A 255,148-nucleotide genomic window follows, 5' to 3' on the forward strand; every position below is an offset into this window, starting at 1 on the left:
GGGCAGCAGGCCTCCAGCGGGGACCAGGGTGGGGGGAGAGAGCCGGCTTCTTCCCCAGCCCTAGACCCAGGGCCTGGTGGGCTACCAGGGACACTTGTCATATTTCTATACTGCCTGATACGTACATCTCTAGGCAGCGTGCAAAATTCAAAATATCTAAAAGTCACAGATTAAAATACATGACAATCAAAACCATAGACTGGGATAGTTATTCAAACAAGTTGTTACCATGATTAAAAATTGATTTTAATTAAAAGCCTGCGAAAACGGGAGAGTGTTGAGGGTCTTCCCGAAAACAATCAGAGAAGGAGATGCTCTTATTTCCGTAGGGAGCCTATTCCAAAGCCCTGTGGCAGCCACAGAGGATACCTGACCGTGCGCACACATGTCGTCCCCCATCCAAATGCAAACCAAGGTGGACCCTGCTTAGCAAAGGGGACCCTTCCTACCCGCTTGCCCCAAGACCAGCTCTCCCCAGATGTCTGAAAGGTGTCAGCCTTCGCCTTCCAGATACTGGAAGACAGCTCTCGTTTTCCCTTTCCCAGTTAAATAGCCACCCTCCTCCCGGTCCCAGGGCCTTTGCCCCTGATAGGATTTCCATTCCAGGCCCCCAAACATCGGTGGAGTTTGGATTGCACTCCCCAGAGGGTTAGGGTGCTGACATGGGATCCCAGGGGGGCCGAGAGCCGTGCCTAAAGTGTGATTGATCCCCGTCTGTACATTGCCACGTCCATCCGGCAATCACACAACAAACCAGACAGCCCGCAATGCCAGTTGCTGAAACAAAGAGGACGAAAGGACGCCCCTCAGTCTTGCCAAGACAGTCCAGGCACTGGGGGTTGGCGTGGGGAGGAAGGGACCCACTTTCCACATTGGTATGGGACCCTGAGAGATGGTGCCCGCAGCCAGAGGCCGTCTGGACCGGAGCCACGCCTGCTGACGCAAGCAGAGCGGAGGAGAATGTCTTTCTCGGATTCCGATTGCCGAAGGCTTAAGATGCACCCAAGGAGGTTAGGGGAGACGTCAAAGGCCCCGGATACGTTGGCCGTCTTGGGTGACGGGCCGGGCTCAGCAATACCTTCCCGTCTCTGCTGCCAGTTTCTATCCCTGGAAGGGAGAGACATGCAAATACTCCAGTGACTCATCCAGAAGCGAAGAACGGTGCGGTTTATAGGGGCAGGAGTTTATAGGGTGGATTGTAGGGGCAGAGGTTTTAGGTTGGGGTGGCCAAGCTATGGCTCTCCTCCAGCTGTTCTTGGACTACAACTCCCATCACCCCCAGCTGCAGTGGCCAAACCTTGCCCCCGGGTGTTCTTCGACTACAACTCCCATCATCCCTCGCCACTGTGGCCATTTTGACTAGGGTGGCAGGAGTTGTGGCCCAGCCTCTGGGGACTCAGGATTGGGAATCCCTGCTTAGATAGTGGCACACAGGGGTGCCTGAGAAGACGCTCAGCACCCTGAGCATGCAGAGCCAGTGTGGTGTAGTGTGGTTAGAGCGTTGGACTAGGACCAGGGAGACCTGAGTTCAAATCCCCGCTCAATCCTGACGCTCGCTGGGCGGCTCTGGACCAGTCGCTTCTCTCTCGGCCTAACCTACCTCGCAGGGTTGTTGTGAGGCTGAACATAAACTAGGCACACCATTCTGGGCTCCTTGCAGGAAGAGTGAGGAATAAACGTAACAATAAAACAAAATAAAGCTGCTGCAGCTGAATCTAGCTTATTTTATTTCACCTTCAGTCACTAAGAGGTTCATAACATGAAGGACTATTTGGCGCTGATCATGATGTCATAGGCGCATTCAGTTACATAAGCCCTCACCCACCATCAGGAATGCAGCAGAGTCATACCAGACACCAGTTTATTTCCTTCATGAGAACTAGGCCCTTGTCTCGGGGTGGTCCCCTTTGAGTCACACAGGTTCTGTCAAGACGCTCCTTCCCATAGCAAAGGTGAGCTCTTCCCCAGATTAACGGGCTGGTTTCATTCTCATTTCCTCCTTCATGTTGGAACTTGTAGGTCTTTTGTCAGTTTGACTAAATGTTGCGTATCGGCTTATCCTCAGAACAAAGTGTTTTGTCTCACTCCAAGGCTTGCCCTGGTGGCAGTCGGTGAGTGTTGCGGAAGCTGTACCTGTTGAATTTCTTGCCTGAATCCACAGGATCCCTGTCGGGACAAACAGAGTTATGGCAACCCCATAAGAGGAGCTGAATGGATGTTTGGAGCTTTTTCGTTTAGATGTTTGGAGGATTTTTAGTTTAGAAAACTTTTGTTTTGTTTAGGAAACAAGGATGTTTCGATTTTAGTTTCGTTTTGTAAACAAGGTTGTTTGGAGTTGTTTAGTGTAGGGGGAAAAGCCAGTAAAGAGCAAGGATGTGGTAAAGGTTAAAATTGGGAAATTCCACAGGTAACGGAATCAGGCATATTGCTGCCTTTTCGATGGCTGTGGCCATAAGCAATTTTCAAGCTATATACCCACTGGCAAGATAATATCTGCTTCTATAAGGCCATATTTTAACAAATCCTTTAAATATTACAGATAGCGTCTGAAATGCGCAAAACTAACATGTTGTAACAGAATCAGAATGCTTGGCCATCCCTTCTGATTCTGTTACAGATGTATTTTGTACATTTTAGACACTATTTAAAAATTTTAAGGGGGTTGTAAAAAATAGCCTTATCATAGGAGATGTTCTCTTGCCCGTGTGTATATATAATATCATCTTGAAAGTTTGTGTCTGGCTGCAGTCATTGAAAAAGTGGCCACGTGCCTGATTCCATTACCCATGGAATTGCCCACTGGTAGGCAGTGGATTCTGGACAGACAAAGCAAAGGACTTCTTCGTGTAACACAAAGTTGGCTTGTGGAACTCAAACACCAAATGGACTTGCGGAACTCACCGCTACAAGGTGTTGCGATGGCTCCTGGGTTGGGTGGCTTTGAAGGAAGGTTAGGCACATTCACGGATGAGGAAGAAGAAGAGGAGAGGTCTGTCAGTAGGTATTAGCTAAGGGACGAATGGGAGAGGTTTTGCTCTCGTGGCCTACTCACACCTGCTTGGCTGCAGTTTGAAGCAGGATCTGGACTCAGATGGCTTTCCGTCTGACCCAACAGAGCTCTTCCTATGTTTATCCCCCACCAAAAAACACAGATAACCCCGAGGCCACCCCAGCAACTTTCCCTGCAGAAAGTCTGCAACTATTTACCAGGTCACAGAAAGTTCCAGAGTGCCCAGAGATAAGATTACCCAGGATAGAGATAAGGCGCTTGATAAGATTCCTTGAGGCAGGAGGCCAGCAGAAAAGGCGGGTTTCTCCGGTGCCTTCTTGAAGCCCTGGTAAGCCCGGCAGGCCCCTGGGTGTCACAGTCGCTGCATCCATAGATTTCATCTTATTATTGCATTTCTTATTATTTCTGCTGGTCATTCAACTCTTCAAGGCTTAGGAGCCCTACTAGGGGAAAAGCTGGCAATCCCAGGCTGGCCTGGCCTTCAGGCGGGAGGAGAGCCGGTCTGGTGGTCGCCAGCAGGACTTGTCCCCTTTGCTAAGCAGGGTCCACCCTGGTTGCATATGAAAGGGAGACTAGAAGTGTGAGCACTGGAAGAGATTCCCCTTCTTAGGGGATGCAGCTGCTCTCGGAAGAGCATCTAGGAGGTCCCAAATTCCCTCCCTGGCAGCATCTCCAAGAGAGGGCTGAGAGAGACTCCTGCCTGCAGCCTTGGAGAAGCTGCTGCCAGTCTGTGTAGGCAATATTGAGCCAGATGGACCAATGGGGTCTGACTCGGCATATGGCAGCATCCTAAGTTCCTAGGGGTTCCCAAACCCGACCTCTTTTTCCTTTTCAGAAAACAGCCACAGAGGGGGCCCTAGTTTGAATTGCAACTCCGCCCGGATTAGCCACCCAGGGGAATACATGCCGGCAAAAATGGTGCCTTCCGCCATTGGGGCTGGGGATGATGGGGGCTGTAGTCCCACAGCAAACCTCTGAGGGTTTAACATCCCTCCTGTTCTAGAGGCCTTTTTAAAAAGTGCATTGGATTCTTTTTCTTCTTCTTCTTCTTCTTCTTTTAAAGCAGAAGGGGAACCATGGCACGGCTCTAGACGTTTCTGCATCTTGGGGGCTCTCTTAATACGGGGACAAATTTGGGATGCGCCGAGATGGGTCTCCGGGGCCCAGCATGTGGAGCAAAGGTCACCAGTTTCGCTGTGCCGCAGCAGCAGCGCCCTCCCTGCAGTTCTGCTACGCCAAGCAGTCTAAACACTTATTCTTTCTTGGAAGCTGGTGGCATCCGCCCAGCCTGCCTCTCGGCTTCCCCAGCTGCTCTCCAAGTCCCCACGCCGTGTTCCAGGCCTGCCATTGGCCAGGGCGCAGACTCAGGCCTCCCCTGATTGGCCGGGCAGCCTGGTTCACATGAACAGCCATTCAAAGGGCGCGTGATTCCCTGGGATTGTTGTTGATGTGTGTGTGTGTGTGTGTGTGTAAGGGATTCTTCTGCTTTCCTCTCCACCTCCTCCTTCTCGGTCTGGGCATCCTTCCAGCATTTCTGCTGCGGCTTTCCTATTTGAGATGGGAACTCAGTTTTGAGAGGACGCCAGCTACACTCCCAGGCTGAAAACAGAATGATCGCCACTCTTCCACCAATTATGCCTGAGTCAGACCCTTGTTCCAGCTAGTTCAGTGGTGTCTACACTGACTGGCAGCAGCTCTCCAAGGTTTCAAGCAGGGCTCTTTCCCAGCCCTTCTTGGAGGTGCTGCCAGGGATTGAACCTGGGACCTTCTGCATGCAAACAGATGCTTTTCCCCTGAGCGATGGCTCCATCCCCAAAGGGGAATATCCCACAGTGCTCACACATCTCCCATCCAAATGCAAACCAAGGCAGACCCTGCTTAGTAAAGGGAACAGTTCATGCTTGCTACCAGAAGACATGGAGGAGAGCTGGTCTTGTGGTAGCAAGCCCAAATGGTCCCCTTTGTTAAGCAGGGTCCACCCTGGTTTGCCTTTGAATGGGAGACAACATGTGTGAGCACTGTAAGAGATTCCCCATAGGGGATGGGGCCACTCTGGGAAGAGCTCCTGCCTGCTTGCACAGAGAAGGGTCCAAGTTCCCTCCCTGGCAACATCTCCAAAGTAGGGCTGAGAGAGACTCCTGCTTGCAATTCTGGAGAAGCTGCTGCCAGTTTGTGTAGACAATACTGAGCTAGACGGACCAAGGGTCAGACTCAGCATAGCCTCCTATGCTCCTAAGACCATATATCTAAAGGGATAAGAAAAGGGTTCCTTGTGGCTGGGGAAGGATGATGGGAGTTGTAGTCCAACCACGTTTGGGGACCTTGCCCAGGGCAGGAAACCTCACAGAACACCAGTAAACGCCTGGCCTACCAGAAAGAAGGGAACTGCTTTGTTCTCTTCTGGAGATAAAAAATGCTGGCACAGTTAAAAGGAAAAGACCCAGCCGGAAACAGCCAGGCTGCTGATAAGGAAAACAAGGGAACTGAAATTTAGCCCAATGGGGCCCTAGAGGGTTTTTGCAAGAATTAGATGGAGGAAAAGCCTTGCTTCTCACGGAGGACATCCATTAATGTCTGGGCTGCACCACTTTAGAGGGTGGGCGGGGGACCCGCGTGATGGAACGTTCCATCCTACACAAGTACAATAAAACGGAATCCCCTGCATAGAGAAATGTAGCATCTCAGGCAAAAGGCTGAGCTTAAGCTCAATTCAGACAGTATGCTGTACGAGTGTGCAGATGTCTGTACGATTCTACACGTGTTTGCGTGAATGAAGCCAAAGTCAAGAAAGATAAAGACCTCAGGAAGGAACTTAATAGGGAATTTCAGAAAGCTGTTAGAAGAGACAAGGAGTAGTACTACAATGACATCTGGGAAGACCTTGAGGATGGAAATAGACATGGAAAAACAAGGCAAGTTTTCCAAAAGATCTCTGAACTCAGAGGGAGGTCAACTTCCAACCTCAAATTGGCATGTTGAAGGATGCCAAAGGACAGAGAGTAACAGATTCAGAGAAGATCAACAGAGATGGAAGGAGTATACGGAAAATCTGTACATCAGGGACGTCAACATCCCAGATACTCTCACTAGATGGCCTCAAAGGTGCCCTCTGCCTCTGAAATTCTATGAGTTTATGCTGGAGCGTTTCCAACAGAAAAGGATGTCAGGGATACTGGAGCAGATTCCTGCACTGAGTAGTGGGTTGGACTACATGCCCTCCCAAGGTCCTGTCCAACATTTTATTGTTCTAATTCTATGGCCTGTGAATGCATGGAAATGCCTCTTGACTTGGACAACATGATGACATCATCAAACTTGAGTGTGACTTTTTCGCCTTGCCTGAGCGGCTGATCCAGCAATTCTGCAGCTGAGCCTGCCAGGGGGTGGACAGAACATTCCTCTGCGGCCTCAAATCCTCCTCATCCTCTGGGCGGCTGCAGTGCCCCATCTGTGCAGGCGTTTTCCCTCCTCCAGCACAAAACGGGCCGGTGTGAGAAATGAGTCACACACAGAGGGCTGCAGAAAGGAACAGCTGAGCTGCAATTTAGAATAACACACTTGCCAGGGTTTCAGCCTCTGTTGACACAAACTTCCAGTGAGATCATTAAGAGCAGCAGGGTCTTTTGTTCCTCGGTTTCAAAGAAAGAACCCAGTTGCAAAAGTTGTTCTCTATATTGCCAACTAATCAGGGGGGGGGAACCTGGTGGGATCTAATCACCTGCCTTTATGTTTATGTATGTGTTTATTACACACACACACACACACACACACACACACACACACACACGGCATAACTGTAATAGGGCAAGGGGAGACAGTTGTCCGGGGGCCCACTGCCTTGCCCCCCCCCGAGGCAAGTCACATGACTGACTCCCCCAGCCATGCACCCCCCCCCCCGGCTTCCTTCACTTGTCTTCATCCTCTGAAATTGATGTGGGTGTTAAGACCTGGAGCTACCAGAACAGCATCTCTTTCTCTGGTACCATTCAATGACTTGCATCTGGGGGGGGGTGCATTTTAAAATCTTGTCTCTGGGCCCACTCCAACCTTGCTACGCCCCTGCACACACCCATCCAGAGATATCTCAGGGCAGGTCACAATTTTTTTTTAAAAGAACATAAAACTCATTTAAGCACCATTAAAACCACTTCAATATTATTAGAAGCCAAGCTGAAGCGATGGGTCTTTGTGGCTCTCTTGATGTCACCAGGGATGACAAACCTCTTAAATCCACAGGGAATGCATTCCACAACACAGGAACACAGGAACTTAGGAAGCTGCCTTCGGCTGAGTCAGACCCTTGGTCCCTCTAGCTCAGGATTGTCTTCACAGACTGGCAGCAGCATCTCCAAGGTCGCAGGTAGGAGTCTCTCTCAGCCCTATCTTGGAGATGCTGCCAGGGAGGGAACTGGGAACCTTCTGCTCTTCCCAGAGCGGCTCCATCCCCCTGAGGGGAATCTCTTCCAGTGCTCACATGTTCAAATGCAAACCAGAGTGGACTCTACTTGGCAGAGGGGACCATCCCTGCTTGCTCCCACCAGACCAGCTCCTTCTCCCCTGAACCGAGGGGCAGCAACTGAGAAGGCCCAACCGCAGGTTGCCACCGAACCTGGAGAGCACCAGGAGGAGGGCGGCCCCTGGCAACCGGCCGTGTCTGCTGGGAGATGAGCCCAGCCTTAAAATGAAAAGGCCGACGGCCCTTGAACTCCATGCCTCATGAAGCAGGGACAGGAGAGCGAGGATGGAGTGTGTACTTGGCGGTTTCCTAGGGACCGGCTCACCGAAGGAATGGCTGCATCACCCGCAGACTTTGCTGGATTTCCGTCGCAACTCTGCTTTCCTCATTTGTGTGGTGCAATCACAGGCTTCTCCCAGCAACTGGCTTTGGGGTGGAAACTGGAGCCGGTCTTGTGGTAGTGAGCATGAATGGTCCCCGTTGCTAAGCAGGGCCCACCTCGGTTTGCATGTGGATGGGAGATGATATGTGAGAGAACTGGACGAGATTCTCCTTGCGGGATGGGGCTGCAGCTCAGCGGAAGAGCATCCGCTCTGCAAGCAGAAGATGCCAAGTACAGTCCCTGGCAGCCGCTCCAGAATGACCCCTGAGCCTGAAACCTTGGAGAAGCTGCTGCCAGTCAGTGTAGACAAGACTGAGCGAGATGGCGCAAAGGTCTGACTCGGTAGAGAGCAGCTTCCGATATATCCCTATGGCTAATGACCGTCGGTGGACTCCTCCTACAGGGACTGATTTATGAGGATGGGGCCATGGGTCAGTGGCAGCACAACATCTGCTTTGCGTTCCGAAGGTCCCAGGTTCAAACCCTGGCAGCATCTCCAGGTAGGGCTGGGTAAGGTTCCTGCCTTGGAGAGCTGCTGCCAGTCAGAGCGGGCAATACTGAGCCAGGTGCACCAATGGCCTGACTCGGTATTCAGCAGCTTCCTATATTTGGGGGGTGCAGCCATAGCTCAGGGGAAGAGCACCTGTTTGCATGCAGAAGACCCCAGGTCCACCCCCTGGCAGAGACTCCTGCCTGGAGTCTTCAATAGCTGCTGCCAGTCTGTGCAGACAGTGCTGAGCAATAGCCAGACTCAGAATAAGGCAGCTTCCTTCCCGTCTTTCTTTGCTCCAAGCTGGCCCGAGCCCCCACAGTTTTTCGTTGCCCCCCTTATGCACAACCAGGTTTGTGGTGACGTCAATCAGACGTTCCTTGCTGGCTGCGGCTGGAGTGATTCTGTCTCGCCCTCCTGGCTTCGGCTTGTTTATCGGCCTGTTCTGTTCCCAGCCCTGCTCGTGAACCGGTTGCTTAATCATGTGTTTGTGGTGTACCTTTCCTCAACCGCAAGCATTTTGCAACCCAGAGAACAGAACATAATATTTGCTTTATTCACTCAGCAAGCCAAACACGAGATCTAGTGTTGGTGTGTCTGTGTCCCTCCCTTTTTAACCCAGGTAGCCAATTCTAAAGCAGGCTAGTGGTGGCCATCACAGATACCAAAACAACTAGCGTCCCCAGGAGAGCTGGTCTCGTGGTAGCAGCAAGCATGAATTGTTGCCTTTGCTAAGCGGGGTCTGCCCTGGCTTGCATTTGGATGGGAAACTACATGTGTGAGCCCTGAAATATGTTCCCCTCAGGGGATGGAGCCGCTCTGGGAAGAACATCTACCTGCTTGCATGCAGAAGGTTCCAAGTTCCCTCCCTGGCAGCATCTCCAAGATAGGGCTGAGAGAGAGAGACTCCTGCCTGCATCCTCAGAGAAGCCTCTGCCAGTCTGTGAAGACAATACTGAGCTAGATAGACCAAGGGTCGGACTCCGTATAAAGCAGTTTCCTATAGTGCTGGATATGGCATCCATCCACTCGGTAACACCTCTTGCTTCGGCTCTTCACCCACCATTAATTGAAATTTATCTGCAGTTTTACTAATATAAAAGCCCTATTCAGAGATTTTGCTTTCTGCTGATCTGTATCAATAAAGATCGGTGGAGATTGATTGGCATTCTCTTGTAAGTGCACACAGATCTCTGCGTGTTTTATTTATTTTATTTATGTTTTATTTATTCAACATATTTGTATACCGCCCCAAACGCAAGTCTCTGGGCGGTTTACAACAAAACAATAAAAGCCACAAATTAAAAAGGTTAAAACACGACAACAATTTAAAATTTAAAGGCTTAAAGCTATTAAAAATCATCAAACTATTAAAACAGTATCTAATTAAATACGGTTTTTGTGGGAATGACGGTATGCGTGCTGGGCACAGGCCACACAAATTCAGGGTGTAGCTAGGGAGTGGAGTACTGCACACATGTTGAACATGATGTGTGAATAAGGGTACAGACGTTCAAATATTCATGGACAGAAAAATCATAAAGTAGTGAGCAAGCTTCTGGGTTTAACAGCACTCTTCCTCACATTGGATGTTTGTTAAGGCGGTATATGGCTGCCTCCCCTCTGAATATATAAACACCAGCAGTTATCTGGTTCTGCCTCTGGTACCAAGTGGGATTCATGTGTTCGGAGCCTGGTTTTCAAATACACATGTGCACACACACAATACACCGCCCAGAACCTTTGGATGGGGTGGTATAGACGTGTAATTAATTAATAAATTGTGAATAGGGCTAAAAACTGCCGCTTTGGATCCCTCTTAGTACCAGAGGCAGATCACTGCTGGTGTTTGTTTATTTATAGGGGAGACAGCCGTTGCTGCTTCGTCCCAGCATATATGGACTTCAGGAACACCCAGTATGAAGAAGAATGCTGTTGAACCTGGAAGCTTGCTCACTACTTTATGACTTTTTTTGGTCAGTCTCAGACATCGTCTTACCATTGCATCTCAAAAAGGATGACATAAATGAGCAGAGGGTTGCAGCACCTTCTAAAGCATTTGGGGATTTATAGCTGGGGGTGAAAGATGAGTCAAAAGGGTGGGATATGGCAGAGGCTTATGAATGGGGGATAAAGAGACCTTTTCCCTCCTCTTCCACAGTACAAGAACTTGCAGTCACTCAATCAAACTGACAGGCAGTTGTTTTAAGACACCCAAGAGTGCTTGTGCAGTTTGTGGTACTGACTGCCACAAGATGTGGTGTGATAATGGCCACCGATTGGAATGGTTTTAGGAAGAGATTAAGACAAATTCATGGTGGATGAGAAGCCTGTCACTGGGCTGTTGGCCATGATGCAACGTGGAGCCTCCATGTTCAGCAGCAGTGTTCTGAATACCAGTTGCTGAGAGGGGCACACACAAAGAGAAGATTTGCATTCCTGTCCTCTCTTCAGGGAGCTGAGTTTGGCTCTGGGGCACCACAAGAGCGACAAGCCTCAGTTCTAGATCTCCCCTTGGGGAAACTTATTCTCCAAAGCAGGGTTTCTCACGCTTACGTCCCCAGAGGCGGTTGAACTACAGCTTCCATCATCCCCTGGTACCGTGGCTGTGGCAGGGGGTGATGGGAGTTGTAGTCCAACGGCATCTGGGGGCCCAAAGTAGAGAACCCCGGCTCCCAAGCCTGCCCCGAATAATTCCCCACTGCTCAGCAACTGGCCACTCAGCTTGAGGGCCAAGAGGACGTATGGCTGGTCTCTGATCTCATGCATGCTCCAAAGATCTCTCGCTCTTTCTCGCACGCTGGAGTGCAAACCTGGAGGGCTGGCGTTCTGCCCAGTGGAAGGCAAACATCTGGGAACCGGCCCAGGGAGATTCTAAGAAACACGGCGGCGGCAGTACAGTTATGTAACCTTATGGAAACAATGCAGCTGTGGAGGAATAAACAGCAACTGGGGAAGGAAAGTTATTTTGGTATTGCTTTATATCTCAGCCCAATTTACCCTGAAGTCCCTGCGAGCTCTCGGGGAGCACTTTGCACACAATTTGGTATTTTTTAAATTGTGCATTAGAATGTAGCCCGGTTTATATCCGGAGTTAAAAAACGACAACCCACTTTTTGCATTGTTTTTCGGGGGGCAACTTGGAACTTGCAGTGAAGCCTCGCAGAAAACACACAGTAGAGCCCGCTGTCTGGGAAAGCTCCAGGTAGGGCTGGGAGAGACGCCTTCTTCCTGAAACCTTGGCACAAGCTGCTGCCAGTCAGTGTAGACAAAAGGAATACACCTGCCTTGTTAGGGTGGTTAAACACCATCTAACTTCCCACAAAAATGCCTGTTTTCTATTGATCGACAGAGTCAGGCACTAGACTGCAATGTTATTGCCTGAAACAAATGTCCCAGTCTGGAGAGGACTGCTGGTCTGGAGGTAGCAAGTGTCCCCTTTGCTAAGCAGGGTCAGCCCTGGTTTGTATTTGAATGGGAGAAGACATGTGTGAGCTCAGGAAGAGATTTCCCTTCGGGGATGGGGCTGCGCTCAGAAGAGCACCTCCCTGCTTGCAGGCAGAAGGTTCCAAGGTCCCTCCCTGGCAGCATCTCCAAGATAGGGCTGAGAGAGAGAGACTCCTGCCTGCAACCTTGGAGAAGCCGCTGCCAGCCTGGGTAGACAATATTGAGCTGGATGGACCAAGGGTCTGACTTGGTAAAAGGCAGCTTCCTATGTTGCTATGAGATCCTGTTGGTTTGGTTTGGGGACCCACAGTTTCCTTGAAAATCTCTCTCTCTCTCTCTCTCTCTCTCATTTTATTCCATGTGCTTCAGGAACCTCACAACAATCCTGCAAGAAGAACGTGGTGACTGTTCTCATGACTGCGTTTCAGACCTCTCTGCCCAATTCCAGAGCCCTGCCTGCTACACCCCACTGGATCTTGTAGTGCCAAAACATTTGGCCTTGCCTAATTCCCAACCCCCCCCCCCGCCACAACCATGAGGACTAGAATCCTTCTTTTGAATAAGGATTCTCAAAGCTGAGCTTCCTCCGCAACCCGTCTTCTCTCGCCTGTTTCTTACTCAGGGGCAAATGAGTGAGGAATGTGAACTTGTGAGCTGATCTAGTGTCCATTTTCTAGAAAGCAAGCTTTCAGCCAAGATCAACGCTGCCTGGATTTCCTCACATTTTCTAAAGAGCTGCTGGCGCCTCGGGCTAGCAATTGCGACCTTCGCGTGTCCACATATGATTAGATTGCCCCCTCGGCAACATGCTGCTAAAAACTTGCTCCGATCCCTCCCGTGTTTTCCGAGAAGCTGCTGTTACACGTGGGTCACGTCCCCTCGATGAGAGTTTTCTGCTTTGAACACCGTGACAAAGGGATTGGGTTTCGGACCGAGAAAGCGACGGAAAGGCGAACGGGCCTCCAGAGACCCCGGGGAAGGAAACGGAATGCTGTGTGAGTTCCTGTGGGCCGCTTTCCCAAAGAACCCGGGTGTCAGAGGCAAGCTAAAAACGTCCCTTGTTTATTTTATTTATTTATTATTATTATTAAAACTTTTATACCGCCCTTCCAAAAGGCTCAGGGCAGTTTACATTAAAACACCTTAAAATCAGTTAATAATTAAAATAAAAATTATAAAACATAACAATGATTAACAATTAAAAACATCATAAAACTACAATTAAACAATCAAACAATTTAAAAACGAATTTTTAAAAAGCTGAGAATGTTTATGGGCTCAAGCAGCAGCTGGCTCTCGCTGGAAGGGTTACATGGCTGGAAGAAGGACGTCCCTTGGAAAGGGACCACAGTCTGTAGCACAAGCTGCAAGCGATCAGTGCTGGACAGGCTTTACAAGGGAGAAGCCGCTGCCAGTCTGGGTAGACAATGCTGAGCTAGATGGACCAAGGGCCTGACTCAGTAGATGGCCGCTTCCTCTGTTCCTACGAAGTGAATCCAGCATGTATACCAAACCAGGCTCACCTTGAGGACAGGGAGTGTTCCAAACATGTCCTTTGTGCATGAATTTTCACATGAATGTTGGGAGAGGTCTGCCATCACTTGGCAATGGCAAACTCCTCCAAATTCTCTGTCTGTCTATTACCCAGCGAGCTTGGTGGCTGAACCGGGATTTGAACTCGGGTCTCCCCGGTCCTGGTCTGACCCTCAAACCACGACACCACGCGGGCTCTTGAACAGCAAGCCACATTACATGTTGCTTTGCTGGTTCTTGGCTGCCGGACACTACAGGACACTGGTGTTAGGGGTTGTTTCTGCAGGAACACCTTTAGACATCAGAATAGCTACCTGCGTCCTGCAGAGTCCAAGGACAGTTTAACCTGCACTGACTGTCTAAACCAGGCTGGGATGTCACAGGATTATCAGATTATGAATGCAGTGGACGGACTTAAGTGTGTGTGTGTCCCTGGAGGAAAATTCACCAGGGAGAATCCTGCAGCTCTCTGCAAGCATCGCATTGGCCACAGAATGTATTAATCTCAGTTTTTTTCTTTTTAAAAAAAGGGTTCTAGTCCTTAAGGGCTGTGTGGATAGTCTTCCTTGCCGGAGTTTCAGAAATGAAAGGGCGAGCTGGGCGGATAAGTATTTCCAAGGGCCAGGGGGATGTCGTGCCCTGTGTCACGTTTTACCTCCCCCACACTGAATAAACTCTGTATGAAAACACCCCTGTAAGGCAGACTTCTTCTGGCTCCTCTAAAGAATTTATGGACTATCTTTCTTCAAGATAAGGGCTGCAGCCTTCAGGCAACTGCCATGAGTTCTTCTCATTCGAATGTTCTACTTGTCCTTTCGAGGAAAGGTCTGATCTCATCATTGTATTCTCCACGACTGTGTTTGATCCGAGAATATGCTTTTATACACATTTTGGACGGTTGGAAGTAATGCCTCGTGCCTTGATTTTAATGTTAGCATGGCAGTTCCACAATGGATAGAGGTGGATTATTGATGCTATACAATAGCGTTGTTTTTGAGTATTGAACCCAGCTTTATACACAATATTATTAAAACTCCATGTATAATCAGAATAGTATCCCATACATGGTTCTTTCGGTTATTGTCAAACTTTGATGTACTACAACTCCTATCATCCATATAGACACATACACGGTCATTTGGATTCCTGCTGTACTTGAATGGACTACAACTCCTATCATCCACATCCAGCCATCCCTTGCCAACCGCAGGGCTTCCAGTCGTGGGTTTAAGTATCCATGACTGGGAAATCGTGGCAGGTCTCACCAACCGTAACCTGAGTATCCTCCGTATGGTGAGATTTTGGAGCAATTTGGGTGTCTTTTTTGCAATTTCCGGGGGTCAGGGTGTGATTTGGGGGGTTCAGGGGTGATTTTCAGAGGTTTGGGAATGATTTTCTCCCCTATTTTTAACTATTTTCCGGTTTCCCCCCGACCACGATTCTCCTAACCCCCAGTTTCCATTCCAATGCATTTCTCTTGCCTTCCCACCGTGAATTTGCCAGCCTCGAGGTTCCCCCGGAACGGAACCCTCCCGGCTGGCGAGGTGTGACTGTGATCACAGATCCACATATGCAGTGGTTTGGATTCCTATTGAACTTGGATGGACTACAGCTCCTATCATCCCCTGACACCATGGCCAGAGGCTGTTGCGGCGGGGATGATGGGAGTTGTAGTCCAATGAAAACAGTGCTAATCCAGCAGAGGCCACTGTGGCAGTGGATGATGGGCGTTGTGGTCCAAGAACATGCAAGTTTCAGAACCTCTGCAGCCTAGGCTCACACTCTGCTGCCCCATCTCTCTCTCTCTTACATGCACACACACGCTCCAGTATCTACGGAGCCTTCTGGGACCCGGGGAGGCCGGGCTTCAGACCAACCACCCTCCCTTTTGCTGCCTCTCCCTCCGTGGACGTCTGCATTCCTCTCCACTCGGGCAGCCTCTCTCTCTCTCTCTCTCTCTCTCTCGGCCACGAGCAGCAACTGTTTTGCACTGATAAGTCGGCCTGGAGAGCCCTCTCTCTCCGCACCAGCAGGGCCTGTTCTCCTCTGGAGTAGGCGGCGCCGCGCACTTCAGTGAGCCTGCAAATGGAAAAGCCTCCTGCGGGGACCCTCTCTGGGGAAAGGCGTCCTCCGCCCGATAGGGATGATCAGGGCGGCGCGCCCCGCGACTGCCTGCGGGCTTTGCCGGAGAGCCCGCTACCTTCCCCTGCTATCATATTCGACAGTTCCTTGACTCTAACCCAGCCCAAATGGTTCCTCTGACAGCAGAGTCCCAGTGTAGGAACACGGGAGCAGAGGAAGCGGCCTTATACTGAGTCCAGCCCTTGGTCCTCCTAGCTCAGTATTGTCAACCCAGACTGGCAGCGGCTTCTCCCAGGTTGCAGGCAGGAGTCTCTCCCAGCCCTATCTTGGAGATGCTGCCAGGGAGGGAACTTGGAACCTTGTTTGTGCAAGCAGGCAGGTCCTCTACCCAGATTGGCCCCATCCCCTTAAGGGGAATATCTTACAGCACTCACACATATAGTCTCCCATGCAAATGCAAACCAGGGTGAACCCTGCTTAGCAAAGGGGGCAATTCCTGCTTGCTACCACAAGACCAGCTCTCCTCAGGTGCACTATTCTTGCAGCAGGAGCCCCTCTAAATGAGGAGAGAGGCTTTTTTTGGTGGGGGTGACCCCCCAGGAGGGAAGAAGCCGCTTACCGGCTCCGTATTCGAAATGACACCCCTCCCCTTCTAGTAGCTTCTCCCTCAGCAGAGCTTTTAAGGCGGGGGACAAACAAAACCAGGGAGTTTAAGGCAGCGCCACTTGTGACGCAGGTGGTGTTCAGTGGCCAAAGCTGAAGAGACCTGTTGTGTCTTGCGGCTGGCTTGTTGAGTTTGGAGGCCACAGAAACAGGTGGGTTCTCGCGCTTTTGGGAGCCACCGTCAGTCATGCCTGATGCTCTCTGTTTGTTTCAGTACATCCACGGCCACACAGATGCGGCTGCGTCCACCCACAAGTTCTGCTCCTCTCTGCCACCACTTCCTTGAAATGCTAAAACTAGCTCTCCGGCTCCATCCGGAACATGGTGTTCCCCTTTACGCTTCCTGCCTGCAGAAGCTCTTCTGCAGAGCTTGGCCTAGCAGTGGTGGGGGGCGGGGGGGGAGAAACACCCCAAAGTCCCCCCAAACGAGACATTATTTAGCAGAGGGTGCCTTGGCCCTGCAGTGAACAGAGCACAATAGAGGGAAAGAGTCGCTTTTGTTCGGCCAGTTTAGCTTGGCGTTAGACAAGAGCCCACTTCTGAGTGTCACAGGAGTCATGGTTGGGCTGAAGAGATCTGTGAAGCTCGGGAGCTTGCATCAACCTGCAAAAAAGAAACGAAAAAGGCAATGTGTTTTGATCTCTTTTGGAAAGAGAATTCAGACGTGCCTTCTCAGGCATACCCAGCAAGCAGGGACTATTGTGGACAGACCTCGGAGCCCCCACCTGCCTGACCTGGCCCCGTCCTCGAGTGCTGAGGCTTCTTGACTTTCCATGCCACTTTCTTTAAGGACGTCCCTCCCCTATCCCAGAGTGGCTCCAGCCTGACGCCTAACTGATGCGCTGAATGCCTTGGGTGCCGCTGATAACCTGCCTTCTTACGGCTGCTGATTACATAAAGTGTCTTTCTTTCCCTCTCTGCGCTGATTTATTGCTTCATTAAGGTGCTTTTTAATTATCTCTGGAAACCAAATTGTGAGGCTTGTGGCCATAAAAGTGGGAGGTGTCCATTTAAATACAATAACATAACATAAAAGGGCAAACTAACAGTTTGTGGGAGTTTTGGAATTAGAATGCCCCTTCCTTTCTTTTTCAGAAGCAGCTGTGGGGGACCCCACTTTGGATTCGGCCTACACTATGGTAGCAGGACGGGGCGGGGAGTACTTAAATCCCTCCTCCCTGAAGTTGCTATTCCTCATGGAGGAGAAAAAACATACATGTCCAATGTTGGCTTCAACAGGCGATTGAAATCAGAGTGGGTGGGAAAAGATCAACCTCACATAGAGAGGAACCTAGGAAGCAGCCATATACTGAGTCAGACCCTTGGTCTATCTAGCTCAGTATCGTCTACCCAGACTGGCAGCGGCTTCTCCAAAGCTGCAGGCAGGAGTCTCTCTCGGCCCTGTCTGCTGCCAGGGAGGGAACCTGGGACCTTCTGGATGCAAGCAGGCAGGGGCTCTTCTCAGAATGGCCCCATCCCCTCAGGAGTAATATCTTACAGTGCTCAGACATGCAGTCTCCCATTCAAATGCAACCGGGACAGGCCCTGCTTAGCAAAAGGGACCATCACAAGACCAGCGCTCTTCCTTTCATTGCCACAGCAGTAGTCTCGATTCTTTTCACAACAGGTCTGGGTGACCAGATTTGTTGGGTTAATGAGCGGAAGGAACTCTGTGCATGCCCAGAGGACGTGCCCTCCCTCTTACAACCCCCCCTGAATGCACCCAATCAGTTTTCTGAGAATTTCCCACAATGCATTAGTGCCTCATCTCACACACCCCAGCGGATGTATCTGAAGCAAAAATACGTAAGGAAGACGCAAACTGGTTTGCTGAGATGCTCAGATAAACCACAACTCTGTTGGGAATCTGAGAGCATACGGAGGAATTTGCCTCCTGGGGAAGCAAACTTCGGATTGCTGAGAGTGTGTGTGTGTGTATGTGTGTGTGTTTGTGCTTCTGGGCCTGGATGGCAGAGGGAACAGGCAGCATGACTCACACCTGAATTAAAGAGATGGAGAACAGGCCTGGAATGTATTTCACAAGGGCGTCAGGAGCCAAAATGCTGATCTTGCCTGTGCAGTCCTAGATAAACAACTTGGGTGAAAGCAATTCCTGGTTTGGACAGGTCACGATTCTGGACAGAGGTTGCCCTGTTGGATCCATGGATGTCCACAGGAGAGGAGGACTGGTCTGGTGGTAGCAAGCATGACTTGTCCTATTAGCTAAGCAGGGTCGGCCCTGGTTTGCATTTGAATGGGAGACTAGAAGTGTGAGCACTGGAGGAGATTCCCCTCGGGGGATGAAAAGATGCTCTGGGAAGAGCAGAAGGTCCCAAGTTCCCTCCCTGGCAGCATCTCCAAGATAGCGGAGCTGAGAGAGAATCCTGCCTGCAGCCTTGGAGAAGCCGCTGCCAGTCTGTGTAGACAAGATTGAGCTAGATGGACCAAGGGTCTGACTCAGTATATGGCAGCTTCCTCTGTTCCTTTTTCCCCATGACATTTTCCAGGGATGCGGTGGCAAAAGCTCCAATCCAATACCTACTCATCTGGGAGTAACCCTGTTGGATTCAATGGGACTGGATCAGTCCAGGGCGACAACTACCCCCTAGCCCCCTTCTCTGGATGCCCATGATCGTATCTACAGCCCTCCCCTGTTGAGTCTTCCCAGCAGCTGGTTCTCAGGGGGTAGACTGCCTCTGTATTTGGAGGGTCTGTTCATTTTATTTTTATTTGTTTAAACTAATTTCACCCTGCTCCTCCGATGCACGGCGGTGGATGTCAGTAAAAGCAACAAGAGGATAGAATGAGAACCGATGCCATGGAAACAAGTGGCAAGAACAATGAAAAGCCAGGAACAAAAAAGCCGAAAGCAATGCAGTCAGCCTGGAAAAGATGAAGGATTTAAAACACTTCTCAGGAGAGGATGGAGGCGGGTGGGGGTCCTCAGGCTCTTTAAAACAGACCCGGGAGGGGGATTTGGCTATCGTGGCAATCAGGCTGTCATGATCGGTTTTGGGAGGAGAAGGTCAGTTTTCAGGGCTCCACTGGGATGCCAGAACATGGTAAGAGAGCTTCGCGAAATCAGACCACAAGTTCCATTCCCAGAGGTTCTCTACCCTGGGTCCGCAGAGCTTGGACTACAACCCCCATCATCCACAGCCACAATGGCGGAAGGCCCTCTTCATCCTCCAGCAGCTGCATTTCAGAGGTAGACTACTCTGTCCATGGAGGCTCCATCTAACAGTCATCAAGCGCCGTATCCTCCAGGAATACAGCAAAATGGGGTCCTGGCGGAGACTCAAACCTCTTGCCGGCTGAGAGGCGAGGCAAGGGTTTGGTTTCTCGGTTCTCTCCAGACATAAATCTGCCTTCCCTTGTTTGGGACGGGAGCCAACCACTTCCTGCCATTTTGACGCGAAATAAAAACAGGAAGCCGGGCCTGGTAATTAGTGGGGTGGCCGGTTCGGCAGGAAGAAACAAAGATGAGAGCCCTGAAATGGGAGCACAAAGAGGGCTCATGTTTTGCTCCAAGGCAGACACGCCCAGCCCTGGGTCCTGAGATGGCTTTGGACTACAACTCCCATCATCCATGAACTTCCACCTCTGTGGCAGGGGATGGTGGGAGCTGTAGCACAACAACAGAAGAACAGCCCTACTGGGTAGGAACATGGGAAGCTGCCATACCCCAAGTCAGGCCCTTGGTCCATCTCGCTCAGTATTGTCTTCACAGACTGGCAGCGGCTTCTCCAAGGTTGCAGGCAGGAATCTCTCAGCCCTCTCTTGGAGATGCTGCCAAGGAGGGAACTTGGGACCTAGATGCTCTTCCCAGACCGGCTCCATCCCCTAAGGGGAATCTCTTCCAGTGCTCATACATGTAATCTCCCATTCAAATGCAAACCAGGGCAGACCCTGCTTAGCGAAGGGGGCAAGTCATGCTTGCTACCACATGACCAGCTCTCCTCTCCAGGAACACACCAGAAAGCCAGACAACAACAACAACAAATATGTATATACCCCCTTTCAACAAAAGTTTCCAAAGTGGTTTACACAGAGCAATAACAAACAAATCAGATGGCTCCCTGTCCCCAAAGGGCTCACAATCTAAAAAGAAACACCAGAGAGACACCAGCAACAGTCACTGGAGGGGTGCTGTGCTGGGGGTGGAGACGGCCAGTGACTCTCCCCCTGCTCAATAAAAGAGAATCACCACCTTTAAAAGGTGCCTCTTTGCCCAGTGAGCAGCAGGGGTTAACATTAAGCCCCAGGAGAGTAAACATGGAGTAAGGGGAGAATTTTTATATTATCGCAAAACGGAGGGTCAGCTCAAAGCAAAGGCAGATCTGGAGCGGAGTTGAGGGATCCTTCACCGCTGCCTGGGGATAGGAACGGAGGAACATTGGGAGCTGCCATTTACTGAGTCAGACCACTGGTCGATCTAGCTCAGTATTGTCTTCACAGACTGGCAGCGGCTTCTTCTCCCAGGTTGCAGGCAGCAGGAGTCTCTCCCAGCCCTGTCTTGGAGATGCTGCCGCCAGGGAGGGGACTGGGAACCTCGAGGCTCTTCCCAGAGCATAAGCAGCAGCACATGGTCTGGGATGGATTCAGGACCTCCGCCTGGTGGGGCTGGCTGATAAGAGCCTCGGGGATCGGCTTCCAAGTTGGCCCCATCCTTCCCCTGCTTCCTCCTATCCGAGGAATGTCACGGGACCTGACCAGGGAACAGCTCATTCGGCACGTAGGCCCTGGCGGGGGAAGAAAACAAGGGTGTGAGGCCGAGGTGGGCAGGATCTGGCCAGCCCTGACAGGTGTGCTCAGGCGGGGCCCGTTTCCACGACTCTCCCTTTGGTCCAAGGACACGCTGTGCCAGGCGCCCTGCCCAGGGAGGAGACAGCCGGGCACAGATGTCCTCGCAGAATGTCGACTTTGCACCCAGAGTCGTTCTCCGCGCAGGTCAAGGGCATCCTCCGGATTCCACCAGCCGTGGAGACGGGCCGCCCTCAAGGGCTGTGGGGAGCAGGGGAAGCCCCCCAAGACACCATTAATTTGGCCCCCTCGCTGGCTCTGGGAAGCTCAGCAGGCTGGCAGAGAACGGTGCTTTAGGAAAAGGCAACTTTTGATCTCCTGGGGTGATCCGACAGCCTTGTGTGCCTTGCACACCCACCTGATGACGGGGTTTGTTGGACATGGCTTGGCATCTTGCATGGGACCGGCACCCAGGTTCCACTGGAATGTGTGAAATGGCCACTCACGGGTCGAAAATCTCTGCACTTTCCTGTTGCTCCGCTCCGAATGTTTTTTGATGCCATCTCGGGCCATTCATTCAGGCAGCGTTGAATAGTTTTGTGCAAGGAACGCAGTCTTCAGGTTAGGGTGGGGTCAGCAGGCTTTCAGGTTCCGCAGCACTCTGCTCTGCCGAAGTGTTCTGTGAAACTGGGAGGTCTGCATCTTCCCAGTGAATATAATTTCAACTATTGTCTTTACTTTTTTTTAAAAAAAGAGTGCATTTGAACACATGCAGAAGACCTCTACTTTGACACACTTTCGCCCCAAAGAAATCTTTTGCCTCTAAGCTTTTGGACTTTACAAGTGGAGGGCCCGGTTCCCAGCCAATCAGGGCTCGTTTTAAAAACCAATCACTGCGGGAATTCGGGCCTTTTACAGGGCCTGGCTACAAACCTCTGAACATTTCTCAGACAAACTCCAAACTCCAGAAGGAAAAGGGATGGTTGAGATATGGAGGGCAGGCACTCTTCATATGCTCAGAGGCAGTGGTCAACATTTTGACTAATGCAGTAGCACAGGACTACCCAACTTCAGCCCGCCTGCAGATGTTGGACTACAGCTTCCATCATCCCTGCTTGTGGTTGTGGATGATGGGAGTTGTAGTCCCAAAACAGCTGGGGTGGGGGCGAAGATGTGCAGCCCTGCGGTGGGCTTATCCTAACGGGGGCAGCAAATGAGGCCCAGCTGCCTCTGCTTCCGAGCCACTCCGTTCACGCCCCTCTCTCCCACTCCACCTTGGCTTTAATGAAAGCTGTGCTGCCTGCAGGCTGGCCATTCAACCGGTAGAGCTGTGCAGTTAACAAGATCTGCGCTGCCTGCAGGCACCAAAAGGAGATTCCAGGGCTGAGCCGATGCCAGATCGAGTCCGGGTGGCATCTGCCCAATCGGTGGAAACATGGCCCGCTCCGTGCGTCATTGGCACAGGGAGAAGAATCCAAGACCTCCAGGTATTCTTAGAAAGAGTCGAGTGTTTCTCCGCAGCGGCCAACGGAAAATTCCCCTCCGCTGCAGACCTCAGGCATGCACCCCCCGGCTCTCCAGCCCCCGACATACCAACCTGCATTGGCAAACCCCCCCCCCCACTCCGCCCCTTTGTTTGTGAGCTCAGATGTCCCCGAATAGAAAACGGGCCTCTTCTGCCCCGGGCACAGGAGAGCTGGAAAGAACAAGGGTTCCAGACCTGGGACGTCCTGTCCCGTTTCCACGAAGCGTGGAGCAGCGATGCTTGGGAGGCGAAGCCAAACTCTGGTTCTCACAAGCAGGAGGGCTCAAAAGGGACCCCTGTGCCCAGAACGCCGGGGTTCTTTCTCGAGTTGGTCATCTGGCTTTTTAAGACGGGGTGGTGGTGGTGGTGGTGCCAGGGAGTGCATAGGTTGGATTCGACAGTTCCTGGGCCTGGAAACCTAAATTAAAGAGTGCTTTGAATTTAGGACTCCCTGCCACTGCCTTTCTAACAGCATCCAGAAGAGACAAATTCCAGGCAGAGGGACTGGTTGGGCCCGTAGCTCAGTGGAAGAGCATCTGCTTTGCATGCAGAAGGTCCCGGGTTCCGTCCTTGGCAGCATCTCCAGGTAGGCGTGGGAAAGAATCCTGCTTGAAACCTTAGAGGGCTAATAAAAATCTAAAAGAGAGCCAGCATGATATAGTGGTTGGACTAGGACCCAGTAGACCCGAGTTCAAATCCCCATTCAGCTATGGAACTCACGGGGTGAGCCTGGGCCAGTCACTTAATCTCTCACTCTAGCCTACCTTGCAAGGTTGTTGTGGGGATAAACACAACCATGTACACTGCTCTGGGCTCTTTGGAGGAAGAAAAATCTAGTAAATAAAAGAAATATTTAGGCTTCAAATCACCAATTGTAAGAACAGCCCATAAGATCCTGAGATCCTGTGGGAGAAGGCTTTTCCCAACCAGACTGACTGCGCCTTTGCCCTTCTCAGAAACTTTGCTAAACAGCATTCTGCTCTGATGGTTTCCTAGTGAGCAGCTCTGTGTCTGTACAGAACCCACATGGGATCACTTGAACCTGAAAGATTGATCCATGCTGAAGACTGGTGCACAGAGAATCCAAGAAATCAAAGGAGGCACATAGAAAAATATGGAAATATTTATTTCAATCAAACATATATACATAAACACACACACTTTTTACAATTCACTTTAAATACAAAGGATCCGTAGAGAGGTGTGAAAGTAATGGGCAGCCAGACGTAACTTGGCCAAAACATGACACTAAAAAAGTCAATAACACATTGACGACAAACTATTTGGAACAAAGAGAATAAAATCCCATCTGGGCAAGGAAAGACCCTGTTTTTGCCCTCATTCAGGGAATCCAAAATATTTTAAAGTGACTTTGAAACAAAACAAAGAAGACCATTGCTAATTAAAATGCACGTGTTAAAATCTGGTTTTGTCGGCACTTTTATGCATTCACATTCGAAGAAGCAGAGAGTGCGTGACGGTTCCGGTTATGGGCCCCACCCCGGAGGACTTTGGGAAATTCTTTCCTAGAAAATGCTGGTTTTGCCTCCTTCCCTGACCCCTGCGTCCCCACTAAAGTCAAAATACAAAGTCAAGCATACAAATTGAGAGAGGTAACTGGAATGTGAAACTACATGATTAAAATACCTCCAATAAAACTAAACATCTTTGGCTTCTCTTTTTCATCCTCAGTATGCACTCCCGCACTTTGCTCGAGCGGAAGACGAATGTGAGAAATTAGTCTGCTTAAAGCCAGAGAAGGAAAGAAACTGTGTTGCTGTGAATTAAAAATGCAAATATGTCCCCAAAACGAGAATTGTGTTTGTGTCCTTCCGGCTTCCGGAACGTCCTGGCTTCCTTCCTACGCTGAAGTCTTTTATTCCTTCAGAAAGAAAACCAGGCTATCAGGACATCTGCATTTCTACTGGCCCCAGTTCACTTTCTCCGACAGAAGAGATCATAGAGACAGTTCTGCTGTGCTGGTTGCTTCCGAGGGTGTTTATGGGTGTCACAAATGGCCAACAGAAGAGTGGGTGGATGGCGCCACCTGGAGGCCAAATGAGTGGCAAGCTGACTAACGCCTTGGGACCGAGGAGCTTAAAGTCAGGCCCCCAGATTTTGTCAGACTACAACTCCCATCATCCCGTGTGGCTGTGGAGGATGGGAATTGTAGTCCAGCACCATCTGGGCACCTAAGTTTAAGAAACCCTGCCTTGGGGAGCTGGTGGAGAAGGAAGCAAACAGGATCCCCTAAAGCGAGCCAGTGAGATCATCTTTGCACACTGACAGGAAAGATCACTGGGGAGCAGCCGCTCAGGGTGCATGAGAGAAGCTCTTGTTTGCAAACCGCGGGGGCCAGAGCCGTTCAGTAGGTGGCTTCGTCCATGTTGTCGTCGCTATCGCCTCCGAAATCCTCACCATTGTCAAAGTAGGACATGATGTAATCCGTCTCCTGTCGAGGGGGGAGAAAGAGATCGAAAGAGATCGTGAGATGTTAAATCAGAACAGAAAAAGGACAGTCCCAAGAAGCGCCTTCCCAATTTCCTGACTCTAAGGGCTGCTGGCCAGTGGAACAGCCTGCCTCATACTTGTGGTGGGTTCTCCTTCACTGGAGGTTTCCAAGCAGAGGCTGGACAGACATCTGTCAGGGATGCTGTAGATTAGATTCCTGCACTGAGCAGGGGGTGAGATTACATGACTTCTAAGGGACCTATCTCAGCTCTACAATTCCATAAGGAAAAGTGAATACAGGGCAAGAAAGAGAGACCAGCTGCTCCTCTGTCACCAAACAAGTAGCAAATGCCATGTCAGGCAAAGATTCGGAATAAGGTCCAGTTTTTGCTTTCTGGGCCATTCTGATTTTCATACCTCTTCAAATTCCTCCTCGTCATACTCTTCCTCCTCCTCCTCCTTCCCTTCCTCGGCCTCTTCTTTCTCTTCTTCCTCTTCGGATGTGACTTCCTCTTCCTTCTTTTCCAGAGTCTAGGAAACAGGAGATAATCTGTTTCAGCATTCCAAAGCAGATCTTATTCTTTCTTGGCTGAGTTAATCACAGCAATCCTGGTTAAAGCATTAACCAGGATTGCTGAGCCCCGTGCAACCGATTGTGAGAACTCAGGATTTCCAGACAATCCTGGTCAAACCGCTATGGTTAACTTGTATTTAACCAGGATAGAGAACCAGGATCAGGTCCTGGTTAAACCCTGGTTTAACCACAGCGGTTTGACGGGAATTGCCCGGGAAATCTGCGTTCTCACAATCAGATCCTGGTTCTCTATCCTTGTTAAACATGGTTTAACCATGGTGGCTTGACCAGGATTCCCATGGAAATTTGACCAATCAGATCCTGGTTTTCCACCCTGGCTAAATGCAGAAACTGCAGCGAAACGCCAGCCCCACAGTAAGCATCCCACACCAGTGGCTGCGCCTACCTCCAGCTTCTTGATGGCTTCCTCTTTGTCAACCAAGACCGGCGTTTTCCGCTTGGGAGCAAGGACAGAGGCTCCTGTGTCGAAAAGAGATTGTGAAGTTATACCACGTGTGGGCATGTCCCTGGACTGTATAATATACTGCCCTAGGTGCCAAGGCGAGCAAGCAGAGGCTGCCCAGTGGCTGTTGGACAGCTCCCATCATCCCCTGCCACTGTTGCAGCGGGGGGTGATGGGAGTTGTAGTCCAACAGCAGCTGGACAGCCTCCATGTGCCCGCCCCTGCCTTTGAGGAAGGGAGGGATAAACTGACGATCCACGCAACAGAGCCAGATAGGAGAGGAGAGCTGGTCTTGGGGTAGCAAGCAGGACTTGTCCCCTTAGCTAAGCAGGGTCCGCCCTGGTTGCATATCAATGGGAGACTAGAAGTGTGAGCACTGGAAGAGATTCCCCTCAGGGGATGGAGCCGCTCAGAAGGTTCCCAGTTCCCTCCCTGGCCGCATCTCCAAGAGAGGGCTGAGAGAGATTCCTGCCTGCAACCTTGGAGAAGCTGCTGCCAGTCTGTGTAGACAATCCTGAGCTAGACCGACCAATGGTCTGACTCAGTATATGGCAGCTTCCTATGTTCCTATGACGCAGGAGCATGTGCAGAGAGAGGAGGAGGAGGAGACGGGCATTTCCTGATCTTCTTTGTCCAATCAGAGCTTATTGAGGAAGAATCTCATAAAACGACAGGAAAAGGACATGCTGCAAACATTTTTTTGTTTTAAGTTCTTACTCTGTTTTCGAATCTTCCGTACCCGGATTTTCAGTTCCTTGGGAAGACGTCTCCAGTCTGCAAAAGCAAGCAGTGTTTAGGCTGCCAGGCACACGGGTAAGATCTGGATGTGGATTTCCCTACAAAATCCCTCTCCTTTAAGTTTAGAGCTGCCAGCAATTCTTAGCTTGCAATTCAATAGTGTCCTTAAAAAGGAAGAAAGATCCCCGTGGGGATGAGGCCATAACTCAGCGGGAGAGCACCGGCTTTTCACGCAGGAGGCCCCAGGTTCAATCCCTGGCAGCATCTCCAAGTAGGGCTGGGAAAGACTCCTGCCTGCAACCTTGAAGAGCTGCTGCCAGTCCGTGTAGACAACGCTGAGCTAGTCAGACCAAGGGTCTGACTCTGTAGGAGGCAGCTTCCTGCGCTCCAGTGAGACAAACATCCAAGGAACACCACACCCCTATAAGGTAGGCCAGACGGAGCATATGAGCCAGAGAGAGTTGTAGCTTGCCTCTTCCAATACCAGCAATCTGGACCAACCAACTAAAGACTAATATTCTGAAGGGTGACGTGTACATTTTAAAAATAGAAGTAAATGCATATATTTGTTAATTTATTTCTGGGTTTTAAAAATCTGAACCTCGCCTTTCTCAATAGAATCAAGGTGGCTCACAGTCATTTGAATCAGAAAAACAGCATCAATCAAAGCACACACACAAACATTTTTAAGGTACTGTATAATGAATGCAAGGCAAACCATTCTCAGAGATACCTGGGTTCCACTCGATGGCGCTGTCAATGGGACCGGACATCTGATATTTGTCGGAATAGCGCTCCACATCTGCAAAAAACAAAGTACAGCCTAGGCCAGGAGTCCTCAAACTGGGGTTCCCAGATGTTCTTGGACTACAACTCCCATCATTCCCTGCCAGTGGCCAAAAATAATTTCAGTTTCTTTTAACTGGGGAAAATAAATGAAAGTGCACACAGAGAGATGAAGTGATTGATAGGCTGTAATTCTTCCTTACTTCTGAGTAACAGGGTAACAGAGTAACAGGGTCAGGCCACACCACAGACTATGCTTGCAATTCTCATTGGCCTCCCAACAATTCCTCGAAGCAGAGCAATGAACTAAGTCAGGGGTTCTCAAACGTGGGTCCCCAGATGCTGTTGGACTACAACTCCCATCATCCCCTGCTGCAAAGGCCACTTGAGCCTGGGATGATGGGAGTTCTAGTCCAACGACATCTGGGGACCCCACATTTGAGAAACCCTGGATTGAATACTAGCCGCCTCTTGCAAATAGGTCTAGGCCACAAACGCTTTGTGATGTCACAGAATGTTTGCGTGCATTTGCAGTGATGCTTTCGACATCGCTGTCCCTCCATCCCTGCCAACAGCCTCCTCTGCTACGACTTCCGAGAGCCAGGAGCAGTTGACATCATCTGCCCTGGTGACGGGGATTGCCCGCCCCCTTCGGACACTAACATATTCCCAGACTTGGGAAACGCAAAATGTTCAGTGTCCAAAGGGGCAGGAACTCCTTCTCAATGGAAAGAAGATATCAACTGCTCTTAGAAGTCTTAGCAGCGGTGTTAAACGTATGCCTACACACGGACATTCTGTGACATCACAAGAGTTCAGCCAATCGAAGGTGTCAGCAGTAGGATTTGCAGGTTAAAAGGCGGCGGCTTTTTTGAACCCTATAATATTTAAGGCATGAGGCCGTTCTTTTTCTGTCCGGCTCCAGATTTTCCGGCTCCAGATTCCCTGCACACAAGCGCCTTTGGAATACTTCTGTGTCCCCCTTGGCCGTTTATACCTTTTTGGGGGGCAGATGGTTTGATAAAGTACGGCAGATTCTTCATGGCACCCCTCAGCTCTTGCTTCAGGGCTAGCATGTATTCAACCTCCTCTCCCGTCTGCAGGGGAACCGGTTTATATTCCAAGGGCTACGGAAACAAAACAGGAGACGACATGGCGTGACCACATGGCGTGAACGTGAGCAAACTCGGGGGAAACCCCAAAACCAACCATATACCCACCGTCTGGGTATACAAGCCAAGAAGGAAGCTGATACTTTACTTGATAACAAACCAAAGGTCAAATATTTGAAATTAGGAGTGGGAAAAGACACCAGTTGGGAGAACGGGTGAATTTAAGGGCATTAAACTCACGGGGAACAGCGGCGAAGGTTGGAGGGTGGGCGGAGATAACGCCTCCCCCTTTGCGATGCCCACCGCTTCCAGGTTGAAGGTCATGTGACTGCCTCGCCCCCTCCATCTCCCGCCTCTTCCGGCCATGATCCGCGCTCCGGCAGAAAGCAGGTGTCAGTCTCGGGAAGGTTGCCGACAGAAGGCAGAAACAGCCGTCCCGAGTTTATTTTGCATCCCTAGCCATCAAAGCATGATTCAAAAGAGCTCTGTCCTGCAAATACATAAACCAGCATAGAAATCATCATAAAAGCACGTTTTTATTTTTCAAGTTTCTGGTCCTCATGGCAGCAAAGAGGGAAAGCGCCAAAAACTGGCTCCCCAAAGGGGAAGTAGACACTCCAGAGAAGCTTGATACAAAATCCCCTCACGTTCTGAGCATGTGGGAATGCATTAAAAAATAGAGAAATAAAGATAAACAGAGGTCAATGCATGAACTAGGCAGCAAAAATAGAGAAGGGTGATTATGCAGAAAGTTTGATAGATACAGACTGGTAAGGAGAGAGTGGAGCAGGAGACATTTTTCTCCCTCTGTCATAGAAAAGGGGAGTTCCACATCGTCCCCCAACGGGGTTGGCAGTACGTTCAGGACAGACAAAAGGAAGTATTTCTTCACACCAGGTATAATTAACCGATGGAATTCCCGGTCACTAGATGTGGTGCTTGGTCACTAGCCTAGATGGCTACAAAAGCGCTTAAGGCAGCATCATGGAGGATAGAGCTTTCGTAGGCTCATAGCCAAAAGACTTATAAAAAGCCTCCAGTTTCAAGTGCAGTATATCTTGGAGCACCAGACACTGGGAAGAAGCAATGGGAGGCTCCATCACCTTCACATCCTGCAGGCAGAAAATCAGCATATCAACGAGAAAGATTCTAGTTCAGCTCTCTCCTTGCTTTCCTGCCTTCTTTCTTCTAGGGAGTCTGTTCTTAACCCAGGGAGGCACTGAGAACATTTGACCCTTGTGCATCCCACCTTGCAAGCAATGCTCCTTATAACAGGGAATCTCACTTGTTGTTGACTACAATTCCCAGCACCCCCATAGGCCACTGATGCCGGGAACTGTAGTCAACATAATCTGGGATCCCGTTATAGGGAACAGTGCTTGCATGTAGAAACCTAACAGATCAAGGTGAGGGGGGTTCTACTCAACCCTTGCTCTGAGCTACTGCCTTTCTACTTGCAGCGAGCTCTTCTTGCAGGGAGCTTTCTACTTGCAGAGGGCGGGGAGCACTGATAATAATTATTTTTAAACTTTCCATCTACATGGATCCCACCCTGCAAGCAAAAGCCTAACACTTGGCTCTCACAGTTGGGTCCCAAGCTGTTGCTGGACTACAACTCCCATCCCCCCCCTACTGCACTGGATGCGGGTGCTGGGAGTTGTTATATACAACAGCTGGGATTCCCGGCTACAGGGAACAGGAACACTGCTGGAAAGATGGAGTGGGGCATGGGTGAAACACTGCAGCAGGGGGTGATGGGAGTTGTAGTCCACCAACCTTCCGGGATCCCCGTTGGGGAACCCCTGGCCTATAGGTCAAAGGTTGCACCTAGTTCTCGAGCGCCGAGGGCTTTTAAAAGGGAAAAATATCCCCCCTCTTTCAGCCTGAAGTGGTAGAGCCCATGCGATTCCCCCCGTCCCGCAACATGCAGCGCTCCAGCCGGCACATGTGACCCCTCCCGCCATTGCAAGGCCACGCAAGGCCCGCAGGGCCCGCTTGGAGCCCTGGCCGAGGGGGGGCGGAGCTCCGCCTCCCTTCCCAGGCCGCTCATTGGACCGCAGCGCCGCCGCCAGCCCAACGGATCGGACCGAACCAATCAATCAGCTCCTCCTCCCCGTACCTTGCCTCGGGCTCCGAAGAGAGTCGCGCGGCTCCTGGGACTCCCACTCCAGATACATAACGTTCGAAAGGGGCGGGGCCTCCCGCGGCGCAGCCAATAAGGAGGCGGGGAGGGGCGGAGGGGTGTGGCTCGAGGCGCCCAGCTGGCTGAGCCGACCTGGCTGACTGATATCTGCAAGTCTGCATATCCCTGCCTTGCGAAGGTGTGTTGTGTGATCATTACGTGTTTATCCTACTCTTCCTCCAAAGGACGCAGGGCAGCCTGGTGGGTGGGCGTCCTCACAACAACCCTGTAAGGTGGGCCAGGCTGAAAAAAGAGGCAGTGAGTTTCCTGGCCACGTGGGGATTGGAGCTGAAGATAGCAGGGGGCTAGCCTGGGACACCTTGCAAAGAGAATAGGGTAAAGCCCTTGGGGACGACTTGGGGGGGGGGAAGGCAACTTTTATTTATAAAAGCCTTTTATTTATAAAATATAGGTTGCACAGCTTTAGATCTAAATCTAGCCCCTAGAGTTATAAAAGTAGCCCTATACAGCTTTGCTGCCTCTCCATTTTTAAATAGTATGTTGTTTATTTGCTGTGATTTGTTGTTGTGAGCCACCAACACTCTGACCACACCACCGCACTGGCTCTCAGCGAGGGATTCGAGAAAGAGGAAAGACACACAGTGTGGCCCTGGCCACAGGGTTCAGATGCAGGGGGCGGGGCTGAGGGGCTGTGGAACCCGGGCCGCCTCCGGCCTCCCTCTTCTCCTGGGCCAAGGCAGCTCAAAAGTGTTTCGGTGCCTCGAATCAGAGGTGCTGAAAACACGCTTCGTGCACATCCCTACTGAACACAGGAAGCTGCCTTAAACTGAGTCAGACTCTTGGTCCATCTAGCTCAGTATTGTCTGCACTGACTGGCAGCAGCCCTCCCTGGTTTCAGAGGGGAAAGAGTCTTTCCCAGGCCTACTTGGAGATGCTGCCAGGGGTTGAACTGGAACCTTCTGCATGCAAAGCCACGCTCTGCTGTGGAGCCACAGCCTGCAAATAACCATAACCAGCCCCACACATCTTATGGGGAGCATGAAGTCAGGCTTCTTATTTTAGCAGTCCCCACAACCCCCGTGATGAAGAACCTTTACTATTTCTGATGCAAACCTCGCCTGGTTCTCTTCCCCTCCTGAATTCTCTCCGTTGTGCTAAGGTGATTCATCCCTCCCTCCCTCTGCTTCAGAGAGGCCTTAAATTTCTGCAGACATAAAAATAAACTATTTTCTCAGAATTATATTAATAGCTGAGCCGCGAGCAGGTGGGTTGATTCGACTGGGAGACAGACTGGAAAGATCTTGAGACTGGATTATCTTGGATATCTCTTCTCCATCACTCTGGGATACCTGGGTGCCTAGCTGGGAAGTTGCCATGGCAACAGATGCAGGAGGAGATGGAAATACATGGTGGGGGGGGGAGAAAGAGGTGGACCTACTCTCTTCAGCATAGCTCAGGAAATCCACTAGTCGGCTTGTCTGTGGCGAGTGAAAAATGATGCCTGACGAGCGAAAAACAATGTTGATGAGTAATGTACCGACATTGCTTGATTATTTTTAATTTTATTTACCAAATTTGTACACCGCCCCAAACTTTCGTCTCTGGGCGGTTTATAATAACATTGTAAAGAGTAAAAAAATGTTGTCTGACTGGTAAATAGAGCCAACGTTTCTTGGCCTCCGCTCATCAGCGCAGACTTCTAGTGCAGAGATTTTAAAAAACAAAACACCATAAGGGATGAAGAAAATTTAAGTATCAAAATTAGAAAAGATGTCGTGAGCAACATCCAGAGTTGTGACCAAGACCCATTGAAATGAATAGGTCCTATGATACTCATGACTAGCTTGTCTCATTGATTTCAAGGGCTTCGTCATGACTGACTAGCCCAGAAGTTAGGTCTCTTGGTCTCCACAGACTGGCTGAAAGAAAGTTGTGGTTTCTTTCCCCACCCTAGTCCCTTCCCACACTTCTAGCCCTTTTTTGAACTGAAAGACTGGGTTGAACATTTGCAGGTGCCTTTTACTGAGTCAGACCTCTGCTGCACTTAACTCAGCATTGCCAGCACTGACCGGCAGCAGCTCTCCAAGGTTTCAACAAAGTGTCCCTCAAGCCCTTCTGAGAGATGCTGCCAGGGCCTGAACCTGCGGCCTTCTGCATGCAAATCGGGGACCATTGAGCTACGGACGCCCCTGGTGAACATATGAAACTGTTTCAAGCAGAGTCTGGCCGTTAGTCCATCTAGCTCAGCATTGTCGGCACTGACTGGTAGCAGCACTCCCGGATATCCGACAGGCGTGTTTCCCAGGCCTGCTCCGAGATGATGTCCGGGATTGAACCTGAGACCCAGCTGCTCTCCAGCGCTGTATATGTGGGGTGAATATGTTTTCATATTCATAATCTTCAGCTTGGCGTTTAGGGGCCGTTCTCAAGTACTCAGTGCCTTTCACCTGCATAAATTCACTAACCCTTACAGGGATGTCTGAAGGCAGGTCGGTATTATTGTCCCATTTTGCAGATGGGGAAACTGAGGCTGAAACAGAATGGCTGGCTTTGAGCAACCAAGCAAGTAGCAGGAAGAGGCAAGATCTGAACAGGGTTGTAAATTATATTGTGGTTGCTGTTCTACAATATAACTGAACAGCAATCACAATGAATGCAGCACCATCAATGGCATTTTACAGGGGGTGGGCGGTGGGGTGGGGGGGATACAAGCAACCTTCCAGATCCAAAGGGTGGAGAGTTGGTTTTGTGGTAGCAAGCATGAATTGTCCCCTTTGCTAAGCAGGATCTGCCTTGGTTTACATTTGGACGGGAGGCTACATGTGTGAGCGCTGCAAGATATTCTCCTTAGGGGAAGGGGGCCGTTGCTTTGCACACGGAAGGTCCCAGTTCAATCCCTGGCAGCATCTCCAGGTAGGGCAGGAAAGACTCCTGCCTGAAAGCTTGGAGAGCTGCTGCCAGCCAGTGTAGACAATACTGACCAAGTTGGACTAGTGGTAAGACTCAGTAGACAGCAGCTTCCTATGTCTCTATGTCCCTGCCTGACGGACTCTAAATGTTGAGTGTCTGAGAAACTAAAGGAGGAGGGAAAGGGGTGAATGTTTGCAAAAATATGCTTCTTTGGACTTAGGTTTTATTGATTTCATCTGATATACACCCTGCTTTGCCCCCCTGCATTCAAAGCTTGGTTACCACGGTTTTTCAAATGCAGCTCTGCCTGTCCCCCAAAGGGCTCACCATGCATGTAATTAAGAAGAAATAATTAAGGCTGCTGCCCATATCAGCTGACTCGGGAGCAAGTTCTGTTGACATCGGGGTGTGGGTGGGCAGGAGGGAGCCTTCCTTTGGAGGAAGCATGCAGGAGATCGGGTCTGGGACAATTTGAACAGGGTTATAAATTATAACGAAGGCTGCGTGAAATTTTACAGGTGTGATTGATATATTTGAGTGTCTCTGTTTGAGTTGTGGGTGTTGGCTTGTTTTGAGGTCTTATTTTATTTCAAATAATCAGAATCCATAATAATAATAATAATAATAATAATAATAATAAAATAATTATTAATAAATTATTCATTATTAGTCCCACAGCCAACATAAAATGTAGCATGACCATGAGGCAAGAAAGAAGCCAGAAGAGCTGTCTGCTGCAGAATTAACCACACAGCCGGGTGAAGGCTGTAGAGAGACAACAATAATGTGCAAAATCCTTGGAAGAAAAGGCCACAGAATCGCTGCAGAAAGCAGGGCGTGGGGAGAACTGGCTTGGGAAGTCTGAACAGGATCCCTAAGCACTGGGAGTCTGGCGGGGGGGGGGAGGAAAAGGGGGCACCTCCTCTCCCCACACCCCCAATGTTGTAGGCTGGTGCAGTAGATTTTGCTGAGAACTCTTCCTCGCGTTTGGTGGGGCTAAAAATAGAAAAGTGGAAGATACCAAGATCGGTGATGATGGTGAACTAGAGAGAGAATGTGGAGGGAGGGAGAGAGAGAGAGAGAGAGAGAGAGCACACACCATCTGAAGAGAAGCCTGTTTTCTTGCTCTGCGTGATTGGTCCGGGCTCTGCCGGCTGGGCTTCTTTTCTGGAAGGTCCCTGAAGTGGCAGAGCATGTGAGGATGCCACCGCACAGAAATCACACTGTGCAAGACACGTGTTGGGTGCGCAGAGGAGACGGCTGGGCAGGCGAGATCGCCAGAGCCGCGCTCAGTCGGTGCCGGAGCCCAGCAGCATGCAGCTGGCACGGCGTCAGCCCCCGCCAAAGGGACCAGCAGAGCGGCGCTGGGAGCCCCAGCCAGGTAGGCGCTGCGCTCCGGCACACGCACGGGCTGCTCTTTGTGGGGTGGGAGGGTGCCAGGGGTCCCTCGGGCCCATGGAGTGGGCAGCAAACTTGGACCGGCTCCGTTTTGAAAGAAGGAACCTAGAAAGGGGAGCTTTGATACACCGTGGGTGTCCCCCCCCCCCCGCTGGAGCAATTGTGTGTCTGTGCGAGGGAAAAGAATGGACACCGAGACACTCGAGGGGACCACAATTGTACAGCCCTGGGGTTGAAAGTGTTACAGAGCCAGAAGGAATCTCTTTGCGGAATCGGAAGAAAGGTTCCCTTGGAATATCATTTCTGGCAGCATCAAGGAAACCAAGCCCCTTTCCCCCACCCTCATGCTTGGTCGCCTCTCAGGTTTTTAACAAATACCAGCATCCTGAAAACAAGAAGAAAAACCCCTTTGGTCCTGTTGGGTTTTCCACCGCACTCCAAATCCGGCAGGGCCACCCTTAAACTAACTCTCCGTGTGCCCCGATCTCTTGATTCAGGGCTGCACACCTGCCTTCACCTCTGTTCTCCTTTCCCTGTCCAGATGGGGGGGGCGTTAATTCTGGTGCTTCAGATCCCGCCATGCATCCCTGCCCTGTTCCTTCTTGAGCCAACCCCACCACACCTGTTTGGGGGAGACAAAAATACAGTCCACATCTCGCTTCTTTAACCGTCTCCCTCCCATCTCCTCGCTTCCGAAAATGGCCCCAAATGCATTTTCTTGGGGCTTTTGGCTTCCTTTCGGAGGGTTATGTAAGCAGAGCAGGAGTAACCCCCCTCTCCTTGAAGCACTGCTGCTAATCTAAACAGTTGTCTCTTCTCTCCACGTCCACAAATACCCAGCAAGGAAAGGCCTCGGTTCCCAGATGGAGACAAACCTTGGAAGAACACAACTTGAAAACCATGTCTTATGACTGCTCGCCCTTTTGGGGAACCTTCATCTCCAGCAGCTCTGCAAATAATTCCTACTGACTTTCCCCAGATAGATCACCACCACCCCCAAACTGAGGGGATGCAAGCTAAGATAATTTGCTGTTGTTGCTTCAGTTCTTTCTGTCTTCACAGCACAGAAAACCAGCCCCTTCCTTTCCCCTGCTTCATGGGGGAAAAAATCTGCTTTTGTGTCCTTTTGAAAAATGGCGAGGAGGAGAGGTTTGCTTTTTCGGTGGCTTTCCCTGCCAAGCCGAGAGGTTTTGTTTTTTTAAGTGCCCAGAATAAAATGGGTTTTTAAAATACTTCCAGGTCCCTGTAGGAAGCAGGCAGGACTGTATGCTGCGGACGGATAAAAGCCAAAGGATCCAAGAACAGATTGCTGTTAATTTAGAGCCACGCTTGTTGAGAATACATTATGCAGCCTGGTGGGTATGCCGAGATGTAACTGCACGGCCTATTACCTACCCCCCACCCCAGCGTGACATATGGATTTTGTTGGCATTTGATTTATGTTTTATTGGAGTGCCCCTCGAGGGATTGAGGTCAGGGGAAAGGATGGTCTGGGGCAGGAAGAACCACAAGGATGGGAAGCTAATTCCTCATTCATGGTACATTCACTCTCGGCGATGGAAATGCACCAGGTAGTCCCTCTGTCCCTGTGAAACAGCTTGATTTCAGCCTTGAGTAACTCTGTCTTCTTAGGTGCAAACTGGGTAGGAAGCTGCCACTTACTGAGTCCAGCCATTGGTCCATCAAGCTCAGTGTTGTCTGCTCTGACTGGAAGCAGCTCTCCAGGGCGGCAGGCCGGAATTTTCCAGTGATGCTGGAGATTGAACCTGGGTCCTTCTGCATGGTAAACAGGTGCCCCACAACTGAGCAGCAGCCCCGTCCTGTTCCTGGTTTCAGTGCTAGGGCTTTTGTATTAGAAATCAGGAGGACGTCTTAAATTCAGAGTCCTGCCCATTTTGAGTCAATGAAGGTATAACCTGTATTTAACCTCTGCTTTTTAAGGAGAGGTCATCTTAAATTCAGAGTTGTCTGCAATTTGGGTCAATGCGTACATGAAGTTAGGACTTCTGTGCATGCACAGAGTTCATTCTCCTTGCCACTGAATAATGGTGTCAGGCTGTAGCTCAGTGGCAGAGCAACTGCGTTACATGCAGAAGGTCCCAGCTTCACTCCCTGGCAACATCTCCAGGTAGGGCCGGGAGAGATTCCTGCCTGAAACCTTGGAGAAGCCGCTGCCAGTCAGTGTAGACAGTTCTGAGCTAGATGGACCAAGGGTGTGACTCAGTACAAAGCAGCTTCCTTTGTTCCTAAGTAGATCTGGGATCAGGCCATGCCCTGTGGAAAGGAAAACAAAGAGGGCTGGGTGTACCTTGAACATAGGAAGCTGCCATATACTGAGTCAGACCCTTGGTCCACCTAGCTCAGGATTGTCTACCCAGACTGGCAGCGGCTTCTCCAAGGTTGCAGGCAGGAATCTCTCTCAGGCCTATCTTGGAGATGCTGCCAGGGAGGGAACTTGAAACCTTCTGCTCTTCCCAGAGCGGCTTCATCCCTTAAGAAGGGGAATCTCTTCCAGTGCTCACACATCAAGTCTCCCATTCATATGCAACAAGGGCAGACCCTGCTTAGCTACGGGGACAAGTCATGCTTGCTGCCACAAGACCAGCTCTGTTCTCTACCTGATCAACGTCCCCTGTTGAGGGAACCAGGACTGTGTGCCAGGGAAAGCAGGATTCTGCCAGCTACAGGAATTCGGGGATGGGGTGTGTGTGTGTGTTTTCCAGCAGGTAACCCCAGACCCAGACGGCGCGGAGGGAGGAGGAAGCAGATGGCTGAGCAGAGCCAGGGGAGACGCTGCAAATGGCAAAACTGTTCTGGAGGTGGTGGGCAGCTGGTCCTCCCCACCGCCTGTGCGGTCCAGGAAGGACCCGGGAGGCAAGATGCTCCCGCTGATTCCCTGGACTAAACCTCCTCGTGAGTAATGGCCTGCTGGCAAGCCGAGTCAAGGCCTACTCAAGAGCAAGGCAATGGGCCAAGTGTGGCTGGAGGAGGGCCCCGCTCCAGTTTGGGGCTGGGCCTCAGGGGGAGCTTCCTGACAGCGGTGTGGCAGTGGAACTCCCGCCCTCATGCAGTGGCAAGCTCTGTTTCGCCACTGCCGGTCTGGGAGTTTTCAGACAGAGGCCAGATGGCTCCATGTCCGGGAGGCTGTAGCCGATTCTTGCTATGGGGACCCTAGGAAGCTGCCTTGTACTGAGTCAGACCCTTGGACCCTCGAGCTGAGTATTGTCTACACAGACTGGCAGCAGCTCTTCCAAGGTTGCAGGCAGGAATCTCTCTCAGCCTGATCTTGGAGATGCTGCCAGGGAGGGAACTGGGAACCTTCTGCTCTTCCCAGAGTGGCTCCATCCCTTCAGGGGAATACCTGTATAGGACCAACAAACGGAAGTACTTTTTCACACAATGTACAATCAACTTGTGGAATTCTCTGCCACAAGATGTGTGGTGACAGCCAACAACCTGGATGGCTTTAAGAAGGGTTTGGATCACTTCATGGAGGGAGAGGTCTATCAACGGCTACTAGTCAGAGGGCTAGAGGCTACCTCCAGCCTCCAAGGCAGGATGTCTCTGAGTAGCGGTTGCAGGAGAGAGGGCCTGCCCTCAACTCCTGCCTGCGGCTTCCAGCGGCATCTGGTGGGCCACTGTGCGAAACAGGATGCTGGACTAGATGGGCCTCCTTGGGGGCCTGATCCAGCAGGTCTGTTCTCATGTAAATGGACCAAGGGTCTGACTCAGTATATGGCAACTTCCTATGTTCCTAACAGCCACCTAATGGCACAGTGGAGAAGTAACTTGCCTAGGGAGCAAGTGGTTGCTGGTTCGAATCCCTGCTGGTATGTTCCCCAGACTCTGCGAAACACCTACATCAGGCAGCAGCGATACAGGAAGGTGCTGAAAGCCATCATCTCAGACTGCGCGGGAGATGGCAATGGCAAACCCTTCCTGTATTCTACCAGAGACAACCACAGGACTCGGTGGTTGCCAGGAGTCCGCACCAACCGGATGGAATGACTTACCTTTAACAGCCACTGGAGGGATGCTGTGCTGGGGATGGATAGGGCCAGTTGCTCTCCCCCTGCTAAATAAAGAAAATCGGCACTTTAGAAAGGAGCCTCTTTGCTCAGTTAGCAGGGGTAGCAAACCTACCCCTTATTAACCTACCTTATTATTATGCAGATGGAGCAAATTTGAATGTCTTTACTTGCTCCTCCTTCTTAATCAGGGGGTCGCGAGCTGTGATAGGCAGTAAGCCAAGCCAATTTTCCAGCATCTCACAGGTGAACATTAGGGCCGCTCAGTTTCATGAGATGACCCTTGGTTCTCCTGTGCTGAGGGAAGGAGGAAATTTTCTTTCTGCCCACTCTCTCTCTCTCTCCATGCATGATTTTATACACCTCAGTCATGTCTCCCGGTAGTTGCTTCTTCCCAAACTCAAAAGCCCAGATGTCTCCCTTCTGTTTCTTTTTAGATTGTGAGTCCCTTTATGATGGAGAACCATCTTCTGCTTCTCTTTCCTCCTGCTGGGAAAACACTTCTTCTTCTTCTTCTTTTTTGGGTTGAGAAATGGGCTCCACATATTTTTCATAATAATATCCCTGCTCCGCATGGGCCTCTGAAACAGGGTGTGATAGTGAATGGAATAGAACCGTTTTCCTCTTTCTTTTTTCTGCTTATTTCCCCCAACAAAGTGGAAGAAACCCTGCAATGCATTTGATAAAAGGCTCCCCCCCAAAGACAAAACTGGAGACAGTCCTTGAGCAGGGAGTGCTGAACAGGGCTTTTAAAATGTGCGTACAGAGACAAAATGGGCCATTCTAAAGGGGAAATGATATAATTCCAAAAGTCAAGCCGTAAAGTTGTCTTATGTTCCCTGTAACAGGGATTCCCAGAAGTTGTTGACTACAACTCCCATCATCCCCAGCTGCAGTGGCCTTTGGTTGGGGATTATGGGAGTCGTAGTCAACAACATCTGGGGATCCCTGTCATAGGGAACACTGCTGAGAACCATAGCCCGATTCAGACCTTATGCGGTATGACATCTGTAAACTTGTACACAATCAACCAACCGACTTTATTACGGTCAAAGACCAGCATAGACTTGTACACATGTTTGTGTGAATGACTGTACCTGAGTTCATTTAAAAAGTAGACCTGGATAGAGGCCCCTCAAATGCAAGGTACAGACAGGAAGTGGACTTCTGGACCTGCATTCAGCATAACGTGTGAAAGGCTGTCCCTGTGGACAGATCTGTAGTGGTGTGCACTGAACACTCATATGAGGGTCGAACATAATGTGTGAATGGGCCTCATGAGAAAAGACAAATGGGTCTTCCAGGCTCCTCTAGAAACGAGCCTCCCCCAAGAAGCATCACACGCTTCTGCCATCGTGCTGTTAGACCTCAGTTCTGAGGATTTTCTCCCACTCTGTGTAGGTTTCTCAGTGATTTGAAATGTGATCTTGGGCAACAACGTCTGTGTGCACAGACCAGCAAAATGCACTGGTGTGTGTTGTGTTGTGTTGTGTGCAAATTACCCTCGCCTACCATTTTGCAGTTCTGAAATTTCCTTGAAAAGGGTCCTGAGGAGGAGAGCTGACCTTGCGGTAGCAAGCATGAGTTGCCCCCTTTGCTAAGCAGGGAACACCTTGGTTTGCATTTGGATGGGAGACCATGTGTGTGAGCACTGTCAGATCTTCCCCTTAGGGGGTGAGTCCGCAGCTCAGTGGAAGAGCCCCTGCCTGCTTGCATGCAGAAGGCCCCAGGTTCGCTCCCTGGCAGCATCTCCAGGTAGGGCTGAGACTACACTCCTGCCTGAAACCTTGAAGAGCTGCTGCCAGTCAGTGTAGACAAGACTGAGCTAGATGGACCGAGGGTCTGACTCAGTAGGAGAGAGCTTCCTATGATCCTGTCAGACCAAAGGGGCCCATCTAGTCCAGCATCCTGTTTCCCACAGTGGCCCACCAGATGCCTCTGGGCAGCCCCCAAGCAGGAGATACAGGCGACCCCCACCCCCCCACCCCACCCCAACATCGCTCCTCTGCATCCTGCCTCTGAACTTGGAGATAGCGCAGAGCCATGAAGGCTAGTAGGCAGTGGGCATCGGCGGGTGGGTCCCCTATGGGATTTCACTCCCCGGTCTCATTACTTGGGCCATGGAGCAGAAACCCTTTCCGAGGCGGCGTTCCCCTGCAGGCTTCCAAGTCCCGGGGCGCGGCCTCGGAGGATTGGCCTGCCAGCCATCGTTCATCCGTCACGCCCACTTAGCCCCGGCCGGTCGTCCGAGACGGGATTGATGAGCCCCAGCGTGGATCGGCCCGGCCATCCAGGAATCGCCTCCTCCCAAGCCGAGGTGGTTTCTCCTTTCTCTGTGTGTGTGTTTCCCCCCCCCACGCAGTGCAGATGCATTCTAAAGCAAACCGAGGCGGACACCACCCACCCACCCACCCACCCACTTGCAAAAGACGGTTCCAGAACAAGGCTTCATCGTTCAGGAGCTGAGCCCGCAAATGCAGGCCATCGGTGACACCTCAGGGGACGAGTGGTCCTAGGGATTTGGGGAGGCCTTTATCCCCCTCTAGAGATGGACCGCGAGGGAAGAGCAGGGTTGCACTTACAGCTTCCTCTGTGCCCCCCCTTCTTTATCCCTACCCGCCCCTGACACACACACACACACACACAAAGGATTAGGGTAAAATTGCAGTCATTCTTGCACAGAGGAAAAGGTTAGGGGGACAATGAGCAAACTGTTGTACTCTCTCCACACGCTAATCTCTGGAGGGCATTTCTGCAATTTTCATCTCCATTCCTCTGACAACATCAGTACAATATTATTGTGCAGGGGTTTCCGAGCGGTGCTCCCCCAGATGTTGCTGAACTACAACTCCCATCACCCCCAGCTCCAATTTACCGTATTTGCCCAAATACGATGCTGAATTTACGATGCCTCCCCCTTTAAAACCAGAGGTTAAATAGAGGTGATACCCTGGTTCGCCCAAAAAGGACTCTGAATTTAAGACGACCCCCTGATTTCTAACGTCAAAGAACCTGGAAGAAACACAGTCTCCTTGGATTCCGCTGGAAACAGCATTGTGGCCGGGGGGGGGGACGGCAGCTATAGGTCAGCAACATCTGGAGTCTCACAGGTTGGGAACTCCTGTTAGAGTAGCCTTGTGTTGGTTGGTTTTTAATTAAACTTTTAAAAACTCTTCCACATTTGGCCACTGCAGGCTTGATGGTCAGGACCATAAAAGCATGATAATAAGATGTCTTGCCATGCGATCATGTCGAGGGGTGCAGCAGACGCATTTTTCACACAGTGAAAAATCACGAGCATCTGCCCCCCCCATAGTATTGACCACCCCAGTTGGCGCATGTATGAAAAAGCGAAAGGTCCTCTTCTGTTGGTCCTCTGCAGGAGCGGAGTTCATCTCTGCCTGGTCTGCAGGACACCGGGAAAGACACCCGCCTGCAACCTTGGAGAGCTGCCGCCAGTCAGTGTAGACAATCCTGATTTAGATGGACCGAGAGTCTGACACTGCAGGCAGCGGCTTCCTACATTCCTATGAGCTGAACAAGATAACTCACAAGGTTCCTTCGCCTCAGTGGCCCTGTGCATCGTTTCTTGGGGATGGGCTCCGTGCTAGAGCATCTGCTTTGCACACAGAAGGCCCTGGGTTCAACTCCTGGCAGCCTCTTCGGGTACGGGTGCCGGGAGAGAATCCTGCCTACAACCTTGGGAGAGTTGCTGCTGCCAGTCAGCGCAAACAATACTAAAGCACGGAAGGCCGTTGCCAGTCAGTGTAGACAATCCTGAATTAGACGGACCAAGGGTCTGACTCAGTAGAAGGCAGCGTGCCATGTTTCTATCGCCCCAAAATAGGTTTATTGGGAGGTGGGGGCCTCAGGAGAAGGGGTCCTAGTCCTTGTTCTTCCTGGTGTGAGTTTCCTGGACAGCTTGTGTGAGGACATCTGCTCAAGGAACAGAGCCGCCCTCCTCCGGCGTGCGGAGGAAACTGACCTTTCGGAGCCTCCCCCCGCTCCAAAATGGGAAGCCAATTTCTCACATCTGAATTAATTACCCTTTTCCGTTCTGGCTCCCGCAGAAGGAGAGATGAGTCAAAGCCGCCGGTTTTGGACGCAGCGCCCCGAGGGCCCTGCCAAGCGCGCCCGCCGCCTCTTGAGCGGCATGTGGCCGGGCGCTCTGCCTGCCAGCCTGGGGGGGGGGGCGGCTGGGCCGTGGTGGGGGCCGCGGGGCTGGCCTCGGCCTCCTGCTCCGCTCAGGACGGGGAGTCGGGCCGGGCCGCTGCGTTCTGTTCCGGGGGCCTCTGGAGAAGGCAAGGAGAGGCAGGACGGCTGGGCAGGCGAGGGGCTGTGGAACGAGGCCAGGCTGAGAATCCTCCCTGCGAGGTGTGAGTGCCGGTTGCCCGGCAGCGCCGAGGCACACGAGAAGCTGCCTTCTGCCGAGTCAGACCCTGGGCCCATCTCGCTCCAGATTGTCTGCACCGACTGGCAGCGGCGGCTTCTCCAGGGTTCCGGACTGGCATCTTTCCCAGCCCTACCCAGAGATGCTGCCAGGGAGGGAACGTGGAACCTTCTGCCCGCGAGCAGGCAGGCAGGCACTCTTCCCAGACCGGCCCCGTCTCTTCAGGGGAATATCTCACGGTGCTCACAGGCAGTCTCCCGTTCAAAAGCAAACCAAGGCAGCCCCTGCTTAGCAAAGGGGACGAGTCGCGGCTGCTACCGCAAGGCCAACTCTCTTCCCCCGAGGTCCCGGGCTATGCCACCAGGATCCCATGGACGGCAGAATTCACCACCCGTGTCCAGACGACCCGATCTCCTGTTTGGGAAATGCAGCCCTGCAGTCTCATTGTGGCTTCATGCAACCCTTTCTTTCTTTCTCTCTCTCTCTCTCCCATTCCAGGCCTCTGAGATGCCCGGCTCCCTCCCCGCCGCCCGTGTGTGACGCTGCTGCCGCCCCCCACCGCCCCCCCCCGGTGCCACCATGGTCCACACGGAAGGCAACGCCCTGCTGAAAGCCGTCTGGCAGGGCAAATTCCGCCTCACCCGCCTGCTGCTGGAGGGCGGGGCCTACATCAACGAGGGCAACACCCTGGGGGAGACGCCCCTCATTGCCGCCTGCGTGGCCCCTTACGAGGACCCCCAGAACAAGCCCCGGATGGTGCGGTACCTCCTGGAGAACGGGGCCGACCCCAACATCCCCGACAAGATGGGGAAGTCTGCCCTGATGCACGCCTGCGCCGACGGGGCCGGGGCCGAGGTGGCCGCCGTCTTGCTCGCCCACGGTGCCGACCCCAGCGCCAAGGACTACTCGGGGGCCTCGGCCTTGGTGTACGCCATCAACAAGGGGGACCGGGCCACCCTGCAGGTCCTGCTGGACGCCTGCAAGGCCAAGGGGAAGGAGGTCATCATCATCACCACGGACCGGTCCCCCTCGGGGACCAAGAAGACCAAGCAGTACCTCAACTCGCCGCCCTCGCCCGGCATCGAGGAGAAGCCGCCGCCCGCCCTGTGCATGTCGCCTTCGGACATCGAGGTGAGGACCTCCCAGTCGCCGGGAGGCAGCAGCGAGAAGGAAGAGGAGCGGGACGTCTTCAACTTCACCCTGGCCACGCGGCTCAGCTGCGCCCCGCTCTCGCACGCCATGGGGAAGGGCGCCGAAGAGAAGAACCCCGCCCTCCCACCCAAAGGCCGGCCCAAGCCGCTGAAGAGGCTGAACTCCGAGCCCTGGGGCCTGGTGGCGCCCTCAAGCATGGCCGCCGCGCATCAGGACAAGGCCCGGACCCCAGAGGAGAGGGTGGCGGCGGAGCTGAATGGGCTGAGCCTCGCCAAGAGGCCCCCGTTGTCACGGAGACACAGCATGGAGGGCCAGGAGCCCTCCTGCCTCAAGATGGCGGCCTCCCACCAGCTGTTGGGGGAAGACCCCTCTGGCCTGGAAGCGGCCTGGGCCGAGAAAGTCTCCTTCAGCCAGCTCCACCAGCCTCTTTCCCGGCACAACACCGCTCCCGAAACCCAGGAGAGCGCCCCGGGCCCCGTCCCGCGGGGCTTGGCCCACCACAAGCTCAACTGCCTCGAACATTATGACTCCGACTCCCTCTGCCCGGACTCCATCCCCGGCTCGCCCGATTCCGGCCGCATTTCTGTGGAGAGGAGGAAGTATAACGCCTCCCCCTTGACCCTGCCGGTCAGTTCGTCCCGGGAGAGTTTGGAAAGCATCCCCAGTGCTGTCTCGCCCATCACGATACGACGCAGAGGGCCCGGCATCCTCGAGAGAAGGGGCTCCGGGACGTTGCTCCTGGACCACATCGCCCACAGCCGCCCCGGCTTCCTGCCCCCTCTCCACTTCAACCCCCACCCTCCCCTCCGCGACATCCGGCCCAACGGCAACCCCTCCCCAGCCCACAAGGGGCTCATCCCCATGGCCCCCCCTTCGCCCAAGGCAAAGAGGCTGCTAAGGAGGCACTCCATGCAGACAGAGCAGATGAAGCAGCTGGTCAGTTTCCAGAGCCAGATTGCCCAAGGGGACTCCATGGCCAGCTAAGAAGGGCCAGGCCACCCAAAGGGGAGCGGCGGCCTTTGCGTCTTTCCCACATCGGGGTCTGGAGCGCCTTCAGCAACACAGTTCCTGCTCCACTTGCTGGCCTCCAGGCCCAATCCTGTCTTCGTAGCTGGGTTTCCGCGTCTTCCTCCCTTCTCTCTTCCTTGGTGTTCCATGTCGTACGCCACCATATTTATAATCCAAGCTGAGCTTGACTCCCGCAAATTGGCACCGGAGCCAACACCACAAGACCGGGGCGGAGGAAATGGATCTTGAAAGTGAAGTTGTGCACGGGACGAGGAGAGGTGTGCCGTGATTCAGAAGATGTCGTCCGTGGCTGCCACTTCTAAAGAATTCAGACGGCATTGACTAAATCATTTGGACAGGAAGGATTGGGCAGGGTCTTGGCATCTTTGGTTGACCCAACCATCTGGGTCATGGGAAACATTTGGTGTCCATTGCTTCCCACCACAACCACCAGCCTAGACAGACAAGTCCTGGGAAGTGAAGAGGGTGGTGAATGCCCAGGAAAAACATGACGATGACGGAGAGTCTTGTGGTTTCAGGGTTCAACTGGAGAAGCCCCAAACACAACGGAACGAACTTTACAATTCAACCCGAAAGGTGAATTCACGTCCGGGAATCTTGTGGGTTGGTGCTTTCTTCAAGGGTCCCGTCCTCAACCACGAGGGACCCAGGTGTGGCAAAGAGACAACCTCCAGCGCCTTCTCTGGCTTCAGTCCCCACCACGTTTCTTCGTATGGATTTTATCAAGGGGGGGGCACTTGCTTTGCGGGGAGCTAGGACTCCTGGGTTGGGTGCCCAGTTCAGGGAAGGGAGTGTCCATCTGTTTGCACATCGGCAGTTTTTAGGGCTAGAGAGCTGGGAAACTGCCTTTCTTTGGTTGTGTGCCTCTCTGGGCTGGGGGCTTAAGGGGTAACTGGGAGGTGTCGCTTTGAAGGGCTAGGCTCTCTGTTGATGGATTGGAGCCCGCTGGGTTGACTTCCAAGGGCAGGCGTGGGTCCCGAATCAGGGCAGAATTCCTTTCGTCTACAGGAGATGTCTCAAACCAAACTGAAGTCTGTGGGCAGGCTCCCCCAATCAAGAAGAGGGCGGCTTAGTGGACCATCTCCGTCAGTGCTCCCATGTCACGAGAACCCAGACCTGTTCGCCAGTCCTGGATGCGTGCTGCCAACACCCGACATTTTACCAGGATCAACCAGCCAAGTCCAGATCTGTGCTTAGCTATCCTGGTTAAATGTCGCTCGGTCCGTTGTGGCATGGATCTGCGGTTGGCGGAGAATCCCGAGTTCTCACGACGCATGGCTATGCTGGCTGGGATTTTCTGGGAAGCTCTTTTTTGATTGTGAGAAGGCACCCAGCCTCAGGGTCCAAGGGGCCCTCGGGACTTGAGTTCTGTGGAGGTGCTGAGGGAGCATTTCCCAAATCTTTGCTTGGGACATTTGTCCCCACCCCCACCCCTGGATTAAAAGGGGGGATAATCTTTTGTGAATAAGGAGATATATGTATTTTCTCGATCCACTCCTGGGACGGTGGGTTGACATCCTCCTTGCTCTGTGTGGGATTGCCTTCTGGGTGCCTTCGGGGTCCCCTGCCCTCCCATTTAACCTGTCTGTCAGGGTGGAGAATCGGCACCCTGATATCTGGGCAATGCTGATATTTCTGAGATGTCCCCCAAACCTCCGCACTGGGTAACCTTGGGGTCCTTCTTCCCTCCCCTGGAATGAGGCTGGTGCCCCTATATGGGGAGATTGGAGTGCGGGGGGGGGGTCCTTCTCCACGGGACTCCCTCCCTCTGAGGCACAGAGTCACATCCAAGGTGGGGGCTTCATTTTCCAAGACAGACAGCCCATCTCTCTGTGCAGCTGCTTTGCACATCTACTGGGCCAGTGGCGAATTCCCAGCCACCTCTGGAAACTCCGTTCCTTCGGGGCGGGAAGAAAAGCCACCCCGCCATCCATGTTGGAAGTGGTTTAAATCGCCAGTTTAAATGAAACTGGTTGAAAGGTCTAGTGCCGATGTGGGGAGCGAGTGGGGGCATTTGCGTTGTCCTGATTTGGGAGCCGTGAACCCCGGGGTCTCCCCTCCCCTGCTTCCGCGTGCCTCAGTTTCTTCCAAGCGGGACGCCTTCTACTGACCTGTGTCTGTACCTGAACTTTGATATCGAGGTATATCCTCCGGAGTGCTGCTGTCTGAATGTATTTCCTGCTGGTACCTGCAATTAGTAGCCCAGGCAAAGCAATAGAACTTGGAACAACACTTGAAACCCAATCCCCCCTTTCTCCACCTGCAGCCTCCCCCGGGCCCTGTCCAGGGGGCTGAAAAGGCTCCTTTGCTGAGCCACGGGGCGCCTGTGAAGGCCATCTCCGAGGCTTCAGGCCAGCATCAGGCATATACACGCAGTCCTCTTTCAGGGTGGCGTGGGCAGCGTTTTTGTGCACAGATGATGCTCCTGGAAGTTAGGCATACGGCCACACAGTCTTCTGGGCTGCTGAGCTGTTTTGATGGTTTCCCGTTACCATCCCGCCCTCTATAGGGGGGGAAAAAATAGTTTGGTCAGATCAATATTATTATTGTTTGACATGATGCAGGAGATTGCTCAGAGCAGCTCGGCTGAAATGCCTAATTGGTCCTTTTAATTTCAATGGGACTACTTTGAGTAGTTTTCTTCATCCCGTCAGCCATTATTATTAAGAGTATTTGTATACCACTTTTCACACACACACACATTATGCATTATTAATAATAATAATAATAATAATTTTACATTTATATCCCGCTCTTCCTCCAAGGAGCCCAGAGTACATGGTACATGGTTTATCCTCACAACAACCCTGTGAGGTAGGTGAGGCTGAGAGATTCATGGCTGGCCCAGAGTCACCCAGTGAGTTTCATGGCTGAATGGGGATTTGAACTCGGAGCTCCCCGGTCCTAGGCCACTACACTCTAACCACTACACACACAGAGAGTTCTCAATGCAGTCCACATACCCCAAAGCCCTCCCTTTCCCCTTCACCCTCTGTTGCCCTGTGGATCCCTGTCCCCAGATTTTCCAGGCCCGTCATTTTCCTCATCTAGCTGCAGCCTCCTTACCAGCCTTCCACAGCTCCTCCCACCTCAAGGCCTGACCTCTCACTTTCCTCACGGAAGCTGCACAGTTTGTCAGCATTCTATGGCTGTCCAGTAGCCTGTTCAGCCACTGCTTGGGCCTGAGAGACACTTTAAGGAGGAGATGAGAAACGGATGAGAAATGGCCGGGGACCTTCATCTGAATTGGCTGGCCAGAAAATCCTATTTCTAGAGTCTTCTCTCCCTTGTTTATTTCCGCCTTCATCTACTGCTGACCATTAGCTCAGAATGTTTGTGAACATGTCATGACATCAGAACATCTTCAGCCAATCGTGGCTGGGCGAGGGGAGCCTAGGATTTGCAGGCAACAATCAGGTTTTAGCCTAGTTAAAATTTCATTTCAGGTATACGAATTACCTTAATAATTATAAGCTGCCAATTTTAGACCAAAAATGTGGGTTCTGGGGAGAGGAGAGCATCAAATAATCAACTACAATGTATTTTCTGCTGTGAATTCCCGCAGCTGACAGCAGGATTATTCCAGCCCTCCTCTTCTGACCCAATAATGCCCTGTCCATACAAGCCTCTGACAGACACCTCTACGGATGTGCTTCCCTTACAGCAAGACACACAACTTTTTAGAATTTAACTGGGTTTCTTTTGCACTTTGTCTTTCTCTTCCAATCGTGGTACAAGCACAATGTCGCCCCCTGTGGCCAAACGCACAATTGGTCGGGCGGTGGTTATGGCCGCCTTAGAGCTTTTCTGTGGTATGTCCTGTATGGACCAATAGATATAGATAGATATAAAATTATATATACAGAATACGACACAAAAGGACTGGTGTATTTCTATAAGAGTGTGTGTGTGTGTGTGTGTGTGTGTGTGTGTGTGTGTGTGTGTGTGTGAAGGTAAAGTGTGCCGTCAAGTCGATTTTGACTCCTGGCGCCCACAGAGCCCTGTGGTTTTCTTTTGGTAGAATACAGGACGGGTTGACCATTGCCTCCTCCCGCACAGTATGAGATGATGCCTTTCAGCATCTTCCTATATGGCTGCTGCCTGACATAGTACCATCGGGGATTCAAACTGGCAACCTTCTGCTTGTTAGTCAAGCATTTCCCTGCTGTGCCATACTCATCCCTTAAATGAAGCTGTGTTTTATTATTGTTTCCCATTCTGTTATGGGGGAGTTTTATTTTTCCTTTTTTTCACCTCCAGGCTGAGTTTTTGTTTATTTCTTAATTTACAGACCAGTCACTGAACAGTCTGTCTCGTGCGAGCGCTGACCTCTCTTTCTCAGGAGATTGTCCAGCTGAGGCTGGGCAGGCATCTTTCAGGGATGGTCTAAATGGCCTCCAGGTTACCTTCCAGTTCTAACATTCAATTATTCTAAATTAGGAGGAGGCAGATTCAGATCCCCCAGAATCCTAACCCTCACCTAATCTCCTGGAGGTTAGGAGGCATTTCCTGGCTGGAAGAGTTGTTGGACAGTGGAACAGTCTGCCTCATGAAATGATGGGCTCTCCTTCCATGGAAGCTTTGAAATGGAGGCTGGGCAGGCATCCAACAGGGCTGCTGGAGCAGATTCTTGCACTGCATGGCCATGGTGGGCTCTCCTTTGCTGAAGGGTTTCAAATGAAGCCTGGGTGGCCACCTGTCAGGGACGATGAAGCAGTTTCCTGCATTGAGCTGGGGATGGACTATAAGGCCTCCAAGGGTCCCATCCAACTCTCGCATTCTAAGATTCTATGATAAGCCACAGAGCAATACTGGTATTAGCTCTGGAGTCCCAGACGTCGGTTGCCTTCCCTGGCGTCTCAATCTGGCAGCAACCACAGCAAAGGACCAAAATACAGATCTCAGGGTTCCTTGAGTCAAAAGCCAGGACCATTAAAATTAAAGAGCTGGTCTTGTGGCAGCAAGCATGAATCGTCCCCTTTGCTAAGCAGGGTCTTCCCTGGTTTGCATTTGAATGGGCACCGTAAGAAATTCCCCTTCATGGCTGGGGCCACTCTGGGAAGAGCACCTACCTGCTTGCATGCAGAAGGTTCCCAGTTCCCTCCCTGGCAGCATCTCCAAGATAGGGCTGAGAGAGACTCCTGCCTGCAGCCTGGGAGAAGCTGCTGCCAGTCTGTGATGGGACTCAGGGTGGATATAGGATTAAGGATTTATTCCGAACTCATGCTCAGCTCAGGAATCTGTTTTCTGTCCCAGAATGGAGCCTACCAGCACCATCCACTACAGTTTTTCCTCCTGGCTTTCTAACTTCAGCAGCCTGTGTTAAGAAAAGAACAGTTTTTTGGTGTTTTGATTTCACTTATTTTTGCTGTGGGAGTCAGAAACCCTAGAGATCTGTTTCAGATCACCCAGAGATCTACCATTTGCCCAACGCTCAAATGTCACAAAGGTAGCACAATCCCTTGACTGGGGGGGGGGGGGGCGGGAAAGCTAGAACGTTGCAAAGTAGTGTGCCAGCTTTCTGGTTCAACAGCACTCTTCTTTGGGCTGGGTATTCCAAAGCAGCAGAGGGCAGAGAAAAAGCTGTTTCTGGGAATGGCAATCCAAAGGCTGCAGTTTCTGCCCGGCTGGAGACCTGGGGGTGTTATGCCGGCATAATTAGAGGGTGCCACAAGCAAAAGAGATCTCGGGTTACTCCGCCAGGGATTGCTGGGATGGAGAAGGTGGCAGTTTTTTCTCTGGAAATGTGAACAGTCCCCGCTGGGGATAATTGGTGCACACACAGCTTGCATGAAAGACAGAGAAGGAAAATAGAAATGTCCCCCCTCCGCATTAGAGCAAAGCTGCAATTTGAGGTGGTTCACTAATTAAAAGAGAGTCCACAGAAGTTATATTTGGTCGCCCTGTTACCCCCATAGGTGAAAGTCCATCCTAAAAAGTCACACACACCCCAGTTCTACAGTACCCTTCCCAGACATTTTGGATTCTCCAGAGCAGACGAACACTACAGGCATACAGGACTATTAAGGGGGAAATTCCAAAAGTTATTATGCTGATAAGAACAGGGACTCCACTTACTACTGTTCAACCAAAACATTATTTATTATTTTTATTTATTTATTTATTTATTTGACATATTTTTATACCGCCCATGACACAAGTTCTCTGGGCGGTTTACAAGACAATAAAAGCAACCAATAAAAGGTTAAAACACTTCAACAATTGAAATTAAAAAGTTAAAACTATTAAAACACAATTAAAACAGTATCTAATTAAAAGCCTGGGTGAACAAATGCGTCTTGACTGCCCTTTTAAAAGCTGTAAGAGATAGGGAGGCTCTTATTTCAGCAGGAAGTGTGTTCCAAAGCTTCGGGGCAACAATGGAAAAGCCTGAGTAGCCACCCGAGGAGCCGGTGGCAACTGCAGACGAACCATATAAAGCCGTCATGGTTTTTAAAATGTGTTTCTACATTTATATCACTCTCTTCCTCTGCAAAGCTGAGAGTGATGTATGTGGTTATGTTTACCATCACAACAACCTTGTGAGGTAGGCTAGGCTGAGAGAGAAGGGACTGTCAAATTATGGTTTTGTAAAATAACTTTACATCTAATCTCTTTTCCTGGTCTTGTTCTTTAAGGGCATGCCCTGAGCTCTTGCCTGTGGGCTTCTCGGAGGCATCTGGTGGGCCACTGTGTGAAACAGGATGCTGGACTAGATGGGCCTCCTTGGGCCTGATCCAGCAGCAGGGCTGTCCTTATGACTATCAGGTTGTGAACCTGTTATTGTTGGGCAAGGGGCGCATGTACTTTGTACATGCTCAGGGACAGACAGGGTTAAGCCCAAATACCCTTTTTCTCACACTGCAAATACAAATACGAATACGATGAATATTTATATACCTCTTTCCAACAAAAAGTTCCCAATGTGATTTACATAGATATAAACCTATAAATATGATGGCTCCCTGCCCCCAAAGGACTCACAGTCTAAAAAAGAAACATAAGAGAGATGCCAGCAACAGCCACTGGAGGGTTGCTGTGCTGGGGATGGAGAGGGCCAGTTGCTCTCCCACGCTCGATAAAGAAAACCACCACTTTAAAAAGCTGCCTCTTTGCTCATTTAGCAGGGGTTAACATTAAGCCCCAGGAGAGTAAATGTGGAGTACTGGTTATTCCTAGCTTGTTGTCCTAGCTAAGGGTCCCCAGCCTGAGGTCTCCAGATGCTGCTGGACTACAACTCTCATCAGCCCCTGTCAACTGTTGGACTACAACTCCCATCATCCCCCCCAGCCGCCGCAACGGCCTTGTTCTTGGTTTGTTCTGCAGGATTTCGCTGGGTGTCCCATCCCAATGGGACGAGTTGGAAAGAGCTTCCAGTTGGAAATCAGCTTGCGAACCCGCCGGCTTGCTGAAGCAGATACGACGGGTGTCAATAAATCCGGGGGAACGGAATGTGATATTTGAACAGCTGCTGTGAACAGGCTGCCGCTTCAGTGCGGAAATGCAAATGGGAGCGTTGAGAAGCAAAGCTGGTAGATAGACAGCCCGGGGAGGGGAAGAAGAGGCGGAAGGAGAGGTTGAGCCCAAGAAAGGAATCTTGTTTTCTGAAAACACCTTGGGATTCTGTGGGGCACCGTATCCCGACAGCATGAGAGAACGCACACCCGCTACACTGGGTTCCGTAAACGTATGAGCAGGGTGCCTCTGAGCATATGCAGAGTGCCCCTTAAAACAAGGTTCATTTGGGGGGAGAAAACTGACCCTAAACAAGGGCTCTGTAACTATAGGAATGCAGGCAGCTCCCATCTGCTGAGTCCGACCTTTGGTCCATCTAGCTCAGAATTGTCTGCACAGACTGGCAGCAACTTCTCCAGGGTTGCAGGCAGGGGTCTCTCCCAGCCCTGCTTGGAGATGCTGCCAGGGAGGGAACCTGGGACCTCCTGCATGTAAGGCAGATGCTCTACTTCTAAGCTGCAGCCCCATCCCTAGCTGTATCCTATGAGCATGTACAAAGTGTCTTTCCTTCATGGAGCTCACCACACACTGCTTGGAGCAGCTTCTTACGATCCTTGCCAATGAGGCTGCTAAGCTGCATTGCGGACGGAGTTGTGGGCTTGAGGCTGAGAGGGTGTCGCCCTTTCCACACACCCTGCTCAACGCAAGTGCAGTCAGTGGACAGCAATACAAATCTGTACCCACGTCCAGTTATCCACCATGTCAGGCTCAATGGACTTTAAAGGAGTCCATTTCCAATCTGTATCCCACATTCAGGGGAGTCTGTTCCCAGGCTCACTTTTTAAAATGAATGCAGGCGCAGTCATCCAGTGGTTCGAGAGCTGCACTAGGACTGGGGAGACCCGAGTTCAAATCCTCATTCAGCCATAAAACTTACAGGGTGACTCTGGGCCTGTCGCTTCTCTCTTTGACCTAGCTCCCCTCACAGGGTCGTTGTGAGGACACGCATAACCTGGTAGACTGCGCCTCGGAGGAAGAGTAGGCTATAAGTGGAAACATAAATAAAATAATATGTGTGCACCGATACCATCATGTCTGAATAGGATTTTCGGCTTGGCAGTTAGCTGGCCTTGTGGGAGCAAGCATGAATTGTCCCCTTGGCTAAGCAGGATCCACCCTGGTTTGCATTTGAATGGGAGACTACAGGTGTGAGCACTGGAAGATATTTCCCTCAGGGGATAATGGGGCTGCTCTGGGAAGAGCATCTAGGTTCCCTCCCTGGCAGCATCTCCAAGATCAGGCTGAGAGAGACTCCTGCCCGCAACCTTGGAGAAGCCGCTGCCAGTCTGGGTAGACAATCCTGAGCGAGGTGGACCAAGGGTCGGACTCGGTATTTGGCAGCTTCCGATGTTCTTATGACGGCCTGGTCTTTGGTTTACCCTCCTCCCCTTTACACCCCCAGCTCTTTCCACGGGAACTCCAGTCAACTGTGGGAAAAGTGTATTTCTCAAGTTCCTGGCTTACCCGGATTTATTCCCCCTCCCCGCCAAGGACCTTGCCACTGTGAAACCAGCATGCTTTTGTCTGGGAAGGATCTGCTGACATCTGGTCCCCAGTGGGGAAAGATGGATGATGCTGAGAAATAGGCCCCTTCTGGCTTTCCCGGCCATCTGTGGGGTGTCTGGATTAGGGGAGGAAAGAAAGAAAGAAAGACAGAAAGGAGGCACCTTTAAATAGAATTGGAAAGGGGGGAGGGCATGAGGAGGAGGAGGGTGGCGGTAACGGCGGCACGGTTTCTGCAGTGACCTCCAAGAGATCTGCAGCACTTCACCGCCGCACGTACCACCCCGTGACGGCACCGAGACACTGCTGGAGCCATCCCGAAAGCGGAGAAAGCGGCTTCAGGACCGCACGTGCCTGGCCCCAGGAGCAGCAGCTACGAAGGCGGCCAGACAGCCTCTCCCTTCTCTCGGGCACTGCACCCCTCCCCAACCCCGTTTGCTGCCTGCACGGTCGCAGCCGTGGGACCGCAGCGCGCACACGGAGCCGAGATGGTAAGTGGGGGAAATGTCCCACCCGCACACCGTCTGGAAGAGCGCGGTCAAGGACGCCTGCGGATGGCGCATCTGAGCGGCGGGTCCCGAGAGGGGATTCGGAGGTTCCTCGGAGAATTCCTCCGATCCGTAAGATGGGATGAATCGGCACGCGGGCAGCTTTCCGGTGCGCCGGATCAAAAATGAGCAGGAGGGACGGGAGGCATGCTAAACGGTCACGTCGCTTGCTCTCAAGGAGAAAGCACCCTGCGCTCTGGGGGACGTCAATAGGGACGTCAATGCCATCTCTGGGCTGGGGGGGTTGGGACAATCCCTTTTTGGAAAGATGTGTGGGGCCCCGTTGCCTTCTCCCTGGGTGCTTAAGTTGGGCGTCGAGGCCTTCATGGCGCACCGGCAGAGCATCAGTGCGCTAACAGTAGGTGAGACACTTGGGGCCCAGCCCCACAGCCAGGACTTATGGTCCCCTGCTTGTTTTGTGGTGTGAGCTTCCCCCCAAATCCTGGGTGAGCTTCTCCCCAAATCCTGCACCAAGGAATCTCGGAATCCCCTCTCAGAAATGCATGTGTGGGGGCGCCATATGTATGCACAACACCTTCCCTAGTGAAAACCAACACAAAGCCTTCCCCTCATGGGCTACACGGTTCGGGGTGAATCCTGTAGCTCAGTTAGTGCCGAAATGGGGGTTTCCAGGGCAGCCTGTGGGATACCAGCGTGGTGTAGTGGTTAGAGTGCTGGACTAGGACCGGGGAGACCCGAGTTCCAATCCCCATTCAGCCATGAGACTCGCTGGGTGACTCTGGGCCAGTCACTTCTCTCTCAGCCTAACCTACTTCACAGGGTTGTTGTGAGGAGAAACTCAAGTATGGAGTCCACCGCTCTGGGCTCCTTGGAGGAAGAGCAGGATATAAATGTAATAATAATAATAATACCCTCCTACCTTCCCTTATGTCATGTGTTGGGAGGACAGAGCCCAACAGGCAATCCCAGCATCCCCGTGGGCTCTCCTTGGGTGTGCATTGAGGAGAGTTTCCATCAAGGAGCCCTCTTGGTCTGCAGGAAAGATCTCGTGGCAGACATCGGAGATTCCAGGGAACTGGTTCTCACTGCAAAGGCTAGGAATTCTGCATATTCCCAGAGGAGCCTTGCATGAGGTCCTGTTTCTGGGGAAAGGAAATGTTTTCCCTCCGGTTAGCACATGTCTGGGAGGAGGTCTGAGGCACTGCAGGGTTTTTTTGAAGCTGGCAACCCTTAGAGAGCACAGGGCCAGGGGGTGACTCCGACCGGTTGATGCTGGATCAGCCACTAATTATGCCAGTGGGGGGAACAGCAGTCCTGATCTCCTCGGTCCCAGATATGTGAGAGGATGGGAGGCTTACTGGAGTTTCCGTCCAAACCACTAATTTGCACAAGACAATTAGGAGGACCAACAAAGCCACCAAACAATCAGCAAGTTTTTGAGTTTCACAGAACTCCTGAAGAGGAGTAAGCTTTTGAGTTTCATAGAGCTCTTCTTCAGGATGGGCATTATTACAAATATAATAATATTTATATTTTTTAAATAAATAAACAATATCTGTCATATTCGTATTTTGTTGGTCAGAGAGACCAGCGGGGATTCGAACCAGCACCCTCTGGCTTGCTAGTCAAGTCATTTCCCCGGTGCGCCATTAGTGGCTCCTGAGATTGTATTGGTGGCCAAAATCTGTGGGTCTGGCTCCTGGACTCCAGATTTGTGGGCCTGTCTGTGCAGGGCAGGGAATGGTACTTTTTGCTCTCCAATCAATCTGTCAACCAATCATTTAAACCTTATTTCAGTCTCTGACCAACAAAATACGAATATGACAAATATTTATATACTGCTTTTCAACAAGAAGGAGAGAGAGAGAGAGAGAGAGAGAGAAGATGGTTGATGGTTCCTTGTCCCCAAAGGGCTCACAATCCAAAAAAAGAAATATAGGGCAGACACCAGCAACAGCCACTGGAAGGATGCTGTGCTGGGGACGGATCGGGCCAGTTGCTCTCTCCCTGCTAAATAGAAGAGAATGAACTTTTTAAGAACATGCCTCTTTGCTCAGTTAGCAGGGTCTAACCAAAGTAGACAGATCAAGATCATTTTAACAGACAGCAGCAAAGATTAATGAACTGCATTCATAATCCATCCTATGCTGCACCTTTAGAATGAGGTGTGAACATCTGTTTGATTCTACTGGCCACCATACAAAACTTGGTTGCATCGTAGGAAAGGTCAGAATCCTGGCCAGAGAGCAGAAAACAAACATAACACTCTTCTGAACGGCCTGGGAAATTTCTTAAGAGGGGAACTATGAAAGAAATGCGAGGATCTCTATTAAAAGGAGAATACGATTTTTTAAAATGGGCTATCAATTCTGTCCAGCCTTGTTTATTTCTTGGGGGCAAGGTTGTCCTTCCACACTGCTTTCAGGTCTGTGCTTTTAATGAGGATTCTCACCTGCAGAACCCTTTTCAGGAGCATCCCTGGTGGGAAGGCGGCAGAAGACAGAGAGGCACAGCAAGGCCTCTCCCTCGTCCCTTCTCACCCTCCCCACCGGCTGCCTCTCCTGCTGGAAAAAGCTCAAGCTCGGTGCCCCGTCCTCGCCAGCCATTTATCTCCAATTCCGCTCCAGCACCTGAACAAATCGGCTGCCGACAAAACTAAACCCCAGGCGAGCTAAAAATAAAAATAATGCAGGCAGGTGGGGAGCTGTGTCTGCGAAAGGACTTCAGGGGTGGCATTTGGATGTGGTGGTGGTGGTTTTAAAAAGGAACAAAGCAGAAATGGGAGCAAAGCCGTTGAGGATGGCAAACGTTTGGCAGGCATTTGTTAATTTCATTTCTACCCCACTTTTCGGCACTAAATGTCCTCAATGAGGCATGCAGACACAAATGTTTATATAATCGAAGGGCTGTGCCAACTGAATCCCTCCTCGCTTTCACCAGCTCAGTGGCAGAGCATCTGCTTTGCATGCAGACGCTCCACGGTTCAATCCCTGGCAGCATCTCTAAGTAGGGCTGTGAGAGACTCCTGCCTGGAACCTTGGAGAAGCTGCTGCCAGTCAGTGTTGACAATACTGAGCCAGATGCACCATGAGGCACCTTCCTATGTTCCTAGGAGCTGAACGAGATGATCCACAAGGGTTCTTCCGACTCCGTGCCCATGTGCGTCTTTTCTTGCTGATGGGGCCGTAGCTCAGTCGACCTGCCGAGGGCATCTGCTGTGTGTGCAGAAGGTCCCAGGTTCCGTCCCTGGCCACGTCTCCAGGTAGGGCTGGGAAAGACTCTTGTCAGAAACGTTGGAGTCAGAGCTGCTGCCAGCCCGTGAAGACAGTACTGAACTGGATGGACCAAAGTCTGGCACGGCATAAGGCAGCTTTCTGCGTTCCTTGTCCACTAGGCTGGCAGCATGCATCTGATCACATCGACGCTAGGGAAGGTACTACGATGGATGGCAGGAAATGCCCACTGGAATGTGCTCGTCCCCTCCAAATGGCTGTAGGAAACTTGGCATTTCCGAAGGGCCACTGGAAACTTGTTCTATGGAGCTGTCCATGGTGCTGAAATCTGCCTCGCCTTGCCTTGCCTTCTGGACCTCACGGTTTCTTGTCTTCGGGATGGGACCAGAACTCATGACAAATTGCCCCCACTAACAGAGGCGATGGTGTGTGTGTGTGTATGTGTGTGTGTAGTGGGAGGAGTCTTATAAGAACAGACAAAGAGCTGTCCTGGATGAAACCGAAGCCCCTATTTAGGCCAAAGTCCTGTGTTCCAAGGTCTGTCTAGACCAGCCAGGTATTCCTGGGGGCCCATAGCAAGCAGAAGTAAGCAAATCTGGATTCTCTTCTGTCCACAGGTCGGTGGTCCTTGGCTGGCTTCTCGGTGGTTTGGGAGATGCTAGGCTGCCCCAGAAAGGGGACAAAGGGACTCACAGAGAGAAGCCGTTGCCCATTCTACGGACAGGGATGTTGGCCGAATAAACTCTATCGCATTTAAGTCCTGCAATACATGAACCTAGCAATGGACTGAATTGAGTGTTCCTAACGCAGGTACAATTAAAAAAAATAAATCTGAAAATTCTCATCTTTCCCAAGTGAGGAGACATTTCTGTTTAGCCAAATATTTAGAAGTGAGAACACTGAGCTACGCCAAGATTTCTGGGCTATCCGTGGCCCGTGGAGAGACTCTTCTCGGACAGCACAAAACCTACCGTGCGTTCTTCACGGCCGCCACAGTCCCCTGACGCAACGGAGCGTGCCCGCCACTCAGTTCGGAGCAGAGCCTGGGCCGCTCCAGGGTCCTGGTGACTCTGCCCAAGCAGGGAGCCATGCCCCAAATGGGCCAACTTTGCCGGAGCTTTGGAAGAGTCAGGCTTCCCAGGGGACCGGCGGAGGCCCAGCCAGCTTGGGAACCGCAGGTCCAGCCAGGATCTTTGTGCCAGTTTGGAGTCAGAGGCCACCTCCCTCTCGGGAAAGCTTGACACTGGGCCTGATGAACGCCACCTTCCAGATGAAGGTCAGCAAGATGGTGGAGACAGGGCTGTCCGTCATGAGCAACCAAAGCGATGAGAAGCCCGACGGGGTAGAAGATCTCTCGGCCCAAGGTGGAGCCAATGGGACTTTCCCAGGAGAGGAGGTCTTCCAGCTGCCCACTTTCTCCACTGCGGCCAAAGTCCGAGTGGCCGTCACCGTCGGCCTCTTCTTCTCCTCGGCCTGCTTCAACATCGCTGTGCTCTGGACTGTCACCCAGAAATACCAGAGGCGGCCCCATGTCCGTATCCTCCTCCTGAACCTGGCGGTGGCCGACCTACTAGTGACATTCGTGGTCATGCCCTTGGATGCGGCGTGGAACGTGACCGTGCAGTGGTACGCGGGAGATCTGGCCTGCCGGCTGCTCATGTTCCTCAAGCTGGCGGCCATGTACGCTTCGGCCTTTGTCACCGTGGTGATCAGCTTGGACCGCCGGGCGGCCATCTTGCACCCCCTGAGTGTCGGCGAGGCCAAAAGGAGGAACAAGGCCATGCTCTGCGTGGCTTGGGCCTTGAGCCTGCTTCTGGCGTTGCCTCAGGTAGGTGGCTGTGGTGATGCCAGGGGGTTGGATTGGCTGGGCCAACTTCAGGCCATGGGGCCAAGCTTGAACCTTTCGGCCAACTCCAGGTTAGTGGTTGCCATTTCTGAGGTGAGCCAAAAGGGCTACGTCCACCTCTTGGGCGGCAGTCATGGTGAGCTCCAGCCACGGTTTCCCCCCTAAACCACGGTTGGCTCAACCCACGGCTTGATTTCTAAACCAAGGTTCACTCTCAGACCATGAAGCTATTCACATGCGCAGGCAAAACAGTTTTGTCTGTGCATGTGCACTGCCGGATTCAGGTCTGAACCTGGTGCCGCTGCCGTGGCAAATCTGCCTCTGGAGTCACCTTCCTAACCACTCTCCTAACCCTGTTTTCCTGATAATCGGCCAGCCCTGGCGGAAGCAGGCAGGGCTAGACTGCAAGGTTGGCTTTGGGGAGGGGGCATCCCGAAAATGCACTGTGCACTCACACAGTGCATTGTGGGAATTCTGGGGGCAGGGCAGCCCGACCCTCCACACTGCTGGCAGTGTTCATTATTTATTTATTCGATTTCTATTCCGCCCTTCCCAAAACGGCTCAGGGCAATTTATACAGAGATATAATAAATAAACAAAGATGGCTCCCTGTCCCCAAAGGGCTCATAATCTAAAAAGAAACATGAGATAGACACCAGCAACTGCCACTGGAGGGGTGCTGTGCTGGGGTCGGAGAGGGCCAGTTGCTCTCCCCCTGCTCAATAAAGAGAATCGCCACGTTCAAAGGTGCCTCTTGGCCCAGTGAGCAGGGGTTAGCAGTAGCCAGCAATCATGTGGGCGGGCGATCCGCCTGCACAAAAAGTAGCCCGCAAATTGTCTGCAGGGAGGTGAGCTTGCTAAGGCTTCTCCCCACTAGCCTTCTTGCCCTTTCTCACTCCTTGGCTTGCTTCTAAACCATGGTTTGCTCGAAACATGGTTTGGTCCAATGCCTAGGTTGAGCCAAACTTTGCTTCCTGTGAGGCAAAGAAAGGGTGAAGTATTCCTCCAATAGTATAGCCATGTGTTGAAATCTGAGCTCTGATTGCTCTCTCTCTCTCTCTTTTCCAGATGTTTGTCTTCCGCACCGTCAGCCGGCTGCAACCTGTCCATTTCATCCAGTGTGCCACCGTGGGAAGCTTCCAGGCTCACTGGCAGGAGACCCTCTACAACATGTTCACTTTCGGCTGCCTCTTCCTCCTGCCGCTTCTGATCATGGTCTTCTGCTACTCGCGCATCTTCATCGAGATCTCAGGAAAGATGAAGAAAGCTTGTGGTGCGGCCTAGCGGGTGATGGGCCAGCCAAGGGGTGGTAGGGGTGGTGGGGAGCATTTTTCACTTGGTGGGGGGCAAGTGGCAAAGGACTGAACCTGGTCCCAGGGAAGGAGCTTCATGGTTTTTGGAGGCCTGGGAGTCCAGGAATAAAAGGCCCACTTAAAGGGCTTCTCGTATTTAATCCAGGGCTTAAAGTGGGAGCGTCCCTGCTTTGCCTGAAGACGGTTCCAGGTTCACTCCCTGGCAGCATCTCCTCCGGGTAGGGCTGGGAGTTACTCCTGCCTCAAACCTTGGGGAGTGGCTGCCAGTCAGAGCAGACACCCCTGAGCTCGATGGGCCCTCTTTTAAAAGGTGTGTCTTCAGTTGTGGTGGTGGTTGTTGAAGCCCTGAAGGGAGGGAGCCTGGCGAAGCTCTTCAGGGAGGACCACTGTATACCTGTGCATTGTCTGCAGCCGGAGCACAGAGTTCAACCTAGAGTGCGGACAGGGTTGGGGTCCTCTTTCTGCCCCTTGCTCCGGACCCTCCGCCCTCTTCTCTCACGGGTGCCTTTCGCTTCCCTCCGCAGCGTCGTCCAAGTCACGCGAGGTCCACCTCCGTCGCTCCCACAACAACATCCCCCGGGTGAGGATGCGCACCCTGAAGATGTCGATGCTCATCGTCCTGACCTTCGTGGTCTGCTGGACGCCCTACTACCTGCTGGGCCTGTGGTACTGGTTCTCCCCGGAGATGCTGACCCGCGAGCTGGTGCCTCCCTCCCTCAGCCACATCCTCTTCCTCTTCGGCCTCTTCAACACGTGCCTTGACCCCCTCGTTTACAGCCTCTTCACCGCCCACTTCCGGGCAGAGAGCAGGCGGGCCTGCTGCTGTGCCCAGCGGAAGGAGGAAGCAGAGGTGGCTTCGGTCTTCACCACCTCCTTCCGGGTCTCCACCACGAGTGCGGGACCCCGGAGGCAGCCGGGGAGGAACTGGAAGCATCCGGTGGAGGTGGCCGTGGCAGAAAGCCCACCGGGCAGAAAGCTGGAGACGGACCAGAGGCGGATGGCCCAGAGCATCATCTGAGAAGACGCAAGGGAAGGGGCTGATCCAGGCCACGGTCCTCACTTTGCTTTGCTCCTGGAAGCGGGCAGTGGAGGGCGAGCGGGCTATAGCATTGGGGGAGTATCCTGACACTCAGAACCACCGACCAATAAATATAGAGTATTTTCTCAAGAACAGGGCCTCTCTCCTGTCCTTTATTTCTGTTCGTTCTTGCAGCTATGGAACATAGGGGCGTAGGAAGCTGCCTCCGACTGAGTCAGAGCCTTGGTCCGTCAAGCTCAGGATTATCTACCCAGACTGGCAGCGGCCTCTCCCAGGTTGCAGGCAGGAGTCTCTCCCTCAGCCCTATCTTGGAGACGCTGCCAGGGAGGGAACTCGGAAGCTCCTGGAGGCAAGCAGGCAGGTGCTCATCCCAGAGCGGCCCCATCCCTGAAGGGGAATATCTTGCAGTGCTCACACATGTAGTCTCCCATTCGAATGCAAACCAGGGCAGACCCTGCTTAGCAAAGGGGACAATCCCTGCTTGCGACCACAAGACCCGCTCTCCGCAAAATCAGCTATGGTCTTGGGCCGTAACATTCACATTCAGAGCAGTTGGACATTGGAACTGTCCGCCTCATGGAGTGGGTGGCTCTCCTTTACTGTGATTTTTCAAGCAAGGTGGCAGTTTTACCATCTCTAGGTGACTCCTAAAAGCAATCTTGGGGTTGTGAATGGCTTCCTGTTATTAAAAATGTTGGGGAAATGTTGCTGGCGGGGGTGGGTGGGATCTCGCTTCATTCTGGGTCCTTCAGCCTGATTTCGAGGGCCTTTGTGCAATCCCTTGTGGAACAGATCGTGGGCCCTGAGCGGTGGTGGGTCTGTACAGGTAGATTAAGCTTTGGAAGCTGAGAGCTCCGGAGAAGATAACAAACTGGGAGTGGTTGGATGCCTGGCAGGTGCATAGATGGGTACTGGTGTTCCCTGTAAGAAGGCTCCCCAAATATTGTTGACTACAACTCCAATCACCTCCAGCCAATGGCCATTGCAGCTGGGGATGATGGGAGTTAGGGTCAACATCTGGGAATCCCTGTGTCAGGGGGGTACTGATGGATAAACACACACACCCCTTTCTGGGGTTATGCTTTTGTCCAGGAAAGGAATGCAGAGTCAGATACACACATACACACTCACACAGACGCCAAAAAATCCTGAGCTAGATTCACAGGCTGTGGATTTGGGGGTTCAAATTTAATTATGCCATTTTTCTGCGGGGGGGGGGGGGGAAGGGAGCAGTTCTCCTGCCCTGCCCAGTCTGATCAGATCGATAGCTCAAGCTCTGGATAGCAATAGAAGGAGAGCCTGCTGGTAGGGAAGCCGACCACTGGGTGGCGCTGTTGTTTTGCAGTCGCAATGGGCTCGGAATTTCTGGATTCGATACTTCTGCAAAATTCCCTTCTCTTTTGGGCATTTCTCTTTTGGGCGGGCAGGAGGGGAGACAGTCTTCAGAGGAATGAGCCATTCTACACACATCCTCCAATTCCACCCCCCCCACACACACACACCCCACCACCCCCCGGAGATGTTGTTAAGTGAGGAAGCAACAAATCCCTGTTGTAAGAGGCATAGTCCTTTGGTTTGCACACTTTTGCCTTCCACCTCTTGGAAGGAAGGAAGAAGGAAGGAAGGAAGGAAGGAGCCTTCTAGGCTGCTCCCACTGCATCCGGGAATGATGGGAGTTGTAATCCAGCAGCATCTGGGGACACAGGTTTGAGAACTCCTGGAAATACAACTTGTCCTTTGTGGAAGATTCATGGAATTCACAGGTGGGTGAGTCACCACTTCCTTTCCCTTTAGTTTCTTGGGTGTGGCCTCTTCCTTCTCACCTGGCATTCCTAAGGACTGGCACCCTTCCCTTGTCATGCCTATGAATGCCTTCAGGCCTATGCATTCCTGCTCTCCACTCAGCTTAATTCCAATCTAATCAGTGCTAATGAAGAAAACCACCCACACCAAAAATGCAAAGTTTTATCTGGAAATTTCCACCTGGGTGATTTGGCTGAAAGAGCGGGACCTTTTGCATATGAAAGGGTCATAAAGCCATTTCCTCACCACCCCACCCCATCCCTGACTGGCCCAAGGACCTGAATGGGAATGTTAAGGGCTTTTCTCTACCTGGTGCTCCTTTCCAGAAGCAGAGCTCCTGGGCGCTGGATGGTCATAGCCGGAGGCTGGTTTGAGGATTGTGGGGAAACCGAGTCAGAGAGAGGACCAGAGTCGTGGAGAGCGAAGAGAGGACCAGAGTCGTGGAGAGCGAAGAGAGGACCAGAGTCGTGGAGAGCGAAGAGAGGACCAGAGTCGTGGAGAGCAAAGGCAAGAAAGCAGTGACAGATGGCATTGGAGGAGAGGTGTCTGCACGAGAGAGACAGGATAATTCTCAGCACTCCCGCCGTAAGTATGCTCTTGACTTCTCTCTAACTTTTTCAGTATCCCTTCACCTTCCCTGTGTGTGATCTCAAGTGTTTGATTCTGTCCGTATCCGAGGAAATGGGCTCTAGGAGGCCATGCAAGCTTTGTCTGCAGCTGCACAACTCTGGCCTGCCTGCAGATGTGGAACTACAACTCCCATCATTCCTGACTATGGGCCACTGCGGCTGGGGATGATGGGGGTTGTAGTCCAAAAACAGCAGGAAGGGCAAAGTTGTTCAGACCTGGCCTATGGTAAATTGGTTCATCTTCAAGGTGCCACGAGATCCTTGGTTGCTTTTGCTTCATTTTTCGAGAAGTGATTCTAAGGGGAGAGTGGAAAGCAACAGTTGCGGAAAGGGGAAAGTCTGGCTCTGCCACTGGTGCTGAAAGGGTTAAGAGAGCATGCTGGGAAAGGGGGCGGTTTTATGCAGATTTCAGGCCAATGGCCGTTGGAGCCGGGGCTAAGGGAGTCGTGAAGCTGGCGAGGTCCCGAGACCCCACGGATTCTGAGATTAAAAGGGCCTGGCAGGGGAGGCTTCCCCTCGATGGGGAGGGATCTGCGTTCTGGGGGTGTCTCTGGAGGGCTGGCGGACCGGGCTTCCCCCTCTATGGGGCTGGACCCCTCGGGGTGCCGCGTTGCTCTCGGAGCCCTCAAAGGGCCCGGGCTGGGAACGAAAGGTCGGTTTTCGGAGAGCTTGAGTATCGCTTCTCGGCCTTTTGGCTAAGATCAAGTGTAGTATCTGTTCTTATCAGTTTAATATCTGATACGTCCTCTATTTGAGGACTATATATTAAATGGATTTTTGGGACTGGGAGATGGAATAGGAGCTTGCTCCATCCACTCCACGCATCGACCTGGTATTGCAGTACCTCCAGGAACGGTGCACCTCCCCTCTGGGGAGAATCTGCTGGGTTCAAAGACAGAAAAGATCCTCCTCTTCCTCCTCCTCCTCCTTCCTCTGGGCTCCCCTTGAGAGGCTTCTTTCACCCCCAGGACTTCCTTCCTTGCTGCTGCTGTTCTGCTTCCGAGAGGTCTGCCTGCTTCCTCTGGGGCGCTCCGAGCTCCTCTTAAGAGCTGCATTTCTCTGGGAACAGCTTCTCTCCCACAGTTTGGATGCTCAAGTTCTGCTCTCTCGCACCTGCCTGGCCTCGGGACTCTCAGAACTGGCTCCGAAGTCTGCGCATGGATCTTCCTGCAGCCAGATGTGGGCAAAGATCTGCAGAAAGGAGAACTGGGTAGAGTCCCCCGAGACCTGCGCAGAGACACTCCGGAACGTGATCTGTCAGAGACACTCCGGAACGTGATCTGTCAGATATTCCCTCCTCCGTCAAGGACCCAGGCCCTGAGGCTGCAATGGGTGGAAGAAGACGGGCACGGCCCCGCCGGCCACACGCAAGGTCTTAACATGAAAGAAGGTTCTCCCGATGGAAGAGGAGTGTGCTCCATCCACCCCACACATCGACTCTTGAGAGCCTTATTTCAGGTCAAGAGCTTCCTTGCTGCGATTCTGATGGCTCCCATTGGTCACTTCCATGGCCTCCTCTCCATCAATGCATCTAAAAGCGGGGCTGTGAGTTCTCTGTCCACGCCCCACTGGTCCTACTTGGGGGGCTGCGACCCTGGCAAAGAGTCAGTCAATGCAATGCCGTTCATTCTGATCAAAGACCAGCACGGAGCCATGACTGAGAGAGCTTGGCTCATGTGCAAATGGAAGGGCTCGCCCTCCTAAAACCCCAAGGAGGGGAGCCACCTACGGCCTGCCCTGCGATGCCCATGGGGGCGGGGGGGGCGAAGCCACCACACGCCCCACCCTGGCCTGGTGGGAAGGAGCTCCACCAGAGCTGCGGACAAGCCCAGTGAGGTTTCTCCCCCTGCCGGAGGAGGCCAGACCGCCGGGATACCCCCAGAGGACCCCGCAGACGACACGTTGCCCCCTGCCCAGAAGATGAGACCGGGTTCCCCCACTCTCCGGGCTTGGACTCCATCCTGGACGCTGTCCAGATTCACATAAACGTGGAACCGAAGGAGGACATGCATCTACTGGCAGCTCGCGACTAATTCAATAACAAAAGCAAATATTTATAGATCGCTTCCAGAGTGGTTTACACAGAGAAATAACAAACAAATAAATCAGGTGGATCCCTGTTCCTGAGCGGCTCACAATCTCAAAAGAGACCTAAGATAGACACCAGCAACAGCCACGGGAAATACGGTGCTGGAGGCGGAGAGGGCCAGTTGCTCTCCCCCGGATGAGTCCCTTCTCAGGTTGCCTTTCGCAACACCGGGCCAGGTCTGTGAGCCACACTCCTGCGTGCACGCAGAGGGACACGGGGAGCTGCCTTCTCCTCCTCCCGAGTCAGACCCTCGGCCCACCCAGCTCAGTCCGGTCTACCTGGACGGGCAGTGGCTCTGCAGGGATTGAATCTGGGCCCTCCTGCGTGCAAAGCAGGCGCCACATTCCTGCCTGCTGCCGGCCCGGGTTTGTCAGATCAGCCTGCCTTCTGCATGCAAAGAGGGTCTCTGTTGCCGCTGAGCTGAGCCGTGACCCAGAGCCCACCCCTTCCCCAAAGATTCCCTGCAGCCTCTTGGAGGACTCAGTGCAGGGATGAAAAGCCAGCCTGCCTAAGGCTGCTTGCTAGAAGGACAAGCCAGATGCCCGGAAGCCACTGATTCTAATGCACATAAGGAGTGTCTGGCACGGCCCATTCACACCTCCTGGCCATCCAGAGGCTCTGTTCAACTCCCCCACCCAGCAATCAACTCCCTGCTGATGGAGGGAAACCCTCTGGCCTGTCCAGGGCGAAGAGAGCTCTCCTGCTTGCTCTCCAGGGAGACATCCAGAGGGAAGTGCCGGAAGCAAAAGCCTCCTCTGGATTTACTTGGCGAAGAAGAGCCTGCAGAAGCCGAGGAGAGCCCTCCTTCAGGTGGGGGCTTCATGACGCTCACCGGAGGAGGACAGGAGGCCCTCTGTCCTTCCTCGTCTGGCAGTGCTCTGGGTGTGGCCTCTTCCTTCCCACCTGGCATTCCTGAGGACTAGCACTTTGCTTTTGTCATGCAGATGGAGGTCTTTGCAGGGCTATTGACAGCTCTTATCCAGCCATTCCACTCTAATCAAATCCAAGGGGCGGGGAGTGATGTTTTGTGTCCTGGATCTCACCTTTTATTCCTTCTCTTTTCAGACTGCCAGCACCTCCCTCAGGACGTTATCTGAGCAATCTGGCCTGGGCCCTTGTGCAGATAAGGAGGCCTTAAGGCTCTTTTTCCCCCGCCACACAAAGACGCATCCTGTCTTCCCAAAGGACTGGAACTGCTGTGTTTTTCTCCACCTGCTGCTGCTCTATTTCAGAAGAGGAGGTCGTGGGTGCCGGACGGAGGGAGGTGAGCCGAGGCCGGTGACCAGGAGGACAATGCAAGTGACAGATGGGCTGTAAGTACACCCCGGATTTGATTCCCTTCAGTTTTATTAGCTTTCCCTAACGCTCTCAGGTGTTTTCCTTCCTCCGCCGGCACCGGAAGCCCGTGGGCTCCAGTCCACGGAAGTTTCTGCTGCAGGAAATGTGTTAGTCTTTCAGGTCCAACAGGACTCTTGGCTGATTTTGCCCCATTTTTCAGGGAGCGATTCTAACGGGAGAGTGAAAAGCAACAGCTTTGGAACAGGAAACAACGGTGCCGGCACTGAAAGGGTTAAGAGAGCATGCTGGGAAAGGGGGCGGATTTATGCAGATTTAAAACCAATGGCCGTTGGAGCCGGGGCTAAGGGAGTCGTGAAGCTGGCGAGGTCCCGAGACCCCACGGATTCTGAGATTAAAAGGGCCTGGCAGGGGAGGCTTCCCCTCGATGGGGAGGGATCTGCGTTCTGGGGGTGTCTCTGGAGGGCTGGCGGACGGGGCTTCCCCCTCTATGGGGCTGGACCCCTCGGGGTGCCGCGTTGCTCTCGGAGCCCTCGAAGGGCCCGGGCTGGGTACGAAAAGTCGGTTCTGGGAGAGCCCTAGTATCGCTTCTCGGCCTTTTGGCTAAGATCAAGTGTAGACCCCCCACCCACAAGTTGAGACCGGGTTCCCCCGCTCTCCTGGCTTGGACTCTATCCTGGACTCTGTCCAGATCCACATACACGCAGAACCGAAGGAGGACTTAACATACATTTGCGATGCTTTGCAGCTCGCGACTATCTCAGATGGACACTTATTTTCTTATGGCTGTCTTGACCTGCATGTATGTATGTACGTATGTATGTAACCTCCCGCTTCGGGAACGTGATCCATAGCATATCTGCATGCTAAACAAACCATGCCAGCACAGCGGCTGACCACGCCAGGAACTCCTGCTGACAACGCCCCTGGAGGACCCCCTGGACCTGGAGAAGACCCTTCGCCATCAAGGACCCACGCCCAGAGGCTGCACTTGGCAGAAGAAGACTGGCACGGCCCTGCCGGCCACACGCAAGGTCAGGCTGGGATTCGTCCCTCCCTTGGGCCTTTTGGACGCTCACTGAACTCCTTTAACCGGACTCTACCCAAACCTGTAGGGACTTGCGTACAGTGATGTATTCTCTCTGCCTTTGCAAGCACACATTCGTTAGTACGCGGCCGTGTTTTATCGGGAAACTCTATTCACTACTGCTCTTGTAAACCATGTGTTAAACATTCTCTAATAAAAGTCAATCTGTTCTTATCAGTTTAATATCTGATACGTCCTCTATTTGAGGACTATATATTAAATGGATTTTTGGGACTGGGAGATGGAATAGGAGCTTGCTCCATCCACTCCACGCATCGACCTGGTATTGCAGTACCTCCAGGAACGGTGCACCTCCCCTCTGGGGAGAATCTGCTGGGTTCAAAGACAGAAAAGATCCTTCTCCCCTTCCTCTGGGCTCCCCTTGAGAGCTGCATTTCTCTTGCAATGGCTTCTTCAAGTTCTGCTCTCTTCCACCTGTCTGTTTTGCCTGCTGGCTCTGAAGTCTGCGGATTAATCTTCCTCCAGCCAGATGCGGAAAATGATCTGCAGAAAGGAGGACTGGGAAGAGTCCCAGGATACCTGCGCAAACCCAGTCGGTCATGAAGCAACACATGCGCCATCATGCCATGCGCAATCATGGGTTACAAAGGGGTCTGAGTGCCGTTCCACCCTGTACGGTCACTTGGCATTTTGGCCGAGGCCTCCTTCAGGGGCAAGATTTGCAGTATTTCCGAGAGGCCTTTTTAGAAGTGAGCCTTGGCCTTCTTGTAAGGAGGTCTCTTGGAAATACTACGCATGTTGCCCCTGAAGAAGGCCTCGGCCGAAAGGCGTTGGGCTAATAGACTCTCTTTCTCTTTCTCTTTTTCCCCTTTCAGTTGGGCTGCTTCCTGTCTCCCACCCCCAGGTCTGCTAATCCACACAGCACCAGCCGCTGCAGGGGATGCTTGTCTCTAGACTGTCTTTCTGCAGCAAAAGGATCTCCCCCAGAGTCATGCCGAGAGGTCTTTTCTTCCTAGACAGCCTGAAATACACATCAGACCTTTTGAAAAACAAGAATGGTGCTTGCATCTAAAACACAGGAGCAGAGTCTGCACGTGAATTGCTTTTTCGGAGAGGCAGGAGATATGGGGCTCTGTGGGGAGGGAGGAGAGCAAAAGGCTCTCCACCAAGTATCCAAGGCCAGCTCAAGTTTCACAACAGGCCTGCCAAACACAAGATGAATACAACAAACATATCTTTATTTACATCCAAAGATTAAGCATTCGAGCAGGGTTACAAAACAACACCTAAGTCAATAACAGCCCGTCAACACATACGAATGCTTTGGACCAAACCCTAAACTAAGGACTCTGACCAGTTGTTTGTTCAATCAATCAGTCAGTTTGTTTATTACAGTCTCTGAGCAGCCAAGAAAGTGACAAACATACCATGAAACATCCCTAACCTATAACACCCATTAAAGATACAGTTAACAACCAGTGTTGTCAACTGCCCAGAGAATTATTTGTTACGGGGTGGCTAACAAAGTTTATGAATGATTATTTATTGATTGATGACCATTCTGCCTAATAACCCCAAACCCTCACGATAACTTCTGCAGGCAGTTAATGAAGGAGTTGACCTGCTGCTTCCTTGTCACACACACTACAGGGCAGAATTCTGCTGCCTTGAAAGTGGTTTCGGGGTTAATGTCGGAAAGGAGGTTGTGGGGAACCGGGATTGGGTTTCCAGCCCTGGACCTCCCCCCGTTGTGTCTGCAAACCCTCCTCCAGTGGAGCTCCCTCGGCCACCAGTCTCCTGTGAGACGAAACCAACGTTAAAACTTCCCCTGTTCCGTCGAGAACCAGGGTGGACTCCCAATCGAGCCAACATGCCTTGAAACCTCTTGAAAGAGCAGCGTGTGGCCACAGAGATGCACCTCGGTAATTCAGGGGCCTGTGGACCTCAAGGCCTTTTGGAGGCCCACCCAGGGCAAGTTAAGCATCAGCCCCCGACACACACATACACGACAAATGCTGTATTTTGAACACTTGAGGGCACAGACAGCAGCTGGACTCATAAGAATGTAGGGATATAAAACGGGAATATTTCAACACGCCACTTAACACGTCCCCCTCCCACATATTTCTTTCCCCACTCCCACCTCTGTCTCTGAAGCGCCCGCTGCAGGTCACAGTCACACTCGATACAGCCACCCTCTTGCCCAGGACAGACCAATGAGGATTTGGGGGGGTGGAGGCCCTGGACTTTGGCTCCGAAGTCCAGGGGTGAGAGGCAGTGCCTCTGTGCCAGAGCAGGAGGCAGGAGGGAGGAGGTTTCCAGCCAGATCAAGTGTGAAGCCATCCCAAGCTAGTTTTTTAAAGCAGGAGAGTTTACAGGCAAGCCAAGCAAAATGGTGAAAATGCCCAAGCGAGGTACCTTTCTTCCTGTCTGGTGGAGGCTCAGCCGCTCTCTGGTCTCACGTTGCAGTTCAGAAAACAGCAGCTGGCGTCATGGTGAAGTCTGCACGCTCCCAGGAACCATGCAGCCTGGCCTCAGCCAACCAAGCTAAACTGAACTGCTGCAACCTCGAGAGAGAGTCCCTCCCTCCCTCCCTCCCAGGACTGACCCCACCTAACTAACTAACAAAAGCTGCTGGCCGCTTCCTTTATAGGGAAAGATTTGCAGCGTCCCCCCAGGGAAAGAAGGAAAGCTAGCGAGAGATGAGGACAACCTTCCTCTGGGAGCTCAAACAATCCCAAGCTGAAGGTTTCTAAGGCTTCCTGAAGAGAGCCATTTCCAAACAATAGGAGCCAGCCTTGGCATGATGTGCTGGTGCTTAAGAATACTTGGAATCCCGGGTGTCGCAACAGGCTAGTGAGAGACAAGAAATCCACAAAGGGAGAGCAAGGCCCGGCCAACCTGGGCTTTGGGGTTGGAGACCAGGGGAGTCCTGAACAAAGGCCCATTCCGCCACAGAGGTGGTGTGTGTATAACAGTCCTCTCTCCTACCTGGTAAATCTAGCCAAAGGGGGAGTCCAAGCAAGGAACACACACCACCTCTTTATCAAATAAACAAGATGCTCCCTCCTTTCCACCAGCAGCAGCCGCAGGGGCACAAAGACAGGGAGGAAGGAATCCCTCCCTCCCTCCCAGCCAAGCAGAGGACTGCACCTTAGAGCGTGCGAAAGAAAACACTCTTCAAAGTTTTGGGGATGAGTTGGGTTTTATGGACATTAATCCTCAGCCAGTTCTGCTTACGATATGAATATTGTATTAATTTGATTTGCAGTTAAAAGAAGGGAGCTAGCTTCATAACCTCTGCTTTGTCCCCACCCCCACCCTGCCTGGCAGCCCACCCAGCTAGAGGGAGGAGATCTGGCTTTGTGGTCACAAAAATGAATTGTCCCCTTTGCTAAGCAGGGTCTGCCCTGGTTTGCATTTGGATGGGAGACTACATGTGAGCCCTGTAAGATATTCATCCCTTGTCTACCCAGACTGGCAGCGGCTTCTCCAGGGTTGCAGGCAGGAATCTCTCTCAGTCCTGTCTGGGAGATACTGCCAGGGAGGGGACTTGGGACCGAGATACTCTTCCCAGAGTGGCTCCATCCCCGTAGGGGACACACACACACAATCTCCCACCCTCCCCCAAACCCCTCCGCTCCTCTGGGCTGAACTTCAGCGGGCCACAGTGCTCTGAGCAGCATCTCGGAAGCTGATCCAAGCCATGGCCGTTCTTTCAATCCGGGTAGCAATTTCATTGCTGGGCTGTCACTACTCTTAGTACATAGGAAGATAGGAAGCTGCCATATACCGAGTCGGACCCTTGGTCCATCTAGCTCAGTATTGTCTTCACAGACTGGCAGCGGCTTCTCCAAGGTTGCAGGCAGGAATCTCTCTCAGCTCTATCTTGGAGAAGCCAGGGAGGGAACTTGGAACCTTCTGCTCTATCTTCCAGTGCTCACACATCAAGTCTCCCATTCAGATGCAACCAGGGTGGACCCTGCTTAGCTATGGGGACAAGTCATGCTTGCTACCACAAGGCCAGCTCTCCTCTCCATAACTACGAGTGTGTATATACAGCCCTTCAAGGAAGGATCTCAAAGTGACTTACATAGAAATACATTAAAGATGGTTCCCAGTCTTGAAAACATCCCCAAGCAACAGCTTCTGGAAGGATGCCGTGTGCGTTGGAGAGGGTCCCTGGTTCAAGCCCTGGCACCTGCAAGTAGGATGGGGCAAGGAAGGCCCTGCCCGAGGCCCTGGAGAAGCTGCTGCCAGTCAGAGCAGTCAGTACTGAGCTAGATGGACCAAGGGTCTGACTCCGTAAGTGGCAGCTCCCCATGTAAGCCTCTGGCTTGGAGTTGTGAACATTTGGCCTGGGGTGGGCCCCTGTGCATTTGTGAGTTGTGGCCACTAGATGTCACTAGAGCCTTCTCCAAGGTTGCCTCCTGCCAGAAAGGGAGCATTTCCAGATAGCCGGCTTGATGGCGAGTTCGAATTTGCCCCAAACAAACAACAGACACACGAAGTCTTTTTATCCCGGACATAAATCGGGCTATGCTCTAACGACTACGAAAGTAGCAGAGCGGCGACTTCCATCCCCTGAAGGGAATATCTTGCAGCGCTCACATGTAGTCGTCTCCCATTCGAATTCAGCCAGGGCGGACCCTGCGAGTGACAATGTGCAAGCTGCATGTCGCAGAACAGAAATGTGCATGCTGCATGTCGCAGAACACACGTCCCCAGATCATCAAAGCGGGACGAGCCGCGCACTGCATTTTGCAGAGGCAGAGAGAGAGAGAGAGAGAGAGACCTAGAACAAGCAACGGCCACACCCGCACTCACTATCACACCTGGCTGGAGAAGACGGGGTGATGCCCCCTGCCAGTCTGCGCCCTGCAGAGGGCCCGACACCCAGTGGCAGGCAGGGGCACGAGACATCTACTCACCCACCCACCCACCCACTTCGAGGCTGGATTTCCAGGGAATGGTTATTGGGAGGGGGAAAGGATGCCATTAATTTTCCAGCTTGATTGATTTTTTATTATTTGGAGGGGCTCCAGCTTCTGGCCTATTTATTAATTATTATTACTATTGTTATTATTATTATTATGGGCCTGCCCAAGAACATGCCCAGCGCTTCACGGAGCTCCCAGCCCCGAGGGGCGTGCAAATTAAAGGAAAGGAAGGAAGGGGCGAATGAAATAGAAGAGGAGGACCTTCTCTAGATGGCGCCAGCCTCGGCTTCTTCCCTCCCACCTGGAAGCCTCTCCTCCCGCCTTCTCGGCCGACTGCGCACGCGCGGCTGGGAAGAGACCCTCTCAAAACGGCCGCCCGTCTTCGCGCCGCCCCTTCTTCCTCTTTCCCTTCCCGCTCAACTGCGCAGGCGTGCGGCCCTCCCGTCGTCCTTTGCGCGCGCCTTCCCTTCGGCTTCCATCCGTCTCCAGACAGCGCAGTGGTGGTCTTTGAGCATCCGAGATGGCGGACGTGCTAGACCTCCACGAAGCGGGCGGCGAGGACTTCGCCATGGACGAGGATGGCGACGGTACGGTAGGGCCGGGCGGAGGGGTGGGGTTGGGGGAGTCCTCAGCCCCCAGCCTCTCCCCCGTCATGGGGAGCACAACAGCCCTGCGAGGTAGGCCGGGGGCCAACCCCCAGAGTCCCCGGATGGTGGTCTCCTCCTCCCCCCGCATAGTCCACCTCACAGGGTTGTTGTGTATGGGGTAGAAGAGGCATGCATGGCTCCGCCTCCTAAGGAAGGAAGGAAGCAGCTGCCTGCCATGGAGCCATACCCGTGAGGGCAGCTACTCCAGGGGCCACTCCAGAAAAGGGCTGGCTGCTGTGTTGGGCCTCAGCCGGGGTAGTGATGTCGAAGGCTGCCTGCTGAGTCCCGCCCTTGCTCCTTGTTGGCATTGGCAGCGGTTCTCTGGGGTTTCTGGCAAAAGTCTCTCCCAGCTTGGCCTGGGGAGGCTGCCGGAGATTGATCCTGGAACCTTCTGCATACAAAGCTGGGGCTCTGCTACTGAGCTGGGGCTTGTCACAAAGACATAGTGATGCTCCTGCTGCTGTCTACAGACGCAGACTGTCGGCCCAACTAGGTCAGTGGACTGACATCAGCTTTCCAAGGTTTCAGTCTTGTTCCCCCCACCGCCACCCTGTTCTGCCTGGAGATGCTGCCACAGAGTTCACCTGGGACCTCCTGCGTGCAAAGCCAATGCTCTGCCACAACACCGCCTTCTCGCAAGTCAGACCATCGTATATATTGTCTTCACTGACTGGCAGCAACTCTCCAGCGTTCCAGGCAGGGCTCTTTCCCAGTTCCACCTGGAGAGGCCACCAAGGATTGAGCCTAGAACTTGTAGCCTGCCAAGCGTATTACTCGTGAAGCAACGTTATACCCAGTCAGACCCTTGGTCCATCTGTTTAGCTCAGTACTACTGTCTACCCAGACTGGCAGCGGCTTCTCCAAGGTTGCAGTCAGGAGTCTCTCCCAGCCCTACCTGGAGTTGCTGCCCAGGATTGAGTGCATGCTTTGCAGCTAAACTGTGGCCCCTTCCCCATTTCATCCTGTGGGACAGTTGACATTGAGAGTAAGTCTAAGGCCTCTGGTGGAGTTGAAATTCAAATCAGGGACTTGCCAATTTTGCTTTCTCTGAAGATTTCCAACTTCTTTTGAATGGAAGATAAATTATCTGCTCATACATTATCTGCCTACAAAGGATAAGGCCTACACAACATAAGGCCCGGGGGCATGGGGACTTCTTTGCTGGCCCCCAGAAAGGAATATCCTGCAGCAAGAGCTGCAGAAGCCATGAAAGAGCTCCACTGATGAACGGCAGCAGCTCAATGCAGCCAGCCACTTGAGACCAGATGGCCCCTGCCCCCCAAGCGAAGCCGACTGACACCAGCCCTCTCACCTTCATTAATATTTCAGATAATTTTAAGGCGGTAATTAATGTGCATTAAATTGACCTCTGCCCCATGCAGCAAGTCGTGGTTGGTTCTGGCCCACCAGGGCATTTGCGTGGTGCACCCCAGGCTCAGTGTGAGGGTGAGTGTGTTACGGAGGGGCTTTGACAGTGTCCCCCCTGCCCCCCATGAGCAATCCCTCTGGTCTTATGTATTGGGGTTGGGTGGTCCGTTCACCCCACTGTGTTTGATCTCTCCCCAGAAAGCATCCACAAGTTGAAGGAGAAAGCAAAGAAGAGGAAAGGCCGAGGATTTGGATCAGGTAAGGGGCTCCTTCTCACACTGCTAACCTCTGGCCCATGTTAACCTTAAGGGCCTTCTGCCCAAGGGGCTCACCGTGCTAGTCTGTTGCAGAAAAAACAGCAGACATAGAATCACATGGGAGGGACCTCGTCCAACCCCCTGCTCAGAGCAGGAAACTGCTGCAGCAGCATCCCTGACAGATGGATGTCTAACCTCTACTTGAAACCCTCTAGAGCAGGCCTCCTCAGTTTCAGCCCTCTGGCAGATGTTGGCCCATAGCTCCCATAATCCCTGGCGGTTGGCCACTGTGGCTGGGGATTATGGGAGTTGTAGTCCAAAAACAGCTGGGGCCCCCGGCTCCACTGCCTGACAGCTTTTACACTCGGGGAATGCTTCCTCGTGTCTAACCTGAATCTGCTTCCGTGTAACTTCAGCCTCTTGAGTCTGAAGCCCTTCTGCTCTCGGGAGCAGCAGAGAGCCTCAAAAGCTAACAGGCTTATTTATTGTGCAGGAGGTTTTGTGGACTAGAGCCCTGCAAAGGTCTCTGGACCCAACAGAGGCAGCCCTAACCAGAACTCTGCAGATGATTTTAATAGGCAACAGGGTTCATGACAGAGAAGGCACTCTCTTAATAACAACAACAAAATATTTAGATACCGCTTTTCAACAAATGTTTCCAAAGTGGTTTGCATAGTCAGTCAATCAATCAATCAATCAATCCGTTAATAGGTAATAAGCAGTACTCCAATAATAAGCAGTATTATAGGTAATAAGCAGTTTTTTCCCTGGAACCTATAGGCAGCCAGTGCAGTTCTTTTAGAATCGGTGTTGTATGGTTCCTTTGGGTGAACCCAGAGACCAGCCTGGCTGCTGCATTCTGAGCCAATTGTAGTTTCTGAACTACGTACAAAGGCAGCCCCACGTAGAGTGCATTACAGTAGTCAAGCCTAGAGGTTGCCAGCATATGTACCACCGTTGTTAAGGTGGTAACTTCATTTTTGCAGATGAAGTTTCTCTAAGCATTGGGGGTTGAAAGCTTCTACTTCAAAGTTATGCTGGGAGAGCCAAGGAAGGGGAATCTCTGGGTTGTCGTCCCTCTGGTGGAGAGGCAAGGTGCTTGCCCCAGAGGAAAGCTTGTCTCAGCTGCATGCAACGAACTTGAAAGTCAGACTGGTGCTTTCTCTTCGTCTCAACGGCATTCTCTTCTCTTGTGCGTCTCTCTGTGTCTGCGGTGGTGGTCAGAGGAGGGCTCCCGAGCCCGTGTCCGTGAGGACTACGATAGCGTGGAGCAAGACGGGGATGAGCCGGGCCCTCAGAGATGTGAGTGTCCAAATAACACCCTCCCCTCTGCCCCCACCCCATCTTTATTGGCAGTTGTAGTGGGTGAGGGGTGCAGAATGCCTTGTGCTCACCCACTTTGCATGGCTGATGCCTGTGTGCCTTGCTCCCCTGGTTGCAGCGGTGGAAGGCTGGATCCTCTTTGTCACGGGGGTTCACGAGGAGGCCACGGAAGAGGACATTCACGACAAATTTGCTGAGTTTGGCGAAATCAAGAACCTCCACCTCAACCTCGACCGGCGGACAGGCTACCTGAAGGTAGGGACATCGGCCACTCCCAGGGTTCCCTTATGGGGAGCACCCCCAGGAAGGGGAGCTGAGACAGCGTTGTGGTCACAGCGTTCACAGAGTGCTTGGGGATGACTGGTTTTCTATCCTCCAGTTCTTCCCCTTTGACGATCTGGATTGTTAGATTTTAACTTTGGCTCGGGAGTTGGGCAGTTACCTCAGGAGCTGGTTTTGGCCACGGAAATTGGATTATTTATCCTGAAAGAGCGTGCACACGCACGCACACACCTCAGATGCATCCCAGCCCCTCCAAAGCTTCAGATCTGCTCCACGTGGGAGGTAGGAAGGGCGACAGGAAGCTGGGGAGAGGAATGCTGCCAAAGCACTCGTTATAGTAGGCGGTGGTGTATGATTTCGGCTAGATTAAGAGGCCAAACATTAAGACACTTGGCGGGGTGGAGGGGGATAGAGGAGGGTGTTTCATGTTTGGCACTGTGTGAAGTGGTAAGACTGTAAACCAGCCCTGAAGGCATTTTGGCTGGGCCCAAAATGATCTCGCTTTGAGATGTGTTTGCTGGGGTGAGGTGTGGTCTCCCTGCCGCCTGTGATTTTCCTGGTCGTTGACTGGGGCTAGCTTGTCTCCCACCTCCACCTCTCTTCTGTAGCCATAAGGCAACTATCGGCCAAGGGGGCCACTCCATTGTAACAAAGCCTGAACACTAACCAAGTGTGAAGCTCTAGCTCCTTTGGCTTGTAACTCTCCTGGGTTTGTATTTAGCAAAGAGTTGCAAGGAAAACTTCTTGTGCTCCTTACGGAGATGGTAAAGCTCAGTGGTAAAGCACCTGCTTAGTATGCAGAAGGGCCCAGGTTTCCTCCCTGGCGGCATCTCCAGGAAGGGCTGGGAGAGATGCCTGCCTGAAGCCCTGGAGAGATGCTGCCAGTCAGTGTTTACAATCCTGAGCTAGATGGACCAAGGGCCTGGCTCAGTAGGAAGCAGCTTCCTAAAACCTTGGATGCCCTGTGGGCATCTCAAATGCCTTACACCTGTAAAGCAGAGGCTGCAGCTTCTGCTGTCTCTCCGGGCAATTTAAGTCAACAGGGAGAGGAGTCACCCTGCCTGGTGGGACTTGGAAACACAACGTGCAGTCTGGCTTGACTCCCGAAGCAGGCCACAGGGAACTGGCAGTTCAGGCTAGCTCGCTGCCTTATTCTGTCTGGTGGACAGTGTGGAGTTGTAACTTCTCCCTCCGCTGCCTCCTTTTCAAGCCCAGGCCCGTACCCCTTGGCTAAAACAAACCACCTTCTGATTTTGTAACTGCCGGTCTGGGTTGGGTGTGTCGAATCCCCAAACGCCCCACAGCCCAGCCGTTTGGGGCACACTGCTGTGAAGAGCGGGTTGCTCTGAAGCTAGCCACCCCACCCTGCCAGGAGGGCTGTGACATCCATCCCTGGCTGGAGAGGAAAGGGAGAAACGTTGGAGTTCTAACCATGCTGGATATGAAGGCAAAGCTTGCTGGCATTCAGCACCTCTGAGGGCGAGGGGTGGTGGGGTGAGCCTGTGGGTCTGGGTTTGTGGGTGACTGACCTCTTCTCCCCTCCTTCTACCTTCCAGGGCTATACACTCGTGGAGTACGAGACCTACAAAGAAGCCCAGGCGGCCATGGAAGGGCTGAATGGGCAGGACCTCATGGGGCAGCCCATCAGCGTGGACTGGTGCTTCGTCAGGGGGCCTCCGAAGGGAAAGCGGAGGTGAGATCTGCAGAGCGGGCTGGGACCCAGTGAGCCTCCCCTTTGCCTGTCCTCCCAATAGCAGCCCTTCCTGCAGAGTGGCTCCTGGTTTGCCCTCTGTAGTATCTCCCTTGTGGCTGCCTGTGGGGACCAGGCGTGTGTAGAAACAGAAGAAGAGAAGCAGCTATGGAGCTGTTGGGGCTGAAGCCAGAGCTCACTGGCCGGGCATCGGCTTGGCTTGCAGAAGGTCTTGGGTTCAGTCCCTGGCAGCATCTGCAGGTAGGGCTGGGAGAGACGCCTGCCTGAAATCTTAAGAGAGATGCTGCCAGTCAGTGTAGACGATGGTGACCCAGACGGACCAAGGGTCTGACTCCGTAGACGGCAGCTTCCTGTGTTTCCCTGTCAATGCGGATGGGACCATGGCTCTGGTGGGGGCAGTGGCATCTGCTTGGCATTCAGGCACTGACTTGGTAGAAGGCCACTTCTCATGTTTGGCTGTTCATCTCTCCCCAGGGGTGGCCGCAAGAGAAGCCGGAGTCCCGACCGGAGGAGACGCTGAGCCCTCTTCACCTGTTCCGGAGCATGAACCAGAAGGGACGTCTTGGCACTTCTGTGGTGGAACCTGCCCTCCTCTCCACCCAAACCTAGTTGATCTTTTACCACTTTGTATTCCTGGGTTATTCCTTTTATTTGTATCACCCTCAATACTGCGGTCTTCAGATTTGTGATGTTGGTCTCGATTGAAACCTTTCCCCACGTCTCACTAGAGACCGTTCTTCTTTTCATGCTGAGAACGGTATTCTCTGAAGACAAAGTTCAGAATTAAAAAGTAGTGGGTTTTTGTAAAAACAAAAGTGTCATTTGTGTGTGTGTGTGTGTGTGTGTGTGTGTGTGTGTGTGTGTGAAGGGAAATGTGTAGTAGCTTGAATGTCACATCACTGCCAGCCTTGAGACTCGCGTTCTCAAACTGGGCTCCCTAGATGTTGTTGCACTGCCGAGGCCATTGGGATGATGGGAGTTGTAGTCCCACAACTTCTGGGGACCCAGGTATGAGAACCCCTGAGTCTTAAGTACCGTTTTGCTCTAGCCACTGTGCTATGCCAGGGAGATCTCGATGCCTCCTAACAACTCCTCCCTTGCTCAAATTCAACGTGTAGGTGCTGGTAGGGAAGACTGCCTTTTTAGGGCCAGCCCTCACATCTTGGAGTATAAAGTGTATTAACGGCAAGGGCCTCAGAGCATATGTAGAGTGTCTTCCTTCTCTCCCAGTTAATCTCGGCTGGCTGTTAGATGTCTAGCAGGATGGCTGGAGTGTGCATGGGGAGAGAAAAGCTCTCCAAGTGGGTGGAAATGGCTTTCAGGTAGCCCTGCCTGCCTGCCTGGCACCTCCTGTTTTAAAAGTTCTCCACCAGGGATGTGTGTGGGATTACTGGGAGAGCTGGTCTTGTGGTAGCAAGCATGACTGGCCCCCTTAGCTAAGCAGGGTCCACCCTGGTTTGCATTTGGGTGGGAGACTCCATGTGTGAGCTCTGTAAGAGATTCCCCTTCTTAGGGGATAAGGGAGCCACTCTGGGAAGAGCAGAAGGTTCCATGTTCCCTCCCTGGCAGCATCTCCAAGACAGGGCTGAGAGAGAGACCCCTGCCTGCAGCCTGGGAGAAGCTGCTGCCAGCCTGTGTAGACAATACTGAGCTGGATGCACCAAGGGTCTGACTCAGTAGATGGCAGCTTCCTAGGTTCCTACTCGCACACCCCATGTCTTTAGGATGAGAGAGCCCTCCTGCAGCGTCATGTAAATCTTGTAGTTAATATTGATATGAAATGTATGTTCTGAGAACAGCACCAGGGTGCAGATTCCATCGCCTGACTACAAAGCAGTTAAGGAGATTGAGCAAAGAGGCACTTTGTAAAAGTGGAGATTCTCTTATATTTAGCAGAGGGAGAGCAACTGGACCCCTCCATTCCCAGCACAGCATCCCTCCAGTGGCTGTTGCTGGTGTCCGTTTTGTGTTTCTTTCCTAGATTTTGTGTGTTTGTGATTCTGCCACGGGCTGCAAAGACTTTGGTGCAGCTGAGGGGATAAAGAGCGGCCACACTCAGTTTACTCGAGGAAGTCCCACCGAAATGAGCAGGACAAGATGGCATGCCTCCTACGTCCTCTGCATTTCACTATAGATTTCCTGAATGGGTTTCCTCAGGAGGAGGATGCTGGAGGGTTGCTCAACAACCTCCAGCATGGGGCTCATCCTGTCCCTTGAAAACAAGTCTGGGAATTTGAATCATGGTTTGAGGCTGTGGAAGGATATTAAAGGAAAAAACCTCCAGGGCCAGTTTCTGTCAGAAGGAAGGATGGACTGGCAACCATAACCCTGGTGGTGTCTGTGCCTGCCTGAACCTTGGATGCTCAGCCCTGTGTGGCAGTTTCTTTTCGCCTCAGACTTGACAGTCAAGGCTGAAATGGAGTTTTAAGTTTCCTCAGGAGGAGGGTGCTGGAGGGTTGCTCAACAACCTCCAGCAAGGGGCTCATCCTGTCCCTTGAAAGCAAGCCTGGAGATTTGAATCATGGTTTGAGGCTGTGGAAGGATATTGGAGAGAGGGAGGAAAAACCCCCAGGAGGGCCAGTTTCTGTCAGGAGGAAGGAAGGAAGAACTGGCAACAGTAGCAGCCCTGGAGGAGTCTGTGCCTGCCTGAGCCTGGACCCTCCTCACTCAGCTCAGCAGCCCTGTTAAGAGTCTCTGAGCCTCTTTTCCCCTCAGACTTGGCAGTCAAGGGCGAAGAGAGGCAGGTTTAAACCAGGGAAACGTGGCTCAGTCTGTTCCTCTGACAGGAAAATAGAAAAAGGCGGGAGAAGAAGCCATTATTGGGGCGGCTATTCTCAGCCCCCCTCCCCCCACTCGCTTTCCCTCAGCGCCCCTCTTCTTTTTCCCGCTCTCCGCGCGCGGACTTTGGTCGCGGTGTTTGATTGGCCGGCTGCTGGCCACGCGCTCCGGGACTTGACAGCTCTAGCCCGTCTTCTCGCCGCTGATTGGCCGGCTGCTGGCCCCGCCCCGCCGACCGGACAGCTCCGGCTGGTTTCCTCGCATTTGAGTTGGGGGCGCCTGAAGGGAGAGGAGGGAGGGGAGAGCCGCAGCCTCGTCGCCTCAGGAGCGGGGCCTAGGCGGGGCGCCAGCAAAAGGCTCCGTCTCAATGCATTGACTCTCCACTAGGGGCGTGTTTTGTTTTTTCTCTTTTCTCATTTCAGCCCCACAAAACAGCCCTGAGAGGGCGAGAAGCCTGGAAGGGGGGGGGGATTCCTCTGAGGATTTCAAACCTCCTCCTCCTTCTTCCCACACAACTCTGAGAGGGGCAACCTCAGCTGGGAGAAAGTGGCTGCTGCCTCAAAAGAGCCTCTTCTTGGTGCTGAAATGGCTATTTTGTAGCCTTCAGATATCCCCACAGCCCTGTGAGGCTCCTCTGGCTGGGAGAGAGTGGCTGCCTCTCAAAAGAGCTTAATTCTCTAGGGGCAATTTACTGCCCTTTAAAGGTGTCCACAGCCCTGTGAGGCTCCTCTGGCTGGAAGGTGGTGGCTGCCTCAAAAGAGCTTAAAGCTTGAATGGCAATTCTGTGTCTGGCCTTGGGTGTTTCCAGGGTTTTATTATGGATGGCTTCCCACCCATTATTTCTATATGCTGCTTGCAATATTGTTTAAATACAAACTTAAAATATTGTTTAAAACCAAAATAGGCTTTAAATAGGATAAAATCTAATACGCATAGACTAAAATAGAAAATAATAGGATAAAATCTAAACAAAGTAAGCTAGTGTAGTATAGGCAGGTCATTAATTTAATAGGGAAAGTTAACAAAAATAGTGTGAAGCATTTTCAAAGCAGATTAAATATTTTAGAACAATTAGTGTATTAAAATAATATTCAAGAAAGCATATGGAAATAAGGGGGAAAGCTTATCAATAATAAAAATCAGAAACCCCAGAAAGCCTAGGACTTCTTCCTCAACAGCTGTCCTTAAAAGAGCTGTGAGGGGCTAGATCCAAGCCAGGATGAATGCCCAGACACTTCTTGCTCAGAGCAGCCCGCAAGGTAGCTGGAGTGGGCCTTTTCATGTGGGCTTAGTGTTTCTGCTTTGAGTAGTAACCCCTGTTCTAGCCAGAGCATAGCTTTCTCATAATGGACTTTCTCTTGTTGCTCTGCATAGCCCCTCATTTATTAGGAATGTTCCTTTCTCATTTTGGGCTTCACATTTTTGCTCTGAGAAGCCACTCATTTAGCTGAATGGTGGCTAACTCCAGTCCTGGCTGCATGACTTCACCCTTCATGCTATGAGAGGGAAGTGAGGTGTCATCTCTTGACTTGACCAGACCATAATCCTCAGCTTGCTCTGTCCTACCCATGGAAGAAATGAGGGGTGGTGGAAGTGCGGCATCCCTGATCTCTTCAAGCCGTGTGGTGTGCTGAGCAGGCTTTGCTGGCTGAAGAAATGTGGTGAGTGGACTCTGATCAGGCAAGGAGACAAATCCTGAAGCCATAAGCTTTGAAGTCTCATTCTCCTTGGGTGGAGGCTCTCTCGTGAACAGAGATGGTCCTCGAGAAAGCATTCTAAAGAGGGGAAAGAGTAAAGATATTGAAATGTATGAAGCTTTTTTCTTTGTTTAAAAGGCAAAGCGGAGAAAAGACAGAAGAAAGAACTGCAGAAGAAGAGAGAAAAAGGATCAGGAAGGAGCAACAGGAGACATGAAAAGTGAAGAGGAAGGAGGAGACTGGCGTTAAGAAGCTTCCCAGAAGAAACGGGCAGGTTCTGCTACTACAAGTTGGTTGGCTTGGTTGCTGGTTTTAACTGCCAGTGTTCACTCTGAGTTGCAGCTGATTTATGTGGCTTTCTCATGCTGGACTTCATGTCTTTGCACTGAGGAGCCCTTAGAATGGTTGGAGTGTGGCTTTCTCAGAATTGACTTAATGTCAGTGCATTGAGAAGCCCCTAACTTGGGTAGGATCTGGCTTTCCCATGCTGGAAAAAGCCCTGAAAATGGTTGGAGCATGGCTTTCTCAGGCTAGACTTAATATTACTTGCACTGAGGAGCCCCTAAGTTGGCTGTGATGGTTGGGATGTGGCTTTATATGACTGGACACTATGTCTTTACTCTGAGTATCCCCTAAAATTGTTGGAACATGCCTTCACAGGCTGGACTTAATGTCCATGCACTGAAGAACACCAGATTTGGGAGTGGTATGGCTTTTCAGGCTGGACTTCAAGTCTTTTCTCTGAGTAGTCCCTGATTTGGCTGGACGGTGGCCAACTCCAATCATGGCTGCGTGACTTCGCTCTTCATGCTGTGAGTGGTGGTGAAGAGGCATCTCCGACCTACACAGACCACATTCTTCAGTTGGGTCTGCCCTGCCTGTAGCAGAAGCGAGGGACGGTGGAAGTGCAGCATCCCTGACCTCTTCAAGCAGTGTGGTGTGCTGAGCAGGCTCTACTGGCTGAAGACACATGGTGAGTGGCCTCTGATCAGGCAAAGAGACACACCCTGAAGCCTTAAGCTTAGAAGACTCGTTCTCCCTGAGTTGAGGCTCTCCGGGGATGGTCATAAGAACAGCCCTGCTGGATCAGGCCCAAGGCCTATCTAGTCCAGCATCCTGTTTCACACAGTGGCCCACCAGATGCCTCTGGGGAGCCCATAGGCAAGAGGTATGTGCATGCCCTCTCTCCTACTGTTGCTTCCCTGCAGCTCGTATTGAGAGGCATCATGCCTCTGAGGCTGGAGATAGTCATTGGTAGACCTGTCCTTCATGAATTTGCCTAAGCCCCCTTTAAAGCCATCCAAACTGGTGGCCATCACCACATCCCATGACAAGGAATGCCATAGATTAATTTTGCACTGTGTGAAAAAGTACTTCCTCTGGTCAGTCCTAAATTTTCCAGCCTTCAGTTTCATGGGATGACTGCTGTTTCTAGTGTTGTGAGAGAGGGAGGAAAATGTCTCTCTGTCTACCCTCTCCACTCCATGCATAATTTTATGCACCTCGATCTTCCCTTAGTTGCCTCTTTTCCAAAGTAGAGAGCCCCAGATGCTGTAGTCTAGCTTCATAAGGAAGGTACTCCAGGCCCCTGATCGTCGTGGTTGCCCTCTTCTGCACCTTTTCCAGTTCTACAATGTCCTTCTCAAGATACGGTGACCACAACTGTACACAGCACTCCAGGTGTGTCTGCACCACAGATTTTTACAAGAGCATTAAAACACTAGCATTTTTATTTTCAGTCCCCTTCCAAATGATCCTAGATCAATGGTCCTCAAGAAAATAGGGGCAAGAGTAAAAATCTTGAAACTGATGAAGCTTTTTTCTTCTGTTTAAAAGGCGAAAGGGAGAAAAGTCAGAAGAAAGAACTGCAGAAGAAGGGAGAAAAACAAGCACAAAGGAGCAACAGAAGATGTGAAAAGTGAAGAGGCTGGAAGAGGTGGCGGCTGCTTTTAAAGAAGTTTCACAGAAGAAATGGGCAGATTGTGCTTCCACAGGTCGGCTGGCTTCAGTGCTGCCTTTTTCCCTACCATGGATCACTCTGAGTATTATTACTATTATTATTATTATTATTAATTTACATTTTATATCCCGCTCTTCCTCCAAGGAGCCCAGAGCAGTGTACTGCATACTTAAGTTTCTCCTCACAACAACCCTGTGAAGTAGGTTAGGCTGAGAGAGAAGTGACTGGCCCAGAATCACCCAGCAAGCCTCATGGCTGAAGGGGGATTTGAATTCGGGTCTCCCCAGTCCTAGTCCAGCACTCTAACCACTGCACCATGCCGGCTCCTTCATTTAGGAGAGAAGCAGAGGTTCATTTACCCGCAGCGTGGCTTTCTCATGCTGGATATTATATTATGTGCACTGAGTAGCACCTGATTTGGGTGGGACGTGGCTTTCTCAGGCTGGACTTTATGTCTGTAAGCTGAGCGGCCCCTGGCTGGGCTAGTGGTGTTGCTTCCTTGCGTCAGGCTTGATGTCTGTGCGCTGAGCCACCCTGGGTTGGGTCGGGGGTGTTGGTTTCTCATGCCAAGCTTTATGTCAGTGCGCTGAGCTGCCCCTGCCCCCTGGTGAGGTTACTTTCTCGTGCCACACTTTAGGTCTTTGTGCTGAGGAGCTGCTAATTTGGCTGGAGAATGGCAACCACCTATCTTTGCTGTGTGGCTTGGCCCTTCATGCTCTGAGAGGTGGTGATGAGGTGGGATCTCTGACCTGCACAGATTGTATTCGTGAGCTTGGTTTGCCCTGTCAATAGAAGAAGTGAGCAACGGTGGAAGCAGCGTGGTGTGCTGAGCAGGCCCTGCTGGATTTGGTATGTGAATGGCAATAGGCAATGCATTATAATTGGGACAGCAAAATGGCCTCCTCAGGCTGGACGTAATATTCCTTGCACTGAGGAGCCCCTAATTTGGCTAGGAGGTGGCACTTTGAGGCTAGACTTCATGTCTTTGCACTGAGGAGCGCCTAAAGTTGTGGCTACTAGGCCTTCTCAGTCTGGATGTAATATTCCTGTCATTGAGGAGCCCCTAATTTATATATTTTAAAATTATTATTATTATTATTATTATTATTATTATTATTATTATTATTATTATTATTATTATATTTTTATCCCACTGTTCCTCCAAGGCGCCAAGAGCGGTGTACTACAGACTTAAGTTTCTCCTCACAACAATCCTCTGAAGTAGGTTAGGCTGAGAGAGAAGTGACTGGCCCAGAGTCACCCAGCAACTTGTGGCTACTTGGCCTTCTCAGGTGGACTTAATATTCCTTGCACTGCAGGGACTGTAATCTGGTGAGGATGTGGCTGTTTCAGGCTAGACTTCATGTCTTTGCACTGAGGAGCCCCTAAACCAGTGATTCTCAAACTTGGGTCCTCAGGTGTTATTGAGGCCACTGAGGCTGGGGATTATGGGAGTTGAAGTCCAATAACACCTGAGGACCCAAGTTTGAGAATCCCTGCCCTAAACCTTTTGGACCATTGTGTTCTCAAGCAGGACATAATATTCTTGTCACTGAGGAGCCCCTAATTTGGCTGGGAAGTGCCTTTTTCAGGTTAGACTTCATGTCTTTGCACTGAGGAGCCCCTAAAATTGTGGTAACTTGGCCTTCTCAGGCTGGATTTAATATTCCTTGCACTGAGGTGCCACTTATTAGGATGGGATATGGCTTTTTTAGGCTGGGCTTTGGTGTCTTTGCACAGAAGAGCCCCTAAATAAGAACTTAAGCACAGCCCTGCTGGATCAGGCCCAGGGTCCATCTAGTCCAACATCCTGTTTGGCACAATGGCCCACCAGATGCCACTGGAATCCACAGGCAGGAGTTGAGGGCATGCCCTCTCTCTTGCTGTTACTCCCCTGCTACTGGTACTCAGAGGAATCCTGCCTTTGGGGTTGGAGGTGGCTTCTAGCCCTCCGACTAGTAGCCGTTGATAGACCTCTCCTCCATGAAGTTAGCCAAACCCCTCTTCAAGCCATCCAGCTTGTTGGCTGTTACCACATCTTGTGGCAGAGAATTCCACAAGTCGAAGTATGTGTTCTATGGAAAAAGTACTTCCGTTTGTTGTCCTAGGTTTCCCGGCAATCAATTTCATGGGAGGACCTCTGATTCCAATGTTATTTTTAAGAGGGAGAAGAATTTCCCTCCATCCACTTTCTCCACAACATACATGATTTTATACATATCATGTCTCCCCGCAGTCGTTTTTGACCATTGTGTTCTGAGGTTGGACATAATACTCCAGCAATGAGGAGCCCCTCATTTGTCTGGGAGGTGGCTTTTTCAGGCTAGGCTTCATGCCTTTGGACTGAGGAGCTGTTAAAATTGTGGCAACTTGGCCTTCTCAGGTTGGGCTTAATATTGCTTGCACTGAGGTGGCCATCATTAGGATGGGAAGTGGCTTTTTCAGGCTGGACTTCATGTCTTTGCCCTGAGGAGCCCCTAAAGGTTTAGGACTTTTGCGTTCTCAAGCTGAAGATAGTATTCTTTGCACTGAGAAGCCCCTAGTTTGGCTGGGAGGTGGCTTTTTCAGGCTAGACCTCATGTCTTTGCACTGAGGAGCCCCTAATATTGTTGGCATGTGGCATTCTCAGTCTGGATGTAATATTCCTTGCACTGAGGAGCCCCAAATCTAGCTGGGATGTGGCTTTTTCAGATTAGACTTCATGTCTTTGCACTTATGAGCCCCTGAAATTGTTGAACCATTGGGTACTTAGGCAGGACATCATATACTTGGCACTGAGGAGACCCTAATTTGGCTGGGAGGTGGCTTTTTCAGGCTGGGCTTCATGTCTTTGCACCGAGGAGCCGCTAAAATTGTGGCAACCTGTCCTTCTCAGGCTGAATGTAATATTCCTTGTGCTGAGGAGGCCCTTATTTGGCAGGGATGTGGCTTTTTCAGGGGGGACTTCATGTCTTTGAGCTGATGGGATGGAAGATGTGTATATATTGGGGTTGTGTGAGAGGCATAAAAGGAGCTAGAGTCCAGTTGAGTCAGCCTGAGAGAGTCTGCAGAAGAAGAGCTGAGGAAAGGCGACTGGAGAGAGAAACCTGGGAAGAAGAGCTGACAAAAGAAAGCTGGGAGAGAACGTAGTGTCTGTGTCATTTGTGTTTGTCCTTTTGTGTTGTGAAAATTTAATAAAAAGTATATTTTAAAAAAAGAATGAAAGCTGGGAGAGAAGGAAGGAAGTGGACAACTGGTGGTTGCTGGAGACTGCAGGAGTTGCCCAACTAGCAAGGCAGGACTCTGAGCCAGGCTGGATTGAGCCCCAGACCTGTGCTTGAGCTGAAATCACTGAAGATGGGGGCGGGGGGTAACCAGGCTGGATTGAGCCCCAGACCTTTGCAAAAAAGTCTGTCCAGCCAGCCAGAGAAAGAGAAGAGGAAGATTATGAAAGAGAGCCTGCACAGCACTGAGCAGTGTTAAGAAGCCTACAGAGTGTTTGTTACCCTGACTTGCTTGGTGAGTATTATTTTGTGGTTTTCTCAGTCGGGACCTGATATTCCTTGAACTGATGATCCTCTTATTTGGCTGGGATGTAGCTTTTTCAGGCTAGACTTCATGTCTTTGCACTGAGGAGCCCCTAAACCTTTTGGACCATTGTGTTCTCAAGCAGGACATAATATTCTTGTCACTGAGGAGCCCCTAATTTAGCTGGGAAGTGCCTTTTTCAGGCTAGACTTCATGTCTTTGCACTGAGGAGCCCCTAAAATTGTGGTAACTTGGCCTTCTCAGGCTGGATTTAATATTCCTTGCACTGAGGTGCCACTAATTAAGATGGGATGTGACTTTTTCAGGTGGGGTTTGGTGTCTTTGCACTGAGTAGCCCCTAAATAAGAAGTTAAGTACAGCACTGCTGGATCAGGCCCAAGGCCCATCTAATCCAGCATCCTGTTTCACACAGTGGCCTACCAGATGCCACTGGTAGCCACCCGCAGGAGTTGAGGGCATCCCCTCTCTCCTGCTGTTACTCCCCTGCTACTGGTACTCAGAGGCATCCTGCCTTTGAGGCTGGAGGTGGCCTATAGCCCTCTGACTAGTAGCCGTTGATAGACCTCTCCTCCATGAAGTTATCCAAACCCTTCTTAAAGCCATTTAGCTTGTTGGCTGTCACCACATCTTGTGGCAGAGAATTCCACAAGTCAAAGTATGTGTTGTATGAAAAAGTACTTCCGTTTGCTGGTCCTAGATTTCCCAGCAATCAATTTCATGGGATGACCCCTGGTTCTAGTGTTATTTGAGAGGGAGAAGAATTTCCCTCTATCCACTTGCTCCACAACATGCATGATTTTCTAGACCTCTATCATGTCTCCCTGCAGTCGTATTGGACCATTGCGTTCTCAGGCTGGACATCAAACTCCAGCAATGAGGAGACCCTCATTTGGTTGGGAGGTGGCGTTTTCAGGCTAGACTTCATGTCTTTGCACTGCAGAGCCCCTAAAATTGTGGCAACTTGTTGGGCAGTGGGGTTCTCAGGCTGGATTTAATATTCCTTGCACTGAGGTGCCACTTATTAGGATGGGATATGGCTCTTTCAGGCTGGGCTTTGGTGTCTTTGCACAGAAGAGCCCCTAAATAAGAACTTAAGAACAGAACTGCTGGATCAGGCCCAAGGCCCATCTAGTCCAACATCCTGTTTGGCACAGTGGCCCACCAGATGCCACTGGAATCCACAGGCAGGAGTTGAGGGCATGCCCTCTCTTGCTGTTACTCCCATGCTACTGGTACTCAGAGGCATCCTGCCTTTGGGGCTGGAGGTGGCCTATAGCCCTTCGACTAGTAGCCGTTGATAGACCGGACCTCCATGAAGTTAGCCAAACCCCTCTTCAAGCCATCCAGCTTGTTGGCTGTTACCACATCTTGTGGCAGAGAATTCCACAAGTTGATTGTGTATTGTGTGAAAAAGTTCTTCCATTTGTGGGTCCCAGATTTCCCGGCAATCAATTTCATGGGAGGACCTCTGATTCCAGTGTTATTTAAGAGGGAGAAGAATTTCCCTCCATCCACTTTCTGCACCACATACATGATTTTATACATCCCTATCATGTCTCCCCACAGTCGTTTTTGACCATTGTGTTCTCAGGTTGGACATAATACTCCAGCAATGAGGAGCCCCTCATTTATCTGGGAGGTGGCTCTCTCAGGCTAGACTTCATGTCTTTGCACTGAGGAGCCCCTAAAGGTTTAGGACCTTTGTGTTCTCAAGCTGAACATAGTATTCTTTGCACTGAGAAGCCCCTAGTTTGGCTGGGAGGTGGCTTTTTGAGGCAAGACCTCATGTATTCGCACTGAGAAGTCCCTAAACCTTTTGGACCATTGTGTTCTCCAGTAGGACATAATATTCCTGTCACTGGTGATCCCCTGTTTTGGCTGGGATGTAGCTTTTTCAGGCTAGACCTCATGTCTTTGCACTGAGGAGCCCCTAATATTGTTGGCCTGTGGCATTCTCAGTCTGGACGTAATATTCCTTGCACTGAGGAGCCCCAAATCTAGATGGGATGTGGCTTTTTCAGATTAGACTTCATGTCTTTGCACTTATGAGCCCCTGAAATTGTTGGACCATTGAGTTCTTGGGCAGGACATCATATTCGTGGCACTGAGGAGACCCTAATTTGGCTGGGAGGTGGCTTTTTCAGGCTGGGCTTCATGTCTTTGCCCTGAGGAGCCCCTGAAATTGTGGCAACCTGTCCTTCTCAGGCTGAATGTAATATTCCTTGCGCTGAGGAGGCCCTTATTTGGCAGGGATGTGGCTTTTTCAGGGGGGACTTCATGTCTTTGAGCTGATGGGATGGAAGACGTGTATATATTGGGGGTGTTTGAGAGGCATAAAAGGAGCTGGAGTCCAGTTGAGTCAGGCAGAGAGAGTCTCCAGAAGAATTGCTGAGGAAAGGCGACTGGAGAGAGAAACCTGGGAAGAAGAGCTCGCAAAAGAAAGCTGGGAGAGAACGTAGTGTCTGTATCATTTGTGTTTGTCCTTTTGTGTTGTGAAAATTGAATAAAAAGTATATTAAAAAAAAAAGAAAGCTGGGAGAGAACGAAGGAAGTGGACAACTGGTGGTTGCTGGAGACTGCAGGAGTTGCCCAACTAGCAAGACAGGACTTTGAGCCAGGCTGGATTGAGCCCCAGACCTGTGCTTGAGCTGAAATCACTGAAGATGGGGTGGGTAGCCAGGCTGGATTGAGCCCCAGACCTGTGCTTGAGCTGAAATCACTGAAGATGGGGTGGGTAGCCAGGCTGGTTTGAGCCCCAGACCTGTGCTTGAGCTGAAATAAAAGGAGCTGGAGTCCAGTTGAGTCAGGCTGAGAGAGTCTGCAGAAGAAGAGCTGAGGAAAGGCGACTGGAGAGAGAAACCTGGGAAGAAGAGCTGGCAAAAGAAAGCTGGGAGAGAAGAAAGTGGACAACTGGTGGTTGCTGGAGACTGCAGGAGTTGCCCAGCTAGCAAGACAGGACTTTGAGCCAGGCTGGATTGAGCCCCAGACCTGTGCTTGAGCTGAAATCACTGAAGATGGGGTGGGTAGCCAGGCTGGATTGAGCCCCAGACCTGCGCTTGAGCTGAAATCACTGAAGATTGGCGGAGTAGCGAGGCTGGACTGAGCCCCAGACCTGTGCTATCCCTTGAACAAAGAAGTCTGCCAGCCAGCCAGAGAAAGAGGAGAAGAAGCTTCTGAAAGAGCCTGGACAGCACTGAGCAGTGTTAAGAAGCCTACAGAGTGTTTGTTACCCTGACTTGCTTGGTGAGTATTATTTTGTGGTTTTCTCAGTCGGGACCTGATATTCCTTGAACTGATGATCCTCTTATTAGGCTCGGATGTAGCTTTTTCAGGCTAGACTTCATGTCTTTGCACTGAGGAGCCCCTAAACCTTTTGGACCATTGTGTTCTCAAGCAGGACATAATATTCCTGTCACTGAGGAGCCCCTAATTTAGCTGGGAAGTGCCCTTTTCAGGCTAGACTTCATGTCTTTGCACTGAGGAGCCCCTTAAAAGTTTTGGACCATTGGATTCTGAGACCCAGCATGATATTCCTGTCACTGAGGAGCCCCTAATTTGAGTGTGAGGTGGCTTTTTGAGGCAAGACCTCATGTCTTTGCACTGAGAAGCCCCTAAATTTGAGGCTACTTGGCCTTCTCAGGCTGGATGTAATATTCCTGTCATTGAGGAGCCCCTAATTATTTATTTGTTTGTTTGTTTGTTTATTAACACAGTCAGACTGGTGTTATTGACTGGTTTGTTTTATCCAGACATCGAGTCCTTCCCAAGGACCTGGGATGGCTGTTGTTATTATTATTATTATTATTATTACATTTATATCCCGCTCTCCTCCAAGGAGCCCAAAGCGTTGTACTGCATACTTAGGTTTCTCCTCACAACAACCCTGTGAAGTAGGTTAAGCTGAGAGAGAAGTGACTGGCCCAGAGTCACCCAGCAACTTGTGGCTGCTTGGCCTTCTCAGGTGGACTTAATATTTCTTGCACTGCAGGGACTAATCTGGTGAGGATGTGGCTGTTTCAGGCTAGACTTCATGTCTTTGCACTGAGGAGCCCCTAAAGTTTTTGGACCATTGCATTCTCAGACCGGACATGATATTCCTGTCACTGAGGAGCCCATTATTAAGTTGGGAGGTGGTGTTTTCAGGCTAGACTTCATGTCTTTGCACTGCGGAGCCCCTAAAATTGGCAGCTTGTTGGGCAGTGGGGTTCTCAGGCTGGATTTAATATTCCTTGCACTGAGGTGCCACTTATTAGGATGGGATATGGCTCTTTCAGGCTGGGCTTTGGTGTCTTTGCACAGAAGAGCCCCTAAATAAGAACTTAAGAACAGAACTGCTGGATCAGGCCCAAGGCCCATCTAGTCCAACATCCTGTTTGGCACAGTGGCCCACTAGATGCCACTGGTAGCCACCGGAATGAGTTGAGGGCATGCCCTCTCTCCTGCTGTTACTCCCCTGCTACTGGTACTCAGAGGCATCCTTCCTTTGAGGCTGGAGGTGGCCTACAGCCCTCCGACTAGTAGCTGTTGATAGACCTCTCCTCCATGAAGTTATCCAAACCCCTCTTCAAGCCATCCATCCAGCTTGTTGGCTGTCACTACATCTTGTGGCAGAGAATTCCACAAGTCGAAGTATGTGTTCTATGAAAAAGTACTTCCGTTTGTTGTCCTAGATTTCTCTGCGATCAATTTCATGGGGGGACCTCTTATTCCAGTGTTATTTAAGAGGGAGAAGAATTTCCCTCCATCCACTTTCTCCACAACATACATGATTTTATAAATCTCTGTTATGTCTCCCCGCAGTCATTTTTGACCATTGTGTTCTGAGGTTGGACATAATACTCCAGCAATGAGGAGCCCCTCATTAACTGGGAGGTGGCTCTCTCAGGCTAGACTTCATGTCTTTGCACTGAGGAGCCCCTAAAGGTTTAGGACCTTTGTGTTCTCAAGCTGAACATAGTATTCTTTGCACTGAGAAGCCCCTAGTTTGGCTGGGAGGTGGCTTTTTCAGTCTGGCTTCATGCCTTTGCACTGAGGAGCTGCCAAAATTGTGGCAACTTGGCCTTCTCTGGCTGGATTTAATATTGCTTGCACTGAGGTGGCTATCATTAGGATGGGAAGTGGCTGTTTCAGGATAGACTTCATGTCTTTGCACTGAGGAGCCCCTAAACCTTTTGGATCATTGTGTTCTCCAGTAGGACATAATGTTCCTGTCACTGATGATCCCCTGATTTGGCTGGGATGTAGCTTTTTCAGGCTAGACCTCATGTCTTTGCACTGAGGAGCCCCTAATATTGTTGGCATGTGGCATTCTCAGTCTGGACGTAATATTCCTTGCACTGAGGAGCCCCAAATCTAGCTGGGATGTGGCCTTTTCAGATTAGACTTCATGTCTTTGCACTTATGAGCCCCTGAAATTGTTGAACCATTGGGTACTTAGGCAGGACACCGTATTCGTGGCACTGAGGAGACCCTAATTTGGCTGGGAGGTGGCTTTTTCAGGCTGGGCTTCATGTCTTTGCCCTGAGGAGCCCCTGAAATTGTGGCAACCTGTCCTTCTCAGGCTGAATGTAATATTCCTTGCGCTGAGGAGGCCCTTATTTGGCAGGGATGTGGCTTTTTCAGGGGGGACTTCATATCTTTGAGCGTATGGGATGGAAGACGTGTATGTATTGGGGGTGTTTGAGAGGGATAAAAGGAGCTGGAGACCAGTTGAGTCAGGCTGAGAGAGTCTGCAGAAGAAGAGCTAAGAAAAGGCGACTGGAGAGAGAAACCTGGGAAGAAGAGCTCGCAAAAGAAAGCTGGGAGAGAACGTAGTGTCTGTATCATTTGTGTTTGTCCTTTTGTGTTGTGAAAATTGAATAAAAAGTATATTAAAAAAAAAAGAAAGCTGGGAGAGAACGAAGGAAGTGGACAACTGGTGGTTGCTGGAGACTGCAGGAGTTGCCCAACTAGCAAGACAGGACTTTGAGCCAGGCTGGATTGAGCCCCAGACCTGTGCTTGAGCTGAAATCACTGAAGATGGGGTGGGTAGCCAGGCTGGATTGAGCCCCAGACCTGTGCTTGAGCTGAAATCACTGAAGATGGGGTGGGTTGCCAGGCTGGTTTGAGCCCCAGACCTGTGCTTGAGCTGAAATAAAAGGAGCTGGAGTCCAGCTGAGTCAGGCTGAGAGAGTCTGCAGAAGAAGCGCTGAGGAAAGGCGACTGGAGAGAGAAATCTGGGAAGAAGAGCTTGCAAAAGAAAGCTGGGAGAGAAGGAAGTGGACAACTGGTGCTTGCTGGAGTTGCCCAGCTAGCAAGACAGGACTTTGAGCCAGGCTGGATTGAGCCCCAGACCTGTGCTTGAGCTGAAATCACTGAAGATGGCGGAGTAGCGAGGCTGGACTGAGCCCCAGACCTGTGCTATCCCTTGAACAAAGAAGTCTGCCCAGCCAGCCAGAGAAAGAGGAGAAGAAGATTCTGAAAGATCCTGGACAGCACTGAGCAGTGTTAAGAAGCCTACAGAGTGTTTGTTACCCTGACTTGCTTGGTGAGTATTATTTTGTGGTTTTCTCAGTCGGGACCTGATATTCCTTGAACTGATGATCCTCTTATTAGGCTCGGATGTAGCTTTTTCAGGCTAGACTTCATGTCTTTGCACTGAGGAGCCCCTTAAAAGTTTTGGACCATTGTGTTCTCAAGCAGGACATAATATTCCTGTTACTGAGGAGCCCCTAATTTGAGTGTGAGGTGGCTTTTTGAGGCAAGGCCTCATGTATTCGCACTGAGAAGTCCCTATATTTGAGGCTACTTGGCCTTCTCAGGCTGGATGTAATATTCCTTGCACTGAGGAGCCCCTAATTATTTATTTATTTACACAGTCAGACAGGTGTTATTGACTGGTTTGTTTTATCCAGACATGGAGTCCTTCCCAAGGACCTGGGATGGCTATTATTATCATGATCATTATTACATTTATATCCCGCTCTCCTCCAAGGAGCCCAATGCATTGTACTGCATACTTAAGTTTCTCCTCACAACAACCCTGTGAAGTAGGTTAGGATGAGAGAGAAGTGACTGGCCCAGAGTCACCCAGCAACTTGTGGCTGCTAGGCCTTCTCAGGTGTACTTAATATTCCTTGCACTGTGGGGACTATAATCTGGTGAGGATGTGGCTGTTTCAGGCTAGACTTCATGTCTTTGCACTGAGGAGCACCTAAAGGTTTTGGATCCTTGCGTTCTCAAGCTGAACATAGTATTCTTTGCACTGAGGAGCCCCTAGTTTGGCTGGGTTGTGACTTTTCCAGGCTAGAACTCATGTCCTTGCACTGAGCAGCCCCTAATATTGTTGGCCTGTGGCATTCTCAGTCTGGACGTAATATTCCTTGCACTGAGGAGCCCCAAATCTAGATGGGATGTGGCTTTTTCAGATTAGACTTCATGTCTTTGCACTTATGAGCCCCTGAAATTGTTGGACCATTGAGTTCTTAGGCAGGACATCATATTCGTGGCACTGAGGAGACCCTAATTTGGCTGGGAGGTGGCTTTTTCAGGCTGGGCTTCATGTCTTTGCCCTGAGGAGCCCCTGAAATTGTGGCAACCTGTCCTTCTCAGGCTGAATGTAATATTCCTTGCGCTGAGGAGGCCCTTATTTGGCAGGGATGTGGCTTTTTCAGGGGGGACTTCATATCTTTGAGCGTATGGGATGGAAGACGTGTATGTATTGGGGGTGTTTGAGAGGGATAAAAGGAGCTGGAGACCAGTTGAGTCAGGCTGAGAGAGTCTGCAGAAGAAGAGCTGAGGAAAGGCGACTGGAGAGAGAAACCTGGGAAGAAGAGCTCGCAAAAGAAAGCTGGGAGAGAACGTACTGTCTGTATCATTTGTGTTTGTTCTTTTGTGTTGTGAAAATTGAATAAAAAGTATATTTTAAAAAAAGAAAGCTGGGAGAGAACGAAGGAAGTGGACAACTGGTGGTTGCTGGAGACTGCAGGAGTTGCCCAACTAGCAAGACAGGACTTTGAGCCAGGCTGGATTGAGCCCCAGACCTGTGCTTGAGCTGAAATCACTGAAGATGGGGTGGGTAGCCAGGCTGGATTGAGCCCCAGACCTGTGCTTGAGCTGAAATCACTGAAGATGGGGTGGGTAGCCAGGCTGGATTGAGCCCCAGACCTGTGCTTGAGCTGAAATCACTGAAGATGGGGTGGGTAGCCAGGCTGGATTGAGCCCCAGACCTGCGCTTGAGCTGAAATCACTGAAGATTGGCGGAGTAGCGAGGCTGGACTGAGCCCCAGACCTGTGCTATCCCTTGAACAAAGAAGTCTGCCCAGCCAGCCAGAGAAAGAGGAGAAGAAGATTCTGAAAGAGCCTGGACAGCACTGAGCAGTGTTAAGAAGCCTACAGAGTGTTTGTTACCCTGACTTGCTTGGTGAGTATTATTTTGTGGTTTTCTCAGTCGGGACCTGATATTCCTTGAAATGACAATCCCCTGTTTTGGCTGGTATGTAGCTTTTTCAGGCTAGACTTCATGTCTTTGCACTGAGGAGTCCCTAACATTGTGGCAACTTGGTCTTCTGAGCCTCATGTCTTTGCACTGAGGAGCCCCTAATTTGGCTGGGAGGTGGCTTGTTCAGGCTAGACTTCATGTCTTTGCACTGAGAAGTCCCTAAAATTTTTGGACCATTGCGTTCTCAGGCTGGACATAATATTCCTGTCAGTGAGGAGAAAAATTTATATATTTATTATTATTATTATTATTACATTAATATTCCACTCTTCCTTCAAGGAGCCCAGAGCAGTACTTAAGTTCCTCGTGACAACAACCCTGTGAAGTAGGTTAGGCTGAGAGAGAAGTGACTAGCAGAGAAGTGAGTCACCCAGCAACTTGTGGCTACTTGTCCTTCTCAGGTGGACTTAATATTCATTGCCCTGCGGAGACTATAATCTGGTGAGGATGTGGCTTTTTCAGGCTAGACTTCACGTCTCTGCACTGAGGAGCCACTAAAATTGTTGGGCAGTGGGGTTCTCAGGCTGGAGATAATATTCCTTGCACTTAGGTGCCACTAATTAGGATGAGATGTGGCTTTTTCAGGCTGGGCTTGGTGTCTTTGCACAGAAGAGCCCCTAAATAAGAACATAAGAACAGCCCTGCTGGGTCAGGCCCAAGGCCCATCTAGTCTAGCATCCTGTTTCGCACAGTGGCCCACCAGATGCTGCTGGAAGCCACAGGCAGGAGTTGAGGGCATTCCCTCTCTCCTGCTGTTACTCCCCTTCTACTGGTACTCGGAGGCATCCTGCCTTGAGGCTGTATGTGGCCTCTAGCCCTCCAACTAGTAGCCGTTGATAGACCTGTCCTCCATGAAGTTCTCCAAACCCCTCTTAAAGCCATCCAGCTTGTTGGCTGTTACCACATCTTGTGGCAGAGAATTCAAGTCGAAGTATGTGTTGTGTGAAAAAGTTCTTCCGTTTGTGGGTCCCAGATTTCCCGGCAATCAATTTCATGGGATTACTCTGATTCCAGTGTTATTAAAGAGGGAGAAAAATTTCTCTCTATCCACTTTCTCCACAACATACATGATTTTATAGACCTCTATCATGTCTCCCTGCAGTTGTTTTGGACCACTGCATTCTCAGGCTGGACATAATACTCCGGCAATGAGGAGCCCCTAATTTGGCTAGGATGTGGCTTTTTCAGGCTAGACTTCATGTCTTTGCACTGAGGAGGAGCTGCTAAAATTGTGGCAACTTGGCCTTCTCAGGCTGGGCTTAATATTGCTTGCACTGAGGTGGCCATCATTAAGATGGTAGGTGGGTCTTTCAAGCTGACCTCATGTCTTTGAGGCTGTAGGTGGCCTCTAGCCCTCCGACTAGTAGCTGTTGATAGACCTCTTCTCCATGAAGTTCTCCAAACCCGTCTTCAAGCCATCCAGCTTGTTGGCTGTCACCACATCTTGTGGCAGAGAAGTCCACAAGTTGATTGTGCATTGTGTGAAAAAGTACTTCTGTTTGTTGGTCCTGGATTTCCCAGCAATCAATTTCATGGGATGAAATTTTATGTGAGAGGAAGAAGAATTTCTCTCTATCCACTTTCTCCACAACATGCATGATTTTATAGACCTCTGTCATGTATCTTGAAATTCTTTAAGTTGGTGTCGACTCTTAGCAACCACATAGATAGATTCCAGAATGATCTGTCTTCCACTTGGGCTTTGAGGTGTCTCAGTGGTGCATTCATTGCTGTCATCATTGATTCCATCCACCTTGCTGCTGGTCCTTTCCTTCAACCTTTCCCAGCATTATGGAATTCTCAAGGGAGGTTGGTCTTTGCATAATGTGTCCAAATTATCATTGTCTGAGCCTGGTCATTTGTGCCTTGAGTCCAAATTCTGGATTGATTTGTTCTATGATCCATTTGTTTGTTTTCTCTGTGGTATCCTCAGAAGTCTTCTGCACCCAAATGCAAATGGCCAATACTTTTTATGCCTTGCTTCTTCAAAGTCCAGCTTTCACATCCATAGAGTGTCATGGGGAAAACTACTGTCTGACCGATTCTAATCTTTGTAGATATAGACACGTCACGGCATCTAAATATCCTTCCCAAGGCCTTCATTGCAGCCCTTCCAAGTGCTAGTCTGTGGCATATTTCTTCACGGCTGGATCCTTTACTGTTGATGGTTGATCCTAAAAGGCAGAAGCTCTCCACACTTCAATGTCATCATGATCAATTCTGAGACTGATTGACATTAGTTCAGTCTTCTTTACGTTTAGTCATACTAGGGTTTGCAGATCATCCGCATTCCCGGTGATCAGAGTGGTGTCAACAGCATAGCGCAGGTTATTGATGTTTTTTTCTCCAACTTTAGAAGCATGCTCATCTTCCAATCCAGCTTCTCTCAGTACACGTTCAGCATATAAATTGAATAAATAAGGAGAAAGTATACAGTCTTGTCTTACTCCTTTGCCAATCTGCAACCAGTCTGTCTCACCATGTTCCATCTAGACTGTGGCTTCCTGTCCTTTCTGGTCCCTTGCACTGAGGAGCCCCTAACTTGGCTGGGATGTGGCTTTTTCAGGCTATACTTCATATCCTTGCACTGAGGAGCCCTTCATTTAGGTCAGTGTGGCCACCTCTGATCCTGGCTGTGTGACTTCACCCTTCCTGCTCTGAGTGGTGGTGAAGAGGCATCTCCGACCTGCACAGACCACATTCTTCAGTTGGGTCTGCCCTGCTCACGGAGGAAGTGAGAGACAGTGGAAGTGCGGCATCCCTGACCTCTTCAAGCAGCGTGGTCTGCTGATTGGGCTTTGCTGGCTGAAGATGCACGGTGAGTGGTCTCTGATCGGGCAAGGAGGTGAGTCCTGAAACTGGAAGCTTTAAAGTCTCATTCGCCTTGAGTTGAGGCTGTTTGATTAACAGAGCTGGTCCTCAATAAACCTTTCTAAAGAGGGGGAAAGAATAAAGATCTTAAAGAATAAAGAGGAGCCCCTAAAACTGGGGCAACTTGGTCTTCTCAGGCTGTAGTTAATATTCCTTGCACTGAGGTGCCCCTAATTAGGATGGGATGTGGCTTTTTCAGGCTGGGCTTCATGTCTTTGCACTGAGGAGCCCCTACAAGTTTTGGACCATTGCGTTCTCAGGCTGGACATAATATTCCTTGCACTGAGGAGCCCCTGATTTGGCTGGGAGTTGGCTCTTTCAGGCTAGACTTCATGTCTTTGCACTGAGGAGCCCCTAAAATGGTTGGATCGTGGCCTTCTCAGGCTGGACTTAATGTCCAGTGTGCACGGAGTAGCCCCTGTTTCGGGTGGGGCGTGGCCTTCTCATGCTGGCCTTTGCCTGCCCTCTGAGGAGCCTTTCATTTAGCTGGGGGGTGGCTGCTCTAATCCTGGTTGTGACACTTTCCTCTTCTTGTTCTGAGTGGTGTTGAAGTGGGACCTCTGCCCTGCCTTGGCCATATTCTTCAGTTTGGTCTCCCCTGTCCACGGGGGAAGCGAGCGACCGCGGAAGTGCGGCCTCCCCGACCCCTCCAGGCCACGTCGTGTGCTGAGCAGGTTCTGCCCACTGAGGTTACACAGTGAGTAGACTCTGATCAGGCCAGGAGACATTTCCATAAACTAAGTTTCAAATTCCCCTCTCCTTAGGTTGTGGCTCTGTGGTGAACAGAGGGGTCCTCAAGAAGCCATTCTGCCTTTTCAACGTGGGGTCAGGTGAAGGAGGCCAGTTGGACTGAAAAGCAAAAAGCATTGAGACCCTGGCGCATGTATGGGGCTTCTCTTCTTCGTGTGGAAGAGGAGGAAGAGAAAAATCAGCAGGGAAGAGCAACTGGAGACTTGAAGAGTGGAGACGCTGGAGGAGGAAAAAGAGACTGGCTTTAAAGAAGCAGCACAGAAGCAACAGGCAGAAACTCCTTCCACAAGTGGGTGAGTGAGATGCTGGCTTTCTTTCCACCATGTAAGACTGAGAAGCCCTTAATTTAGTGGTTAGCAGCCCTTCAAATAGTCGGGGCATGGCTTTCTTATCCCAGACTTCACACCACCTCCGTTTGGGGAGGAGACAAGGAGGACTGAAGAGGGAAAAGGTAAAGATCCTAGAACTTACGGGTGGTTGTTTTCCTTTCCTTTGTTTAGAAGAGAACGAAGAAAAGACAGAAGAAACCGCTGCAGAGGAAGGGAGAAAAGCAAGCAGAAAGGAGCAGCAGGAGATGTTGGAGGAGAAGGAAAGAGAGGAGAAGACAGCCTTGCAAGAAGCTTCACAGAAGAAACGGGCGGGTTGTGCTTCCACCAGTCGACTGGCTTCTTTGCTGGCTTTCTCTCTGCTATGGACTGCTCTGTGTGTAGCCCCTGAGGAAGCTGCAGCGTGGATGGACTTGCGGGGGTTCAGGTTTTATTATTGTTGACATATTCTCATTATTGCTCTATGCAGCTTTCAATATTTTTTAATACAAAGTTTGATTTATTCCATTTTTAAGTCACAACAAAAATAGGAATTAAAATAATAGGAAATTAAATAGGAATTAAATAGGAATTAAAATAGGAGATAAAATTAAATAGGCAACAAAATATTAGGAATTAAAAGAGGGGATAAAATATTAGGAGATAAAATATAAGGGTATAACTGATTAACCAGAGAAAGTGAGCAGAAAATGGTATGAAATGTATTCTCAAATCGCTTTAGATCTTGTTGGAAGGTCAATTTTTGTATTAAAATAATAATTGAGCAAGCATACAGAGGTGACGAGACAAATTATGTCAACAACAATATACTCCTGGACACTTCAAAGGCCGCCCCACGTATTGCTCAGAGCATCCCCCAAAAGATCTGGAGAGCTGCTTCCTCCAAGCCTGGCTGCTTGGCCTGCCGCTTCCTGCTCTGGGCAGCCCTGAGGACGGTGGCAACAACGTGGATGGCTTCATGACGGGGAGAAGCTGCGTCAGCCGGGCATCTCTGACCTCTTTGGGCGGCCGGGCGGGCTGAGGAGGAGCTGCTGGCTAAGGATGCACCACGAGGCGGCTTTGGCAAGGTAAGGAAACATGTCCTGCAGGCAGAAGTTCTCTGTCTTGTTCCAGTTCGGGGCTGAGGTGGGGGGTCCTTCAGTCTGGGGCCAGGTATCAAGGCCCAGGACTGAGTCTGCTGTGGGTCCTGCCTCCTCAGAGTCAAACCCGAGACACTATTGTGTGTCTGGTTATGGCTACCTTTTGCTAGTTTCTGGCTAGTTACCCCTGCTAACTGAGCAACGAGGCACCTTTTCAAGTGGTGATTCTTTTATATTTAGCAGGGGGAGAGCAGCTGGCCGTCTCCATCCCCAGCACAGCATCCTTCCAGTGGCTGCTGCTAGTGTCTACCTTGTGTTTCTGTTTAGATTGTGAGCCCTTCGGGGACAGGAGGCCATCCTATTTATGTGTTCTTTATTTTTCTATGTAAACCGTGTATATACATATTCATAGTAGTAGACTTCACTTCTCTGCCTCCTGGTGCTCCCAGGAGCCCTGCGAGGTAGGCAGCCTATGCTGCAAGACCATGGTAGGCCTTCAGCCTTGATGCTTGTGGTGGCGTGTTAACCTTCCAAGGGAGCAGTGGCAGATTAGGCAGGCAGATGTTGGCTGTCTCAAGAGGGCATCAGGCCTGAGTTCAGGTCTGGAACTATTTTTACCTTCCCGACAGCCCTTTGAGGCAGGCGAGGCTGGGAGAGAGGGCCTGGCTTGAGGCTTTCCTGGCCTTCAGCCATCCTGTCCTCCCAGGCAGTCTTGTTCTCTTTCTGTGTTTGTGCTGCAGCTACACACTGTTTAGGAAACGTACCACCATCTTGTGGTCCCTGTTCATACAACACCTCCAGTCGCCTTTAAGAGGTTCTCATCTTGATCTCTGTCAGTGGCTCTATGGAGAGACTTGTCTTTCCTCGGTTAGATGAGCCAGTGTGGTGTAGTGGTTAGAGTGCTGGACTAGGGCCGGGGAGACCCGAGTTCAAATCTCCATTCAGCCTCATGATACTTGCTGGGTGACTCTGGGCCAGTCACTTCTCTACTTCACAGGGTACTTGTGAGGAGAAACTTAAGTATGTGGGCTCCTTGGAGGAAGAGCGGGATATGAAATGTAAAAAATAACAAACACACACAAACAAATACAAAAATAATAGTCTGGTTTTCGTCTGCTCTCTGGCCATATAGACCTGCTCTGTATCTAACTGTGTGTTGTTGCTTTTATTCACAGCATTCCTACTTCTTCTCCCACAACTCTTCATCGCATCCAGAAAGGTTTACCATCCAAGGCTACCAAAAGACAAAATGTATGTCTCCTTGAACCAATTTGGAAATAATTTCTAGGTGAGTGAAATTCCTCTGTATTGTTACTAAACTTGTTTTAATATTTTAAAAATACCTGCTTTCTCTCCTCAACGTGGCTACATAACGGACACAAGTCTTAATGTGATGGTATTCCAAAAGAGAAGTGAAGAGTAAAACTCGCCCCCAGTTCTCAAGCCTGCAGGGCTCAGGAACAGCAGAGGGGACCTCTGAGCATGTGTAGAAGAAATGCCATCTGTTTGGCTGGGGTGTTTCTTCTATGCTGCCTTTTTAGCACACTTCTCAAGGCAGCTGGGGCATAAAAACAATGAACCCACTTCAGCAATATTGGCAGCTCAAGACTGCCTTCTGGAGCCCCTCCCATGAGATACCCCCCACTGCCCCCACCTCTCAGTTGCTTCAGATCCCTCCACAGGACCCTCCTTTCCATGAAATGTTGGCCCAGCTCCTTAGTCCCCATAGCACACCCCCCCCACCCGCCATAAGCAAACCTAAGTCCCTGTAACTGAAACGCATTCTGCTCCTGTTGCCTGCCCTTCCTCTGCTGTCTCTCCTGAGTCAGTGTTTGGATGGTAAGCTCCTTGGGGCAGGGACCTCTCCTTCTTGTACTTTGTAAAAGGCCTTCTACTTGAGCGGCATGTAGGTTCCTACCTGACATGGCTGCTTCCAGGCTCAAGTGGGGGAGCCCTGAGGTCCTTGGAGAAAAGGTGGGATGAAAATGCAAGCGTTTGGAGCCCCAGGTCTTCTGAGGAGTGCCTAGCACTGCTCCTTGGTCCAGGAGCTCCCCCTTGCCCCCAAGTGCCTGCCCATTGCCTGGGGAGCACCCATTGGCAGAGGTGGGTGGCTTTTCCCTCTCCTGACACGGGCAGATGTGCAGGCAAATGTACCGATAAGGCTCTTGGTGGTTCAGAGAAAACTTGGTCAACCTTCTGGCTGTGCACCCATCTCCTCTTTTCTTACGTTTGTGATTAGAACTGGGAGAGTCAAAAGCGCAGAGTTCTGTGTGTGCAGGAAAGATACAAGTTTGCTTTTTTGCTTTTATTTTTAGCTAGAGTGCCCAAAAGGTCACAGCCTGAGGGCCCCCCTGCCCACATCTCCTCCTTCTCCTCCTCCTGTTTCCGGGGAGGTGCATGTAGCAGCCATTTTTAAGATGGGGTGCAGAAAAGGGCCGAGGGCTGGGAAACCCATCTAGCCAGAAACACGGGCTTGGTTTCATGGGGCAAGAAGCAGGCTTGGTTCACCTTCTGAAGGGTTTCTGTCTTTAAAAAAACAACCAAAAAAAGCCTGGCTCTGAGGTCCTGGACCAAGTGTCCGCTGGGGAATCTGGCACCGTCCCAGCAGTATCTGCTTGCCTTTAGATTTTTATAGATATATTTATATTTTTGAATTTTATGTAAGCTGCCTCGAGAGGTCTTGTTAGGTGGTTTATAAGTCAAATAAATAAATACATTGTTTGGGGCATGAACAAATGGCACAGAAATGATGGTGTCTTGCACTCTTTACATATTTCTAATACTGAGATCATTCTAATGATTGCAGCTGTATCGTTTGTGAAAAGTGATGGATTATGGGAGGGCATCTGAAGCCGAAAATGGAGCCGAGCTGCTTCTTTTGAAACAGAAAACAAGACACCTTCCCTCAAAGGGAGATGCAGGGATGCGTGGAGGCTCTGAGAACGCCGAAGAACACGAAGAGGGAGATCGTGGCCTTGCAGGGGAGGAGAGCTGAAGCTCCTTCTTCTTGAGCACGCGTGGGAATCCCATCCCTCCATCAAACACTGCAGCCTGCCACTTCTGTGCTCTGCTTGTTTAATCCTAAGAGAGTTCCCTGCTGGAAACCTGTTTTGTACCAGAGTTAATAAAATGTACATATTACTGGGGGGTGGGGGGGGGAAGAGATGGGACTGGAAGCTGAATATGATAAATAAAAATTGTGTTGTCTTACTGTTTTACCCTCAGGATAGCTCTCCTCTGGTTCCCCATTTCACTTAGAAAGCATATTTTCAAGTTTGTCACAGTGGTTATAATCCTCCTTTCCTTTTCTCTCTTCTCCAACCTGGAGCCATCACTAGTTTGGACATATTTCTATACAAACACATTTCTCTTTGATTGTGCAGTTATTTTGGCATGTGGTGTTCTTCTGCATGCATTTAGATAGCCAGGAGGCACTGCAGTGATGGGGACTGAGGTGTGTGTGTATAGATTTAAAGTCTAGCAAGACAAGGTCAGCTAGGGGGTTACCACTGGAGCTAGTCCCTGAGATTCTTGTTTTCAGTTCTGTTCATAAGGGCAAGCCATTCAGATCTCCAGGTTTGGTTTCAATAATCTTCTGGAGGTGAATTCCTGGAGATAAGATAAAAGCATCATAGTAAAAATCAATGCCTTATGAATCAAGCATTTTTTCTTTTTAGCATGGGACTGAGGGAGAACATAAGGACAGCCCTGCTGGATCAGGCCCAAGGTGGCCCATCTAGTCCAGCTTCCCATAATAGTAGCCCACCAGATGCCACTGGGGTCTGGGGAGCCCACAGGCAAGAGGTGAGGGCCTGCCCTCTCTCCTGTTACTCCCCTGCAACTGGTACTCAGAGGGATCCTGCCTCTGAGGCTGGGGGTGGCCTGTAGTCCTCTGCCTAGTAGCCACTGATAGACTTCTCCTCCATGAAGTTATCCAAACCCCTCTTAAAGCCATCCAGCTTGTTGGCTGTCACCACATCTTGTGGCAGAGAATTCCAAAAGTTGCTGATGCATTGTGTGAAAAAGTACCTCTATTTGCTGGTCCTAAATTTCCTGACAGTCACTTTCATGGGATAGCCCCTGGTTCTAGTGTTAGGTGAGAGGGAGAATAATTTCTCTCTCTCCACCTTCTCCACACCATGCATGATTTTATAGACTTCTATCATGTCTCCCCTAGTGGTCTTTTTCCTAAACTAAAAAGTCCCGGGTGATTAATCGCCACCTCCCTGCTGCTCTGTGTACGCTGCAGCTCTCCCTTCCTACTCCCAAGAATGCATTTCCCTAACAAAGGCACCCAGCCGCGGCCGCCTATAGCGACTGGCTCCAACCCAAGGGAAGGGTTAGTTGCAGGGCGCCTGCGCAGATGGCAGGTGAGCCGGAAGAGAACTCGACCCGCCATGTTGAGAGGGTCTTAGTGCTCCCCGAGCCCTTGCGCCTGCGCAGGTGGGCCTGGTGGGAGGGGAGTGGCTGCTGGCGCTCTCTAGGAAGAGCCTTGCGGTGCTCTCCACTAGCCCGGCTGCTTCCCTTTTCTGCTCGTCCGCTCTTCGGACTTCTGCGAAGCCCGGACGCGTCACCGAGGAGGTGTCCGGGACGGGTAAGCTGGAGCTCGTTTTTAATCTTGTAGCGCGGGGTGGGTGAGGCCTTAGCGCCGGTGCTCTCCGGGAGGTTGCCGCTGAACTACAGCTCCCGTCATCCCCCGCGGCCCGGAAGTGCTGTGAGGTGTGTGACGGGAGTTGTGGTTCCGCCGCCGCGGGAGAGCTGCCCTTGGCCGAGCCGTGCTTCCCACCCGGGAAAGGCCCCTGCGTGGGGTCTGCAGCAGGAGTCCCATGCCAACTGGTGGTCCTCCAGCTCTTGCTGGACTACAACTCCCACCAGCCTCAGCCGCAATGCATGGTAGCTAAGGATGATGGGAGTTGTAGTTGGGGCACCTTTGGAGACCCCACCAGGCGGGGTCTGCAGCAGGAGTCCCATGCCAACTGGTGATCCTCCAGCTCTTGCTGGACTACAACTCCCACCAGTCTCAGCCGCAATGCATGGTAGCTAAGGATGATGGGAGTTGTAGTTGGGGCACCTTTGGAGACCCTGCCAGGCGGGGAAGCCCCGGTCTGCAGGCTGGCTTGGAGGAGACAACCCCCACACACAAGTTATAGGATTTTAGGAGGTCTGGCTGTGTGGCTGTCTTTGAAGAGCGCCTAGAGATTAGATGCGGCAAGGGGGGGTTGTGCTGTGGCTCCCAGTCCAGCGGCTTGCAAGTGCCAGCCAGCCTGCAGGAGTTGGAGGGTGGGAAGTGGGGCAGGGGGGCTTTTTCAGGGCAGGTTGTCCTGGTCTTGGGGCTGCTTGGAAGGAAGCCCCTGGGAGGACCCTTTTTCTTCTGCCTTCTTCCGGGCATAGAATCTCTGGGCGGCTCCCAAATGAAAACCCCACCATCCAAACCTTGCTTCAGCCACATAAAAACAACTTCCAGTGACTGTCTGTCAACCTTGTAGGATGTTTCTGTTGGCCCCTTGGTGCTTGGGCTGCGAGCCGTTTTGGCTCTGGGCCCCGCGGGGCTGGCCAGTGGTTTGGTAGGGCAGGACCGGCCCAGGGCCCAGGAGATGGCTACAGTGGTGGGGGCTTGCACCCCCCTCCCCAACTTCCAATCTCTCCCCGCCCAGGAGCATTGGGGCTCCCTCCTCCCCACTCTGGCCCCCACCCTTCTTAGTAGCTTATTGGGGTGTAGTTGTCACTAGCACAGGGGTCTGGGATGAAGCATCCCTTTCCAGTGCTGAGTGGGCGAGGGGGTCATCCCAAGCACCCGCCATGTGGCTTGGCTTTTTTTTTTTTTTTTTTTTTAAATCCTGTCTTGGAAGTGGAGCTTGGCTGGGGAACAGGGCCCTTTTTGAGGAGTCTAGCTCCCTCCAACTCCACCCCCACATGTAGCGTCTTGGGTGCGTGCGGCACATGCATTGCATGCAGGCTGAATGGGATTGGTCTGGGTAATTCCTCCCTCAGCCCTACTGCTTCCTGCACGCCTTGCTCCCATCTCTCTCCTCCTCCTCCTCCTCCTGCAAACCAGTGTTATGGTAGCAAGCACGAGTGGACCCCTTTGCTAAGCAGGATCTGCCCTGGTTTGCATTTGATGGGGAAACTTCGTGTGTGAGCACTAGAAGATAGTTCCCTTACGGGATGGGGCTGCTCTGGTCCGTGGCTTTCCTCCCCTTTCCACAACTGTTGAAAGGGCATGATGGCTTTGGAAGCACAACAGTTGACAAAACTTCTCTTCAGAAGTCCAAGTAGAACAGGAAGAATAAGATTACCGATCATGAGCAACTGTGGCTCGACCGTGCCCACTTTCGCCTCTCTGAAAGAACCCTTGCTTACCTCCAGCCTAGGAAAAAGTAGAGCCCTCTTTGGGGTAGGGGGAAGGCGGCCTGTCAGGGACAGAAGGGAGGGGAGAGAGGGAGAGAGGTAAAATCCAGGGTCACACCAGACAAGGGGGCCGCGGAGTCCGGCTTGAAACTAGCCTGGGGGCTTTCAACACGAACTTGGGGCCACCTCTCCCAGTAAGAGAGGCACTCAGGCTCCTGGTGTGTGTGCTATGCTGCTGACACAAGGTAGAGACATCAAAAATGGAGGATTTTCCCAATGGGATTCCGCCGGCTCCCCACATCTGCTGGGCTGCATCGCTGCTGGCTTGAGTCCTTGTTTATTTATTTATTGTTAAATGTATATACCGCCTTTCATTAAAGCAATCTCAAGGCGGTTTACAGCAAAAAATTTAAACAAAAGATGGTAAAAGAGACACAATTAAAATATTAAGTGGGGAAAAAATATTAAACAAATCTGATTTAAAAATTTAAAACGAAAGCATAAAAGTAATACAGGTATCCCGGGCCCAAACTGTTAAGGGCTTTAAAGGTCAAAACCAGCACCTTGAATTGGACCCAGAAACAAACAAGCCTTAGGGACACAGCAAAAGGTCTGCCTGCCACCTCTCCCCAGGACTCAGTCACCCAGAGCAGGTGGGCTTCATGGTTATTTGGTGACCAGAGCAGTCCCTCTGTGCTGCCCTTTGAGAAGGGAACTCCTTTCCTTTCTCAGGCTCTGACCAGTTCTCTTTGTTCCAGCAAGTGACAGGTGGGAGAGTGAGGAAGAGGCGGGAAGGCCCCATCTGGGATTGTTCAGAGGGATTGGATGGGGAAAGAGGGAACAAGAGAGAAGGAAGATTAAAGCAAAGCAGGACGACAGTCTTCCCTGTAAGTAGGAAAACTTTCAGTTCTGAACCAAGCCTTCAACCTCAGTTGGAAATGGACACAAGAGAGAAACCCTATAAATGCTTGGAGTGTGGAAAGAGATTCAGCAGCAGTGGAGATCTTATCAGGCATCAAAGAATCCACACTGGAGAGAAACCATATAAATGTTTGGAGTGTGGAAAGAGTTTCAGTGAAAGTGGATCACTTACTGTGCACCAAAGAACCCACACTGGAGAGAAACCATATCAGTGCTTGGAGTGTGGAAAGAGCTTCAGCAGCAATGGAAGTCTTACTATACATCAAAGAATCCACAGTACAGAGAAACCTTATAAATGCTTGGAGTGTGGAAAGAGCTTCAGTGTGAGTTACTGCCTCATCTCACATCAAAGAACCCACAGTGGAGAGAAACCATATCAGTGCTTGGAGTGTGGAAAAAGTTTCAGTGTGCTTGCTTCCTTCACTTTACATCAAAGAACCCACAGTGGAGAGAAACCATATCCGTGTTTGGAGTGTGGGAAGAGCTTCAGTGTCAGTGGAGATCTTCTCAGGCATCAAAGAATCCACACTGGAGAGAAACCATACCACTGCTTCAAGTGTGGAAAGAGCTTCAGCAAGAGAGAATCACTTATCTTGCATCAAAGAACTCACACTGGAGAGAAACCATATCAGTGCTTGGAATGTGGAAAGCGCTTTAGTGGGCGTTCAGCTCTCACTTCACATCAAAGAACTCACACTGGAGAGAAGCCATATACGTGTTTGGAGTGTGGAAAGAGCTTCAGTGACAGTGGGAAATGTAGCAGACATCAAAGAACCCACACTGGTGAGAAACCATATCACTGCTTTGAGTGTGGAAAGAGCTTCAGCCAAAATGCACAACTTACTGTGCACGAAAGAAGCCATACTGGAGATAAACCCTATAAATGCTCGGAGTGTGGAAAAAGCTTCAGCCAGAGTGGAAATCTTACTGAACATGAAAGAACCCACACTGGAGAGAAACCATATCGGTGTCTGGAGTGTGGAAAAAGTTTCAGCAAGAATTCAAATCTTACCATGCATCAAAGAATCCACACTGGGGAGAAACCGTATAAATGCTTGGAGTGTGGAAGCTGCTTCAGTAACAGTGGATCACTTAGCGTGCATCAAAGAATTCACACTGGAGAGAAACCACTTGAATGCTTGACGTGTGGAAAGAGCTTCAGAACATATGGAGGCCTCAATCAGCATCAAAGAACCCACACTGGAGAGAAACCATATCAATGCTTGGAGTGTGGAAAGAGCTTCGGCCAAAGTTCACAACTTACTGTGCATCGAAGAACCCACACTGGAAAGAAACGATATACATGCTTTGAGTTTGGAAAGTGCTTCAGCCAGAGCACAAATCTTACTAAAGATCAAAGAACCCACAGTGGAAATTGTGATTTAATGGGGGGTTGTTCTGCTATAGAATTCCAGTTAGTAAATACTAATTGACTTGACAAAGCCATTTTACTTAGATTACACTTCTAGGAAAGTTCAAGATATTCAATATATGCAATTTTAATGCACTTGCAAAAGGGAAGTAAAAGAATTTAAATGGCTAGGATTTCATCTTCAAACATTATTCATTTTCTTGTATAATGACCATATATGGTAAACTTGAATCATAGTACATTTGAATCTGAGAAAAATCTTCTGCTTTTCTAGGGCATTATGTTGTTTTGTAATTATTGATCTGATTGTTGAGTGTTCAAAACCCACTGAGAACAATAAGTTAAAATATGATGATTAATTCAGAATTTCTGCTTCAAAAACTCCTCCGTCTCAGCTGCAAGGGCTTCGACAGGCAGAACAAAGGGGAGGCCTAATCCAGAATGTTAGACCCAAAGCCAAGACCTAAAAGGCCTCTTGGCTTTTCTTTCTTTTCTTTTCTTTTTGCCCCACTCCACCACCTAAGTTCCTTTTAGCTCCGCAGTTCCTCAGCACCTCAAGGAAATCAGCACTTACACTTTCAGAGCTTCTTAGGAAGGATGATGCCTCCCAAGCAAATCCTCTGAAATTCCACAAGACTTGCTCCCAGTTCTCTAGAAATAGGGCCTTTAAAAAGCCCCTGCCAACTGAGCAAAGAGGCACCTTTCAGTGTGGTGGTTCTCTTATATTTATCAGCGGGGAGAGCAACTGGCCCTCTCCAACCCCAGCACAGCATCCCTCCAGTGGCTGTCACTGGTGTTTACCTTCTATTTCTTATTTAGATCGTAAGCCCTTTGGGGACAAGGAACCATCTTATTTATTTATTCCTTTACTATGTAAACCGCTTTGGAAACTTTGTTGGAAAGAGGTGTGTAAATAGTCTTAGTATGATTCATATTAAAGCAACCTCACTTGAAGAGAGTCTGTCCTGTAGATAACAGCAGCATTAGAGGCTGAACATCTCTCCCTCCCTGCAACATCCTGGCCATCCGTGGGGCCCCGAGGCCTGCAGGGCTCTACCAGATCAATCCCATCAGGACCCTCCCCGGCCAAAGGGTCTAGAGCAGCCCCATTTCCATGGCGTTTCAATCCTCTCCCTGTCTGTGTCTTTCTGCCCATTAGGTGTTTGCAGTTTCTCTCCTAGCCGTCTCTCTAAATGTCAGTATATGGCAGCCCAGCTGTTCCTGTCCACTCCCTCTCCTTCTGCATCCAAGTCCGTCTCCTGTCCAGCAGATGCCAAGCCTCTCTTGCAGTCGGCGGAGATGCTAAGTCTCTGCAGCTGCCTCCTGAGAGCCTTGTTTCCCCCCGGGCCGTATTTGAGGCTGCAGTGGTCTCCCTGGCCTGAAATGAAAGCAAATAGACGGGGTGAAGGGAGGGCCCCGTCCGCCCCAGGCCTGTCCCTACGCTGACGTCCTGGCCCTTTCCGTACCCTCCACGGCTTCGTCCCACCCTCTTCCTCTGCACTTGGCCGCTTCCTGGCGACTTCTGCTCCCCCGGCCCCACTGCCTTCAGCCCCCTGAGGGTCTCCTGCTCTCCAGAGTGCCTCTTCCCCCTTCTCCCTTGCTGGCCGTTAAGGCCTGCAACGTCCACCCAGAACCGCCCACTCCTCTGTCCTTTCCTTCCAGCCCTGACTCAGAAACCATCTCCTCTGTGCCGCTTTTGCCTCCTCTGTGCCTCTCCCACCGTCCCTCTGTCCTCTCTTCCATAGGGAGCATCTGCAGTGAGAGCAGGGCTTGGTTTGGGGAAGGGGCAGAGGGCCCTGCCCGTCCCCGGGAAATGGAGGCGGCTTCCGGGCTGGAATCCCCAAAGGGAGCAAGAGGAACGGCTTCCCCAGCTGCGGTGGGGCCAGAAGGCCTTCCCCAGGGAGCGCCATGTTCGCCCTGGGGCAGGATGGGGAAGCCAAGGCACTTGCTCTGGGGAGGGCACTGGGAGGGAAGAGAGGCGGAGGAGCAGGTGGGCTCCTCGGAGACCCCCGGCGGGCCCAGAGCAGGGAGGGAGCTCTGCCTGCCCCATTTCCTTGGGGGTGGATGCTACCTTCACTCGATGAAGAGCTGCCTTTGCCTTTGGTCTGGGCTGCCACCCTCCACTCCTGCAGAACTGCAAAGGGCAGCAGGGGCTTCATCTTCTCTGCCTGGAGAGAGAGAGAGAGAGAGAGAGAGAGAGAGAGAGAGAGAGAGAGAGAGAGAGAGAAAGAAAAGAAGGCCTGTCAGAGCCCAGCTGGGGAGCCTGAACCTGGAGGAGGGGGCCCGGAGGATGCCGGAGCCGAGCCAGGCCAGCATGGGGGAGACTGACCTCAGAGTGGAAGGGGGCCCCAGTCGCCAGGTCGAGGAGCAAACGGCCAGCCCTCTCTGCCACCGCCTCCTCCCGCTCGTCCTTGGTCTCCGTCTCAGTGCTGATGGCCTGCAGGACGGAACGGTCCCTCCGAATGCCACAGCCCTGCTGGAAATCCTCAGGCCAGCAGCCCCCTTGCCCGGCTGCTGACAGCTGGGCCCCCAGACGGAGAAAGGCCTCGAAGGTGGTTCTCGCCAACGTTTCTACAGCAGCCTGACGAGTGAAGCTTCCCCAATTCCCGGTGAGTCTCCTATACACCCCTCCCCTGTACCGGGTCAGGCGATCTGGGGGGCAGGGGGGTCTCCTCGGGGTAGGGGCCCGCCTGTGGACTGCCCTTCCCTGGCTGCTCAGGGTGCACAACCCGGCAGGGCGGGGGAGCCTGCTGACCCCAACTGGGCTGGGGGATCGTCTCTCCATGGCTGGGAGGTGCCACCCACTTGCTTCCGTGATGTGGATGAGGGGCTCCAGGGGGGGCTCTTGAGCCAGGAGTGCTCGGAGCAGGCTCTGCGGGCGGCAGAAACTGGCCCTGCGAGGGAGAAAGGGAGCCAGAGTGTGGCTGCTGGTGGCCTGAAGGGTCCGTGGTGGAAAAGGCTCCTCTGGGCCTCCCAAGAGCCCAGCCTGCCTTTTGCCCTCCATGGGGTCATCCGGGTGCCTGTCTGTCTCCATGGGGGGGAGGCAGTGCAGACCCCTCCAGCCAGGTGGCCCAGGCCCAGATAGTGTCTCTGCCCAGGAGGGCAGTGGGGCGGGGCGGGGCAGGGCCCCCGTCAATATTCACCTCCTGGTCTTGCTGTTGACGCTCATCCAGAACAGGGACTCTTGTGATCCCCTTTTGCCCCCTGCGCTTGCAAAAGCAGGGCTCCATCCGACTGCCCAAGAAAAGGGGGAGATTAGAAACCCAGCTGGGGTGAGTGTTGGGGGAGAAGGCTATCAAGGGGGAAGCTCCCACCCCCTCCCGCAGTGCCCCGATCCGAGGCTCCCCCAGCACTTGGGGCAGGAGGAGGGGCCCGGATCCTGTGGCCCTCAAGCTGTCTGTCCCGAGGCGGGAGGGTCACTCCTCCAAAGCCATGGGGGGGGGCACTGAGTCCTTCCTCGAGGACGCCTCCTGGGGCTGAGGAGGTGGAGGAACAAGGGGCTGGTCCCTTCCCCATGCTTGGGCCCCCTCGGATCCCGGCTGCCTCTTCCCTACACTTGGACCCTCCGCCCTGACATCCTCGGGGGCTTCCTGCCACTGGCCACACCGCCTCCCCTTCTCCAGACCTGTCCCGCCCCCCACGTTCCTCAACAAGGTGGTCGCCTCTGTGCAGAGGGAGAAGAGGTGAGGGGGGGGCTCAGGGTCCCAGGTGTTCCCAGGTGTAGCCCATCTCCTCCTGGGAGGGAACAGAGCGTGGGAGGAGAGAGCAGCCCCGGGGGTCTTCCCTAGAGCTGCCCCAGCTCCACCCCCCGCCCTCTCCCGGCTGGGTTTTGCCCTGTTCCAAGGGCTGCCTCCACCCCACTCACCCCCATCCAGGCCTCCACCCCCCCCCCCGTCAGCTGCCAACCACTCACCAGCACAGCCTGGGCTGCCAATCCCTTCGAGAAGGGAAGGCGTCGCTCCCGTCTCCGGAGCGTGTCCCTGCAGGCCTCGATCAGGGTCCCCAAGAACGTGACCCGGTCCCTCCGGTCCTGAAAGGGGCAAGTGTGTGAGGCCATTAAGTCGGGCAGGATTCCCCTTGGAGGGCAGGCCCCCTTTACCCCAGCACCCTGGACACTGCTCTGCATTCCCCCCGGGGGAGGTTCTTTCCACACCCAGCACAGCCTTCCTCCAACTCCTCTGCACTTCTTCGTCACAGCTCTGGGGCCTTTGCTATGCACAAGGCAAGGGGCAATGCCTTTCCATGGTGTGGCAAAAGAAGGCCCTCAGCATGGGGCAGATGTATGACAGTGTATTTTCCTGGTGTGACAAAATGGTGCCCTCCGGTGGCCACTTTATGCACTGCAGCCAAGCTGAGGCTTGGCTTAATACAAGTGGCAAAGGGCCGTGCATTTGCCTGGTGTGGCAAAGGAGTGCCCTCTTGTGGCCAATCTGTGCACTGCAGTGTGGGGAAGATTTGCTGTATGGATGGGAATGGGCTCCTTCCTTCCCCAGCTATAACGTGCCTAACTGGGGTCTCTGCGGGGAGGGCTGCTGTCGGGGAGCAGCGTCTCTATCGTCCTCCTGGAGGCCCAGCGCGCCGCCCCCTCCGGGGACCTCCGGGCACAGTGACAACTGCGGCAAGAGAGACCACCGCAGCTGCGCGCCTGCGCAGATGGGCAGCTGAGCGAGGCAGGCTACCGGGCGGAAAGAGGGCGGCGCGAGTACCCCGCCATCTTGAACGCCCCCTTCGGCGCCTGCGCAGATGGTGCGCCTGTTTGCGGTGGGTGCGGGCCAGGCCGGCGCTATCTTGCAAGGGCCTCTTGCTTTGCGCGAGCCGGCTCGCCCGCTCGTCGGGCTTGGTTGAAGCCTCGGACCCGTAACGGAGCAGAAGCAAGGCCGGTTTCTGGAACAGGTAAGCTCGGGCCGGCTTCTAAGCTTGCCGGGGTAGGCCGCAGCGGGGCGGCCCAGGAGGGTGCCGCTGAACTACATCTCCCGCCATCCCTTGCGGGCTCGGAGTGAGCCGCCCCCGACTTTGCTGCGTTGCCGCTAAGGGTGATGGGAGTCGTAGTTCGGCGGCTGCCTGGTCTGCAGGCAGCATCCTCGGTGGGGAGCCCCGCTTGGCGTGCGGGGCAAAATAAAACACCAGGTCCCCCTTGGCTCCCTCTGACTATTAGGGCAGGACAGGGGGCTACTGTGGCTGAAGCCACTGGAGAGCTGGTCTGCCTGTGTGCAAATTATTTCCACCATCTGAAAAGCAAGAGCAGCAAGAGCCACTGGAGGGAGGCTGTGCTGGGGATGGATACGGCCAGTGGCTCTCCCCCTACTAAAATGTCAGAGGACCGCCGCTTGCAAAGGTGCCTCTTTCCCCTCATTTAGCAGGGGATGCGAAGTTTCTTTATGTTCTCCATTAAATCATCTGCCACTGTGAGTGCATGTCATCTCTCCTTCAGCCTGGCCTACCTGAAAGGGATATTGTGAGGATTAAAAAAATGAAGTATCCCTTTCCAAGCACACGGAGGCACCTGGATAATTGTGCATGATACGCAAAAACCAGTGCAGATTCCTTTCCAAAAAAGGGAAGTTTGAATAAAAATTCAACCTTGCCTTCTTAATGTGACTTTTGCTTATAGGAATGAAACCAGTCAGGGAGCTTACTTGAGGCTTGCTTCATTTCAGCAAGCCTAGAGGGTTTTCTTCCACACCAAGGAAGGGAACAGGGCCTGGCTGGTTTGCAGATATTCCATACTGACAAAAGCCAGACAAGGGGGCCTCTGTGTCAGTCTTGAGCTCTCCTGGCTTAAGGAGCCAGGGGGCCTTCAACACCCCTCCCTGGCCCCCTCTCCCAGCAAGGGGGATGTTTAGGCTCCCACTGTATGAGTGACTCAGACACAAGGCACAGACCTCAAAAAATGACATCATGGCAACCACGTGGGGTGCTGATGTCATCGGAGCTGTCAGAAGGGCCTTGCATCACCGGAAAGGGTTAGAGCCAGGGGTACGCCCTCGGTGCATCTTTAGTGTGTTGCACTAAAACACACACACACACACCTGGGTTTTCACAAGAGCACTCTTGCACAAAAGTTCCCATCTGGACTGATGTGGCATACCACATTTGTGCCTGTGTTGTGCATGCACAAAAGCATTGTTCCATTCAGTAGCACCACACTCCAGATTTACAATTAGCTAGAACAGTTTTGCGCTCAGATGCTCTGATGTCAGACAAGGGTGCAGTTTGAGGAGACTGCTTTAAAAAACTAGAACCTCTTGGGGAACTCCTGTTCACTTGACTACAGAGATAGATGCCTTGTAAAACACTTAAGGACTTGTCACTGGGACAAGTTGCCCAGGATGACTCTGGAATCTCTTAGGGATGTTTTCGGCTACATGATATGAAGCCCTCCATCCAGCCATGGTACAAAAACTACAAATCCTAAGTGCAGATACAGGATATTCATTGCCTGAAGTTTTAGGGCAAGAATTGGAAGAGAAGAACAGGGCTAACCTCCAACTCAGATTATACATATTGAATTGTGTTTGTGGGTAACTTCAGGCAAGGGGATGCTATTTATTGGTGAAGGTGAAGATGCCCAAATCAAAGCTCATGCTGAGGAGCAGTGCAGAGTGCATTTTCATCAGCAATGAATTCTGCATTTGGCCTTACAAAACTGGGGACTAGGGATTAAGGCTTTCATGGCCACCACTTACATTCTGAGATCAGTACATCAAATGCAGTGCCCAGAATGACTCCTTTTGATTTAGAAGACTAGAACTTCCTGGAAGAGAACAGTGGGGCAGGGAGAATTCATGGTGGCTTAAAGCAAAATTCACACACACACACACACACACACACACACACACACCCCAAAACAATATCTATAGAAAATAGATGAATACTGTACTAAGTTTGAGATGTTAATAGTAGCAATAGAACCAAAAAAATACACTGAGCTTTACAGTTAAGGCTGGGGGGGGGGGAGGGAATACACACTTACTTGGGGTAAAATCTAATTGATATTACCAAAGGTACTTACTTCTAAGTAGGCATGCATAGAGTGGATTGCATAATGACGCCAAAGCCCTTAAGGATATAAACTACAAAAGGGACAATTTTAAATTAATACAGGGGATTTTATTTTATTTTTTAAACTAAGAGAGTCTAAGAAAAGGGGGATTTCTACTTGTAGAGCCAGGTTGCTGCTTCATGGAGTTTCAGAAAGGAGACAGAGGGAGTCTCTCTGTGCCTACGGTCCACATTCTTTCAGTTGCCTGGCCCACGCTCATGCTAATGAAAGTCTCTCCTACAACTTGATGGGATTCTCTGGTGAGCTCCTTTGTTCGACCATTTCCGGTGATTTAAGGTACCTTCTGATGGCTCCCATGACGTCAGCACCCAGTGTGGTGTAGTGGCTAGAGTGGTGGACTAAGACCGAGGAGCCCCGAGTTCAAATCCCCATTCAGCCTCATGATACTTGCTGGGTGACTCTGGGTCAGTCACTTCTCTCTCAGCCTCACCTACTTCACAGAGTGGTTGTGAAAGAGAAACTCAAGTATGCAGTACACCGCTCTGGGGTCCTTGGAAGAAGAGCAGAATATAAATGTAAAAAATAAATAATAATGATGTCATTCCTCAGCCACATGTTCCTGTTTGCAAACAAAAGCACATAGACCTTGCCAGCAGTGATGTCTTTTAAACAACTCATAGGGCACCCAGGAAATAAGATGGAATCCTGACTGCGGTCCCACCTCCCTCCCTCCAGGACTTAGTCAACCAGAGCAGGTCAGCGTGGTGGTTCTTCCACGATCAGAGCAGTCCTTGGGGGCTGGCCATTGAGAACAGTGTTCCCGCTGACAGGGAGTCCCTGGGGTTGTTGACTACAACTCCCATAATCCCCAGCCAAAGGGCACTGCAGCTGGGGATGCTGGGAGTTGTAGTGAACAACATCTGGAAATACCTGTTAGAGGGAACAGTGATTGAGAAGGGGATTTCTCTCTTATTTTGGGCTGTGACCAGATTTCTCTCCATTCTAGCAAGTAACGGGTGGGAGAGTGAAGAGGACAAAAGACCCCCCGCCCCCCAACCAGGTTTGTTCAGAGGGATCAGACGGAAAAAGAGGGAACAACAGAGAAGGAAAACCTTAAACAAAGGAGAAGAACAAGGACGGACCTTCTGCTTCCCAGTAGGATGACATCTATAAAACCAGAATCCAGAAAACAAGGGGGGAAGAAGTCCCTGCCCTGCAAATAGGAAAAACTTCAGTTCTGAACCAAGCTTTCAGCCTCAGTGCAAAATGGACACAAGGAAAAAACCATATAAATGCTTGGAGTGTGGAAAGAGCTTTGGCAGGAGTGGAACTCTTATTATACATCAAAGAACCCACACTGGAGAGAAGCCATATGACTGCTTGGAATGTGGAAAGAGCTTCAGTGACAGTGGATCACTTATCAGACATCAAAGAAGCCACACTGGAGAGAAGCCATATCAGTGCTTGGAGTGTGGAAAGAGCTTTGGCAGGAATGAAAATCTTACCAAGCATCAAAGAACCCACACTGGAGAGAAACCGTATCAGTGCTTGAAGTGTGGAAAGAGCTTCACTGACAGTCGTTCACTAACCAAGCATCAAAGAACCCACACTGGAGAGGAGCCATTTAAATGTCTGGAGTGGGAAAAGAGCTTCAGCCAAAATGGAAACCTTACTTTGCATCAAAGAATCCACACTGGAGAGAAACCACATAAATGCTTGGAGTGTGGAAGGAGCTTCAGGACAGATAAAACACTTACTATACATCAACTAATCCACACTGAGGAGAAGCCTTATAAATGCTTGGAGTGTGGAAAGTGCTTCAGCGTGAGTTCCAGCTTCAGTGCACATAAGAGAACCCACAGTGGAGAGAAACTGTTTGAATGCTTGGAGTGCGGAAAGAGTTTCAGGACAGGTGAAACACTTACTGTGCATCAAAGAACCCACACTGGGGAGAAACCATATGAGTGCTTGGAGTGTGGAAAGTGCTTCAGCCAAAGTGGAAACCTTACTTTGCATCAAAGAATTCACACTGGAGAGAAACCACATAAATGTCTGGAGTGTGGAAAGAGCTTCAGGACAGGTGAAACACTTACTGTGCATCAAAGAACCCACACTGGAGAGAAACCACATAAATGCTTGGAGTGTGGAAAGAGGTTCTCTGACAGTGGATCACTTACCAAGCATCAAAGAACCCACACTGGAGAGAAACCATATCAGTGCTTGGACTGTGGAAAGTGCTTCAGCCAAAGTGGAAACCTTACCTTGCATCAAAGAATTCATACTGGAGAGAAACCACATAAATGCTTGGAGTGTGGAAGGAGCTTCAGGACAGGTGAAACACTTACTGTGCATCAAAGAACCCACACTGGAGAGAAACCACATAAGTGCTTGGAATGTGGAAAGTGCTTCTCTGACAGTGGATCACTTACCAAGCATCAAAGAACTCACACTGGAGAGAAACCATATGAGTGCTTGGACTGTGGAAAGTGCTTCAGCCAGAGTGGAAACCTTACTTTGCATCAAAGAATCCACACTGGAGAGAAACCTTATAAATGTTTTGAGTGTGGAAAGAGCTTTAAGGTGAGTGCCCATCTCACTTCTCATCAAAGAACCCACACTGGAGAGAAACCCTATCAGTGCTTCGAGTGTGGAAAGCGCTTCAGTGACAGTGGATCACTTACTGTGCATCAAAGAACTCATACTGGAGAGAAACGTAACAGTGCTTGGAGGGTGGAGAAAGCTTCAGTGTGAGTTCTCACCTTAAGGCACACGAAGGAAGCCACAACAGAAAGAAACCCTGTCAGTGCTGGGAGTGTGGAAAGAGGTTCACTGACAGTGACACTCTTACTTGGCATCAAAGAACCCACACTGGTGATTGTGATGAAATGGGAGCGTCTGCTTTTGGATTTCAAGAAGTAAATACTAGTAGGTGAGGGCTTTCATTGTTTGGGCAAAGTCTCTCTGCTTAGATTAGACTTCTAGGAATGTTCAAGACATTAAATATAAATAATACTAATGCCCTTACAAAAGGGGGAAGTAAAGGAACAGTTTAACATTTGTAAGATTTCAACCTCAAACATCACTCATTCTATTGTACAGTGACCATGTTTGGTAAACATGAATCATAATAAACTTGAATCTGAGAAAGGTCTGCATGAGGGGGCCTGAAGTCATTTTGGAATTATTTGTTTGGAATTATTCGTGGACTCTTTTCTGCTTGCTTCTCCGGAGGTTATTCTCACGCCGTCTGCCTTGTCTTTCTGTCATCCTCCTCCCACAGCATACTCACACACACCCCTTTTGCATACCCAGCTGCCAGCATCAACAAGGAAGCACACAGCTCCGGAGTATCAGCCTTGAGATGATAAATCCGTGGGGACCAGAGATGTGCAAAATCAGATTTTGTGATTCAATTCAAGCTTGAATCGAATAGCAAAATCCTCAAATTTGGACAGCCAGCCCCCCCCCCCCCGTGGCCCTCCCACCTGCCACCCAAGCCCTTTCCGGCGGCCCATCGGGCTCCCCCAGCTTTGGGGGCTCACCTGCTGGGCCACTTCCGGTTTGGGGCCGAGCTCCAGCAGGCGGCGAGCGAAGGTGGCGGCCGTCTTGAAGTTCTTGAGCTTGAAGAAGAGGTTGAGGGCGGTGCAGAGGACCAGGATCATGTGCACGGGCTGGAGGTTGGAGTGGGTGAAGTAGGCGGCCCACATAGTGGTTAGAGTGCCAGACTAGGATTAGGAAGACCCGAGTTCGAATCCCCATTCAACCATGACACTCACTGGGTGACTCTGGGTCAGCCATGTATCTCTCCGCCTAACCTACCTCACAGGGTTGTTGTAAGGATAAAAATATTTATTTATTTGTTATTTTATTAAAACATTTTAATACCGCCCAAAACTTATGTCTCTGGGTGGTTTACAACAGAATAAAAACAAAGTAAAACATTCGTTAAGACAAAAATGTCGGGGCGGGGGGGGGGAACACAAACATTACAACAATTTTAAATTTTTTAAATAATATTTTAAAACAGCATTAAAATCCTTAAAACAACATTAATTAAAAGCCTGGGTGAAGAAATGTTTTTTAAAAAGACTTTTTAAAAGTATAAGCTTATTTTTTGGTGTGTGATGATTTGATGCTTTATGTATTTTTATTTGATGCTTTAATGCGATGTTGTGAGCTGCCAAGAGAACAATTTGTTATGGGGCAGATAACAAATTGCTTTACACTTTACCCCCTACACTTTACACACTTTCCCACTTGCTTTACATTCGTAGCTGGGTTTTCGGGTCTGGAGAGAGAAGGGAGGGAGGGAGCAAATGTGGCTTCTCCAATTATGTTAAAAGGCCGCTATTATATTATTATTATTTATTGTTTACACAGTCAGACAGGTGTTATTGACTGGTTTGTTTTATTCAGACGTTGAGTCCTTCCCAAGGACCTGGGATGGCTGGATTTTATTATCAATATTGTTGTTTATAGTTTATATAGATTTTGTATTTTTTGGTGTGTGATGATTTGATGCTTTATATATTTTCATTTGATGCTTTAATGTGATGTTGTGAGCTGCCAATAGAACAATTTGTTATGGGGCGGATAACAAATAGAGTTTTACTTCACTTGCTTGACATTAGTAGCTGGGTTTTTGGGTGGGTGTAGGGCAACTGCCAAAGAATCCCAGACCCATAGCGCTGGAAGGGGCCTCCGAGGTCTTCTAGACCAGCCCTCCACTCAGTGCAGGGAAGTGCTCACGCATTGTGTGTCTATCTCAGAAGCTGCTTTAACACAGCTGGTTTGGAAGAGCAAAGAACATCCTTGGGAGGCGGGAGGATTTTGGTACTTCTAGAAAAGCCACGCCCTGCCTGGCTACCCCGGCTTCTGCAGCTTGTTCTGGAGAGGGGAGGGAGGGAGGGAATGTGGCTTCTCCAATTATGTTAAAAGGGTTAGGGTTATATTATTATAATTATATTATATTATTATAATTATTTCTTGTTTGCACAGTCAGACAGGTGTTAGTGACTGGTTTGTTTTATCCAGACATTGAGTCCTTCCCAAGGACCTGGGATGGCTGAATTTTATTGTCAATGTTGTTGCTGCTGTTACGGATATCATCGCAGAATATAGGCTGTTCCCAGTAAAGTTGCTTTTTGTAAATGGCTGGTGGTGATTTCTGTGGCCCCTATGGTGTTTAACAGTAATAATAATAGCAATAATAATAATAAATAATAATTGGTGGGACCATAAAATTGAAAAGTTTGTAGAAAATGAAGATGCAAAAATATTATGGGACTTCCGCCTACAAACAGACAAACATCTGCCACACAATACACCAGATATCACTGTAGTCGAGAAGAAAGAAAAACAAGTCAAAATAAGCAATACCAGGGGATAGCAGAATAGAAGAAAAAGAAATAGAAAAAATCACAAAATACAAAGATCTACAAATTGAAATTGAAAGGCTGTGGCAGAAGAAGACCAAAATAATAGCACCCTAGGTGCAATTCCAAAAGACCTTGAAGAGCACCTCAACACCATCGGGGCCACAGAAATCACCATCAGCCAATTACAAAAAGCAACTTTACTGGGAACAGCCTATATTCTGTGACGATATCTATAATAACCAACAGTACTGATGATAAAATTCAGCCATCCCAGGTCCTTGGGAAGGACTCGATGTCTGGATAAAACAAACCAGTCAATAACACCTGTCTGTGTAAACAAGAAATAAATAATAATAATAATAATAATAATAATAATAATAATAATAATAATAATAATAATAATAATAATAGAATCAGTTCAAGTGATTGGACTGCAGTAGACAATCGGTGGGTTCTCTCAAACATTAATTGGGTAGGAGAAGCCTACCTGACAGTATTCGCCACCCTGGGGGAAGGGTCAGACTCAACAGGCAGCATTCTACACCACTAGGTAATACCGTAGTCGGAGTTCCTTCCTGGCCGAGTCCCCTGAAGAAAGAGCCTGCTGCCTGCCTGGGTAGGTTGAGGGACCCCCCCCCTGCTGCTGCCTGCCTGGGTGGGCTGGAGAGACACCCAGGATCTGGCTTGGGCAAGGGCAAAGGCTTGCTTGCTCGCTCGCTCGCTCGCTCCTTCCCTCCCTGTCTGGGCGGGGGACATCCATCTCCATCCTTCTCCTGGAGACCCGGCGCGTCGCCCCCCTCCGAGGTCCGACCAGCGGCGCGGCAGCAGCAAGAGTGGCCAGCGAGCCGCCGGGCTGCTAATGCCTGCTGGCTGGGCGGGGCAGGGACGCAGGAGGAGGAGCCCGAGCGCGCCCCGCCCCGCCGTCAGCCCCACCCCTCTGCGGCGCTCCCGGGATTGGCCAGCGCGGCAGGGCGGGGCGGGGGCGGGGCGGGCGCCGATTGGCCTGCAGCCGGCCGGAAGGGGTGTGCCCGGGCGGGGCTCCTGCCACAAATCCCGAGGGCGCCTCAGAGGAGGACGCAGCTCGGCTCGGCTCCAGAAAGAGGCGGAGGAGGCGGCGAAGCAGACGCAGCAGACACAGCACCGGCCGGCAGCCCGCAGCCAGCCCGGACCCTGACGCGGCGGAGTAGAGCGGAGCAGCGCACCAGGGCCGAGCAGCCCCGACATCCTCCGGGGAGGAGGAGGAGGCCCCCGCTGGGTGGGTGGCTGGATGGGGGCCTGCAACTCGCCCCCCGCCGACTGCGGAGCGGATCGTGATGGAAATAAAGATGCTCCCCCCCCCCCGCCTGTCTCGTTCTTCCTCGGAGGGGTGTGTGGATGGGTGCAAGGAGCGAGGGAGGGAGGGAGGGAGCTCTCTAGAGAGGCGAGCCCAAGAGAGCTCCCCTCCAGAGACTCCCCTGTGTGTGTTTGTTTGTGGAGGGGGATCTCTAGAGAGGGGCGCCCAGGAGAGCCCCTCTCTAGAGACCTCTTGGTGTGTGTGTGTAGGGTGGGGTCTCTGGGGAAGGGCGTCTAGGGGCGCCCCTCTCTAGAGATCTCACTCTGTCTGTCTGTGTTTGCGGAGGGGGATCTCTAGGGAGGGGTGCCCAGGAGAGCCCCTCTCTAGAGACCTCTTGGTGTGTGTGTGTAGGGTGGGGTCTCTGGGGAAGGGCTAGGAGTGCCCCTCTCTAGAGATCTCACTCTGTCTGTCTGTGTTTGTGGAGGGGGTTATCTAGGAAGGGGTGGCCAGGAGAGCCCCTCTCTAGAGGTGTGTGTGTGTGTGTGTAGATAGTGGGGTCTCTAGAGAGGGGCGCCCAAGAGAGCCCCTCTCCAGGGAGGGGTGGCCAGGAGAGCCCCTCTCTAGAGACCCATGTGTGTGTGTAGGTGGGGGGGTCTCTAGGGAAGGGCGCCCAGGAGAGCCCCTCTCCAGAAACTCTCTGTGTATGTGTGTAGGGTGGGGTCTCTGGGGAAGGGTATCTAGGAGTGCCCTTCTCTAGAGATCTCACTCTGTCTGTGTTTGTGGAGGGGGATCTCTAGGGAGGGGTGCCCAGGAGAGCCCCTCTCTAGAGACCTCTCTCTGTGTGTATGTGTAGCAGGACTCTGGGGAGGGGTGCCCCGGAAAGCCACTCTCTAGAGACCCCTCTGTGTGTGGAGGGGATCTCTAGGGAGGTGTGCTGAGGAGTGCCCCTTTCTAGAGATTACTTTGTGTGTGTTTAGGTAGGTAGGTAGCAGGGGTCGCTAGGGAGGGGTGCCTAGGAGAGCCCCTCTCTAGAAACCCCTCTGTGTGTGTGTGTGTGTAGGGGGGTCTCTAGGGAGGGGTGCCCAGGAGAGAGAGAGAGTGTGTGTGTGTGTAGGGGGGTCTCTAGGGAGGGGTGCCAAGGAGTGCCCCTCTAGAGACCTGTGTGTGTGGGGAGGGGTCTCTAGGGAGGAGCGCCCCAAGCGCCCCTCTCTAGAGACCTCCTCGGTGTGGGGGTCTCTAGGGAAGGGCGCCCCGAGCGCTTCTCTCTAGAGACCTCCCTCTCGGTGGGGGGTTCTCTAGGGAGGGGTGCCCCATGTGCCCCCTCTTTAGAGACCTCCATCTCGGTGCGGGGGTCTCTAGGGAAGGGCGCCCCGAGTGCCCCTCTCTAGAGACCTCCCTCTCGGTGGGGGGTTCTCTAGGGAGGGGTGCCCCATGTGCCCCCTCTTTAGAGACCTCCCTCTCGGTGCGGGGGTCTCTAGGGAAGGGCGCCCCGAGTGCCCCTCTCTAGAGACCTCCCTCTCGGTGGGGGGGTCTCTAGGGAGGTGCTCCTGAGTGCCCCTCTCTAGAGACCTCCCTCTCGGTGGGGGGTTCTCTAGGGAGGGGTGCCCCATGTGCCCCCTCTTTAGAGACCTCCCTCTCGGTGGGGGGGTCTCTAGGGAAGGGTGCCCCGAGTGCCCCTCTCTAGAGACCTCCCTCTCGGTGGGGGGTTCTCTAGGGAGGGGTGCCCCATGTGCCCCCTCTTTAGAGACCTCCCTCTCGGTGCGGGGGTCTCTAGGGAAGGGCGCCCGAGCGCCCCTCTCTAGAGACCTCCCTCCTGGTGTGGGGGGAGGGGGTCTCTAGGAAGGGGTGCTCTGGAGCGCCCCTCTCTAGAGATCTCCCTCCCCCCACCCCGGGAGGGAGGTCTCTGGAGAGGGGCGCTCCGGGGCGCCCCTCCCTAGAGACCGACCCCGGGAGGGAGGTCTCAAGAGAGAGGCGCTTGGGGCGCTCCTCCCTAGAGACTCCCCCACCGAGAGGGAGGTTTCTAGAGAGGGGTGCTGGGGTGCCCCTCCGTAGAGATCCCCTCCCACCGAGAGGGAGGTCTCTAGAGAGAGGGGCTCCAGGGCACCCCTCCCTAGAGACCCCCCCACCGAGAGGGAGGTCTCTAGAGAGGGGGGCTCCAGGGCACCCCTCCCTAGAGACCCCCCCACTGAGAGGGAGGTCTCTAGAGAGGTGGGCTCCAGGGGACCCTCCTGGGTAAGGGGGGGGTACATTTCCAGAATAAAGTGAGTAATGACCATATTGAACTGAAATCCTTGCCTCCGGATGGTGTGTCTACAGCTGCCAGTGGATTTTTAGGTGTTTTACCTTTATGAAAGTTCACAAACAGAAAACTGCTGAATTCAAAGTGCAGCTAAGTTTATATACCAGCTTTTATTAAAACCACATCTGATTTAATGTACAAGCATAAAAACAGAACAAAATACAAAGCAACAGCAGCAAAGATAAGCCTGAGATCCCTAAAGACCCCCCTTCCCGGAAGGCCTCTAGAGAGGGGCTCCCCAAGGTGACCCTCCCTAGAGACCTCCCTCTAGGTGGGGGGGTCTATCGGGAGGGGCACCCTGGAGCCCACCTCTCTAGAGACCTCCCTCTCGGTGGGAGGGGTTTCTAGGGAGGGGTGCCCCAAGCACCCCCTCTAGAGACCTCCCTCTCAGTGGGGGGTCTCAAGGTTGGGGCTCCCCAGAGCATCTCTCTCTAGAGACCTCCCTCCCGGGGTGAGGTGGGTCTCTAGGGAGGGGTGCACCAGAGCGCCCCTCCCTAGAGACCTCCGTCCCGGGGTGGGGGGAGGGAGGTCTCTAGAGAGGGGTGCTCTGAGGCACCCCTTCCTAGAGACCCCCTTCCCCCCACACCAGGAGGGAGGTCTCTAGGGAGGGGTGCTCCAGGGCACCCCTTCCTAGGGACCCACCTCACCCCAGGAGGGAGGTCTCTAGAGAGGGACGCTCTGGGGCGCCCCACCCTTGAGACCCCCCACCGAGAGGGAGGTCTCTAGAGAGGGGCACCTAGGGGCACCCCTCCCGAGAGACCACCCCACGGAGAGGGAGGTCTCTAGAGAGGGGCACCTAGGGGCACCCCTCCCAAGAGACCACCCCACCCAGAGGGAGGTCTCTAGAGAGGGGCACCTAGGGGCGCCCCTCCCGAGAGACCACCCCACCCAGAGGGAGGTCTCTAGAGAGGGACGCTCTCGGGCGCCCCTCCCTAAAGACCCACCCACCGAGGGAGGTCTCTAGAGAGGGGCACTCGGGGCACCGCTCCCTAGAGACCCCTCCCCACACACATAGGTCTCTAGAGGGGCACTCCTTGGCACCCCTCCCTAGAGACCGCCCTACACCCACAGAGAGAGAGAGAGAGAGGTTTCTAGAGAGGGGCTCTCCTCTCTAAAGACACACCCCCCACCTACACACACACACACACACACGTCTCTAGAGAGGGGCTCTCCTGGGTGCCCCTCCCTAGAGACCCCCGCTACCTACCCAGAGAGAGAGAGAGATATCTAGGGAGGGGCACTCAGCGCCCCTCCCTAGAGACCCCCTCCACAAACACAGAGTGAGATCTCTAGAGAGGGGCACTTCTGGACGCCCTTCCCTAGAGACCCCACCCCCCCACACACAGAGGTTTCTAGAGAGGGGCTCTCCTTGGCGCCCCTCTCTAGAGACCCCCGCTACCTACCTACCTACACACACACACACACACAAAGAGAGAGATCTAGAGAGGGGCACGCCTAGACACCCCCTCCCTAGAGACCCTCTCCACACACACAGAGGGGGTCTATAGAGAGGGGCACTCCTCAGCACCCCTCCCTAGAGACCCCCGCTACCTACCTAAACACACACACACACACACACACACACACAGGGAGAGAGATCTCTAGAGAGGGGCACTCCTAGACGCCCCTCCCTAGAGACCCCCTCCACACACACACAGAGGGGATCTCTAGAGAGGGGCTCTCCTGGGCGCTCCTCCCTAGAGAGCCCCCCCCATACACATACACACAAAGAGGGCTTTCTAGAGAGCAGCTCTCCCTAGAGACCCCCCTACCCACACACACAGAGGTCTCTAGAGAGGGGCACTCCTCAGCACCCGTCCCTAGAGACCCCCCTCCAAAAACACAGAGTGAGGTCTCTAGGAAGGGGCACTCCTAGTTGCCCTTCCCTAGAGACCCCCACTTCCTACACGCACACACAAGTCTCTAGAGAGGGGCTCTCCTGGGCACCCCTCCCTAGGGACCCCCACTAGCTATATATACACACACACACACAATGAAGTCTCTAGAGAGGGGCTCTCCTGGACGCCCCTCTCTAGAGACCCCCCCTACACACACACACACAGGTCTCTAGAGAGGGGCTCTCCTGGGCACCCCTCCCTAGAGACCCCCACTAGCTATACACACAAAGAAGTCCCTAGAGAGGGGCTCTCCTGGACGCCCCTCTCTAGAGACCCCTCCACACACACACATACACAAACAGAGGGGGTCTCTAGAGAGGGGCTCTCCTGGGCACCCCTCCCTAGAGACCCCCACTGCCTACCTAAACACACACACAGACACAGAGATCTCTAGAGAGGGGCACTTCTAGACGCCCCTCCCTAGAGACCCCCTACACACACACACACACAGAAGGGGTCTCTATAGGGGGGCTCTCCTGGGCACCCCTCCCTAGAGAGCTCCTCCCTAGAGAGCCCCCCCATACACACAAAGAGGGCTTTCTAGAGAGCAGCTCTCCCTAGAGACCCCCCTACCTACACACACACACAGAGGTCTCTAGAGAGGGGCACTCCTCAGCACCCCTCCCTAGAGACCCCCCCTCCAGAAACACAGACAGAGTGAGGTCTCTAGGAAGGGCACTCCTTGTTGCCCTTCCCTAGAGACCCCCACTTCCTACACACACACAGAGAGAGATCTCTAGAGAGGGGCACTCCTCAGTGCCCCTCCCTAGAGACCCCCTCCACAGAGTGAGAGCTCTAGAGAGGGGCTCTCCTGGGCACCCCTCCCTAGAGACCCCCACTGCCTACCTAAACACACACACACACAGAGAGAGAGTTCTCTAGAGAGGGGCACTCCTAGACACCCCTCCCTATAGACCCCCTCCACACACACACACACAGAGAGGGGTCTCTAGAGAGAGGCACTCCTGTGCCCCCTTCCCTAGAGACCCCTCCCTACACACAGACACATACACACACAGAGGTCTCTAGAGAAAGGCACTCCTTGACACCCCTCCCTCCCTAGAGGCCCCCTCCACACACACACACACACACACACACACACACACACGGGGGGGGGGCCTCTGGAGGGGGTCTCTGCTGGGCTCGCCTCCCTAGAGATCCCTCCTACACACAGACACACACACATCTGGGGGGGGTACTCGTGGGCGCCCCTCTCTAGAGAGCCCCCCTCCCCACACACACACACACCTCCGAGGAAGAACGAGACAGGCGGGGGGTGGGAGCATCTTTATTTCCATCACGATCCATCCGCTGTTGCGGGGGGCGAGTTGCAGGCACCCATCCAGCCAGCGACTCCTCTCCTCGTCCCGGGAGGACGTCGGAGCTGCTCCGGGTCTGCTCCGCTCCGCCGCGGCGGGGTCCGGGCTGCCTGCCGGGGCTGCCATCTGCTGCATCGCCGCCGCCTCCTCCTCGGTCTCTTGCTGGAGCTGCCGCCGCCACGTCCTCCTCCGAAGCGCCCTCGAGATTTGTGGCAGGAGCCCCGCCCGGGCACGCCCCTTCCGGCCGCCTGCTGGCCAATCGGCGCCCGCCCCACCCCCGCCCCGCCCCAGCGCGTTGACCAATCGCGGAAGCGCCGCAGAGGGGTAGGGCTGACGGCGGCGCGCTCGGGCTCCTCCTCCGTCCTGGCCCAGCAGACAGCCGCCGCCGCCGCCCGGCCGGGAGGAGCTGCTCCTTTTCCTCCTTCTTCCCTCAGCAGCCCGTCCGCTCGAGTCGTCGGTGAAGCCCCAGACCTGTGTCCGAGGAGCAGCAGCAGCACCACAGGGCAGGTTTCTGGGACAGGTGAGCTCGGGCCGGCCTTTAAACCTGCTGGGAGGAGGCCACAGCGGGGCTGAACCACAGCTCCCGTCATCCCTTGCGGCCTCGGCGTGAGCCGCCCGGGCTTTGCTACATTGCCGCTAAGAATGATGGGAGTCATAGTGCATGATATGTTAAGAAACCAGCACAGTCTCCTTTCCCACAAAAGGGAAGTTTGAATAAAATTTTTGCCTTGCTTCCTTAGCATAACTTTTGCACGTAGAAATGGAACTAGGAGCATATTTGAGGTTTGCTTCGTTTCAGCAGGCTTAGAGTGTTTCGAGTCCACATCAAGGAAGAAAAGAGGGCCTGGCTGGTTTGCAGATATTATTCCATACTGACAAAAATACTGAGGCTTTGAAGAGGTCTGGGTGAGCAAAGTTGGATCAAAATCCATATGTTTTTGTTCACAAACACACACATGGCTGAGGAATGATGTCAGAGCAACCACGTGGGGTGCTGACCTCATGGGAGCTGTCAGAAGGTCCTTAGGTAACTGGAACTGGTCAAAGGAGGGCGTTGCATCGCAGGAAATGGCCAGAGAGGGGGCTTATGTGACTGGAAAGGTTCAGAACCAGGGGTATGCCCTTGGCCCGGAAGGGCTAGCATGTTGCTGCGTCATGTTAATGCATCTGAGTATAAATACAATCTGGATGGATGGATGGATGTGTGTGTGTGTGTGTGTGTTTTATTTTTTAACATTTTGTATACTGTGTTATGAGTTTGGGGAGAGAGGAAGAGTGGATATTTTTGAATAAAATTGCTCTATTGGCCATTTCCGGTGACCTAAGGACCTTCTGACAGCTCCTACAACGTCAGCACCCATGTGGGTTCTCTGATGTCATTCCTCAGCCACATGCTTCTGTGTGCAAACAAAAGCACATGGACTTGGCCAGCAGCTATATCTCCTAAACAACTCATAGGGCACCCAGGAAATGAGATGGAATCCTGACTGCAGCCCCACCTCCCTCCCTCCAGGACTTGGTCAACCAGAACAGATCAGCTTGGTGGTTCTTCCACGATCAGAGCAGTCCTTGGGGGCTGGCCATTGAGAACAGTGTTCCTGCTGACAGGGAGTCCCAGGGGTTGTTGACTACAACTCCCATAATCCCCAGCAAAAGGGCACTGCAGCTGGGGATGCTGGGAGCTGTAGTGAACAACATCTGGAAATCCTTGTTAGAGAAAACAGTGATTTAGAAGGGGACTCCTTTCTTATTTTGGGCTCTGACTAGATTTCTCTCCATTCCAGCAAGTGGGAGAGTGAAGAGGTCGAAAGACCCACCCCCCAAAGTTTGTTCAGACGGAAAAAGAGAGAACAGAGAAGGAAAATGTTAGGCAAAACAGAAGAACAAGGACAGACCACCTGCTTCCCAGTAGGGTGACATTTATAAAACCAGAATCCAAAAAACAAGAGGGAAAGAAGTCCATGCCCTGTAAGTAGGAAAAATTTCAGTTCTGAACCAAGCTTTCAACCTCAGTGCAAAATGGACACAGGGCAGAAACCATATAAGTGCTTGGAGTGTGGAAAGAGCTTCAGCAGGAGTTTAAATTTTATTGTACATCAAAGAACCCACACTGGAGAGAAACCATATGACTGTTTGGGATGTGGAAAGAGCTTTAGTGACAGTGGATCACTTATCAGACATCAAAGAAGCCACACTGGAGAGAAGCCATATCAGTGCTTGGCGTGTGGAGAGAGCTTTGGCAGGAGTGAAAATCTTGCCAAACATCAAAGAACCCACACTGGAGAGAAACCATATCAGTGCTTGGAGTGTGGAAAGAACTTCACTGACAGTGGTTCACTAACCAAGCATCAAAGAACCCACACTGGGGAGAAACCTTATCCGTGTTTGGAGTGTGGAAAGAGCTTCAGTGTCAGTAGTTCACTAACCAAGCATCAAAGAACCCACACTGGAGAGAAAAGATATCAGTGCTTGGAGTGTGGAAAGAACTTCAGTGAGAGTGGTTCACTTACCAAGCATCAAAGAACCCACACTGGAGAGAAACCATATCAGTGCTTCGAGTGTGGAAAGAGCTTCACTAACAGTAGTTCACTTATTCTGCATCAAAGAATCCACACTGGAGAGAAACCATATGAATGCTTGGAGTGTGGAAAGAGCTTCAGGTCAAGTTCCTACCTCATTTCACATCAAAGAACCCACACTGGCGATAAACCATATCAGTGCTTGGTATGTGGAAAGAGCTTCTGTGAGAGTGGATCACTAACTAAGCATCAAAGAACCCACACTGGAGATAAACCATATAAATGCTTGGAGTGTGGAAAGAGCTTCAGGGAAAGAGCAGAACTTAAGGTGCATCAAAGAATCCACACTGGAGAGAAACCATATAAGTGCTTGGAGTGTGGAAAAAGCTTCAGGCAAAGTGGAAAACTCACTAGACATCAAAGAACTCACATTGGAGAGAAACCATAAAAATGTTTGGAGTATGCTAAGAGCTTCAGCAAGAGTGGAAAGCTTACTATGACCCAGGGGAGAGAGATACAATGATGGAGGCTGACCACATTCCTCCTCAGTGAGTCTGCAGAATCTTGTGAGGCAGATTTGCAGGGGCTTGGATCTCGCCAGGGCTTTGGGGAGATTCAAGTGGCGAAAGCCAGGCTGAATGTATGTTTAGTAAGACTTTGCATTATGTTATCTTATGTTCTATTCTGTGTGTTGCTTTGCAATTCCTAAATATCTGTTTCATGAAATTGAATAACTAAGATTAATTATGTGCCGCCTACAGAAAGAGCTGGGCATGATCTCTAGTGTAAACGTGCCCTCAAAAGGGTTCCTCAGCCCAGCTATCCTCAGCTTCATGTGCAAGCATACATGTGGGGGAGCAGTTGTTTTTATATTCTTGCCTGTGAGCAAGGGGAAGCAAAGCTGGAACGGAGATTTTTACTCCAATTCTTGTTAGGAAAAGCTTTTAAATAGTGAGTTGGTGGCAGTGAAGTAATCTACTGGAAATATAGAATGCTTTTATGAGGAGCCCACCCAGGAAAGCTCAGCAGAGATGACTCAGCGATCATTCCCCTCACGTGAGTTGGTCTGAGTAGAAAGGCTATGATTCCTTAGTTTTATACTCTTGTATTTTTTGGTGCGTTATGATATGTTATGTGTTTTTATTGGATGTTTTAATGCAATGTTGTGCGCTGCCTAGAGAACAGTTTTTAATGGGGTGGGTAACAAATAAATTTTTACTTTATTTGCTTTACATTAGTACCTGGGTTCTCAGATGGGGTGCATGTTGACAGAATGCCATATCCCAGACCCATAGACCAGAAGGGGCCTCCGAGGACAAATCAATCAAATCGTCTTTATTATGATCCAAGACTAGCATAAGATAGAGCATGATTAAAAGCAAATTATGGAGCCATAAAACCATGTTACTTTAAAATTACTACTCTAATACTATAAAACTATAATATATAATACTGAAATGCTGCTACCCTTAAAAGAAGAGGGGAGCTATGTATGAAATTATTAAAATTATAAGCATATACATGTGGAATATATAAAATGCAAAAAGCAGTGGCTTAAACAGAGTATGTAAAATAAAACATCTAAATAGGAACACTGAAAATAGAATCAACAGTTTGAAAACTATGCAGAGCTGATGCAAGGCAAAGGCCTTGCTGATGCTGTCACAACCCAGCGGATCCTACATGCTGCCACGCAGAACTTGGCAGCGTTATACGTAAAGGTGGGAGATGGCCATGATAAACTCCTCCTCCTCTATTAGCCTACCCAAACTGATAGTACTGGCCACCCTGGGGGAAGGGTCAGACTCAGCAGGCAGCATTCTAAGCCACTAGCCAGCATTGTGGTCTGAGTTCCTATCTGGCCGAGTCCCCTGGAGAAGCTGCTGCTGCCTGCCTGGGCAGGTTGGACTTGTAGGGTTGCCAACTGTCCCTCATTACACAGGATGTCCCTCATTCATTCAGTAGCATATCATTCAAGGCCATATACCTCAATGATACTCAGGCTCTTGACTACCACTGCATAGACCTCCCAGTCCCCACAGACCTGTGTCCCTCATTCTGGCCATGAAATGTTGGCAACCAGAGGCCCCCCTGATGCTGCCTGCCTGGGTGGGTTGGAGGACCCTCCAGGATCTGGCTTGGGCAAGGGCAAAGGCTTGCTTACCCGCTCTCCTTTTCTGCCTTTCTCTTCGCCTCTTTCCTTCCCCGTCTATAACATGCCAAACTGGGGGGCTCTGTGGGGACGAGGGGGAGAGGACTGCTTTGGGGGAGCAGCGTCTCTATCGTCCTCCTGGGCGCCCAGCTCGTCGCCGCCTCTGGGGTCCGCCATGCGCAGCGAAAGCGACAGTAGCAGGAGAGGCCGAAGAAGGCGACTGCTCAGGCAATGGTCGGCAGGCTGCGCGCCTGCGCAGCGGAGCGAGGCAGGCTTCCCGGCGGAAACAGGGCGGTGCGGGTCGCCATCTTGAGAGCGTCTTCCGTACCCCAGAGCCGCGCCTGCGCAGATGCACCAAGTAGAAAGGGAGAAGCCCTTCTTTCCCAGCACGTCCGCTCGTCGGGCTCGGTTGAAGCCCCGGACCCATAACGGAGCAGAAGCAAGGCAGGTTTCTGGAACAGGTGAGCTCGGGCCGGCTTCTAAGCTTGCCAGGGTAGGCCACAGCGGGGCTCCCCAGAAGGGTGCCGCTGAACTACAGCTCCCGCCATCCCTTGCGGTCTCGAAGTGAGCCCCCCGGGCTTGGCTGCGTTGCCGCTAAGGGTGATGGGAGTCGTAGTTCGGCGGCCGCCCTGATCTGCACAGGCAGCCGGCTTAACCGTTCAGGCGCCTCCCAAGTGGTAGGACTGGACTGGAGCAAGGGGCGGCTGTGTTGGCAAGGCGGCGCCCGGTTGCTGTTGCAGCTGCGGCTGGGTGGGAGCCGCTTCCCAGCGAGCAATTGCCTGCCACCGCCTCCTGAGCAGCAAAGCTCCGGGCGGCTCGCCAAGGAAAACGCCGCCCTCCAAACCTGGGGGTGGGGGTGAGCATCTCTAGCGCCCGCCGGGTGGCTTCTTGTTGCTGAAACCAAGAGCAGGCCTGTCTCCAGCCCACCCTTGGCTCCCTGCCTGGCTCCCTCTGACGAGTAGGGCAGGACAGGGAGGCTACTATGGCTGAAGCCACTGGAGGGCTGGTCAGCCTGCGTGCAAACCCACCGGCTGAAAAGAAAGAGCAGCAAGAGCTACTGGAGGGAGGCTGTGCTGGGGCCGGATAGGGCCAGTGGCTCTCCCCCTACTAAATGTCAGAGAATCGCCACTTTCAAAAGGTGCCTCTTTCCCCTCATTTCGCAGGGAATGAGAAGTGCTTCAGTGTTCTTCTCTATCATGCCACAGTGAAGCCATCCCATCTCTCCCCTAGCCTGGCCCACCTCACAGGGATATTGTGATGATAAAAAATGAGACATCCCTTCCCGAGCATAGGGAGGCACCTATATAATTGTGCATGATATATTAAAACCAGCACAGACTCTTTTCGACCAAAAGGGAAGTTTGAATAAAATTTTTGCCTTGCTTCCTTAGCAAAACTTTTGCATATAGAAATGGAACTAGGAGCATATTTGAGGTGTGCATCATTTCAGCAAGCTGAGAGTGTTTCGAGTCCTCATCAAGGAAGAAAATAGGGCCTGGCTGGTTTGCAAATATTCCATATTGACAAAAATACCCAGGAAATGAGATGGAATCCTGACTGCAGCCCCACCTCCCTCCCTCCCTCCTCCCTCCCTCCCTCCAGGACTTAGTCAACCAGAGCAGGTCAACTGGGTGGTTCTTCCACGATCAGAGCAGTCCTTGGGGGATGGCTATTGAGAACAGTGTTCCCGCTGACAGGGAGTCCCAGGGGTTGTTGACTACAACTCCCATGATCCCCAGCCAAAGGGCACTGCAGCTGGGGATGCTGGGAGCTGTAGGGAACAACATCTGGAAATCCTTGTTAGAGGGAACAGTTATTGAGAAGGGGTTTTTTCTCTTATTTCAGGCTCTGACCAGATTTCGCTCCATTCCAGCAAGTGGGAGAGTGAAGAAGAGGGAAGACCCACCCCGCCAAGGTTTGTTCAGACAAAGAAAAAGAGGGAACAACAGAAGGAAAACCTTAAACAAAGGAGAAGAACAAGGACGGACCTTCTGCTTCCCAGTAGGGTGACATTTATAAAACCAGAATTTTAAAAAAAAGCGGGGGCGCGGGGGTCCCTGCCCGGCAAGTAGGAAGAACTTCAGTTCTGAACCAAGCTTTCAACCTCTGTGCAAAATGGACACAGGAAAACCATATAAATGTTTGGAGTGTGGTAAGAGCTTTGGCAGGAGTGGAACTCTTATTATACATCAAAGAACCCACACTGGAGAGAAACCATATGACTGTTTGGAATGTGGAAAGAGCTTCAGTGACAGTGGATCACTTATCAGACATCAAAGAAGCCACACTGGAGAGAAGCCATATCAGTGCTTGGCGTGTGGAGAGAGCTTTGGCAGGAGTGAAAATCTTACCAAGCATCAAAGAACCCACACAGGAGAGAAACCTTATCAGTGCTTGGAGTGTGGAAAGAACTTCAGTGAGAGTGGTTCACTAACCAAGCATCAAAGAACCCACACTGGGGAGAAACCATATCCGTGCTTCGAGTGTGGAAAAAGCTTCACTGACAGTAGTTCACTTACTGTGCATCAAAGAACCCACACAGGAGAGAAACCGTATCGGTGCTTGGAGTGTGGAAAGAGCTTCAGTGTCAGTTGTTCACTTACCAAGCATCAAAGAACCCACACCGGAGAGGAATCTAAATGTATGGAATGGGCAAAGAGCGTCAGTGGCTGTGGATCACTTACTGTGCATCAAAGAACCCACAGTGGAAAGAAACCTTATAAATGTTTGGAGTGTGGAAAGAGCTTCAGCCAAAATGGTAGCCTTACTTTGCATCAAAGAATCCACAGTGGAGAGAAAACAAATAAACTCTTGAAGTGTGGAAAGAGCTCCAAGACAGATGAAACACTTAGTATACATCAACTAATCCACCCTGAGGAGAAGCCATATATATGCTTGGAGTGTGGAAAGTGCTTCAGTGTGAGTTCCAGCCTCACTGCACATAAGAGAACCCACAGTGGAGAGAAAGTATTTGAATGCTTGGAGTGTGGAAAGAGGTTCAGGACAGGTGAAACACTTACTGTGCATCAAAGAACCCACACTGGGGAGAAACTACATAAATGCTTGGAATGTGGAAATAACTTCTCTGACATTGGAGCACTTGTCAACCATCAGAGAACTCACACTGGAGAGAAGCCGTATGAATGCTTGGAGTGTGGAAAGACCTTCAGCCAAAGTGGAAACCTTACTTTGCATCAAAGAATGCACACTGGGGAGAAACCACATAAATGCTTGGAATGTGGAAAGAGCTTTTCTAATAGTGGATCATTTATCAAGCATCAAAGAACTCACACTGGAGAGAAACCATATGAGTGCCTGGACTGTGGAAAGTGCTTCAGCCAATGTGGAAACCTTACTTTGCATCAAAGAATCCACACTGGAGAGAAACCTTATAAATGCTTTGAATGTGGAAAGAGCTTTAAGGTGAGTTCCCACCTCACTTCTCATCAAAGAACCCACACTGGAGAGAAACCCTATCAGTGTTTGGAGTGTGGAAAGAGCTTCAGCCAAAGTTCACAACTTAATGTGCATCAAAGAACTCATATTGGAGAGAAACATAGCAATGCTTCCAGTGTGGAGAAAGCTTCAGTGTGAGTTCCCACCTTATGGTACATGAAAGAAGCCACAACAGAGAGTGTCCCTGTCAGTGCCGGGAGTGTGGAAAGAGGTTCACTGACAGTGACACTCTTACTTGGCATCAAAGAACCCACACTGGCGATTGTGATGAAATGGGAGCGTCTGCTTTTGGATTTCAAGAAGTAAATACTAGTAGGTGAGGGCTTTCATTGGGCAAAGTCTCTCTGCTTAGATTAGACTTCTAGGAATGTTCAAGACATTAAATATAAATAATACTAAAGTGCTAGCAAATGTGGGAAGTAAAGGAACAGTTTAAGATTTGTAAGATTTCAACCTCAAACATCACTCATTCTATTGTACAGTGACCATGTTTGGTAAACATGAATCATAATAAACTTGAATCTGAGAAAGGTCTGCGTTGAGGGGGCCTGAAGTCATTTTGGAATTATTTGTTTGGAATTATTCGTGGAGTCTTTTCTGCTTTCTTCTCTTGAGATTATTCAGAGTGCCATCTGCCTTGTCTTTCCATTGTGTGTGTGTGTGCGTGCGTGCGCACGCGCGCACACACACACACACACACACTTATCTCCACCCACCTGCCAGCACTAACAAGAAAGCACACACAGCTTCCTTCAGAGGAAGGACCTGTCCTGGCCTGAGACCAAAATAAAGATGGATTTTCCTGTCAAGAGCACACGGACAGGACTAACTCTAGTTCTCACTAATGCTGGCACTGCTTAACAATGAGTTGTGTGGGGAGGCACACCCACAGGGACCTTTTCCAACGGGGAGAAGTACCAGTACATTTCGGAAGCTGCCAGATCAACACCCCTTTGCATTCCTTAATTCTGTGCAGTGGAAACTGCTGCAGCTCTGACTATAGCCAATGGTCTGCTTTGGGGCCGAGCCTGTATAGAGGAGGGTGGATATGCTAAGGTGTAAGGAGGGGATCTCTCTTACCTGTTAGGAGTCTCCGCTAGTGCAATCAATGGTCTCCATTAGCTCTTCCACTGCCTGGATTCTCCATAAGAAGTGAGGCTACCCAGCATGGCAACTCTAGGGGGAAAGGGCTTGCGTGGAAGCCACCTGGATCTGACGGGGGGGGGGGAGAGCAGCACCTCCTCTGGCTTTGCATGTCAACAGAAGACTTCTGAACTCCAATGAATGCAAGAGACTTTCTTTCCCACTAGGTAATCATATCACTTTATGCAACGCAATAAAGAACAAGAGAGACGGAAGAGAGCAGGTTTGGGGCGGGTGGGGTTCAAAAACTCCCAGTGTTCTGCTCCAGTTCCCCAGCTGGAAAACCCCAGAGGCCTCTTCCGAAGCCGGGACCCCCCTCCTGGCCTCGCTTCCTTCATGCTGGGAGCCACAAAAAGCATTCAGGAGTGTGGGGCGGAGGTCCTGGAAAGTGGTGGGGTTCTGGCCCCTTGGAAGCAAGAGGTGGAACTGGGGTGGAACAGGGGAGTGGGGGGGGAGAGGCTGCCCCCTCTGCCTCAGAGGCTCAGGGGGCTGGGAGGGAGGAGCATGGCATGGGGGAGTGGGGAAGGGGCCTAGGGAGGCTTCGCCAGCGTCTGGAGGGGGGAGATGGAAACCCAGGCTGGCTCCAAGTGTCACCTCAGCGGAACTGCAGAGGGCTGATCCTCAAGCCGATGACGTCCTTGCCGATCTCGGTCACCTGCATGATGCGAAGGGACGCCGTGAACACCTCCCCGCTGCATGTCAAGTCTAGGGCTCCATCTGGTGAGAGCCCTGCCCCGGACTTTGGACAAGATGGGAGGGATCTGCCCCTGGCCTGACTGCTTTCTGAAAGCCTCCCCAGCTGACCCTGCGGGGTTTAGCTCCCGCTGCGGAGTCCGAGTCCTGCAGGACAAGGTGGCAGAAGGGACGGCCTCCACTTCAGGCCATTTGAATGCCACCTCAACGCAAGCAACATCCTGCAAGCAGAAAGTGAGCAAACGGGGCTCCCCCCTCCCCTGAGAGGCTAGCTTTCTGTGTGTGGGGCAACGGGGGGAACGAAACAAAAATCCAGAACTGCCTCCTCCACAGTCTGAAGGGGGAAACAGCCCAGGCAGCCAGGACTCTGCCACACACGTAGAGCAGACCCAACTTGGCCTCCACGGCCTGGGGTTGCAGACACCCAGGAGGAGAGAGGCCGGACTACCCCGCTAGGAATCCGGGCTGGTGGCGGTACTCACGGTCGTGACTCTGCAGATCTGGCCGCGGAATTCGGGAGAGTAGCAGGCGCCGCTGAGCGGGCACTTCTCCACGGGCTTGCCCCGGTAGATGGGCCGGTAGGAAGCGGCACAGATGTCGAAAGGGTTGTGCATGTCGTAGCTGAGCTGGTAGGCGTCCGTGGGGTTCTTCTCGCAGGCCGTCAAGATCTTGCGCGTCTACGGGGCGGGGGGAGAAAGAAAGAAAGAGAAGGAAGCTCAAGAGCTGCAGGGCGGAGTGGGAGAGGCAGCCGCAGAGGCGAAGGGTGCCGTCCCTTCCCTGAGCTCCTTGGGAGTTTTGTCTCTGGGCTGCTCCTTCCACTCCCAGCCGAACTTCCCTCACAGGGTGGTGGTTGTGAGGATAATCGTACCCAGGTACACCACTCTTCTGGGCTCCTGGGAGGAAGGGCGGGAGAGAAATGTAAACATAAAATAAAGGCTATTCTCTGTGTTTCAACTTGATTTATATTGTTGTAAACCGCCCAGGGCTGGAGGTTTGGGGCAGTGAACAAATTCCATAAATAAATAGCTGATCTGATAAATAAATCAATATGGTCCCAAGGGATATCCTTCCCATTTTATCCTGCAGCTTCAGCATGGAGTTACAGCACTTCAGAGAGAGAATATAAGAGCTGAAATGTCTGATTAACCAAGCAGGGAGAGATTGACGAAGAGGCAGGAAATCAGCAGACGAGGCCCAAGGCAGGTTTGTGGGGGATCCAGCCGGAAGGGCTCCCTTCCTTCCACTTCTGTGCCCCAAAGGAGCCCGATGTTTCAGAAAGATCAGAAGTGGAGCATGAAGGCGAGGCCGCCGCCTGCTTGGGCCCAGCACCTGCACTCAGAGTAAGTGCCTCTGCACAAGGAGGCTTCATTTTCATCACCATGCCACTGCTTGAGGTCCACCCTCTAACATCTGCCCCGTCTTTAAGGCCTTCAAGCAAGGGCTCCCAAGTGTGGGTCACTCCCCAGACAGGGTTGGACTACAACTCCCATCGTCCTTCAGCCGTGGGGGCTGGGGGTGACGGGAGTGTCAGTCCAACCCCATCCGGGGAGGAATCCAAGCTCGAGAAGCCACGTCTCAAAGTACTTCTAGTGAATTGCAGGGAAGTGTTTTGGAGGCTTGCTTGCATTCCTGTCGGTTTCCATCCCGGTCTTCCTCTCAGGCGAAAGGCCAGTGTTCCTTTTGCACGCCCGTTTTATCCTCACCCCTTCACAAGCTAGGCTGGGCTAAGAAAAAGAGGCTGGCCCCGGGCTTGTCCCTGGGGTGGCGATTCGAACTCGCCTCCCCAGATCACACACACACACGCACCACTAACCCCAACTCTGCACCAGCAAGAGGGATTTCTCCTTCGAGGTGAACCCCTTGCAGGACCATTCCCAACCCAATCAAGCCAAGACCCCAGCCAGCGCTTGGGTCTCACGGACCCCCAGGTAGGCCTCGCTCAGGCTGAAGAGTCCTATCATCAGTCCCCTCTGCCGACAGCCAGACAGCCCCCCACAGCCCCTCCCAGGCCCTTTCCGGCGGCTCATCGGGCTCCCCCGGCTTTGGGGGCTCACCTGCTGGGCCACTTCCGGTTTCGGGCCGAGCTCCAGCAGGCGGCGAGCAAAGGTGGCGGCCGTCTTGAAGTTCTTGAGCTTGAAGAAGAGGTTGAGGGCAGTGCGGAGGACCAGGATCATGTGCACAGGCTGGAGGTTGGAGTGGGTGAAGTAGGCGGCCATCTGTGGGCGGGGAGGGGGCAGGAGGAGAAGTGGGTGCCACTGGGCCAGCTGCACAGCTCTGGAGCCCAGAGCCAAAGCACACCCGTGGGATGCAGAAAACCCCGGGTTCAACAGCTCCCCCCCTCCCTGGTAAAAAGGGAATAATTCAGGCAGAAGAGCTGGCAAAGATCTTGGGAGAACTGCTGCTGCTGCCGCCAGCCAGAGCAGACAATATGGGACTCGAGCGACCAGTAGCCGGACTCCGTATACAGCCGCTTCCACAATGAGAACACCCACCCAGAGCAAAACCCCAGACTCTTGAAGGGGAGGGGTGTGGCACAGCCCAAGCGGCCAAGGGGAGGGGTGTGGCCTGCCCCCCACAACCTCTTGGCTGCCCGGTGGGGTGGGGTGGCTTCCAAGCCCGGTTGCTGCAATTCCTTAGGCAGGCTGCAGGCCAGCCCGGGACCAGAGGCCAGTTTCTGTGAGTGCCTGCCTGCCTGCCTGCGCCTCGAGACTCTTGCTGGGCATGCTGGACTGGGGAACCCAGGGCTGGACTGACTCTTGTCCAGCAAGAGGGTGCTCACCCTCGTCGTGCAACTACAACTCCCACAGCCTTTGGCCACTATGGACGATGGGAGTTGTAGTCCCACAAGACCTGGAGACCCCAGGCTGAGACACCCTGGGTTATGCTGCGAAGGGATCCCAAGCATGCATTGGTGGACCCCGGGGGTTTGAAGGGGAAAAGGGTCCCTCTCCCCAGACTGGGATCCCCCACGACAGCATAACTCACATAACCCACTTGGAAGACCTCAGAGACCACTTGAGAGCCCAGCCCGCCTCCTGCTGCCCTCCGGCCCGCCCCGGCTTTCCCTCCCCACGTCGCTCCAAGGCCAAACTGGGGCCGCAGCGGGAGGCGGAGTGGGGGCCTACCTCGCAGATGCGCTTCTGCTGCTCCAGCGTCTCCTTGGGCAGCTTCTTCCTCTCAATCTCCATCGACAGCCCCACGATGTATTCCCGGCAGATGGAAATCAGCTGCTGGGCCTGGCGGGGGGCAGAAGAGGGTCAGGGACACACACTCGTGTTCCCGTGAGAGTAACTGGTTTTATATTGTTGTCAACGGCCCAGACACGGAGGTTTGGGGCAGTGAACACATGTGATGGATCAAATCGATCAATACATAAATACCACTGGCCGTTGGGAAACTCCTCCTCGTCCAGCCCCAAATCTGCTTCTGGAGACCTTCAAGCGCTTGGTTCCAGCCCTGCCCTCCCGAGCGACATCCCGCCTGGAAGAACTCCGGGCTGAGCTGTGCAAGACGACCCCCCCTCCCCCCCGCGGGGGCTCCCTTCCCAGAGAGGTGGGGGTGGGCTCCCTCCGCCTGGGCCCGCACAGCACCCACCTCGGCAATCTCCTGCTTGTTGTCCACCACCAGCAGCGGCACGCTCAGCAGGATGGAGCGGAACTTCTCCACCGCCTCCTCAAACTTGCCGGAGGTGGTGAGCTGGTAGCACAGCTGCAGGCGCTGGATCAGGTCGTTCAGCTTCAGGCCGACGGCCGGGAGGGCGTTCTTCAGCCCGGCCTCCTTCCTGGGCGGGGAGAAGCCCAGAGGCAGCGTGAAGACTGGCCCGCGGAGCAGGCTGGCACCCCCGGCCCTCCTCCAGGAGCTGCTGCAGCCCCCTGCTAGGGAGGCGAGCCCCAGCCAAGGCCCGGGGCGGGGCGGGAGGAAGCGCCTCAGGCCGGCAGCATCCGAGGACCCAGGTGTGAGAGTCCCCGCCTTAAAGGGAGGCTGCACAAGAGCTAGGACGTGGAAAGCGGCCATCTGCGGAATCAGGCCCTTGGTCCGGCTGGCTCAGGATTGTCTGCCCAGACTGGCAGCGGCTTCTCCAAGGTGGCAGGCGGGAGTCTCTCTCTCAGCCCCATCATGGAGACGCTGCCAGGGAGGGAACTCGGAACCTTCTGCATGCAAGCAAGCAAGCAAGCAGGCAGGCAGGCAGGCAGGCAGGCAGGCAGGCAGGCAGGCAGGGGCTCTTCCCAGGGCAGCCCCATTATCCCCTAAGGAGAATATCTCACAGTGCTCACCCACGTAGTCTCCCAATCAAATGCAAACCGGGGCGGACCCTGCTTAGCAAGCGGGCCAATCTCTGCATTAGCCACACCAGGCGGCAAGCCCAGGCAGCTCAGGAGGGAGCCAGGGTTCTGGCGGCAGCAGCAGCAGCCTGGGCCGTGCGGAACCAGCAAGGTCTGGGCCCGGAGTCTGTCCGGCCTGCTACGTACCAGTTGCGGTGGGGGTAGCCATACATGGCGGGGAGGCTGGGCAGGGCCTGGTAGGTGGTGCGCCCCCGGGTGTAGGTCTGCAGGAAGAGCTGCTTGTAGGGGGCAAAGGTGGTCACTCCCACCTGGTCATGGAGAAGCTGGAGGGAGAGAAGGAAGCATCACGGGATGCAGCCAGGGACCTCGCTGCCCTGATCTCGCTCCGCAGGCCCTCCCTCGTAGCATCCTTCCCCCTTCCAGAACAGCACCAGCTTCTCCCAGCAGTCTGGGTCGCCTCCAGAGCAGGGTTCTCTCCGACAGGGATTCCCAGACGGGGTTGACTACAACTCCCATAACCCCCCTCCCCCCAGCAAAAGCCATCACGGCTGGGGATGTTGGGAGTTGTCATCAAGAACATCTGGGAATCCCTGAGGGAGGGAGCACTGCCCCAGAGTACCAAACGGGGCACCAAACGTGGCCAGTGTTCCTGCCACAGGCACACACAGTGGGATTGTTTTTGTAGCTGCAAAGGCCGTTGGACAGTGGAACAGCCTGCTTCATGCAGGGATGGGCACTCCTTCATGGGAGGTTTCTCCACAAAGGCTGGACAGCCGCCTCCGAGGGACGCCGGAGCCCGTTCCTGCACTGAGCAGAGGGTTGGGCTAGATGACCTCCAGGGACCCCCCCAGTTCCAGAATTCGACGTGTCAAAGACTCGCCACTCCCCTAGAGAGCGAGTCCAAGGCCAACCGCTGCCCAACGCCAAATGGGTTCAAGTCCAGAGGTGGACTCAACAAGAACATTTCACACCCCCCAAGGAGAAAGCAGAGGGAACTTTTGCGAAAACCAGAGCGGAACGCCAGCCCCGCTCCGCAGCAGAAGGGATCGGCCTGCTGAACCCCGCACCACCCAGCACAGAGAAGCCACTTACCCTCATGGCTGTCTCGAAAGAGCCGGCCAGGACGTGATCAACGGGCAGCTGAGAATTGTTACACCAGACCTAAGGCGACAAGGAAGGTCCCTCTCAGAACGGCGGGGCCAGAGGACTGGCGGAGACCAGCCCCAGCAGCAAGACAGGATCCCACCTTCGGGCAGCTCTCAAATGGACTGAGCTTCTCTCCTTGGAAGCTGGTTACTCTGGTGACTGCAGTGCCCCTTTCGCAAATCAGTTTTTATACTTTTAAAGGAGCTGTGTTGTGTATGTTTGTGCTTTACAGCGGCCTTTTTTTGGTTCTCCTACCTGTGCAGGGCTGGTGCCTTTGGTGGGCGATACGAAAAAGCCATCCTCCGCTTCACCGGCGGGACCAGCAGGGATGTCCTGCCGGGAGGAAAGAGAGCAGCGATTAGACAAGGGGGACCGTGAAAAAGGCCCAGCTGGGCCGGCTTCAGTCCAATCTCTTCTCACAGGAACCAGCCAAGCGACGGCAAGATTGACTGTCTCTGCACATGGAGGCTCGATCTAGCTATTATTGTTGATGGCCACTGACAAAACCTGCACTCCGTGGAGGGCGGCAGTGGGTAGAGAGCACCTGCATGGAAGGCAGAAGGTCTCCGTTTTGGTTCCTGGCACTCCGGGCTCAAATCGTTTCAAAGATGAGGGCGAGGGAAGGTCTCTTTCTGCCTGAGATCCCGAAGAGCCCCGGCCAGTCAGAATACTGGTTGAGATGGGCCAGACGGCTGGCTCAGTATAATAAGGAAGCCCCCCCGCACCCACCCATGAGCGTGGAATGGTATTGAGTCCTCTTAGCCATCTAAAGCAGTGATCGTGACGATCGTGGTGACGAAGACGGACAGAGCATCATTCGTCAACAAAAGAAGCTCTCGCAGTAATTTGCACCAAAGAGGAAATAAGATGGCTCCCTGCCCGCAAAGGGCTCACAGTCAGACAAGAAAAGTGCCACTGGGAAGCAGACCATCTGCCCCCCTGCCCTGAGAAAGGGAAGCTGCCATTTTGAAAAGATGCCGCCTGGCCTGGTTAGGAGGGGGGACGCTCACTGAGGCCAAGCTTTGCCCGAGGGGAAAAACACCCCGAAGATGCATTTATGCCCTTGCCAGTCAGGAACACGCGCCCGGGAGGCCACTGAGAGCAGGAAGCCGAGGGAAAGGAAGGGGGACGGGGGACGTGGACCCTTGCCCCAAAGGGCTCACGTCCTCAGAAGAGACACAAGGAAGAGCCCAGCCTGGGAGGGGTGCTGTGCTGAGCTGACTCCCAGAGGGCCGGAAGAGGGTCCCGACCTCCAAAGAGAGGCAAGGGAGACGGCAGCCACAGCCACGGGGGGAGACGGCAGCCACAGCCACGGGGAGAGACGCGGCACTGGGCCGAAGAGGGGCAATCGCTCTCGACCCCCTCCCTCCCGCCGCCGCGCCCCCCCCCAAAGGTGCCTCTTGGCCCCGAGAGCCTGCAAGAGAGAGACACCAGCCATGGGCCCTGGAGGAGGGACACCAGGCTGGGCCCAACAGGGACCGAGTGGCCTTCTCTTGGCTCCACCGAGAGACAGAAGAGAGCTCCTTTGTTTGCTCCGGCGGCAGCGGGGAACCCCACGAGCCCCCCCGGAACAACGCCCCCGAGGCCACGCACCAGCTCGGGAGGAAGGTCCAGGTCCTCTTCCACCTCCCAGCCGCCTCCGTCGTCTGGGCCTTTCCCCGGGCCGTCCTCTCCAAAGCCTTCGCCAGCATCCACAAAGCCGTCTGCAAGCAAGCGGGGAAACGGGGGGCGGTAAGATGCACAGCCATGAGGGGGGCACACACACACAGCTGTAGGGCGAGAGGCAGAGCCTCCGCGGAAGCGCCCGGGAGAGGCTGCTGCCAGTCCGGGCCGGCCAGACTGAGCTCGACGGAGCCAGGCTCTGACTCGGTAGAAGGCAGCCCCCTACGAAGGCCCCGGGGATGGGACTTCCAGGCCCCGGGGTCAGTCCCTGGCAGCCTCCCCAGAGAGCGCCGGGAGAGGAGAGCTGGCCTGGTGGCAGCCAGCACGACGGGTCCCCTTCGCTAAGCAGGGCCCGCCCTGGCTGCCTATGGATGGGAGACGAGGAGTGGGAGCAGCCCTGCAAGAGAGTCCCCTTCTTCGGGGAAGAGCAGAAGAAGGTTCCCCCTTCCCTCCCTGGCCCTCTCTCCTGCCGCTGGGATTCGGAGGCATCTTGCCTCTGAGGCTGCAGGCGGCCCCTTGCCTTCCTGGCAGGAGGCAGGCTGTGCTCCAGGGGTGGGGGGTGGAGAAAGGGCCCCCCGCTTCCTGCTGGCTGGCCACTGAGGGGGCCTCACCTTCGTCCAGCTGCAGCTCCGCGTCTTCTCCCCAGCCTTCGGTGCCCACCGTGTCGATATCGATGTCGGCAGCCAGCGCGCCTCCTTTACCTGCAGGGAGGGACAAGGCCGCCCTTTTGCTCCGGGGTGCTTCCGGCCCCACAGGGGGGGACTTCATACGTCAAGGCAAAAGGGCTCCTCCCCGGGAGAGCACACACCTTGCACGCCGAAGGGCCCCATCTCCAGGCCTCCGACGCGGGAAAAGCACCGCCAGCCGAGAGAGACAGGAGCTGGGGCCGTGGCAGAGGGCGGCTGCCTGGGCTCCACCTCTGGCTCGGGTCCGAGGCCTTTTGCCACTGCCTGCCGGGCCCTCTTGCCCATCCCAGAGCTGAGAGACAGGCCCAAGGGGTCACGGCAGCAGCTCCCGAGATGGGGCGGCCAATGCCGCCTTCTTGCCCCGCAGCCCTGGTGGGAGCCAGCCCCTGGCCAACTTGGGGAGAGGAGTGACGGTGGGAGGGGGCCGGCAGCCTCCCCTCGGGCTCCCTGCAGAGCTTCCAAGGGCCGGATCCAAGCTCCCCCCAAGCCGCTCCCACGGCGGGACTGCCTCGCCTTCCGGGGCCGCCAAGACCTCCCCCACGGCCCTGGCCCCTCCGCCTTTTTCCGCTCGTCAGCCGCTGACCCTCCCTCCCTCCTTACCTTTGCTGGCAATCGTGCCTTCGAAGAAGCCCTTGGAGACGGTGAGCAGGGGCCAGTTGGTGTCCAGAGGCATGATGGCGGCCGGGGGCTGGAGCAGCTGGGCGTTGGGGTCGATGTCCGGGATCTGAGGGGGGAAGAGGAAACCAAACTCCCTCCAGTGCTGCCCCCGATGGAGCTGAGGGGCCAGGAAGGGGCGAGCTGGAAACTGGGATTCCCAGACCGGTGAAGCAAGGAGCCAGGCGGGGGCTGCAGGGCGGGGTCGCTTCCGTTGCTGGCGTCCCGGGCAAGGGGGCTCTTCTGAGCAGGGGAGGGGACCCCCCATCTTAGGAAGCAACCCTCCTCCCCACGTGAAGCAGAACTGGGCTGGTCTCGGGCTGCAACCAAACGGCTACGCGGAGACTAGCTTCCGCCCAAAGGAGGAAAGGGCGCCAGGCAAAACGGCTGGGCCCACCAGTCTGGACTGACCGTTTCCTTTTCCGGGTCGAAGGTCTCCTTCAGGCTCTCGGCTTCTTCTTCCAAGCCGTGGGTGGCAGCCGTGAGATAAGCCAGGGACTCTGAGAAGGGAAGCCAGCGTGAGCAAGGCCAGGGTGACGCTCAGGAAGGAGGGCCTTGCCCCTAGTGAGGGACTCATCCCATTACAGAAGGACCAACCAGCCGGATCAGGCCCAGGGCCCATCTGGACCAGCATCCGGCCCCCCACAGTGGCCCATCAGATGCCTCTGGGGAGCCCACAACTGGAAGATGAAGGCAGGCCCTCTCTCCCGCGGTTGCTCCTCTGCAACTGGGGTTCAGAGGCATCCTGCCTCGGAGGCCGGAAGTGGCCTCTCGCCATCCAGAAGCCTGTCCTCTGTGAATCTGCCGGAGGCCATTGCCACACCCCGAGCTAGAGAAGCCCACAGATTAGCTCTGCGCTCTGTGGGGAAGGGCTTCCTTGAGTGGGTCCAAGATTTCCTGGCGAGCAGTTTCATGGGATGACCTCCGATGCTCGTGTGGTGGGAGAAGGAGAAACCAACCTCTCCCTCCACACCGTGCACCGTTGCAGAGACTTCTATGCTTTCTCCCCGGGTCGCCCCTCTTCTAAACAGAAGCAAGAACACCCATTCTTCCCGTTACGACGGGCATGGGGGGGCCGGGTCTTTTACGGAGGCCTCTCGTCGACCTTGCAAGGAAACCTGAGTTGCAGAGGGCCAGTTTACTCACTCTGTCCGCAGCTCTTCAGGATCCGGACCCTCTCCGCCACATCACCAAGGTACAGGGCGTTCTGGTAGTGGCCGCTCATGTCCTTCCGGATCTCAGCTGCAAGGATGGAAGAGGAGTGGGAAAGGGTCACCCGCCCTGCACCAACATTTCTCTGGGGAGCCACCACACCTCCCCGACACGATGATTCGCCAAGTATCCCCCACTCCACCCCCCCCCCCGGGGATGCCTGTGGTCCCTGACTGCCCTCCCTCAAGCCAAGGCAACTTCAACAGCTGCAAGACAGCCGCGCGGGTTCCCCACAGCTCTTCATCCCACCACACGCGTGCCGCAGCGGGGCCATTAGGACACAAAATGCCATTTCTCAATGTTGGCCGTTAGCCCTAAAAAAAGCCCCACTCCAAACTCTGCTAGAAATCACAGTGGCTGACAGCCTGATCATGCCTGCACAGCATCGCTAGTGGAAGAAGATGGCGAGGCTGCACTACATCCAGGTGTGTGTTGTGTGTGTGTGTTTGGTGGGGGTGGTTTTCAGAACTGCTAGTGGCCATGCGGAAATTCCATGCCTTTTGGAAGGAGGAGCATAGGGAGGAGAGCTGGCCTTGTGGGAGCAAGCATGCATTGTCCCCTTGGCTAAGCAGGGCCTGCCCTGGTTTGCATTTGCATGGGAGACATGTGTGAGCACTGTGAGATACTCCTCTTAGAGGATGGAGCTGCTCTGGAAAGAGAAGAAGGTTCCCAGTTCCCTCCCTGGCAGCATCTCTAAGATAGGGCTGAGAGAAATGCCTGCCTGCAACCTTGGAGAAGTCGCTGCCAGTCTGTGCAGACAATCCTGAGCGAGACGGACAAGTGGTCTGACTCGTCATATGGCAGCTTCCTATGTTCAAGTATTTGGCATCTCCAGTGCAACAGGATCTCTGCAGGGTTGAGGAAAACCTCCTGCTAACAAAGGCCTTTGAGACCATAGGGACATAGGAAGTTGCCTTGTACCGAGTCAGACCCTTGGTCCATCTAGTTCAGGATTGTCTACCCAGACTGGCAGCGGCTTCTCCCAGGTTGCAGGCAGGAATCTCTCTCAGCCCTGTCTGGAGATGCTGCCAGGGAGGGTACCTGGGACCTTCTGCCTGCAAGTGATCTCCCACAACTCTACAGAGGAACTAGGTGGCCCGAGCATTTTTAGCTGTGATGTTCCAGGAGTTCCCCGCTCTGTAGGGGGCAGGGTGGGGGGAGAGAAACAGCCCGTCCTGGGGGACCCACCTATCTTCATCATTTTGCGCAGCTTCTCCAGGTTGCCCGTGATCAGATACAGGAAAGAGAGCTTGTCAAAGTTCTTGGTGCGCTGGTAGCACATCTCCACGATCTGGTGGTTCCCCTGGAGCAGGGCCACTTCGCCCAGCTTCTCCCAGCAGTTCTTGTCGTCCAGGGCCTTGGCTGCCTCCAGAGCAATCTGATGGGGCAGAGAAGAAACAGGCCGGGGGTGACGGGGGGACATCTGAAGCTGGCCTATGCCACGCCAGACCACTGAGGTGACCTCTCCATGGTGCCGGGCAGAGAGTCACAGCCCTGCATGGGGCACTGGCTGGGGTGCCCCGACTCTCCCGGTCAAGCGCCGACTCTCCCGGTCAACCCCCTCCCTGCCTGAAACTCAGAGGAGGAAGTCAGCGGCTGCATTTGCTGCGGACTCTCTCCTTGATGGGAAGGAGGCGCCGTCTCTTTGGGGCATCTCCTGAAGAGCTACAGGGTGCAGTGACTCAGTGGCTAGGTGGAGAAGAGGAATATGGGACTGCAAAGGAATGTTTGATTCCTAGCTGCAGTCATCAGTGCCAGAGAAAACCTCCTGGAAGAAAACGCTGTGAGGTGGGCGTGGGGAGGGATTCGGATCGAAGTGGTCGTTTCTGAACTTAATTTGGAGTTTGTTTGTTTCATTTAACACATTTGTATACCGCCCAAAACGCAAGTCTCTGGGCGGTTTACAACAAAACAAGAAAAACCACCGATAAGAAGGTGAAAACATCCCAGCAGCGTCCTCCTCGGACAGGGCCTGGCCCGGAGTCTCACCTCGATGTTGCCGCACTCCAGAGCCAGGCTGAAGCGCGTCTTCTCGTCCTTCACGAAATGCAGGGCAACTTCTGGGTAGCCCTTCTTCTGGAGGTAGGCGATGATGGACTGGCCCACCAGCTTGGCGTTGCGGACCATGTGGAGGACCTGGCATCACAGGCAAAAGGGGAGAAGGATGATGCCACCACGGGGGTCCACGGCATTCCTAGATTAGCAGAACCACTGCAGGGAAGCAGGTGGGCAGGGAGGGATCCAGAGAGGAAGCCCAGGGCTCGTGCCAGCCTGGCTGGACTGGAAACATCCTCCACCCAGGGCATGGAGGCAGCAAGAAGACCAACGGCACACAAGGGTTGCTTTTGGACTGGGGGCCAATTGGGGACAGGAAACCGTTATTTTGTTTGTTTCGCTCTGTAAACGGCTTTGGCATTTTTGCTGCTGTTGACAAGCAGTTGACAAATATCATCATTAGGAAACAGGTTGAAATCGTCAAATGGGTTGAGATGGCCAGTTTGCGAACACCTTTATGAATTGATGGTTTCCACCGTGTTGGAAATAGGGTGGACAATGCTGGTCCACCCGCCCCCAAAAGGATATTGTAGAGTTGGAGAAGCAGCAGAACAGATGGCAGGGGAGAAACTCTTTCCTCCTCCCGCTGCCAGCCGGGGTCCCTCCCCATACATGGAGGCGAAGGCAGCAGAAGAGCAGCCCAGGAAGCGCCCAGATCTCCCTCCCCCCACCTTCCTGCCCTGCTCTGAATGGCAGCTGGGTTGCCTGCGGGGGGCAGAAATCCCTAGAGCGCTCCCCACCCCGCTGGCAGCCTCACCTCGTCGTACTTCCGGTTGATCAGGGCCAGTTTGAACTTGAACTCGGTGGGGTCGATGGTCAGGACGCGGGGGCGGCACTCACGGTCCAGGCAGTAGATGTTGTTGCCTTTCACCCGGGTCACGTAGATCGGCAAGTCCAGAGTGCGGATGATCCCGTGGTCGCTAGACGGAGGACGCAGGGGGGAGTCAGCAAGGGGGCCGGTGGCTGGCATGGGGGGGACCGGGAGGAGGAATGACCTGGGAGCGGCACAGTCCTGTCCCTAACACAGCAAGACTTGGGGGGGGGCAGGAGGGGGGACCATAACCTCCACTCCTGGAAACCTTTGGAAGCCATTTACTTGATCTCACAATGGCGCCGATTCTGCTCCAGCTAGGGAGGGACGAGTGAGAGAAGGGTGGCTCGTCTCCGGCCCTTCAGCAGGTGTTGGCCTACAATGCCCACAACTGTAGGATTGTTTTCATGGAAGGCTACAGTATATAAATTTATCAATAAAAATAACTGATCCCCAGCTACTGACTGTTGGAGCTGGGGATCCTGGGAGTTGTAGTCCAAAAACAGCTGGAGGGCCAAAGTGGAGCAGCCCTGATTTATTTTTCATCAAATTTGTATACCGCCCCACACTTTTGTCTCTGGGCGGTTTGAGAGGGACTTCTGCCCAGCCTCCTAATAACCCTCCTCCCTGGCCAAACGCTTTCAAGCCTTCGCCTCTAGGGCCAGACTGTCAGCTCTTTGAAGCCGGAGATATAAATATCCTTCCTGAGCTCTTGGAAGCGGGGACCCAACTCGTCTTTTGGCTGATGCGGCGGAGTGCGCCGACGGCATTCTCCGGACGACCCTCAAGGAGGAAGCCCCTCTTGCTCACCCGGTGGTGACTGCGTATTTGATGTGGTTGCTGGTGGTGTAGATGAAGACGCCGGTCTCGTCCCAGGCGCCGCTCTTGACCCGGATGTTCTCGTGGATGTTGCACAGGGACTCCAGCTTCCGGTTGCAGATCATGATGGCTGGAGGGGGAGGAGAGGGTCAAGGCGGTGCAGAGAGGAGAGGGGAGGAGAGCTGGCCTTGTGGGCGCAAGCATGCAGTGGCCCCTTTGCTAAGCAGGGTCCAGACTGGTTTGCATTGGGATGGGAGACTCCATGTGTGAGCCCTGGAAGAGAGTCCCCTGAGGGGATGACGGGGCTGCTCCAAGAAGAGCACCTGCATACTTGCAGGCAGAAGGTTCCCAGGTTCCCTCCCTGGCAGCATCTCCAAGACAGGGCTGGGAGAGACTCCTGCCTGCCACCTTGGAGAAGCTGCTGCCAGTCTGGGTAGACGATACTGAGCGAGAGGGACCAAGGGTCTGACTCAGTATATGGCAGCTTCCTAGGTTCACTGCTACTTGGGGCCGTAACTCAGTGACAGAGTCCTCATCTTGTGCACATTCAAGGTCCCTGACAACATATCCAAGGAGGGGAGCTGCTCTGGGAAGAGCATCTAGGTTCCCAGTTCCCTCCCTGGCAGCATCTCCAAGAGAGGGCTGGGAGAAATTCCTGCCTGCAACCTTGGAGAAGCCGCTGCCAGTCTGAGCAGGCAATTCTGAGCTAGGAGGGACCAAGGGGCTGACTTCCTAGGCAGCTTCCTAGGTTCCTAGGGCTGAGAAAGACCCCTGAGCCTGAAACCTTGGAGACCTGCTGCCAGTCAGTGCAGACAATGCCTAGTCAGACGGACCAAGGGTCTGACTCAGCATTAGGCAGCTCTAGATGTCCACCCAGCAACTAAACTGCCGGCCAAGAGCAGCGCTCCCTTTCAAGCCAAGGGAGTTTACGAATCAGAGACGGTGAGCAGCCTACCACACCACAAGCAAAAGGTGCAGGGTAAGGATCAGGCAAGCCGCGACCACCCACAAAGCGGAAGCCCAAAGCCAGCTCCGGGCACAAAGCCCCTCCTTACCGTGCTTGGCCAGGAGAGCCACGTGGGACATGTCGGCAGACCAGATGACGTACTTCACCTTGGAGATCTTGACCGAGGCCAGCGTCCTGCAAGAAGCAGCCGCCCCCGGCCCATGAGGCCCCCTTCAGCCCACCCGTTTCTGAAGGGGTGGGCTGCCTGCCCTCCTCTCCCCCACTCCCCTTCCGCCTCGCTCTTGGACTCGGGAGAAGCAGCAACCAGCCACTCCCTGGCTGTGGATGGGGAAAGAGGGGGGCTCAGAAAAAAGCCCTTTCTGCCTCTCAGTCCGGCTTCTCAAGCTTCTTTCCCTCGTCGTCCTCTTGCTCTAACATCGCTTCTCCGATGCTCCCTAGTGGCTGAGAGTATCTTAGTCCCAGATGATGCTGGACTATAACTCCCATCATCCCCTGCCACAGCATGGCAGGGGATGATGGGAGCTGAAGTCCAACACGAGCTGGAGCAACCTTTCCCTAGAAGAACATGCACACATCTGCAGCATCTCAAGGCAGCTTGATGGCAATACAAGCAGTGTTCCCTTTAACTGGAAATTCTAGATGTTGACTACAACTCCCAGAATCCTCCACTGCACAGGCCTTTGGCTGGGAATGCTGGGAGTTATAGTCAACAACATCTGGGGTTACCGGTTACAGGGAACCCTGAATACAAGCTGAGGCCAGGGCAAAGGATTGGCCGGACACTCCAAGGGCAGATCCAGACTGTCAAGGGCTGCCCTCTGGCCCCCCAGTGACCCACCCAGAGGCGAAGAGGAGGGCATGAAGGAACAAGGGGTGTGGAGACAAGCCCTCTGGGGCTGAGGAGCTGGAGCAAAGCCAGCAGCTGACAGGCAAAAAGCCGAATATAGGCCAAAGAGAAAGGGGTGTGCAGCTAGAACACACACATCGCTACACTTCCGGCAAAAAAAGCGAATATAGGCCAAAGAGACAGGGGTGTGCAGCTAGAACACACACATCGCTACACTTCCAGCAAAAAACCGAATATAGGCCAAAGAGACGGGGTGTGCAGCTAGAACACACACATCGCTACACTTCCGGCAAAAAAGCGAATATAGGCCAAAGAGAAAGGGGTGTGCAGCTAGAACACACACATCACTACACTTCCGGCAAAAAAGCGAATATAGGACAAAGAGACAGGGGTGTACAGCTAGAACACACACATCGCTACACTTCCAGCAAAAAACCGAATATAGGCCAAAGAGACGGGGTGTGCAGCTAGAACACACACATCGCTACACTTCCGGCAAAAAAGCGAATATAGGCCAAAGAGACAGGGGTGTGCAGCTAGAACACACACATCGCTACACTTCCGGCAAAAAAGCGAATATAGGACAAAGAGACGGGGTGTGCAGCTAGAACACACACATCGCTACACTTCCGGCAAAAAAGCGAATATAGGCCAAAGAGACGGGGTGTGCAGCTAGAACACACACATCGCTACACTTCCGGCAAAAAACCGAATATAGGCCAAAGAGACAGGGGTGTGCAGCTAGAAAACACACATTGCTACACTTCCGGCAAAAAGCCGAATACAGGCCAAAGAGATAGGGGTGTGCAGCTAGCACACATACATCACTACACTTCCAGCAAAAAGCCGAATATAGGCCAAAGAGATAGGGGTGTGCAGCTAGCACACACACATCACTACACTTCCAGCAAAAAGCCGAATATAGGCCAAATAGGCCAAAGACATAAGGGTGTGAAGATAGCACACACATCGCTACACTTCCGGCATAAAGCTGAATATAGGCCAAAGAGATAGGGGTGTGCAGCTAGAACACACACATCGCTACACCTCCGGCAAAAAGCCGAATATAGGTGGGCGGCCCCAGCCAGGCAGCTCACAAGCTGCCCTGGCCCCGTGGCCAAGGAGGAGCCTACCGTTTCTGCTGCACGTCAAAGAGAGTGATGGAGTCAGCATCCCGCAGAAGCAGGTTCCCGGTGCCGGCGTAGAAAATCTCGTCGCAGTTGGGCACCTGGACCTTCTTGGTGATTTCGTTCTTCAGGTTCTTGATCAAAATCTGTTTCGGGAAGAGGAAAGACCATCAGAAAGCCAGGAGAGATCAGGACGAGGAGAGAGGGAAGGAAGCACAAGCCCAGGGCTTCTTCACACGGAGAATCCGAGGCCAAGGCAACGACTCCTTCCCCCCACACCACCGCCACTCCCCCAAGGCAGTTAAAAGTCACTTGCAGGGCTGCTTCCTGGACACCCCGGCTTGTACTTGCCTCTTGCTCACCACTGTCCCACCCCCACCAGGAGAGCTGGCCTTGTAAACACACAAACTCTAAGTAGGACGGCAATATCCACAGGACTGTTAATCCTAGGGAAGACCCATTTCAGTCCAGACATGACATGAGAAGTCACATATGTTCAAGGCAACCGGCCACCTCATCCTCCCACGGCCCTGCTGAAATAGCCTTGAGAATATTTAGACACCACTCTTCAACAAGAGAGTTCTCTAAGTGGACCACCCAGCAAGACGGGAGCGGCTGATTCCACACTTCTTCCCCAGTGCTTCTCCGGCCCTCCCTTCTAGGCGCCTGGGACCCACGGCTCTCCTCCCAAGCGAGAGAGAGACCCATACAGACCCCGCTTTCCTTCCGGGCCTTACCGAGTGCATTCGGTCCAGGACCGCAAAGCGATTCCGAGCGACCCACACGGCCGTCAGCCCCGAGGAGCGCTTCCCTTCAGGAGCTGGGGGAGAACAAGCGACAGGCCATCAGTCTGGGCCCTTCTGGCTCCGCTCTGGCTTCTCTCGGGGGGCTCAGCTGCTCTCCCCTTCCCCTTCCCCATTCGCATGTCACCTCTGGCTACGTTTGCCATCCAGGCCTCTGTTTTTGGAGTCGCCCACTGCAGAAGCCAAGCAGGTGCCTGGGGACCAGGATCCCCGATGACAGGCCGCTCAGTCACGCTAATGAGCGACGCCTCTGCAGCCAGGCTCCCAGGGCTCCCTCCCCCCTGCAGTGAGCCCCTCCCTGGGCCACACTTCAGCAGCTGTTGCCTCTGATTGAAATGCAGCGCCACCAGAACCAGAGAGCCCCCCACCCCCCCGGAGACAAAAGGCTGCAGGGAGGAAGCTGTGCTGGCGGCTTGCAAGGGGCAGGAGGCGGAGGGGCCCTGCCGGATGTGGGTCTCAGAGCTTCCCCACAGCCAAGGGCGAACAAAAGCAGCCAAGGAAGGACGGGGACTCACCAGCAATTGCATCTGCCCTGAAAGCAGGTCTGTTCAACGCTTTGGGTCTCCGCCTCCAGCACTACAACTCCCATCTTCCCCAGCCACAAGGGCCGAAGGCCGTCGGGGGACCCCCGTTTGAGAACTCCCCCGGCGTACGCATCGACCACACAGCTTAAGAGCAACGTGGACGTCCCCAGTTTCGGAGTCAGCGTGCCTGGCAAGTGAGCAACAGGCCAGCTAACTCTCCCCTCTGCCCTCGTATCGCAGGCTGATCTGGTGGTTTCGGTGGCGCTTCCGGTCAAAGGGGGTGACGGACGGAAAGTGTGGCAGAAAGTGACGGCACCCCTGTCCGATACCCCATAAGGAGGAGGGGAAAGGAAGAAGATGCCAGCAGCCCAACGGCCTAACATTTTTGCTGCAAGGAACGCGGCTGGGAAGCAGGTGGCCAAAATGCGACATGTGCTCCGCGTCATAAATATGATTTGTCACCCCGCTTGTCAATGTTTGTTTCCGCACATGGTGGCCACTGACACCAGAGCCAAGAAGTGAGAGGCAAAAGCACCCCCCTCCACATGGGCCTAGCAGCGTTTCTGCTCAGATCCCTTTCACGGCCAGAGTGTCCTGGCAGCCTCACAGAACCCCATAAATCTGCTAATAGGGGGAGCTGGGGGGACACCATCAGAAGAGACGGCAGGAACCTTTACGGCTGTGACGTCAGAGGCAGAAGGGAGCCAGCTGGAACTTCAGCTCCCCACGCGGGACCAGACGCCCGGAAGGAAGGCATTCCAGCCACACGTTTTGACGTTCAGATTGCCGACAATCGATCTGGAATTCGCCGAGATGGAGCGGACTCTGGGCACTTGTACAGCCGCTCTGAAGGCGTCCAGCCTGCCTGGGACGGAGCTGATTCGCTAGGAGAGCCATCGCCCCCGACGAGCCAGCAAGGCGGCCCGCTGAGCAGAGGGGCAGGATGGATCGCTTCTAATCACTGATTTATAAAATATATATCCACAGCCATAAAACAGAAGGACGGACATGAATTTTTCACGTCAGAGGACCTGCCAGGGGCGTGCGTGAGCTCAGCAGGATCCACTCGGAGCAGATGGTGCCCCGCTGGAAACTTACCATCGGGGTTCTGGGAATCCGCATCTTTGGGAATGGTGTACAAGTCGTAGGTGCTGTTCTCCAGATTACTGGCTCTCTGCAGAGAGGAGAGAGAGAGAGAAAAGAAATTCCCCACCTCTATCTCAAGCTCTCCCAGGACTGAGATTTATTTCAGCCACTGACAAGCGTTTTGATCCAAAGATTCAAGTCCAGCCACTTCTCGCAAACTGAGGAGTCCCTGGAGAGATCCAAGACCCCTCTGCAGCTGGGTGGAAGATCGTGTGTGGCTCTGGCGGTCATCACCCCCCCCTCCCCCAAAGGGAAACTGCAGAGCTGCGAAAGGTGCAGAAAAAGGGAACCTGAGAATGAGCCCAGAGTTGCTGCATGTTCCCCTGGGAGGAAAGCCTAACACATCTGGGGCTTTTTAATTTACAAAAGAAAAAGGACATGTGCGGGAGGGAGAGGACAGAACAAGAGCAGCCCACCTGAGGCTTTTCGGCTGTTCTTGAACTACAACTCTCATCACCACAATTAAACATCCATCATCCCCTGCTGCAATAAATTCTGGTGGGGGTGATGATTGGGCATTGTAGTCCAGCAACAGCTGAGGAGCCTCAGATTGGCCACCTCAGATATTCGTAAAATTCTGCAGTGGGTGGAGAAAGTGGACAGAATTTTCCCTCCCTCATATAAGTATAAGAACGGGAGTGGATGTGTTGGTTTGTCTCGTTGGGATTCACTGCCATAGGATGTGGAGATGGCTTTAAGTACGAGGGCTACCAACAACAATTGGCCGTGCTAGATAAGTGAAGCCTCCATGTCCAGTGGCAGTATAGCTAGGAATGCCAGTCGCTGCGAGATGAATAGCACAGAACAGCAAGAGCCTTCATGCTGTGCCCATGGGCTTTTGCAGAAAAAATCTGGCGGGCTGCAGCTGGCCACAGGATTCGGAACTAAGACAGACCTTCAGCCTGAAGACAGCCAACCCCAACCTCCAAAGAAGCAGATGAGCCCGAGCCCAACACAGGTTGACCCACACGTGCAGCGAGAGCACCTGGGGGGCTCCTAAGAGGCTCCCCATTCCTGCTTGCCAGGGGGAAGCTAAGAAGGCTCCGCAGCGGCAGCCACAGGGGCTCCGAAGGGACTTCCGACTTACAGTGCAGAGGAGGACGGCGTTCTCGGCGGGGTTGTACGACATGTTGAACACGGGGAACTTGGAGCCGCTAAGAGGAGGAGAGAGAAACCGGAAGGGAATGGGGGTGTCTCAGACCTGGGGAGCCCTTTGGGGTGGGGGATGGTGGGCGTTGTAGCCCAGCCTCTGGGGACGCAAGCTTGGGAACCCCGCGCTAAAAGATGTGTCGCTGGAAGCCTGAAGCAGCCAGTGAGATGGCTGGCCACAGGTGGGACGGGCAGAGCTCCGTGGCAGAGCGCCTGCTTTACAAGCAGAAGGTCCCGGGTTCAAGCCCTGGCAGCATCTCCAGGGAAAGGCTGGGGAGGACTCCTGCCGGCAGCCCTGCAGAGCTGCTGCCAGCCAGTGCCGGCAACACCGAGCTGGATGGGCCGAGGGTCTGACTCCGCATCAGGCGGCTTGCTAAATTCTCCCGGCGTCCCCCAGGCCTCAGCCAGCAGCCCCTCCTCACCTCCTCAGCTGCATCACAGCCACATCTTTGGAGCTGTTGAAGTCCAGCTGGCGGAGGAAGCGGTCCTTCACGTAGTACAGCACGTTGCCGTGGACGGCGTAGGCGGGCCGCTCGCGCTCCAGCTTGAAGACGATCATGCCGCCGTCATGCCCTGGAAGCAGAACAAGGGAGACGCGCTGGAGAGGGTTGTCAGGCTGCAGAGGACGCCACCGAGAGTCCTGGGGCCCCTTGGGAGGAGGAGCACCACATCTGACTCTGTGGAATCCACCAGCGCCCACTGGTGACCCTGGGAGGAGGGCAGAGCGGCTTGGGGTGGGGCGGGCAGCGTGTTTGAGGCGAGTGGGATTGGCCGCCAACTGGGAACCCACCGTTCATCCAGGATGGCATCGATGCCCTTAGCCTGTATTTACCTGCATCCAAGACTAGGTTTCCCCCCAAGTTTTTCATACAGGAGGACCTCGAGATTCACAGGGGTTCCTGTCCAGACTACGACCGCGGATACAGAAACCGCAGATATCGAGTCATTGGGGCAATGGGGAATTGGGGGTTAGGTTCCCGGAAAACACGGATAAAACTTCAAATCCCAGCAGCGAGGGGAGGGGAGGGAATGAGGGGGAAGCTACCTAACGTCTTAGCTGCTCCCCATGAGTTGCCCTGAGCCCCCGGATGCCACCAAAAGGGCTGAAAATTGGCCGAAAACCACCAGTTCTCCCCAACTTTAAATAGAGCCATTTTGTTTTAGATTGTTTTGCATTCACTATGTTTTAATGTTCTATATCAGGCGGTGCAGCAATATGATAAACAACCCTAACCGAAAAAGTTCTAGTTCTAATCCCCAAAAGGCTCTGCTACAAGCGTTCCCCAAAGGCCCAAGTTCCCCAAAAGGTTCTGCCACAATCGATCTGCCGGGGGCCACCAGACCCTCGGCAGTCCAGACTGGCTGTGGCTGTGAAATCCGGCCCGAGCCCCCGAGAGGAGATGCCTTTACCTGCAGCAAAGAGGTTGAGGTTGGGGTGAGCCGCCAACACCCAGAAGCGGTCGTGATCCCTGCGGAACGTCTGGACGCCCGTGCTGGGAGAGGCAGGGGAGAAAGACAGGCTGGCAGAGGCCTCACCACACACGCCGCCCACAGGGCCTTTGGCTTTCGCTAAAGTGGGGGTTTAATGGCCTGGCTGTCTTGTAAGCCACTTTGGGGACTTTGGTCAAACAGCAGAACAGACATACGACGGCGAATATCCAGACCCCACTTTCAACAAACCGACCAACAGAAGAGAATAACTTAACCCCTGTCAGTAAAATGATTGAGCCTGAGCTTGTGTACATGGACCGACAGTCTGACTCAATAAGAAGCAGGTGCGTGTCTTGATGAAACAAGCTTCAGCCAAACTTGTGCTGCTGGAAAACAACACCCAGATTCTGCCATGCAAAATATCGCGGCCCATAAAACCTTTCAGACAGCAAAGTGAATGATCTGCCCGGCCCCTTCTGTCACTTTGAAACACTTTGGAGAGGAGAGCCAGTCTTGCAGCGGCGAGCAGGAACTGTCCCCTTGGCTAAGCAGGGTCTGCCCTGGTTTGCATTTGGGTGGGCGACCATATGTGAGCACTGTCTGCTGTAAGATGCTCCCCTGAGGGCAGGGCTGCTCAACTTTGGTCGTCCTGCAGATATTGGCCTACAATTCCCACAATCCCTGGCTATTGGCCAGTGTGGCTGGAGATTATGGGAGCTGTAGTGCAAAAACAGCTGGGGGCCCCCCTAAGTTGAACAGACCTGCCTTAGGGGAGGGGTCCATAGCTGAGTGGAGGAGCATCTGCCTGCATGTAGAGCGTCCCAGGCTCCCTCCCTGGCAGCATCGCCCGGTAAGGCTGGAAAAGACTCCTGCCTGAAACCTTGGAGAAGCCGCCGCCTGTCAGTGTAGACAAGAACGGACTAGAAGGAGCAGGGGTCTGACTCGGCAGAAGGCAGCTTCCTATGCTGCCATTCTTGAGTGCCTCACTTTGTTTCCTTTTTCCTTTTTAAGGGATGAGAGGCCGAGAGCTGAGAGGCCAGCGCGACAGCCCCCTTACCGCTTGGACATATCCCAGACACGGATGCTCTTGTCCTCCGAGTTGCTGAGGATGAGCTCCTGGCGGGGATGGAAGACGGCGCACGAGACGTTGTTGTAGTGCCCACGGCAGGTGTCCACCTCCCAGGCCTTGGATTCTGAGCAGGAGAAGGAAGGGTGGGCTGTGAGTCACGGCTGCCCTCTCAGCCGGCCAAACGCCATGCTCTCAAAGCTCGGGGGGTCCTGTTACCCACCATTAACTGATGGAATTCATCCCCCCCCCCCCCCGCATTCCAGCAGTTGCTGAATTATAACTCCGATCACGCAGTAAATGCCGAGGATGATGGGAGTTGTCCTTTGGCCACAGCTGGAGAGCCCAGGTTGCCTACCCCTTGGGTTAGACACACGGAGGAGAAAAGGCTGCTAGCCAGGATCGCTAAATGGAGCCTCCGTGGACAGTAGCAGTGTGCCTCTGAAGAGCAGAGGCTGAGAACAGCCCACAGGCTTCAGGCCACTTCCCCGAAGGGCACTGAGGGGGTGGGTGCTGGTCACACCACGGTGGACCAAACGGGCGTCTGGTCTGAACCGGCCTGCCAGGGATGTTTTAAAGGTTTTGTGCCACAGCCACACAGAGTTCCTTCCGAGGAGCAGAACTCTCAACTCCCGTGGGGCCAGGTGTTTCTGCGCCTGACTCTTCCTAGGGTCCCCGATCCTGGATTGGGGTCCCACCTACGCTTGTTTCTTGTTCAATTTTTGTAAGAAACTGATCCCGCGGTGGTTCTGCCTCTTGCAGTCCTTGTATACTTGCAAAGAAAGATTCTCCACCGGGCCCACGCGATAATGATTTTGACGGAGGCCGGTTACAGGGGGCCCCCAGCAAACCGCCCTCTCTGGGCCTCCTGCAAGGGTTCACGGTGGGGCTTGCCTTTGCAGAGGGGATGGGAGAAGCAGGCAAGAGTGGAGCACGGCGCTGGGCTGGGAGGACGGCCCTGCCACTACTGCATAAAGGTTATCGGCACCAAGATGTTCTTAGGCCGGTGGAAAGGCAGCAAGCACAGCTCCAACCCATCAGCAGACCAACTGCAGCAGAGATGGCATCTGCCCCCGTCTCCTTCCTTCCCTGCACCTGGCCTCGCTTACCGTTCATCCGCCAAATCTTGACCTGCCGATCGTCGGCCCCGGACACGATGAGAGGCATGGTGGGGTGGAAAGCAGCCCAGTTCACGCCACGATCGTGTCCCTGGAAAAAAGAGCAGGCGCTCAGACTGAGGCGTGGTTTGTGGAGCAGGGGGGAACAGGCGGCTCTGGACACTGGCAAAGGGGATAGGAGGAGTAGAGAGATGTGCACGGAGCTTGATTTTGCCATTCCCCTCCAGTTCTAGCATGCTGAAATTTTAGACTGCATGTTCCTCAGGGCAGGGACCTGGATTCCAAAACTCCATAAAGAACTAGGCACATTGACGGCACTTTAGAGATGCTTGTTTTTCATAGTAACATTTTATTTACTCGCCACCCAGTTGCTGTGTGCCAAGTTTCACGTGAACTGAAAGGATGGTTTGGATTTTAGGACTGAGAGAAACTTCAGGGCTTCAGGTGGCAGGAGGCAGTTTTCACACCTTGCCTTCAGTTTTCTTGTACACCACTTTGAATACCCCTCAATGCTGAAAAGCAGGATAGGAATGCAAAGAGGGTCCCTGCAGTACGACTACCAATAAATAGATGCCGCTTTCCAGCAACAGTTTTCAAAGTGGTTTCCATACAAAAGTAGACAATGAAGGATTATCCCCAACCCCAAAAGGGCTCTCAGTCTTTGTCCCAAAGAAAATCCTCCCAAAGTGAACATCTGCAACCACCACTGGAGCAGTGTTCCCTCTAATGCGGATTCCCAGATGTTGCTGACTACAACTCCCAGAATCCCAAGACAAAAGTCATTGCAGCTGGGGGTTCTGGCAGTTGTAGTCAACATCTGGGAATCCCTGTTAGAGGGAACACTGCATTGGAGGAATGCTGGATGGGGCCAGTGGGCCCCCCCGCTCACCCCACACACTCTGCTAAACAGAAAAGTGTCACCATTTTAAAAAGGTGCCTCTTTGCTCAGTTAGCAAGGGCTCATGTCGCTGATTTATGCCAGAGCTCTTACAGTTCTAGGGTTTGCAGCTTGCCGGGACAGGCAGAATCATTTATGGCAGGCCAAATTCAATGGCTGCTTAAGCCCTGAGAAATTCAAAATGCCCACGTTGGGACAGAGCATGTGATAGGGACACATCCTGCCCGCACCACACAGTACCTCAAGGACATGCTTCACCACCGCATCCGTGGTCCCAAAGAGATCGACGCCCGTGATTCCCCGGACGTCCGACTCCACCGCGCCAGGAGAGAGGTTCTTCTTCCTCAGACCTTCAAGGGGAGGGGAGGATGAGAGCCGGGGCGGAGGGAGCAGACAGGAAGTTACTGAGAGGAGGCTGCCACGTTCAGGGGCATGCTGCTTGCAAAGGTGTAGGCCACACGGAGATAGATCCATGAACGGGAACAGGGAGGGAAAGGAGCAATGGAAGGAAAGGAAGGTCGCGGACTCTCATTCCCCCACAAGCCTCTGCTCAGCACCTCCTTTCTTGCCCTTTGGAGTTGGGAAGCAAAATTCACCAGGATGGGAACGTTGCTATTGAGGCAGAGAGCAAAAGGCTGAAGGTCAAAGTGGGGAGGGTGGGGGTGAAAAAGGTGAACCAATGCCTACTGTATCGGACCTCAAATGTCCGGGCTTCTAACCTTCCCGAGGTGCTATGGGGGGGAAACCAGGAAGAACGGTTTTAAGTACAGATTTGGCCCCTGAGGAGGAGGAGGAGGAGGAGCGGCCAGGGGAGGACACAGGAACATCGGGAGGAGAGAGGAGCGCTCAGAGGGGAGGCCCGCCTCGAGCCGAGAGCAATACGCACGCCAGGTCCACGGGGAAACCGCACTGCCGAGGCTCTCAAGGAGCCAGCGAGGGGACCGGGCGGCAGGTGGGAAATTTCGGGAGCAGCTACACAAATCCAGAGGGAGAGGACGACACTCACAGAATGAACCAGCTTGCTTGATTTTGTGGGAAAGGGCGGAGATGGGGTGGGGGGAGACACAGACAGGTAGCAGAGCGGCAAAGATGAAAGGGCCACACACAGCGGTTAAGAGCGAGAGAGCGAGAGGGGAGCCTGCAGCTATCATGCACAAGGGCTGCCGAAATCCCGGGGGTGGGTGGGGGGAAGTGGTTAAAAGGGACCCCCAGAGCTCAGGCAAGGACTGAAGGAGAAGCGCCACCCCTGGTGGGCAGTGCAGGCAAAGAAGCCTGCCACCCTGAATGTGGCCTGCAACGCTCCCTACCAGTACCAGGGAGTCCCAGCTGCTACGGACAACAGCCCCCAGTGTCCTCTGGCTGGGGAGGAGGCGAGCTGTCGCCAGCATCACCTGGGAATCCCTGTAAGAGGGAAGGCTGGTCCCGACCCCTCTGCGAGCCGCTTCCGCCCGTCCTTCCAGCAGCCTTGCCCAGCTCCCTCTCCCCAGCTGCTTGAGGCCTGGAGCCTCAAAGAGCCCCTGGTGAAGAACGTGAAGCCGTTTGCTGCAGCCACGAAGAAGAGACAGTTTGTGGGTTCAGCCGCGTCACAGTCAGGCCCCGCCCCTCGCTCCCAGGGCCGTCGCGGCGGCTTCCGCCTGGATTAGAATCGGCGCGCGAGGAAGAAAGGGAGGGATCTGAGCAGCCCCGCCCCTCGCGAGGTCGCCCGCGTTAGTATCGTGAGCGGGGAGGCTTCCCGGGGTTAGGAGGCAGCTTTCTCCATGCGTTTTAATCCAGCAGCCAGAACCCCGCCCCAGACGGGCTCCGTCCACTCACTCTCTCTCTCTCTCTCATCGGGAACCAGGTGGGCGCAGCGCCCCTCGCTCGAGAAGTGGGGCAGGGGCCCCACAGGCAACAGCAGGGAAGGGGAGCCTTCTTCCCGGTCGGGCTGGTTAGGGGGTGGACTGTGCGGTTCATTCCCCCCCCCCCGCAAGAGACAGAGTCCACACTTTGGGGAGGGTGGGAGTAAGAATGAACCCAGGACCAGCCTCTCTTGCAGGCATGAAATGGGACGCCCAGCGGCTGCCTTCTCAGCCCTCCCAGCCCTTGAGCTCAGCCACTCCAGGCAGGAGTCTCTCCCAGACCCATCTGGAGGGGCTGCCAGGGGACGGGCCAAGCAGGGGCCGCCCCACAGAGTGATGGCCCCATCCCCAGAGGAAGCGCGGCCTGAGACCAAGGCAGGCCCCCTCGGCCCATCTGGCTCAGGATGGCTCACCCTGAGCGGCAGACTCTCTCCACGGTGACAGGCAAGGAGTCTCTCCTAGCCCTGACTGGGAGATGCTGCCAGGAGCCAAATGCCCCTCGCAAATCAACCCCCATGAGCTAAGTGGGGCTTTCAGCTCGGCTCTGGAGCTGTCATATGCAACCAAAGGCTGAGGCCGTGGAAGTTCAAATCCCAGGAGAGAAATGAATGAATGGATGAAATGGCTGCCTGTCCCCCAAAGGGCTTACAGTCTAAGAAGCATTAAAAAGACATCAACAACAGCCACTGGAGGGATGCTGTGCTGGGGCTGGAGAGGGCCGGTTACTCTCCCCCTGCTCAATAAAGAGAATCGCCACTTTAAAAAGGTGCCTCTTTTCTCCGTTAGCAGGGGTTTCTGATGTGTGAGCATGGGAAGAGATTCCCCTCAGGGGATGATGGAGCCGCTCTGGGAAGAGCAGAAGGTCCAAGTTCCCTCCCTGGCAGCATCTCCAAGACAGGGCTGGGAGAGACTCCTGCCTGCAACCTTGGAGAAGCCGCTGCCAGTCTGGGTAGGCAATACTGAGCAAGAGTCTGACCCGGTATATGGCAGCTTCTGTGAGCGCTATTCCCCTTCAGGGATGGAGCTGCTCTGGAAATAGCATCTGCCGGCTTGCATGCAGAAGGTTCCCAGTTCCCTCCCTGGCAGCATCTCCAAGACAGGGCTGAGAGAGATTCCTGCCTGCAACCTTGGAGAAGCTGCTGCCAGTCTGGGTAGGCAATACTGAGAGAGATGGACCTATGGTCTGACTCAGTATATGGCAGCTTCCTCTGTTCCTATGTTCCAGTTCAAGTCTCACTTCAGCCAGAAGCTCATTGGGGAAGCCACAACCATTCTATCGGCAATTATTGGTCTACCTCACAGGACTGTTGTATGGACGATCCCTAATCAGCCCTGGCAAATGCTAGCTGAAACCCAATGTTGCCATTAGCACCAGAGGAGACGTGCGGACTCTAGGGACACTTACGGGTCTCCCAAGCCACTCTGGGGGCTGAGAGTGTGAGTGGACGGAGCAAAAGAAATGACAGACCTCCCCCCCACTGCCCCCAGCAGCCAGGGAGCCCAGTTTCCCCCCACACCACCTGCCCCTTCCCCACTGACACAGCTGGTCATGTCTGAAGGTGTGCCACAAAACCCCGGCAGCCCACCCAGCCAAAACTGCAGACGAGAAAGCAGCACGTCCTCGGAAGCGGAGCCTCCACCCTCCTGCCCCCTTGGATTGCTGTCCCACAGCCAGGACCCGCCTCGTCTCGCTCAGAGAACTCTGCCTTGCCCCAAGGGCTGCTTCTCGGGGAGTCAGGACTACGCTGCACCACTGGCACAAGCTCAAGAAGAAGAGCTCGAAACCTGGAGCCCAATGAAGCCCTACATCTCTCGGGCCCTTTGGATTTAAAAATGTGGGTCACTAATTGTTATGAGAATCCTGGACTTTCATAGCATGTTAGGGGTGGAAGGAAGCTCGGAGGGATTCCAGTCCAGAGATTCCCAACCGTGGGTCCCTAGATGTAGTACTACAATTCCCATCGTCCCCAGACACCATGGCTGAAGGCTGGAGATGAAGGGAGTTGTAGTCCAACGATATCTGGGAACCTGCTAAGTGCAGGAAACGGCTCCAGCGTTCCTGATGGAAGACCGTCCAGTCTCTGGGGGGAATCCCCCAGCCACCTTGGAAGGCAGTGTGGGAGAGAAAGGCTGGATACTCCATGGCTAAAAATGAGCCCTCTTCCTCAAATATCCCTGCTGCCACGCTCACGTGGGACACGTAGAAAGTGACAGACAGGGTGGCAAGAAAGGCAGGAGAAAATTTCCACTGCATGCTAGAATTTGGGGTCACTGGATGAAACCAGCCAGTAGGCGATTGAGGACAAAAAGGAAGCACTTCTTCACGCAGTGCATGCGCGAATTCACTGCCACAGGATGTGGCAACGGTTATGGGGCTTTGCAGGACGGCAGTTCGTCGCCTGAACAAAAGTATCTGCCAATCCCAGGCAGAAATACAGCCACCGCTTGCCTGAAATTCTCTGGCACTATCCATGAAGCAGGGCTGCTGCCTTGAGGGGCAGGGAGCAACATCGGAGCCTGCCTTAGACGGAATCAGACTCTTGGCCCATCTGACTCCGGAGTCTCTACGCTGACTGGGAGTGAGCGGCTTCTCCAAGATTTCAAGCAGGGGTTTCCCCAGCCCTATTTGGAGATGCTGGGAAATCCTGCATCCAAGTCCTAGGGTGGACACGTGTCAGGACATCCGAAGGGAAGGCCCACTGAAAGGCACAGGTTCCTTCCAAAGGGGCCCCTTGGACTGCACTGAATTTCCCAAGGGCCAGTGGCAGTCCTTGTCATTTAGAATATCCCCTAGAGTCTCTCCAGGGTTTCAGGGTCTCTCCCAGCCCTACCTGGAGATGCTGCCAGGGAGGAGAGCTGGTCTGGTGGTAGCAAGCATGACTTGTCCCCTTCGCTAAGCAGGGTCCGCCCTGGTTGCATATGAATGGGAGACTTGATTTGTAAGTACTGTAAGACATTCCCCTCAGGGGATGGAGCCGCTCTGGGAAGAGCATCTAGGCTCCAAGTTCCCTCCCTAGCAGCATCTCCAAGACAGGACTGAGAGAGACTCCTGTCTGCAACCTTGGAGAAGCCGCTGCCAGTCTGTGAAGACAATACTGAGCTAGACAGACCAGGGGTCTGACTCAGTATCTGGCAGCTTCCTCTCTTCCTATGATGCTCTTCCACTGAGCTATGGCCCCATCCCCTAAGGGCTCACATGGAGTTGCCCATCCAAATGCAAACCAGGGCAAACCCTACTTTGCCAAGGGGACCATTCATGCCCACTTCCGCAAGGCCCGCCCTCCTCTCCCGGCGCAGTGCTGGAACTGGCTTCCCAGGACTGCTCTGCCTTGCTCAGAAGGCATGGCACAGACAGCTGCTCTCTTTTCTCATGAGCTCCCCGTGTCACTCCGCTTTCAGCCACTGCAGTTTTGAGCTTGGCGCTTCTGCCAGATCCCCCCTCGACCTGGGCAGCTCACCAGAAATATCCCAAACGCGCACAGTCTGATCCAAGCTGGCTGATACCACCAGGTCCTCCGAAGGGTGGAACTCGGCGCACATCACGTAATGGTTGTGTCCCGTCAGCACGCTAGAAGGGAAGAAGAGGCAGGAGGAAACAGGAATCAGGGTACTCTCCTAGGTACTCAGGACCGTGGTCAGCATCTGGATAAGCAACGAGTCATCGGAGCAGGACCAACATCTTCTGCAGAGGACTGGAGCGACAGCAGAAGGTGGGTGCTATTCTGGGTGGTCTTAGGCGGGGGCAGAGACACAGCAGGATCTGTGCAGAGCAAACCTCAGTCTCCTTACTACAAGCCCTTCCAACGTACGAAATGAAGACACTTCAGCACCACTGCCACCGTGAGCGGCAGGCATCGAATCCTAGAACTGCCCTGTAGGCCCAGATTATCTAGCCATTACCTTCCACACACGTATTCTCAAGAGGCAAAGCACTTGCGTAATGAACCAAGGTGAGCTAAGAAATGGGGATTTGTGTGAACTGCGCTCCAATGCTATAGCCCTCTTCTGCAAAAGTCCCTTTTAAAACATGGGAGGAGTGCTGGTCTTGGGGGAGCCAGCATGAATTGTCCCCTTTGCTAAGCAGGGTCTGCCCTGGTTTGCATTTGGATGGGAGACTACATGTGAGCACTGGAAGGTGTGGCCCTTAGGGGAGGGGACCATGGCTCAGTGGAAGAGCCCTTGCCTGCTTGCTTGCCTGCAGAAGGTTCCAAGTCCCCTCCCCGGCAGCATCTCCAAGATAAAGTCGAGAGAGACTCCTGCCTGCGACCTTGGAGAAGCCGCTGCCAGTCCGGGCAGACAATACTGAGCTGGAGGGACCAAGCGTCTGGCTCAGTAGAAGGCAGCTTCCTCGGTTCCTAGATGGAGCAGGCCACAGGCTGTGCAAGGGTGCCTGTGGGAACACCACTACTTGGGACCACGAGCTCCGGACTTGGCACAAGAAGCTCACGCAACGAAGTGCGATGTCCTCCTGCAACCGCTGGCTTAGGATGTCACCCACTACATACTCCGGATTACATTACAGTTCAGCTCTTTCCCTAGAAACTCAGGGGTGGCGTACTTCAATTCCTCTCTCCCAACCCAGTGTACCCATTCAACAGGTGTGGTAGCTGAGGCTAAGAAAGAGAGGGACGGGCCCAAGGTAACTCCGCGAGCTTCACAGCCGCGTGGGGATTTGAAACAGCGTTTCAGCCCTAGGCAGAGACCTACTACCACCACCAGCCCTGCCTGAAAGGCTGCTGCATTTCTGAGCCTGTGCACCTGAAACACAAAACACTCGTGACGTCCTAGATGGAAGTGCCACCGGGAAAACCTTTCTTTTCGTGATTGGCATGATTTCACCTAATGATCAACCCACAGTGCTTTAGGGGTTGCCTTCCAGAAAAAGCTGGGGAACCCCCCCACTGCTTTTCAGATCTGAATGAGGCATTGTTGCTGTCGTTACCAAACACAAGTTCTGGACTGCCAGTTCCAAACCCGAATGGTCTGATCATCAGAAGCGCTGAGGATCCAGGGGTATTCCTGCAAACAGACACCAGAGGCAGCGTTGGTTTCCCACCCCACTCAGACAGCGTTTCTTAGACAGCTTCGGGGGAGAGTCCAGGCGACAGAAGCTGCTGGGAGCTCTCCAAACCACAGCTCCAAGAGCCTGCACAGGCACAAAAGCTTTGCCCTCCTCCATAGCATTTTGCAGGGAACCCCCCAGAAAGCCCTGGCAGTGCCTTGCTGGACTCACGTGGTGGAAGAAGGTGGTGCGGATGTAATCCAGGTGGCCCAAGAGCGTAAAGAGACAGCGACGCAGCTTGTAGTTCCAGACCTGAAAGCGGGGGGGGGGGGGGGAGAGACATGGACAACGTCAAGTGGGTGCCTGGGAGACAAGATCCCCCAGCCTCATCCCATTTGGGAGCCATTTCAAACATATTTGACCACCTACATATTAGGTGGTCGTACCGGTGATCTTGTAGGTGGGAGGGCAGGTGAAAAACAGGATTCTTGCTATTTCTCACCTGCCTTTCCACCTACAAGCCGAGTCACAGCTATGGGCCATCTTGCAGGCAGTTCAAGGGTTTAAAGAGCCGACCGTGGAAGAAATGCCAAGGAGCCACGCAGCCCGGCACCCTGTCTCCAACAATGGACAGCCAAATACCTCCAATAAGGCCCAAGAAGACACAAAGGCAATAGCCCTCCTTAGTGTTTCCACCCAGCACCCAATATTCAGAGGTAGGCTGCTTCTAGCCATGGAAGCTCCATTTGCTTTCATGGCAAATAGCCATCAAGAGACCTAATCTCCAGGTATGTGCCCAAGCCCCTTTTAAAGCCATCAGCACATCTTTGATTAATTCTGTCCTGTACAAGAACTGCCTATTCCCATTCTCTTCGCCTCTCTCTTAGTTCTCTTCCATCCCCAGAATCTCCTGCTGTTTCCTGCAGGGGTTAGGGAGATCCTCGTTACCTTAATTTTGTAATCGTCTCCTCCAGACACAAAAAGTGGCTGCTGCTTGTGGAAATCAATACCTCGGACAGGCCCTGAGAAAACAGAGAGAGATGTCAGTGAGCCAGAGAGAGACCACCACATCCTTAATGGCAAACTTGGGGATTCCAAATTGGTCACCAGACATTACAACAGAAATTAGTGCGAGTGAGAATTAACCACGGAAGGCCTTCTTTGTGTGTTTTGTGTGTTTTTATTGGATCTTTTAAAATGTTGTGGTGTTGTGAATTGCCCAGAGGACAATTTGTTATGGGGTGGCTAAAAATAAAGTTTGTTTATTATTATTCTTAGAACTGGCAACTGGTACCACACCGCAAGGGAAATGAAACTATGAGGAAGCACATCTCTACCATTGTTATTATTTTTATTCTCTCAGTTCTTCAAGGAGTTCAGGTGGTTGGGGGCATACAAAGTTCCCCCTCACCCGCACAACTTTATTTACACAAGAACCCCATGAATTAAATTCAAATGAGGGCATGCAACTGGCCCAGAGTTACCCAGTGCATTTTATGACTGACCAGAGACTGACTCCTCATTTGACATTCTAACAGTTATGCTGTACTGACTTTCCATGAGCTGTTCCACTCACCAGTCTAAGCTCGATTGGATGCATTGGTTTTGCTGCTCATTTTAAGCTGAGACTTTAAGATGGATTTGCCTGTGTTTTGTACATCTCTTTGGGAGTGCCAGCTGGTGGTAGTGGGGGAATGATTTAAAGACACATAAAACGAATAAGACAAATATTTATATACCTCTTTTCAACAAAAAGAGTCACCTCCAGTGACTTGTGTTTCTTTTTAGATTGTGGGCCCTTTGGGGACAGGGATCCATCTTATTTTTTTATTATTGCTCTGTGTAAACCGCCCTGACAGTATAGAAGTCAAATAAATAAATAAATAAAAGTTCCCAAAGCAGCTTACATAGGTCTACATTACATAAGAGAGACACCAGCAACAGCCATTGGAGGGATGCTGTGCTGGGGATGGATAGGGTTAGTTGCTCTCCCTCTGCTCAATAAAGAAAATCACCGCTTTTAAAAAGCACTATATGCATACGAGGCTTTAAAAAGGTGCCCCTTTGCTCAGTTAACAGGGCTTGTTTATGTGCTCAGTTAGCACATAAACAAACAAGCACAGTTCCTTCTTCTAAGATGCTGCTGGTTATGTGCACTCACACCATTGAAAAAGGAAGCATCGTTTCAACTTCAAATCTAGTGTTTTTCCTCCAATACAATCTTAATTAACAAATCCACTGAGACTCACTTGGTTAACCAGCTATGGGTTTTTTCATCAGGTGAAAGCTCTGGTTTCCACTCACCATCATGCTCATCAAATTTGTCAATGAGTGTGCACATCCGGTAGTCCCACAGCTGGATCACGCCATTGTGCAGGCTGGTTAGGATCCAGGGCCTTTTGGGGTGAAAGCTGAGCCCTGGGAAGGCAAGCAGAAAAGGGGTTCTTCCAGACATTTTCCCTTGAGGAACAATGGGCATTTTTCTTGATCTTAGCCAAAAGGTTGAGAAACGGCTTTTTCTCTTTTCCTGTGTTTCGAGACTCCTTATGGAAATGAATATGGATACAAGTACATTTTTGTATATTAGGAAATCTAATGTCTGACCTATTAACTGGAACACTGAAGTCATACTTTTAATTTCTTTCTGTAACGTTTTTGTTTTCTGGCTGTGGAAAGGTCTGTGGACCAAATAAGCACTATGACGACTTTCCTTGTCTACGTTGTGTACAGTTGACTATGTTGTCATAAGGAATACAGAGATTTTAGAGATAAGGAATGTATCAGAAGATTTTAGAGCTCACAACTCAAACGCCCCAGTGGGCCAGAACCAACCACGAAAGATACATGACAGGCATACAAATTTCTTCTAGCATATCAGTCACCCTTTGAACTGTCTTATTGAAAGGAGAGGCTGTGCTTAAGCACACGATCAATCGCACATATACTATATACATATGCAAATCTAAATGCATCTACACAAGATAAAATAAAATAGAGTAAAAAATGCCTAGAATAGCGAAGTGGGCAACCAACCACGACTTGGCATGCAGGGACTGAGGTCAGTTTTTAGTGCAATAGGACATTAAAGTTATTTTAGAGAAACATTCATGGAAGCAGCTATTAGTTGCTTATGGATCTTTCGCCCTGCCAAGGGACCCACAGTTCTAACCCAGGAGAGGGCCCACCAAACAGGCCCTGCCGCTGCTCAGCCAGGGGGGCACCTGCAGTGCACGCCAGCCCCAGATGAACACTGACCTCCCCCCCTCCTCACCCCCCACCCCCTCCCTCAGCCACAGTTGCTTCCAGGCTCCCATCCTGGGCATGCAGGCCTCGAGCTCCTCGTGTGGATCCTGCAAGGCACTCCTACCTTGGGTGTGTGTGTGTGTGTGTGTGTGCAAAAAGGCAACAGATGCGGCGCCCAGAGCGGCCCCCTGGGCAGGGGGGGCCTTTCCTAGAGAAATGCTCGCCTCTCCCCTCCTCAGGGATGGCTCCCCCCCACGCTTGGCCTCTGCTTCCCTCCCCACCCCCAGCGGCCCCCGGGGGGGAGGGGCCTCTGCCTCGGGGCCTCCCCCTCCCGCCGCACCTTTCACGCGGGCCGACTTGGTCTCGAACTTGGTGAGCATCCTCTTCTTCTTCCTCCTCCTCCTCCTCCCCTCACCGCCGCCTCAGGTCTCCTTCTTCTTCTTCGCCTCCTTCTCCAGAGCAGCCTCCACGTCACACCTCCAGCTCAGCCTCCAGAACTTCCGGCCGGGACCGGAAGTACCGCAGAGCGAAGCCGGGCAAAGCAGCGGGCGGACCCTCCCTGTCCCCTCCCCCTCCCCTTCCAGCCGGAAGGAGGCGAGGAGGGGCGCGGCCGGAAGGCGCGGCCATAGAGTGGCGGCCAGAGCGCCTGGGTGCCCCCCCCGCCCCCAACCATGGCCAGCCTGGAGGCGGAAGCGGCAGCGGCCGGAAAGATGGAGGCGGCAGCGGCCAGCGGCGGCAGCAGGAGCAGGATGAGGAGCGGGGCGCCGTTGTCGCTGCTGCTCCGGGGGCTGCTCCTCTGCGGCCTGGCGGCAGGTGAGGCTCGGGGCTAGAGCGGGCCGCGCGCTCCGGGAGAGGAGTGGGGGCTGCCCTGGGGGGGGGCACGGAGGGAGGGAGGGGTGGAGGGGGACAACAGCTGGGAATCCCTGTCGGAGGGGAGGACACCGATCTCCAGGTAGAGGGCTGGGGATGATGACCGCCGCCGCCCCCCCCCCCCCCCGCGAAGCAGTGTTCCTTCCCTCTGTGGTGGTGGATTACAGCTCCCAGAATCCCCTGCCCAAGGCCCTGGCCGCCGCTGGGGATTCTGGGAGTTGTAGTCATCAACATCTGGGGATGCCTGCAGAAGGTCCCTGCCGCCCGGGAAGAGCTGCTTCTTGGAGGAGGCCGTGGAAACAGCACTGGACCAGGTGGACCGAGCTTCTGGAGAGGAGGGCTGGTCTGCTGGGGGCAAGCAGGACTGGCCCCCTTAGCTAAGCAGGGTCCACCCTGGTTTGCATTTGGGTGGGAGACTCCATGTGTGAGCTCTGTAAGAGATTCCCCTTCTTAGGGGATAAGGGAGCCACTCTGGGAAGAGCAGGAGGTTCCCAGTTCCTTCCCTGGCAGCATCTTCAAGAGAGGGCTGGGAGAGACTCCTGCCTGCCACCCTGGAGAAGCTGCTGCCAGTCTGGGTAGACAGTCCTGAGCATGATGGACCATTGGGGTCTGACTCAGTATATGGCAGCTTCCTCTGTTCCTGTCCTGATTTGGATGGCAGTTTGCTACGTAATGCAATGCGACAAACTCAACATCCTGTTGGAGGATGGGGGTGAAAGCTCTGTGGTGGAGCCCCTGCTTTGTCTTTGGAAGGTCCGAGGTTCAATGCTTGGCAGTAGCTCTAGGAGGGCTGGGTAAGAGCTGGGAAACCCTAGAGAACTGCTTCCCGTCCACGCAGACAGTGCTGAGCAAGATGGGCCAAGGGTCTGACCTGGTGGAAGGCAGCTTCTTCCTATCTACTTAGCAGTAATAGCCACTCAATAAAGCAATAAATGTAGTTAACAATTAGATCTGGTGCCTCCAAGTGAGTCAGGGTGACGTGCCTGTGTTCTGGTCCTCCCCCCACCACCTTTTCCTGGTTGGGGTAGACATAAAGAGGAGTAAAGAGTTGGGGGTTGCCTTAAGCCAAGACGGGGTTTGGTGGGGCAGCCAGAAGTTGAACTGGGAGTTACTGCACTTGATTGCCGTACTCTGTGGAATGAGGTCTCTTCAATTGACTGCACATTTCTGTGTAACATGGTGGGGACATAAATAGTCCTGCACTATTTATGTCATCAAGCTGCAGCAGAGGATGAGGCAAGCAGAGAGGCCCCTCCATCGGCCTGAGGAGGACCATCAACTGCCCCCTCCCCTCTGACAACTCCCCACCCTGCCTGTTTTAACTTTTGTTTGATATTTTTAAAATTAAGATTGTGAGCCTTTTGGGGGCAGGATTGTTATTGTTTCTAAAGAATGCTATCAGCGGCTCTGAGCCTTTCAGGAAGAGCAGGATATAAACGTAACAAGCAAATGCAACAAACTAATATTTATCTCCTGCATCTTTGGGGCAAAATATTCCCAGGGCAGCAGGTTGCCGCCCATGAAAAATAACTGCGCAATTAGAGCGACCCTGGAAAATAATAAAAGCTGTTATCCAATGCATAGAAGAGCCCCGGGATGTGCTGTGCTCTCTGCGGTAATGGACTGTAGGTTCAGAAGAGTCCCCCGTCTGGAGAGATTGTGCCCCTGTGGGGATGGGGAGGTTGAGACAGTTGGCGCTTTACTGCTCTTCTTATTGCGGTCTCCGCTTTAGATGCGTTACCCCTTTTGTTTTAAGATCTCCCAATAGATATCTGTTGTTTAAGATATCCAGAGACTTGCGTTTGGGGCGGTATAGAAATGGGTTTCAATAAATAAATAACTCTGACGGGTTTTGCAGACACTTACTCCTCTCTGACATTCACTCCGATGTTTCACAGCAGGTAGCCAGGTTTTGTACGGCTGCAATTGAGATCCACACATGGTGTGTTAGAAATGGTTGGTTTCGTTTTTTAGGTTGTGATTAGCAAGCCAGAGGTTGCCACTTCGACTCCCCACTGGCATATTTCCCAGACTAGGGGAAACACCTATATCGGGCAGCAGCGGCGATATAGGAAGATGCTCTGAACTGTCCCGGCAGCCTGGAATTCAGCATGTGCCGTTTTTAACTGGTAGAGGTTAAAAGACAGGGAGAGGAGGAGGTTGTGCTTGTAAATGAGCGAGCAGGAGGTAGACGGGAGCATCTTTGGGTGGGGGCGTGAGAGAGGGCCAGTGTGCTGGTCATGTGCCCGTGATGAATGGCGGGGTTTGTGCTGTGGCTTCCTTGCCTTCTGCATCACAAGGGCCTCATCACAGAGGAGATTCAGGGAGCAGAGCGCTCTTCGCTCTCGGGTCACTTCCTCATCTGTGTGTTGGACTGCGGATGAGGCCTCTTGGGCAACCTTTCCGGGAAGGGGGGAGCAGCATCTCTTGGGCACTTGATGGCCGGCGGGGGGGGGGGGGGCTTGCAAACCAGACTTCCTCTCTCTGACACACTCACGCATTGACTGCCTGCTGTCCTCCTTTGAGAGTAGCCAGGAAAGCCCTGTTGAGTAAATTGGGCCTGAGGCGGGCCCTAACACCCTTTCTTTGGGTTCAGGAGCTGGCCGATGTCAGCTTGAGAAAATAACTCCCAACTGAGTGACCGATGAGGAAAGAGTCTCTATGGTCTTCTCTCAATCTCTTCGACAAGTCACGTGCCGGGAACAGAAACAGGGCTGCGTGGGACAAGTATGACGTATTCCCCTGAATCCAAGATTTGTTCCCTTCCAAGTTCTTTGATGTCAGAAACGGCAGGGCGGGGGGGCGGATGTCATCTTAAATTCAGAGTCCTATTCCTTTTGGGTAAATACAGGTCTTACCCTGTATTTAATTAATATGGATTAATAATTAGTTATGCAATCAATAATCCGTATTACCCTGTATTTAACTTCTATTTTTTAAGGAGCCTCGACTCTTAAGTCAGGGGTCCCTTTGTCAAACTACAACTCCCATCATCCCCACCCACAGTTCATTGTGGCTGAGGCTGATGGGCGTTGTAGTTCAACGGCAGTTGGAGTGCTGGAGGCTGCTCACCTGTGCTCCAGGTGCTAAGCCACACGGCTTTGGGGAGAGGGGTGAGCTTGGCCTTTTCAGTGAGCTGCCAGGAACACAAAGGAGGTCCTTGGACGGCTGGGAGGCTGCCGGCATCTGGCCTGAAGAGTCCTGCCCGGAGCGGCATCCTCCTCTCATGGCTTCTCTGGCCTCCCCTGAAATCGCTCTCCCCCCTCCACCCCCCGCAGGTCCCGGCTGGTGCAACTCCGTGGAGAGGAAGATCTATATCCCACTGAACGTGACCGCGTCGTGTGTCCGCCTCCTGAACGCCACCCACCAGGTCGGCTGCCAGTGTGAGTATGTCCCGGTGGAGCAGTTCAGCGTTGGCTCAGGAAACCAACCACCTCCAGAGGGGAAACCGTGTCCTAGTCTGATGGAGCCTGAGCAGCAGAGATGCACTTGAGTGGGCCCCCAACAGAACGTGCTCTGAATGTGCCAGCAAGAACGTAAGAACATGCCATGCTGGATCAGGCCCAAAGAGGCCCATCGAGTCCAGCATCCTGTTTCGCACAGTGGGGGCCCCCCAGATACAGGCAGGAGTTGAAAGGGGCAGAACCTCTCTCCTGCTGTTACTCCCCTGCTACTGGGACTCAGAGGCATCCTGCCTTTGAGGCTGGAGGAGGTGGCCTCTAGTCCTCCGGCTAGTAGCCATTGATAGACCTCTCCTCCATGAAGTTAGCCAAACCCCTCTTCAAGCCATCCAGCTTGTTGGCTGTCACCACATCTTGTGGCAGAGAATTCCACAAGTCGAATTATGTGTTGTGTGAAAAAGTACTTCCGTTTGCTGGTCCTAGATTTCCTGGCAATCAATTTCATGGAGTGACTCTGATTCCAGTGTTATTTAAGAGAGAGAAGAATGTCTCTTGATCCACTTTCTCCACAACATGCATGATTTTATAGACCTCTATCATGAGCCCAACCCTGCAGGTGCTGCCGCAGAAGAGTGGAGAAGGGAGCAGCCCCTGGGCCGGGAAATCACCGCCATCCAGGGATGATGTTTATTGTGGCAGCACTTCAGGGAACCTCCTCTCTCTCTCCTCTTGCCGCAGCCTCCATAAATGGGGACACTGGCGTCATCCACGTTGTGGAAAAGGAAGAGGACCTGAAATGGGCCCTGGTGGACGGGCCGCACCCGCCTTACATGGTGCTGCTGAGTGGGACGCTCTTCACCGGGTAAGGACTGGTCTGCCCCGCATGGCGGATATGAGGACGAGGAGATGAGGTTTCCTCTGAGCCCCGGGTTTCCGGGGGGATATGTGTGTATGTGGACTGCAGCCCCCGTCATCTACAGCCCCCGTGGTCTTGGGCCCTCCAGGGACCCCCCAGCCTGGGAACTGCTGGCTCAGAGCACCTGACAGGCACCTCCAGGGAGCCTCTCGTCCAGGCACTGCTGAATCTGAGGCCTCCTTCGCTTGAGCAGCCCCTGCCGCCTTCTCCCTCTCCAAGGTTGACTTTCACCTCCCGAGGTGAATCCTGAGGTCCGGGTCTCTGTTGTGTGTAGCTGTTGTCGAACTGCAACTCCCAGCCTCCCCACTCACAATGAATGGTCCCCTTGGCTAAGCAGGGTCTGCCCTGGTTTGCATTTGAAAGGGAGGCTCCATATGAGCACTTAGGGGATAAGAACATAAAAAGAACATGAGAACAGCCCTGCTGGATCAGGCCCAAGGAGGCCCATCTCGTCCAGCATCCTGTTTCACACAGTGGCCCACCAGATGCCGCTGGAAGCCACAGCAGGAGTTGAGGGCGTGCCCTCTCTCCTGCTGTTACTCCCCTGCAGCTGGGACTCAGAGGGATGGGGCCGCTCTGGGAAGAGCTTCTACATGCTTGCCTCCAGAAGGTTCCCAGTTCCCTCCCTGGCAGCATCTCTAGATAGGGCTGAGAGAGACTCCTGCCTGCCACCTTGGGGAAGCCGCTGCCAGTCTGGGAAGACAATCCTGAGCAAGAGGTCGGACTCAGTAGAAGGCAGCTTGCTAGGTTCCTATGAAGGGAGTTGTGGTTCAGCAGCAGCTAGAGGGCCCAGTTTGCCCACCGCTGGCCTGGCCACTTAAAAAACTTGAGGAAGAACAAATGGGAGGGTAGCTGGAGCATCGGGGAGGAGACCGCTCAAGCCCAGGGAAGCATTTCCGTCCAGCATAAAAAGAGTTCGGCTGTCTCTGGCCAAGCGCCTCCCTTGCTGTGCTGGGCCCCCTGCAGTCTTCCCTAGAAGAAGGGTTCCCAGATGTTGTGGACTACAACTCCCAGCATCCCCCAGTGCGATGGCTTTTGCTTGGGGATTATGGGAGTTGTAGTCTGCAACACCTGGGAATCCCTGTCGGAGGGGACACAGGTTCCCTCTCTTTCCCTGGGCGCCCTCTTGGCTTCAGACTGGCCTCAAGGGCGCCGCTGCATGCTAAACATCGACGGCCGCTCACCTTCTTGCGGTTCTCCTCTCCCAACAGGCCTCTGATGCAGAAGCTGAAAGGCAGCTCGCGGATCTCCGGGCTGGTGGTGACCGTCGCCAGGCCCTCGGAGGGGTTCTCCCCTGGCTTGAAATGTCCCAATGACGGCTTTGGTAAGGGAGAGGGGGCCTGGCTTGTGGGGACCGTGGTCTGTGTGGTGGGCTTCTCCCCATCCTGGAGGGCTCGCATGGGGTGATCTTGTGGGAGCCAGCATGGATTGCCCCGCTGTACTAAGCAGGGTCTACCCTGGTTTGCATTTGGATGGGAGACCACATGTGTGAGCACTGCGAGATCTTCCCCTTTAAGGGGATGGGGCCACTCTGGGATGAGCACCTGTATGCTTGTATGCAGAAGGTCCCCAGTTTTCTCCCTAGCAGCATCACCAAGATAAGGCCAAGAGAGACTCCTGCCTGCAACCTGGGAGAAGCTGCTGCCAGCCTGGGTAGACAATACTGAGCTAGATAGACCAGTGCTCTGACTCTGTCTGAGGCAGGAGGGGAAGGAGAAGCCAGTAGCCAAATGCTCGTTGTTTCAATGCAGAGAATGCTCCGTGCCCGTCTCCAGCTGTTGTCTTGTGACCCCCGCCCCCCACCAGCAACCTTGCACAATAGGCCAAATCTTCGTATTGGGGTTGGGGGGGGGTGAGGCAGGGAGAGAGGCTTTGCCGGTGGGGCTGTCGCTCCTGGGAAGAGCCCCTGCCTGCTTGGTGTGCCAGAGGACCCAGGTCCACTCCCTGGCCCGTTCAGGCAGGCCTGGGGAAGCCCCCACCCCACTGAGATGCCCGGGGGGCCACTGCCAGGGCTGCCTAACTCCAGCCCTCCAGCTGTCCTTGGACTACAGTCCCCATCAGCCCCATCCACGGTGGCCAATAACCCAGGACGATGGGTGGGATGGCAGAAGAACCAAAGCTGCGTAGGCCTGGCGTAGATGAGATGGAGCTAGGGAAGCCGGGCATCTGACTGGGTAGCCGGCAGCAACCTCTGGCCAGCTGGGGAGGTCAGGGCAGAGGAGAGCCTCTTCTGGGTTCAAGGCCTGGCTCCCTGAGCGCTGCGTGAGGCCAGCCGCCATGATGCTCCAGCCTCCTTCACCTGCACAGCCCCGGCACCCCTCCCATCTCTGCTCATCCCTCTCCCAGTTTACCTGCTTGCCTTGGACCCTCCGTTCTGGTCGCCGCCTCCTCCTCCTCCTCCTGCTCCCGAATCCGCCTGTCCAGTCCCTGCAAGGGGCTACAAGCCACCCCCAAGAACGTTCTTCCCTACAGGGGTGCTCAACCATAGTTCCCCAGATCTTGTTAGACCAGAACGTCCGTCCTCCCTAACCGCAGTGGGAACCCGGGTGGCGGAACTTCTGCTTGGGTGCATTCCAGGAGAAGGCCCTGCCTTAAACCGTCTCCTTCAAGGGAAGATTTCCCTCTCCACAATCTGACTCGGCCTTTCCCCGTGCCTCTCCCCCGCCCGCTTCTCCAGGTGTCTACAACAGCAGTTACGGCGCTGAATACGCTCACTGCAACGCGACCATCTGGAATCCACTTGGCAACGGTCTGTCCTACCAGGACTTTGACTTCCCCATCTTCCTCCTTCAAGACGCGAATGAAACTGAGGTTATCAAGCAGGTACTGAGGACGGAGTGCGCCTTTAATTTCAACACCCTTTTCCTAGAAGGCGCTCTCCAAAGCAGCTAGCAGCGTGTTTTAAATGTGTCCGAAGATATCAGGAGATGTAAAAACACCACGCAAAGAAACGTGCTCTAATGCCCAGTACAGAAGTTATAGCAACATCCGGGTAAATCAGCTGAACACTCCGAGAATGGTAGAATCCTAGAGTGGTCTGATTGGAAGGGAGCTTTATTGTCCCACCCCTTGCTCTGTGCAGGAAATGGCTCCAGCATGCCTGGCGGATGCCCGCCGGTCGGATCAGACTGACGGGGAACCCGCCAGTCGGGGAATGCAGCGTTTCTCTCTTGAGTTGGTTCGGAAAGCAGGGAGTTCGTATTTCCCGCTTTTGGAGTTGACTCTCCCAGTAATGCCCTCCCCAGTGCTGACTTGCCTCCCATCATGGGAGGGACGCGTCCTCCCCCCTCGGCATTGTGGGTTGAGTCCGCTACAGAAGTGGGGAGTTCGAGTTCCCCGTTTTTGGAGCTGACTCGCTCCCTGACACACCAGGCGGGTACATAAGTCAATGAAAATTGTGGTGTGGCTGCATTGTGGGGTGTGTGTGTGTGTGTGTGTGTGTGTGTGTGTGTGGCAGTATGCCCCAAGTTTTAAAACTCGATATAAGTGTGTCTCCGGATTTAGAAGGTTGGGAGGCCCTGTGCCCACAGTCAAACATTGCCTGGAACAAGAGCATCGTGAGCACTGCCTTAAGCACTTCGGGAAGAAGATGGGCTCAGTGGGTTTCCGTGGGGTGGGGGCATCCCACGGCTCTGGCCCCACCACCCTGGAGAAGGCCTTGCCTCGCACATCCATCCCTCACCCCTGTGATGAGGACGGAGCATGCAGCATGGCGAGGCTTTGAGGCCAGGGGCGAACTTGGCTGGAGGAAGCCGGCCATCTTCCTGCGCCCTCCTCCTCTCTCACCCCACCCAGCTCTGTGTCTCAGGTCTGTCAGTGGCTGCTAGTCTGGTGGCCGTGGGCCACCTCCAGCCCCAGAGGCATGATGCCTCTCAATCCCAGTCCTTGTCTGGGGCTTATGGGAGTTGCAGTTCGCCCACAGCTGGAGAGGCAGGTTTGGCTAGGCCTGACTTGCGAGAACATCCCTGGTCACGTGCCCCTTCTTGGGGGGGGGCATGCTTGGGTCATCTATCTTGCGTCCACTTTTGCAGGCGGGGGAATCCTTTCATCCTGGGTGGAAATCGCCCCTTCTGCTGGCCACACAACCCCTTTCACAGTCATGCTTTTGGCGTTCAAAACAGTAGAGGAATGATGCTGTCCATTTCACCTTCCTCTCTCGTAGAACCACGGCCCCAGGCGAGAAGCTTTCTGTTTAGGACAGGTCTACCAGTGGCTACTAGTCTGGTGGCAATGGCCACCTCCAGCCTCAGAGGCAAGATGGAGGATTCATGGAGGATGGGTCTGTGAGTGGCTACTAGTCCTGACAGCTACAGACCAGGGATTCTCAACGTGGGGTCCCCAGATGTTCTTGGACTTCAACTCCCATAATCCCCAGTCCCAGTGGCCTTTGGTTGGGGGTTATGGGAGTTGAAGGCCAATAACATCTGGGGACCCCACGTTGAGAATCCCTGCTGTAGACCCTCTCCAGGTTCACAGGCAGGATGCCTCTGGATCCCAGTGGCAAGGGAGTCACCGTAGGAGGAAGGGGCACGCCCTCACCCCTTGCCTGTGGGCTTCCCAGAGGCATCTGGGGGGCCGCTGTGGGGTGCTGGACCCAATGGGCCTCCTTGGGGGCCTAACCCAGCAGAGCTCTTCTCCTGTCCTCCTGCAGTGCTTCCAAGACTACAACCTCCCGCGCAACGGCTCCGCCCCCCAGTACCCGCTCTGCGCCATGCAGCTCTTCTCCCACATGCACGCCGTGACCAACACCCTCACCTGCATGCGCCGTAGCGCCATCCAGAGCTCTTTCAGCCTCAGCTCAGGTAAAGGGGCCGGGCCAGTGGGGAAAGGGTGCTGCGGGAGCCCCGGGGTCGCAGGGCTGGCATCGTCGCTGTTTTTCAAGTGGGGGCCTAAACGGTTATTTATTTGTGTATTTACTTATTAGAAGCATTTAATATACCGCCCGCTCCGAAGACTGCGGGCGGTGCACAGAAACGTGCAAACAAGGCAACCTTAAAAATTGCACTCTAAATTAAAAACTAAAATAACTAACAAAAGACAAGTGAAGTAAACGGCAGGGCAAAAGCCTGGCCAAAAAGAAAAGTCTTCAGCAGAGATTTGAAGGCCCGTAAGGAAGGGGCTAGACGCATCTGAAGGGGAAGAGAGTTCCGCCCAGAGGGAACGCCTTGCCCCACGTGCCCCAGCTCGGTCCTCAAGGTCTGCTTCGGAGGCCCTGCTCTGCCAAACATTGGGCCTGCCAAAGGAGGTGAGGCGGGCAGCTAGTCGGGAGGGGGCCTTTTCAGTGGTGGCACCCCCTCTGTGGAACCGCCTCCCCCGTGAGGCTTGCCTGGGGGCGTTCCTTTGTTTAGGGTGCCACGTGAAGATCTTGCTATTCGCTCAGGCTTTTAAAAATCGGTTTTTAAAATGTTTTGTACTGTATTTTGTATGTCCTGCTTTCTGTTGTAATTTGTTTGTTGATTTGATTGTTATGATTTTGATTTGATTGTTATGATTTTTGATTTTGATTTCATTGTTATGATTTTGATTTGTCATGGGGTGGTTAACTGATGATGATTTCAAGCATGTAAGAAGCAGGTTCCCAGGACTGGGAAAGGTCCCTGCCTGAAATCCTAGAGAGCTCCACCATGCTCCAAGGTGGCTGGCCGGAGACCCTCCAGGTGGGGTAGGACCAGAACTCTCCATCACCCCTGCTGCAGTTTGTTGGGGCAAGGGGATGATGGGAGTTGTAGTCCAAGACCACCCAGAGAGACTCATGGGCTGGCTGTGTCCGTCAGCTTCCTCAGTGGCTGCTTGACTCCTTGAAGCGGAGACCTCTTCTTGCTTTGACAATTCGTGGGTGGTTTTTCATAACTCCTTGACGAAACTGCTGCTTCAAAGCCGGAGGACTGTAACGAAATTCCTTGGCCAAAGGGGGCGAAGAGGGAGACGGCCACAGGCTGAGGTGGCGGTGATTTGTCTCCATGGGTCCGGCTCCCCTAGCCAAGGAATGATCGGCTGGTAGTCCTCGAAGTTTGCCGTGACTCCTTCTCCCCGCCTCCCCCAGAAGCAGTCTGTGACCCCCTCGTTGACTCCAACGTTTGGAGCACGGTGAAGCCCATCAACGCCTCCGCGAAGCCAGAGAACAAGAGCATCATCATGGCCACGACCCGGGTAGGTCGCCTCCGACCACTGTGGCTGGAGATGTTGGGAACTGTAGTCCGGTGACGTCTCCGGACCTGAGGTGGGGGACCCTGGTACAAGCTCAGGGCTGCACAGCTTTGGCCCTCCAGCTGGGCGGGGCTGCAGAACACTGGCCACTGTGGCTGGGGGTGATGGGAGTTGTAGTCCAGCGATGCCTTCAGACCCAAGGCTGCGGATCGCTGCTCTCGGGCAAGATCTCCAACCAGGGAGTGGGCTGGGTGAAAGGACGCTGGAGACAGGCTCATTGCTTGTGCTTTTTTAACCCCGATGGAGCTTGGGGGCAGGGAGAGGAAAGCTGAGAGGAGAGCTGGTCTGGGAGTACCAAGCATGAATTGTCCCCTTGGCTAAGCAGGGTCTGCCCTGGTTTGTATTTGAATGGGAGACATGAGCACTGTAAGATCTTCCCCTTCGGAGAGGGGGCCGCTCTGGGAAGAGCATCTTGCATTCTGCTTGCCTGCAGAAGGCCCCTAGTCCCCTCCCTGGCAGCATCTCCAGACAGGGCTGGGAGAGACTCCTGCCTGCCACCTTGGAGGAGCCGGTCTGGGTAGACCAGACTGAGCCAGATGGATCAATGGTCTGACTCGGTATAAAGCAGCTCCCTCTGTCCCTAAAGTGCTGGCCGGCACTCGGCATCCATTCCGCCCCCTTGACCCACGCGCTCTCTTCTCTCCTTGGCAGATCGACAGCCATTCTTTTTTCTGGAACGTGGCTCCTGGGGCCGAGAGCGCCGCTGGGTCCTTCATCACCCTCTTGGCTGCGGCTGAAGCCATTCACAAGATCCCCGACGTGACGGCGTTGCCCAAAAACATCATGTTCACCTTCTTCCAGGGGGTAAGGGCTCTCCTCTCATTTCGCGTCCATGGGGAAGTGTCGCCATCTGGCTGCGGAGTTGTTTGAGGGGTTCTCCGCGTGAAGAAAGACCGCCGTGTTTGTGGTTGGAATAGGAATGGCATCGTTGGGCTTTGCCCTGGGGCCCCTGGAGGTTTCCTCCATCATGTGGATGGGGAGATGTTGCCCTTGACGATCTCTTGGTCAGTTCCCCCTCGACTCGGAAGAGCCTCGCGTGTGTCCAGTCCACTCTGCGATGCCTGAGAGAGCACAGGTTCCTTGCCAAACACCAGAAGGTCTCCCTCACACCTTGGACGTCCATCCTTCACCTAGGGGCCCACGCAGGCCCCGGTTTTTGGACCCCATGGAGCTTTTGACAGGGTCAGTCCCTCGCCTCCGGCACCAAGGTCCAGCGTTCCAGCCGGAGCGGATGGGATTATTCCCTTGGAAGCAGAGCGGAGGTCCCTAGCGACTTGTGGTTACTCCATAGGGGTCACGAATACCTTGCCAGCGTCACGCAGACCCTCCAAGAATAAAATATACCCAACCACATGGAGGGCGTTCACAAAATGGTGCCAATCGCAGTCAGTTTCTCCCATATCTGCTTTAGTCACTCCTCTTCTAGCCTTCCTCCAAAAAGGGATGGACGGTGGTCTTCGCCCCAATACCCTCAGACGACAGGTGGCTGCTGTAGCATCAGTCCTGGGTGCAAAGGGTACCTTGACTCTTGACAGCACATCCACATGTGAAGAGGTTCCTGGAAGGGGCCTCTGTCCTCCAGCCGCCCACAGTTCACAGTTCCCCACTTGGGCGTGCATGTTCCCTCTAAGGCGTGCGCCTCTAAGGTGTTCCCTCTAAGGCGTGCGCACGTGCGTGCGTGCGCTCACAATGCCCACTTTGATGTCCACTCAGTTAATTTTAGATCTCGCTCAGGTTGAATCAGGAGGGCCCCACTCTGGATGCACATGGTGCGCACACAGTGCCTTGATACTGCCACCCAGAACAAAGTTCATTCTGCACAGAGATGAAAAAAATTAGCGAGAGCCCTGCTTGGGACTTCCACGCACTAGTCCTCACGGCCCTCCCTACGGCCCCCTTTAAGCACCTCAGGTCGATTTCCCTGAAATGTCTCTCATTGAAGGTCCTGTTTCTCACCGCCATTACAGCCACACGTTGCTGGGGCCTCTTTCCACGCCTAAAGAGCCGTGATGGATATTTCCCGATTGCATCCTCCTCTGGACGGACCCTACTTCCATTCCTAGGGCCAGCTCATTACTATTCTACAGCTCACAGGAACTCGTGTTGTCCTCCTCTTGCCCTAATCCCGTTTCGCCTAAAGAAAAGGAAGGGCACACTTTGTACATGTTAAGTTTTACCTCCTCACAAAGAGCATTAGTTTTACAGAGTCATTTTTTGTTTTGCTACAAGGGAGCAGATTTAGGCTGGGCAGCGAGAGGAATTTCCTGACTGTAAGAGCTGTTGGACAGTGGAACCGTCTGCCTCATGCAGTGGTGGGCCCTTGTTTCTTTTTCAGGCAGGGGGTTGGCCTAGGAGACCTCCGTTCTAAAATTCTGTGACTTTAACCAGAGGCAGATGTGCCCCGTCTTGGGGAAACAGCCAGCGATGTGAGTTTTCTGGGAAACTTTGAACAGTAAACGTTAATGGGGAAACGGTTTGGTCCTGCGAATCAAATTAGTTTAGCATGTTTATTTGGCTTGCGTTTGGTTTCATTTGGTGGTTTTTGACTTGTATTTAATGAACACAATTCCATGTTAATTCCACATGCTGTATAAATAACTGAGAAGCCTTTCCAATGGCCAAAGGCGTTTTTAATATTTGATTAGGAAACACTTCAATCACTTGATGTGGCCGAAATTTCATATTCTAACCAACTGAAGGATTTACTGGTTTTTATCGGAGCCCTTGTGAATGTTTAAAGACGCCATAGTTATGCGCTTCTGCAACATTTTAATTGTGAAGGGGAAATGCCTATTAACATAGGAGCCCCCACACGCCCGAAGAGCTTTGCAGCTCTGTAGAAGCAAGCCCATTTCCTAGGGACAGGGAGTCCCTTAAGAAGAATGAGCTACAACTTGGACGCAGCTCCTTTTGGCTTGTAGCGTAGCCCTTCAGTCTGTTACGAATTGATTCTACGAAGCCATGCGTTTTTTGGAAAGGGGTTGTTTTCCCCTCTCTTTCGGAAAAACATAACAGCAAGGAAGCAACCAGATGATGTTGGACTACAACTCCCCTCATCCCCTGCCATTGTGGCACAGGACGGGGGGAGTTGTAGTCCACTGACATCTGGGGACCCCCGGTGGTAGGCCCCACTGCCCTAGATGGCCCAGGGGTCTGAGGCGGCAGCTTCCGGTGCTCATCTGTGTTCAGTTCCGGGAGGCTTCTAAGCATGGGGGACTGTTTGACTCTGATGGGAGGAATCTGTTCTCGAGCCATTCCCACGCCGAGCTGGCAGAACCAGCCGAGGTGCCATCTGGGTTTGGCTCTGCTTGGTTGCTCTGGAAAAGCAAAGGCCTCCCACAGTTCTGGGTGCATAAGATCAGGTCGGGGAGGAAAACAACATGTGAGTGGGGAGGGCCCTTAGCTCTATTGCTTTGCAAGGCAGCATCTCCGGCTAGGGCTGGGAGAGACTCAGACCTGGGAACTTGGAGAAGCCGCTGCCAGTCAGTGTAGACAGTCCTGAGCTAGAGGGACCAAGGGTCTGACTCTGTAGAAGGCAGCGCCCCAGCGTCCCAGGATGGGGCTGTAGCTCAGCGGGAGAGAGCTGGTCTTGTGGTCGCAAGCATGACTGGTCCCCTTAGCTAAGCAGGGTCCGCCCTGGTTGCATATGAAAGGGAGACTAGAAGTGGGAGCACTGGAAGAGATTCCCCGGAGAGGATGGAGCCGCTCTGGGAAGAGCATCTAGGTCCCAAGTCCCCTCCCTGGCAGCATCTCCAAGATCGGGCTGAGAGAGACTCCTGCCTGCAAGCTTGGAGAAGCCGCTGCCAGTCTGGGTAGACACTACTGAGCTAGATGGACCAAGGGTCTGACTCAGTATATGGCAAGGCCAGGAGCAGGGCATGCCAGCAGCTGGGCTAGGGTCTGTCTTTGGAGGCACGCTGCCTCTGCCCGTCCGTCCGTCGCAGGCAGTGGATTAAAAATATATGCATGGTCTGGAGCAGCGGCCAATTCCAGGGAGCTGGCAGCGGTGCAGAGCCAAGAGGATATTTGGAGGCAGGAGCCGGAGCGGGGAGCGGATGGTGAGCAGCTGAGGTTCCCCTCCAGGCACCAGTGCGGAGGAGAGGCCTCCTCCTGCCTGCTCTCCCCTCTCCGGCATCAGGGGCCGGGGGGAGGTTTGCAGCAGTCGCAGCCCTCTCGTCTTGCGGGGCTGCGGAATTCGCACAGTTGTCAGAAGTGAGAACCACCCTGGGAGGAGAGCCCTGGAGGGCATTCCCAGCACACACACCCCACACGCATACAGGGTGCCCCCCAGTCCTGCTAGAACAGCCCTGTAGGTGGGTCCGGGAGGAGAGCTAGTCTTGTGGCAGCGAGTGCCAATGGCCCCCTTCGCTAAGCAGGGTCTGCCTTGGTTTGCATTTGGGTGGGGGCTACCTGGGAGACCAGGCAAAGACACCACCTTCTTCACCCAGGCCTTTTACATTCTGGTTTTCTGATCTGATTTGATTTTTTAACCCCTTTTAGAATTAAAAAATGAGTTTTTAAACTGCTTTGTGTTTTATTTTGTATTTTCTCTCTTTTTGTCTGTTACGATTTAATGTTATGCATTTTTTGTTGTATGTTTTAATCCTGTACTGTGAGCTGCTCAGAGAACAGTTTGTTATGGGGTGGCTTACAAATAAACTTGTTTGTTATGCTAGTTACACACAGTCTACCAGATGTTATTGACTGGATCTGGTACTTTAATTATTGGGCCCTTTCCCAAGGGTCTAGGTCAGGACAACTAAAGAAAAATTAAAGATATAATTGTTGTTGTTTTTATTATTATTATTTCTTGTTCGCACAGTCAAACAGGTGTTATTGACTGGTTTGTTTTATCCAGACATCAAGTCCTGCCCAAGGACCTGGGATGCCAGAATTTTATCAACATTGTTGTTGTTGTTATAGGTATTGCCACAAAATGTAGGCTGTTCCCAGTAAAGTTGCTTTTTGTAGTTGGCTGATGGTGATTTCTGTGGCCCCTGTGATGCTGAGGTGGTCTTCAAGGTGTTTTGGAATTGCACCCAGGGCGCCAATGACCACTGGGATTATTTTGATCTTCTTCTGCCACAGGCTTTCAATTTCAATTTGTAGATCTGTGTATTTTATTGGTTTTTTCTGTTTCTTTTTCTTCTATTCTGCTATCCCCTGGTATTGCTATGTCGATTATTTTAACTTGTTTTTCTTTCTTCTTGACTACAGTTATATCTGGTGTATTGTGTGGCAGATGTTTGTTGTTGTTGTTGTTGTTGCTGTGGCCCCTCACCTGTGACTTGGCCTCCCCTCTCCAGGAGACCTTTGACTACATCGGCAGCTCCCGCATGGTCTACGACATGCAGCGAGACAAGTTCTCCATCACCCTGGACAGCATCCAGTACTTCCTGGAGTTGAGTCAGGTAAGGAGGCCCGTCTCTCGCGCTCCCTCAGCCGCGGCTTCTCTTGCTGCCCGGCCTGCTCCCCTCTTGGGTGTCGGGAGCAGATTCTGAGCACCGCCTCTCTGCAGTTGGCGAGCGGAGGGACGGATTGGGCCCCAGGGGCAAGGCTTTGCAATGTGAGGAAACTCCGGGGCAAGCCTGGTAGGGGGCAGCTTGCTAGTCGCTTGTTTCCAGCCGTGCGTGCTTTCTCAAATCCCATCACCCACCCCGTGCTTAAAAAAAAAAAAAAAAGATCAAGGCAAAACGTGGCTTCACAATAGGCCCGCTCACACAATATGTTCAACACTTGTAGAACAAGTGTACACCGTTCACAGGCCCAGTCATTCACATGTGATGCTGAACGCAGGTCCAGAAGTATGCTTCCTCTCCGTGCCACGCATTTGAAGGGCCCGTATCCAGGTTCCCCTTAAGAATGAACGCAGGGGCTGTCATTTACACCCACACACGTGAGTGTGCAGACATCTGTAAACCCGTACAACACGATGCCCGAATCGGGCTAATGTGTCCGATGCATGTGACCCTCCGAAACGGCAGGCTTGACATCCACGGTTTGGGTCTTCAGTGGGCCACTTTTCTGGACGCACATTCTGTTATCGCAGGGGTAGTTCTGGTCTTTCGTGGGGTTCTCCTGCTGGAATTTGAAAGGGATCCTCGAAACTACCCCAGTGACCAACGCTGTGTAGAGTTTGTTTGTTTTTTAAGGCGCCAGGAGGCCCAACAAGGAACCACCTGGTGGAGGGAGGCGGTGGGCCTGGAGGGGCAGGCGAGGGGCACCTCTGGAGGCGGTGGGGGGCGAGCCCTTGGGGCCTCCTGGAGGCAGAAGCGATCAGGAAGCTCTGCCCCGGCTACTGCCGATAAGGAAGGGAGGAAGCCAGGGGAAGGGAGGCAGCTTCACGCCTTTGAAAAGAAGCCCGGGCTGCTCATTCTCTCTGGGTTGTGTGTGGGGGGGGAGGATATAACTTCTAGGCCCTCAACTGGGAGAAGGAGCAGCCCCCGCCGGTTCTTGGGGACGGAGCCCCCTTTCTGGGGTTAGGCTTTCCCCTCGAAGATCATGGTGTCAACTTGCACGGTACTTCTGCGGAGTGTTACCCCCCACGATCTTCAAGAGTCTCCTGCACACGGCTCGTGGCCACGGGCAGCCCTCCTTTCCATGGGTCTCTCTAGCCCTTGTAAAGACCACCTGCTGTTCAGACGCGCTTGCCAGCGGCGGTGGAGGTCTTCACCAGGGAGCCTGGGTGGCATCCGGCATCTGGTGGGCCCCCACTGTGGGGAACAGGATGCTGGACTAGACGGGCCTCCTTGGGCCTGACCCGGCAGCAGGGCTGCTCTTAGGTTCTCATGCTTCAGTCGAAGCCAGACGAAGCTCCTTCTCATCCCGGATTCCCTTGCAGGTGGCGCTGAGGCAGGATTCCACGCTGTGGATGCACACGGATCCGGTGTCTCGGAGGAGCCAGTCGGCTGAGGTGATGGCCTGTTCTTCCCTGCGCGTGTGTCTAGATGGTGGCCTCTTGCTCCCGCCGGGCCTCTCTGGGCAGTCCGGATTCTTCAGGGATGATTCTGGAGAGCAAGACGAAGAGGCCTGGTGGCAGAAGCCCTGCCTCTGCTCTGTGCTTGGGCCGTTTCTCGGCTTCCGCCTCTCGGCCTTCCTCTTTCCACCTCTCGGCCCCTCCCAGGGATCCACAAGGCTAGGCTTCACTCACTAGCCAGCCGTGATTTGAGGTTGCCACCCACCGGGCCCCTCTCTTCCCTCCGATCCTTTTCTGGCCACGGGGCTTGGGTGAGAGCCTTCTCCAGTCATTTGCGCTGGGATACAGAGAGGGTGAGAGAGCCCGGGAGACATTCTGCTGCCGCTGCTCCAAAGGGATTCCTGCTCTTCCTTAACGTCTCAGAAACTGGCCGTGGAAAGTAGACCTCTGGGAAGGGGGTCTGAGAGGCATGGGGTGTCCTACTCTCCACTCGTGAGCTGGCCAGTGGATTTGTGGATGCCCGGCCCTCCTCTTTTATCCAGCACTCTCTGCCACCAGAATCGGTCCTCTCTTCTGTTGGCTCATGCGGCCCTCCCTTCTAAATCCCTGCTTCGGGGGCTTCCTGCCCATTCCCAGACCCTAGTGGAGGTCCTTCTCCTCGCCTCCCAAAGCTCTCCGTGGTCTCCCCCGTCCCCCACCACACCCCTCAGACATCCCAACACGTCTCTGCTCCTCCCCTCAATGACTTTCCCTGGCTTCTGCCTCCCAGAGCGCCAGGCCTCTCTGATTCCTTCCTGGCCCTTCGTGACACCCGCACCCAAGTCCTGGCAGGGAACGGACTGGTGGGAACTTCCTGGTGTGTGAGAGAGAGAGCTATTATCCCTCCTCCTCCTCCATCTCCATGCCAGGGATTAATTTCCATCCCCATAACCCTCTACCGTGACTTGAGGTTGTGAAAAAAAATCACTGTTTATCTCTGGGGGGAAATGAATACATTTCCTCAACGATCTTCTTTGAACTTGGTTTCTTCGTATCTGCACCCACTGTTAAGCCTAACATTTCCGAATTGGACCGTACCATACCCTCGCTGCCCGTCTGGCCTTCCTTCCATTCGCTCCGCTTATCCCTGATAAGCCCGGCCCCTTGAGGCAGAGACCGACCTCTACTTTGCAGAGGGCTACACACACTGGTGCCCTATAAACAAAAGGGGCTCACAGCATGCCTTAACAAGCGCTGGGATTGATAGCATCCCCACACAGGGGTGCTTTTTCGGGAAGCATAGTCTTTTCCTGAGCACCATTGAGTGGCGTAGATGCAACCCATCTCAGCATCCATTTAGATCAACAAAAGAGTCTTGCAGTACAGGGCTTGCCAATCTCGAGTCTCCTGGTGATGTTGGACTACAGCACACCCATCACCCCATGCCATGGCAGTTGTTGTGGGGTGTGGGGTGATGGGTTTTGTAGTCCGACAACATTTGGAGGCTTGTGATGTGAATCCATGGCTGACTTAGATTTGTAGAGATTGAGCTTCCAATAGCTGCCTCGGGTTGGCCTCCATGACCTTGTGGTCCCCTTGCTCCCTAGATCAAGGCCATGATGGACGCCTTGACCAGCAGCGTTCAAGATACCAGCGTGGTCATGCAGGAGGTCGGCGTGTCCCAGCCTCTCCCACCGTCGTCCTTCCAGCGATTCCTGAGGGCCAAGGAGATCCCCGGGGTTGTCTTGGCTGACCACCGCACCTCCTTCCAGAACAGGTAACAGCCAGTGGTTCTTCTTCCTCGGGGTGTGCTGAGAACAGTGTGTGCCTGTGCCAGAAGTGATGGGCCCCGGAGTTAGGACCGTGCCTAAAAGAGTGGCGATAGAGGCCGGGGAGGAGAGCGTTGCAGGGCGGGAACCCGGCCTGAGGGCTCCTGTTTGGCTGATGATGCCCAGGACATAGGAAGATGCCTTCCACGGAGTCAGGCCATTAGTCCGTCCAGGAGAGCTGGTCTTGTGGCAGCAAGCAGGAGGCGTCCCCTTTGCTCAGCAGGGTCCGCCCTGGTTTGCATTTGGATGGGAGACTCTGTGTGAGTGCTGCAAGAGGGGATAACGGGGCTGCCCTGGGAAGAGCACCTGCTTCCTTGCAAGCAACCTTGGAGACGCCAGTCTGTGTTGAAGGTACTGAGCTAGGTGGACCAAAGGTCTGACTTGGTTAGAAGGCGGCTTCCCCATCCGTCCGTCCTTCCAAATGGCCATGGGATGCGTTGAATTTCCAAATGGCTAAGGGCCAAGCAATTCCATGCATTCCTATGGCCCTTGGGACAGAACCCGGGCTTTTCAGTGGGCATTCCCGGGAGCGTCTGCTTTCCTTGAAGAAGGTCCCCAGTCCCCTCCCCGGCAGCATCTCCAAGATCAGGCTGAGAGAGACTCCTGCCTGCAACCTGGGAGAAGCCGCTGCCAGTCTGTGCAGATCAGGGCTGCTCAACTTTGGCCCTCCTGCAGATGTTGGCCTACAACTCCCCTCGTCCCTGGCTATTGGCCACTGTGGCTGGGGATTATGGGAGTTGTAGTCCAAAAGCAGGGGGGTGCTAAGTTGGGCAGGCCTGGTGTAGACAATGCTGAGCTACACGCAGCAGAGGCTTGTCTCAGCATGTGGCAGCGAAGCTTCCGATGTTCCCAGCTCCATCTTGCCTGCACTGACTGGCAGCGGCTTCTCCAGAGATTTCAGGCAGGGGTCTTGCTCAGCCCTAGCTGGGGCTGCTGCCAGGGAGGGGAGCCGGGGCCTTCTGCACGCAGAGCAGGCCCTCTCCCTCTGAGCGACGGCCCCACCCCAATGCTGCTGCTCCCCACAGCCTGCGCCATCCTCCTAACCCCGCTCAGGGGAAGCGGCAGAACTTCCCACCAGATCAAGGGGTCTGGCCGAGCTCTCTTTCCGGCAGCGGCCAGCAGAGGGCGCTTGGCCCCCTGTTCTGCATGGGGACTGGTTGGGGGGGAGAAATTGGGGGGGGACCTCCGGGGGGGTGGGGGGGAAGGCCGAGGGGAGCAGACGTCCGCGCTGTAATTAAAGAGGCGCAGCGTAATTGTTCTGACAGCCACAAGAAATCCAGTTGCGTTCTGAAAACGTCCCCTGCAGCTGGCTGGCTGGCAGCCAGAGGTTAGCGAGAGCGGCCGTTGAGTGTCCGTGGGGTCCTCATCTGCTCTTCAAGGGCGGCTTTGAAACAAGAACACACAAGGGTGTGTGTGTGTGTGTGTGTGTGTGTGTGTGTAGGGACCGGGAGAGTGTGTGTCTCGATGGCCAGGGAGCATCCACAGAGCTCTCCCCTTCCTCCCCTTGGCCCTGCAGCTTTTCCACCCCACAGAGTTGTGGGTTCCTTGCTCGGTGCATCAGGCAGGGAGGGAGACGGGAGGTTGCCCTCAGCGGGGAGAGGCGAAGACGTGCTCTCGCTCTCGGCGCTGGCTTCCAAGGACATCGGAAGAGCCCTGCTGGCTCAGGCCCAAAGCCAGTTCAGTCCAGCACCCTGTGAGCCACAGTGGCCCGGGGACGCCTCTGGGAAGCCCACGGGCCGGAGAGGAAGGCGGGCCTCTCCTGCAGTGGCTGCCGGTTCAGAGGCGTCCTGCCGCCATCCCGATTAGTAGTCCTGCCCTCCATGGAGTTGTCTCGGCCCCACTTAAAGCCATCCAAGCTGCTGGCCATCGCCACATCCCACAGCAGAGAATCCCATGGATCAATTATGCACTGTGTGCCATTTCTCCTAGCCGTGGGATGACCCCTGGTATCTAGTGCTGGGAGGGAAGGAGGAAAACCTGGTTGTGCAGGCCACAGAACCTCAGATCTTCCCAAAGCCTTCCTGAAAACATAGCAAGCCGCCGTATACTGAGTCATACCCTTGGCCTATCTAGCTCAGTATTGCCTACCCAGACTGGCAGCGGCTTCTCCCAGGTTGCAGGCAGGAGTCTCTCTCTCTCGGCCCGATCTTGGAGATGCTGCCAGGGAGGGGACTGGGAACCTTCTCCGTGCAAGCAGGCAGGGGCTCTTCCCAGAGTGGCTCCATCCCCTCAGAGGAATGTTCCTGTAAGCTAACGCTGGAGTCACTGGCCATTCAGAATGAACCAGTGCATCTCCGTGGGCATTCCCTGGCATTCATTTTAGGATATCTTGACACTTGCCCACCGTGGGCCTTGCGTGCTGACTGTCCCCGGTTCAGTCCCTGGCAGCATCTCCAAGCTATGGCTGGGAGAGACTCCTGCCTGCAACCTGGGAGAAGCCACTGCCAGTCTGGGTAGGCAGTTCTGAGCTAGATAGGCCAAGGGTCTGACTCAGTATATGGAGTTGTAGTCCAGCCACATCTGGGCACCCAGGCTTGCCATCGCCTGGCTTAGAAGGGATGACCTCTGAATTGGTTTTGGCATTTTGACTGTTCCCCAAAGGATCTGGTCAGCTGGTGTGTCGGTGTCAGGCAAGCCTTTTTTAAAAGCTTTAACGTGGTTAAAACCACCAGGAAAGATACCTACAACACTTGGGAAAACGAGCTAGTTGTTGTGAAACAATGAAATTAACTTTAGCAATATTTTGACACCCTATTTTGACTCTTAACAGTGCTTGGCCATGCATCTATAACAGTATTCGCTTCACTGAACCATACTTCTCTTTGGCTGTAATCCTGGAACATCAGAGTCAGCATACAGTTGGGTTTGGGGAAGCAACATTTAAACAGAAATAAAGCAAAACAGTAGCAACGACTTAAAAAAATAAAGATAAATTGATGTCATAGGCAGCGGGGCCAGCTTTTCCAGCCTCAGTTGCATGGAATATTTGATGGCAGCAGTCTGTGGAATTCACTGCACACACACCCAGATGTGTTGGGGTTCACCAATCTAGACAGCTTTAAAAGGGGATTGGACAAGTTCATGGAGGACAGAGCTCTCAACGGCTACTAGCCTTGGTCATTATAGACGTCCACCAGGATCAGAGGGGGCAGGATGCCTCTCCAGGCAACACCAGGGGTCATCCCATGAAATTGATTACCAGGAAATTTAGGACCAACAAACGGAAGTCCTTTTTCACACAATGCATCATCAACTTGTGGAATTCTCTGCCACAAGATGTGGTGACAGCCAACCACCTGGATGGCTTGAAGAGGGGTTTGGATAACTTCATGGAGGAGAGGTCTATCATCGGCTGCTAGTCAGAGGGCTGTGGGCCATCTCCAGCCTCAAAGGCAGGATGCCTCTGAGTACCAGTAGCAGGGGAGTCACAGCAGGAGAGAGGGCATGCCCCTTTCAACTCCTGCCTGTGGCTGCCAGCGGTATCTGGTGGGCCACTGGGGGAAACAGGATGCTGGACTAGATGGACCAGATCATCCTGGAGAGAATCTATCTATCTATGTGGCCACTAAGAGTTGACACCGGCTTGACGGCACTTAATCAATCAATCACTCAGGAGCCCCCAAAGGAGGGGGCACGGCTGCCTCCTTGTGGTATTTGTGGGCTGGTTGGCCTCCACATGAGGCAGGCTGCTGGCCTGGGTGGGCCTTGGCCTGATCCAGCAGAACCTTCCTTACGTCCTTAGGAGGTCCCGAGTTCAAATCCCTTTCCTCTTGGGTGAACCCGCTGGCTGCCCTTAAGAAAGCGGCTCCTTCTGCAGCACGAGGCTCCTAGTGACCTTCCTCGAAAGCTTGCCCTAAGCCCGGCAGCCATGAGACCCTCAAGCGCTCTACAAGTTACCCTTGAGGGCTGGCGTCCGCCCGTTGTGCCAGGGCCGCAAGTGACGGGGCTCTGGAAAGGGTGCCTCTCCGCGTTGTCCCTTCTCCTCCTTGGTCACTGACTCTGCCCTCGTCCGCTGCTCTCCTCGCCGGGGCCTGCCCCCTCCAAGTGGCCTGGATTCTCTAGGAGCCGCCTCTAGTCCAGCATCCCGTTTCCCCCAGTGGCCCACCAGATGCCGCCGGAAGCCACAGGCAGGAGTTGAACGGGGCCGGCCCTCTCCCCTGCTGCTGTGACTCCCCTGCAACTGGGAGGCATCCTGCCTTGGAGGCTGGAGGTGGCCCACAGCCCTCCGACTAGCTGCCATGGATAGCCCCGTCCTCCGTGCATTTCTCCAAGCCCCTTTGAAAGCCCTCCGAACCCGTGGCCATCGCCACCTCCCGGACGCATCCTCCGCGGAGCCCTCCGTCTCACTTCCCGAGGGCTGTGCCGCCACGCCGTGCCCGCCGAGGGCCACGCTGCGTCCCCAAGGCCTGTTTCTCTTCTGGACGGCCGGGGCTTGCCTCTGAGGAGCTCCAGGCCAGGCTCAGGGAGCGTGCGCTGCCGGGCTCCTCCCTCCTCCCCTGCAGCCGGCCGGCCAAGCTGCAGAAGGGCCAAGTTAATTACCAAGGCTCATTAAACACGGGGTGGGGGGGTGGGCCTGCTGGCTGGGGCCCAGCACCCCCCCCCCTTTCCCTAGGGAAGCTTCCCAGCAGCTGCGCCCGGCAGGGCCTGCTCCGGAGTGCCCGGCCCTCCCCTCGCCAACCAGGCCTCCCCCTCCCTCCCTCCTTGCAGATACTACCAGAGCATCTACGACACCTTGGAGAACATCCTGCCTGCGGAGGACCTCGAGGGGCTGAGCCCCGAGGAAGCCCTGAGCCGCCTGACGAACGCCTCCCAGGTCCCGTGTGCGCCCAGCGAGCGCCGTCCCCATCTGTCCTCCGGAAAGAGGCTCGGGGGGGGGGGGGCGGCCGCTCGGCCGGGGCTCGCTGGCTGGGTTGCCATAGAGACCTGCCGGCAGCCGGCGTGCAGACGGGCGCGGGAGGGCGGCTTGGCCGGCGCGGCGTGCGCGGGGCCTGCCTGTCTGGATTAACGCAGAGCCCTCTCCTTCCCTCTCCCGCAGCCCCTGGCAGACGTGGCCACCGTGGTTGCCCGTGCGCTCTACCAGCTTGCGGGGGGAAGCGGCAGCCCTGCGGAGATCCGGGCCGATCCAGCGACGGTAGGAGCAGATGGGACCCGGGGCCCGGCGCCAGAGCCCAGCCGAGCTGTCTGTGCGCTCCCCTTCTCTCTCTCTCTCTCTCTCTCTCTCTCTCTCTCTCTCTCTCTGTGTCTCTCCTTGGTCTGTGGACACAACGTGGCCTCTTGCTCCGTCTCCCCCAGGGGCCAACTCTCTCTTAAAAGCAAAAAAAACCCCACCCCCAGCTGGGCTCCCTGCCCTCTGCTCCCCAAACGAGCGCTCCAGAAGGTCTGCCGAGCGTGGAAAGGCTGGCTCTTCCGACCCGGCCATGAAGTGCAAGTCAGAGGCGCCTCTGCCCTGAGCTTTGGGCCCGGCAGGATGTCTCCCACTGGGCAGGAGGGCTGACCCCGGCTCTGGCCCCCTCCCTCCACATCGCCACAGAACCCACAGCCCTCCCCCGTCCCCGTCCCCGTCCCCCCCCCCAGATGTCCCGCTGCCTCTTTGCACCAGGCGTGGGCCTTTCGACCGTGCAGTCGAGCTCGAAGCTGAGTTCTTGGAGACGGGTGAGCCGGGGTCCTGGGGAGGCTGGCCTTCTGCAGCCTTTCTGCTCCCGAAGGGACTCCTGCCACGCACGGGCCACTCGCTTCGGCGAAGACCCGTGCCTCTCCAGCGGCCAGGCTGGCCCCTTTCCTTGTTGCTGGCCCCGCAGCACCTTTTGCCCGCGCCGGAAGCCCTGATGGGACGGATCCTCCTTTCCCCAGGTTGGGCGCTTGCTGTACGGCTTCCTGGTTCGCTCCAACAACTCCTGGTTCCAGTCGATCATTAAGCCAGAACTCAAAGTGATTCTGGGTAAGGCGGGTCTGGGGGGTGGGGGGGTAGGTTTGGGGGCCGGAGCTCTTGCGAGAGCACTCCTCTCCCCCCGCCCCATTCATTCCCCTTTTTAAAGGGGTGATTCTCTTTGTTGAGCAGGGGGAGAGCAACTGGCCCTCTCCATCCCCAGCACAGCATCCCTCCAGTGACTCTTGCCGGGGTCTCTCTTTTATTACTTTTTAAAATCATCATAAAATAGTTGAGATCACCAGGAGAGGTCTGTCTGCATTTGCCACCGGCTCGTCTGGTGGCTACTCAGGGACGGGCCTTCTCCGTTGCTGCCCCGAGGCTTTGGAATGCACTCCCTAGTGAAATAAGAGCCTCCCCATCTCTGACAACTTATAAAAAGTCTTTAAAGACTCATCTGTTCACCCAGGCTTTTAACTGATACTCTTTTTGATTGTTTTAGTGTTGTTTTTAGAATATTGTTTTAAAATTTCAAACTGCGTTTTCAACTTCTTGCTTTTAAAATTTTGTTTTTGCTTTTGATGAGTGTTTTACGGTTTTTATTTGTTATGAACCGCCCTGAGACCTTGGATTAGGGCGGTATAAACATGCACTAAATAAATAAATAAATAATAAAATTCTGAGCCCTTTGGGGACAGGGAGCCATCTTTATCTATTTAGATCTATGTAAACCGCTTTGGGAGCTTTTGTGGAAAAGCAGTATATAGATATTGGTTGTATTGGTCATGTCCATTCGTTCATTCATTCATTCTCATTTCTTCTCTCTCTCCCCGCCACCCAGTCAACAACCCCCTCCAGTTCTACACGGCTGTCAATAGCCCCGTGAACGCCACCCACCTCGTCCACTACGTCTTGGCCAATCTCACAGGCCAAGAGATCAACAAGACCAAAGAGGACTGCCTGGACAAGACCGCCAAGTCCGACCGAGGCGTGAGTGGGCGGCTTCCTGTCCCTCGGGCTGTGCGCGCCGGGTTCTCCTGGGTTCTCCTGGGTTCTCCGCCCCTCCCGCCCACTCCAGGCACCTCGGCCTCCTTGCTGCTGGCTCCTGCGATCTGCTCCAGCCTCTCTCTCTAGGGGCATCTCTCCCCCAGGCGTCCTTGCTGGAGATGCCAGGGACTGAACTGGGCGCCCTCGACGAGCATTTCGAAGGGCCCGGGAGGAAGGGGCTGGAGCCTTACGAGGCGTGGCAACAACATCTGGGCCTTCCAAGTCTAGAAAAAAGCCCACTGGGGGCGGGGGGGAGAAGGTGGAGGTCTATCCCATCGTGCATGGTGTAGAGGAAGTGGATACACTCAGGGCAGGGCTCATCCCATGAAACGGATGGCCAGGACATTGAGGACTGACCGAATGAAGTCCCCTGCTCGCTGGGGCCCCTTTTCAAAGTGGCGAGTCTCTTCATTAAGCAGGGGGAGAGCAACTGGCCCTCTCCATCCCCAGCACAGCAGCCCTCCAGTGGCAGTGGCTGGTCTCTCTCTTAGGTTTTGTTGTTAGACTGTGAGCCCTTTGGGGGACAGGGAGCCATTTTGTTTGTTTTGTTTAGATCTACGTAAACCGCTCTGGGGACTCTTGTTGAAAAGCGGTCTATGAGTCTTCTCCGTCCTCTTCCACACAGCACACGATTAATCGGTCGCATTCTCTGCCTGTGGGATGTGGTGCCGGCCACGAGCCTGGCTGGCTTCCAAAGGGGCCCGAGACCAATTCACGGAGGCCGGGTCTGTCGGTGGTCGCCAGCCTGGATGGCTTTGGACCAGGCCTGCTTGACCTCGGCCCTCCTGCCGCTCCCGTCATCCCTGGCTCTTGGCCGCTGTGCCTGGGTTCTAGGGGAGCTGTAGTCCCAAAGCAGCTGGCATCCAGAAGCCGAGCGGGCCTGCTATCGGCTAGATGGAGAGACCCCTTTTGTCCCCCCTTTTGGGGGGTCTTAGCTCAGTGGCAGAGGGTCTCCTTGGCATGCAGAGGGTCTCCTGTTTACTCCCTGACAGCACGTGGGAAGGACTAGAGGAGAGCTGGTCTGGTGGTAGCCAGCAGGACTGGTCCCCTTAGCTAAGCAGGGTCCGCCCTGGTTGCATAGGAATGGGAGACTTGATGTGTGAGCACTGGAAGAGATTCCCCTCAGGGGATGGAGCCACTCCATGGACCTTCCAGCAGAAGGTTCCAAGTTCCCTCCCTGGCAGCATCTCCAAGAGAGGGCTGAGAGAGAGATGCCTGCCTGCCACCCTGGAGAAGCCGCTGCCAGTCTGTGAAGACAATCCTGAGCTAGATGGACCAAGGGTCTGACTCAGCGTATGGCAGCTTCCTAGGTTCCTTCCTTTGACTCCCCTCTGAAACCTTGTGCAGCCGCTGGCAGGCAGTGAAGGCAACCCTGAGCTAGGTGGGCCCAGGGTTTGGCTCCGTGGCGGCTGCTGCCCGTGCCCTGCAGGCTTGGGAGCCTCCATGCCTGGGTTTCCCCGGGCGGTTTCCCCGCCCCAGAAGACTCTGCCCAGCAAGTGGGGTCTGGGCCCAGCAAACCCCGCTCTGCTTCCGTCTCCTCCCCTGTCCTCTCTGCAGTTGTACGAGTACCTCTGGGTGCAGGGCAGGCTGGCCCCCAACTCCACGACCGAGCGGGAGCCCTACTGTGTCCGGTCGACGGTCCGCCTCACCCCGGCCTCCTCGCCGGCCTTTGAGCTCCGGGACTGGGCCTCCACGGAGTACTCCACATGGACGGAGAGCCGCTGGAAGGAGGTGAAGGCCCGGATCTTCCTGGTGGCCAGCAAGCAGCTAGAGGTGAGGGCCTGCCGGGCGGGCTTGGGTGCCAGCAGTTCAGCGGCTGTTGGAGCTGAGAGGGGAGGTCCCTGGAGACCATCTAGTCCAGCCCACCTGCTCAGGGCACGAATCTGCTGCCAGTCAGTGCTGACAAGACTCGGCTGGCTGGACCAATGGTCTGACTCTGTCTGAGGCAGCTGCCTATGTTCCTGTACGCAAGCCAGCTTCATAGGTGGGCCAACATCTCTGAATCAGAATTTCCCGACCTTGGGTCTCCAGACATTTCTGGACTACAGCTCCCATCATCCACAGTGGCCACTGTGGCTGGAGATGATGGGAGTTGTAGTCCAGCAACCCCTGGGGGCCCAAATTTGGAGACCCCTGTTCTAAACTTAGCACTGGTAGTCTTTCCTTCATAGTGTCCAGTAGGTGCTCCCTCCCTCCGCCAGTTTCAAAGACGCTTCTCTGCACGAGCGCCGGGAGAAGGTGGGTTCCTGGGGGCGCTCCGGCTTTGCGGCCCCGTCCGCCTTTCCCGACCGCGGCCCGTTTCTCCCTCCCAGATCGTCACGCTGATCGTGGGCATCGCCATCCTGATCGTCTCGTTCGTCGCCACCTACTTCATCAACGCCAAAGCCGACGTGCTTTTTACCACTCCGGGGGAATCCGGAGCCGTGGCATATTGAAACCGACTGGCCTAGCAAATCTCGGTCAAATCGCTTAAACACAGGTGTGTGCGAGAGACGGACAGAACTGCAGGTAGATGAACACTGGAACCTCTTCCCTGGCGGATGTGGGCCCTGGAAGAGAAGGGGATGCCCTCCCCAAGCTTCAGAAGAAGCAGGCGGCCCCGTGTGGCCCCCCCACCCCCAGTCCAGGTCCTTGAGGATCCTTGTGCATGGATATACAGAGGGAGTGCAGTGAGGGGTCCCCCTGGGCACCGGGCACCCATCTGTAGGGACGGGGGCTGGTCATCCGCTGGGAAGAGCCTCTCCAGGGTCTGGGGTGGATGGGGAACTTCCTTCCGTCTCTGGTTTCCCCTCTCCCTTTTTTTTGTTCTCAAAAGATCCGGATTAGTTGAAGGAAAAATGGCTCTCATCCTTCGATCTGCGGGTCTGCAAATAAAGAGTGACCGGGAGGGGCTGGGTAGGGGGATGCTGGGTGTAAAATATCCTTTTTTTAAAAAAAAAATTAGAATTTTTTTGTACATATGATATAAATAGCTTGGTTTAATTAAAAAAAAAAGCCACTTACAAATTAAATCTATCGATCCTATTGCTTTTCTTTCCAGGGCTTTTTGGCGGGGGGGGGGGGCGGGCGGGCATTGGGGAGCAGCTTTTTCCTTACACTGTACAGCAGTTTCTGCCTAAATAGAGCGTTTGTGATATAAACAGAACCCCAGGGATGTTCTGAGCCTGCATCTGAGCCCCATGTCTCTGTGGGAAGGGCTGGCAGCCCTTGCTCTAAAGCGAGCTGGGGGGAAAAGCAGGAAAAGCAATGTAAACTGGTGAACATTTCTCTAGTTTGACGTTAAGGAGAAATGCAAGTGGCCGGTTCTCCTCATAGCTGCAAACTGGCAAGTTCAGAAGGTGGACAGAGCTGGGTGGGAAAGCAGGGAAAGAAGCGGAAGCCGGGGAATGTCCAGTTCGACTTTCTGGATAATTCTGCTTTGGTCGTTGGGAGAAAAGAAGCAAGTTGCTAGTCCTCAAGACAGTGCAGCTTGAAGAGTGTCTAGCGAAATTTATTTATTTATATTTACATAACCTATTTGTATGCCGCCCAAAACGCAGGTCTCTTGCATCAGTGACACACTCTGTGGAATGGTGTGAAGAAATGGCCCTGTTCTTCATTGCTGGGTTTGCTGTCGGGAGCCCACGCCCCCCACCCCCTTTGGACTTTGGCTGTGGGGTTCTGTTCGACTGAGGGGGGCCCCTTCTTTGCTTAAATGAAACGGGCAGCAAAAAAACCCCAATTTCTTGTGTGGTGTGCGAGGGGGAGAAAAATGCCCTGCTGCCTGCACCATTCCCGATGTCTTCGCCACGTCCCCCTCCTGAAATCGGTTCAGTTTGGGGATTTGTCTCCCTGGGTTGCGTGCGTGCGTGTGTGTGTGTGTGTGTGTGTGTGTGTGTGTGTGTGTGTGTGTGTTTCCTACTGCTTTGGAAGGAGGCCTTTCATCCGCTTGCCTCCCCCTCCTCCCAGCCCTTGGATCTGCTGCCTGGCAAGGCCTGGAAGCAGCTGCCTCGCTTGTCTGTGCCTCCATCACTCCACGGACGGCCAACAGGTCTCCCCGCGGACGGCACAGTCGGCTCTCGCTACCCCCCCATTTGCTGGCTGCGGGAAACTGAGCAGCAGAGGGACGGGCTGGGACCCAAAGGCTGCCCAGCCTGGAAAAGGCAGCCTGGTCTGCTCCGAAGAGAAACCCCTGCCCCGGCGGCTCTGGGCTCCCTTGATGCAGGGGCCTCATTAGGGGCTGGTCCATGGGGCATGGGCCCCCCAGTGGAATGGCTCAGAGCCCCAAACCTCACCGGCCAGCTCCCAGAAAGCGGGGGGGGGCAGCAATGGAGGCACCTGCACAGGGCGTGGCAGGGAGCTCCAAGCCTCACCTGGCCTTCAGAGGTGTGCGCTTATAATATTCAAGACTTTAAAAACACACACACCGGGTTACGACTGAGTTTAATTCTCCAAGGGGAGGCTGTGTGCGTTCGGGGCCGGGGTCTTCCCACTGACTTCCCCACAGCCCTGCCTTGAGGGGGTTGCCCTGATGAGGGTCTTCCTCGGAAGGCACAGGTGGTAGCAAGCTGTCCTGCAGGCGTCGTGTCGCCTCACTCTTGGCCGCCGTGGCTGGGGGTGATGGGAGCTGCGGTCCAGAAACAGCTGGAGGGCCCGAAGTCTCTAGCCCTGCTCTAACCACTACGCCACCCTGCCTCCGGGCACCCCTTCCGCTGCCCCCTCCCCCGGGACGAGCTCCTTTTTAGCTTCTGGTGATTTCAGGGCGTGTTGTGGGCTTAGACGCCAGGTGAGTCCCTTTGCAGCTGAAGTTTTTGGGGTGTGTGTGTGTTTGTGTGTGTGTTAAGCAGGGATCAGAGCGCTGGGGCTTTCTCCTCTGCCCGTTCTGCCAAAGGGGTTGGAAGCTCCACACACCCAGGAACACAGCTGGAGAGCTGCCGGCCTCCTATTCCCCAGACTTCCTCCGTGAATTAGAGCATTCCTAATGCTAATAAGCCGCGGTGGGTGAACCCTGCGTAGGACCTGGTCTTTGGACTGTGTCGGAGATGGAGAGGGGGGCTTCTAGCAAGTGCCCACCATGGGGCAGGCTCTGGTCAAGTCCGGAGCATGGGGAGAGCCCTGTAGCATCAGGCCAAAGGTTCCCACACCCTAGAAATCAAGAACGGCCGAACAGCTAAGACACTGAGTCTTGAGTTCAGATCTCTGCCAGGTGCTCAGGAGGTGAATTCTTGTCTTGGGCTAGCCTCTCTGGGTTATGGGGAGTATCATACAGACTGACTTGACAGGCTTGTCGTAAGGTAGAGGCTCCCAAACATGGGATACATTGGACTACAACTCCCATCATGCCCTGCCGCACTGGCTGAGACCATTGTGATGGGAGTTGTAATCACACAACTGATGACCCACACGGGTGTTGCTTGGTACTTAAAAGGTGTTGGTCCTGATGATTAGGTGTAACCATATCTAGAATTAAGAAATAGTTTTGTCTAGAATTCTGAATATATATTTAAGAAAAGGTGTTCAGATAACTTCACATAAGGAAATGTGTTCTGGCCTTTACTCGCGCAAGCTTCTTGCTTGCTTCAGATGCCTCCGTCTCCTACAGCATGGGGAAGAAACTGGTCTCTGTGTGGAAATATACCAGACCAAGAAATATAGGAACAGGTGAAAAGGTAGAGCGGCGTGTCTCAATCCGGGCAATTCAGGTTTCACAAGTCCTTAAGATGATAAAAATGAAGGATTAGAAGAAGCAGAAACTTCTGTGACTTCAGGCCTCTAAAGGACACTGGGGAAAAAATATTGCATGTATTTCAATTTTCCCCAAAATTTCAAAAGAACAAAAATGGGAAGAAAGGGGTTCCCCCCCCCCATAACTTCAAAGTTCTGGAAAATTTACATCTCTAACCATACCCCCCACCCCCCGCCCCAAGCTTAATTATGTATATTTTGAAAGAATCTACAGTATAATAATTCAGCACTATGGGAAGCACCTCTGTCGGGCAGCAGCGATCTAGGAAGGTGCTGAAAGGCATCATCTCATACTGCGCGGGAGGAGGCCATGGCAAACCCCTCCTGTATTCTACCAAAGACAACCACAGGGCTCTGTGGGCCGTCACGAGTCGATACACCGACTCGCCGGCTGGGCAGGGCCAGGAGTGCTCTCTCGCGATCTCTGCAGGTGCACTGATGACCCACACTGGAATTGTGGGTCCTTTCTGGAAGAGGTCCTGGAGGAGGGAGGTGGCTGATGAGATTCGGGGCTCTGAGCCATTCATTGGGGGTCTGTGCCCTGTGGCCCACCCGCTCATGATGCCCCGAACCTCCTCTTGTCAGGGCACAAACAGTACGTGGAGCCATTTGTACAGCCTTAAAGCATTATTGTGCTTTGAAACCCTTCTCTTGCTCTGATCCATACAACAAGCCTGTAAGGTTGGCCAGGCGGTCCAGCTCTGGGGTTGGGGGGTTTATTTCTTCAAGACCATGATAGAGGAAGGGGTGTGTGTGTGTGTGTGTGTGTGTGTGTGTGTGTGTGTACGTACGTACCAGAGAGGACAAATATAATTGTTAAAACCAAGACATGTGCTACTTAATTCCTGAAAACACACACACAGAGACACACTCCAATTTTTCCTCCTTGGTTCATGCTTCTCCTCCTGTCCCCCACCTTACCATCTTTGCTGATCTGTGACCCGGTATTTGGGCTCATGGGAGAATTCCCTTCAACCAGACTAGCTTTGCTTTGGTAATTAGTGGCGGCAGCAGGGGAAATTATTCAAAAGCAGGCAGAGAGTCAACAATTTTCTTTTGCAGTGTGGCAGCCGCCTTGGAAGCGGCTTCTTCTGCCCTTGTTAAAAGATGCGTCTGTTTGGGTTTGGAGCTGGGGGACCAGAACCTTGAGTGTCACCACCGACGACAAGGATGGGGTGTCATCTATGGGGTACAGTGGGGCGGTACTTGCCTCTTAAGCCCTCCCTCTCTCAAATGTTTAGAAAATTTAAAAAAAACAACAAAAAAACCCTTGCAGCTCTGTTTTTACTTTCCAGTAGAGTTCTGGTGAAAACACCGCTAAAAATATGCATGCACAATATCTGATCAATTTTAAACTGGGGTGGGTGAAACCTAATTAGGAAAGCAGACCCTCACCCATCCACGCACTCATTCCCTCTCTAAACCTTTGATCAAATTTTTATTTCTCTCTCGCACACACATTTTAGAGGGGGCAGGACATGGAAATGCTCCCTCAGATTTTGGTGCTCTGCCCTGTTTTGGATCGATTCTCCCGTTTATATTGTTTCTGGTAATTCCCTGGAGGAAATCCATGGGAGGACATATGGCTTCCAAAATCCAGGAGGGGGGGGTTTCCTGTGACAACTTCTTGATAAATTATAAACCAATCTACCGTACCTTCTCTAGAAGATGGAATTTAGATGTTTCTATCTTTCTTGTCCCTATATAGGCAGCTTTTTTTTTTTTGCATCACTCACAGAGAAGTGTGTGTTTGTGTAAAGAAAAGAAATGGATGTTTGTGCATTTAAACAATTCAAGGGTCCCGTCCCCCGCAATTTATGAATTTTATTTCAGATAACATTGCAGACAAATTCCTTCCCAGTCACAGTAAGCCATCCAATATAACCAAATTCAACCCAGTTTAACCCAGATAGTGGTAAACCTCTACATTTCTATACCGCCCAAAACTCAAGTTCTCCGGTCGGTTTACAAAACAATAAAAACAGCCAATAAAAGATTAAAACATTTTAATAATTAAAAATAAAAAGTTAAAACTATTAAAACACAATTAAAACAATTAAAACAGTATCTAAGTTCAAGTACATTTAAATGAAATCTCATATTCTTGTCCTCCTTACACCTTCCTCTGTTTCCCCTCTGTAAAGTTTGTTTATTGATTTGATTTCATTTCATTTCATTTCATTTGTATACCCTTGTTCCCCTTGGGTTTGTTTGTTTGTTTCTTTGATTTATATAACGCCCTTCCAAAATGGCTCAGGGCGGTTTACAAGAAGGTCAAAACAATTAAAACAAGTTAACAGTTAAAATCAAACTATAAAAACAGAATAAAACCAATTAAACAATTCAAACCACTAAAACAAACAAACAAAAAAAAAAAAACCTGGAGAACCAGGGCAACAATTTAAAACAGTTTTTCAGTCATTTAAAAACCCTGGAAGGCCAGGCCAACCAGCTAGGTTTTAACAGATTGTAAACCTGTCTTCTTTTTTTTAGCAGTACCATGCGCATTGAGGAAGCTATTTAAATAACAGCAACAACTAACACCTTGGCTGAAATTAAATCTATGCATATATCGTCTTTCAGTTCCCAGCAGCTGCCTTGATATTCTTCATCCAAATAATCCGGCAATATTCCAAACGGCGCTGACCGCCTTGGTCTTAGATCAGGTGTTTGCAAGATCTACATCCTGTATTTGTGACTGATTCCAGCAGAGCTGATGCCAGAGGAGGGCCAGTGTGGTGCCCCATCACCCACCCCTGGCAAATAATTTCCCCTCCCTATTTCTGGACCCATTGTTGGATCATATCCTGGTAATTTAAATTGGGTGCAAGTTTGGTAAGGTTAACTCCATCAACATCAGCACACATTTCCAAAGAAAAATGGTTTAGGATGGGAGCCTTGATATGAAATAGACCATCACTGGGAGGGTGGGGCCTGTCATTGACCGGGCAAAGTCATTTTGTGTCGGTAACACTCATAGGAAAATTCAAGAAATTAAATATGTATGAACATTTTTTTATTAATGTGCTTACAAAAGGGAATTAAAAGAACAGATTGAAATTTGTAGGATTTCAACTTCAATTCCCCCCCCCCCATTTTATTGATGGGAAATATGTCCCTTGCAGCAATAAAATTCTATTACTTTATTTTAGTTAGCAAATGTACATACTGCCCCAAACTCACGTCTCTGGGCAGTTTACAGTAAAACACCACACATTAAAAATGTTACAATTGTTTAATACATTAAAATATTAAAGCAATTTAAAAGAATGATAGATTCTAGATTCTTCATCTTTAGCTCTATTCAGACAATATGTTGTACAAGTGTCTCGGTGTGAAGGAATGTGCCTGCACTCATTTTGAAAGTGAAGCTGGATTTGAGTTGTTCAAATGCAGGATTCAGATAAGTGTACTGCTATACCATGTAACATGTGAAGAACTGTACCTGTGTACAGATTCTCCCTAGCACTATTCAGACTTGTTGAACACTCATACAAGTGTACAGAAATAGCCCGATTCAGACATTACACTGTATGGGTGTACACACGTGTTTGTGTGAATGACTGCACCTAGGTTTATTTGAAAAATGAACCTAGATACAGGCCCTTCAAATGTATGAGACAGACAGGACGTTTCCTTCTATACCTGCCTTCAACATAACATGGGAATGAATGGCTATACCTGTGTACACTGTACACTGGTCCATCTAGCTCAGTATTGCCTTCTCAGACTGGCAGCGGCTTCTCTGAGGTTGCAGGAAGGAATCTCTCTCAGCCGCTTTGCAACGTACTGTATGCTTTGGTAGTTCGTTGGTTCAATAAAAAAATCTTGTCCTATTAAAAAAATAAATAAATCTTGTCCTATCTTGGAGATGCTGCCAGGGAGGGAATTTGGCACCTTCTGCATGTAATACCTCCCTATGCCTGCTTTCATCCATAGGATGTCAGGAGGGAATGCCTTCTGACCGAGTCAAGAGCCCCTCTGAGGCCACCCAGCCCCCTCCTTCCCTCCCCAGCCCCTACAGGTGAGCACAGACCTTGTTTATTTTCAGAAGGTGCCGAGTAACATTCACTGAAGGTTGCATCATTGCAAAGACGCCCTTTAGTGGAGGACTGGAGTGAAGACTGCCTCTCGGGGGAATTTGCCCCGCCCCAACCTCCCTTCCCTTCCCTTCTCCATCCATTTCTCCTCCAGCTTGACTTCATTATGTCCTGAGTTCTGTAGTGGCATCAGAAACACATCATTTTTCTGGGTGGAGGAGAGTATGTTTGAGAAAAGGATGCGCTTTCTCCCCAATGAAATGTCTGAAAAAGAAATCTACTTCTATTTTGAATAATTTGCTTGCTGGTTTGTGCAAAATAAAGCCCAGTGACCTGCAGATAGCAGATTGTGTATCCACAAGCCCGCCACGGAAGTTCGCTGAATGCGGTACCTCTTACACCTCTTACACACTCAGTGAAAGTTGCCATGAAGTTTTGTTTGCTTTTTAAAAAGCAGAAACCCTGAACCGTTTAACCTATTGTTCTCAACAGATTTTTAACACCATCATTCCCAAACAGCAGAAGCTCTTTCTCAGACCCAAATTGACCCCATACGGTCAACGAGAAATCTATTTCCTCGTCCAGCCCACCCCTGCTCGGAGCAACATCCCTGTCACAACATCCCTGACTGGTGGCCGTCCAGCCTGGAAGAGACGTCCAGCTTTCTCTGTCACGCGGAACGCAGGCACGGCCGTGCCCTTCCTGCGTGGGGCGCGTACCCCGGTTCACTTCTAAAAGGAACGCAGGTACAGCCATTCACCCCAACGCACGGGTCGTGCATGTATGCAGGCAACGGCACGCCGGCCCCACAGCCTGTCTGGACAGGGCTGTTGCGACTACTCCACCCAGAGCCGCTAAGGATCGATTAAGGCGACACGTTTCGCCTCCTGCTTTCCCTCCCCAGCATCCGTGGGCACCTCGGCACATGCACGAAGCTGCTGCTGCTGCGTTTCTCAACCTTTGAACTCAGCTGTTCCCCTGCAGGGCAGAAGGAAGGTGGGGCGGGCGGAGGGGGGGGGGGAGGGACCACAGCTGCCCCCCCCCCACCAGCCCTGAGGGGAAACATATGGGAGCGAACGGAGAAGGCAGTGAGCGGAGCGTCTTTGTGGCCAGGCTGGCTCTGGCAGGGAGGCAAAGAGCCCGCCCAGGCCCAGCTCCTCATGCCGGCCTCCTGCGGCTGCCCCCTTCATGGCTGGAAGGGACCGCTCCTCTCCCCGCTGCCCTCCCAGGTTCAGGGCGCTCTCAGATTTATTGCTGGCCTATTAAGTTTTTTAAAGGGCTAAGCTGCAGGGGGGGCGGGGGGGGGGTTGGCCTGGGCTCTAAAGGGGGCCCGCGGCGGCTGCTGGCAGAGCTGGGCATTGCCCACACTTCCCGTTCCTCAGCCGGCTGCTGGGCCTGGCTGTCTCCGAGTTGTGGGGGGAGGGCAAAGGCTCTGGGCCCCGCAGGGCAAAGGGGGGTAGGGGTTAGAGGGTCAGAGGAGGAGGAGGACCTAGGAAGACCTGGGTTCCGATTCCGACTCAGCCATCGGAGCGGCCGAGTGGGCTTGGGCCGCTTACCAAGTCTCCGAGTGGCCTGCCTTGCAGGGTCGTGGTGCGGACACCTGAGGCGTGGGACTCATATGCACCGCCTTGAACGTCTTGATAGACGAGTGGGTTGATAAATGTAATTAAAACATGTTCCTTTAGGAACAGAGGAAGCTGCCATCTACTGAGTCAGACCCTTGGTCCATCTAGCTCAGTATTGTCTTCCCAGACTGGCAGCGGCTTCTCCAGGGCTGCAGGCCGGAGTCTCTCTCAGCCCTCTCTTGGAGATGCTGCCAGGGAGGGAACTGGGAACCTTCTGCCTGCAGGCGCTCTTCCACTGGGCGGAAGAAGGTGGCTGGCCGGTGACCTCTTGCCCCATGCGCCGACCTCTCCAGCCATGTCTGCGTCCGGCCGGGCTGCCAGCTCTCCATCCTGCCGACTCTAATCGAGCAGGATGGAGAGAACCGGCCGGGGGTTTCCCAGGAGGAGCAGATGGGCCAGGGGCTGAAGAAGGGCCGAGGCTAAGTGGATTGATGGAGAGAGGAGAGCGGGAGACGGAGACGGAGGAGCTGCTGAAGGCCGGGCTGGTGGAGGCCTGCAGCTGACAGATGGACGGACACAAAGGCTGGAACGGCAGAGGGTGTGGGGGGGACAGATGGACAGCAATTGAGCCGCCGCCGCTGCCGCCGCCGCCGCAGAGAAGGGACCGGAGCATAATTAGCTTGGATCCGATTAGGGCAGACTCGATTAGGGCCATATTAGGACGGAGAGCTTCTGCCACTCGTTGGCTTTCGAGGGAACAAAGGCACCGGGGGGGGGGGCGGGCGGGAGCAAATGGGGACATGGGTGGCGGCTGGCGTGTGTGTGTGTGTTGGGGTGTGTGTGCGCGTTGTGTGCAAACCTGAAAGCAGAAGTCGCAACAGATTGCGGCGATATTGAGTCGCCCGGCCGTCTGTCAGGGGCCACATGCAGACCCGAGGAAAATAAGGTGAAAGTGGGCAGCAGGCCTAGTGGGCAGAGGGAGCCGGGCAGCGGAGAAGGGAAGACAAGCGCAGGCCGGGGCAGGCAGGCAAAGGGGCCGGGAGGGGAGGCACTCTGGGGTGTGGCCCTTTGGCTGCAGCCTCCCTCTGAGCGCTGGACTTCTGCTGCCACAGCCGGCTAGTCCTGACAAGGCTGGTCTGGCGGCTTAGTGGCCTTGCATGGGGTCGTGGTTGGGCTAGGACTGGGGAGACCCGGGTTCAAATCCCCACCCAGCTATGGAACTCGCTGGGTGACTCTGGGCCAGCCGCTTATCTCCCAGCCCAACCTACCTCGCAGGGTTGTTGTGGAGATAAAACAAACCGAAGGACACCACTCTCTGGGCTCCGTGGAGGAAGGGCAGGCTAGAGGGCACAAATGAAAACCTCCCAACATTTGCGGTAGGACCACAACTCCATAAACACAAGGGTTGGTGTTCAAGGCCTTTTGGGGAGGGAAGCTGGTCCTGGGGGGGAGCGAGCAGGAATGGTCTCCTTTGCTATGCAGGGCCCACCCTGGTTTGTATTTGGATGGGAGGCAACATGTGAGCACCGCAAGACATTCCCCTTCGGAAATGCAGGCCATGGCCATAACTCAAGGGAAGAGCATCTGCAGGTTTGTGTGCAAAAGCTCCCTGGCAGTATCTCCAGAAAGGGCCACGAGAGAGTCCTGCCTGGAACCTCGGAGAGCTGCTGCCAGTCAGTGTAGACAATCCTGAGCATCTTGGACCAATGGTCTGACTCCGTATACGGCCGCAGCTTCCTCTGTCCCTGTGCTGAACCTTGAATCCTGCCCTCGCCCCCGTTTGCCGCTTCTCCCCTTGGGTGCCCCCGGAACGTCTCTCTTCTTCCTCAGCCTGCCTCCCAGGCCGTTAATGAAGACGTCGGGTGGTGCTGGAACCACGACAGGCCCCTGTCAAACCCCACAGCGTGCGGCTGATTAATCACCCCCCTTCGGATCCTGCTTCCTGAGCGGCCCCTCCCGGTTTTCCAGACCCTCCTATTATAACCCCTTTGCCCACCAACCCGGCTGTTTTGCCAAAAACGGCATCGACTGGGGCCCCAGCAGATTTGCCTCCGCAGCTGCTGCGTCCATCTCTCCTCCTCGCGGCTTCCCTTCCATGGGGTGTCCGTCTGTTTTTCCACAGTTCCTCTAAAGACTCCCCAGGGACCGCGCTCCAAGCCGAGAAGAAGCCGACCTCACTCCGGGGTGTCGTGCAGGTCCTCTGGGAGCAAGCAGGAATCATCCTCCCCTTGCTAAGCAGGGCCTGCCCTGTTCCACATTTGGATGGGAGACCACCTGTGAGCATTTTAGGATCTGGCGACCAAGCCTTGTTGGAAGAGCGTCTGCATGGAGAAGACCCCCCCCCGGTCCCCTCCCTGGCGGCCTCTCCAGGTGGGGTTGGGAGAGACCCCTGCCTGGAACCTGAGACTGTCGCTGCCAGTCAGTGTAGACAACACTGAGCTCGATGGACCAGTGGTCTGACTCAGTATAAGGCAGATGCCTATGCCTATATATGAGGAAGGACCGTAGCTCAGTGGGAAAGCGTAAACGTCATATGCTGAAGGTTGCAGGTTCAGTCCCTGGCAGCATCTCCAGGTAGGCCTGGGGGAACGTTCCTGCCTGGATCTTTGGAGAGCGGCTGCCAGCCTGTGCCAGAAGTACTGAGCTAAATGGACCACTAGCCCATAAGGCAGCTTCCTGTATTCCCTGTTCCTTGGCAGGGGGGAGATCCGTACCCCTCTCCCAGTTTTTGATGGCAGCACGTTGTGGAGGATAGCAAGGATGATCAGGATCGGAGGCACCCCACTTCTCTCTCCTCTGCTGGTTCCCCCCCCCCCCCCGTCTGCTCCCGGGTGGGGAATCAAGTGTGGAGAGAGTGCAGAGTGAAGCCCGGCCGGCCCTCGAAGGGTTAAGGCCGTCTGCTCTGCCTGACAAGAACAGACCAGCCAAGGTCCCCAGTGGATTGTGCAATATGTCGTGTTGCCTCTTGCCAAATGGTCCCTCTCCAGTGCCTGCCATCACGGCTCCCTTGGCTTGCCTCTCCCCCCACCCCGCCCCACCGCCACCCCCAGCACATTCGCAACCTCCACCGTGCCCATAGCAACTCTCGCCCAGAGCCAGAGTTTGACGCTTGCCTCCCAGACAGTCTCTCCCGGAATTGTGTGTGTGTGTGTGTGTGTGTGTGTGTGTGTGTGTGTGTGTGTCGGGGGGGGGGTTCTGCTGAAATGCACACCACCCTTACGTTCTCTAGGTGCTCAGGGCTCCAGGTTCATTCCGGAACAACCCATGCATTCATTGCACCCCCATTCCCGTCCCTGGTATTTTGCAGAGAGCTGTCACGGCAAGAGAAGCCAGAGAGGTCTCTGCCCCCAGGAGCTTACAATCTCCATTCCACGCCAACATCCCAGTAGCTCTGGAGTAGTGGTGTCAACTTGTTTGCGGGCATGTGGCTGGCTGCTGGACAGGATGGGGCTTTGGCCTCATCCAGCAGGGCTGGTTACATTCTCTGACTAAAGGGGTCCCACCCCCCGCCGCATTTTCTGTGATTTCCCACAATTTCAAGCCACTTGAGTCTCTGGGGTTGCTTTGCAGAGTCACCGGGAGGTGGGTGCTGATTCCTGGAGATGCCAGGCCTATCCTAGAGAGCAGGCAACACTGGCAGCCTCGCAGGGTTGTTGTGAGGCTGTGCAGGATTGGAGCTTCTGCAGTGAAGCAAAGGTCATGATCATCCTTGCAAATCTCCCTGATGCGGAAACAAAATTACACCGGTTAAGAAACCTCTTTTATTATTTATTTTTAAATGGAAATGAATACAGCAACCCAATACGGCTTCACTTTGGGCAGTGGAAACCCAACATCACAGGGTCTGAAACTGAAATTTCACAGTGTAATGTATGCCATAGAAGTACTAGTATCTGTATTTTTCAGGCTTTAGAGACCTAGGAAGCTGCCTTCTTCCAGGTCAGACCACTGGACCATCCAGCTCAGTATTATTGTCCACTCTGACTGGCAGCGTCTCTCCAAGGTTTCAGGCCTCCCAGCCCTACCGGGAGACACTGCCAGGGACCGAAGTGGGGGCAGACCAGATATTCTTCCACTGAGTAATTATGGCCCCATCCCCAAAACAAAGGAAGCCGCCTGTCTTACGCCGAGCCAGACCCTTGGTCTGTCTCGCTCGGTCTCTTGTCTACACTGACCGGCAGCGGTTCTCCAAGTCCCCAACTATAACGTGAGAGGAGAACAGTCCTACCTTACAGGGCTGTTGTAGAGATTGCCACAAGGGCAATCCCTTTGCTTTCCCTGGAAAGAAAGCATGGCAGAGGAGGAGGAGGAGGAGGAGGAGGAGGAGGAGGAGGAGGAGGAGGAGGAGGACAACAAACTGTTCCCCAAGTCCGGGACAAGACAGAGCCTCTCTGGCACTTGGGCCCACCCTCCAGGCGGGCACAGCCTGGCAAACCGTGGAGAGGAGACCGTGATGGCCCCGACTGTCAGACTTCAGGGCTGAGTTGGCTTCCACTGGGGCTGGGGTGACAAAAGCCTGGGGGGCGGGGGGGGGAGGAAGAGAGTGTCCCTCAAATCCATCCCAATGACCCCCCGCCCCGCATGCCTCTCGTCCCTCTTCCATGCCGCTCCCCCCTCTCGATGTCTTCTTTATGAAAAATGCATGCTGAACAGATGTCTGCCGCTCCCCCAGGACCCCCACCCCGCCCCCTCCCCTCCCCTCCCCTCCCTCCTTCTCCTCCAGCCCCCCTCCCCTCCCGGCTCAGGGCTCCCCAATGCTTCCCCAGCCAATGGCATCCTTGCGCTGGGCTGTTAATATTGATGAGGGGGGGGGCACCCCAGTAGCCAATGGGAAGCCTCCTGCCGGACCCAGCCTGCTGCGAGGGGGGGTATAAAGAGCGGCCGGGGCGGGCGCCTCCTCCAGGTGTGTCCCGGGCGAGGTCGGTGCGCGCCAGGCGGCACCGGGGCGCGCGGCAGGCAGCGCAGGCAGAGACCCCCCCCATGTGGCAGCAGCCCCCTCCCCGCCAGCCCCCCAGATGGACACGGGCCCCAGAAGCGCCGGAGGCAAACTTTCTGCTCGCCCATGACGGGGCCACCGAAGAGCCCGGCATGAAAAGGTGAGGCGTCCCCGCCGCCGGATGGAGCCTCTCGCCTTACCTGGCGTGCCCCTCCGTGGATGAAGAGGAGGAGGAGGAGGAGGAGGATCATTTTGGGAAGAGGAAGGGCGCCGACTCCGGCTCAGAGGTAAGAAGGGCGCGGACCGGGCTCTCTCCGGGTCTCTTGTCTCCAGCATCCTTTAACAACGGCAACAACAAAACCCGCCAGAAGTTGACTTGTCACACACTTGTGGTACTTGGCGGAGCGATGCTGTCTTGTCGGGTAGGCACAAAAGTGGGGGGGGGGAGAAAGAAAGACTTAAGAGGGAGGGAGTGGAGAGAGAACGGAAGGAAGAGAATGTGAAAGAGAGAGAGAGAGAGAGAGAGTCACTCATGAACATAGATTTCCTCTCATTTATTTTGTGTAGTGGTGGTAATTGATTCCATTTCTTTCTGCTTCATTTTCAAGCAGGGGTGTAGCAATAACTGAGCAGATGGGTTCAAAGAACCCGCCCCCCCAGCTTCTGAGGGCCCCCCCCAGCTCCCCCCATCCCTATTCTCTTCCTTCTCCACGGGCCCCTTTCCCCTCGCTACGCCCCTGTTTTCAAGCCTATATTTTGTACAGTGGTTTGTTGGTTGGTTGAGCCTATTTCTATACCACCCAATAAACACATCTCTGAGCATTTTATGTGATGCATGGAGACTTAAAAGTCATTACAACAAATCAGAAACCAGGATCCGTATAAACTTTACACCTTGTTAACTAAAGGCCTGGTGGTATTGCAAGTGACCGTGATAAAAACTGATTGCATTTTTCTGCCCCTGGGAGAAAGTTGCCAACTGATCAGCCAAAGAGCCACCCTGGCCTGCTCTTCTGCTTTTTAGAGCAACTTGGTCGGTGAAAATCAGAAGCGAGCCTTTTCCCGGCGGAATGGAGAGAAGCAGCTCCAGCTGCTATCCCAGGCACTGAGCGTGGCTGATAAGAAAGAATTGGCAAGCGACCCCACCGGGAAAGCAGAGGGAGAGGAGGCGGGCTGTTTCAGAGAGGGTCGCATTTCTTTATGGGTCCATGAGGGCTGTCAAGTGGAAGTTTCATAGGAGACAGAAAAGCTGGATTTAGGCAGAGGGAGCCCAAAGGAGCTTGGTGGATTGTGTCCATCATGCACCCCATGGAGACATGGAAAGAAAATGATCACAGGCTGAGATCCATTTAAAAATGGTTCTCTGTCTTCCATTTTAGCACTACCCTCCCAACCTCCGCCTGGACAGACCATATTTCTGAAAAGATGCTGCCCCTCGGGTTTTGGCTACCATTTGTGGGGTGGGCAGGGGTGTGCTCCTCACTGAGGAAGGGGCAGTCCTGAGGGTGCCTGGGCTAAATCTGATGCGCGGATGGCATTCTTAAGAAGGTTTCTTCAGTCATAGCTAGCTGCCTTCCACTGAGTCAGACCCGTGGCCCATTGAGCTGAAGCTCGCCTGCTCTGACCGGCAGCAGTCAGCATTCTGCAAGGTGTCAGCCAGCCTTGCAGCCCGTGACACGCTCTATTCACCTTCCTCTGCCAGTCTGTGCAGACAATACTGAGCTAATGGTCTGACTCAGCATATGGCAGCGTCCTCTGTTCCCGACATTTCGGCATTGCTGCAACACGTGAGCTCTTGACTCAGGTTAGTCTTGGAGCTCACCGCAGGGCACAGGTGAGGAGTCTCTCAGTCCCTAGGGTGTTTTCACGTGTCAGGTGAAATTATATTTAATTGGGACCTGCCCCCGTCTGGGCGTGCCACCCAGATGCAAAATATCAAAATCGTTGCCCTAAGTTGGTGAGAGGTTTAGCAAAGTGTGAACTGGACTTTGGCTTCCTGTGGGGCTGGCGTTAGAGAAGATGAGGGAACTCTTTGGATCCTGTTTAATTTGGGGTGGGTGGGTTTCTATGCAATGTTTGTTTTGTGGCAAGATGCCTAGGATTCTTGGAAATCAGGTGAGGTCAACATGGGCCGCATGGAAACTTAGATACTAGAAAGTTGGGGGTCTCTGGAGTTTGCCTCCGTATAGAGGTGCATGCAAGAAAGCTGCCACATTGCGTGTCTTCTGCATGTACAAAATTGCCTGGTGCTGAATGAGACCCCTGGTCCATCTGACTCCGTGCTGCCTATCCTCCTTGGCTGCTGCCAGTCAGAGTAAACAATGCTCAGATGCACGTGTGCGAATGCTGATGTTTTGATCTCTGAGCAGCACACTCAGAGCCTTTCACCTTATTTCAACCCCACGCGTGAAAACCTCCTTGGATCTCAGGCAGAGGGAGGTCTTCCCCATTACCCCGGAGCGGAGAGTCTTTTGACTGGAAAGTCGACCCGGGCCCTCCTGCGTGCAGGGCATCAACTCCCGATTCAAAACCTACTCCGAGACGCAGAGGAAGTGGGGCGGGGGGATAGGCCTCCTCCAAATCTGACCATCCGATGTCTGGATTTGAACATTGCTCCATTTCTGGTGCAGCTTTTCAAGGGCTTGGCTCCAGAAATTTGCCCATAGAGTTGGGATCCAGTCCTAGCATCAGAAAAGCAGTAATAAGGGAGTGCCTTTCAGCATATGTAGAGTGCTTTTCCTTTCTTCCTCTCCTGACCAGCTTCTATCTGTGAACTCTAGGCTTCCTTTGGCACAGTCCACTAGTCCTCAGTGTTTGATTTCTAAAACACAATACGCCAAAGCAGCACCCTGACTCAAAACCACACCAAATGACCTGCAGAGTGTGATCGTTTGGTGTGATTTTGAGACAGACTCATGCTTGGTCATGTTGTTCTTTAGAAATTAAACATTGAGGACTAGTGGATTGTGCCACTGGAAAGCATTTGTTCCCCCAATATGGTGGCATTCACCCAAGCTTTGTCAGCTTTTTAATTTTTTAAGTTTCAATCTGCTTTGACTTTTAAATTGTTCACATTGTTTTAAGTGTTATGTAGGTTTTAACTTGTTTTATGCTATTGTTAACCACCCAGAGATGAAAGTTTGGGGCGGTGTACAGATTTGATAAATAGATATAGATAGATTGGGGGAGGGTTGTCCTTAACGTTCTCCATCATTTCCACTTCCCTCTTTATGCCCTCCCAGGGCTTAATTTGGCCCAGTGCAGTGAGTTCAGCCGTAGGAGCTCTTCTTCAGAGCCGGGAAGGAGAAATCTTTGCATTGCTACGCAGTGATTCTGTGCAGGGAGCAATCCCATACATCTGAGACCAAGCGTGCCTTGCAAGATTGCCCAGGTGTGGACATGCTTGTAAAGCCCTCCGTTCTCATGCCAGGGGTCTCTGCCCGACCCTCTCTCCTCTCCACCTGCTGCACTCATGTTCTTACAGTCGCGGCGTCGCCTGTCCTGCGCTCTTTAACAGCCCAGAAAATGTATTCTCAACAGTTCCGGATTAGGCTGACCAGCATGGGGGATGTCAGGGTGTCGGGGCTGGCCTGGGGCTTTTGCTTTGGTGCCCCCTAGCGCAGCCAAGAAGTGTGGGGAGTCCCCGCTTTAACTGGAGGAGCCCGAGTGGCTAACCAGTTAATGTCTAGCCTGCACTGATTTGGGGGCCCAGTGGGAGAGAGTTCCCAGTCTGTTATGGGGGGCAAAGCTCTTTGCACTTCAGTGATGAAGGGATGTTGCGGTTCATTTGGAAATCCAGTTCTTTTCCATTTCTTTTTGGAATCCAATGCCGAGGCGGGAAATTCCTCTTCCAGAGAGCGAGGGCAGATTACAAGGAGAGCTGTTTTTTTAATAGGGGCTGAGATGCAATGAGAAAAGACAACTGTGGATTTGGGGGTCTAGGATGTGTAGGCGCTTTGGGGAGCAGGCGGTATAGTATTGCGTCTTACATTCTGTGCAGTACCTCAGGGGTGCAATGCAGGAAGGAGTAGGTTAGCTGGTCTTGTGGTTGCAAGCATGGATTGTCCCCTTTGCTAAGCATGATCCACCCTGGTTTGCATTTGAATGGGAGACTACATGTGAGCACTGTAGGATATTCCCCTTCAGGGATGGGGCCGCTCTGGGAAGAGCCCTTGCCTGCTTGCATGCAGAAGGCTCCAAGTTCCCTCCCTGGCAGCATCTCCAAGATAGGGCTGAGGGAGACCCCTGCCTGCAACCTGGGAGAAGCCGCTGCCTGTCTGGGTAGGCAATATGGACCAAGGGTCTGACTTGGTAGAAAGCAGCTTCCTATGTTCCTGCAGAGAGAATAATTTGCAATGCTAGATCCCGGCACTGTTTAGGCTTCCCCCAAAACTGGTGCCCCAGGTGACCGCCTCGGTCTGCCTTGTGGACGGGACGGCCCTGCAGAATGTTCACTTATATGCAGATGCATTTGAAATAAAAAATGACCCACCCATCCACTCGAGGATTCAACTTGCAGGGATCCCTTAATGGGAGCAGAATCAAAGATGGACAATACTAGCAGTTCAGACAGTTTTGAATTTTGATTCTGTCTGGACAGATTCAAACCCTGGGCCCAAACCAACAAGATCAAGTTCATCAGAGACAAATTTAATGTCCTGTATTTGGGCAAGAAAGATCAAATGTACAAGTACAGGAGCGGGCTGGGGGGAAGAACCAGCTTGGCAGCTGCACCCGTAAAAGGAACCGAGGTGTCTTAGCGGCCCACAAGTTGCATTTGAGCCAGCTGTGTGATGCAGCTGCTGAAAAGGCCAACACAATCTTAGTCTGCATTAAGAGAGGCAAAGCATCAAGATCACAAGAAGTCATTGTACTCCTCTGTTCTGCACTGGTCGGACCATACTCGGAGTGCTGTGTCTTCTGAGGCCCACGTTTTAAGGAGGGCATTGATGAACTGGAATGGGTCCAGAGGACTGAAGCAACAATGGAGAGGGGTCTGGAAACCAAGTCTTTTGGGGAATGGTTGAAGGAGTTGGGTCTGTTTACCCTGAAGGCTAAGGGGAGAGATGAGAGCAGTCTTCAAAGACCTGAAGGGCTGTCACGTCAAAGAAAGAGCGAGCTCCTTGTCTCTTGCTCCTGAAGGCAGGACTAGAACCAGTGAGTTGAAATGACAAGGAAGCTGGTTCAGGCTAGACATTAGGAAGGATTTCCCAACTTCAAGAGCTGTGGGACAGCGGAACAGCCTGCCTCATGCTGTGGTGGGCTCTTGGAAAAGAGGTTTTCAGAAAAGAGGCCCAATGGCTAAACTACAACAGATACCGGCACCGGGTAAGGGATAGACTAGACGGCCCGCGAGGTCCCTTCCAACTAGAAATTATATTTATTTACGAGGGACGAGGATTTTTTTTTTTTAAGGGACGGTTTCTTGTAAATAGCAACAATTGGGGCATATGAGCAAAATAAATCATTGTACCTGTACCTACCACCACCACCACCCCTGGCTGCCATGCACACACCTGCCTCTTGTAAACAGCTCTGGCCACAGAGTAAACGTCCCTGTTCCAGGGCAGAATTTACCAACAACAAGCAATTAGGCACGTAGCTGCCAGACGGTGCCAGAGGCACTGGTGGAAACACAAAAGCTGGACATAGGAAGCTGCCTTTGAGTCAGACGCTTGGTCCATCTAGCTCAGTATTGTCTTCCCAGACTGGCAGCGGCTTCTCCAAGCTTGCAGGCAGGAGTCTCTCTCAGCCCGATCTTGGAGATGCTGCCAGGGAGGGAACTGGGAACCTTCTGCTCTTCCCAGAGCGGCCCCATCCCATAAGGTGAATCTCTTACAGTGCTTATACCTGCAGTCTCCCATTCAAATGCAAACCAGGGCAGACCCTGCTTAACAAAGGAGGCAAGTCATGCTTGCTACCACCAGACCAGCTCTCCTCACACGAAAGTATCTGCCTCTTCCTGTTGCCAAGCCCCTGGTATTGAAAGGTATATGGCTCCTTGAACACGTAGGTTCGGTTTCTCTGTCATGGCTGAGCCCTATGGAGAAACTGGTTTTAGCCATACTTCTCTCTAGTTTGCTTTGGAAACTGTCAGAGCCACCAGCGCTCCTTGTCACATCTTGTGGCAGTGAGTTCCATCCATCCATTATGCACTATGCAACCAAGTCCTGCTTCAAACAAAGGGGGATTTGGAGGTTCTTTTTGCTAGACTTGCTTCTGAGGAGGTGGGCATTCCTGGGCCTCAGTGGGTTTGTTATGGTCCAGTGCGCCAGTGGAAGAGCTTCTGCTTTGCACGCAGGAGGTCCCAGGTTCCCTCCCTGGCAGCATCTCCAGGTAGGAGTGGGAGAGGCTCCTGCCTGAAACCTTGGAGGAGCCGCTGCCAGTCAGGGTAGACAATTCTGAGCGAGACAGACGAATGGTCTGACTCAGTATATGGCAGCTTCCTATGTTCCACCATGTGAAATAGTCCCTGAGCATGCTAAGAGTGCCCTTCCCCGCAAAGCAGTAAGAGATTCCACGGCAAAAGGTGGGGCTGCAGGCGGACTTGATCCCCAGCCCGACTTCTCCTTGGAAGAAGGGAACGCTGAGGACTAGCAGACTGACAGCCCTCCCCACCCCCCTGGATATGCCCAGCCCAGCAACAGCACTCAGGCTGGCTTCCATCTGTCCAGGGTGCCACCATCTGGGACAGAAGGAGCCTTTTCATACGCAGGCGGCAGCAGACCCTCCGCAGGCCCCCTTTCTCCGCCCCCCCCCCACCCTGGGGGCTCCTCTTCCTCTGGGCACATTTGCCACCTGTCTCCTCTCTGCAGAGATGGGGGAAGGAGCTGCCAGCGCTGGCTTGCTGCCCCCTCCCTTGATCTTGGGGAAGCCAAGATGGCCACCCTGGGGAGCCCCCCCCCACGAGACTCACTCTCCCAACTGGGGAGGGGAGCCCCCCCAAACTTGCTCTCCACCAAGGATTTTGCTCCTCATTTCCCCCCCCATTCATCTGTTTTCCTGAATGGGGAAAACATTCCCATTTGTTTGGGAATGTTTTAATCCCTCCTCTCTTCTCTCCCCTTTCCTCCCCAGCACCATTTCATGGCCACATTCCCTTTAACAAAACAAAACAAAACCCCGTCTTTATTTTCATCCATCCACATCCTTTCCCACCCTCCTAACTGAAGATCTCGAAATTCCCTTCCAACCCGAAAATCCCCCAAACTCTACGTTCTCCTAAACTTTTCTATGACTGTAAGGCATATTTTTTTGCTTACACATTCCTTCCTGGCTTGCTTTATTTTTCCTTCCTTCCTTCTCTCCCAATGATTGTTACGCTGCCTCAGTTTCTCTCCTGACTTGCTGCATTGATGATGATGATGATGATGATGGTGATGATGATACAACTTAGTTAGCTGCCCCATAACAAATTGTTCTCTGGGCAGCTCCCAACAACACAACTGTAAAAAGCAAAACCCGTAATGCAAAACAAACAAATTACCATAGAAAATAGAAATTACAAAAAAGAGATTGTACCCAACAGCCCAGAGTTTAGACCCCAAAATAATATTGTGCACGCACTACTTTAAAACACTCTAGAAGGGCTGCATAAATGCAGAAGCGTTCTTCAGATTGAGTGCTCTTTCATTCATTCAGTTCTTCCACCTTCCTTTTTTTTTTCACAGGAAAAAATGTCCCTTTCTTTTCTCTCTTTTCTGGCAGGCAGGCTGATGAAATTCCCAGTCCGCAAGGCGTTGCTGGCACTGGAAGGTTGAAGGAGAGGCCCCAAATCCATCCTCACCCAGCCCCTTCGACTCGAGAGCGCCACATTATTTATTTATTTCCTGGCATAAACTTCACGGGAAGAAGAGCTGCCAGATGGTGACGACGGGTTGAGACGGATCCTGAGCCAGTCCTGGCTGGGGCCTTGGTCCAAATCCTTTGTCCATTAAAGCTCCATTCCATCGGTCTCTTTTCAGCCTCTCTCCCCTCCTCTCTCAGGCCTTCTTTACTGGCTGACTTTCTCATTCTTTTATTTCTTTCTTTGTTCCCCTCTTCCTCTCTCTTTGTTTAGCTCTCCCTAACCCTCACTTCTTTCTTTCTTTCTTTCTTTCTTTCTTTCTTTCTTTCTTTCTTTCTTTCTTTCTTTCTTTCTTTCCCAGGAAGTATTCCTGAGTGATTCTCTTTCTTTCTTTCTTTCTTTCTTTCTTTCTTTCTTTCTTTCTTTCTTTCTTTCCCAGGAAGTATTCCTGAGTGATTCTCTTTCTTTCTTTCTTTCTTTCTTTCTTTCTTTCTTTCTTTCTTTCCCAGGAAGTATTCCTGAGTGATTCTCTTTCTTTCTTTCTTTCTTTCTTTCTTTCTTTCTTTCCCAGGAAGTATTCCTGAGTGATTCTTTCTTTCTTTCTTTCTTTCTTTCTTTCTTTCTTTCTTTCTTTCTTTCTTTCTTTCTTTCCCAGGAAGTATTCCTGAGTGATTCTTTCTTTCTTTCTTTCTTTCTTTCTTTCTTTCTTTCTTTCTTTCTTTCTTTCTTTCCCAGGAAGTATTCCTGAGTGATTCTCTTTCTTTCTTTCTTTCTTTCTTTCTTTCTTTCTTTCTTTCTTTCTTTCTTTCTTTCTTTCTTTCCCAGGAAGTATTCCTGAGTGATTCTCTTTCTTTCTTTCTTTCTTTCTTTCTTTCCCAGGAAGTATTCCTGAGTGATTCTCTTTCTTTCTTTCTTTCTTTCTTTCTTTCTTTCTTTCTTTCTTTCTTTCTTTCTTTCCCAGGAAGTATTCCTGAGTGATTCTTTCTTTCTTTCTTTCTTTCTTTCTTTCTTTCTTTCTTTCTTTCTTTCTTTCTTTCTTTCTTTCCCAGGAAGTATTCCTGAGTGATTCTTTCTTTCTTTCTTTCTTTCTTTCTTTCTTTCTTTCTTTCTTTCTTTCTTTCTTTCTTTCTTTCTTTCTTTCTTTCCCAGGAAATATTCCTGAGTGATCCTTCCTTCCTTTTAGTTTCTTTCTTTCTTTCTTTCTTTCTTTCTTTCTTTCTTTCTTCTTCCTCCCTCCCTCCCTCCCTTCCTTTCTCCCCCTCCCTTCCCTCCTCCCTCCCTTCTCTCTCTCCCCCCCTCTCCCTCCCTCCCTCCCTCCCTCCCAACCCACCCGCCCTCTCTCTCTGGCCCTCCGCCCTTCACCCGCCACGCCATGATGCTCAACTCGGACCAGACGGACCTCGACCTGCAGCCCACCCACTCGGAGACGGAGTCGGTCTTCAGCGACTGCGGGGGCGGAGGCGGCCGAGGGGTCGCGGGGGAGGAGGCCGGCCCGCTGGACCCCCTCTGCAGCCAGTCCCGGGTGGCCGATGCCGGCGAGGCCATGAAGAAGGACCTCCAGCACCTCAGCCGGGAGGAGCGGCGCCGGCGCCGGCGGGCCACGGCCAAGTACCGGACAGCCCACGCCACGCGGGAACGCATCCGGGTGGAGGCCTTCAACATGGCCTTTGCCGAGCTCCGCAAACTCCTGCCCACCCTGCCGCCGGACAAGAAGCTCTCCAAGATCGAGATCCTCCGGCTGGCCATCTGCTACATCTCCTACCTGAACCACGTGCTGGACGTCTGACCGCTACCTCCACCCTGACCCTCCTCGCCGCTCCGGGGCCCTCCCTGAGCCCAGGCGCCCCTCTGTCCCGAGGCTCAGATGGCCCCAAGGCGAAGCCCCCAAGCCCTCTCCGCCTTCCTGCCGCATCGCCTCCCCCGTGGCAGACGTGGCCGGTGTCTTGGCCATGCCTGAGCCGGCCACCCTTACGACCCCCCCCCATCCCCTGTCTGGAGGAGCCCCCCGCAGATGGCCTGGCCCTTCCTGCACCCTCAGAACACCCACCCCCTGGCGCCTCCGGGTGCACGTCTCCTCGAGGAGCGGGCCCTGCAAGGTTGCCTCCGAGGAAATGGAGGGTCTCTGTCCCAGGTTGCTTTGCTGTTGGGGAGAGCCCCCAGCCCGAAACTGGCCATATACTGCCACCCTGCCACACACACACACCCTTGGGGGGGGTTGCTTCCACTCCGTGTCCATGGACAACACCCAAGTCTATGTATGTTTTGAAAGCATAACGGATGGAAATGGAAATGGCCAGGGTTAATCTTGGTGGGGAGAGTGGGGGGGGGTCCTATTTCCGATCCTGGAAATAGTCTCACAAGAATGTAGAACAGCCCTGCTGGATCAGGCCCAAGGAGGCCCATCTAGTCCAGCATCCTGTTTCAGACAGTGGCCCACCAGATGCCTCTGGGAAGATCACAGGCAAGAGGGGAGGGCATGCCCAATCTCTCCTGCTGTTGCTCCCCTGCAACTGGGATTGAGAGGCATCTTGCCTCTGAGGCTGGCGGTGGCCTAAAGCCACCAGACTAGTAGCCATTGATAGGCCCGTCCTCCATGACTTGGTCTAAGCCCCTTTTGAAGCCATCCGAGCTGGTGGCCGTCGCCACATCCTGTGGCAGAGAATCCCACTGATCAATGATGCACTGCATGAAAAAGTACTTCCTTTTTTTGGGTCCTAAACTTCCTGGCCGTCAGTTTCCTGGGATGACCCCAGTTCTAGTGTTGGGGCGGGGCGGTGGGGGGGCAGATTGCTCTCTGACCCCACCCCTCCACTCCTTTCCCTGCTGGGCTTCTCATGCCCTGAAAAATCCAAACCTGGTCAAACTTTACGCCTCTGTGTTCCTACACAGCCCAAGGGGTTCCCTCTGAGGACAATGCTATGATACAGTGGGCACAAAATTATGTTTTTAGAGCCGGACGTAGGCACACAAATAAAAAGCGAGAGGGAAGAATACAGAGAAAAGGCTGTCCTCTCCTTCTTCCCAGCAAATCCTTGAGCAGCTCCACCTACACCAACTAAAAATGGCCGGTTTTCATACCGCCCCCCACTCGCAAAGTCTAAAATGCATCAAAAGACATACTCCTGATACCACAGCCCTTTGGGCATGCTCTGATGCCATTGGGTGAGAGCACCAATCACTGCCAAACCCACAGACCCAGGCGGGATAGCTAAAGAGGGTCATTAAGAACATAAGAACAGCCCTGCTGGATCAGGCCCAAGGAGGCCCATCTAGTCCAGCATCCTGTTCCGCACAGTGGCCCACCAGATGCCCCTGAGAAGCCCGCAGGCAAGAGCTGAAAGGGACATGCCCTCTCTCCTGCAACTGGTACTCAGAGGCGTCTTGCCTCCAAGGATGGAAGTAGCCACTAGCCCTCAGACTGGCCTCGTAGCCCATGGGCCAAGTCGCAACATGCCACAAAGCAAAGCTCACTGATTCCTGAGCCTTTTGCCTCTGGTGAGTGAGGAAAATCGGACCACATTGTGGTCTTGGATCAGAAATCTGGGGGGAGCAGACCAAGGCAGCCGATAGGGGAAATATGCAAGGTATCCTCTAAGAACTGGCCTGGTGGGTGAGGGTCTTTGAGAGCCAAGACCCACATTTCATCCCAACCTAGAAAGCTGCCATATACTGAGTCAGACCCTTGGTCCACCTAGCTCAGTATTGTCTACCCAGACTGGCAGCGGCTTCTCCAAGGTTGAAGGCAGGAGTCTCTCCCAGCCCTATCTTGGAGATGCTGCCAGGGAGGGAACTTGGAGCCTAGATACTCTTCCTAGAGCGGCCCCATCCCAAAGGGAATCTCTTCCAGTGCTCACACTTCTAGTCTCCCTTTCATATGCAACCAGGGCAGAACCTGCTTAGCTAAGGGGACAAGGCATGCTTGCTACCACAAGACCAGCTCTCCTCAACACATGCTGTGACTTTCAATGGGTCGTTCTTTTTTTGCCTCTATTTCTCCCACCCCCAATTCTCTCTCTCTGTTTCTTTTTAAAAATTACATAGTGGTAGGACCCACCCTATAGCTTGGTAGACGACCCACTTGTGGGAACAACCTCCCACTCCCGCCCATGGATTCATGACCAGCATTCTGTTTCCAACAGAGGACAGTCAGATTCTCCCCACCCCCAGGAAGCTCAGAAGGCAGGGCATGGAGCTGATGGCTTTCCCCTCTCGCTTGTTCCCAGCACTTGGTACTTGGGGGTATACTGCCCCTGAACTTGGAGGCTCCATCCTCAGCTGTCCTGGCTGAGTGCCATGAATAGCTCTATCTTCTATAAACTGCTGCTGCTGCTGCTACAGATATTTATATACCGCTTTTCAACAAAACTTCTCAAAAGTAGTTTACATAGAAAAATAAATAATAAATAAAGATAAGAACCCAGGGATTCCCCTGCTAGATTGTGGGTGGGGTGGGGTGCGGTGGTCCTAGCATCCTGTGACCAACAGCGACCAACGGACTGCCTTTGAGGAGCCCCCAAGGCAAAGCAGGAGGATGCCACTCAGCCCCTGCGGCCCCTTCCCCCTCACCTGGAACACACAGGTCTACTGCACCTGGAGATGGAGGCTCTAGCGAGTGACCGTTTCAGTGCCCCTTTCCTCCCTCAGTTTTGCACACGGCCCAGCACCCTGGGGCTCTTGGCGCATCTGCCTTTCGCAGGTCATGTGCAGTGATGCAAAGCAGCGGGCAGGAGGGGGGGCGCTAAGCCCAGGACGGCACCCTCTCTGACCTCTGGACCGACGTCTCTGTGCCACACAAATGTTTGTCTGGTTTATTTATTTAATATTTATTTATTTATTTATTTATTTATTTGTCAGTTTGTTCGATGCATTTATTTTTGAAATGCTAACAAAATGCACTTTTTAAAAAAGCGCTTGGGAGAGGGGAAAGAAATGGTTGATGGGTGCATCCTTATCAATGTGTGTGATGTTGTGTGTATGTGTCTGTTACTCAGTCTAGAGCAAACCAGATCTGATGATTATTGTTGTGGTTATTATTACTTGATTTTGTAAGCAAAAAGGAAAACATTAAATTATTCCATGCAGATGAGAAATATCTGGTGGAGAAAGGAAGAGAAAGACAATGATATTGGTGTGCCTCTTCCTTCCTTCCTTCCTTCTCTTCCTTCCTTTCTTTCTTTCTTTCTTTCTTTCTTTCTTTCTTTCTTTCCTTCCCAGAAAGTATTCCTGAGTGATCCTTCCTTCCTTCCATCCATCCATTTAATTTCCTTCCTTCCTTCCTTGCTCTCTCTCTCTCTCTCTCTCTCTCTCCCAAAGACTTCTTTTGCGTGTGGCACTAGGCAGCAGCTGGGCAATTTCGGAAGCGGTAATTGATGGTCACGGGCAGGCCTGTTAGGATCAGGCTAATGAAATCATAAGCTGCAAAGTGTGAAATGATCCCAGTGAGGTGGGGGGCTGGCAGATTCCTGCAGTGGAGGGGCTCCTCCTAAGCCCGCCCCCACCCCACCCAGGACCACTGGCCAGGAAACAGTTTTGGTTGCTGCCCAGCTGCATCATGGGTATGAACCGACTCACTCCAGACCACAGAGTTTGGGGTGCTGGTGGCAGTATTATGCAGATATTTTCACCGCCAAAGCACCATTCGTATTTCTTTTTTGAACTTCAGGCAGCAGAATATCTTCAGCTGTCACTCAGTGGTGATGGTACCACACTGAGGAGCTGTATTCGAATCATCCCAGCGTCTGGTGGTCTGCAGAAGGGCACAGTCAAGGCTGGGATTTGGGGCACAGACATGTCACAAGGATATGCATTTATAGCCAGCAAACACCATAGTCAATCAGCTAGCCTCTCTCTCTCTCTCTCATACACACACACACACACACACACACACTAAGATGTGGGTTCAGATCCTGAGAAGGATGGCAAGGAGCAAGCAGAACTCACTGAAATGCATCCGTTGCCCTCAGAAAGCTGCTCTTCCTGAGCCTGGATTACATGGCATGTTAGCCGATTATATCTTGGGGGGCTTCCATCCATGCCACTGGCCACAAATGTATTTCTGTAACCCCTTTTAGACCAGTAGTTCCCAACCTCCGGATGTTGGGAAATTTATTGTGACAATTTATTGTGGCTGCGGATTCTGGGAGCTGTCGTTCAGCAACGTCTGGAGGCTGCTAGGTTGGAAACCACAACTGCTTTAGACCATCGGTTCTCAAACTTGGGTCTCCGGATGTTGTTGGACTACAAATCCCATCACCCGCAGCCATTGTGGTTGAGGATGATGGGATACATGAGCTTTTGTGGGTTCTAACCCACTTCTTCTGTGGCTGTAACCCATGAAAACTCATGGATTAAAACAGTTAATCTAAAAGGTGCTTCCTTCCTTTTTTTTTTTTTTTTTTGTTCTATATCATTGACTAAGACAGCATTTCACACCTATTTATTCACGAGTCAGATTTACTTCTGGCATTTGCAACCCTGCCTTTCTTTCACTCACAATCAGGGTGACGAGCCCTAATTATGGCAGCCGTTTAAATGATGGTGGGGTCAACAACCTCTGGGACTCCCTGCTACAGGGAGCACCACTCCTGAGTCCACCCAAGGTCATGGCATAGGGGTCACATACCTCCCAGGTAAAACACCATCCCTTTCCACTCCTTGCACCTTCACTGGGGGTGTGTGGAGGCACTGTGTGAAACAGGATGCTGATTTGTTTGTTTGTTTGTTTGTTTGTTTGTTAATCACTCTATCAATCATATTTTTATACCACCTGATGTGTACATCTAGGAACATAGGAAGCTGCCATATACTGAGTCAGACCATTGGCCTATCTAGCTCAGTATTGTCTTCACAGACTGGCAGTGGCTTCTCCCAGGTTGCAGGCAGGAATTTCTCTCAGCCCTGCCTTGAGGATGCCGCCAGGGAGGGAACTTGGAATCTAGATGCTCTTCCCAAAGCGGCCCCATCCCCTGAGGGGAATATCTTGCAGTGCTCACACATCAAGTCTCCCATTCATATGCAAACCAGGGCAGACCCTGCCTAGCTATGGGGACAAGTCATGTTTGCTACCACAATACCAGCTCTCCTCTCTCCACATCTCTAGGCGGAGTGCAAAATTTCAAACATTTAAAAGTCAAAACAGATTAAAATACGTGACACAAATTTTAAAAACCCAGCATAAGACAGTTATTAAAACAAATGGTTGAAATTATTAAAAATTAATTCTAATTAAAAGCCTGCAAAAACAGAAGAGTCTAGAGGGTCTTGTTATATTCTTGTGTCCACTTCAGGGTGGGACTCTCAGTCTTCAGGCACACCTGGTGGGGCGGGGGGCAGTATGGGGGCATGCAAACACACACACACCCCAATCTGGTGGAAGGCTCACGGGATGATGCAGAAGGGAAAGCCCCCGCAGTCCAAACCCACCCCAAGGGTCCCAGCCCAGAACCCCCCGAGGAAATGGTGGGCCAGATCCTGAACCCTATCTACAGCCTGAGGACGTGACTCTGCCCTTGTTCTCCAACTTTGAAGGCATCTTAGGAACACAGGAAGCTGCCTCCTGTTGAGTCAGACCCTTGGTCCTTCTAGTTCAGTATTGTCTGCACTGACTGGCAGCGGCTTCTCCAAGGTTGCAGGCAGGAGTCTCTCTCAGCCCTCTCTTGGAGATGCTGCTGCCAGGGAGGGAACTGGGAACCTTCTTCTGCTTTTCCCAGAGTGGCTCCATCCCTTCAGGGGAATCTCTTCCAGTGCTCACACATCAAGTCTCCCATCCATATGCAACCAGGGCAGACCCTGCTTAGTGAACATACAGCACTCTTGCTTTATTCTCAGGCACTTGAGGCACTTGACAGGCTGACAAGCTTGGGATGGGACGTGGCGTCGTCTCTGTTGCCAGGCAACCGCGTAGCTGCATCGAGGACAGGAGGGGCGGGGCTGCTGCTTGGAAACACAACCAACGGGAAGGCCCACAGGCATGGGGAGGGCGCGATCCAGGGAGGGTCTGCGCCACCGTTGCTCTGATTGCGGTTTCAAAAATCGCTGGGAACTGTGGTTGCGGCACCGGACTTAGTGCTTCAGCGGCCACACTTCTGGTCTCGGCGGCCAACCGTATTGCAAGCCGAAGGTTCAAACGGGTATTTGGTGAGGCAAACCTCAGGTCGCTTTGGATGCAAAACCACGGTTGCACCACTGAGGATGTCATGGAGTCCCAACCTCTGCCCCGTTGACCTCTGGCTTTGCATTGCGTCCTCATCTAGCCTGCATCTCTTGTGCCTCTTTGGCGCTGTCTGTGGTCCTGATTCTCTTGCGGAGTCCAGCTCTCCCTGGGACCTGTCCAAGGTGGAAATCCCTCGTGGGACTTTGGCTTCCACCCAGCTGGCCCAGCCGCCCGGCCTGGGAGAGGACAGAGACCAGGCCTCAGGTGTGGTTTGGCTTTTGACAGATCACCTGCCTTTCCTTTGAGCTGGGTGTTTCCTGGACGAGAACTCAGTGGCAGAGCTTCTGTTCATGGGGGTCTGTCTGCAGGTGGGGCGAGGGTAAGCTGTTGCCCCCTCCCCCAGATTGAACCAGTCCTATTTAAGGAGGAGAGCTGGTCTTGTGGTAGCAAGCAGGAATTGTCCCCTTTGCTAAGCAGGGCCCACCCTGGTTTGCATTTGACTGGGAGACTCCCTGTGTCAGCACTATAAGATATTCCCCTTATGGGATGGGGCCGCTCTGGGAAGAGCACCTACCTGCTTGCATGCAGAAGGGTCCAAGTTCCCTCCTTGGTAGTATCTCCAGATAGGGCTGAGAGAGAAAATCCTGCCTGTAACCTTGGAGAAGCTGCTGCCAGTCTGGGTGGACAATGCTGAGCTAGATGGACCAAGGGTCTGATTTAGTATAAGGCAGCTTCCTGCCTGTGTTATATTTAGTAAACATACTCTACTACACAACCCTCCTGTTCTCAAATCAATAAAACATATATGTCTATGACAACAAATATTTATCTACCACTTTTCAACAGTACTAAAAACAGTTTACATTTAAAAATAAATAATAAATAAAGTTGCTTCCTCTATCCCCAAGGAGCTCACTATCTCAAAACAAACTCAAAGTAGACCCAGTTTTTGTGTGTGTGTGTTTTTTAAATACAAGGATTTTGGACAATGCTGAGCTAGATGGACCAAGGGTCTGCCTCCGGAGAAGGCAGCATCCTATGTAAATGCATAGAGGATTACAGCTCTTGCCCACCCGTCTGTAAAAGGTCCCGTGGACGCCCATGCTTCTGTGGCACCAAGTCAAAGACAGCCCCAGTCAAAAGGCTCTTGGATGGGATAAAAGCCTAGGTACGAGCCATCGTTATTCAGAGAAGAAAACATTGTGCTCAGTACAGCCGCACACATCAGGTGGCATAGAAATAGGATAGATAAATAAATAAAAACATGGGTCGATGGCCTAACACAGTGCCAGGCAGATCCATCTGTTATTGAGACATCCAGGCGACATCCAGGCTGGGCTACTGCAATGCGCTCTACGTGGGGCTGCCCTAGGAGACAGTTCGGAAGCCTCAGCCGGCCCAACGTGCTGCTGCTGGGATGCTCGTGGGCACAAGTTGCTTCCATGAATGCCGCACCCATCCTGCGCCGGCACCCGCTTCACTGGTTACAGCTCCACTTCTGGGCGAGATTCAAGGTGCTGGTCTTTTGCTCCAAAGCCCTTGCTAGCACAAGATCAGCTCTTTCCCCCCTTGTCCCAGGGCCCACCCACTCCAACCTTGCTACCCCACTGGGGCTGCCATAGGAAGGGGTTGCATCCTCCTTGGCCCTGCCCAGGCGGTCAATCTAAGTCTGTAGTCCTCATGAACGCCCTGTTTTGCAGCGATGCACCCGTCTTGCGCCGGCTTTCCTCTCCTCCTCCACGCTCTCTCTCTTGTTCTCCTCTCTTCTCTTTCTCCTCACGTCTCCCCAGGATTCGGACAAAAGGCCTGGCCGCGCTTCTCTGCTTTCCTTTCACCTCAGAGCACGGGGGCTCCCCAAGGAGAGGCCCGCCAGCCGGTTGCAGGTGTTTGCACGTTGCTCCAAATTTCTTCAGATAATCGATTGGATGCGGCTGCAGCTCTGCCCGCTGGGGACCCATTTCCAGGGGAAACGGACAGGCGGAGCAAAGCGGAGAGCGGCGGGGTGGGGGCAATGTGGCTGCCTCCCAAAATCTGGCCTAAGTCGTGGGTTCCCCCCACCCCCGCAAAGTGCTGGGGAGATTTACTGCCTGCACGCAGCCTGGGCATCCGTCAAGCGGCAGGGGAAAGTGTAGATGATTTCATAAGGGGGAAATGAAAACAGCTTCCGGGGGCACCCTTGTTGCTCTGGGGCTAAGTCCCAGTCTCTGTTTCCCGTGGCAGGACTCAGCCCTGTAGAATATCCACAGTGCCCCTGAGCAAGTGCAGAGTGGATTTCCCCACCCTGCCTGCAACCTTGGAGAAGCCGCTGCCAGTCTGTGTAACCCCTGCCAACTGGGAGCCCCTGCTCACTGAGCAAAGAAACGCCTTGTAGAGCGGCGATTCTCCTACACTGAGCAGGGGGAGAGCAACTGGCCCTATCCACCCCCAGCCCTACACCCCTCCCGGGGGCTGCTGCTGGCATCTGCCTGGCATTTCTGCTTAGATTGCGAGCCCTTTGGGGACAGGGGGCCATCTTTATTTATGGATTATTCATTTTTCTATGTAAATCACTTTGAGAATTCAAGCTGAAGAGCAGTATATAAATATCTGTAGCAGCAGCAGCGGCGGCGGCAGCAGCATTTTATCATGCAATATAGCATTATCAGGGTCCTCCTTGGTGCTTTACAGCAACCGGATCCCTGTGCTTACAATCCGAAATTCAACATGTTGGAGGGAAGGGAAGGAGATGGAGACACAGGAAGCAGGAAAAGAATATGCAGTGATGTACTTTACACTTAATAATAATTCGATTTCTATACCGCCCTAAAATGGCTCAGGGCGGTTTACAAAGAGAAACAACAAATCAGATGGCTCCCTGTCCCCAAAGGGCTCACATTCTAAAAAGAAACACAAGAGAGACACCAGCAACAGTCACTGGAGGGATGCTGTGCTGGGGTCGGATAGGGCCAGTTGCTCTCCCCCTGCTAAATAAAGAGAATCACCACGGTAAAAGGTGCCTCTTTGCCCAGTTAGCAGGGGTTAGCTAAGTCCTTAGGGACTTAGGAACATAGGAAGCTGGTTAGGGTGAGGATTAGGGTTAGGGTTAGGGCCCCTCCCAGCATCCCTCTGGTGGCCCCCCTCCCCCGTGTGCATGCTCTATTTTGACCCCCCCCACACACACACACTTCTGACTTCTCAGCCCCATTCCCGCCTCCGTCTCCTTAAGAGCTGCAAGGCTTCGGAGGATGCTGGCCCAGGAAACAGCTGCTCCCCTCTGTTGATCGCGGATCTGTGCAGCTTCCCTCCGGGAGGGCATAACCAGCTCCCCAGAGCAGGGCTGGAGAGAGCAGGACTGTGCCTGCGTTAAGGAAGAGGAAGGAGGAGCAGGCCATCTGGGGCAGGCAGCCCTCAGGGGGTCGGGAGGGCGGGCCTGCATGCATGCTGCAGTGCTTGGGTTTCTCTGCATGCATTTGACAGGCACACCTAGGCAGCTGCTCGAGGCACCCGTTCTTGGGGGGCGCCAGAGCCCTGCGCATTACTCTTTCTCTCCCTTTGGCATTGCACCCCTGAAGAACTGCACGGTGGTGAGAGAATGCACCATGCAGTCCTGCTGCTGCCCTGCCCCCTCACCCCAGCCCCCAAGAAAGAGCTAATTTCATCAGCTGCCCTCCCTCCCTGGAAGATGAGTTGCCGGCCTCAGCATTTGTATCCAAAAGGAAGCAGTCTCCGGCTGGATTTTGAAATTAACCACAGCATCTTTTCATCTTTGAAGTGTGAGAGCGTCTTGGCCCCATAATGGATGGGGAACTCACTCCCACTGGATCTTCAAACCAGCATGGGCCCGTCATGCCCTGGCCGTCTGCACAGGCGGGTAATTCAGCCTTGCAAGTGAGAAGCGTGCATGGTTCACATCAAAGCCGGGGGTCTTTGCAAGTCTCCACTTGTGGGGCCCCCAACCAAACTCCGCCTAGGGCGCCAAAAAATGCAAGGTCCGGCTCTGGATGCACCACAGTTACCTCCTCCAACGAGCTCAGAGGCGGCGACGTGGGGTCTCCCCTTATTTTAGCCTAACAACAAGCCTGCGAGGTAGGTCGGTCAGACTGAGAGACCGCAGTCAGCCCAAGGCAGGTCCCCTGAGCAAGAATCCCGACCCGGTGGCCCACGCGGCCTTTTTGGGGAGGCCTGAAGAGGCAGCCTGTGACGAGGCACGGTGGAGGCCGCTCTGCTGGCCGCGATGATGACCCCCCCCCTCCCCGCGGGCGTCCCCCCTCTTGCTCCCCCTGGATTGCGGGGCACGCGCGTCTGTGTGCCGATGGATGGACCCGGGAGCTGGTGAAGCCGCCCCGACGGGCCCCCAGACCGATTAATCATGTTAGGCAAGTGGGAACATTCTGTCGCTTTCCCCGACCCGTCTGTGGCGCCCGTTGTGAGGGGCCTGCCCGCCAATCCCCCGACATATGGGCCGCATTGTTGCCTCACGCGAGGCCTTTGCACCCTCCCCTGACAGATTGGATTTCCTTGCCGCCGCCGCCTCCTCCTCCTCTAATCTCTCCCTTGCTTGTGCCTCTTTTCTGCTGGGACTCACTCAAAGGCCAGTCCAGAGAGTTTCCTGCTGCTCTTCTCGGCTCCCTTTGTCACCAGCATCACGTTGGTCCCTGGAAAGTCATTTCTGCCTCCAAAGCGGCACAGACCCGGCGTGGCCACCCCCGTGCACCCCCGTGGGACGGACAGGCCACAAACTGCATCCAGGCTCCAGTGGGTGCACGTGCAAAGAGGCTTTATCTTAAACGTGATGTGACAATTTCCGCCACAGGGTTTCCCTTCCCTAAGTGTCCACGTAAAGGAGTCCTGTCTGCAGCGCCAGAAGTATTGTGCGACGGGATCCAGCGATACGGAGTCCATGGAAACGTCTGTCACAATAAGTGTCTAAAGGTTTCCGGCGGTGCAAAACACCTTCTTGTGGGCACGTAGCCGATGGATGCATCAGCCCCACCTGGTTGCCCTGGGACTTTGGAACACACGTCCCGACTAAATTGGAGTAGTCCCCCCTTCTCTGGAGGTTTGAAAGAAGGGCCTGAAAACATACCGGTTTAGTCAGGTTTATCGTTTTAAGGTGTTTAAAACGATGAAATGAAGATTAAAAGTTTAAAACACAGATAAAACCTCTAAAACTTTTACTCTGTATTTTAAACGGTTGTAATTGCCCAGCCCCCTGTGGGTTGTGTCTGCGTTTTGGTGTGTGCAAAAGAGAGACCAGTTCCTGTGAATCAGGGAGACAACAGAGGGTAAGTACAGCTTTTGTACGAGGGTACAAGATTTTGTTTGATTTTAAAAAATGAAATAATTCCATCAATGTGGTCTCTCCGAGATGACCCAGAGACCAGCCTGGCTGCCGCATTCTGGACTAACTGCAGTTTCCAGACTACGTACAAGGGCAGCCCCACATAGAGCGCATTGCAGTAGTCAAGCCTGCTGCTTCTCTCTGTCCCCAGTTTCCAGCTGATCACTACCCCCCTCCTCGGTTTGCTCCTCTCCTTTCTGGTGTGGGTGGGCACATACAGCTCTCTGGATTCCAAATCCCTGCCTCCCCTTCCATTCCCAGCTCTTTCCAGAAGCATCCCATTAGATTCCATCCTGGAGGGAATCCCTGGGGATTTTCCAAGGTTCCTGCCTGACAGCTGTGGCCAGGGGGCAGCTGTTTTCCAGCAGCCAGAGCCGTGACTGGGCTCACACTGCCCCCTGCCGGTTACTCACAAGACAGCAGCGCCTTGTGGTGATGAGAAAGGCATTTGGTGGGAGGCCCCGATCCCTGCAGTTCCCAGGGTGCGGACAGGACAGGGGATGCACGGAGTCCCAGACAGGATCTAAACCAGGGGTTCTCAAAGGTGGGTCCCCACACGTTGCTGGACTACAACTCCCATCATCCCCAGCCACAGCGGTCTTCATGGCGGGGGGTGAGTGATAGTCCAAGAACATCTGGGAGGGGCTCACCTTTGGAAACGTGCTGGCCTGAACCATTGCGGGGGGGGCGGTTCCTCAATCCTGACTCTGAATGTAGCTGGCCCATCCAAGTCGAGAAAATGTTCTTCTGGGAATTAAGAAACTTCGCGTCGCATGGATGAATCTGAGTGCAGAGATTGCAATTTTCAACTGGATGGTCTCAACTGCAATTCATAAACACTAGTGAATAAAGCACAAAGGCCTGTCTAGCCTCGCACCGTGTTTCCAACAGTGGACAGCCAGAAGCCCTCCACCCACCCACCTCCCCGGCAGTCCACAAGCAGAGCCCTCCTCCCCATGGCCCAGGATTCTCGGCCGCCGGAGACCTTCCGGCTGTCTAGGCATTGTCTTTATTAAAGTCAGAGCTGTTCGGAGACGAGGGAGGCCTCTCGATCCCTTCTGGGCCTCGGCCGAGTTCCTGTGGCTGGCGTGGCTCAGCGTTTCTTCTCTTTGCTTTTGCTGGGTCCCTTGCGGTGGGTCTGGCTGGTGCTGCCGAAAGAATTTGCGAGGAGGGTGGAGATCTTGCTGGAGCTTTTGGTGGCAGCTGGAGGGAAAGAGAGGTGGTGGGGGGAGTCCTTTGGGCTGTTCCTCCCAATCTCTTCCGCCTCCCCACAACCCGGTATTTCCCTTCAGGACCTGCCAGGCCAGGTGGGCGTCCCTCAGCACCACTAGAGCCAGTGCAGAGACAATCAGGCAAGGTCCCTTTAAGCCACAGAGCCTTCCCTAGGGAAGGGGTGGGGCCCATCGCAGCTGGATGAGCCAGGCTTCTGCTGGAGCAACGTCCCACTTACCGGTCCTCCTGCTCAGGGCTAGTCAGGACCTTTTTTGCTGCTGTGCTTCCCTGGGAGGAAGCACAGTCCGGGAGGAGAGCTGGTCTGGTCTTCTGCTGGTAAGCATGACTTATCCCCTTAGCTAAGCTGGTTTGCATTTGGATGGGGGACTACATGTGTGAGCACTGTTAGAGATTCTCTTTAGGGGGTGCGGCCACTCTGGGAAGAGCATCTAGGTCCCAAGTTCCCTCTCTGGCTTCTCCAAGACAGGACTGGGAGAGACTCCTGCCTGCAACCTTGGAGAAGCTGCTGCCAGTCTGGGTAGACAATACTGAGCGAGATGGACCAAGGGCCTGACTCGGCATATGGCAGCTTCCTATGTTCCTATGGGAGCTATCCAAGGTCTGCATCTCTCCCCAAATCCTAACCAACATCTGGATCCTGGCCTCAGTGGAAAGGGGAGCCTGACACAACCCTAGACCCTCTGCATGGAACAGGACAGACACACACACCACACACACACACACACACACCACACAGGATCTGAGGAGTCAGCTGGGACCATTCCTACCTGTCTGAGCGGAGTGGCTTCTGCGAGATTTGCTCGTGGGGCTCTTTTTTCTGAAACAGGAACAGCACCAGTCAGAAGAATGCCTCCCCTTTCCCTCTGACCCACCTCCCCTCCCTCGCTGGCTTGGCTGGGTGGGGGCATTGGTCAAAACCTGCACCTCATATCCGAGCTCCCCGCTCTGGAAGAAAGGCATGCCCCCTGTGTCTCTCTGCCTAGAGCAGGAGTTCCCATCCAGATGTTGTGGCACTACAACTCCCATCACCCCCGGCTGCAATCAACTGCAGCTGGGGGGTGACAGGAGTTGTCGTTAGCAACACCTGGAGGACCACAGGTTGGGAAGGAGGGAAGCTGCCAGGCAGTTGCTGGAGCGTGCAGGTAGGCAGACGTTGCACCAGCAAGTTCCGGCTTTGGATGGAGGGGTTATAGAGGAGCCAGGAATCCCTTCCTGGAGCTCAGGCCAGCCCCAATCTCCACCCGGCACCTGAGCTGGCCTCCCCCTCCTCCTGAGCAAGCCCTTTGGGAGGGTGACCATGAGTATGCCTCCTGAACCAGTGTTCCACCCTGGTGTGGCATCTTCTGGTCGTCTGGCGCCCGAGCTCAGTGGCAGAGCACCTGCTTGCCATGCTGAAGGTCCCAGATGCTGTCCCAGGCTGGCAGCATCTCCAGCTACGGCTGGGAGAGACCCCTGAGCCGGAAGCCCTGCCTGAGGCATTTATACACCACCCCAAACTTAGGTCTCGGGGAGGTTTACAACAATATGAAACAAATAAAAACAAACATTACAACATGAAAACAATTAAAAACCATCATTCTAGTTGAAAATGCTTGGGCGAATAAATGTGTCCTCACAGCCTTTTGAAAAGCTGCCAGAGATGGGGAGGCTCTTATTTCGGTAGGGAGCACATTCCAGAGTCTCGGGGCAGCAACCGAGAAGGCCCCGTCCCTGAATAGCCCCCAGGCGAGCCGGTGGCCACTGCAGACAGACCTCTCTGGATGATCTCAGTGGGTGATGGGGCTCCTAGTGAAGATGGGCCCAAGGTCTGGCTCAGAAGAAGGCAGCTGGCCTTATTGATTGATTGATTGATTGATTGATTGATTTTTGTACCACCCTTCCCAAAATGGCTCAGGGCGGTTTACACAGAGAAATAATAAATAAATAAGATGGATCCCAGTCCCCAAAGGGCTCACAATCTAAAAGGAAACACAAGGTAGGACACCAGCAACAGCCACTGGAGGGATGCCGTGCTGGGGGACGGATAGGGCCAGTTTCTCTCCCCCTGCTAAACAGAAGAGGGTCACCACGTTGAAAGGCGCTTCGAGGCCGAGTTAGCAGGGGGCCGCTATGCCTCTCGGGCCCTGGGGGTAATGGAGTGGGTTCCAGGGACAAAGAGTCTGGCTTGGGGGCCCCCTGAACTCCAGGATCCCTCAGGCTTTGGCTGCACAGGGCCCTTGGTCGGGGACGGGGCTGGGCTGGGCCGTGCGCCCCCCTCCTCCGAGAGGGTCTGGGACTGGGCTGGGCCCTCCGGACTCCCTCGGGGGCACGAGGAGCTTCCCCTGGCTGGCACCTGTTCCTGGAGGAGTGGCCCTTCGGCTTCTCCTTCCGGCCGCCGCTTTCGGAGGGGGCCCGCTTTGGCTTCTCCCTGCTGAAGGGCCCCTCGGAAGGGGGAGGGCTCTCCGGCTTGGCGTCCTCCTGGTGGATGGGGGGCGGTGGGCTGCTGGGCAGCTCCTGGCCGCTGCTGGACTGACTCTCCGAGGTCTCCGCTGGGTTGGGCAGGCCCTCCATGTCCTCCTGGAAGATGCTGATGATCTCGGCAATGGTGCTGTCTTCCCCAGGGGTGGTATCGCCCCCTTCCTCGGGACCCGGGGGTGTTGCCGTCTGGGTGGGCAGAGAACAGGTCCCCAGATGACTTCCCCCTCTGTCGTGTATACATCGCCTTTGTAACAAGGAGGTGTGCAGAGCTTTTAACATAAACACTATGGGGGGGGGGCAGGTCATACAGTATGAGGCTTTTCAGAGGTTGTGGGACTGCAACACCGATCTGCCATTTACTGCAGCAGGGGGTGATGGGAACTGTAGTCCCACAACCCCTGGAGAGTCTCAGGATGGCCATCTCCGAGATAGAGTGTGCTTGGTTTCCTTCCCTTTCCCTGAAATCGTTGCTACTCTCAGGGCACTCTTAATACGCTCCAGCCTTACCCACCGGACACAGAGAGGCCCTTTCCCCTCTGGTCCAGAAAAACAACTTAATTTTGTCCCATCTTTGCCTTCTACAGACTTGACAGATCTACAGACTGAACAGAATCCTGCAATCATGCAACCTGGCAGCCCGGGCGGGCGTGGCATGGCCCTTAATGTCCATGCACCTGGATTGAGGCGCATGTGCAATAGGAACGTGATACATCACATCCCCACTCTGAGATTTCACTTGTAGAGACTAACAATTAGGGTTAGTGTGAGCTGCTGGGATGGTCAAATTTCAGGGTTCCGCGGCCCCCCCCCCGGGTCTCTAAAAAGTTAAATCTCAGAGTGGGGGTGTGATGCCTGTCCCTAATGCTCATGTGCATCAATCCAGGTGCATGGACATCAAGCCCAGGCTGTCGGTTTGCACCCTGCAGTTACTGAGGTATCTCTTGCCCTGGTGATCACAGACCGCGGGAGAAAGGCGATCACAGATGGCACAATTTTTCTAGCATACGTTTAATCCCAAGAAATCACCCTGTCCTGGCTCTTAAATCCATGGAGGGCAAAGTTGTTGGAGAATCACTACCATCATGACAGCAGTCTCTGTTTGGGGCAATAAATCCCTGTCCTCTGGGATTATGGATCCCAGATTATGAACCCCAGTATGGATTCCCGTAATGTGTCGCTCCGCTGTTTGTATCGTGATTTTTCCGGTCTGTGACTAATAAAGATGAAAGAATCTCTCCCCTCAAATCTGGGACCTTCCCCCGAGAAGTCACAAGCCCTCTTTCTCCTTTTGGGGGAGATGGAAGGCAGTGTGGCAGAGTGGTTAGAGTGTTGGGCGAGGGTGGGGGAAACTCTGGCCGCTCACCCCTAGCACGTGGATGACAGGCTCCCCGGCCTTCAGCAGGTCTTTGGCCGGTGCCTTCTTCTCCGGCCGAGTCCCTGCGGGCGGCCGCAAGAGGTGGATGATCCGGACCCACGACTCGAAGACGTTGGTCTGCGCGTCCTGCTGGGGGAACAGCTGGAGGTAGAAGGTACGGCCGGTCGCCATCTTGAACCGCAGCTGCTGCTTCTCCAAGTCGTGGATGGAGATCTTCACAAAGCACAAGGGAAGCAGCCTGGGGAGCAACAGAGGGTCTGGCTTGTGGCACGTGCACGCCTGGCGTTGAGCCCGCACGCCTGACCTGTGGGCCAGCAGCCTGCCATGAGGATCTCTGAATCTAGTTTTGCCCCTGGCTGCAGTAACCACAGAGAGCCCTCCCGGTAGCCCGATTCAGATGTTATGTTGTGCAAGCGTGCAGATGTCTGTACACGCGTGCACACGTTTGTGTGAAGGGCTGGACCTGGGTTCATTAATAAAAAGTGAGCCTGGACACAGGGCCTTCAAATGCATGGCACAGTTAGGAGCTGGTCTTGTGGCAGCACACGTGAATGGTCCCCTTTGCTAAGCAGGGTCTGCCCTGGTTTGCATTCAAATGGGAAACGACATGCGCCACCACTGTAAAAGATTCCCCTCCGGGGATGGGGCCAGGAAGAACACTAGCCTGCTTGCATACAGAAGGCTCCCTCCTCGCCTCGGCATCCCTAGATAGGGCTGAGAGAGACTTCTGTTTCTTCAGTCTTAGAGAAGCCGCTGCCAGTCTGTGTAGACAATACTGAGCTGATGGACCAATGGTCTGACTCAGTATATGGCAGCTTCCTGTGTCGGCAGACACGTTTAAGCTGTGTTGTGCTGCCCCTCACCATCTTTCCTCCCTTTCTTCAAACCCTTTGTAGTTTAAAACTCGCCACTCCTTCGGTTGGGGGGTCTTTCGGGGGGGCCTCACCTGGTGAGCTCAAACTTCATTTTCCGAGAGGATTGGCGGAAACTGTCGTGGAAAGATGGCGGTTGCTCTTCAGAAGAGGGGACGGGACGGGCCAGCAGCAGCACATTGGGAACTTGCAGGCCCGGGCTGGTAGCAGCAATGGCGACCCTCACTAGCTGGACCTGGTTGTGGACGTCGGGCGTGCCCCCTCTCTTGCTGACCTGAAACGCAGCAGCGGGGGAAATTGCTCAAGGGGTGTGTGTGTGTGTGTGTGTGTGTGTGTGTGTGTGTGTGTGTGTGTGTGGCAGGGGTCTTAAAACATCCTAAAAGGAAGGGTTCTTATCCCCAGACTGCGATGCAACATGGCCGTCTCTCTCTAATGTTTATTTATTTACTTCTTATTTATTTAAGTTATTTCTATACCGCCCAAAACTTGAGAGGGCTAAATGGGATAATAGCTTTGCATTGTTTTTTAAATGTATTGTAAACCGCCTTGAGATCATTTTAAGGAAAGGCAGTATATAAACCTAACAATAAATAAAATAAATACATTAAAACAAAAACAAAAACCACTCTTCCAGTGTTTCCCACCCTATGAAGCCAGATTCAAATCCTCCGGACTGCTTTCAAGAGTCACGTAGGAGCGGAGGTGGATTTCCTTCCTGGAGACGTCAAGCCAGTTCTGGAGGTTCGTTGTGAGGGTAAAATAAGGGGGGGGCCCTAGAAGGCTCCCCTGAGCCCATTGAAGGACTTCATGGTTGGGCTTCCCAGTCTGATTCTGGAGAGGTTTTCCCTCCCCCCCCCCACCACCTTCTGAAGCTATTCCTGGATGTTTAACCCAGAATATATTCCGAAAAACCTCTCAAGCTATGAACATTGCGGTGATGGTTCCCGCCTGGGGATGGAGGGGTGTGGGTCCCTAGGGGCTCTGGGCCAACCCAGGAGGGCTTTCCTACCCCCACGCAAATGCTCACCTGGACGAAATCGCTTTCAAACATGGAGGCGAACTTGAAGAGGTTGTATTCTCCCGAGCGGAGCTGGCGCTGGAGGGGACCCATGGACGTGTTGAAGAGGCCCTTGCTGGCTTTCAGACAGGGCAGTCTGGAATTGTCCATCCTCCTCCCTTGCTTGAGGCCTGCCGGGAGGTGGGGACTAGTGGTTAGAGTCACATCCATCCATCCATCCATCCATTCCGTTTATATGCTGCCCTTCCTAAAGTGGCTCAGGGCGGCTGACATTAAAATCCAACCCACTTAGCAAAACAATTCAAACCAGAAAATATTCGAACCTGATTCAAACCCATTCCAGTTCCGACCAGATGATGTTAAAGGCCAGGCTAAAAAGGGATGATGGGCCTTTAAGACTCTCCTGAAGGCCCCCCAAGGAAGATAATGAGATATGTTTTAACTGTGTTTTGTGTTTTAATAGTTTTAACTCTTTACATTTTAATTGTTGAAATAGGTTAATCTTTTTTTATTGGTTGTTTTTTATTGTTTCGCAAACCGCCCAGAGAACTTGCATTTTGGGCGGTATAGAAATATGTCAAATTAAATAAATAAATGATAAAATAATAAAATAAAATAATAATCCTCTTATATCCACAGGGAGTGAGTTCCACAACCCAGGGGCAACAACGGAGAAGGCCTGGGAGTTCCATTGGCTCAGAGACAGGGCATCTGCCTGGCGTGCAGGCAGGAGGTCCCGGGTTCAACTCCTGGCAGCATCTCTAGGTAAGGTTGACTCCTAGGCCTGGAACCTGGGAGAAGCCGCTGCCAGTCAGTGCAGACAATACCGTGCTAGATGGACCAAGGGCCTGACTCAGTAGACAGCAGCTGCCTATGTTCCTAGGATGAGCGACTTCAGCGTTCCCCAGCGCGGCATCTCATTCGGGACAGGGAATGCTTGTCTCCTTGTGGAGGAGAGCTGGTCTGGTGGTAGCAAGTGTGAACTTGCTACCAGGGTGGGCCCTTTGCTAAGCAGGGCCCACCCTGGTTTGCATTTGAATGGGGGACTAGGTGTGTGAGCACTGGAAGATATTCCCCTTAGGGGACGTGGACACTCTGGGAAGAGCACCTGATGCTTGCAGGCAGAAAGTCCCAGATGTTCTCCCTGGCAGCATTTCCAAGATAGGGCTGGGAGAGATTCCTGCCTGCGATCTTGAAGAAGCTGCTGCCAGTCTGTGAAGACAATACTGAGCTAGATAGACCAGTGGTCTGACTCGGTAGAAGGCAGCTTCCTATGTTCTTATGTTGCTAGAAATCCTGTTGAATTTCTGTGTGTTGGGCTACTGTTAAAAGCAGGGGCAGTCGAAACGGGGCAACCACAGGAATATTAGAAGCTGCCATATACTTAGCTCAGCCTGTGGTCCCTCTAGCTCAGTATTGTCTACACTGACTGGCAGTGGCTTCTCCAAGGTTGTGGGCAGGAGTCTCTCCCAGCCCTACCTGGAGATGCTGCCACCAGGGAGTGAACCTGGGACCTTCTGCATGCAAGCAGGCAGGTGCTCTCCCACTGAGCTACGGACTCATCCCCTAAGGGGAAGATCTGACAGCGCTCACATGTCGTCTCCCATCCAAATGCAAACTAAGGCGGACCCTGCTTAGCAAAGGGGACCATCCCTGCTTGCTACCGCAAGACCGGCTCTCCTCCCCTGCCTGGGAAGTTCAGCCTGTGGTCCTTCAGATGTGGCTGAACTATGACTCCCATCACCCCGCAGCCACCTTCAATGGGAGCAGGGGATGATGGGTGTTGTAGTTCAGGCACACCTGGAGGGTCACAGCTCAGGAAGCCCTGCTCTGATCAGTTGGCAGCCCAGTTTGAGGCTCTCGATGCCGGATGGGGCCCGAGGGGATCCTCCGGGGCAGTGCTGATTCCGTTACCTCCTCTGGCGGGGTCTGGGACTGACCTGGATCTTGGCCTCTCCCTCCTGCCTTGGGTGGGTGCTCTTTCCCCTGTGGCTCTGCCCTCTGCCTCCACCCTTGGGGGAGGCAGCCATGTTGTGATGTCACCCCTCCCCTCTATGACCTCTCCCTCCACTGCCAGGGGCCCTCCTGAGCAAGGCAAGGGGGCCCAGGGTTGCCAACGTCTCTCCTCAGGGCACTCCTGCGCCACAAACATCTGTGTGGCAGGCATGGATTCATCAGGGGAAGCTATGCTTGCTAAGTAGGCAAAGAGGCTCTTTTTTAACATGGCGATTCTCTTTATTGAGCGGGGGGAGAGTAACTGGCCCTCTCCACCCCCAGCACAGGACCTCCAGGGACTGTTGCTGGCGTGTATCTCATGTTTCTTTTTAGATTGTGAGCCCTTTGAGGACAGGGAGCCATCTTATTTATATATATTTTTTCTCTATGTAAACTGCTTTGGAAACTTTTGTTGAAAAGTGGTATATAAATATTTGTTGCTGTAGTTGTTGTTGTATGCAGCCGTGGTCAAAAGCTTGGCCTTCTGAACGTCTGTTTCTCGTTATGTGCAGAAGAGCCCTGCTGGAGAAAAAGTTGGCGATAGCCCTGGTGCTTACTTGCAAGTCGCTCTGGAGAGAGCGGAAACAGGCTGATGGCAAAGCAACAGAGCTGAAAGATGCTATGTACAAGGTGCACCAATTAATTAACTCATCCCCAAGTGAAGGTTCTGAACTGTTTTGTAATAGTATAGTCAGGTCCAGATTATGACATGCTAAGCTCAAAAGGCCCCATTGCATTACCAAAAGAAATTTCGTTATTCTAACAAAAAGGGCAATGAACATAGAAATAATAAAGTTTTATTTTTCACTTGGCCAAGATGCAATGGATCATCTAACAAAAACTTTGCGATAAGCCTCTCTGCATGAGAAATGTCTTTAACTGAAAACACATGATGCAAAACTGGAAATTTAGTCATTTTGGGGGATCCAGAGGCCCCTCATAAGGTTAAACCCTAAGCTGTAGTTTGCTTAGCTGGTGTCTAAATCTGGCATTGGATAGAATAGAATGCTTGCTATGGCTGTAACTCTTGAACTGTCATGAGCTTGCTCATTGGCCCTAGGGAAGCTATCCCCTCCCCTCCCCACCCACCCCACAAATTTGCAATCCAGGGGCTAAGACTGGCCTACCTTGCAGGGATCTCGTAAGAACGGTTGAAATAATGCATGCCAGGGCTTTGAATTGCTTAATAACCTTTCGCTGTGCCTTTTGACGTAGAGCCGGGGGACTAACTCTACATCATGGGTTGCGGCTCTAGGATCCAAAAACTCTGTGAGGTGGACGAAATTGCCACCCAGATGTCAAGATTCAGGCCTCTTTGTGTTCATTAGGGGGAAAATCTCAAAGGCGTGGAGTCTGTCTCCCTCTTGTGGCAGAAACAAAAAATGCACATGGAAGCAAAAATTAGACCTAGGATGCAAAGTGTTAAGTGCCAGAGATGTGAAGTAGTAGTAGTAGTAGTAGTAGTAGTAGTAGTGTCTCCCCACCCCACCCTGACCCACTGATCACATGTCCCATAATAATTATTATAAACGAACATCAGTCCAAGTTGCTTCAAGTTAAGACGATTAAGGCGATTGTGGTTCCCCCCGCTCTCTCATCACTGACGGCTCAGAATAATTATCCATGCATTTTATTATTTATTTGTTTGCTTATTTATTTGATTTATATACCGCCCTTCCGAACTGGCTCAGGGCGGTTTACAATTAAAACAAGCCTCTAAAACAATAAAAAGCTAAAACAAATTAAAAACAATATAGCAACAATTAACAATTTAAAAACATTTAAAAACAACACTTAAACAGTTTACAGTAATTAAAAGCCCCAAAATTGGGTTAAAATTTAAAAACCCTGGAAAGCCAGGCCAAAGAAATACGTTTTAAGGGCGGTATATAATACATTTCCACCCACATGGCTTCCCGACTGTGCAGGTGATATGGGATGTGTGTCCAAGGTTGATCCAATTAAGGCCTTGCCAGTGTCCCTTTCCAGACTTGGGGCTTGCAAAACTGGGAACAAGACATGCAAGCAGCAGTTGGATCCTAACCATGTTTCCTTGGGAGTAAGTTCTCCCTTGCAAGAGAGTTCTGGACAGGATTGCAGCCTCAGACCACAGTCTTTTAGAAGCAGGAAGCTGCCTTCTACTGAGTCAGACCCTTGGTCCATCTAGCTCAGCATTGTCTACCCAGACTGGCAGCGGCTTCTCCAAGGTTACAGGCAGGAGTGTCTCTCAGCCCTGTCTTGGAGATGCTGCCAGGGAGGGAACTTGGGAACTCCTGCATGCAGGTGCTCTTCCCAGAGTGTCCCCATCCCCTCAGGGGCCATCCACTAATTGCTCAAACATATAGTCTCCCATTCAAATGCAAACCAGGGTGGATCCTCCTTAGTAAAGGGGACAATTCATGTATGCAAACCAGGGTAGACCCTGCTTGAGGAGACCTGGATTTGTGGTAGCAAGCATGCATTGTCCCCTTTGCTAAGCAGGGTCCATCCCAGTTTGCATTTGAATGGGAGACGTGTGAGCACTGTAAGAGATTCCCCTTAGGGAAGGGGCCTCTCTGGGATTTACAGGCTTGCATGCAGAAGGCTCCAAGTTTCCTCCCTGGCAGCATCTCCAGATAGGGCTGAGAGCAACTCCTGCCTGCAACCTTGGGGAAGCCGCTGCCAGCCTGGGTAGACAACGCTGAGCTAGATGGACCAAGGGTCTGACTCGGTCGAAGGCAGCTTCCAATGTTCCTGCTCAGCAAAGGGAACAATTTATGTCCCACCAGCTTTTGGCAGCCAAGGATTGAGCGGATCAGCTGAAAAGCGGGTCTGTTTGTTGGGTGGGGCCCCCTCCATGGATGGAGGCCTGGGACAACGACCCTGCCTGCTCCTCCCTAAAAAAAAGGGGGGGTCCCCAGTGCAGCTTTTTGCTGTGTGGCAATGGATCACCGCCTGCAAGAACGGCCCTTCCGTGAGGCCAGGTGGGGTGGCTACCTCAGGCGGCAGATCCCTGGGGGGGGCAGCAGCAGGATCCTGCCCACCGCCCATCAGAGCCGCTCTTTGGGGCCCACCCAAGCCTTGCAATCTCAGCAAGCGATGCTTCCTCTTCCTCCTCCTCCTCCTCCTCCTCCTCCCAAAGCCTGCAAGATGCACGCGGAGAGGAGAGGAGGCTGCTGGGAACCTCCCCTCTTCCTCGGCATGGGCTGCCTTTCTTCAGGGGCCACCCTGGGCTGCTCACGTCCACCGTTAAAGGCACAAGAGCCGCAGAGGCCAGTGATGAAGAGCCTGGCGTTGGGAGCGGAGGGCTGCTCTCTGCCCTCTCTCCCCTCCCCGCCTCCTCCCCTTTAAGAGGAAGCCCCTCCCCCTCCACAGTGCTGCCAATGGAACGTGCTGGGCCACCGGATTGGTGGGTTTGGAAAGACTGGCCCCTCCCCCTCCTTTGGGCTGCCCTTTGAATGGAGGCAGGGGGTGGGCGTGGGGGTGGGGTGGGGGCTCACTCTAATTCAGGCTGACGGATGAATAAGGGAGCGAAAGGGACCGTGCAGAGGGCAAGGGGGCCTTTTGTCCGGCTGTCCGCCCACCGAGCATTCAAGAACTGCTCTTCTCTCCCTCCGCCTCACCCACACACAACATGAGGCATCGTAGGGACAGAGGAAGCTGCCTCCTACTGAGTCAGACGCTTGGCCCATCCAGCTCAGTACTGTCTTCCCAGACTGGCAGCGGCTTCTCCAAGGCTGCAGGCAGGAATCTCTCTCTCAGCCCTGACTTGGAGATGCTGCCGCCAGGGAGCAAACTGGGATCCTTCTGCTCTCTTCCCAGAGGGGTCCCATCCCTGGAGGGGAACAGGGGAGTCTCTTGCAGGGCTCACACATGGCGTCTCCCATGCTAATGCAAACCAGGGCAGGCCCTGCTTAGCAAAGGGGGCCCTTCATGCTTGCTACCACAAGGCCGGCTCTCCTGCCAGCAGCCGGCCCTCCCCGCCCCCCAGATCCCAGAAGGCAGCAGGCTCCACATCCAGAATTCCCCTTCTCCTGCTTCTCTCCCTACAAGAACTAGCAGCGAAGAAAAGCTGGGTCGCTGCGGCCGAGCCAAACTTTTAGGCTGCCCATCGGACTCCATAAACTGGAGTGTCGTTGGTTGAGGGCCATGGCTGTGGCAAAGGGTAAGCTGGTCTGCCCATAGAGTCCTAGAAGGCTAGAGGTACAGGGGGCCCCCAGAGGACTTCTAGTCCAACCCCAGCTCAGTGCCAGAATCTGCTACAGCATCTCTGACTGATGGCTGTCTGATCTCTGTTAGGAATGTTACAGCAACCCTGAGAGACGTCACCCCGCCTCTGGTTGAAAAACCTTCAGGGAAGGAAAGCCCATCACTGCATGAGTCTGACTGTTCCACTGTCCCACCGCTCTCACAGTCAGGAAATTCCTCAATACTTCCTCAGCCACCCTGAGCCAAATTGGGAGGGGCGGTATTAAAAAAAATGTAATAAATAAAATAAATACTTCAGGAAAAAGAGAGAACAGAGAGTGGGGAGAGAGAAGAATTGTATTTCCACTGGAGAATATCCATATATATTTATCCTTTCACCCCTTGATTAAGGTGAGAGTGAATCACAGGTTTAAATTATAGGTCACGCAAGCGCCTGTGGATTTCTTCTGGGAAGAGGGGCTGTTTGCTAGAGATGTGTGTGTATTACTTAATTACAAGGCACCGTTGAGTCGATTATCCTGGGCCTTCACAAGCAAGCGACCCTGCAGAAAAGGGCAGAAGAGAGTGTGGCATTTCTAGGGCCTGGAGCAGCAGGGAAATGCTTGGCTAACAAGCAGGAGGTTGCCGGTTCTAATCCCCACTGGTAGTATTTCGGGCAGCAGCGATCTAGGAAGGTGCTGAAAGGCATCCTCTCATACTGCGCGGGAGGAGGCCATGGTCAACCCCTCCTGTATTCTACCAAAGACAACCACAGGGCTCTGCGGTCGCCAGGAATCGACACCCACTTGACTTTACGTCTCCGAGCAAGTTCCTTCATTGCGCTTCCGAGACGTACACGAACAATTTGCTTTAAGTAGTTGGGAGTGGGGGGAAAGCTGTGTGCCTGGCTATACGTTCTAACAAAGGCTGTTTTGTTTGCAAATATAAAGGTGGTGGTGGGGAAACCATTCTAATTACTAGGTTTTTGCAAAGTTATGTCTGATGTTTGCTCACCGGGTTTTACGCAGAGCTACGTGGGAGTGTGCGCCGTTGAACCTCGATGAATTTATTCTGAGTAAATATTAGGGCTGTGAGGCTGTCCCAGACTGACCGGCAGGTTGGACCCAATATGCCCTCTGCTGGGCTTGACCGGACGGACTTCTGCCATGACAGGAAGGACCCCCCCCACCTGACCATTGGAATTCCCAGTGAACCCTCTGGGGGCTCGGACATCCGTGCTGGTCTACGTTAAATGGCCCGAGAGCCGTGGTCAGCTGAGGTGCTGCTCAGGTCATTGAACAACCTGCTGTTAAATGAGCAGTGTGGTGTAGTGGTTAGAGGGTTGGCCTAGGAGCGGGGAGACCTGAGTTCAAATCCCCACTCAGCCATGGAACTCACTGGGTGACTCTGGGCCAGCCACTTCTCTCTCAGCCTTCCCTACCTCACAGGGTTGTTGTGAGGAGGAACACAACCCTGTACACGGCGCCTTGGAGACAGGACGGGATAGAAATACAATAAACTACAACTCCCATCACCCCCAGCCCAAGGCCACTGTAGCAGGGAGTGGTGGGAGTTGTAGTCCAACAACATCTGGGACTAGGGGGCAAGTTTGAGAACTCCTGAGATAAGGCAACCCGTTTGGGGCTCTGGAGTTAGATTTCTGTGGGTTGCTGTGCCAGATTTTCCTCCCAGGAGAAAGAGATTTCCCAGGAGCTTGCCATGGGTCGAGGACGGCGGATGGGGTCCCTTCCTTGTCTAGCCGGTGGCCTTCCTCCTCGCGGCTCTCATCTGCTGCGACATTTCGCCCACCCGTTTCCTGCTCCCTCCCTAATCTCCTCGCAGCCTCCTCCTCCTCCTCCCCTCGGCCCTTCCGTCCCCCACGGAAGGGGGCG

The 255,148-nt window shown here is 53.0% G+C and overlaps 12 protein-coding genes, 3 long non-coding RNA genes and 2 other non-coding genes across 40 annotated transcripts; 12 read left to right on the plus strand and 5 right to left on the minus strand.

Moving 5' to 3' along the window:
- The first annotated feature begins 22,632 nt into the window (after positions 1–22,632).
- On the plus strand, positions 22,633–24,141 carry LOC128337646 (uncharacterized). Its single transcript, XR_008312366.1, has 2 exons — positions 22,633–22,917; positions 24,024–24,141. It is a non-coding gene; the product is annotated as an uncharacterized LOC128337646 (long non-coding RNA).
- On the minus strand, positions 23,439–30,652 carry POLR3GL (RNA polymerase III subunit GL). Of its 4 annotated transcripts, none has more exons than XM_053278862.1 (8): positions 30,575–30,652; positions 28,696–28,945; positions 28,341–28,470; positions 27,291–27,359; positions 26,537–26,593; positions 25,763–25,836; positions 25,200–25,313; positions 23,439–24,783 (listed from the first exon to the last, which is right to left on the minus strand). In XM_053278862.1, the coding sequence occupies exons 2-8, from the start codon at positions 28,819–28,821 to the stop codon at positions 24,697–24,699; spliced, it is 657 nt and encodes a 218-aa protein (XP_053134837.1). In that variant the 5' UTR covers positions 28,822–28,945; positions 30,575–30,652; the 3' UTR covers positions 23,439–24,696. The 4 variants fall into 4 exon arrangements, with proteins under 4 accessions (XP_053134837.1, XP_053134838.1, XP_053134834.1 ...); XM_053278863.1 differs by lacking the exon at positions 30,575–30,652 and adding an exon at positions 30,283–30,476; XM_053278859.1 differs by lacking the exon at positions 30,575–30,652 and adding an exon at positions 30,232–30,476.
- A 67-nt stretch (positions 30,653–30,719) lies between these two features.
- ANKRD34A (ankyrin repeat domain 34A) lies at positions 30,720–49,384 on the plus strand. Of its 2 annotated transcripts, XM_053278750.1 has the most exons (3): positions 30,720–30,776; positions 34,179–34,889; positions 43,823–49,384. In XM_053278750.1, exon 3 carries the CDS (start codon positions 43,904–43,906, stop codon positions 45,458–45,460), a length of 1,557 nt encoding a protein of 518 aa, XP_053134725.1. In that variant the 5' UTR covers positions 30,720–30,776; positions 34,179–34,889; positions 43,823–43,903; the 3' UTR covers positions 45,461–49,384. The 2 variants fall into 2 exon arrangements, with proteins under 2 accessions (XP_053134725.1, XP_053134726.1); XM_053278751.1 differs by lacking the exons at positions 30,720–30,776; positions 34,179–34,889 and adding an exon at positions 41,050–41,251.
- A 5,407-nt stretch (positions 49,385–54,791) lies between these two features.
- LOC128337584 (gonadotropin-releasing hormone II receptor-like) lies at positions 54,792–62,557 on the plus strand. 3 transcript variants are annotated; one of them, XM_053278770.1, is made up of 5 exons: positions 54,792–55,014; positions 58,145–58,294; positions 58,427–60,093; positions 61,180–61,384; positions 61,949–62,557. In XM_053278770.1, exons 3-5 carry the CDS (start codon positions 59,518–59,520, stop codon positions 62,440–62,442), a joined length of 1,275 nt encoding a protein of 424 aa, XP_053134745.1. In that variant the 5' UTR covers positions 54,792–55,014; positions 58,145–58,294; positions 58,427–59,517; the 3' UTR covers positions 62,443–62,557. The 3 variants fall into 3 exon arrangements, with proteins under 3 accessions (XP_053134745.1, XP_053134744.1, XP_053134746.1); XM_053278769.1 differs by having other exon boundaries at positions 58,883–60,093; XM_053278771.1 differs by lacking the exon at positions 58,145–58,294 and having other exon boundaries at positions 58,883–60,093.
- A 1,380-nt stretch (positions 62,558–63,937) lies between these two features.
- LOC128337578 (zinc finger protein 420-like) lies at positions 63,938–122,141 on the plus strand. Of its 11 annotated transcripts, none has more exons than XR_008312321.1 (4): positions 63,938–64,230; positions 64,593–64,851; positions 68,050–68,297; positions 69,135–69,697. XR_008312321.1 is itself a non-coding variant. In XM_053278753.1 (4 exons), the coding sequence occupies exon 4, from the start codon at positions 120,235–120,237 to the stop codon at positions 121,717–121,719; it is 1,485 nt and encodes a 494-aa protein (XP_053134728.1). In that variant the 5' UTR covers positions 63,974–64,230; positions 64,593–64,851; positions 68,050–68,297; positions 119,975–120,234; the 3' UTR covers positions 121,720–122,141. The 11 variants fall into 11 exon arrangements, 8 of the variants coding, with proteins under 8 accessions (XP_053134728.1, XP_053134729.1, XP_053134730.1 ...); XR_008312320.1 differs by having other exon boundaries at positions 63,940–64,230; positions 69,045–69,697; XM_053278753.1 differs by lacking the exon at positions 69,135–69,697 and adding an exon at positions 119,975–122,141 and having other exon boundaries at positions 63,974–64,230.
- Positions 65,571–65,761, plus strand: LOC128337727 (U2 spliceosomal RNA). Its single transcript, XR_008312411.1, has one exon. It is a non-coding gene; the product is annotated as a U2 spliceosomal RNA (small nuclear RNA).
- Positions 69,486–69,684, plus strand: LOC128337733 (U2 spliceosomal RNA). The gene has a single exon (XR_008312416.1). It is a non-coding gene; the product is annotated as a U2 spliceosomal RNA (small nuclear RNA).
- Positions 74,678–80,671, plus strand: RBM8A (RNA binding motif protein 8A). The gene is made up of 6 exons (XM_053278867.1): positions 74,678–74,855; positions 76,482–76,541; positions 77,765–77,842; positions 77,982–78,118; positions 79,702–79,838; positions 80,331–80,671. The coding sequence occupies exons 1-6, from the start codon at positions 74,789–74,791 to the stop codon at positions 80,374–80,376; spliced, it is 525 nt and encodes a 174-aa protein (XP_053134842.1). The 5' UTR covers positions 74,678–74,788; the 3' UTR covers positions 80,377–80,671.
- On the minus strand, positions 106,509–107,634 carry LOC128337649 (uncharacterized). The gene is made up of 2 exons (XR_008312369.1): positions 107,354–107,634; positions 106,509–106,933 (listed from the first exon to the last, which is right to left on the minus strand). It is a non-coding gene; the product is annotated as an uncharacterized LOC128337649 (long non-coding RNA).
- Positions 106,922–112,919, plus strand: LOC128337571 (zinc finger protein 135-like). 2 transcript variants are annotated; one of them, XM_053278730.1, is made up of 2 exons: positions 106,922–107,918; positions 110,431–112,919. In XM_053278730.1, the coding sequence occupies exons 1-2, from the start codon at positions 107,688–107,690 to the stop codon at positions 112,024–112,026; spliced, it is 1,827 nt and encodes a 608-aa protein (XP_053134705.1). In that variant the 5' UTR covers positions 106,922–107,687; the 3' UTR covers positions 112,027–112,919. The 2 variants fall into 2 exon arrangements, with proteins under 2 accessions (XP_053134705.1, XP_053134706.1); XM_053278731.1 differs by having other exon boundaries at positions 107,789–107,918; positions 110,435–112,919.
- LOC128337626 (uncharacterized) lies at positions 112,899–116,131 on the minus strand. The gene is made up of 6 exons (XM_053278872.1): positions 116,119–116,131; positions 115,879–115,995; positions 115,109–115,199; positions 114,295–114,859; positions 114,037–114,133; positions 112,899–113,343 (listed from the first exon to the last, which is right to left on the minus strand). Exons 3-6 carry the CDS (start codon positions 115,132–115,134, stop codon positions 113,162–113,164), a joined length of 870 nt encoding a protein of 289 aa, XP_053134847.1. The 5' UTR covers positions 115,135–115,199; positions 115,879–115,995; positions 116,119–116,131; the 3' UTR covers positions 112,899–113,161.
- Positions 122,142–131,473: 9,332 nt separating the features above from the next.
- Positions 131,474–139,796, plus strand: LOC128337631 (zinc finger protein 850-like). The gene is made up of 3 exons (XM_053278879.1): positions 131,474–131,655; positions 132,920–134,084; positions 137,928–139,796. The coding sequence occupies exons 2-3, from the start codon at positions 133,155–133,157 to the stop codon at positions 139,398–139,400; spliced, it is 2,403 nt and encodes an 800-aa protein (XP_053134854.1). The 5' UTR covers positions 131,474–131,655; positions 132,920–133,154; the 3' UTR covers positions 139,401–139,796.
- Positions 139,797–140,557: 761 nt separating this feature from the next.
- Positions 140,558–176,123, minus strand: COPA (COPI coat complex subunit alpha). Its single transcript, XM_053278685.1, has 33 exons — positions 175,926–176,123; positions 174,647–174,760; positions 173,291–173,364; positions 172,574–172,654; positions 172,283–172,359; positions 170,799–170,908; positions 165,743–165,852; positions 164,596–164,695; positions 163,478–163,613; positions 162,400–162,482; positions 161,412–161,562; positions 160,928–160,994; positions 159,793–159,868; positions 158,105–158,187; positions 157,374–157,513; positions 155,482–155,567; positions 154,418–154,556; positions 153,554–153,716; positions 152,731–152,877; positions 151,930–152,119; positions 150,676–150,771; positions 149,941–150,029; positions 149,476–149,599; positions 148,801–148,890; positions 148,121–148,230; positions 146,783–146,860; positions 146,474–146,542; positions 145,568–145,704; positions 144,693–144,879; positions 144,224–144,334; positions 143,153–143,314; positions 141,581–141,775; positions 140,558–141,060 (listed from the first exon to the last, which is right to left on the minus strand). Exons 1-33 carry the CDS (start codon positions 175,963–175,965, stop codon positions 141,001–141,003), a joined length of 3,675 nt encoding a protein of 1,224 aa, XP_053134660.1. The 5' UTR covers positions 175,966–176,123; the 3' UTR covers positions 140,558–141,000.
- Positions 176,124–176,139: 16 nt separating this feature from the next.
- On the plus strand, positions 176,140–212,193 carry NCSTN (nicastrin). Of its 5 annotated transcripts, none has more exons than XM_053278711.1 (18): positions 176,140–176,398; positions 179,734–179,838; positions 180,595–180,718; positions 181,984–182,096; positions 183,450–183,595; positions 185,424–185,574; positions 186,816–186,922; positions 187,631–187,783; positions 192,286–192,390; positions 193,821–193,892; positions 195,482–195,651; positions 200,411–200,516; positions 200,739–200,834; positions 201,554–201,641; positions 202,411–202,559; positions 204,174–204,389; positions 204,929–205,095; positions 206,156–212,193. In XM_053278711.1, the coding sequence occupies exons 1-17, from the start codon at positions 176,257–176,259 to the stop codon at positions 205,049–205,051; spliced, it is 2,166 nt and encodes a 721-aa protein (XP_053134686.1). In that variant the 5' UTR covers positions 176,140–176,256; the 3' UTR covers positions 205,052–205,095; positions 206,156–212,193. The 5 variants fall into 5 exon arrangements, 3 of the variants coding, with proteins under 3 accessions (XP_053134686.1, XP_053134687.1, XP_053134688.1); XM_053278712.1 differs by lacking the exon at positions 206,156–212,193 and adding an exon at positions 205,432–205,616; XR_008312317.1 differs by having other exon boundaries at positions 176,141–176,398; positions 204,929–205,124.
- A 15,846-nt stretch (positions 212,194–228,039) lies between these two features.
- On the plus strand, positions 228,040–228,453 carry NHLH1 (nescient helix-loop-helix 1). The gene has a single exon (XM_053278877.1). The coding sequence runs from the start codon at positions 228,040–228,042 to the stop codon at positions 228,451–228,453; it is 414 nt and encodes a 137-aa protein (XP_053134852.1).
- A 12,676-nt stretch (positions 228,454–241,129) lies between these two features.
- On the minus strand, positions 241,130–249,125 carry LOC128337595 (Golgi-associated RAB2B interactor protein 3-like). Of its 3 annotated transcripts, none has more exons than XM_053278795.1 (7): positions 249,035–249,125; positions 247,104–247,264; positions 246,151–246,350; positions 245,193–245,508; positions 243,705–244,015; positions 242,140–242,189; positions 241,130–241,342 (listed from the first exon to the last, which is right to left on the minus strand). In XM_053278795.1, exons 2-7 carry the CDS (start codon positions 247,242–247,244, stop codon positions 241,233–241,235), a joined length of 1,128 nt encoding a protein of 375 aa, XP_053134770.1. In that variant the 5' UTR covers positions 247,245–247,264; positions 249,035–249,125; the 3' UTR covers positions 241,130–241,232. The 3 variants fall into 3 exon arrangements, with proteins under 3 accessions (XP_053134770.1, XP_053134771.1, XP_053134769.1); XM_053278796.1 differs by having other exon boundaries at positions 245,193–245,442; positions 249,009–249,106; XM_053278794.1 differs by having other exon boundaries at positions 249,009–249,106.
- On the plus strand, positions 241,597–249,901 carry LOC128337647 (uncharacterized). The gene is made up of 4 exons (XR_008312367.1): positions 241,597–241,687; positions 246,711–246,817; positions 247,734–247,859; positions 249,602–249,901. It is a non-coding gene; the product is annotated as an uncharacterized LOC128337647 (long non-coding RNA).
- Positions 249,902–255,148: the final 5,247 nt, after the last annotated feature.

The sequence above is a fragment of the Hemicordylus capensis genome, chromosome 14 (assembly GCF_027244095.1).
Source record: "Hemicordylus capensis ecotype Gifberg chromosome 14, rHemCap1.1.pri, whole genome shotgun sequence".
Classification (NCBI taxonomy): Eukaryota; Metazoa; Chordata; class Lepidosauria; order Squamata; family Cordylidae; genus Hemicordylus; species Hemicordylus capensis.

What these genes read in the sequence shown, in the direction of transcription:
- LOC128337584 (XM_053278770.1), top strand. Translation starts at nt 59,518, where the DNA reads ATGAACGCCACCTTCCAGATGAAGGTCAGCAAGATGGTGGAGACAGGG. An exon ending in TGCTTCTGGCGTTGCCTCAG is followed by an intron (nt 60,094 to 61,179) that starts GTAGGTGGCTGT and finishes TCTCTTTTCCAG; the next exon opens with ATGTTTGTCTTCCGCACCGT. An exon ending in AAAGATGAAGAAAGCTTGTG is followed by an intron (nt 61,385 to 61,948) that starts GTGCGGCCTAGC and finishes TTCCCTCCGCAG; the next exon opens with CGTCGTCCAAGTCACGCGAG.
- LOC128337631 (XM_053278879.1), top strand. Translation starts at nt 133,155, where the DNA reads ATGGACACAGGGCAGAAACCATATAAGTGCTTGGAGTGTGGAAAGAGC. An exon ending in CTAGACATCAAAGAACTCAC is followed by an intron (nt 134,085 to 137,927) that starts ATTGGAGAGAAA and finishes TGCAAAATGGAC; the next exon opens with ACAGGAAAACCATATAAATG.
- POLR3GL (XM_053278862.1), bottom strand. Translation starts at nt 28,821, where the DNA reads ATGGCCGGAAGAGGCGGGAGATGGAGGGGGCGAGGCAGTCACATGACC. An exon ending in CGCCATCGAGTGGAACCCAG is followed by an intron (nt 26,594 to 27,290) that starts GTATCTCTGAGA and finishes TTGCTTTTGCAG; the next exon opens with ACTGGAGACGTCTTCCCAAG. An exon ending in AAGCCATCAAGAAGCTGGAG is followed by an intron (nt 25,314 to 25,762) that starts GTAGGCGCAGCC and finishes CCTGTTTCCTAG; the next exon opens with ACTCTGGAAAAGAAGGAAGA.
- NHLH1 (XM_053278877.1), top strand. Translation starts at nt 228,040, where the DNA reads ATGATGCTCAACTCGGACCAGACGGACCTCGACCTGCAGCCCACCCAC.
- COPA (XM_053278685.1), bottom strand. Translation starts at nt 175,965, where the DNA reads ATGCTCACCAAGTTCGAGACCAAGTCGGCCCGCGTGAAAG. An exon ending in ACGCCGTCCTCCTCTGCACT is followed by an intron (nt 159,869 to 160,927) that starts GTAAGTCGGAAG and finishes TCCTCTCTGCAG; the next exon opens with AGAGCCAGTAATCTGGAGAA. An exon ending in TCGACCCGGAAAAGGAAACG is followed by an intron (nt 149,600 to 149,940) that starts GTCAGTCCAGAC and finishes TTCCCCCCTCAG; the next exon opens with ATCCCGGACATCGACCCCAA.
- NCSTN (XM_053278711.1), top strand. Translation starts at nt 176,257, where the DNA reads ATGGCCAGCCTGGAGGCGGAAGCGGCAGCGGCCGGAAAGATGGAGGCG. An exon ending in GGAGGAGCCAGTCGGCTGAG is followed by an intron (nt 193,893 to 195,481) that starts GTGATGGCCTGT and finishes CTTGCTCCCTAG; the next exon opens with ATCAAGGCCATGATGGACGC. An exon ending in AGAACTCAAAGTGATTCTGG is followed by an intron (nt 201,642 to 202,410) that starts GTAAGGCGGGTC and finishes CCCGCCACCCAG; the next exon opens with TCAACAACCCCCTCCAGTTC.
- LOC128337595 (XM_053278795.1), bottom strand. Translation starts at nt 247,244, where the DNA reads ATGGACAATTCCAGACTGCCCTGTCTGAAAGCCAGCAAGGGCCTCTTC. An exon ending in CTGTCATCCACGTGCTAGGG is followed by an intron (nt 244,016 to 245,192) that starts GTGAGCGGCCAG and finishes CTGCCCACCCAG; the next exon opens with ACGGCAACACCCCCGGGTCC. An exon ending in GGCCACTCCTCCAGGAACAG is followed by an intron (nt 242,190 to 243,704) that starts GTGCCAGCCAGG and finishes TTCCTGTTTCAG; the next exon opens with AAAAAAGAGCCCCACGAGCA.
- RBM8A (XM_053278867.1), top strand. Translation starts at nt 74,789, where the DNA reads ATGGCGGACGTGCTAGACCTCCACGAAGCGGGCGGCGAGGACTTCGCC. An exon ending in TGAGCCGGGCCCTCAGAGAT is followed by an intron (nt 77,843 to 77,981) that starts GTGAGTGTCCAA and finishes CCCTGGTTGCAG; the next exon opens with CGGTGGAAGGCTGGATCCTC. An exon ending in GGCGGACAGGCTACCTGAAG is followed by an intron (nt 78,119 to 79,701) that starts GTAGGGACATCG and finishes TCTACCTTCCAG; the next exon opens with GGCTATACACTCGTGGAGTA.
- LOC128337571 (XM_053278730.1), top strand. Translation starts at nt 107,688, where the DNA reads ATGGCAGGTGAGCCGGAAGAGAACTCGACCCGCCATGTTGAGAGGGTC. An exon ending in CGAGGAGGTGTCCGGGACGG is followed by an intron (nt 107,919 to 110,430) that starts GTAAGCTGGAGC and finishes TCTTTGTTCCAG; the next exon opens with CAAGTGACAGGTGGGAGAGT.
- LOC128337626 (XM_053278872.1), bottom strand. Translation starts at nt 115,134, where the DNA reads ATGAGCGTCAACAGCAAGACCAGGAG. An exon ending in GTCAACAGCAAGACCAGGAG is followed by an intron (nt 114,860 to 115,108) that starts GTGAATATTGAC and finishes TCTCCCTCGCAG; the next exon opens with GGCCAGTTTCTGCCGCCCGC. An exon ending in CAGCTCTTCATCGAGTGAAG is followed by an intron (nt 113,344 to 114,036) that starts GTAGCATCCACC and finishes CTTTCATTTCAG; the next exon opens with GCCAGGGAGACCACTGCAGC.
- LOC128337578 (XM_053278753.1), top strand. Translation starts at nt 120,235, where the DNA reads ATGGACACAAGGAAAAAACCATATAAATGCTTGGAGTGTGGAAAGAGC.
- ANKRD34A (XM_053278750.1), top strand. Translation starts at nt 43,904, where the DNA reads ATGGTCCACACGGAAGGCAACGCCCTGCTGAAAGCCGTCTGGCAGGGC.